Source organism: Hemitrygon akajei, chromosome 3 (assembly GCF_048418815.1).
Source record: "Hemitrygon akajei chromosome 3, sHemAka1.3, whole genome shotgun sequence".
Lineage (NCBI taxonomy): Eukaryota > Metazoa > Chordata > Chondrichthyes > Myliobatiformes > Dasyatidae > Hemitrygon > Hemitrygon akajei.
Genome location: NC_133126.1, coordinates 148,765,886 through 149,054,243, shown reverse-complemented (window position 1 = coordinate 149,054,243; position 288,358 = coordinate 148,765,886).

The window sequence follows — 288,358 nt, the reverse complement described above, 5'->3', positions numbered from 1 at the left end:
ATAATCAGAATAATTATTAATAGAAAATATTTCACGTTTATGTAAGTTAAGTTTATATCCAGAGAAAATACTAAATTCTGTAAATATAGATAACATAAAAGGAATAGATTTCCTGGGGTCTGAAATGTAAACTAATAAATCATCCGCATATAATGAAACCTTATGTAATTTATCCCCTCTCTTAATACCCTGCACAGAATTAGAATCCCTAAGAGCAATAGCAAGTGGTTCTAAAACCAAATTAAATAATAAAGCACTGGAAGGACAGCCCTGGCGGGTTCCTTTATATAATCTAAATTGAGGAGACTTTTGATTATTAATTATAATCACAGCCACCAGGGCTTGGTAAATCAATTTAATCCAGGAAATAAATCCCGGACCAAAATTAAGCCTCTTCAAAACCTGAATCAAATAAGGCCACTCCACCCTGTCAAAAGCTTTCTCTGCATTCAGGGACACAATACATTCAGATTCTTTAACTGAAGGGGAATAAATGAAATTTAGCAGTCTACGAATATTAAAATGTGTGTACCTGTTTTTAATAAATCCTCTTTGATCATTTGAGATAACAGTAGGCAAAATATTCTCAAGTCTATGAGCTAGAATCTTAGAGAGAATTTAAAAATCTACATTCAGTAAAGAGATAGGTCTATAGGATGCACATTCCAGTAAATCTTTTCCTTTTTTAGGAATCAGTGAAATTACTGCCTCATTAAAAAGTTTTTGGAAGATTCCCAGAGGGTATAGAATCAGTAAAAGTCTGATGAAGATTTGGTATAAGCATTTCATGGAAAGTCTTGTAAAATTCCACCGTATAGCCATCTGGTTCCAGGGCTTTCCCTAACTGCATAGAGGATATAGCTTCAGCTATTTCCTCTTGTTTAATAGGTGCATCTAATATATCAACATCTTGAGTCGAAATTTTGGGTATATTTAACTTCTGCAAAAATCTGTTCATAATAATAGTATTATCAGAGAATTCAGATTTATAAAGATTAGAATAGCAATCCATAAATATCTTATTAATTTCATAAGGATCTAAGGTTTCAATTCTATCTGGTCTACAAATTTTTAAAATCTGTCTTCTAACCATACCAGCCTTTAACTGACCAGCCAAAAGTTTACCAGACTTGTCTCCATGTATATAAAATAAACTTTTCGATTTAAGAATTTGCTGTTCAATGGGAAAGGTCAAAAGCAAATCATATTGTGATTGAAGTTCGACCCTTTCTTTATATAGGTTTAACTGAATATGCTTTATCTACCTCTCTAATTTTATTAGTAAACACTGACAGTTCCACTTTAGTTTTCTTTCTTAACACTGCTGAGTATGAAATTATCTGTCCCCTAAGAAAAGATTCCATCATGTCCCATATAACCTGGTTTGACATTCCTTCGGTTGTATTAAATTCAGAAAATATAGAAATTTGCTCCTTAATAAAACTAACAAAAGCTGGATCCTGTAACAATATGGGATTCAATCTCCACTGTGACGTTTTCAAAAAGCTATCCGAAAACTTCAGGGTTAACTTCAAAGGCATGTGATCCGACAATGCAATGATGTCATATGCACACTCAACAATGGAGTGCAGTAAACATATGTCTAGAAAAAAGTAATCAATATTAGAATATTTATGATGAACATGTGGAAAAAAGAGAAATCTTTGTTGTTAGGATATTTCCAGATATCAATCAGGCCATATTCTAGTAAAAAAGAATTAATACATGCCACCACTTTATGAGGAAGCAACAGATTGGTTAATGACCTGTCAATCGCCAGATTCATAACAATTAAAGTCACCACCCATAATCAACATATTCATTCAAGTTCCATAGCTCAGAAAAAAGCTTCTTAAAAAATTCAGAACTATCTACATTAGGTGCGTATACATACATCAGAGCTATCTTTTGCTCGCATAATAAACCAGTAAGAATTAAATATCTTCCAATTGAATCAGTGATAGTATAGTATAGATACACCTCTAACTTTGTTAGTCGACAGCAAATGAAATAAAGACCTTTCCAAAATTTGAAAAACCGGTCCTCATCCTGTCTCTGTATATGATTTTCTTGCGCAAAAATAATACCTGTGTTAAGTGTTTTTAATTTCTTAAAAATCTTTTTACGCTTAATAGGATGATTCCCACCATTCAGATTCCAAGAGATTATATTAATTTTATTAACATCCATGTTTAAAATTTAATTTAATATTTTCTAAAGAAAACTATTGCACAAGCGCAGATTAATCCAAAAGGCACGGATATAACTAGAGGAATGACGTATTTGCAAAAAAAAAATCCATCAAAAGAACCGCCCAATCGAGAAAAAAAACCTATTCTAATAGCCCCCCCTCCCGCAAAGCCAGAGAGACAGCAACAAATAGGCTGGTTGCATGCTAACCTAGTGACCCTTGACCCTATCCACCATTTTGCAGCTATGTATATTAAATTTGAAATTTTAATCCCACCCAATATAGCCATAATAAAAGGAACAAACAAATTTCAAATACTGCAATGTTATGTCTAACAGTAATAAAAACATAATTGGCGACGGCCATCTTAAATTCATCTAAAGTATATTAATTACATATTCAAAGAAAAGTAATTCCAAGCAAATAATATTATAAACAAAGTTCTTTCTCTCAAAAAGAAAAAAAATGAATATATATATAACTAAACTAAAACTATATTAACGTTGAGACAACGAAAAAAATAAAAGGAATAATATACGGCAGGTTATATATTGACCTTTACAGAATAATACTGTAAGAATTCCCTACAAATCAATTATATATATGTTCTAATTATTGAGTAAAAAAAAAGTTTAATCAACTACATCCCATACCAAAGACTCAAAAAGCATGGACTAAACTTAACTCAGGGCATCTGTAAACATCTCAAACATCAGAATTACCTATTCAGCAATCAGCTTAACTTTAAGATTTTTAATGTACTCCAATCCCTCCTGGGGAGAGTAGATTCTCAGTGACTGAGACCCTTCAGGAAAAACTTTCAGCCATGCTGGATGCCAGAGAGAGGGATGTAAATTTAGCTTATAAATTTCACTCATGACTTCTCCGTATTTCCTTCTTTCGGCAAAAATCTCAGGAGGATAATCTTCGAACAAAAGAATCTCTGTTGACTTAAAGATTATCTTTCGCTTTTTTCTGGACTCTCGAAGTATGGCTTCTTTGGTTGTATAATAATGGTTGTATAATTCTATCGACTTTATCAATTAAAGGGCTAGTTTCCAGTGTCTCACTAAAAAGTGAGTACAGCATGTCTGAGAAGAACTTTAACAGATCGCCAGCTTCAGTATTTTCAGACAATCCTAGTATACGCAAATTCCTCCGACACGTTCTACTATCTAAATCAACCATTTTTTTCTTGGTTTTAGATAATTCCGAGGTAACTTCATTAATTTTCTTTTCCATCAAAGACATCTTCACTCCTTATTTTTTAATAGTTTGCCTGAATTGATCATGTTCATTCTCAATTCAATTTGTAGTCTGCTTAAGTGTCTGAAATTGAAAGTTCAAATTCTTCAGAGATTCTTGAACAGTAGAGATAGATTTTTCAAGCTTCTCGCTGGTGTCCGTCAGCTTATCAATCTTAGTGTTGAGCGATCCAAATTCCAACTTCATGTCTTGTATTGAAGGAAATTCTCCTGCTAAAGTAACAGGTTCCTCCACTTTCTTTATTTGTTCAGTTTGCTCCGTTTCAGGAAAAGTCTTGCCGCTTCTCAGTTCAATGCCAGATCGACTTACGGCCATCGTAATTAAATCGTAAATCTTTCAGTAGAAGTAATAAATCATCAAACTTAAAAGGAATCTGTCAGTGGGATGTAAAGTATAAAGAAAACTGGAGCCGCTGTGAAATGCGACTTACTCCATGCGCTGCAAAATGGTGGATCCTTAACCAGATTTGTCATGGTTTGCATTATTTTGAAGCAACAATTTGGATCTGCAGGTGCATTAAAGCGCATTCCCTTGTGGACAAGTTCAAAGGGAATGACCTAATATGTTCAACAATTGACTGATCAAACTGATTATCAAACTTTTTAGTTTTTACTGTTTTGGGATGTTTATGATCTGTATCATTTGCAACACCCTGTGTCAGTTTGCTGTTTATTTGCATCTTCTGTCCTGTCATCCATTCTATGTTGTTCACTGGATTCAATTATTTATTATATATTTAGACCATAAGACATAGGAACAGAATTAGGCTATTTGGCCCATCAAGGCTTCTGCGCAATTTCATCATGGTTGATTCCGTTTGCCTCTCAGCCCCAATGTCCTGCCAATAGTTGATAGTGCAGAGATAGTCAGCATGCCATGGTATGTAAAGGGTCTTTTGATATTAGTGCCCTGGAAAGTAAGGTTATCAGTAATGCATATTTCTCCAACATGTTCAAGTATGTCTTAGACTTCAAGCTTTTGGTCAACAGGATTACTTCTGATCTTTTCTCCAATCCATACCAAATATCATTTGTTTCTGGCAAAAGGTTTTATGTGTTACAAACCCAGTGTATTCCAAGTGCAACTCATCCAAAATCTCTCTTCTGGGGGCTTTGGTATAACTGTTCTACGTACACACCATAGCCATTTGTTTTGTCATTGGACAATTCAATGCTTCTTATGCAAAATGATGCAGGTATACATTTGGATGCCTATCTAAACTAGTCTAATTTCTAGAAGTATACTCAAGATTAACATCCTGTACACCATCAATCTTCGGGCCATGCCACTTAGGAACTTGTGTTAATATTAATTTTAGTGACTGTATATGCTATCATAAATAGTTACAACATGCTGTGTGCTGTGTGTGACTGGTTTCCTGTGTTTTGTACCTTGGCCCCAGATGAACACTGTTTGGTTTAGCTCTATACATATGTATGGTTGAATGAACTTGAACTATATTTGTTTCGGAGGCATACCCTACTCTATTGCCTCAGCAATTATGTAATTGTAACTGGCATAGATAGATAGATAGATAGATAGATAGATAGATAGATAGATAGATAGATAGATAGATAGATAGATAGATAGATAGATAGATAGATAGATACTTTATTCATCCCCATGGGGAAATTCAACTTTTTTTTCCAATGTCCCATACACTTGTTGTAGCAAAACTAATTACATACAATACTTAACTCAGTAAAAAAAAATATGATATGCATCTAAATCACCATCTCAAAAAGCATTAATAATAGCTTTTAAAAAGTTCTTAAGTCCTGGCGGTAGAATTGTAAAGCCTAATGGCATTGGGGAGTATTGACGTCTTCATCCTGTCTGAGGAGCATTGCATCGATAGTAACCTGTCGCTGAAACTGCTTCTCTGTCTCTGGATGGTGCTATGTAGAGGATGTTCAGAGTTATCCATAATTGACCGTAGCCTACTCAGCGCCCTTCGCTCAGCTACCGATGTTAAACTCTCCAGTACTTTGCCCACGACAGAGCCCGCCTTCCTTACCAGCTTATTAAGACGTGAGGCGTCCCTCTTCTTAATGCTTCCTCCCCAACACGCCACCACAAAGAAGAGGGCGCTCTCCACAACTGACCTATAGAACATCTTCAGCATCTCACTACAGACATTGAATGACGCCAACCTTCTTAGGAAGTACAGGCATGGCATCTACTAATCATAACATGAAAACTATGCTTGCACGTCCCACTTTGGCTAAAGCATTAGCAAAGGAGTTTTGCTGGAAGACCAGTACACAATTGTAGAATCATTTTGGTTCAGTAAAACCATCCACTCTGCCTAGTTTTAGACATCTCTAATCTGGGAATCAAACTCTGGCTTTCTACCCCACCTGGGACTCAAGTATGTACATTGCTCTATCTTCTCAGCCTCCTTTAGTTCATGGAGAACACATTAAGCCTAACCGATCTCTCCTGATAACTCAGGCTATCCAATGCATGCAACATTCTTGTGAATCATTTCTTGCTGGCATATCATTTGCTTCCCATAGGAAGGCAAGCAGAACTGCACACAGGTATGACCTATCCAATCCTCTGTACCTTTGTTTCATGGCTTTCAGCTCTTATCCTCAATGTAGCACACAAAGAAAAGTGCTGGAAGAGTTCAGCAGGTCAGGCAGCATCCGTGGAAATGAATAAACAGTTGATGGTTTAGGCTGAGATCCTTCTTCATCTAGACCTTCCAATGTGAGCATTATATGTGTAATGTACCTAGATGATTGAAGTTAAGTGACCTCAGTTCTGGAGTTGAACGTGTTCCTAAAGAAATGAAAGTTGAAACGGTATCTAAATAAGCTGGTCAAATGAGGCCTATAATGAATTAATGCAACCCTCTCAGGAATTTTCAGAATTCTGAGACCTATTTAAGTGGAACTGGTACATGTATCATCAGATATTATTGCCCATCATAAAGAGTACTGATTAAATTTTTGCTGAAGTTTGCTTATTCCACTTTAATTTTGTAGCAAGGCCTATGGAGACTAAAGGAAAAGTGCCTCTGTGAGTTTTTAAGGTTATACTGGGCAACTGGGATAACTTCAGGGAAAATAATGCATTACAATTCTGCAGAACAATGCAAATTTTACAAGTATACTGTTACAGAGTTTGCTAAACCTTTCAGATAAACTAACTTTCCTGAAATCAATACAAAAGTAATTCTTGAATATCCAACTTTATCTTGAAAATCTTTAGTAATTTGGCTCAAGGATGTTCTCAATAAAACCTTCATCTCTGTTCTTTGACAGGTAATGTACATGTCGATAAGACTTGGCACAAACAAGCAAAGAAAAATCTAAACTTTGAAGGCAAAGTAATGTACTAATACTCCTCTCTGTTCCACGCAAATTTAACCTCTGAAACATTTTTGTGAGTTTATAACAATGAAGGCTACACATCAACAAGAAGGATACAGTAACATTTGGGAGTATGTGGATAGCATGGCTTGCAGATAAATTGCATTACTGGTAAGATGCTTTCAAATCAAACTTCACATCGAGATCTTAATAGTTTCAACCTTAAAATTATTTGTGCATATATGCAAAATATTACTACACACTCTGAAAACTTAAGAAACCTGATTGTTATGTCTTCCCAGATATGGTTTGTTATCTCTCATTACTAGGTCTCACTACTTGTAGGTTCACAGCTGTTGATAACTTATTACCTATCGCGTTATTAAGAAATTAGCGCTCGACATTGGGTCGGCCACTTGTACATGTCATCTTAGTAGTTAGAAACACTTGCTAGAAGTCGAAGGAATTTCAATTAATACTCGTATCTGCCCTTCATTCAAACACCGAGAAGCACTGTCTTTTTACACTGGCTCTTTGTGTACTGTAACATGCTGGTGAATGATAAAACCGCCTTCAACTACAGCAATGCCCAGACTGGAGTTACCTCTCTGTCCAACTTGAGAAAACAGGGAAAACTCTGGTGCGAGGGCAGAATAGTAAAAAGACACTCTATCCATGGTAGATTTGATATTGATTCTGCAAACTCCTGCATGACAGAAGTTAAAATGTTGGCAACTGAGAAGAAAAGCCTACATAATTTGCAGAAAGAGAAATTGCTGTCAAGTTTTTTCGCTTGGGAGAAGAGATTCGATTGGGAGAAGTGCGCAGATGCAGTAGCTTGTTATCGAGCAAGGCCTCTGAGAAGATTTAAAAAGTGAGAAGTTTCTTTCAGCGGAAGATTCGATTGGGAGAAATGCCAGATGCAATAGCTTGTTATTATGCAAGGCGACTGGGAAGATTTAAAAAGTGAGGAGTTACTTTCAGCAGGAGATTCGATTGGGAGAAGTGCACAAAGGTAGTAGCTAGTAGCAAGGCTGCTGAGAAGGTTCCGGGATAAAAAGGGAGACTCTGCCTGGCAGAGTGGTTATCAAAGGAGTGGTCATTGGAGTAGCATTAGTCAGAGTAGTAGGGCTTTAGCTTATCAGAAATTCAGCAAGGACTGGCCTAGGTGAGGTAAGCTGGTAAGTTACTTTCATATCTCATTTTTCCTCTAACCTAAGAATAGTGGGTATAATTGCAAGGCCAGTTATCTACTCTGGATGTCAGATGTGGGATATCCAGGAGACTTCCAGCCTCCCTGATGGCCACATCTGCGCCAGGTTCATTGAGCTGCAGATCCTTAGAGACTGAGTTAGGGAACTGGAGCAGCAGCTCAATGGCCTTTGGCTTGTTAGGGAAAGTGAGGAGATGATTGGTAGGAGCTACAGTCAGGTAGTCATACCAGGGCCACAGGAGACAGATAAAGTGGGTGACTGTCAGGAGAGGGAAGGGACAGCGTCAGGTAGTGGGGAGCATCCCTGTGGACATCTCCATTAACAATAAATACTGCGTTTTTGAGTACTGCTGTGGGGGGAGCGACCTACCTGCTGACACAAAGCATGGCCCTGTGGCTCAGAAAGGTAGGGAACGGGAGAGGATGGCAGCAGCAATAGGGGACTCTATATGCAGGTGGACAGATAGGTGATTCTGCGGGTGTAAAAAAAGAAACACGAATGGTAGTTTGCCTCCCAGGTGCCAGAGTTCCTGAAAGTGTCCACAATATCTTGAAATGAGAGGTGGAATAACCAAAATTCATGTTACATTTTGGTACCAAGGACATAGGTAGAAAAAGGGAGGAGATCCTGAAAGCAGAATATCAGAATCAGTATCAGTATTTATTATCACCGGCATGTGACGTGAAATATGTTAACTTAGCAGCAGCAGTTCAATGCAATACATAACCTAGCAGAGAAAAAACATAGTTAAAATAATAATAAAATAAAAATAATAATAATAAATAAACAAGTAAATCAATTACATATATTAAACAGATTTTAAAAATACGTGCAAAAACAGAAATACTGTATATTAAAAAACGTGAGGTAGTGTCCAAAGATTCTATGTCCATTTAGGAATGGAATGGCAGAGGGGAAGAAGCTGTTCCTGAATCACTGAGTGTGTGCCTACAGTCTTCTTTACCTCCTACCTGATGGTAACAGTGAGAAAAGGGCATGCCCTGGGTGCTGGAGTTCCTTAATAATGGATGCTGCCTCTCTGAGACACTGATACCTAAAGGTGTCCTGGGTACTTTGTAGGCTGGTAGCCCAGATGGAGCTGACTAGATTTTCAACCTTCTACAGCTCCTTTTGGTCCTGTGCAGTAGCACCCCCCATCCCCGCATACCAGACAGTAATTCAGCCTGTCAGAATTATCTCTACGGTATAACTATAGAAGTTATTAAGCGTATTTGTATACATACCAAATCTCTTCAAACTCGTAATGGAGTATAGCCACTGTCTTGCCTTCTCTAAAATTACATCAATATGTTGGTACCAGGTTAGATCCTCAGAGATCTTGACACCCAGGAACTTGAAGCTACTCACTGTCTCCACTTCTGATCCCTCTATGAGGATTGGTGTGTGTTCCTTCATCTTACCCTTCCTGAAGTCCACAATCAGCTCTTTTGTCTTACTGATGCTGAGTGCCAGGCTGTTGCTGTGGCACCATTCCACTAGTAGGTATATCTCACTCCTGTACGCCCTCTCGTTGTCACCTGAGATTCTACCAACAATGGTTGTATTGTCAGAAAATTCATAGAAGGTATTTGAGCAATGCCTAGCCACATAGTCATGTGTATATACAGAGTAGGGCGGTGGGCTAAGCACACACCCCTGAGGTGCGCCAATGTTGATCATCAGCGAGGAGGAGATGCGAGGAGACCAATCTGCACAGATAGTGGTCTTCAGGTTGGAAGTTGAGGATCCAATTGCAGAGGGAGGTACAGAGGCCCAGATTCTGCAACTTCTCAATCAGGATTGTGGGAATTATGGTATTAAATGCTGAGCTATAGTCAATGAACAGCATCCTGACATAGGTGTTTGTGTTGTCCAGGTGGTCTAAAGCTGTGTGGAGAGCCATTGAGATTGCGTCTGCCGTTGACCTATTATGGCAATAGAAAAATTGCAGTGGGCCCAGGTCCTTGCTGAAGCAGGAGTTCAATCTTGTCATGACCAACCTCCCAAAGCATTTCATCACTGTAGATGTGATGAATACAGGGAGTTAGAAAGGAAGCTAAGAAACATGACCTCAAGGGTAGTGATGTCGGATTTGCAGCCTGTGTCAGTTAGCAGTGAGTATAGGAATAGAATGAGGTGGCGGATAAATGTGTGGGAAAGGATTGGAGCTGGAGGCAGGGATTTAGATTTCTGGATCACTAGGACCTCTTCTGGGGCAGGTGTGATCTCTACAAAAAGGACAGGTTGCACTTGAATCCAAGGGGGATGAATATCCTGGCGCGGAAGTTTGCTAATGCTTTTCAGGAGGATTTAAACTAGATTTGCAGGGGGTGGGAACTGAAATTAAGAGGCAAAGGATGGGACAGTTGGTGTACAAGTAGAGTCAACTTGTAGAGAGTTTGTGAGGAAGGACAGGCAGATGATAGAGCAAAGATGCACTCAGACTGTTGGTTTTAAATGCGTCTATTTTAATACAAGAGTATCATAAACAAGGCGGATGAACTTAGAGCATGGATCAATACGTGGATCTATGACATTGTGGCCATTACAGAGACTTGGATGTCTCAGGGACAGGAATGGCTACTGAGTGCCAGGCTTTAGGTGTTTCCAAAAGGCAGGGAGGGAAGCAAAAGAGGTGAAGGTGTGGCATTGCTAAGTTCGGATAGTGTTATGGTTGTAGAGAAGGAGTAAGTCATGGAGGGATGGTCTACTGAGTCAGTGTGGGTGGAACTCAGAAACAGGAAGGAGGCAATAACTCTACTGGGTGTTATTTATAGACTCCCCATCATAACAGGGACTTCAATGAGCAGATTGGAAGGCAGATTCTGGAACTGTGCAATAATAGGGTTGTTGTGATGGTAGATTTAAACTTTCCAAATATTGATTGGCATCTCCCTAGAGCAAGGGGTTGAGATGGGGTGGAGCTTGTTAGGTGTGTTCAGGAAGGTTTCTGGACTCAATATATAGATAAGCTATCTGGAGGAGAGGCTGTACTTGGGAAATGAACCTGGTCAGGTGTCAGATCTCTAGGTGGGAGAGCATTTTGGAGGTAGTGATCACAACTCTACTTTACTATAGCACTGGAGAGTGATAGGAGCAGACAAATTGTGAAAACACTGAATTGGAGCAGGGGGGAAATCTGAGCCCATTAGGCAGGAACTTGAGACCATCAATTGGGTGCAGATGCTTTCAGAGAAATGCACGGCAGAAATATGGAAAAAGTTCAGGGAACATTTGCATGGCATTCTGCATGGGTGTTTTCCATTGAGGTAAGGAAAGGATGGTAGGGTTAAAGAACCATGGTGTACAAAGGATGTAGAAAATCTCGTTAAGAAGAAAAGAAAAGCTTACAAAAAGTTCACAAAATTAAGTACTGTTAGAGCTCTAGAAAATTACAAGGTTGCCAGGAAGGAGCTTAAGAATGAAATTTGGAGAGCTGGAAGGGGCCATGAGAAGGCCTTGGTGAGCAAGAATAAGGAGAACCCCAAGGCATTCTACAAGTATATGAAGAGCACGATGATGAGCTGTGTAAGAATAGGACCAATCAGATGCAATAGTGAAAATGTGTGCATGGAGTCAGAAGAGCTAGTGGAGGTACTTAATAAATATTTGCTTCAGTATTCACCAGGGAAAAAGACCTTGGCAATTGTGGGGATGACTTACAGTGGACTGAAATGCTTGAGCATATAGATATTAAGAAAGAAAATGTGTTGGAGTTTTTGAAAATCATTAAGTTTGATAAGTCACTGGGTCCAGACGAGATATACCCAAGCTACTGTGGAAAGTAAGAGGAGATTACTGAGCCTCTGGCGATGATCTTTGCATCATTAGTAGGGATGGGAGAAGTACCAGATGATTGGAGGTTTGCAAATGTTGTTCCCTTGTCCAAGAAAGGGAGTAGAGATAACCCAAGAAATTATAGGCCAGTGAATCTTACTTCAGAGTTGGGCAAATTGTTGGGAAGAACCTGAGAGGCAGGAATTATGAACATTTGGAAAGCCATAATCTGATTAGGGATAGTCAGCATGGCTTTGTCAAGGGAAGGTGGTGCCATATGAGCCTGATTAAATTCTTTGAGGTTGTAACAAAACACATTGATGAAGGTAAAACAGTGAATGTAGTGTACATGGACTTCAGTAAAGCATTTGATAAAGTTCTCCATGCAAGGCTTATTCAGAAAGTAAGGAGGCTTGGGATACAAGAAAAACTTGTTTTGTGGATCCAAAATTGGCTTGCCCACAGAAGGCAAAGTGTTGTTGTAGATGGTTTGTATACTGCCTGGAGGTCGGTGACAATGTGCTCTGCAGGGATCTATTCTGGGACCCCTCCTCTTAGTGATTTTTATAAATGACATGGATGAAAAAGTAGAAAGGTGGGTTAGTAAATTTGCTGATGACACAAGTTAGGGGTGTTGTGGATAATATGCAGGGTTGTCAGAGGTTACAGTGGGACATTGATAGGATGCAGAACTGGCCTCCTAATGGAGTTCAACCCAGATTCAGTTTGGTCGGTCAAATTTGAAGACAGAATATAATATTAATGCTAAGACTCTTGGCAGTGTGGAAGATCAGAGAGATCTTGGGACACTCAGCTGTGCAGGTTGACAGTGTTATTAAGAAGATTGAATGGTGTGTTGGCCTTCATCAACTGTGGGATTAAGTTCAAGAGTCATGAGGTGATATTGGTTAGACCCCTCTTAGAGTACTGTGTTCAGTTCTGGTCACTGCATTACAGGAAGGATACTATAGAGAGAGTGCTGAGGAGATTTACAAGAATTTTGCCTGGATTGGAGAGCATGCTTTACGAGAAAAGGTTGAGTAAACTTGTCTTTTCCTCCTTGGAGCGAGGAAGGATGAGAGTTGACCTGATAGAGGTGTATAAGATGATGAGAGGCATTCATCATGTGGATACCCAGAGTCTTTTTCCCAGGGATGAAATGGCTAACACAACCAGGCATAGTTTTTAGGTGCTTGGAAGTAGGTACAGAGGGCATATCAGAAGTAAGTTTTTCCACACAGAGACTTGTGGGTGCATGGAATACACTGCTGGTGACGGTGGCAGATGCGGATACAATAGGGTATTTTAAGAGCCTCTTAGATAGGTACATGGAGCTTAAAAAAATAGAGGGCTATGCAGTTGGATAATTCTAGGCAGCTTCTAGAGTAGGTTACGTGGTCGGAACAACATTGTGGGCTGAAGGGCCTCTAATGTGCTGTAGATTTCTATGTTCTACGTTTATAGAGAAATCCCACCTGGAAGCCACATTAGGGGCATTGCAGCACAAAAAAGAGCGAGAGGCAGCTTTAGCCATGGTCAAAGTCTTTGAGGTAGGCATGGAGCAGCTAGCTGACAATGATGACATTAAATCAAACACACCATGTCATTCAGCTGAGAGGACGATGAAGTATATCCAAGACCAGTCTTTGAAGTATACCCAGACACCAGCAGACACCAGCAGACATTGAAGATTTAGGCCAGCCAATCAAGACTGAAAGCTCCTCTTCGTCAGGATAACACCCCGCACTTAAGACCTTTTACCCAAATGGGACAGAACAAAGACCACCTCCCTCATGTACTTGTACTTACCTCGAACAGGCAGATATCTCAAAACGTCCAATGACCAGCCACTCGCTCACCCATAGATATGAAGGAGACATGCAGCCATTAGTAGTAGACTCCAAAGCTCCTATGTATCATAGCATAACACAGATAGTGACACTACTTAGCCTCCTTATAACCTAACCTAATCATGATGTGTAAGGTCTTGTGAGATTCCAAGCCTGTTGTGACCTATTTACAGCCAGACTCACCAAATTCGATGATAAGCCAGAAAATTACTGGGCTTGGAAGTCCATATTCTCCAATACCTTTGAAACCCTCAAGCTTAAGTCTAGTGAAGAACTCGACCTGCATGTGAAGTGGCTTGGACCAAGTGTGCTGAGCATGCAAGCAGATTAAGGTCAGTTGATATCAAACACCTCAATGCTGATTTCAGTTTAGTCTGGCAAAGACTGTAAGAGTGCTATGGATCAGCAGAGGCAATGGAGATTGCTCTGCTCAACAAACTTGTGCCCTTCCCCAAGATTTCCAGCAGGAAGCCCCAACATCTGTGAGAGTTAGGAGACCTGCTATTGGAATTGAGGGCAGCCAAAGATGAAAGCTACTTACGTGACTTGTCTTACTTCAAAACTGCACGAGCATTTGTCCCATCTTGGAGAAACTCTCCTTTAGGAGAAGTGGGTGTCAAAGGACACTAGATACAAACTGGAAAAAGGAGCCTGCTTCCTACCCTTCTCCTTCTTTTCTGGTTTAATCCAGACTGAAACCAAAATGAGGAATAACCCCAGGTTTATCATGACTGCCCCCAGCTCAGTACCACTCAAATCACAGAAACCTGTTAGAGTCGCTGTCTTGGTAAACAAGACTGAGATGGACACTGCTGTCCAAATATATGATTCTAACATTTCAAGAGATCCTAACAAACAGTGTCCTCTACAACAGAAGTCATGCTCTCTCCGGAAGTGTAGAGGCTTCATGGAAAAACCTAGGGGAGCGAAGGGCCTTCTTCAAAAAGCACTCCAAATGTTTCTGCTGTTGTTCTTCAACCAGCCACCAGGCAAGGGATTGTAACGCTGTCATCCAATGCTCTGAATGTGACAGTAACATACATATTGCCGCTCTTCATGTTGGCCTACCTCCCTGGTCAGTGAAGAACAACACAAGTACCCCTTACAGCATGGCGGGGAGGAAGATGAATTCCCTTCCTCTCTAAGTTGCCACCTCTTCCTGTACTGCAGTCTGTGGAGAAAATTCTGCCAATAATTCATGTTCACAGATCTCCCTCATCAATGTTTACCCAGAAGGCCACCGTTAGAAGAGAATGAGGATGTGTGTTGTCTTGGATAATCAGAGCAATAAGTCTCTAGCTAAATCATCTTTTTTCAATGTCTTCAACATAACTGATGGTGCCTCACCTTGCACACTTAAGACTTGTGAGGGTGTGTCACAGATGGTTGAGCAAAGTGCACAATGCTTCATTATTGAATCTGTTGATGACTTGATGCGTTTAGCTCTTCCCACACTCATTGAGTGTGACGAATTTCTGGACAACAGGAAGGAGATTCCCACTCCAGAAGCAGTGATTCACTACCCCAACCTCAAGTCCTCAGCCAGTAAGATACCATCACTCAACCTAAAGGCCAAGATCCTGCTCCTACTAGGAAGAGACACTAGGTAGACAAGTTCTCGAGCAAATGCCCCCTTTGTACAGGTTAGCACTGGGACGGGTCATAGTAGGAGATGTCTGCCTAGGGAATGCACACAAACCTTCACCTGTGAACATCTTCAGAATTAGCATTCTGGAAAATAGACACCACAGTCTCATAACTCCCTGCCTTAGAGCATCCACATCAAGGAGAGCTTTTGCAAGTCCTGCCAGCCTCCTGTCTCTCCCACCTTGATCTTGCTCTGTTAAGCAATTAGCCTTTCACCATTAAGTCGGCCATTATATGATCATTTGTACATTTCATTTAGTAGCTGGATGCACTAGTTAAAAGTTGAAGGAATTTCAAACAATATTTGAATCTGCCTTTTGTTAGAACACTGAAAAATACTGTCTTTTTACACTGGCTTCTTGTGTACTGTAACACGTTGGTGAATATTAAAACCACCTTCAACTACAACTATGGAGTTACATTATTTATCTGTCCAACTTGGGAAACTGGGGAAAACTCTTAAACAAAGGCAGAATATTGATTGTTAGCTCCTTTGGTTATAGAGTTTAGTAGGATGTGCTTTATTTTTCCCCTGAGTAACCTCTTGCTGCTTTGGCCAGATTCACTTAGAAGCCAGATGGTCATTAACAGGATGATTAAAAATGTAACCAAGGCAAGTACGTGTTTGATAGAGCTATTTAGAAAAGCATATAATTCAGATAACGGTAGTAGAATCATTTCAAGCGTATATAAGGGTTTGTCAAATCTTAAAATACATTTGACTTCATACATTAAAACAAAGTGGGAGAAGGAAGCAGGGATAATGATATCTGAGGAAGAATTCACAATAATATGGAGGTATCAGTGGAAGTGTACCAGTTCACAGAAATGGAGGGAGTTCAGATGGAAAAAATTGGTAAGATATTTTATTACACCCTCTCAGAAATCCCATTATGATAGTAACCTCCCTGTTTGCTGGAGAAATTGTGGAAATCAAAATGCAAATAATTATCATATTTTCTGGGCATGCTCCGTTATCAATGACTATTGGAGTGGGATACACAATGCCCTACAAGACATCTTTAAATGTGAAATACCCTTAGAAAGTAAGACTATATATTTTAGGTATACACCTCAAGAATGGTTGAAAAGAGATAAATATTTAATGAATATACTGCTGGTGGCTGGTAAAAAGACTCTTACCAGGAGATGGTTATCACAGGAGAGGCCAACTTTAAATGCATGGATGGAAATTACAATGGACATGTACAAAATGGAGAAGATAATAGAATCTGTTAATCATAAGTAGGAACTTATTCAATCTGGGAAAAATAGTTTAACTACATAACACCTCATAGGCCTGATTTTATTCTACACATCAACGAAATTGTTTTTTTAAAGGATCACTCCCTACTTGTACATAGTTTTCTCCTTTTGCTTGATCTTTCTTTCCTCTCTTTTATATAAGTGTATACCTCAGATAAATATTATGTGGAAATTTGTGGCAAATATGTTTATATGATATATATGAACAATATCTGAAATATATCTTATGGAAATGTTTGTTTGATGATGAACTTCAATAAAAAATAAATTACAAAAAAAAAGAAGCCAGATGGTCATGGTAGCAGCATCCAACTATTACTTCCTTTGTGAGTACTTTGCTCCAAGATCACCAGCCTATCTGCAAATGGAGATTGAGGAGTCAAGCAGGAAGTTCCTCACAATCAATGCTCACAAGGGACTGTTCCAGTATAATTGTCTCATTTTTGGCATCACATCAGCTCTATCAAATTGGCAAAGAGCAATGGACTAAGTGCTCCAAGATATCCCAGGAACACAATATAACTTTGATGACATTATTGTGACTGGCAAAAATTATGAAGAGCACCTCCAGAACATTGCTAAAGTGCTTACCAGGCTGAATAAGTATGGTCTGCACACAAAGAGAGAGATGTGAGAGTTTTTCAAGAATGAAATCTTATATTGTGGACATGTCATTGACAAGCATGGCTTAAGTAAGCCACAAGAGGAGATTGAAGTGGAACTACAGGCACCTAAACTTGAAAATGTGTCACAACTCCGGTCATACTTGGGCCTTGTAAACTACTACCACAGGTTTCTACCAAACATTGCTGCAGTGCAATTCACTGATACAGACAGGAGCAAAGTAGGTATGGTCAGAAAGATGTGAAAAAGCATTCAAGGAAACAAAGAGACTAATAAGATCTGAAAATCTACTCACCCATTATGACCCATCCCTGCCCATCAGACCAGTGTGTGATGCATCCCCTTAAGGCATTGGAGCTGACAAGTACAGAACACAACTATGCACAGATCGATCACATTGATGAATAAAGAAGTTCCACCACTACTCCTAAGGCCAAATATTTATGCTAGCATCCACTCACCAGCCCCTTATGTCCATTCTCAGTCCCAGGAAAAGAGTTCCATCCACTGCCACCAACCTCATAGTTCCCACACCCCGCACTTCCCGTTTCTACCTCCTACCCAAGATCCACAAACCTGCCTGTCCAGGTAGACCCATTGTCTCAGCTTGCTCCTGCCCCACCAAACTCATTTCTGCATAACTTGACACTGCTTTATCCCCCCTTGTTGATTCCCTTCCCACTGATGTTCGTGATACTTCTCACGCTTTGAATTTTTTCAATGATTTTAAGTTCCCTTGCCCCCTCCGCCTTATTTTCACCATGGACGTCCAGTCCCTATATACCTCCATCCCCCACCAGGAAGGTCTCAAAGCTCTCCGCTTCTTTTTGGATTCCAGGCCTAACCAATTCCCCTCTACCACCACTCTCCTCCGTCTAGCGGAATTAGTTCTTATTCTCAATAATTTCTCCTTTGGCTCCTCCCACTTCCTCCAAACCAAAGATGTAGCCATGGGCACTCGCATGGGTCCCAGTTATGCCTGCCTTTTTGTTGGCTTTGTGGAACAGTCCATGTTCCAAGACTATATGGGTATCCGTCCCCCTCTTTTCCTTCGCTACATTGATGACTGCATTAGCGCTGCCTCCATCACGCATGCTGAGCTCGTTGACTTCATTAACTTTGCCTCCAACTTTTACCCTGCCCTCAAATTTACCTGGTCCATTTCCGACACCTTCCTCCCCTTTCTTGATCTTTCTGTCTCCATCTCTGGAGATGGCTTATCTACTGATATCTAGTATAAGCCTACGGACTCTCACAGCTACATGGACTATTCCTCTTCCTACCTTGTCTCTTGCAAAAATGCTCTTCTCGCAGTTCCTCCATCTCCGCCACATCTGCTCTCAGGATGAGGCTTTTCATTCCTGGACGAAGGAGATGTCTTCCTTTTTTAAACAAAGGGGCTTCCCTTCTTCCACCATCAACTCTGCTCTTAAAGGCATCTCTCCCATTTCCCGCCCATCTGCCCTCACCCCATCCGCCCACCACCCTACTTGGGATAGGGTTCCCCTTGTCCTCACCTAACACCCCACCAGCCTCCAGGTCCAACGTATAATTCTCCGTAACTTCCGCCACCTCCAATGGGATCCCACTACAAAGCACATCTATCCCTTCACCCCTTTCTGCTTTCCGCAGGGATCGCTCCCTACGCGACTCCCTTGTCCATTTGTCCCCCCTATCCCTTCCCACCGATCTCCCTCCTGGCACTTATCCTTGTAAGCGGAACAAGTGCTACACCTGCCCTTACACTTCCTCCATCACCGCCATTCAGGTCCCCAGACAGTCCTTCCAGGTGAGGCGACACTTCACCTGTGAGTCAGCTGGTGTGGTATACTGCGTCCGGTGCTCCTGGTGTGGCCTCTTATATGTTGGTGAGACCTGACGCAGACTGGGAGACCGTTTCGCTGAACACCGACACTTGGTCTGCCAGAGAAAGCAGGATCTCCCAATGGCCACACATTTTAATTCCACGTCCCATTCACATTCTGATATGTCTATCCATGGCCTCCTCTACTGTCAAGATGAAGTCACACTCAGGTTGGAGGAACAACACCTTATATACCGGCTGGGTAGCCTCCAACCTGATGGCATGAACACTGACTTCTCTAACTTCCGTTAATGCCTCTCCTCCCCTTCTTACCCCATCCCTGACATATTTAGTTTCTTCCCCCCCTCCTCCTTCTTTTGTTTTTTTTTCTCTCTCTCTGCCAGTTCTCCATCTCCCTCTGGTGCTCCCCTCCCCCCTTCTTTCTCCCTAGGCCTCTTGACCCATGATCCTTTCCCTTCTCCAGCTCTGTATCCTTTTTGCCAATCACCTTTCCAGCTCGCAGCTTCACCTCACCCCCTCCGGTCTTCGCCTATCATTTCGCATTTCCCCCTCCCCCTCCTACTACTTTTAAATCTCTTACTATCTTTCCTTTCAGTTAGTCTTGACGAAGGGTCTCGGCCCAAAACGTTGACAGCGCTTCTTCCTATAGATGCTGCCTGGCCTGCTGTGTTCCACCAGCATTTTGTGTGTGTTGCTTGAATTTCCAGCATCTGCAGATTTCCTCGCGTTTCTAGTGATGATTGGTATCTGGTTATAAGGTTGGACACTATTCCTAGAAACCCACTCTTATGTCACAGAGTTCAAGGGTACCAAGCCAAAGGTAGTAATCTCTGGATATAAGTCATATTCTCTGGGTTACTACTCAAGCCACGTGCAAGTTGGCATAGGGTCAAGCAGATTAGAGAGTTAAATGCATGGCTCAAGGACTGGTGCGGGAGAAGTGAGATTGAATTCATGGGAAAATGGCACCAGTACTGGGGCAGTAAGGAGCTGTACCAATGGGACGGGCTCCACCTGAACAGTGATTCGACCTGGATCCTAGTGAATTGCATAACTAGGGCTGTGGATAGGACTTTAAACTAAATAGTAAGGGAGTGGATTCAACAGATTGGAGAAGTATGGATAACGTAAAAAAAAGTGTGAATAAAGATCAAGTAAACACAAAAGATAAAAAAGAGAAAAGTAAGAGTGGAATGAAGAAAAGTTAAGTGCAGTAGAGTAAAAGGTTACAAGATTTTAAAAGCACAATGAGTGTAAGGACACTCTATTTGAATGTCTGTAGAACCTGTGTCACAAATCGGTACTAAGGGGTATGATTTAGTGACCATAGTGAATCATGGTTGCAAAGTAGAGAAGTTTGGAAATTAAATATCCAAGGATATCAAGTGGTGTAGAAGGATGGGCAGGAGGGTAAGGGAGGTGGGGTAGCACTCTTAATTAAAGATGAGATCACAGTGATAGTAAGAGATAATATAAGATCAAAGGAGCAAAATGTTGAATCCATCTGGGTAGAGATCAGGAATAGTAAAAAGAAAAAATCACCAGTGGGAGTTGTCTATCAGCCACTGGATAATAACATTACAGTGGCACAGGCAATAAACAGAGAAATGTCTGAGGCATGTAAGAATGGAACAGCAGTTATCATGGGAAACTTCAACTTGCGCATAGATAGGATGAATCAAGTTGGTTGAGGCAGTCTAGAAGAGGACTTCATAGAATATGAATATGTGATAGCTTTCTTGAACAGCATGTTACTTAACCTACAGGGGAATGAACGTGCCATCCTAGATCTGGTCCTGTGCAATGAGACAGGTAAAATTAGTGGTGTCGTAGTTATGGTTTCACATACAAATGGAGGGTGCAATAGTTCAATCTAAAACCAGTGTATTATGCCTAAACAATGAAGACTACAATGGGATTAGGGAGGACTTGGTAGGTGAGAGCAGATTATTATTTAAATGGCAAGAAACTCCAGCTTGCTGCTGTGCAGAGGGACTTGGGAGTGCTTGTGCATGAATCACAAGAGATTGGTTTGCAGGTGCAGCAGGCTATCAAGAAGGCAAATGGAACTTTACTTAAGAGTGTTCTTTACTTAAGAACAAAGGGACTTTGGGGTTCAAATCCATACATCCCTCAAGGTCGCTGCACAGGTTGATAGGGTAGTTAAGAAGGCCTATGGGATGCTAGGCTTCATTAACAGGGAGATTGAGTTCAAGAGTAGAGAGGTCATGTTGCAACTCTACAAATCTCTGGTGAGACCGCACTTAGAGTATTGTGTTCAATTCTGGTCACCTCATTATAGGAAGGATGTGGAAGCTATGGAGAGGGTGCAAAGGAGATTTACCAGGATGTTGCGTGGTTTGGAGAACAAGTCATATGAAGCAAGGTTAGCAGAGCTGGGACTTCTCTCTTTGGAGCATAGACGAATGAGAGGGGCTTGATAGAGGTCTACAAGATTATGAGAGGCATATATAGGGTGGATAGTCAGTACCTGTTTCCTAGGGCAGCAAGAGCAAACACCAGAGGGCATATGTACAAAATTAAGGGAGGGAAGTTTAAGGGAGCCATCAGGGGTAAGTTTTTTTACACAGAGGGTTGTGAGTGCCTGGAATGACTTGCCAGGGATGGTGGTGGAGGCTAAAACATTAGGGGTATTTAAGAGCCTCTTGGACAGGCACATGGATGAAAGAAAAATGGAGGGTTATGGGGTAGTGTGGGTTTAGTACTTTTTTTTAAGGATTATATGGGTCGGCACAACATGGAGGGCTGAAGGGCCTGTACTGTGCTGTAGTGTTCTATGGTTCAATGGAATGGTAGCCTTCATTGCTAAGGGGATTCAATTTATGAGCAGGGAGATTATGCTGCAACTGTACAGGGGACTGGTGAGGCCACAGCAGGAGCACTGCATGCATTTCTGGTCTCCATACTTGAGGAAGGATATACTGGCTTTGGAGGCGGTGCAGAGAAGGTTCACCAGGTTGATTCCAGAGATGAGAGGCTTAGACTATGAGTAGAGATTGAGTTGCCTGGGACTGTACTCTCTGGAATTCAGCAGAATGAGAGGAGATCTTATAGAAACATATAAAATTATGAAAGGGTTAGATAAGGAAGAGGCAGGAAAGTTGGTTCCACTGGTAGGTGAGACTAGAACTAGGGGACATAGCCTCAAGATTTGGTGAAGTAGATTTAGGATGGAGATGAGGATGAACTGCTTTTCCCAGACAGTGGTGAACCTATGGAATTCTCTGCCCAATGAAGCAGTGGAGGCTACCTCAGTAAGTATATTTAAGACAGGGTTGGATAGATTTTTGCATAATAGGAGAATTAAGGGGTACAGGGAAAAGAGAGAGAGAGTGAGATGAATCCATGTCCAGATCAGCCATGATCTTATTGAATGGTAGAGTAGGCTTGACAGTCCAGATGGCCTACTCCTGCTCCTATTTCTTATGTTCATTTGTTCAAACAACACAGCAACGCTGATGGCTTGTCACGTCATCCACTATTGGCATCTGAAAAAGAAAAGTCCTCATACTGTGCCCCAGCAGAAGCGTTCTACACTGCATTGGTGGGCCAGTTGCCAGTAACAAATTCTGAAATACAAAGGGAAACAAGGAATGACCCGACATTGTCAAAAGTCTATGAAATCACCATGCAAGGATGGCCAGCTCATGGTAACCGTATGTTTCCAGAGTTCTCAGCAAGACGAGATCAACTGTCAGTCTGTCAAAAAATGCTGATGTTTGTGGATCTTGTGTTGCGGTTCCCTCTAAACTGCACATTAGGGTGTTGGAAAATCTGCTTGAAGGACATCTGGGTACAGTCAAGATGAAGAGTGTTACCCGGAGCTTTGTGTGGTGGCCGGGTATAGATAAACATATTAAGACCTGGCCAAAAGCTCTTTGGGATGCCAAAAAGTTCAAAATACGTCCCCACAGGCACCGTTACACCTTTGGGAGTGGCTGGCCTCACTATGGCAAAGAGTACCTATTGACCTTGCTGTGCCATTCATTGTCTCCATGTTTCTGATTGCTGTGGATGCTCATTCAAAGTGGCTGGAGGTCGTACCAATGAATTCAACCACCTGAGCAAAGACTGTCTCTGCTTTGAGGACTATCTTCAACAGAAACAGCTTACCAGAACAAATTGTGAGTGACAATCGACCACAATACAAGTTAAAAGAATTCCAACTGTTCATGAAGGAAAATGGCATCAGACATTTTAAGTCAGCTTCTCACCACCCAGCAATGAATGGGTTAACTGAAAGGTTTATCCAAACCTTCAAGAAGTCCATGAAAATGATGGCAAAGAGGATGTTACTCTACAGCACAAGGTGGACAACTTCCCTTTTGTGTACAACTCTGTTCTGGGACAGTAAGTCAAACACCTGAAATGTTGTTCATGAACAGGAATCTGCAATTTAGCATAGACCTCCTGAAACCAGATCAATGGAGGGAAGTGCAGAGTCAGCAGTTCAGCCAGTTGTCAAGTGAAGCAGAAAGGAACTCGAGATTTGACAGTAAGTCCTAGTGCATGATTACCAAGAAGACAAGTGGACACCCGGTAGGATCGCCAGAAGAACTGGACCACTGATGTAAACAGTGGATGTTGGAGATCAGACATAGAGACGTCATATGGCCCTGATGCTGGATGCTCAGCCAAAGAACACACTTGAGTCAACTGCATCCAACAAGATGGACACATTACAATCACTTTACTTACCTCTTAGTGATGATGTCACTGACAGCAATGTGACACTGGAAACTAAGAATATTTTCTTGGACAAGACACCAACCAAACCTGATGCCACTCCACAAGTCTAGAGGTGTGATGAGAACATTATTATTGACAAGACCCTTGGAAAACCACTCCACAGGTCCAGAAGTACTATCCTGAAAGAAACAGAGTGCCATCCAGCTGAAATCTGAAGTTAGTTACGGACTGTTATTGTGAAAGTATGTTTATTCGGAATATGGGTTTATGAAAGGGAAATTGAATGTTTTGTACATGTACAGTTATATGTTGCATTAATCTAAAGGGTAGGAAGTGTAATGTTTGGATCTTTTTTCTTTTAAGAGCAATGACCCCCCCCCCCCCCCTTCAGCACTACAAATTGATCTGTTGTCTATGCATGCGCATTGTTCTATTCACTGCAATGTGAATACACCAGTTAATGCCCTCTTCCACACCCATGCTTTTATTTAATTGATATGTAGTTGTGCACAGACACAGCAGTGTATAATATGCTTAACTTGTCTCTCCAAAACTGATCAAATTGATATTACTGCACTCATTCCCAAAGTAATTCTGCAATCAACTCTAACATGAATATACCACTCTAACAGCTAGTTTTTCAAGTACTTAACTAGCAAACTAAAAAGTGACTTCTTTTGGGCACAATGGCAGCATAGTGCCATTATTGCTTGGGGTGTTCCAGCATTCAAAGTTCAAATCCGGTGCCATCTGTAAAGAGCTTGTACATTTTCTCCATGAGTGCGTGGGTTCCCTCCAGTGCCCTGGTTTCCTCCTGCACTCCAAATATGTACCGGTTGGTAGGTTAGTTTTCTTGCGATTAGGCCAGTGTTAAATAAGTGGGTTGCCTGGATGTGTAGGTCATTTGGCCGGAAGGGCTTGTTCTGTGCTGATCTCTAAATAAAATAAATATGTTAACAGCAATAAAGAATGGGAGAGAAGGAAAGATGTGCAAACTAATAACTTTTGGGAATCTACTAAAGTACTGAAACTTCATAACACATTTACACGTACCAGCTTGTGTAATTATAAAGCTTTATTATTGCTTCCCTCACAGCTCCCATGTGTTTAAAATTACTGCAGATTGAACAGACGCTGAGACTGTTCTGGCCATGACTTTTACAGTAGAGGTGCTTTTGGCTGATTATTTAGGTTCCCAGAGACTGTTCCACCTGTGCAGGGATAGAGCCAAGCATTGGAAAACCCTGCAGCAAGTGAGTTACAATTGCATGAAAAGTGAGATACTTTCTGTGAATTTTCCATTTTCACTATAATCTCTAATCTCTCTCCTGACCCATCTGGGCTTAACTGTCAGAAGTCTAGAGCAGGTTATTGTCATGCCTCAAGGTCAAATTTAAGATATTACATCTCCCTGCCTCATCTCCTTGCTATGATCCAGCTGTCCGCCTGAAAATGGCAGAAAACAGCAGCTGGTCAGAGTGTAAGAGATGATACTTAGGGAGTAAAGGTCTTGTGCTGGTGGAATGAAAAATCTTATTAACTAAAAACTAAATAAAGTTATCTTCAATTTAGATATCTTGTAGGCATCCATGTGGTACATTCAGGGATTAGTTTCCTTATTTTTTTCTTTCGGTCACTATTTTTCTTGGTAAAGGGAATTACAAGCTATAATGATAAAAATAATTGATCTTTCCTTAATGCACATATAATACATGTTTTCCAGATGCTTTTCAACATTATCTGTGAATATAGAAAGATATGCAGTACCTACAGTCTCTGTGACTCCAATCTTACTGGCATTTGAATAAAGCTTGTCACTGGCACAGAGTTCCACTAATGAGAGTATCAGTCGGCTGCTGATGTGCTGCCCTGTTGCCACTGGAGGAAAACATCTGTTCCTCAGCACCAGCATTTTGTTGAGCACAGCATGCTGGACATTAATAATATCCCTGAATCTCTCCCATGTGATGTTTTGCAATTATTTTGCAAATAAGGCAAAGCAAATGATAACTGTTCCTTGAAAGCTGCTGAAGAAGGAGTTAGGAGATGCCTACATTATGGGTTGAATTATATTACTGCTTGATTTGAGGATGCAAAGCAGACAAATGCCTTGCTGAATGCAGAGAGCAAAATTGGGGAACTTAAAAGAATTGCAGTAACAATTCTAACTCCATCTTAAATAGCTTTTCAAGGATCAGTACACGACTTTCAATGACAAGAAAATCTGCAGATTCCAGAAACCCAAGCAACACACAGAAAATGTTGATGGAACTCAGCAGCCAGGCAGCATCAATGGAAGAGAGTAAACAGTCGACATTTCAGACCAAGACCCTACATCAAAATCTGATGAAGGGTATCGGCCGGAAATGTCGACAGTTTGTTCTTTTCAATAGATGCTGCCTGGCCTGTTGAGTTCCACCAGCATTTTGTGTGTGTTATACAGCTTTCAAGGTACCGTGTCATATGCTTGGGTTAACAGCACAAAATATACACCAGATTCAGGAGAGTAATGTATGCAAAATACTTTTCTGAGACTGAGCATATTGTTACTTCCCTTATCCCAAATATTTTGATATGTGTAAAGGCATTTATTGTTAAAAATTCTGATGTGTGACATGAGTTTACGTCTCATACTTGTGCAATAGAGGAAAAAGGTTAATCTTGATTCCTCAGCGATTTATAGATTTGGCATGGTGCTCAATAAACATCCATTGCTCCATTAACACAGATCTGATTCAATGCAATAAAACATATTTGATGCAGTAAGCGATTGGTACTTCACTGGGCTCCACAAATATGGCAAATCTGACACAAAATTATAGAGTCATTCTTATCCATGCTGACTAAGTACTTTGTAAATGCTGTGAGAGGATCTGACTCCCATCACCCACAGGTTACTGATAATAAATACACTCTGGCTAGATTCCTTCCAAACCTTTTTTTTTATTGGCTTGAGCATATGTCCACTTGGTTTAGACATGTATGCTTCAGGGAAAATTTTCAACAATTTACAATAACTTTGTATAACTCTATCATGTCCCTAGTCAAAAATGCTCCACCCTAATCTATGGAAAAAAATACAAATACTATCAAACTGTGCGGTAAGGATCAATGCAACCTTTTTGATATTTAGCTGAAAGGCCTATTGAACCAGCCCTACCTCTCTTACCTTCCCTCATAGCTCTGCATTTTTTTTTCATTTATATCCAATTTATTTTTCTCTTGAACATAAAGTACTTCTATTTCTCTTCTTACAAAATGTCTAGAAAGCAGAAAATATGCTGCAGTATTGCTATTATTATCACTGCAGCTACTTCAAAAACTTATCTGCTGCTCTATTGGCTTTTTAAACTCTGTTGGCATTCACTATCAGGTTCAGCTGTGCCAACATAAGTGAATTAGGAAAATTTTCAACATACTAATTAATCATAGCTCTAAAATATTTTTAAAACAATTAATTTCAATTCTGTGTTCTAAGGTGATTTAGAGAACTTTACAGCCAAGAACAATTTAAGAAAAGTATAACAAACATAAGCAATTAACACTAACGCATAAAGATACCAGTTCTCCTCATACACTTAGCTGATCAATAGCTGTCGACACTAAGCAAATTAACATCCAAAAAGAACTAGAGGCAGTTTAGCTTAACTTCTAGCATCTTGGCACTCAGGTTATGGAATAGTTTGTATCATTAATTCAAATAGAATCATTGCCATCCAATCATTTGCGAAGTTTGGCAGTAATGATTTCAATGATGTAGCACTGAACTATAATGCTCATATTTATTCTCAAATGTGGATTTTTTGCTGCTATTTACATAACAGATATGCAATTGATACCTTCCAGTTGACAAGCTGATTGGGGCCATCATCTTAAATGTACTTGGACAGTGTTTTTAGTGTGAAAATGAAACAGAGTTTTACAACATTTTCTATCATCAGTAACTAATAGATTTATTTTCCACCAGACTTACAACCAAGAGTAATATTCTACTTGTCCATACAACATGAGGTCCACTGTAAAATATTTGTAAGTTTTGTTTTGCTGTATTTTTTTTCTTTTTAAGAGATACTCAGTCATTCAAATATATGAATTATTCAGTTAATTTCTATGTATTACACACACACACACACACACACACACACACACACACACACACACACACACACACACACACACACACACACACACACACACACACACACACACACACACACACACACACACACCTTCATCATATCAAACATGAAACCCATGAACATGCAAATACTTTCTGCACCAATTCATCAAACAAATTAACAATTTGGAAGATTTTTTTTTCTCGAATCATCTTTATTCTGTTGCAGATTTAACTTATGTGGGCAAGATTTATTGTGTCTCTCCATTTGGGCTTAATATGTTAAAAGTGAGCCATCTTCTCTACTGTTGCAGTGCCAAAATGGTCTTGGCTAGGGAATTACAGGATTTAAGCACGGTAGTGTGAAAGTGTTGGGTGTGGAGATCATCATCTGTCTGCTGCCTAGAAATTCAGGGCAGATTTGGGATGTGCAGTCAAAATAACCTGGGTAACTATTTTGCAGATGGTATACACTGCAACCATGGGTTGGCAGTATGAATGGAGCAATGTTCAAACTGATGGAAAAGTGATTCCCTCTTTGGCTTCACTTTTCACCTTTGAACTCAAAAAACTGGAGTGTAAAGAAGTCGTAAACACAAGAGATTCTGCAGATGCTGGAAATCCAGAGCAATGCATACAAAATGCTGGAGGTACCCAACAGGTCAGGCACCATTTATGGAAATGAATAAATAGTTGACAATTCATGATGAAAGTTCTCTGTCCGAAACATGAACTACTTACTCATTTCTATATGCTTGACCTGCTGAGTTCCTACACCATTTTGAAAGTGGAAGGAAGTCATATTGATCTATAGAATCATAAAACCACAGAACACAACAGCACAGAAAACAGGACAATTGGCCCTTCTAGTCTGTGCCAAAACTTTATTCCACTAGTCTCATTGACCTGCAGCCAGTCCATAACCCTCCAGAGCTCTCCCATCCATGTATCTATCCAATTTATTCTTAAAACTTAAGAGCAAGCCCACATTTACCACGTCAGACAGCAGCTCGCTCCACACTCCCACCACTCTCTGTGAAGAAGTTCCCCCTAATGTTCCCCCTAAACCCTTCCCCTTTGAGAGAGAGAGAGATAGTAAGGGTCAATGCTAGGATTTGCTCTTCAGAATTAGAATGAACCTAATAAACCAAAGAGCCTCTTCCTGTGTCAAAGTAAATGAGAAAAGAAGTTAATATTTTAGTGTTGCTCTGAAGTGAAGGTTAAGTTTAAAATGACTGTCAAAATAAAACACAAAGATTTAGGTTGAAGGTAAGACTGATATTAATGCTCTTCTTATGGCATGCCAGTGCAGTAAACAAATAATAATCAGCTATTTCTCATATATATGAATTTAAATACCCAATTTATTTCATAACAAAGTGAAGCAATTTTTTGTAATATTTGGCATTTGCTCTATAAACAATAGGCTGCTGCTAACAGATATGGATTTTACGATAGTTCAGGATCTGTGTTATAATATATGAATACTCAACTAATCCCATTAGATTTTCTCCATCTGGCACACATCTGTTATTAAAGCAGAGCTTCCTCTCATTACAATGCAAATTCTCTTCTTGTATACCCCCTGTTCCCTATTCAACCATACGCAAGTTTTGTTTAATAGATAGTGGCGGTTTACTTCAACTTCAAATTTTAACGTGAATTTCCAAACCAATGATTTACAATCAAGTTCAATGATTACCTGAATTCCTATCATTAATCTTTCCACTTTGTTTTGCAACAAAGCAAATTCTCATTCTCAGGTGCAGATTCTTTAGCACTTTAAGATAAAAATTGCTAAGGTGTTTTTGTTTTGATCTCTGTGATTTCTATATTCTCCAATGTGGACAGAACCAAAACTATGAGTCTTAACTATGTTACTGGCTTTTTTGTGTGTTCCATTATAAAACTATTAACACAAAAAATTCCTCTTACTGGTTGCACAATATCTTAATGGTGGAGGTTTGCGACAAATGCAAAACCTTTGAAATCTTTTCATACGTCTATCCAGATATTCTTTTCCCAATGTTCAATAAACCTCAATACAAAATTCTTGACAAGATCTTCCTTTTTTGATACTTGTACTTGGCTGAACAAAATACACTGCTACACATTAACTTCCATATTTTATTCATAATTCTTTGGGATAGAGTTGCTTTCCGTTCTAGAATATCTGAGCTATCCTCCTTTGGGCAAAAGCAGGGTTTCCCTTCACCATTATCAATGCTATCATTATCTGCACCCTGTCTGTTTCCCAAACTTTTCCTCACCCAATTCTCCTATTGTCAAAGCGTGCATAAGGTTCCCCTTGTCTTTACCTACCACCCTAGTAGTCTTCATATCCAGCACATCATTCTCTGTGAATTCTGCCATCTGCAATGAGATCGTACCACAAAGCACGTCTTTCCCTTCACCCCTCCAATTTCCATAGGAATCACTCTTCTCCCTTGTTCACTTCTTCCTCCTCACTGATCTTTCTCCTGACACTTTTCTGTGCAAGCAGGTACAAGTGCTACACCTGCCCTGACACCTCCTTCCCCACCATTCAGGGCCCCAAATGTGTCTTCCAGGGCAGGCAGCACTTCACCTGCAAGTCTGTCGGAGTTACTCGTTGTGTCCGGTGGTCCCAGTGTGGCCACCCCTACATTGGAGAGATCCATTGCAGGTTGGGGGACCACTTGTGGTGTACCTTCACTCTGTCTGCTGCAAAAGCCTGGATCTTATCCCATTCGCATTCTAACATGTCTATCCTTGGTCTCTTATACTGCCACAATGTGACTAAACTCAGGTTGGAAGAGCCAAACCTCATATTTTGTCTGGGTAAACTCCAACTTGATAGCATGAACATTGATTTCTCAGATTTTTGGTAATCACTCTCCTCCCCGATTCTTTATCCATTCTCCATTCTGATTATCCTCTAAGTCCTTTCTCTTCCCCTTACCTATCCATCACCCTCCTCTGACTCCCCTCATCCTTCCCTTTCTTCTATGGTTCACTGTCTTCACCTATTAGATTCTCCTTCTTCAGCCCTTTTCCTCTTCCAAATATCTCCTCTCACCTTTATTCCACCTTCCCCCTCACCTAGGTTCACTTATCAAAGGAGCGATCATCGACAGAGTGGTAGGGCTTTGGCTCATTCAGGCTTCGGTGATAATGGGTCAAGGCGAGGTAAGTTACCTGTGAAGAATAGAAACAGGAAGTCTGTCTGTGAGGCCGGGGTTCTGTACTGGGTGTCAGAAGTGGGAAGTCCAGGAGACTCCTAGCCTCCCGGACGGCCACATTTGCAGCTTCTTAGGGTCCAGGTTAGGGGATTGGAGATGCAGCTTGATGACCTTTGTCTGGTCAAGCAAAGTGAGGAGGTGATAGAGAGGAGCTAAAGGCAAGTAGTCACACCTGGGCCTCAGGAGACAGATAAGTGGGTAACAGTCAGGAGAGGAAAGGGTGGGAGTCAGATACTAGAGAGTACGCCTGTGGCTGTTCCCCTTAACAATAAGTACTCCTGTTTGAGTTCTGCTGGGGGGGGGGACAGTCTACCTGGGGGAAGCACCAGTGGCCGCGCCTTTGTCACAGAGTCTGGCACTGGGGTTTAAAAGGGTAGGGAAAGGAAGAAGGCAGCAGTAATAGGGGATCTCTAGTTAGGGGGTCAGATAGGCGATTCTGTGGAAAGAAACATGATGGTAGTTTGCCTCCCAGGTGCCAGGGTTCGGGATGCTTCTGATCGTTGCCATGATATTCTGAAGTGGGAAGGTGAACAGCCAGAGATCGTGATACATATTGGTACCAATGACATAGGTAGGAAAAGGGAAGAGGTCCTGAAAACAGACTACAGGGAGTTAGGAAGGAAGTTGAGAAGCAGGACCTCAAAGCTAGTAATCTCGGGATTACTACCTGTGCCACGTGACAGTGAGTTTAGGAATAGAGGAGGTGGAGGACAAATGAGTGGCTGAGGGATTGGAGCAGGTGGTAGGGATTCAGATTTCTGGATCATTGGGACCTCTTTTGGGGCAGGTGTGACCTGTACAAAAAGGACGGGTTGTACTTGAATACCAGGGGGACCAATTTCCTGGCAGGAAGGTTTGCTAAAGCTACTGGGGGAGTTTAAACTAGAATTGCTGGGGGGTGGGAACCGAACTGAAGAGACAGAGGAAGGGGCAGTTGGCTCACATATAAAGAAAGCTTGGAGATATGACAAGAGGGAGGATAGGCAGGTGATAGAGAAGGGATACACTCAGACCAATGGTCTGAGATGTGTCTATTTTAATGCAAGAAGCATCATGAACAAAGCGAATGAACTTTTAGCGTGGATCAGTACATGGAGCTATGATATTGTGGCAATTACCGATACTTGGATAGGTCAGGGGCATGAATGAATACTTAGAGTGCCAGGCTTTAGATGTTTTAGAAAGGACAGGGAGGGAGGCAAAAGAGGTGGGGGCATGGTACTGCTGATCAGAGATAGTGTCATGGCTGCAGAAAAGGAGGAAGTCATGGAGGGATTGTCTACTGAGTCTCTGTGGGTGGAAATTAGGAATAGAAAAGGGTGACTAACTCTACTGGGTGTTTTTTATAGACCATCCAATAGTAACAGGGACATCGAGGAGTAGATAGGGAGACAGATTCTGGAAAAGTGCAATAATAACGGTTGTCGTGATTGGAGATTTTCATTTCCCAAATATTAATTGGCATCTCCATAGAGCAAGGGGTTTAGATGGGATGGAGTTTGTTAGGTGTGTTCAGGAAGGTTTCCTGACACATTAATTAGATAACCCGACAAGAGGAGAGGCTGTACTTGATCTGGTATTGGGAGATGAACCTGGTCAGGTGTCAGATCTCTCAGTGGGAGAGCATTTTGGAGATAATGATCACAAGTCTATCTCCTTTACCATAGCATTGGAGAGGGATAGGAACAGACAAATAAGGAAAGTGTTTAATTGGAGTAAGGGGAAATATAAAGCTATCAGGCAGGAACTTGGAAGCATAAACTGGGAACAGATGCTGTCAGGGAAATGTACGTCAAAAATGTGGCAAATGCTTAGGGGATATTTGCATGTCATTCTGCATAGGTGCATTTCAATGAGACAGGGAAAGGATGGTAGGGTACAGGAACCGTGGTGTTCTATACCCTACCAACTGGGCTGAGAAGTGGCAGATGGAGTTCAACCCAGATAAGTGTGAGTTGGTTCATTTTGGTAGCTCAAATATAATGGCAGAATGTATTATTAACGGTAAGACTCTTGGCAGTGTGGAGGATCAGAAGGATCTTGGGGTCCGAGTCCATAAGATGCTCAAAGCAGCTGTGCAGGTTGGCTCTGTGGTTAAGAAGGCAAATGGTGTATTGCCGTTCATCAATCATGGAATTGAATTTAGGAGCCAAGAGGTAATGTTGCAGCTATATAGGACCCTGGTCAGACCCCACTTGGAGTACTGTGCTCAGTTCTGGTCACCTCACTACAGGAAGGACGTGGAAACCATAGAAAGGGTGCAGAGGAGATTTACAAGGATGTTGCCTGGACTGGGGAGCATGCCTTATGAGAATAGGTTGAGTGAACTTGACCTTTTGTCCTAGGGGCGACAAAGGATGAGAAGTGACGTGATAGAGATGTATAAGATGATGAGAGGCATTGATTGTGTGGATAGCCAGAGGCTTTTTCCCCAGGGTTGAAATTGCTATCATGAGAGGGCACTGTTTTATGGTGCTTGGAAGTAGGTACAGAAGAGATATCAGGGGTAAGTTTTTTTACACAGAGTGTGGTGGGAGTGTGGAATGGGCTTCCAGTGATTGTGGTGGAGTTGGGTACAATAGGGTCTTTTAAGAGACTCCTGGATAGGTACATGGAGCTTAGGAAAATAGAGGGCTATGGGTAACCCTTGGTAATTTCTAAAGTAATTACATGGTCGGTACGGCATTGTGGGCTGAAGGGCTTGTAGTATGCTGTAGGTTTTATTGGTTTCTATGTTTTTATCATTTGCCACATTTACTACTTCCAACCTTCATACGCTGGCTTCTTCCCTATTCCTTTCCTGTTCCAGTGAAGGGTCTCTGTCTGAAACGTTGAGTGCTAATTCCTATCCGTAGATGCTGCCTACTCAACTGTATTCCTCCAGTGTTTTATGTGTTTTGCTTATTTCATGTTTAAACTTATCATTTTTAGTTTTTCTATCGAAATTCATTTCCATCTCTGTTTATCTTCATTTCCTTTATCACTTTCCATTACGTTAATTGTCAGTCTGAATTCCTTTCTTTTCTATGACTTATTCAAAAAAAAAAAATTCTCTGAAATTAGTAACATTCCTCACCACATTATTCAGCCATTTCATTTTGCAGTAGGATATTCAAGGGTACAGGTGTTACAAACTTTAATGGAACTGTCATGGGAGGGGAATTCAAAACTGGCAACTTTGTTCCCAAATGCAAGTCTCACTATTTTAATTTTATGTAAAAGCACAGATGTGTAGATCAACTGTAAATTTAGCAAGAGAAATGAAAGATTGAGTTTAATCCAGATAAGTGTGATGTGGTGCATTTTGAGACGTCAAATGCAAGAAGGTGGTGGACATTATATGGTAAGAAAATTAACTTACTGAAAAGCTTGCATCTTGCTCTAAGCCTCAGCCCTAAAGCAAGAGCAGGTTCATTCTTTTAAGTCTTTTATGGAGACGGTTTTATGTGCTGCATTCCTGGAATTGTAAGGTAGTTCTCTGTATGAGCCGCAAGCAGGTGGAAGTTCTATTTTCTGAACTCCATAATTTTAAGACAAAGCTAATTACACGGTAATCGGTAACAATTAAAAATAGTTATGTACAGTTGTGAAAGAGCAAGAAAGTTGGCAATCATTATCATAGTGCAAAGTAAAATACCTTGAGTAATTGATTTGGAACTTTTATGGTGATCCACAATATTTTCTGCATATGTAGGAGAATAAATGATGAACTGTAGCCAAAACTATACAAATTCTTTATATTGACATTTACCTAAATGAACAACTGAGTAACATTAATTGGCAGCACATGAAGATGCTGCATCTGATTTAAGAAAAGTTCAACTCTTCAACAAACTTCACTCAAGTGATATGTTGAAGTTTGCACACTGAAAGATGTACTGAGCTCCACAGCATTAGTTCAGTGCCATTGCTTTTCTTCCACTTTTTTTTCCTTCCCAAGATTTTACAGGCAACTCATTTCTTATACAGGTGAAAAAATTTCAGCATCTTCCTTGTGAATTTCAGTGATCCCTCATTCTTCTGAACGCGAAGGAATACACACCAAAAGAGCAAAATTTTTATTCCTCCAACCCCCCCCGGTAACCATTTACAGTTGTTGACAGCCCAGTTTGTCAGGACTTTGATGGAGAGAAATCCACTCAACTTCTATTGAACACAGATAATCTGTTAGAACAGAACAGGCAGCTGCTTCTGGAGGTAGAGAGGCAACATTGTTCAGTTAGAGAAAAAAAGGGTGGAAAAGAGAAAGGAAATTCACTGGCATTATTAAGATTCAAGAATCAAGGTTGCGTATTATCGTTCTTTAGTACATGAATGTAAAGGAGAACAAAATGATTGTTACTCTGGGTCTGATGCAGTATAAAACCACAATAAATATAAAGAACACAATTTAAAAAATGCAATGAATATAAAAACAAAAACAATCTTATAAAACACAACGTACGAGTAACTGTTATGTAATTTAATTGTATCTACATGAAGTGACAATAGGTGATGTGTCTGTAGTGGTTGTGGGGGTTGGTGGGGTTAATAGGTGGAGGTGTTAATGAGCTGTTGGGGGAAATAACCAATCTTGAGTCTGGTGCTCCTATTGTGCATGCTACATTGCCTTTTCCCTCACGAGAGTGGGACAAGTTGTTAGGATGTTCTCCACTGTGGAAGATTGAGAGCATTGATGTGCTTAGAGCACCTCTCTACAGCCTCCTCAGAAGATAGAGGCATTGGTAGGCTTTCTTGGTGTAGAGCATGCACTAGACTGGCGGTGTACTCTGTGCTCTGTTATAATTAAGAGAGAAACAAAATACATAGGCAGGTTTCTGACAAGTAATAGAAGATTCAGGATTTTGAAAGAAAAACAAATTAGTATCTGGAAAAAAGTGGATGACAACCTTGTGCAAATTGATTTTGGAGGCAATCAACGTAGTTCAGTTAGGCTTTAATTGTTATACTTCACCTTGGGTGAGGCAGGTAGAGCTCCATAGCAATTGTTCCAAACTGGACTATGGCTATTTTTTCAAACCCAGGCTGTTTCTTAGAAAACAAACAATCGCTTGAAAACAATTGAAAAGCAGGGCAATGGAATTATGGAAGGAATTTCATTCAAATTATTTTCATCATGCAGGGCATTGAATATAAAATTGGGACAATATGTTGCAATTATATAAGCTATTGCTGATGCTATACTTGGTGTAATATGTACAGTTTTGGTCACCCTGTTATCGAAAATGTGTTGCTAAACTTGAAAGGGTGCAGAAATTTTTTTTGATAGCATCATACTAGGATGCCTAAGGTTGGCCTGGAGAGGTCTTTATTCTTTGGAACAGTGGAGAATGAGGAGCAAACTTACAGGAAGTTTAAAATTATGACTGGCATAGATATGGTGGATGGTAATAGACTCTCCAGGGTAGAGGAGTCCAAAACAAGGAGGGATAGATTTGGGGTGAGAGGAAAAGAATTAAAAGGGGAGGAGCAATTTCTTCACTCTGAGGGTGGTGAACATATGGCATGCTGCGAGAAGAAGTGGTTGAGCCTGGTACAATAGGATCATTTAAGAAGTGTTGGATAGATGCATGCAGGAGACTGGTTTAGAAAGATATAGGCTGAATGCAGGAAATTGGAAGAAATAGCTGGGCACCAAGTTTGCAAAGAATAGTTAGGCTGAAGGGCCTGTATCCGTGCTGTAATGATCAATGACTCAATGAGGAGATGTGTTCCTAATTAGAATAAAGGAGGGCTCACAAATATAAAATAAAACAGAAAATTCTGGTCAACAGGTACTTAATTGGCTTCACATGGACAAATATCCATAGCCAATAAACACATAGAATAAAGATACGCATGATTAATTATAGCCCAGTCAGTTTAATCTCAGGTATGGAGATTATTGAAACAATGATCAGTGGAAAGGAAGAGAAACAAAATGTAAATCAATTTTGGGAAAAGTTTAAATTAATAAATATGGATATATCTGCATGAAGACTTGTTGATTTTTACAGAGGGATTTCATGAAGACAATGCTGTTTAACATTATAATTACAGACACAAAATTCTGGTCAGCAAAACTAAGGTTTATGGAGTCATGAGATTATGAACAACATGGTCATAAAGCTGGCTTAGAGACCAAAAGTGGAGTGTAGTTAATTGTTTTTGTTCATAATGGCATTCCCCAAGTATCAGTGCTGGTGAGCCATTGTAGTTTTGACAGACTGATTTATTGGATTACATTTCAATATTGTTTCATTTGTTACTCATGACCCTGATCAGTAGTTGCATCACATTCAATTCAATTGCTTTTGGTACATACACTCTGTGGCTATTTTTTTTTCATGTACAGTACTTCCTGTACCTATAAAGTGGCCACTAAGTGTATGTTTGTGACCTGCTGCTGCTGTAGCCCATGCACTTCAAGCTTCAATGTGTTATGCATTCAGAGATGCTCTTCTGCATACCTCTGTTCCAATGCCTAGTCATTTTAATGCCAGGTTAAAGCAGTCTGGCTATTTCCTTCTGAATCTTTAATTAAAAATCTTTTTCAAAATGGGTGGTGGCTTCCGAAATAGTCTATTTTCATCCCAACTTCCTCTACTGTTTCTGTATATTTTCCTTTTTTTAAAACTTACCTAATTCCTTTGAAACAAGTTCACAATATAAGATTTTATCAAAGGATAATGTCCAAAAGGAGGAAGATGAGGACAATGCACTGGAGTCAAAAGCAAAATTCAGAAAAGCTAACTAAGTTGGTCAAGAAGGTAAATTTAAAGAGGGCCTTAGAATAGAAGGAAGTTACAAAAGGAAGATAGGTTAATCAGAAATTCCTACTCTGGGACCTACAAGATGAAGCTGAAACTCCACTATAGGGGAAGAGTTCATACAAAAGTGGGAGCTTGTGGAAAAAGTGAAGAACAAAGTCCTAGGAGAGCTGAAATACAAGATTTGAATTTTGAAATCTGTAGCAATAGGAATCCAGAGGCTTCATAGATTAGTAGGGAAAAATAATGGATGTGGAACTTAGTGCTGGCTGCAACACCATTTAAATAAACATTACAGTCAGTAACTTACTAGCCCCTTTTGATAAATACTCAACATTTTAATGACCTTAAGGATAGCTTTACCCCCCGGATGCCTCCTTTTTTCACAATATTTGTATTTTTTTAGTAATTCACAAGCTATTGGCAAGAACCTTCCATGATATAGTATATGCTGCTAAAGCCTTCCATAATTTTGAAGTTCCTATAACCCTCTCTGCTAGCATGTAGTAAAAGAAGAAAGCTATTGTTTTATAATCCTAATGAGTAGTTTTTATAGCATTCTACCAAGTATCTACAGTAAAATTGTGTTTCTTTTATTATTCTTGTTGAGATGGCTACAATATTATTTCTTCACTTTGCATTGATCACCATGATAAATGAACTGGGAGGACATTCCACCCACCTTTTGCCCCATTCACTAAAACCGCTCCAATAGAAACATTACATCAAAGTAAGGTTAATGTACTCCTCTAGGCAATGAACGTATGATTCTATGCAAGCACGCTATTTAACATTTTAAATTCTTTCCAATCCTTCCCTATCTATGTACAAGAGTGAAATTTTACCAGCTTCTCCCAGATAATATTAAGTTCAATGGAAACAGTGCAGCTTAAGAGGAAGGATTCTGGAAACACAATAAGAATCAGCCAGTGCAATCTGTGCTCTGTTACTTCAATCTGAAGATTCTCTTTTGTTTTGTACTAACTTGTTATCGGTTACGTTAATGGAGACACATTCTCAGCACAGACGTCAAGATCTTCCTAATTCCCATGTCCCATTAGATTCCCCAGTTTCTGATCCTCAGCTTTAACATGGTTGAAAATGAGGGTATTTGAAGGTGTTAAATGATGCTGAGATTGCACACTGCAGCAACAGAGCACTTATGGTCAACAGCAATCCTGAAGAAATTGACAGTGGAGAATTTAAATTTTGTTTGAGTCATGGAGTCATAGAAAAATACAGCACAGAACCAGAGTCTTAAGCCCATCTATTCCATGCCAAACCATTTAAACTACTTACCCCATCGACCTTCAATGGAACATAGCCCTCCATACCCCTACTACAGATGTACCTATCCAAACTTCTATTAAATGTTGAAATAGAGCTTGCATGCAAGACTTGTACTGGCAGCTTGTCTCATATGCTCATGACCCTCTGATTGAAGAAATTTCCACTTGTGTTCCCTTTATACTTTTCACCTTTCACCCTTAACCCATGACCTCTGATTGTAGTCTCACCCATCCTCCGAGGAAAAAGCCTGCTTTCATTTACCCTATCTATGCCCCTTATAATTTTATATACCTCTATCGAATCTCTGCTCAATCTTCTACCTTCCGAGAAATAAAGTATCAACCTATTCAATATTTCTGTATATCTCAGGTTCTCCAGTCCCGGCAACATTCTTGTAAACTTTCTCTGTACTCTTTCAATCATATTTACATCATTCCTGTAGACAGGCTACCAACACTGCACACAATACTCCAGATTAGGCCTCAGCCACATATTATCGAACTTCAACATAATATCCCATCTCTTGTACTCAGTTCTTTGATTTATGAAGGCCAATGTGCCAAAAGATTTCCTTATGACCCTATCTACCTGTGTCACCACTTTCAATGAATTATGGACCTGTATTCCCAGATCTCTTTGTTCAACCACATTCCTCAATGTCCTACCAGATACTGTATAAGACCTACCTGGTTGGTCCTGTTGAAGTGACATACCTCACACATCTCTGCATTAAATTCCATCTGCCATTTTTCAGCCCATTTTGCCAGCTGATGCAGATCCCTCTGCAAGCTATAATAATCTTCCTCGCTGTCCACTATGCCCCCAATCTTGGTGATATCTGCAAAGTTGCTGATTCTGTTAATCGCAACATCATCCAGATCATTGGTACAGATGACAAACAACAACAGACCCAGCATCGATCCCTGCAGCACACCACTAGTCACAAGCCCCCAGTCAGAGAAACAACCATTTACTACCATGCTCTGGCTTCTCCCACAAAGCTAATACCTAATCCTATTTACTACCTCATCTGGAATGCCAAATGAATGAACCTTCATTTCCAACCTCCCAGGTGGGAACTGACCAAATACCTCACTAAAGTCCATGTAGACAACATCCACTGCATCGCCTTCATCAATTTTCCTGGTAACTGTGGAGAACTCTATAAGATAAGACCCAGCACTCACAGAGCTATGCTGATTTTCCCTAATCAGTTCATGTCTATCCAAATGCTCATATATCCAGTCCTTTAGAATAGCTTCCAATAACTTTCCCACTATGGATGTCAGACCTATAACTTCCTGGTTTATTTTTAGAGTTTTCATAAACAGTGGAAAAAAAAAGCTATCCTCCATTCATCCGGTACCTCACCTGTTGCTAAGGATGATTTGAATATCTCTGCTAGGGACCCTACAACTTCTGCTCTGACCTCCTACAGGGTCCGAGGGAACACTTTGTCAGGCCTTAGGAACTTATCCACCCTAATATGCCTCAAATTAGCAAACAACTCCTCCACTGTAATCTGCATTGTGTCCTTTGCCTCACTTCTATAGACTCCTTGTCTATCTCCTGAGAAAATGCAGATGCAAAGAATTTATTTAAGATATCCCCTATCTCTTTTAGCTTCATGTATAGATTACCATTCTAATCTTCCAGAGGATCGATTTTTTTCTCTTGTAATCCATTTGCTCTTAACATATCTGTAGAATCCCTTAGCATTCTCCTTCGCCTTGTCTGCTAAGGCAACCTCATGCCTTTTTTTAGCCTTCCTAATTTATTTCATAAGTGTTCTTTTGCATTTCTTATACTCCTGAAATACCTAATTTGTTCCTACCTACCTATACCTACCGTGCACCTCTCCCTTTAATCTCTCCCACTCTGCTGCATCTAAAACTTTGAGTCCTTTGAATATTGAGCTGCCAATCCTGCCCCTCCTGCAACCAAGTCTCACTAATGGCTACAATATCATAATTCCATGTGTTGATCCATGCTCTGAGCTCATCTGCCTTTCCTACAATACTTATTGCATTGAAATATGCACAGCTTAGGGCATTAGTCACACCATGCTCAACCTTTTGATTCCTGACTTTATCTGAGGTCTTAACAATATCTCTCTCCACAACCTCTCCACCATCTGTTCTGGCACTCTAGTTCCCATCCTCAGGCAACTCTCATTTAAACTCCGCTGTGCAGCACCAGCAAACCTTCCCACTAGGATATTAGTCACGTTTCAGTTCAGGTACAAACATCTCTTCTGTACATGTCCCACCTTCCCTGGAAGAGAGCCCAGTGATCTAAAAATCTGACACCATCCCTCCTACACCAACTCCTTAGCCACATGTTAAACTGTATAATCTTCCTATTTCTGGCCTCACTAGCATGTGGTGTGAGTAACAATCCTGAGAGCACAACCCTGGAGGTCCTGCCCTCTAAGTTGGTACCTAACTGCTTGAACTCACTTTGCAGAAATCTCAGACCCTGGCTAACTGGAGGCCAACATACCGTCTGGGAATCTCACTCTTGTCCACAGAGCCTCATTTCTGTTCCCCTAACTAATGCATCCCCTGACGCCACAGTTTGCCTCATCTTCCCCCTTCTCTTCTGCGTCACAGAGCCAGACTCAGTGCTAGAGACCTGACTGCTGTGACTTTCCCAAACTTATCCAAAGTGGTATACCTGCTGTTGAGGGGGATGGCCACAGTGGTACTCCTGCACCTTGGGTGTAGCTACCTCACTACATGTCCTATCTGTCACCCCCTCAGCCTGAGTGGTGAAAGGGATGATTAAACTCTCTTGATGACCCCCTCCTGATAGAATTGTCTGAGGTAACTTATTTTTTATTCTTTCTTCTTTCTTTTCTAATATTTATATATCTGTGCACTTGTAATACTACTGAGACACTGTAATTTCTTTTGGAGTCAATAAAGTACCTATCAATCTCCCGTTGGTGAAAATCTTTGTCAGGCATTGATGTGATCATAATACTGCTTCTTGCTTAACAATTAACTTGAATTAACACACACAAAATGCTGGTGGAACACAGCAGGTGAGGCAGCATCTATAGGGAGAAGCACTGGCAACATTTCGCGCTGAGACCCTTCATCACGTCAGGACTAGATTGTATTGTATTGTTAGCCAACTCATATTATAAGTAATATATGCCTTTGACAAACTCTGTCTGAAACTCCAAACAAAATCTTTGTGACAATATTTCAAATATTCCCTGCTAATAAAAAGTAACTACCGTAGATTCCGGATTTTAAGCCGTTACTTTTTTCCCACATTTTGAACAGCTTTGAACTCTGTGGCCTTTAATACAGAGCGGCTAATACATGGTTTTTTTTCATGCCGCCTCGTAAACATTTTGCCTCGTAACAGTAGACCAATAAAATTGATGAGTAGTTCACAGAGGTCCAATGAAATTGTACGATAAATCAAGCGCACTTTCACAATTAAATTATTGTAAATCAGTCATTTGTACTCACCCTCATCAACATGGAAAACACTCGAAGAAAAGCATTGTGCTGCCTTTATGGCAGTTATTTAGTTTATAATATTTTCGCTTAGTAATTCATTTTCTAGTTAAAGTTAGAAGAGTTTTAACTATATTTGTTTTCTGTACTACATCGCGGGATGCTATGACGTCACACCCGGTTTCGCCGCGTCTTGTGGGAAAACGCCGGTTTGCGATAAACGGGAAGGAGGGGGTCGAGCGGTGGAGCGAAAACGCTGCTTTTAAGTTAAAGGCGATCAATAACTTTTCCTGGTAGGCTGCAGTATATATATTTTTTACCAGTCGTTAGGAGATATTGGAATGTTGTTCAGTAAAGAAGTATACGCAACGTATATTTAAAAGTAGCCGCGTTACGGGCACGGTTCGAAAAAAAGCATTTGCAATATGTATTTGTTTTTGTTACCATATGGATTTAATTAAAAGTTAAAAAATCCTCACGTGTAATATCTTTCTGTGTAAATATCTCATATTACAACGTGGGACACCTGCGGCCGAAAATCCGGTGCGGCCTAAAATCCGGTGCGGCCTTTACAAGTAAAAAATTGATTTTATTTCTAAAATTAGAGCCAGTGGCTTTTAATCAGGTGCGCTCTGTAGTCCGGAATCTACGGTACATTATTTTGTAAAGTCAGACTTCTGAAAGAAAATCAAAATCTTTGGATTAGTGTGATCCGCTCTTTAAAAATCCACCTGATTATCTTTTATATATTCAAATATTTTCCTGCTTATGGCACGTGAACACCTTTGAACAGTAAATGAAAAGAAAACAAGTCGCACCAGAAAATTAAGCATAATCAAGATAATAGTGAAGCTTAGATTTTCCTTGAAATGAAATATATGATTTATCTCCCTCAGAAAGCTTCAGTATTGAGGCTATTTTCAGAAAAAAACTGATTTGAAAACATGGTTAGCAGTATTGTTAAATGCAAACCATTTGTAATTTTTAAAAGTTTAATTTCATCAATTTTAACAGGCAATAGATCAAGTGAGTTATTTTAGCTGTAAACTTGTTGTTGTGTGGATGAAATTGTAAAAGGAATTGCCAGAGGAGTGCTGAAATCAGATTCAGATTCAGATTCAGTTTATTGTCATTTAGGAACCACAAATGCAATGCAGTTAAAAAATGAGACAACGTTCCTCCAGAATGATATCACTAAAGCATATGACAAAACAGGTTACACCAGAACATCCAAATTTCAATTGATTATGATTACACACGGCACCCCACTTCACAAATAATAGATAATCAGCTCTGGAAATGATAGTAGGATTGGGATTTCCGTGCAAATTGTGAATAATTGTGAAATACATTTATTGACAACAGTTTGCTTATGATTTTATGATTGCTCATCTCTGCACAATTCCTTGAGCAAAACATTTAAATTCAAAATCACAGCAGATCCCCAACACTTCTGATGTGAAATTTGGAAGAGCCTCCATCAGTATACACTTGGAAGACTGCTGTAAGAAATCAGGATAAATGTTAACATCCTATCATAGTTTCTCATTATTTGTATTAAATATTATTTTTTAAGTATGCTATGCTTTGTTTTAAAACAATTCTTGAGTTTTGTCTGTTTGATCCATTTTTAATAATTCTCGGATGTGCACAGTAAGTGGTTAGTGGGTTGTCTTTCAACTTGATTAGGGATGGTTGTTTAACCTGTAAGCTTAAAAGTCATTTTGTTTCCTTTATATTGTAGAAATCAAAAGAAGACTCAAGGCAGTCTTATGAATCAATGGCGTTTCTTTAAATGACATCAAAAAAGCCAAAGGCTATGTGATTTGGGTTTCTATTTATTCAACCACTGTTCAATGCTGAAGCTGACAGATCGGCCCAGAGGCTCAGTGGCATCGTTGGCATGTGGTCTAATGAAAAACTGTGCTTTGTAGTTCAGTTTAATGAAGTAGAAAACACCATGGTCTGATAGAATAGTTATTCTCTCGGTTTTTCTAAGGATTGAGAAAGTGTGGTAGCATATGATATTTCCAGTAAATGAGGCACACAGGGAGCCCTGGAAATTTATTCTGTCTTCTTAAGTGCTATATTTTTAATATCCAACAGTTCAGAATTTTATTTGGGGTTTGCCATCTATGCTGCAGTAGTCATAGAGGAGCCACAGTCACAAAGAGATACTGCACATATTGTGATCACAACTCTACCTTTCAATGGGAAACTTCAAAGAGATTAGAGTGTAGAAAGACAACCAGGAGGACATCTTCTAAAGGCGGTATCAAAAATGTGGCATCTGTCATTAAGGACACCATCACTAGGACATGCACCCTTCTCATTGTTACCATCGAGGAGGAGGTACAGGAGCTTGAAGACACACACTCTATGTCTTAGGAATATCTTCCTCCACACCCCCATCATATTTTTGAATGAACAATTAATCCATGCATATTACCTCACTTTTCCCCCCACCTTTTTTCTTTTTTTGCTCTTTTTTGCACTAGTTTAATTAATATATTTCTAATTGTAATTTCTAGCTTTTTAGTGTGTATTGCAATGTACTGCCGTTGCAAAATTACGTATTTCACAACATATACCAGTGACATTCAACCTGTTTCAGACTTTGATGCTGATTTTGAAAAGAATTATTCCAGGTAGACAAAACTGAGCTTCACAACTACAGCTGTGAAGATCCCTGCTGCACCTGATGACCCTGTGAGGCCGATGTTAGGCTGTCTTTAAAGAGAGTGAACTCCCGCAAGGTGGAAGGTCCCGATGGAGTACCTGGTAAGGCTCTGAAAACCTGGGCCAACCAACTAGCGGGAGTATTAAAGGACATTTTCAACCTCTCATTGCAATGGGCAGAAGTTCCCAATTGCTTCAAAAAGGCAACAATTATACCAGTGCCTAAGAAGAATATTGTGGGCTGCCTTAATGACTATCGCCCGGTAGCACTCACATTGACAGTGATGAGATGCTTTGAGAGGTTGGTCATGACTAGACTGAACTCCTGCCTCAGCAAGGAACTGAACTGAACCCATTGCAATTTGCCTATCACCACAATAGATCGATGACAGATGCAATCTCAATGGCTCTCCACACAGCTTTAGACCACCTAGACAACACAAGCATCTACGTCAGGATGCTGTTCATTGACTATAACTCAGCATTTAATACCATCATTCCCACAATCCTGATTGAGAAGTTGCAGAACCTGGACCTCTGTACCACCCTCTGCGATTGGATCCTCAACTTCCTAACCGGAAGTCCACAGTCCATGCGGATTGGTGAGAATAACATATCCTCCTCACTACAACCATTGTTGGTAGAATCTCAGGTGGTGATGAGAGGGTGTAGAGGAGAGATATATGCCAACTAGTGAAATGGTGCCGTAGCAACAACCTGGCACTCAACGTTAGTAAGATGGAAAAGCTGATTGGAGACTTCAGGAAGAGTAAGATGAAGGAACACATACCAATCCTCATAGAGGGATCAGAAGTGGAGAGAGTGAGCCGCTTCAAGTTCCTGGGTGTCAAGATCCCTGAGGACCTAACCTGGTCCCAACATATCGATGTAATTATAAAGAAGGCAAGATAATGGCTACACACACAAAATGCTGGTAGAACATAGCAGGTTAGGCAGCATCTATAGGGAGAAGTGATCTTGCTTCTCCCTATAGATGCTGCCAAGCCTGCTGTGTTCTACCAGCATTTTGTGTGTGTTGTTGTTTGAATTTCCAGCATCTGCAGATTTCCTTGTGTTTGCAAGATAATGGCTATACTTTATCAGGAGTTTGAAGAGATTTGGCATGTCAACAAATACACTCAAAAACTCCTACAGTTGTACTATGGAGAGCATTCTGACAGGCTGCATCACTGTCTGCTATGGAGGGGCTACTGCACAGGACTGAAAGAAGCTGCAGAAGGTTGTAAATCTAGTCAGCTCCATCTTGGGCACTACCCTACAAAGTACTCAGGACATCTTTAGGGAGCGGTGTCTCAGAAAGGCAGCGTCCATTATTAAGGACCTCCAGCACCCAGGGCATGCCCTTTTCCCATTGTTACCATCAGGGAGGAGGTACAGAAGCCTGAAGGCATGTACTCAGCAGTTCAGGAACAGCTTCTTCCCCTCTGCCATTCCATTCCTAAATGGACATTGAATCTTTGGACATTATCTCACTTTGTTTTAATATACAGTGTTTCTGTTTTTGAACTTTTAAAAAAAATCTATTCAATATATGTAATTAATTTACTTTTTTATTATTATTATTTTCTCTGCTAGATTATGTATTGCATTGAACTGCTGCTGCTAAATTAACAAATTTCACGTCACATGCCAGTGATAATAAACCTGATTCTGATTCTGATCTAATTTTGATGATACACTTTCTATGCTGCTAGAGTTAGTTGGGGCTTGGAGTAGGATCTCTTCCAAGTGTCAGGGAAAGTAATCTACTGTAGACAACAAAGTGGCTGAAAGTCCCCACAAAGATCCACAACAGGAAATACACTCGGTGGCCACTTTATTAGGTACAACTGTATACTTCCTCATTAATAGGCATATCTAATCAGCCAATCAGGTAGCTGCAACTCAATGTATAAAAGCATGCAGGCATGCTTCCAATAGGATGACAGTACCCTCAGATATAGCGACTTCTACAGGGTCAACGAAAGGAGCTACTGGCTTTTTTAAACATTTTTTTACAATCGCAAAACCCTGCTAGACTTTAAGAACTTCATGCTGGTCTACACCCATCAGCAAGTTGTTCACTGGCAGAGAAACTGAAGGACAAAAGAGCATAGGAAATAGGAACAGGAGTAGGGCATCTGGCCATCGAGCCTGCTCCACCATTCAGTAAGATCATGGCTGAATTGGCCATGGATTTATCTCCACCTACCTGCCTTTTCCCCAAAACCCTTAATTCCCCTACTGTGCAGAAATCTACCCAACCTTGTCTTAAATATATTTTCTGAGGTAGCCTCCACTGCTTCATTAGGCAGAGAATTCCACAGATCCACCACTCTCCGGGAAAAGCAGTTCCTCTTCATCTCCATCCTAAATCTACTCTGCTAAATCTTGAGGCTATGCCCCCCACTAGATTCACCTATCAGTGAAAACAACTTTCCTGCCTCTATCTTATCAATCCCTTTCATAATTTAATATGTTTCTATCAGATCTCCTCACATTCTTCTGAATTCCAGAAAGTACTGTCCAAGGCAACTCATTCTCTCCTCATAGTCTAATCCCCTCATTTCTGGAATCAACCTGCTGAACCTCCTCTGCACCACCTCCAAAGCCAGTATATCCTTTCTCAAATAAGCAGACCAGAACTGCACGCAGTACTCCAGATGTGGCCTCACTGGTGCTCTAAACATTTGCAGCATAACCTCCCTGCTCCTAAATCGAATCCCTCTAGCAATGAAGGGCAACATTCCATTTGCCTTCTTGATAGCTTGCTGCACCTGCAAACCACCCTTTTGTGATTCATACACAAGCACTCCCAAGTCCCTCTACACAGCAGCAAGCTGCGATTTTTTTTTTACCATTTAAATAATAATCTGCTCTTTCATTTTTCCTTCCAAAGTGGATGACCTTGCATTTATCAACATTGTACTTCATCTGCCACTCACTTAACCCATCTATATTTCTCTGCAAACTCTTTATATCTTCTGTACAATTTGCTTTTCTAATCAATTTAGTATCTTCAGCAAACTTAGTGAGAGTACACCGAGTCCCCACTTCCAGATCATTAAAGCATATCGTGAAAAGTTGTGAGCCCAGCACCCGCCCTATGGCACACTGCTCACCACTCATTGCCAACCAGAGTAACACCCATGTATCCCAACTCCCTGCTTTCTATTAGATAACCAGTCCTCTATCCATGCTAATACATCACCCCCAACTCTATGCATCCTTTTCTTAAGGATAAGTCTTATATATGGCACCTTATCAAGTGCCTTCTGGAATTCCAAATAAATAACGTTCATCTTTTCCCCTCTATCCGCTGTGCTCATTATGTCCTCAAAGAACTTTAGTAGGTTTGTCAAACAGGACCTGTCTTTGCTGAATCCATGCTGCATCTAACTGATGGATCCATTTCTTTCCAGATGCCTAGTTATTTCTTCTTTGTTGAGATCTTCAAGCATTTTTCCAACTACAGATGTTAAACTAGCTGGCCTATTTCCAGCATCTGCAGATTTCTTCGTGTTGGCCTATAATTACCTGCCTTTTGCTTACATCCCTTTTTGAACAGTGCCTTGACATTCGCCGTCTTCCAACCAACTGGGATCTGCCCTATATCCAGAGAATTTTTGTAAATTATCACTAAAGCCTCTCTTATAACTTCTGCCATCAGGAGCAGGGGACTTATTTATCTTCAGGCCATGGCCAGTAAATCATACCCCTTTGTACTGATTTGTGCCACAAGTTCATTGACCTTGTTTCAAATACTACTGTTATGGTCCAGTCCGGAGCCCACATTCCAGGTCTTGATTCGGTCCACAGACTCCGAACTCTGGGTCTTGTAGCCATCCCTCCTTTCGCCCTTGAGCCCAATTAGTCACACCTGTGGATCTCTGTGGCTTGTTGGGGCTCAAGGAGGCACATCTGATGCCCATCGGCTGGCAGTGTATATAGGGGGCTCTGGGACTGAGTGGAGTTGGGGGGCTTGTCCTGCCCCTCTGGTTTGGAGTGCCCATTGTTAAAGATGAGTTCTTTGTGTAAGTCTGGCAGTCACCCTGGACCTAGTTCCCCTCCTATCCCTTGCCTCTGTTGGGCAAGCCCGGCTGGACTGTTGTTGCCCAGTGGGGGACTCTGCCCCTTTCCATCCCTTGCTGCTGATGGGTTGTGCCCTGCAACCTACCCAGGTGCCCTGTGACCTGCTCAGACCCCTGTGTTCCTGCCTGGGAGGTCTGGGCCCTGTCTAGGAGTTATGTGGCCTGCCCAGAGGTCTCTGCCCCTAGTACTTCAGTGCCTGTGTCCTGTGCTTGGGTCCAGCCCCCTGCCCCTTATGACAACTATGGGTGTACAAATAAGGTGCCCTTACACTCATTGTGCTTTTAAAATCTTGTAATTGTTTACTCTTTTGCACTTAACTTTTCTTCATTCCACTCCTATTTTTTTATCTTTTGCTTTTACTTTATCTTTATCCACACTTTTTTACTTTATCTATATTTCTCCAATCTGTTGAAACCACCCTGCTATTATTTAGTTTAAAGCCCTATCCACAGCTGTAGTTATGCAATTCACTAGGATCCAGGTCCCATCATGATTCAGGTAGAGCCTGTCCCATTGGTACAGTTCCCTCCTTCCCCAATACTGGTACTAATTTCCCATGAATTCAAATCCACTTCTCCCCCACCAATCCTTGAGCCATGCATTTAATTCTCTAATCTTCTTGATCCTCATCCTTCCTAAAGCCCCTAATCTCATCCACACAGGGAGCAAGAATTTCAGACCTGTTGGGACAATCTTAAGGGCTGAGACTCCTCCAGCACAGTCCCTTGGATCCCACTACCCACCTCATTGAGTCACACCCTCTTGTCCCTGAGCACAGACTGAATTTGAGGCAGCTAATCTAATGGGTGTGACTACCTCCTGAAACAGAGAATCCAGGTAACTCTCCCCTCCCTGATGTGCCTCAGTGTTTGAAGCTCAGATTCTAGGTTATCATCTTTGAGCCTGAGTTCCTCGAGCAGCCAACACTTGCTGCAGATGTGATCACCTGATCCTGCATCATCCCTACTTTATTTAATTGGCTGTAATATAGTGACTTTTTATTCAAACACTACAAAAGCCTTACCTGCTACTGACCTGTGCCCCCTCTCTGAAGCCTCTTGAGCCAAAGCCTCAAGTTTCCAATCCTACACTGGTCCACACACACAATGGCTGCTCTGCTCTCACCCTGCTTTACTTTTATTTGCTCATCGGAGCTGGACTTGTGCAGACCTTGAGGTTGCCTGTGACAGAGTGGTGTCAGGAAAGAAGGCAGTGTGCAGTCTAACAGCAAGTGATTGTCTTAGTTGCTTTTCTTGTGATTACAAGATCTTGTTGGACATTGGTGCTGTGGAATGCTGCAAGTTTGGTTTATTGGTGAACAGCAGTGATGGAACAGCTGTGTGGCCTTGGTAGTAGTGAGGCGAGGCCTCAAAATGCTGTGTCCCTGCTTGTAGTCGTCCAGAGGAAGGTTTTCGAGTTGGGCACTCCACTGGAGTGCCGGAGGTCGTGTGGCGTAGTTTCCATGCTGAAGCAGGTGCTGCCTCCCAGTGTTCACTCAGCAGAAGACAAGCTGTACTGTGTTTAGCTGCAGACTATTGCAACATTCATGAACTCGGGGACTTGGACTACAGTATATATTTGTGCGACTGTATTTTACTGCTATATTACATGTGCTATGTCAGCCTTATGCCGTGTATGAGTGTTGGTACTGTGTTTTGCACTTTGGCCCCTGAGTAATGTTGTTTCATTTGGCTGTATTCATGGGTGTTCATGTATGGTTGAGTAACAATTAAAATTGAATGCCACAATAGGTCTATGGCAGATGCAAAGACAATGGCTTTTCACACAGCCTTGGATCACCTGGACAGTACAAACACCTATTTCAGGATGCTATTCAATGACTATAGCTTGCTGTTTAACACCATCATTCCCACAGTCCTGATCAATAAGCTATAGACCCTGGGCCTCTGTATCTCCCTCTGCAATTGGTTTCTTGACTTCCTAACTGGATACCACTGCTTGTGTGGATTGGTGATATTATCACTTCCTCAGTGATATTCAACACTGGTGCACCTCAGGGGCGTGTGTTAGCCCACCGCTCTACTTTTCCTATATCCATGACTGTGTGGCTAGGCATAGCTTAAATACTATCTATAAATTTGCTGATGATACTAACATTGTTGGTAGAATCTCAGCTGGAGATAAGAGGGTGTACAGGAGCGAGATATACCAACCAGTAGAGTGGTGTCGCAGCAACAACCTGGCACTCAACGTCAGTAAGATGAAAGAGCTGATTGTGGACTTCAGGAAGGGTAAGTCGAGGCAACATGAACTAATCCTCACAAAGGGATCAGAAATGGAGAGAGTGAATAACTTCAAGTTCCTGGGGGTTAAAATCACTGAGGATCTACCCTGGTCCCAACATATCGATCCAGCTATAAAGAAGGCAGGACAGCAACTATATCTCATTAGGAATTTGAAGAGATTTGGTTTGTTGATTAAAACACTTGAACATTTTTATAGATGTACCTTGGAGAGCATTCTGACAGGCTGCATCACTGCCTCCTGTGAAGGAGGAGCTATGCACAGGACTGAAAGAAGCTACGGAAAATTGTAAAATTAGTCAGCTCCATCTTGGATATTAGCCTCAATAGTATCCAAGACACCTTCAAGGAGCAACATCCACTAGTAAGAACCCCCATCACAAAGGACATGTCCTCTTCTCTTTGTTAATGTCAGGAAGGAGGTAAAGACACTCACAAAGTGATTCAGGAACAGCTTCTTCCCCTCTGCCATAAAATTCCTAAATGGATATTGAATCCATAATTACTACTTCACATTTTTATATATGTAAAAAAAAATGAAATTTTTGACTTTGCACTACGTTTAATTTAGTATACATATATACTTACTGTAATTGATTCTACTTTTTCTTTCTATTTTATCATGTATTGCATTGAACTGCTGCTGCTAAGTTAACAAATTTCATGACACATGCCAATGATAATAATCCATTCTGATTCTGAATGGTCAAGTAGTTCAGTTGCTGTTTAGACCAAACATCAGCATAGCAAAGAGATGTGATCTAAGTGAATTTGACTGTTGAATGGTTGTTGGTGCCAAATGGGGCAGTTTAACTATCTCAGCAACTGCTGATCTCCAAGGATTTTCATGCATAGCAGTCTCTAGACTTTACAGAGAATAGTATAAAAACAGAAAATATCCAGGAAGCAGTTTTTTTTTTTGGGGGGGGGGGGAAATACTGCCTTGTTAACAAGAGAGGTCAAAGAAGAATGACTAGAATGGTTTAAGCTGACAGGAAGTTGACAGTAACTAAAGTAATCACTTGTTACAACAGTAGTGTGCAGAATGCCCAACACATTGAACCTTGAAGTGGATGGAGTGGATGAAGTGGTTGTAGTAGTAGAAGCCCATACTGTATATAGATAGACAGATAGATACTCATTAGCTATTGTATTTGGTTATTTAAAGCACTGTGTTTGTGTATGAAATCTGTTTATTTACATCTTGGATCTGGAAGCAGCAAACAAAATAATCAATATGATGATTGTCTTTGTGAGATGAATATGGTTCTTTTATTTTATTTGAAATAAAGATTGACTTCTTATCATAAATTTAATTATGCTTATTAATGGGAAATCAACACACACACTTACTCAGTTATTGTGTAACCCATTTAGAATAGGAATATTAAGAAAATATATCTACTTATTGCGGTAGTCAATTCTATACTGAACTGAAAAATTTGTAAAATAAAAATTTTGCAAAGTGTACCTATACTTAAATAATCCTACAGCTAACATACTATTCCCATTATGTGCATTGGATGAATACACAAATCAAAGCTTGCTTATTGCTTTGTTCTTTCCACAGTATCAAAAGTGAAAAAAAAGGAAGGCAACTAACTAGGAGAAAACATATAAAGCTTTTGCAACTGCATCTTTGTGGTGTTTTGACATTGTGTCTGGCCATCAAATTTAATCAGGTTGTTTTGTAACTAGTAAGTCACGAAGTAGTTGGTCATGTGAAATTGATTTCAACAGAGAATAAAAAATATTCTAACACTTATTTTCTTATTTTCCAGCACTAACATTCCATCCCTTGACATTCAATGACATCACCATCACTGTATCCCCTACTATCAACATCCTACGGGTTACCATTAACAGGAAACTGAACTGGTCTAGCTAAATAAACACAGTGGCTACCAGAGCAGATCAAAGGCTAGGAATCCTATGGCGTTTAACTCACCTCCTGACTTCTCAAAGCCTGTCCACCATCTACAAGGCTCAGGTCAGGAGTGTAATGGAATACTTGCCACTCACCTGGATGAGTGCAGCTCCATCAACACTCAAGAAGCTTGACACCATCCAGTACAGGGCAGTGCACTTGATTGGTACCCCTTCCACAAGCATCTAAGCCTCCACCATTGATGAACAGTTGTAGCAATGTGTACTATCTACAAGATGCACTGCAACAACACACCAAATTCCTAAGGCAGCGCCTTCTAGACTATGACCACTACCATCTAGAAAGATGAGACCGGCAGATAGCTGGGAACACCACCACATGGAAATCCTCCTTCAAGTCACTCACCATCCTGACTGTGAAACATATCGCCATTCCTTCATTGTCGCTGGATCAAAATCATGGAATTTCCTCCCTAACAGCACTGTGGGTGTACCTACACCTCAGGGACTGCAGCAGTTCAAGAAGGCAGCTCATCACCACCTTCTCAGGAGCATCTAGGGATGGGCAATAAATGCTGGCTTAGCTGGTGATGCCCAAATCCTGTAAATGAATAAATAAAAAATAAAACTTAGAATTATTTCTTCAGAGAGACTGTATACACCTTCAGTGGTAGCCTGGTTGGATAATGGGCAATGATTTCTAATTGCCATGAAGTAAATACTTTTTTTAATTGGGTACTTTTGGGTTTCTTGCTTTGCAGCTGCCTATAAGTAGACAAATCTCAAGGTTGTATAATTTATATGTTCTTTGATAATAAATGTACTTGGGCTCTTTGAATCTTTGAAATAACCACAACCTTGAAAATATATCACACAAACAAAAAAGCTTGAAGAAAATGAGTTCACTGATTGCCATGTTATGAATCTACATTACCTGCATTTGGAACACAGCAGGCCAGGCAGCATCTATAAGGAGAAGCACTGTCAACATTTCGGGCCAAGACCCTTCGTCAGGACCCTTCGTTAGTCCTGACGAAGGGTCTCAGCCCAAAACATCGACAGTGCTTCTCCTTATAGATGCTGCCTGGCCTGCTGTGTTCCACCAGCATTTTGTGTGTGTTGCTTGAATTTCCAGCATCTGCAGATTTCCTCGTGTTTACCTGCATTTTCTCTTTTTTAACCTATATTTAATAAAATAGAAGGGTTATTCTGTGCAAATGGTTTGTTAAATGGCGAGTTACCAAAGGTGTAAGGGAAATTATCCAATTTTCCATTATTCATTTATACTGATAGCGATCACTGGGATTACACTTGTGAATTCCCAATTTATACTTCTGACAAAACTCTCTGAGCGTACAAAGGAGAAATCAATCAAGTCATGTAATTCTGAATATGTTTTACAATTCAAAAACACATTTAAACATGAGAATGCTACTTGGCTTTTTGTAGCGTGAGAATTCACCTCACTTTTAGGGGACAATTGAACATAACATCTATTCTTTTTGTTTTCCTCATATCGTGGCATTAATTTATTTATTCCTTTTGAGAAAAAATCTTTACGGATCAGCCACAAAACTTGTGTTTGCTGAGCAATAGCTAGACGACAAAGCTCTTCATCTTTAATTTATAATTATGCACATCAATACACACGACCTTCTACTGAAACACAGTAGAGAGCATCCTAAAATGCTGCATTGCTACAAGGTAAAGAAACTGCACTGCAACAGACAGGAAGGATCTACAATGGGTTGTCAAACCTGCCCAGAGCCTCACCTGCATCAGCCTGCACACTATCAAGTGCATATATACAGAAAAGTACCAGATAAAGACCAGCAATATCATAAAGGATCCCACACACTCTGCTCATCAGGGAGGAGACAACACAGCACCCAGCACCCATAGCAGGACCACCAGGCTCAAAAACAGTTACTTTCCCCAAGCAGTAAGGCTGATCAACACTTCCACCCACTAACCCTCTCCAGAACACCATTCCCCACCACAATTACCTCATAATTTTCTTTTAGAGACACCTTACGTACAGGCACTCATGTCCTTAGCATCACTTCATTTATATACATTCTATCAATGTATATAAGCTATTTCATGTATTTGTATTTATTGAGTTTTTTAATAATTGTATTCTTTATCTTGCTGTGTTTTTTTGTTCTGCATTGGATTCTTAGAAAGAGCTGACATAGGATTGAAGGTGTAGAATCCTTGTGGGCAGAGTTAAGAAGCTGCAAGGATAAAAATACCCTGAGGGGAGTATTATACAGGCCTCTGAACAGTAGCCAGCATGTGGATTACAAATTACAATGGGAGATAGAAAATGTATGTCAACAGAGCAATGTTATGATAGTCAAAGGGGATTTCAGTATGCAGCTAGATTGTAAAAATCAGGTTGGTGTTGGATCCCAAGAGGGAGAATTTATAGCATGCTGACAAGATAGCTTTTTAGAGCAATCAAGGACAAGAGAAAATCTGCTGGAAATCCAAGCAACACACACAAAATGCTGGAGGATCTCAGCAGGTCAGGCAGCATCTATGGAGAAGAGTACAGTCGATGTTTCGAGCTGAGACCCTGCACCAGGACCGGAGGAAAAAAGATGAGAAGTCAGTGTAGGGGGAGGGGAGGAAGAAATACAAGGTAGCAGGTGATAGGTGAAACCAGGAAGAGGGAGGGTTGAGGTAGAGACTGGGAAGTTGATTGGTAAGACATATGAAGGGAATCTGATAGGAAAGGACAGAAGGCCATGGAAGAAAGGAAAGAGGGGAGAGCACCAGAAGGAGGTAAGGAGATAAAATGAGAGAGGGGAATGGGGAATGGTGCACGGGGGACATTTCCAGAAGCTCAAGAAATTAATGTTCATGCCATTAGGTTGGAGACTACCCAGATGGAATATAAGGAGTTGCTCCTCCAACCTGTGTGTGGCCTCATCTCAGTAGTAAAGAAGGTCTTGGATTGACATGTCAGAATGGGAATGGGAAGTGGAATTAAAATGGACAGCCACTAGGAGATCCTGCTTTTTCTGGTGGATGGAGTGTAGGTTCTCAGCAAAGTGGTCTCCCAATCTACGTTGGATCTGACCAATATACAGGAAGCCACACCAAGACACCGGATACAGTGGAGGACCCCAAAAGACTCACAGATGAAGTGTCACTTCACCTGGAAGAACTGTTTGGGGCCCTGAATGATAGTGAGGGAGAAGGTGTAGGGGCAGGTGGAACACTTGTTCTGCTTTCAAGGATAAGTACCAGGAGGGAGATCAGTGGGAAGGGATGAATGGACAAGAGAGTCGCTTTGAGAGTGATCCCTGCAGAAACCAGAAAGTTGTGGCTGCGGAGAAAGATGTGCTTAGTGATGGAATCCTGTTGGAAATGGCTGAAGTTCTGGAGAATTATGTGCTGGATGTGGAGCCTTGTGGGGGGTTAGGTGAGGCCAAGGGGAACCCTATCCCTGATGAAGTCGCTAGTTCGAGCCTCAGCTAAGGCAGTGTGTGTGTCCTTGAGCAAGGCACTTAACCACACATTGCTCTGCGATGACACCGGTGCCAAGCTGTATGGATCCTTGCCCTTCCCTTGAACAACATTGGTGGCTTGGAGAGGGGAGACTTACAGCATGGGCAACTGCCGGTCTTCAATACAACCCTGCCCAGGCCTGCATCCTGGAAACTTTCCAAGGCGCAACTCCATGGTCTCTCAAGATTAACGGATGCCTATGTTATGTATGTGCAGTTTTGGTAACCTGCCTGCAGAAAAATGCAAATAAGGTTGAAAGAGTACAGAGAAAATTTACAATGATTTTACCAGGGCTGGAGGACCTGGGTTATAAGGAAACATGGATAGGTTAGAACTTTATTCCTTGGTACATTGAAGATTGAAGAGAGATTTGATAGAGGCATACCAAAGTATGAGGAGTACAGATAGAATAAATGCAAGAGGGCATTTCCACTGAGATTGTGTAGGACTACAGCTAGAGTTCTTTGGTTAAGGCTGAAAAGTGAAAAGTTTAAGGGGAACATGGGAGAATGTTCTTCAATGAGATGGTTATAAGAACGTGCAATGAGCTGCCAATGCAAATTGTGCATGGAAACTTGATTTCAGTGTTTAAGAGATGTTTGGATAGACACATATATGGCAGGGATATAGGTATCTATGGTCTGGGTGCAGGTCCATTGAAGTAGGCAGTTTAAATGGTTTGGCATGGACTAGGTGGGCCGAGAGTCCTGTTTCAGTGTTGAACTTTCCTATGACTGAATGTTTGCTCTATTATATTCATTCTCTTTTGTTTTTAATTTTTTAACTTTCCTTGTTAGCTGTGGTTGCATCATCCATTAGAATACTTCTTGGGATGTATCTATCCAAGGCATTCCTAATTGCTTCCAGAAACTCCAGCCATTGCTGTTCTGTCATCATGCCTGATTGAATTCCCTTCCAATCAACTTTGGCCAGTTCCACTCTTATGCCTCTAGAATTCCATTTACTCCATTCTAATTCTTCAGCTTCTCCCTCTCAAATTGCAGGCTGTAGTCTATCATATTATGATCACTGACTCTTAAGGGTTCCTTGACCTTAATCTCCCTAATCAAATCCAGTTCATTACACAACAACAAACCCAGAATAGATTTCCCCTGGTGACCTCAACCCACAAGTTGCTCTAAAAAGCAGCACACAAAATGCTGGAGGATCTCAACATGTCAGGCAGTGCCTATGTCCTTTCCGACCTACATCCTTGAAAGCTTCACATGTTCTTGATCTTTTCAATGATTTCAAGTTACTAACTCATCTTGAATGTCAAGCACCTGACCTTCTTGACCAACCTCCCATGCAGGACCTTAACAAATGTCTTACTAAAATCCATGTAAACAAATTTCACTACCTTGTCTTCATCAACTTTCCTGGTAACTTCCTCAGAAAACTTTATAAGATTGGTTAACCATGCTGACTATCCCTAATTAGTCAGTGTATATCCAAGTATTCATATATTTGGTCCCTTAGAATACTTTCCAATAACTTTTCCACTACAGATGTCAGGCTCATAATTTCTAGTTTAGTTTTTAGAGGCTTTCTTAAACAAAGGTACAAAATTGATCACCTCCAATCCTCCATTAACTTACCTAATGATTATTTAAATATTCGTGCCAGGGCTCCTGCAGTCTCTGCACTTGCCTGCCACTGGCTCCAAGGGAACACAATGTCAGGCCCTAGGGATTTATCCACCCTAATTTCCCTCAAGACATCAAACACCTCCTTGTCTGTAATCCGTATAATGGGAAGTTAGTGGGTTTGGAAGTTTTTAAAAACCAACTCATGGCACCTAAAAAAGTGATAAGGACAGAAAAGTTGAAATATGAAGGTAAGCTAGCTAATAATATCAAAGAAGATACCATAAGTATTTTTAACATATGTTTAAGGAGTTTAAGGGGTAAAAGAGAGGCAAGAGTAGATATTGGACCGCTGGAAAATGATGCTGGAGAGGTAGTAATGGGGGACAAGGAAATAGCGGACAAACTGAATAAGTATTTTGCATTTGCCTTCTCTGTGGAAGACACTGGCAGTATGTTAGAAGTTTGAGTGTGTCAGCTGGCAGAAGTGAGTGCAATTTCCAATAATTGGGAGAATGTGCTTGGGAAGCTGAAAGGTCTGAAGATGGATAAGTTACCTGGAACATATGGACTGCAGCAAAAATTTCTAAAAGGGATGGCTGTGGAAATTATGGAGGCATTGGTAATGATCTTTCAAAAATAACTAGATTCTGGCATGGTTCCAGAGGACTGGATAATTGCAAATTTACTTCACTCTTCACGGAGGGAGGGAAGCAGAAGAAAGGAAATTATAGGCCAATTAGCCTGGCCTCAGTGGTTAGGAAGATGTTCGAGTCAATTGATAATGATGAGGTCTCAGGGTACTTGGAAACACATGGTAGCATAGGCCACAGTCAGCATGGTTTCCTTAAGGGAAAATCTTGCCTGACTAATCTGTTGGAATTCTTTGAAGAAATAACAAGCAGGATAGACAAATAAGAATCAGTGGATGTTGTGTACTTGGATTTTCAGAAGGCTTCAGACAAGTTGCTGCACATGAGGCTGCGAAGCAAGTGTTACAAGTATTACATGGTATTACAGGAAAAACACTTGGCAGAAGGCAAAAAGTGGGAATGAAGGGAGCCTTTACTGTTTGGCTGCCAGTGACTAGTGTGTTCCACAGGTGTCAGTGTTGGAACCGCGCCTTTTAACATTATATGTCAATGATTTTGATAATAGAAGTGATGGCTATGAAGATAGGTAGAGGTGTTGGTTGTGTTGAAGAAACAGAAGGACTTAGAGAAATTAGGAGAATGGGCAAAGATGTGGCAGATGGAATAGAGTGTCAGGAAGTGTATGGTCATGCACTTTAGTAGAAGGAACAAAAGTATGGACTGTTTTCTAATAGGGCAGAAAATTCAAAAATCTAAGGGGCAAAGGGAGTTTGGAGTCCTCACAAACAAGAGAAAATCTGCAGATGCTGGAAATCTAAGCAAAACACTCAAAATGCTGAAGGAACTCAGCAGGCTAGGAGGCATATATGGAAAACAGTAAATAAAAATAATTTACTCTTTTCCATAGATGCTGCCTGGCCTGTTGAGTTTCCCCAGCATTTTGTGTGTATTGCTTGGGATTCCTAATGCAGGATTCCCAGAAGGTTAACTTTCAGGTTATGTCAGAGTGAGGAAGGAAAATGCAATGTTATTATTTATGAGGGGTGATTGATATGTTTGTGGCCTAAGGTAGAAGGAGTCAATTTTAGAAAACCTAGCACATTTATTTTTCAGCATAGTCCCCTCCTACATTTACACAGTTAGTTCACCGGTCATGGAGCATACGGATCTTGGACCTCTAGAAAGTGTCCACAACAGGGGTGATTGATAAGTTTGTGGCCTAAGGTAGCAGGAAATGAGTTATACATCTCGCGTTAGATGCACATGCAGTTCAACTCTGAGTGATTATGCAGAAAGTTTGAAATTAATAACTCATCAGGGTGATTGATAAGTTTGTGGCCTAAGGTAGAAGGAGATGAGTTATTAACTTCAAACTTTCTGCATTATCACTCAAAGAGTTGAACTGCATGTGCATGTAATGAGAGCTGTATAACTCATCTCCTTCTACCTTAGGGCAGAAACTTATCAATCACCCCTGCTGTGAACCCTTTCTAGAGGTCCAAGATCTGTATGCTCCACAACCTCTGGACTAAGTGTGTAAATGTAGGAGGGGACTATGTTGAAAAATAAATGTGCTAGGTTTTCTAAAATTGACTCCTTCTACCTTAGGCCATGAACATATCAATCACCCCTCGTATTTTAAGAGGAATAGACTATAAAAGCATGGATGTAATACTGAGACTTTATAAGGCTTGGTGAGGCCTTAATTGGAGTATTATGAACAGTTTTGGGCCCCTTATTTAAGAAAGGATGTGCTGCCATTGCAGAGAGTTCAGAGAAGGCTCACAAGAATGATTTTAGAAATGAAAGGGTTATCATATGAGGAGCACTTGACTCTATAAGATTGAAGGGGATCTTATTTAAATCTATTGAATGTTGAAAGGCCTAGATAGAGTGAACGTGTAGAGGATAAATTTATAGCGGGGGGAGTCTAGGAGCAGAGGCACAGCCTCAGAATAGAGGGACGTCCATTTTGAATGGAGATGGGAAGGAATTTCTTTAGTGAATGGGTGATGAATCTATGAAATTCATTGCCACAGGCAGTTATGGAGGCCAGGTCATTGGGTGTACTTAAGGCAGAGGTTGACAGATTTTTGATTCATTAGGACATGTAAGGTCCTTATGGAGAGAAGTCAGGAGTACGGGACAGAGAGGGAAAATGCATCAGCCATGATGAAATGGTGGAGCTAACTCAATGGGCTGAATAGCTTAGCTCCTCTCCTGTACTTTCTGGTCTTTTGGTCTACCAATCCGGAATAACAATTACTTTGTTCTCCTTTACAGTTGTGTACTGAAAATGACATTAAACAATCTTGAATAATTAAGGAGCTATGAATGTAAGCTTTAAATAAATCACTATGAAACCCCTTTTAACTGGGTGTCTCTAAAAACCCAGCTGGCTAGCCCCTCATTAACAAGCTAATGGACTCAGCGGTGTGAAAATCCCCTTTCTCGAATTCCATATATTTAGGTTCGATATGACCTCAGTCCCATCAGACTGGGAGAGCTGGGATGTTTCAAACACCCACACCCCAATCCAAGGGACTACTGTGTAAATGCTGTCCATCTGCAATTACCCGCTGGCAAGAAATAACAGTTTGTACACTGAATACAATTACAAAGAAAGAATATTTACAAATTTCAGCTTTATCAAAGTTAGTATAAACTGAAAAAGAAAAAAAAAGAAAAAGGGCCAATTACAGTTAACTTTCTTTCTTTTTACAATATTTTTATTCAGAAGAAAAAAAAGATTTACAGAGTGCAACACATAGATACATCTCAACATAACTTGTGTACATTCATATATTGTAATAAAATTGATCAAAATGTTATAGCATATCACATAAAGGTATACCACTCTGTAATCAAAAATTTAAAGATAGGTCATACATCATAAAAGAATTTTTATATATATATATTTTTTTTTTTTAAAGTCAACCCCCTACCAACTACCAAAGAAAAAAGCTGATGGATGACAATGGATAATTAGGAAAAAAAACATATTCACTTAAGAAGAGAAGATAAAAATATACATAAAAGTCTGTGCACTGTTAAACTTTATAAATTGGAAAAGTAATTTAGGAAAGGTCCCCAAATATCATAAAAAGATTGTTTTGAATTTGACTGAGCAGCAGATCTTTTCTAAATTTAAATACAACATAATATCATGTAGCCATTGAAGATGTGTAGGAGGGGTAGACTCCTTCCATTTAAGGAAGATTGCTCTTCTTGCTAAAAGTGAGGTAAAAAGTAAAACCTGTAGGTTATGAGTATTTAAAGTTATATCTTCATTTGCAATAATACCAAACAAGGCAGTAAGGGGATTTGGGTCAAATTGGACCCTAAAAAGTTGAGAGAAGGTATGAAATACTTCCCGCCAAAACTTTTCAATTGTAGAGCAAAACCAAAACATATGAATTAAAGAGGCATCAGCAGAGTTGCATTTATTACAAAGTGGAGAAACATTCGGGTAAAAACTGGAGACCTTCTGTTTAGAAATGTAAGCTCTATGAACCACTTTAAATTGTAGAAGAGAATGACGAGTACAGAAAGATGATTTATTAACCCGTTTAAGAATTTTATTCCATCTATCATCAGAAATCTGACAATTTAGGTCATCCTCCCAAGCTTTTTTTATTTTACCTAAAAAGTCTTGTCTAGAATCAATCAACAAGTTATAGTAATAGAACCATTAACAAAAGGTTTTAAATTTAAAAGATTGTCCAGTAAATTTTTATCAGGACCTATAGGAAAAGTAGCTAATTGGAAACATAGAAAATCTCTAATTTGAAGATATCTGTAAAAATGTGATTTTGGGAGTGCAAATTTATTTGACAATTGGTCAAATGAAGCAAGAGATCCTGAGATAAACAGGTCCCAAAAACACTTAATACCTAATTCATCCCAATCTTTAAAGACTTTATCAGTAATGGAAGGGATAAAAAAATAATTAAGGAGAATGGGAGATGATAATGAAAAATTTGCTAAACCAAAAAATTGTCTAAATTGAGACCAGATCCTTAAAGTTCGCTTACAGTTAACTTTGAAATTTATCAACCCATCATTTTTTAAAAGATTTTTTTGATGTCAGGACCTTACAACCATTTGTAAGTGGTAGAGACATATCTGACCAGTGGGATAGACTAGGGATATTTCATCAGTGCATCATAGGCCAGCCTATCTGGGGATTCCTGACTCTTTGAAAACCTCCTTATCCCATCTTTGGCTCCTCCAGCTTCAACCACCACTTGTGACCCTTCCTGTTTATTAGAGGGTGCCTCCTCCTGTCATGTGTTCTGGTAGCTTCCATCCCCCTGCTCCTTGACTGAACTAAGTTTAAGCAGGTGCTGCCAAACAACTTTAACCTCTGCTGGTGCCAACCCACAAGACCTATCTTGGAAAGGGGTGCCCTCAGTCACTCTAGTAAGTATGGCAAATACTCCTGGAGTAACCAACATCAGACTCAGCAGTAGAAAAGTCATCTTCCCATCCCAACATCTTCTCAGTTAATCTCCTTTTCCATTCTTTGGGCATTTTGGCAAACTTAGGGGATCCTGTCACTTTAGCTACTCCTCCAGGATGTAACTAACTTGTGTAGACTCAATGTACCATACGGTTCCTCATTTCTGCCCATCCTGCTTAGGAGAAACTTGCATCTTCTCAAAAGCAACTTTGAACACAGGGTGAATGGACAAGGTTTTCAATGTTTTCTCCATTTCTCTCCTTGCATGTTCCCATCAGCCTCCTTGCAATGGAAGTATTTGTTCCCACAAGAACGGAAGCTCCACCCTTTTCAACTGGATCCGGGCAGACCAACACTGGTGTGTCAATAGTTTCCGGTACTCCAACATCATCTTCTGAAAACTCCGGTTTTAACAACAAGTAACCATCGTATAAGTACTGATCATTACTAGGGTTCCAAATCTCAACGACACTGAGTGACATCAATGGTAAATGTGTCAAATACTGGCTGTAAAATGATCTATAAGGCAAAGTAACTTGAGAACCTATGCCAAGTATGGCTCTAGCATAAACACCTTCAATCTGTATGGATACATCGGAGCTCAGTTCCACTAAACCTTCAGGAATAGTGTTTTGTATTTTAGTTTCTCCCTTGATACATGGATAGCAACATGTCCTCTCCGAAACATCAGGCTGGTCCTTTACTGGATCCTTCTGCAGGTTTACCTCTATTCTTTACCATTTGATTAACTACTGATTTACTTTCTGAAGATTTTTCTGTTCTTCACAATCTTGTTTGAAATGTCCGTCTTCTCCACAGTTGTAAGAGAACGTACTGGTCACTTGCCTGGTCAAGGGACCCTGTTCAGTAGCAGCCCTTGCTGTGGTAGGTTCCACCAGTGAGTCCGGCTTCCTATCGGCCTTGTTATGCTTTGTGGCAGAACCAACCGATGTCATCCGAAATACCTCTGCCCTCAAATCTTTCACAACATCCTGCAAAACCCCTGCTTTAGCAACAGAAACTAATACTGAGGAGTTTGCCCTGCTGACAAAGGTCTCCCACTCCTCTATTGCATTTTCCTCCTCTAACTTCTCTGAGTAACTTGGTAAAAGATAGAGGAGGGCCCATTTTCTGAGTCATTAGAGCAATCAAGTCATGTGACAGTGTGCCATTCACAACTTGCTCCATCCTCAAGCAATTTGTCTCAGACAGTTGAATGCCCCCTTTGTGGCACAATATTGCAGCAGCTTCTCCAACTTGAAAACGTGGGCAGACAACTTTTCTTCTTCCTCCCGAAATGTGTGCCTCAACTTCATCCTAAGATCGGCTGCACTTCCAGCAGTGCCAAAAGCATATTCCAGAGCTTGCAGATAATTAGCTGATATAGCTAATGGATTTTCTGCCTTGAGGAACCACTCTATATCAGCCATGGGTTCTTTTAGTCTCTGTTTTTTTCATATTATCAAAGCACTGCCATTTATCCAGCAGCTGTGTGTCTGCTCAGCCCAAACCTTATATTCTTCTTCCTCATTGGGCATGGGCCTGGCCCCAGAGAACACTCCCACTCTACAATAACTTTGGCTCTCCACAGATATACTTTTGTATTTATCAACCAGTGATGTAATAGCCAAAATGAGCTCAGAATTTAAATCAACCACTGAAGAACTCATTAGACCTTTCACATCAGGCAACTCCTTCCCCTCACTCCACAGAAATGAGAGCAACTTGTCTTTAAAATCTCTGCCCTCAGCTACGGGAAACTTGCCTTCCAATTCTTCACCCTCATCTACACTCCCCTCTTCTCTAAAGCATGGACAACCCATTGCCCTGCCTCTCCAGGTACCCCAACCATACGAAACAGATCCACTCCCATCATGTCATTGCTAGTCTGAGCTAAAACATCTTTGCCCGTCATTTGGTCAAACTGCTATTCCATGATTGTAACTTTCTCTAATACTTCAGTGCTGCTTAAAACCATGAACAAAAATTCAGCTGGGCTGCAGCTATCCACCCTGCTCAGAACACAAGCCTTAGTTATGGGTAGTCTCTTTCAATTGCTCCAATGTTTAATCTCTGTGGCATCCATAATCACATACCTTAATCACTTTTCCAGGCAGTAGTTCAACTGAAGTTTAAGAACACAAACCTATGACTCTTAGAGCAATTACACAGTATTCAGAGAATCAAATCCCAGACAAGCCTGCAAAATGAAAACCCTTTATATCTGGCAACTCTGGAAACATGGCTGGTTAGCCCCTCGCTAACAAGCCAGTGGACTCAGCAGTGTGAAAACTGCCTTTCTCAAGTTCCGTATGTCTAGGGTCGATATGACTTGGGTCCCACCAGACTGTGAGAGCTGGGATGTTTCAAACACCCACACCCCAAATCTGTGTGAATAGTGTGTAAATGCTGCCCACTTACAATTACGTATCAGCAAGAAATAAAAGATCGCACATGGCATGCAATTATAAAGAAAGTATATTTACAAATTTTAGCTTTATTGAACAGTAGGAAAATAAAATGAAAAAAATTAAAAGGGCTCATTACAGTTAACCCAGTGCACATAAGTTGGGGCTCATCTTGAAGATGACTATAACTCACACATTGGACCCAGGGTCTGCGTGAAACCACACACCACCTTCTGAATGTCACTTGAAATCCATTTCAAACAAACGGGCTCCCACATAGGAGTATTGGTCCTTTCTCCATGAAGCTACTCATCTGCATGGAGCACCTTGTGCAGCAGGGGCACCATCCTCCACCATAGAACAACATTACAGCACAGAAACAGGCCTTTTGGCCCTTCTTGGCTGTGCCGAACCAATTTTCTGCCTACTCCCACTGCCCTGCACCTGGACCATATCCCTCCATACACCTCTCATCCATGTACCTGTCCAAGTTTTTCTTAAATGTTAAAAGAGAGCCCGCATTTACTACTTCATCTGGCAGCTCATTCCACAATCCCACCACTCTCTGTGTGAAGAAGCCCCCACTAATGTTCCCTTTAAACTTTTCCCCCTTCACCCTTAAACCATGACCTCTGGATTTTTTCTCCCCTAGCCTCAGTGGAAAAAGCCTGCTTGCATTCATTCTATCTATACACATCATAATTTTGTATACCTCTATCAAGTCTTCCCTCATTCTTCTACACTCCAGAGAATAAAGTCCTAACCTGTTCAATTTTTCTCTGTATTTCAGTTTCTCAAGTCCTGGAAACATCCTTGTAAACCTTCTCGGCACTCTTTCATCCTTATTAATATCCTTCCTCTAATTTGGTGACCAAAACTGCACACAATACTCCAAATTCGGTCTTACCAATGTCTTATACAACCTTACCATAACATTCCAACTCTTATATTCAATACTCTGATTTATAAAGGCCAATGTACCAAAAGCTCTCTTTACGACCCTATCTACCTGTGACACCACTTTTAGGGAATTATGTATCTGTACTCCCAGATCCCTCTGTTCTACTGTACTCCTTAGTGCCCTACCATTTACCTTGTATTTTCTACCTTGGTTTTTCCCTCTAAAATGCAATACCTGACATTCGTCTGTATTAAACTCTATCTTCCATTTTTCAGCCCATTTTTCCAGCTGGGCCAGATCCCTCTGCAAGCTTCTTTAATCCTTCCCCACTGTCCACTACATCTCCAATCTTTGCATCATCAGCAAATTTGTTGATCCAATTTACCACATTATCATCCAGATCATTGATATAGATGACAAATAACAATGGACCCAGCACTGATCCCCGTGGCACACCACTAGTCACAGGCCTCCACTCAGAGAAGCAATCCTCCACTACCACTCTCTGACTTCTCCCACTGAGCCAATGTCTAATCCAATTTACTACCTCACCATGTATACCTAGTGACTGAATCTTCCTAACTAACCTCCCATGCGGGACCTTGTCAAAGTCCATGTAGACAACATCCACTGCCTTCCCTTCATCCACTTTCCTTATAACCTCCTTGAAAAACTCTAATAGATTTGTTAAACATGACCTACCACGCACAAAGCCATGTTGACTATCACCAATAAGTCCCTGTCCATCTAAATACTTGTAGATCCTATCTCTTAGTACTCCTTCCAATAATTTACCTACTACTGACTTCAAATTTACCGGCCTATAATTTCCCGGATTACTTTTAGAGCCTTTTTTAAACAACGGAACAACATGAGCTATCCTCCAACACTCCGGCACCTCACACATAGATACCGACATTTTAAATATTTCTGACAGGGCCCCTGCAATTTCAACACTAGTCTCCTTCAAGGTCCGAGGGAATACCCTATCAGGTCTTGGGGATTTGCTTCAAGATAGCAAGCACCTCCTCCTCTTCAATCTGTATAGGTTCCATGACCTCACTACCTGTTTGCCTTATTTCCATTGACTCCATTGCCAGTTTCCTTAGTAAATACAGACACAAAAAACCCATTTAATATCTCCCCCATTTCTTTTGGTTCCATACATAGCCGATCACTCTGATCTTCAAGAGGACCAACTTTATCCCTTACTATCCTTTTGCTCTTAATATACCTGTAGAACCTCTTTGGATTATCCTTCACCTTGACTGCCAAAGCTACCTCATGTCTTCTTTTAGCCCTCCTGATTTCTTTCTTATGTATTTTTTTGTACTTTTTATATTCCTCAAGTACATTATTTGCTCCCTGTTGCCTATACATGTTATACATCTCTCTCTTCTTCTTTATCAGAGTTCCAATATTCCTCGAGAACCAAGGTTCCTTATCCCTATTCACTTTGCCTTTAATCCTGACAGAACATACAAACTCTGCATTCTCAAAATTTCTCCTTTGAATGCCTCCCACTTACCAATCACATCCTTGCCAGAGAACAACCTGGCCCAATCCACATTTTTTAGATCCTTCCTCATTTCTTCAAAATTGGCCTTTTTCTAGTTTAGAACCTCAACCCGAGGACCAGATCTATCTTTATCATGACCAAGTTGAAACTAATGGTGTTATGATCACTGGAACCAAAGTGTTCCCTTACACACACTTCCAAATCCGTTTCCTAATAGGAGATCCAATATTGCATCCTCTCTAGTCAGTACCTCTATATATTGATTTAGAAAACTTCCCTGAACACATTTTACAAACTCTAACCCGTCTAGACCTTTAACAGTATGGGAGTCCAAATCAATTAAAATTCCCTACTATCACAACTTTATATTTCCTGCAGTTGTCTGCTATCTCTCTGCAGATTTGCTCCTCCAATTCTCGCTGACTATTGGGTGGTCTATAATACAACCCCATTAATGTGGTCATATCTTTCTTGTTTCTCAGCTCCACCATTATGGCCTTGGTAGACAAACCCTCTAATCTGTCCTGCCTGAGCACTGCTGTAACATTTTCCCTGACTAGCAATGCCAACCCCCCACCATTCATCCCTCTGCCTCTATGACGTCTGAAACAGCAGAACCCCAGAACATTGAGCTGCCAGTCCTGCCCCTCCTGTAGCCAAGTTTCACTAATGGCTACAATGTCATAATTCCACGTGTCAATCCACTCCCTCAGCTCATCAGCCTTCCCCACAATACTCCTCGCATTGAAATATACACACCACAGAAGATTATTACCACCACACACAACCCTACTATTTATGACTTTGCATGAAAATTTAACATCATTTGTTTTCAGATCCACTCCACTATCTACTCTGGCACTCTGGTTCCCATCCCTCTGCAAATCTAATTTAAATTCCACCCCCCCCCCCCCAAAAAAAAGACTAACAAACCTCCCTGAAAGGATATTGGCCCCCTGTAGTTCAGATGTAACCCGTCTCTCTTGTACAAGGTCCCACCTGCCCCAGAAGAGGTCTCAATGATCCTGAAATCTGAAACGCTGCCCCCTACACCAGTTCCTCTGCCACGTGTTCATCCTCCAGAACATCCTATTCTTACCCTCACTGGCACATGGCACAGGTAGCAATCCTGAGATTACCACCCTCGAGGTCCTGCTTTTTAACTTCTTACCACTCTCTCTATACTCACTCTTCAGGACCTCCTCACTCTTTCTTCCTATGTCATTGTTACCAATGTGTACCATGACATCTGGCTGCTCACCCTCCCATTTCAGAATGCTGTGCATGCGATCAGATTTATCCCTGACCCTGGCACCCGGGAGGCAACAAACTATCCGGGAGTCCCTGTCGCGGCCACAGAACCTCTTGTCTGTACCTCTAACTATCGAGTCCCCTATCACTACCGCTCTCCTCTTCTTTCCCCTCCCTTCTGCACTGCAGTACCAGACTCAGTGCCAGAGATCCAGCTTCCGCAGCTTGTCGCAGGTAAGTCATTATCTTTCCTACTGTATTCTCCCAGCTCCCGCCAAAAAGACCTCAACCCCCACCAGTGTCCATCACAAAAACTCCCTGTCCAGCATTCCCTAGAACCTTCTCCCAATTCCACCATCCTGATTGGCTGACACTACATTCCTAAGTTGAACAATGTAGCCCCTTATCCTTAGCTCAAACCCAAACAGGCTGAAAGCAGAACAGACTGCTTTTATAGAACTGCTAAAATGAAATACCTACAGGATAGCAGTAAAATTCTTAACTAGGATGTTATAACTATTACACTTACAGTGGCCTATCATTTTAATTCTGATTCTTATTCCCATTCCAACATGTCAGTCCATGGCTTCCTTTCGTGCCACGATGAGGCCACCATCAAGGTGTAGGAGCAACACCTTATACTCTGTCTGGGTAGCCTCTAAGCTGATGATATGAATATCGATTTCTCCTTACAATAAAAAAAATCCCTCCCCTCTCCTCTTCAATCTGGCCCCTTACCTCTTTTCACCTGCCTATCATCTCCCCATGGATACTTTCTCCTTCCCCTTCTCATGCGGTCCACTCGCCTCTTCTACCGGATTCCTTCCTCTCCAGCCCTTTCCCTTTCCTACCCACCTGGCTTCACCTATCACATTCCAGGAATCCTCCTTGCCCTCCCCCCATATTTATGTTCTGCTGCCTTGCCGCTTCCTTTCCGGTCCTGAAGAAGGGTGTCAGCCCAAAACATTGACTGTTTATTTATTTCCATTGAAGCTGAGAAGCTACATCAGCAAGTGCATCAATGACATCACTGTGTCCAAGACCATCACTACACGCGCTAACCAGAAGACATGGATGACCGCGGAGGTGCATGCGCTGCTGAGGACCCGCGACTCCGCCTTCAGAGCAGGCGACAAGGCAGCCCTAACAACAGCAAGGGCCAAACTGTCCCGAGCCATCAGAGGGGCAAAGCGTGCACACGCCCAGCGAATTCACAGCCACTTCCAGGATGGCGGTGACACACGGTGCATGTGGAAGGGCATTCAGAACATCACCAACATCACCTGACTGTGCGGGTGATGCCTCCCTCCCAGATGCGCTGAACAACTTCTACGCTCGTTTTGAGGTGGAAAATGACATGGCAGCAAGGAAGTCCACCCCTCCTCCAAATGACCAGGTGCTGTGTCTCACCGTGGCCGATGTGAGGAGAGCCCTGTGCAGGGTCAATCCATGGAAGGTTGCTGAAACAGACAATATTCCTGGCAGAGTGCTCAGAGGATGTGCAGACCAGCTGACAGATGTTCTCACTGACATCTTCAACATCTCCCTGAGCAGTGCCACCATTCCAACGTGCTTCAAGGCCGCCACCATTGTCCCCGTGCCGAAGAAGTCTTCAGTGTCCTGCCTAAATGACTACCGTCCCGTTGCACTTACATCCATCATCATGAAGTGTTTCAAGAGGCTCATCATGAGGCACATCAAGACCCTGCTGCCCGCCTCACTGGACCCCCTGCAGTTTGCGTACTGTCCCAACCGCTCAACAGATGACACCATTGCCACCACCCTCCACCTGGCCCTAACCCACCTGGACAAAAAAGACACATATGTTCGGATGCTGTTCATAGACTTCAGTTCAGCATTCAACACAATTATCCCTCAGAAACTGACAGGAAAGTTGAGCCTATTGGGCCTGAACACCTCCCTCTGCAACTGGATCCTAGACTTCCTGACTGGGAGACCTCAGTCAGTCTGGATCGGGAGCAGCATCTCCAACACCATCACACTGAGCACGGGGGCCCCCCAGGGTTGCGTGCTCAGTCCACTGCTGTTCACTCTGCTGACCCACGACTGTGCTGCAACACTCAGCTCAAACCATATCATCAAGTTCGCCGATGACACCACCGTGGTAGGTCTCATCAGCAAGAACGACGAGTTAGCTTAAGGAGGTGTACCGGCTAACAGACTGGTGCACAGCCAACAACCTGTCTCTGAATGTGAACAAAACAAAAGAGACGGTCGTTGACTTCAGGAGGGCACGGAGCGACCACTCCTCGCTGAACATCGACGGCTCCTCGGTAGAGATCGTTAAGAGCACCAAATTTCTTGGTGTTCACCTGGCAGAGAATCTCACCTGGTCCCTCAACACCAGCTCCATAGCAAAGAAAGCCCAGCAGCATCTCTACTTTCTGTGAAGGCTGAGCAAAGTCCATCTCCCACCCCATCCTCACCTCATTCTACAGAGGTTGTATTGTGAGCATCCTGAGCAGCTGCATCACTACCTGGTTCGGAAATTGCACCATCTTGGATCGCAAGATCCCGCAGCAGATAATGAGGTCAGCTGAGAAGATAATCGGGTCTCTCTTCCCGCCATTACAGACATTTACATCACACGCTGCATCCACAAAGCAAACAGCATTATAAAGGACCCCAGGCATCCCTCATACAAACTCTTCTCCCTCCTGTCGTCTGGGAAAAGGCACCGAAGTATTCGGGCTCTCACGACCAGACTATGTAACAGTTTCTTCCCCCAAGCCATCAGATTACTCAATGCCCAGAGCCTGGACTGACATCTTATTGCCCTATTGTCTTGTTTATTATTTATTGTAATGCCTGCACTGTTTTGTGCACTTTGTGCAGTCCTGGGTAGATCTGTAGTCTAGTGTAGTTTTTTTGTGTTGTTTTACGTAGTTAAGTGTAGTTTTTGTATTGTTTCATGTAGCACCATGGTCCTGAAAAACATTTTCTTGCTTTTACTGTGTACTGTACCAGCAGTTATGGTTGAAATGACAATAAAAAGTGACTTGACTGACTTGACTTGACTTGATCTGCTGAGTTCCTCCAGCATTTTGTGTGTATTACTACAATAATAATTTTATTCTCCACCATGCTTGCCTCTGCAAATAATGTAAGACTTCCTCAGTGGGAGAACTCTGGTAGTTCTTGAAAGTATCTGCTGTGCGGATATCTCCAACTCTATTTTCATTAATTTTGGAGATCAAGATTATGACATTGGGGAACAAGCATTTCTGCCCCAGTATGCTGCTGCAGGCAACATTCAGGGCAATGCATCGGGTCTAACTCCTTTCTTCTTGACCTTTCCTGTGTCATGGTGTTCCAGGAACACTGATGATTGACAGTGCTTGAGATTAGGAACTGTCTTTTGCCTATATGTATCAGTACAGGGCAACATTTAGATCTGTAAGCTTAAGTGACAAAGCAACATCACCTCTTGACTTCCAATGATGTTGTAAAGTCACCATTGATCAGAAATTGATCTAAGTACTGAGGTTAAAAAAGTGGGACAAAGGCTGGGTTATCAGTGAATCATGACTTACTTCCCAATCCCCATTGTAAGTAAGTTAAACTCTACCAAATACTGATAGTGTTATGATTTCTACACCAACTACAGCTGTTCAATGTCTCAGATGGCTACTGTCTCAGAATGAGTAAACAGTGTTTTTGCCCAATGTCATGACACCCAGCACTTGGAATAAGTAAAATAAAAGGATGTTTTTATTGGCCTGCAGAGATGTGTGATTTTTCAACATCACATTGGGTGCTCAATTTCCCTACATTACAATATAACCAGTCTTCACAAAGAACTTTGTTGGCTGTGAAGCATGTTCAGTGCTTTATGGTTCAATCTAAATGCAAATTCATTCTTCAATGGAAAATTTGCATGTCTAATACTTGTACATTATAATCTGTGTGACATTTGTTAATCACCCTGTTAAACTTGTGCAAAATTTCTCAAGCTTCAGGAAGGTGACAAAATACAATAGTCTTTCTTTTCTGTGTGCATATTTAAATATCTTCTGATGACTTCCATTTTGTTTAAAATAATTAGATTATTGCAAATAAACTCTTTTTGGGTTTCCAGCTGGGTACAGGTATCGATTTTAACTGATGTTTCGATGACAAATTCTGCCATCTTCAGCAGGAATGATGCCTGGGCATGTCTAGTCTGGTGGTATTTATACCCCCATTGATTGGTCCCTCCTGATTGGTTAGTCCCCATCTGTGGTGAACTAGATATACCTGTCTGGACTGCTCCTGTGGCTCCTCCCACAGACCCCTGCTGACTGCTCCTGTGGCTCCTCCCACAGATCCCTGTATAAAGGCGATTGAGGCCTGATGCCCAGCCTCATTCCCCAGGATGTAGTGTTGTTCATTCTTCCAGTCAATAAAAGCCGATACCTCGCTTCCTACGTCTCAGCGTGAGTTATTGATGGTGCATCACCATCCAACCAAGCTTCCAGTGTCTCACCTTGTTTACAATTAAATTCCAGTTCTTGCTTAGAGCGGAACTATTGTCTTCATTAAAATCCTTTTCCTCTAGTTTTATTTCAATAGCTTCCTTCACCAGGTGGTCCCAAAAGCCATTGGCGTGATGCAGTAGTTTAGTGCTGTCAAAGTCAATCCTATGGCCATTGTGAATGCAATGTTCTGCTACTGCTGATTTCTCTGGGTACCCTAAACAGATACACCTCCTGTGCTCCTTGATGTGGGTTTCCATATGTATCCCATCTGGCAGATATACTCTGCTTTGCATTCACAGGGAATTCTGTAATCACCAGCCATCCTGAGTCCCAGGTCACCTTTGACCTTGCATAAGCTGTGATTTCAGTTTTCTTACAGGTTTGTGGATGGTATGAATCCGTTATTTCAAGATCATGGCAATCCTTCCAGAAACTATGGAAGTATAGGGAAGGCAAGCTGTAGCAAAAGGTTCATCCTTGTTGTTAGGTTTCCTGGATTTTCCATCAGCCATTTTAAGCTCAAATACCAAAAGTTTTCTTCATATATATAAATTGTAAAAGAGAGGTGACATTAGATATTGGACCACTGGAAAATTATGCTGGAAAGGTTGGAATTTGGGACAAGGAAATGGTGGATGAACTTAAGTATCTTGCATCAGTTTTCACTGTGGAAAACACTAAGAGTATGCCAGATGTTTGAGTGTGTCAGGGGGCAGAAATGAGTATAGTTGCTAAAATAAGGAGAAGGTGCTTGGGAAGCTGAAAGGTCTGAATGTAGGTAAGCCAGATGGATCAGATGGACTACACCCCAGGTTTCTGAAAGACGTAGCTGAGAGGATTGTGGAGACATTAATAATGATCTATGTAGATCATTAGATTCTAGAATTTGTCCCAAGGACTGGAAAATTTTAAATGTGACTCCATTCTTCATTAGAAAGGGAGGCAGAAGAAAGGAAATTATTGGCCAGTTTAGCTTGACTTCAATGTTTTGAAAGATGGAGGAGTCAGTTATTAAGGATGAGATTTTGGGGTACTTGAAGGTGCATGATAAAGTAGGGCAAAGTAGCATGCTTTCCTCAAGGGGAAATTTTGCCTGACAAAGCTATTAGAATTATTTGAGAAAATAACAGGTGAAATTGACAAATAAGAGTCAGTGGATATTATTTACTTGGATTTTCAGAAGGCCTTTGACAAAGTGTCACACATGAGGCTACTTAACAAGATTCTGTTTAGCTGCAGGTGACTCAAGGTTTTCCATCGGGGTCAGTATTGGACTGCTTCTTTTCATGTTATACATTAATGATCTGCATGCTGAACTGATGGCTTTATGGCCAAGTTTGCAGATGATACAAAGATAGGTGGAGAAGCACTTAGTCTTGAGGAATCAGGGAGTCTACAGAAGGACTTAGAAAGATTGTGAGAATGGGCAAAGAAGTGGCAGATGGTATATAGAAATGCACTTCAGTAGAAGGAATAAAGGCATAAACTATTTTCTAAACTGGAAGAAAATTTAAAATTCAGAGGCACAAAGTGACTTGGGAATCCTTGTGCAAGATTCCCTATAGGGTAACTTGCAGTTTGAGTCAGTGGTAGGGAAGGGAAATGCAATGAGCAAATGACATCATATAACATGGAATATTGAGTACACACCTCTGGTCAGCCTACAATCACATCTCTGCCTAGCACCACCATCAATTATGGCACAGAATCGCAGAATGGTTACAGGATGAATGGAAAGCATCGATCCCAACAGCTCCAGTCAATGCCTCTTCTCTGTTCTTTTAGCCATAGCGCTGCAAATTCCTTTTAGATACTTACTCCTCTCTCTTTCAAGCACAACAATTAAATATTCCTCATCTTCTGTAGCTAGCAGGAAACAAAGGTTCTGATCTCCAATGTTTTTGTACTCCATCAATGTTGATTCTTTAGGCAATCCCCTTCATTCTATCTTCCTTAGTTTTAGACCCTCCACTTTAAATACCTCTGTCAGCTCTTCTCAACTTCCTCTGCTGCAAGGAATGTGTTGCCCTTTTCCTAATGCCTCTAACTTCGCTGCAAATTGAAGCATGTCTGTTTTCCAAATTTCCTCAATCCTGTTGAAGAGTTCTTTGACGTCTCTTTCCACAGATGCTGCCTAGCCAGCCGAACTCTCTAGCAGTTTCCATTTAAATTATAGATTTTCAGCATCTGCAGTTTTCAGGATTATGAATCCTGACCTTAAGAATATGAATGTAAATTTATTCAGATACAAAACAAAACTAATGCAAAAAGGAATTGAACTCCAACATTCCTATTGTGAGAAAACCATTTGGAAGATATCTCGAGTAGCAAAAGTTCCCAATAAGTGTACAGGGAGAATTAAAATGTCAACTAATGTATAGAAATCTCATACAAGGAATTATTTTAGTATTAATACATGGGGACCAAATGAAATGAACTCTCTTAAAGAATGAAGCAAGAATGAAACTAAGTGCAAACTATAATGGTTAAAATTGTGTATGACTGCTTTGCAAAAGCAGTTACCGAACAAGAAACATGAAGATTAGCATCTACCTTTGGAGATCCCATCAATAGCAGTAAATAAAATGCCATAAACTTTGCTGTTGGCCCAACTACGAAGTGTGAATCTTTACATATGTATAAAGTTACTATCTATATTTTAAGCAGCTAAGCAGTTCTTGCAATCACACAATGTTATCACATTCAAATTACATCATGTAAATCTGCAGACAATTTAGCAATTTCTAATGCAGTGCTTTGGGAGACTGATTAGTGTCTTGTATACTGAGCAGATGACATTGTTGTGCTACTCAAGCATATTCATACTGCTCTCTTAGATACTGTAAACTGTGAATACACTTGGAAGAGTTTGTCACACGAGGCAGCAGACAGCCCTCACAAACCTGTCAAATATGTTCTATCTCCATAATACCAGCAGCAAACATAAACTACCGGTAAATGTTTCTTTGGCCAGTCAGGGGTTAAAATATAACTCTATCTGAACATATTTGGGTGTATTATTGGATTTTCTTTGGAATGTTTAAGGAGCAAATGTCAAATCTAGGATTAATTTGCTGGATCAAATTGGGAAACAGGCAAAATATATACCAGACATCAGGCCCTGTCATCCAGAAGGAGGACAGTACAGTCATTTGGCACATTATTCTTGCAAAAACCATCCCTCAAAAATGCATTAAAATGAATGCTAAATGCGAACATCCATGCTGCATTGGCCAACCACTACAAATGGCAAGATCTATTTATTTGCTGCCTCCTTCCTGTTATGGTCCCTTGTATGAAACAGCCTGACCAAGAAGAACAGGATTCCAAACACCATTCATTGCAAAAAAAAAGGAATTTATAAAAATGAAACACAAGCTCTTCCTTTATTAAGCTAAACATGTATCCACTTGGTGTCAGTTGCTGAGTGGAGTGTAGACCCTTTTGAACATAAGAACATAAGAAGATAGGAGCAGCTATAGACTACATATTATTCATTATGATCAGAGTTGATCTGCCACAGATTCATCTCCTTTTCTGTGCCATTTATCCAATGACTCTCAATTCCTTGATCTTTGAAAAATATATTTATTGTATTTCCCCTTTAAGTACCTTCAATTATTTAATTTCCACAATCCGCTAAGGTAGAGAGTTGCAGAGATTCTTCACCTTCAGTGAGTAGACACTACAACAAGCCTGAATTGAACAGGCCTAATTGCTACCTCCAACCAATCTTCATCCCAAATATTTTGTGCTAACTTAAAAAAAAATAGCTCTGTGAGATGCAGGGAATGCTTCCAATTACTGAGTAATTTTCCCTCACCAACCAATATATAACTAGACAAACATGGTAGACATCTCTTGGCTTCTGTAGAGAGACATTGGTATTGTAGATATGCCTTCGCTATAATAGCAACATGTCCCACCTGAAGATGGTGGAATAAGTAGGGTAAGTACATAACTATAAATTCATCAATCTACCTTCACACATTATTAATTTCTGAGAACTGTCAGAATTATTTCAACTTGGGGACCGCCTCTAACAGTTTTAATTGTTGAAATAGATGAGTACAGATGATTTTCCAAGAAATGTCTTGATGAGGATGGTGATGATTGATGAATTGATTAATCATGGAAAGTAAAATATGTCACCTGCTGGATGTATAGAGAAAATGACAAGTGGATTATGCAAACAAAGATGTTAAAGGCTGAACCTTTAACTGAGTAGGAATTAAATACTTTTACTACACTCAGTAGGACCAGCATTGAGGATGAGTATTAATAGTGATATTTAGATCTTCTCATATCAAATAATAAGTCACTGAAGCAACATATAAGATGCTGAAGGTTGAATCTATAGATGAAATGGACAGCTGACATTTTGGTGTGAGGCTCTTCATCTCAATCGTCCATTCCCCTCCTTTGATGCTGCCTGGTCAATTGAGTTCCTCCAGTATATTGTATGGTATTCCAAATTACAGCATCTGCAATATCTTGTGTTTTTGATAAGTCACTGAAGACTCTTTTACTAACCCAAAACCATTAGATATATATATATATATATATATATATAGATATATATTACATGAGGCCCAGGAACGTCCATCAAAGTCCATAGATTCATTCAGCTGCTTTCACTGGAGATCTCTTACCGATCATGCAGCCCTAAAATTCTCAAGCTTATTGTCTTTATCATTCAGATTGGAACTTCCATTGTGCAGCTTTGAAATATGGCTTCAACAAGTCATGAAAGTCAGCTGGAAAGGGTGACGAAGGAAATACTTTGAGTCTAGACACAGTAACATTTGTGGTTCTGACATTTCAAGGGTCAGGTTTTAAACCAAGGAGAATTGTTGTCTATCATCAAACATATCAGGATGTTGCACTATATAACTGTGGAGAAGTCCATTGCTGACATCACTAAAGTCTGATGGCATTGCATTTAATCTTTGTGGTCATCCATGGAGTATTGAAAGTGAAGTAAATGGGATTCATGGAACTTGTTATTATTAGTCTGGTGAGGAGCTTCCTGCTAAAAGCTAGCAGAATTGTTTGTAATGGTTGGCTCTTTTTAATTTCATTGATGGAAGTCTGAGATGCTGAAGTGTAGAGTAGAAGTTATGAACATCTGCTTTGTTAATCATTAACCTGGGATAACTTCCTTTGAACACCATCTCAATCTTTGGCACAATCTCCAACAGCACAGGTGCACCACAAGGCTGTGTGTTTAGCCCCTGCCTCTACTCACTTTATACTTATGACCTTGAGTCTCAGCACATCTTTAATTTAAGTTTGCTGATGACAACAATGTCATTGGCTGAATCAAAGGCGGGGACAAATCAGCAGATAGGAGGGAAATTGAAAATCTGGCGGATCGGTACCAAAACAACAAACTGTCACTCAATGTCAGAAAGACCGAAGAGATGAATATTGATGGAGGAGGAAACCGGAGGTCCTTGAACAGTCCTCGTTGGAGGACAAGAGGTGGAGAGGATCAGCAACTTTAAATTCCTCAGTGTTATCGTTTCAGTGGACCTGTCTTGGCTCCAGCATGCCAATGGAATAATGCAGAAATTTGCAAAGATTCAACATTGCATCTAAAACATTGACAAACGTCTATAAATGTGTGGTGGAGAATATATTGACTGGGTGCATCATTGTCTCGTATAGAAACACCAATGCCCTTGAAAGGAAAATCCTACAAAAAATAATGGATACAGCCCACTCCATCATGGGGAAAGTGCTCCCACCCTTTGAGCACATCTACACTGAGCGTTGTTGCAGGAAAGCAGCACCCATCATCAAGGACCACAACATCCAGGCCTTGCTCTCTTCTTGCTGCTCCCATCAGGTAAATGGTACAAGAGCCTCAGGACCCACACCACCAGGTTCAGGAACAGTTAATACCCCTCAACCATCAGACTCTTGAATCAGAGGAAATAACAACTCAACTTCACTTACCCCACAACTAAGCAGTTCCTAAACCTATGGATTCACTTTCAAGAACTCTTCATTTCATGTTCTCGATATTTATAATTTTTTGTTTTGTATTTGAACAGTTTGTTGGCTTTTGTGCATTGCCAGTAGGGTGCAGTCTTTTATTCATTCCATTGCATTTTTTGGATTTACTGTGCATGCCCACAAGAAAATGAATCTCAGGGTTTTATATGGGGCATCTATGTACTTTGTTAATCAATTTTCTTTTAACTTTGAACATCTCAATGAATTTGATGGAACCATAAAACCATTGAGTCTGCTCCGCCATTTCATCGTGGCTAATCCATTTTTCCTCTCAGCCCCAGACTCCTGCTTTCTCCCTGTATCCCTTCATGCCCTGACCAATCATGAATCTATCAATCTCCACCTTATAGATACAAAAAGACTTGGTCTCCCCAGCTGCCTGTGGCTAATTCAGCAGACAAGTACACATATTGGAAAATCTGCCTCATTTACAGTGATGAGAAGAGATTACTGTAGTGAGAAGTTAATTTAATTGCTTTTAATTGTTTTTGCATATTCTAGATTTTCTTTTTGAACTTACTGCATTTAAAATAATTTTAATGTTTTAAGATTATGTTTTAATGTCTTTCTGGTATTTGAATGCTGTCCATTCCAGAGGATGCAAAATCCTTGACAGCTGGTTAGCCTAAACACAGTGTTTAATCAGCTCTGGGCTTGGTGGCGATCAGCATCAATTGGAAGCTGAACAAGACTTCCTGGTAACCGGTGGGTTTGACTGTCAGTCAGCAGGCTCAGGTTGATTGTGTTTCTATTTTTGAATTGACTATGCAACTTTGAAACATGGCTAATAATACCAACATCATAGAAGGATGAATTAAGACACCCATCACTTTGTAACGATGACCAAGGGGAGACAGCTAAGTAGAGAGCCCTACACATAAGGCCAGTATCCTCTGGTACCAACAAACATAATTTTGCTTATGTTAACTTGGATTTTCAAGATTCAAGGTTGTTTAATGTCATTTCCAGTAAACAAGTGTGAGGAAGAACATAATAATTGTTACTCTGGATCTGATGCAGCATACAAAAAACATATTAAGATAAAAAATACAATAATTAAAAAAACAATATACATAAATACATAAGATAGCATGCATGCATAGATTGATTATATGTACATACTGTACCTAAAGTGACATAAGTGATGCAGGCACAGGAGCATCTGTATATATAACCATATAACAATTACAGCACAGAAACAGGCCATCTCGGCCCTTCTAGTCCATGCCGAATGCTTACTCTCACCTAGTCCCACCGACCTGCACTCAACCCATAACCCTCCATTCCTTTCCTGTCCATATACCTATCCAATTTTTTCTTAAATGACAAAATCGTTCCTGCCTCTACCACTTCTACTGGAAGCTCGCTCCACACAGCTACCACTCTCTGAGTAAAGAAGTTCCCCCTCATGTTACCCCTAAACATTTGCCCCTTAACTCTCAACTCATGTCCTCATTTGAATCTCCCCTATTCTCAATAGAGAAAGCCTATCCACGTCAACTCTATCTATCCCCCTCATAATTTTAAATACCTCTATCAAGTCCCCCCTCAACATTCTACACTCCAAAGAATAAGGTGACTCTGACAGGAAATGATAAAGTAGAGGCACTGGCAGGTGTGGTGGTGGGATAGTAGGTGGAGGTCAGACTTACTGCTTGGAGAAAGTAACTGTTTTTGAGTCTGGTGGCCCAGGTCGGGATGCTACATACCCTCCTCCCTGGTGGAATTGAGACAAACAGAATGAGAGCAGGATGAGTGGGGTCTTTCTTGACATTGATGGCCTTTTTCTGGCACCTTTCTGTATGTAACTGCCTGTCCAGTCAGTGCAGTTTCCGTATCATGCAGTGATGTAACAGTATAGGCTGCTTTCCATTGTGCATCTCTCGAAGGTCATAGAAGTGCATAATACAGCTTTCTTCAGCCTCCTCAGAAACTAGGCACATTCACGAACCTTCTTGATTACAAAGGAGGAGTTCTGGGACCACGACAGGTTGTGCAAAATGTGCACTCCAAGGAGTTTGAAACAGCTTACAGTTACCACTGCTGTGCCACTGATATACAGAGGTGTGTGAGGGTGCAAGTTCTCCTGAAGTCACCAACCATCTCAATATCAGATGCTCATATAGGTGGAATAAGAAATATTAATTTTTTTTTTACCTTGAGGGAGACCAAAGGCCGTGCATCTTCCACACACCAGAGCTTTTTCTACTAAGATTGATTTAAAAATTAGTGCTAGCGGGAGTCCCCTCCTGTTTAGTAATATCTACTAAAGCATTGTGTTCCTGCTACCATTGCCTGTGCAGCATCTCGATCATGTTACTTCATGTAAAAAAGAGAGTGAACAATAGGAAGGGGCTTTAGGTTTTTACTTTGGTGGTGTGAAGCAGTGGGACAATTTCTGGGGCATAGCTTATCAGGCAGGCAGGAGGCTGCACATTGAAGTTTCATACCAACCTCAAACTGGAGTAATTATGTTCAGCTGGAAATAATGGTTCTCTGCACCAACTTACAATGAAATTTCACAAAACTGTCTTGTGTATAAGGAGTTTTCACCAGTTCCAATACTCCAGATGAGAGGGTAAACAGTTATGTGTCATTGATTGCACCAGGTGGAGCTTAGTCTAACTAAAGATTCCAAAATGGCATAACTGGGATTTATTACAGTAACAGGCTAGCAATTTTCATGGCATAACTTTAAAGGGCTAGGAAGAACAATTACCTTCCTGCTATCAGCCCCATCTCATCTTGGTGAACATTCCCAAATTTGTTTTACAAAGAACCTCCAGCTCCAACTACTCATGTGGCTTGGCTGCTCAGCTGAATTAAAGCCTGAGAGAAAAGAGACATTCTCCATTATCCGCTCTTCCATCAGGCAGAAGATATAAAAACCTGAAACACGTCCCACCAGCTCAAGGACAGCTTCCACTACACTGTTATAAAATTAATGAATAGTTCCTCAGTGGTGTAAGATGGGCTCTTGACTTCACAATTTACCTCATTATGATCTTGCACCTTTTGTCTTGCACCTTTTGCACCTGCATTGCACTTTCTATGTAGCTGTTACACTTATTTCTGTGATTTTTATTGAGTTACCTTGTACTATCACAATGTACTATGTAATAATTTAACCAAAATGAACAGTATGTAGACAAGCTCTCCAGTGTACCTCAGTAGATGTGACAATAATAAACTAATTCCAATTCCAACTGCATATACATAGGTATTAATGAGAGTACACCAGCAATACTATGCAAATACATGGTCTCATTACCATATAAGAATATACTTGCTATTGAGAAAATGCAGCAAAGATTCATCAGAAGAAGTCATTTCTGTTATATGAGAACAGATTGAATTGGCTAACTCTGTATTCTTTAGGGATAAGAAGAATAAAAAGTGACCTCATTGAAACATATAAAAATATATATTCTCAGAGGGCTTAACAGATGATTCTTCCTGTAGAGGAATCTAGAGCTGGAGTGGGGTCACTGTTTCAATGTTAGGCGTAGATTAATTGGAATTGAAATGAAGTTCACTGTCTATCTCATTGAACAATGGAAACTCAGTCATTGAATTCATTTACAGCAGGAACAGATTTCTGGATTATAAAGGGAGTGGAGTAAGGCAGGAAAATAGAACTAGAGTAGACCACTGGCCATGATTTGATTGAAAGTTGGCCTTTGGACTACCCTGCTCAGCTTTTTATGTTACCTTGTTCTGATGAAAGCTTCAGGCAGCCACTAGTCCACTCACACCAGAGCCATTGTTAAGCTGACGGACAAAAATCAACTATTAAATTTATTCTGCTATGGTGCTACTTTGTTTACAGATTAATCAACCAGAAAATTCTTATAACTTTTGACAAGAAATGTTCAAATTTATAGCGAATGACGATTTTGCTTTTTCATTGAAGTGCAATTTGATTACCCAATAGAAAGAGGTACAGTTATTCTCTTTAATTGTACTGTATGTATAAAATAGGCTAATATATTTAAAATCAAATTGAACAACTTGCCTCCTGATTTGTACTTTCATTAAAATATGTTAATGCATTTTCATGTAGGTTATTTTAAGAGGAGGGGTTAAAGTAATTTGAGGCTGACATTCTGATTGCTATAATTTTTGAAATTTACTTTTGCAATATTGTTTGAGAGCGCTATGATTATTTCCTTGTGTTAACTCATTTAAAATGGATGAACTGAAGGTAGCTACTTCATTAAAGCCTGACTGCAAGGTTTGCAAGATAACATTAAACACAATTTTTGTCTGACAAATTTGAAAATGGCAAGTTAACACAGGAAGAAACCAAACTTCTGAAACTGCATTTACATTTCTTTGCCTTGTAAAATTCTCAAATAATTGTTGAATGAATTGGCTTGGTCTCTGTCATTTTTATTTGCTTTCTGTTTTAATCTATAACCAACAACTTGACTGAACTAGGATTTAATGGAAAACTTAAAATGCTAGTCAGGTTATATCAACATTTCTTATGTAAGCTTTTAACATCTGTTTCACAGACAGTTTGCACATTTTACCTTCTGTATGGGGCAATTTGCCTTTCCAGCATCAAACCAATGTAATTCCTGCAAGGTGGAGGTTCTGGCTAGTGGAATTTGAGATATTAGAGAAGCTCCTTTAGCTCTACTCAAGCTTCACGGAAACATTTCATTGTTTTACTTGTGCAACTTCATTCAACTATTTCCATTGCTGCAGGGGAATTCTGAGTGAATTGGTCTTTTTACTAAATCTAAACTATACCGTGGACAGAGGTTAACTCTGTGATCACCTGGACTTACACAAATTACAAATAACTAAGTAGTCAAATTCACCTGTGGGATTTCAAAAGAATTTTTGGGGAATAAACAAGAAAATAAAAATAATGAGAAAATAATGAGTACTTGTTAATGTGGTATCATATAGCCCTTGTAAAATGTGCTTCATCCCAGTGCATTGTTACGTACCCGTGACACGTGACAGTGGTACTCTTGTCACGTGACTGGGGTTGAAGCTATACTGGACTTGGGGTAATGGTCTTGTGATGGTGGAGTGACGTCATTTTCCCGCCAGTAGAGATCATGTGAGAGGTTTTTTTTACAGGGTATAAAAGGAGGACCCCTCCCTGTGAGGAGGCGCAGTTCGTGGCTGGATTTGCCATGTTGACTTCATGCCACTGCGTGATTTAATGTGATGACGCAGTTTAGTTGAAAGATGAAGTTTTATCTAATGCCTAAAGTTTAAAAGGTCATTGCCAGCAGTTTCTTTACAATACTGCTAGTTAAGAATCCGTGGAGAGTGAAGATAGGAGTTCGGGAGTTAAAGATCGAGGAGAATCGATTTCGACGGTGAAACGGGTTCGACCTTGTTTGATCCTTATTCGGAAGGAATTCGTTGACTGTTCTTGTGTTAATCTCTGCGGAATAGCAGAAAAGATTGAGGACAGTGTGGTAAAGGAAAGGTCAGTGCCTTTAAGCCGTTTCGTTTCGTATAATTCTTCGTGGGAAGAGTTCGACTTCGGGGACTGAAACAAAACGACGTGAAAGAGAATTTAAATCGTCTTAAAAAGTCTCTCCCTTAAATGGACTGTGAGCATTTTGAACTTTTGGCAATACTACTTTAAAGAACTGTTCTTGCAACATCGCTTTAAGGACTGTAAGCTTCATTGCTCTAAGAACTATTTAAGCTGCTGCACAGCAGTTGATTTCCGGTTACGTTAGTGATTTGTTTACTTTTGGGGGGTTTGTTTTCAGTGTTAAATAAATGTGTTATTTGTTATAAAAACCCTTGCCTAACTCATATATTTATTGTTGCCTGAATCTGTAACAGCATCTACACCACCAGTTGTGTCTATCAATATCAATACTTGCCTGCATTAATTTCATATCCCTCAATGAATTGCTCATTCAAATTCCTGTCAGGATGCCTATTAGATGATTTTACTGTCCCTACCTCTACCACTTCCTCTGGAAGCTCATTTCACAATCTAACTACACTTTGTGTGAAAAAAAAATTGCCACTCAGGTCCCTTTAAACATCCTCCCACTCACCTGAAGAATATGCTGTCAAGTTTTAGAGACCACAATTATAGGAAACAGATATTGATTATCTATTTTATCTATGCCATTCGTAATTTAATATATTTCTATCATGTCAACTCTTAACCTCCTTTGCTCAGGAAGAATTAACAGACCTATCTTATCCAGTCACTCCTAATAATACAAGCCATCAAATCTATCTATATTTCATATATCTACAACATGACATCCTAACTCTTATACACAGTGTCACGTGATAAAGGCAAACATGCTATTGGCCTTCCTTACCACCCTTTCTACTTGTATTTCCATATTTCAAGCAACTATGTCTCTCTGTTCAGCAACGCTTGCCCAGGGCCATGCCATTCACTGTATACATCATGTACAGATTTTACTTCCCAAAATGCATCAGTTTACTCTTATTCAAGTTAAATTTCACTTGCATTTCTTTTGCCCCCACTCCCTGTTTATATAAAGATTAACCTGTTATAGCCTTAGACAATCTTCTTCACTGACCCCTTTCTCACCAATTTAGATGTCATCTACAAAGATATTGATCATACACCTACACTCTTGTCCAAATCACAATAGAGGGCCCAGCACTGATCTCTGTGGCATGCCACAGGCCACTGACCACCAGCCTGTAAAACAATTCTTTATTATCAACCTCTGTCTCCTGACACCAAACAAATACTGCCTTCAATTTATCTTGAATATCCCTAATGTATCTACCTCAACCACTACCCCGGCAGAGCACTTTACAAACTCAAAACTCTGTTGAAAAGCTCTGACATGCCCCTATACTTTCCTCCAGTCACCTTGAAATTGCACTCTCCTGTATTAGCCATTTCCATCCTGGTTAAAAGGCACTGGCTCACCACTTTATCTATGACTCTTGTCATCTTATACACATCTATTAAGTCATCCTCCTTTTCTCCAAAGAGAAAAGCCATAGGCCACTCAAGCTTTCCTCATAAAATGTGCTTGCTTATTCAGGCAGCATCCTGGTAAATCATCTGCGAACTCTCTCTAAAGCTTCTACATCCTTTCTATAATTAGGTAATCAGAACTGAAAACAATACTTCAAGTGTAGTCTAAGCAGAGTTTTATCGAGCTGCAACATTACTTTGTGGCTGTGGAACTCAGTCCCCAACTAATGAAGGCCAATATGTTATATGACTCCTTAACCACAGAATGCTAAAAATCCTGCCATTAACTCTGTACTCTACCTTCAACTTCAACCTTCCAAAGTGTATAATTTCACACTTCCCTGTGTTAAACTTCATCTGCCACTTCTCAGTCCAGCTCTTCATCCCATCAATTTTACGTTTTAACCTAGAACAACCTTCTATATTATCGACAAGACTATCAACTATAATGTCATTTGTAGACTTAATAATCACCCTTCCACTTCAACATCCAAGTCATCTGTAAAATTCGTAACTATTTCTTGCAGAACACCACTGGCTACTGACCTCCAGATAGAATGTGTTCCATCTATTACCACCTTTTGCCTTCTGTGGGCAAGGCAATTCTAAATCCATGCAGCTAATTTTCCCTGAATCCCACATGATCTGACTTCCTGAATGAGCCTGATGTGGGGAATTTTGTATAAGGCCTTTCTCCAATCCGTATACATTGCATCCACTTCTCTGTCGTTATAAGTTTGGTTTTGTACTTCCTCAAAGAATTCAGCTATGCTTATGAGGCAGGACCGACCCCTGACAAATCTATGCCCACCATCTCCAATCAGATTCTCCAAATACTTATAACTCAGGTCTTGAAGAATAGTTTGCCCACCACTGATAGAAGACTGACTAGTCTGTAATTCCCAGGATCCCTATTACTTTTCTTGAACAAAGGAATAACATTTGTCATCCTCCAATCTCCTGTGGTCAGTGAGGACACAAGAATTTGTTCTCTTGCTTCCTGTAATAACCTGGTGGATATCTCATCTAGCCATGGGGACTAATCGATATTATGTTTTTCAAAAGTTCCAGCACATCCAATTCCGGCATTTTCCAGCATATTAGTCTGTTCTGTGCTGTCCTCACATTTGTCAACATCTCTCACTAGTGAATACTGAAGCTAAGTATTCATTAAGGACATCCCCTATCTTCTCAAACTCCAGGCACGTGTTTTCTCTTTTATCCTTAATCTGTCCAACCCTCACTTTAGTCATTCTCCTGCTCTTCATATAAGTGTACAATGTTTTGAGTTTGATTTATTCCTATTCAGCAAGGACCCCTTCTAGCTCTCCAAATTCCCTTCTTAAGCTCCTTCCTGCCTACTTTATAACTCTTAAGAGCCCTGTCTGATCCTTGCTTCCTAAATCTTAAAAACATTCTTTTCTTCCTCTTGACTAGATGTTTCACATCTCCTGTCAACAATAGTTCTTTCACCCTATCATCCTTTCCCTGCCTTAATGGGACAAATCTATCCAGAACCCCATGCAAGTACTCTTTAAACAGTCTCCACATTTCTGTTGTGCATTTCTCTGAGTACATCTGCCAAGCAACATCATAATTCACCTAATCCCAATTATTATTTTTCCATACTATCTGCTTCTATCCCTATCCAAGGCTGTGGTAAAGGTCAGGGAGATATGATCACTCTCTCTGGAATGGTTTTGCTGTCTGCCTCTGTATGGACCACAACCTTTGGCTGCTTATCTTCTCCTTTCAGAATGACTTGAATGTTTTTTAATCAATTGCATGACTTTAATACACTACGCTGACAAAGTAATCATAAGTGATCTTGTCAAAGCTCCAGCATAATCCTCAATCTGCAATCACGCTTTACCTACATAGTTCAACAAGCCAAAGCTCCTGTGATTTATCTTTCTGAATTAGCTGGATAAACTTATCATTATACCATCCAAATATCCTACAACACCTCCACTTTCTTTTTCTGCTATTTCAACAATGTTCATATATCATACAGCTTTTGCTTTCTGTCTGTGTTATACTCATTTTCATTACATTTCACTATGCACCGAGCTGCCCTTTTAAGTATTATTTAAAACTCATAAACACAGGAGTTTCTGCAGATACTGGAAATCCAAAATTATACATGCAAAATGCTGGAGGAACTCAGCATTCATGGAAAGGAATAAAGAGTTGAATTTCTGGGCCAAGGCCCTGGAAAAAAGAGAGAAGTCAGAATAAAAAGGTAGGGGAGAGGAAGGAGTACAGGTTGGAAGGTGATAGTTGAAGCTAGGTAAGAGGGAAGGTAGGTGGGTGGGGGAAGGAGGATGAAGTGAGAAGCTGGGAGGTGATAGGTGGAAAAGATAAAGGAATCTGATAGCAGGGGAAAATAGACCATGGGAGAAAGGGAAGGAGGATGGGCACCAGAGGGAAGTGATAGGCAGGTGAGGAGAAGAGAAATGGTTAAAAAGGGAGCCAAAATGGGGAATAGAAAAGGAGCGAAGTGGGAGTGGGGTGAAATTATCAGAAGTTGGAGAAATTGATGTTCATGCCATCATGGTTATAACTTGTACAGTGCCACTAGGAGTTCCAAAGACATACTTAGCTTGGTACTTGGAACAAGTTTCCAAGTTCGTCAGTGAAAGGAGGAGGTTTAGGCATGGGGCTATCAAAGCCATCCCATAAACAACCCATGCTACAGAAACGCCAACAGAAAATCCAGTTACATCGTCTCTTGGAGAGGAAGGATCTTCAAAGATTGGCCAAAACCTGGGACAATGTGAAAGACTGCCCCAGGCCAGGACAGAGGACTCTAGTGAGTTTCTGCTGGTGGCTTATGCCCCAGTATCGGTGATGGGCTTAAGAAGAAGATAATAATTGTGGGTGATCTAACCAAAGGGAGTAGGCTTTTAAACTTTCCTTCAACATTTTTCTCCACGAGAAGTAGATGTCAAGTAATGCTAGTATTTATCATGCATCCCTAACTAAGCTTACTGCTGTTGAGAGGAAAGATTCTCAATTCCTTGTGAATTTGAAGTCATACAGTATGTAGGGCAGAGCAAATTTTTTAAAAATGAGCAGATATCCTTTTCTGGAGAATATTAGTGAAAGAAACCTTGGAAAATCTGGTTGAAATTCTAGCTGTCATAGTTAGTAGTTCCATAGTTTCAATTACAAATACTTCTATTTGCTCAGATGCTACTTAGTTACTAGCATTAAAATACCCTGGCTGCCAAGTTAAGAGGCATACTCAAATTTCTGGAACAACCATCCACAAGTATGACAGCTAGGACAGTAACATAATCTTTCACTATCAAACCACAAACAGTGTCAATAGCACGGAGGAGAGGCATAATATTGGAATCAAAAATCAGGAGATACGTAGTTTCTTTATGTGAACCAGGCACTTTCCTGATTTGAAGGGAGACATATGAGCGGGTGACATCTCAAAATGTGTGATACAGTCACTTGAAAGCTGAATACAGAAAATTGAAGTAAATTCAATTGAAGCAAGAGAAATTAAATAAAACTATAAAAAGTAAGTTTTGTATTCAACAAAGAAATGTACAGAAATGAATCAGAATCAGAATCAGAATCAGGTTTATTATCACTGGCAGGTGACGTGAGATTTGTTAACTTAGCAGCAGCAGTTCAATGCAATACATAATCTAGCAGAAAGAAAACAAAAATAATAAATTAAATTAAAATAATAATTATAATGAATATATAAGTAAATCAATTACCATATACTTATATTGAATAGATTAAAAAACATGCAAAGAACAGAAATAGTGTATATTAAAAAAAGCGAGGTGTGTCCAAGGCTTCAATGTCTATTTAGAAATCAGATGGCAGAGGGGAAGAAGCTGTTTCTGAATCGCTGATTGTGTCCTATCTGATGGTAACAGTGAGAAAAGGGCATGCCCTGGGTGCTGGGGGTCCTTAATAATGGACACTGCCTTTCTGAGACACTGCTCCCTGAAGAACTCCTGAGTACTTTGTAGGCTAGTACCACCTCCCCCACAAACACCCATACTGGACAGTGATGCAGCCTGTCAGAATGCTCTCCACGGTAACTTATAGAAGTTTTAGAGTGTATTTGTTGACATACCAAATCTCTTCAAACTCCTAATGAAGTATAGCCACTGTCTTGCTTTCTTTATAATTACATCAATATGTTGGGACCAGGTTAGATCCTCAGAGATCTTGACACCCAGGAATGTGAAACTGCTCACTCTCTCTACTTCTGATCCCTCTATGAGGATTGGTACGTGTTCCTTCATCTTACCTTTCCTGAAGTCCACAATCAGAAATGGAAAGAAAGTTACATGACTGTACTTGTTGGGATAGATTTTCCTGCTCCTGACATTTGCCTGATTTTCTGATCAAGATGTGTGCATGTAGAAACATAAGTGTGTGCATGTGTGTAATTGGACAGTTGGGTATGGGTTAGTGAAGAGTGGAATAGATGGAGGAATATTCATGCCAGTGGGAGCTTTCTTTGATCTAGTTATATCCTGATTAAAAAGCAATGTGTAGCTCTATATGTTATAGTGGACATTTAGCAGTAAATATTTCAAAATAACTTCAGATCGGTATCATCCCCCTTAGTCCCATTCTCCCTCTTATTTCCTCAACTCCTGTACTCTCTCACACTTTTCCACTCGATTTCTTTTTTGCCATTTCATTTACCATGGCGAAGCTACAGTTGCTAATTAACCCACCAGTACATCTTTTAGATGAAACCAGAGGAACTGAAGAAAGTCCATGTTTTCACATGAAAAACATGCCCAGCTGAAAACATATCATCTGAGATCAAAGCTGATTCCCTGGAACTGTGAAGTAACAACACTAACCACTGTGCCTAAGAAGAACAAAAAGAAATGATGCTGCTGATTGCAGTGATGGCATTTGAAGATACCAATTTAATTCAGTTAAGGAATTGCTAGCTGTGTAACTGAGGGTGAAAGGGAAGATTAATGGATGAATTCAGATGTCATTTTCCTTTAGGCATTAAGCATTATTAACCAATCCAGGACTGCACTTGACTTTCAATCAGATTTCCCAGGGTTCACTTCTATCAAAAAAAAATAAGAAAATAAACAAAAAATTTACTTTTCTGTTGACCCCAATTCTCTTAATAGGGTTGGGTTGAGCGGCTGCAGATTTTGAAGCATTATTTTGGTTGAATATATCTGTGCTTGTATCAAATCAAATAAAGTTATTTAATTGTATTTTTTCTTGCAAAGAAATAGCATATGTTCTAAATCCCTTGTAATCAGCATAGAAATCAATGCTTAGATAATGTAACGAGCTCAGTCACATGATTTTCAGGACTTGAGGACTCACCTTTGAAGATGGCAGCTGAAACTAAAGAAAGGTAAGACATGTTCGAGGAGTAGTGAGGTAACAGCAGTTACAAGTGCTCATAAAAAAGATGTCCATAGAAAAGGTCAATAGGAATTCCAGACTTTTTAAATCTGTTTTTGTTTTGCAGGTTATCCTCAGTAAAAACATGGATTGCCAATTCTCCATCCACTGTTACTTGACAAAGTAAAAGTAATAATTCATTTACTTACTTGATTATTAACTGCAGAAGGAAACCTTTTGAAATGATTTAAGTGCTAATTAAATAAATGTAATGTGAGAAATGCAGAGGACATTAAAGTCTTTCTAGTTGTATGTAATAATGAGAGGAAGATGGCCTGCACTATCTTCAGTTACCCAATGGTTGTGTGCAACGGCATCATATGCCCTAACATAGGTTGCTATCAAGTGAAATACTCATCATCTTAGGATTTAAATCTCATTCCACTTTTATTCTTGCTTTCTTTTTTTTCTTTCAGCCAGCCTTTCTTCTTTCTCCCAATGTTTTAAATAACACACAGCTTTCTTATTTCCTCAAGTGTCTCTTCTTGCTATTCCCAATTAACATGACAGGCATGAATACTGAAAATGTGTAGCCCAAGTGCATAACTTTAGGATGGAAACGTTGTAGGGGCTGCAGAAAGAAGAGCTGTAGCATACAGGAGATGTTGAATTGAGATACTGGGATGGAGAGCCAAATATTTCCTGATAGACTTCAGTAGTGTGAAAATGAAGTTGCTGCTCTGGGTTCACCAGCCATGTATATCAGCCTACAGATATTAACGAACTAAGTCTCTAAAGTAGGGGAAAATACTTGCCAACAGATAGAACTAATTTTCTTGCAAGAATAATAAGTAATCTCAAAAGTTTTATAATGACCAATCCATAATTCCAATTTCAACAGCTTAGTTTTTCCCTTCCAACTGGTACTCAGCCCCATGTGAATAATGAAATTAAAATTTACAATGAGGACAATGTGGGAGGAGAGTTTGTCTAATTTCTGTCCAAACTGGGGCCAAGAGCAGTTTCAAATTCCTTAATTTCTTAGGCAGTTTTTAAATTCCTTAATCATTGACCATTCTGCTGCATGGTTTTTAGAATAACATATTTTCATTCATTGTGTTTAATTTATTTGTTGTTTGTTCAAACATGACCGATTCACACTTTATATTTCCATATGGGTACAATTCAAAATACAGGTACAGTGTAAGTAAATAAAACTTCATGAAGTGTGAACACCCGATAACAATAATTAATTTCATTTTATTTATTCATTCAATCAATGTGGCCTTTCAGACTGAGGCAGGATTTAATTGCCCATCCTTGATTTTCAGTGTGAAGATGGTAGTGAGCTGCCTTTTTTAACCTCTGCAGTTTTTTATGTATGGGTATACCTGTAATGCTGTTAAGGCAAAAGTTCCAGGGTTTCACTCAGTGGCAATGAAGAAATGACCTTACATTTTTGAGTCAGTATCTGTGTGTCAAGTGTCAGGTGGTGATGGTGGTCCTATGCTTTTGTTGCCCTGATCTGCCTGATCATAGAAGTTGTAGGTTTGGGATGTGCTGTCTGAGGTGTCTTGGTAATTTGGTATGGTGGTACAACCCACTGCCCCTGTGAATTGGAGCTGGATTCAGGAGATGATTGGCACCTATCAAGTCGGCTGCCATGTTCTGTATGGTTTTGAGCTGTTGACTGTTATTGAAGCTGCACTCATCCATGCAGAAGCGAAGTATTCTATCCGTCACATTTCTGACTTGAACCTTGTAGATAGTAGTCAGACTTCAGGGAGTTAGGAGGCAAGTTATTTGCTGTATGATTACCAGCCTCAGAATTAAGTTTATTATCACTATCTTATATGATGTGGCCTTTGTTGTTTTGTGGTATCAGTGCCGTGCAAAGACATAAAATTACAAAAAGTTCCAGAAACATAGTGCCAAATGTAAGAACTAGTGAAGTAGTTCACAGGCAGTTCAAAAATCTGATGGCAGAGGGAAAGAAATGGTTTCTGAATTATTAAATGCTGGAGGAACTCAGCAGGCCAGGCTGCATCTATGGAAAAGAGTAAACAGTCAACATTTCAGGCCGAGATCCTTCATCAGGACTGATGCTCTCTGGCTTGCTGAGTTCCTCCAGCATTTTTTGTGTATTACTTTGATTTCTAGCATTTTCAGATTTACTCTTGTTTCTGAATCATTAAATGCAGGTCTTCAGACACCTGTACCTCCTCCCTGTTGGTAGTAATGAGAAGAGGGCATGTCCCGGATGTATCGATGAGGCATAGAGCATTACAGCACAGAAACAGACCCTGTTTCGGGGCTTAGTCCCATCAATGTGCACCCAGACCATAGTCCTCCATATACTTCCCATTCGTGTACTTATCCAAATTTATCTTCAGTGTTGAATTTGAACCTGCATCCACTTCCACTTGTAGCTCATTCCACACTCACACCCATCTTTTAATTGAAGATGTTTGGTATGGGGGGGGGTCTACTGTACAAGACCAAAAGAAGCTGCAGAGGGTTGTATGTTTAGTCAGCTCCATCTTGGGTACTAGCTTACAAAGTTCCTAGGACATCTTCAAGGAGCAGTGTCTCAGAAAGGCAGCGTCCATTATTAAGCATCTCCAGCACCCAGGGCATGCACTTTTCTCATGTTACCGTCAGGTAGGAGGTACAGAAACCTGAAGGCACACACTCAGCAATTCAGGAACAGCTTCTCCCTCTCTGCCATCTGATTCCTAAATGGACATTAAACCCTTGGACAATACCTCACTTTTTAAATATATAGTATTTCTGTTTTTTGCACTATTTTAATCTATTCAATATACGTATACTGTATGTACTGAATAAGATTTACTTATTTACTTATTATTATTACTATTTCTTCTATATTATGTATGGCATTGAACTGCTGCTCCTATGTAAACAAATTTCATGTTACATGCCAGTGATAATAAATCTGATTCTGATTCTTATTCATATTCAATCTTTCCCTATAACTTAGCTTCTCAGGGGCTGGCAGCATCCTTTCAAATTTTCTCTGTACTCTTTTCATCTTGCTGATATCTGTCCTGTCACCTGCCATGTCTCTTTCCCTAATAAGCTATCCAGTATTGCACTCTCTCTAGTTGGGACTTCTATCTACTGATTATTGAAATTTTCCTGAACACATTTGACAAACTTTCCCACCCAGCCATTAACATTATGGGATTCATAGTCAATATGTGGAAAGATAAAATCATCTATTATCACAACCTTATGTTTCTGCAACTGCTTGCAATTTCTCTACCAATGTGCTCCTCTAAAACCTGCTGACTTTTGGGTGGTCAATAATACATTCCCATTAATGTGGTCATCCCTTCCTTATTCCTCAGTTCCATTCATTTGTCTCAGTAGATGAACACTCCAGTCTGTCCTGTCTGAGCATTGCCATGATGTTTTCCCTGACTAGTAATGCCACCCCTCCCACACTATCATGTCTAAAACAATGGAACCTCTGAACATTGAGCTGCAACTTTCCGCAACCAAGTGATACTAATAGCTACAATGTCATAATTCCATGTGTTGATCCATTCTCTAAGCTCATCCACCTTGCCGACAATACTCCTTTCATTGAAATAGATGTAATTCTGATTATTATTCCTACCATGTTCAACCTTTTTCATTCTTGTCCTTGCATGTAGGCTTAACAACTTCTCTCCTCACAACCACTCCACTGTCTGCCTTGACACTCCGAATCCCATCCCCCTGCAATCCTAGCTTCCACCTTCCCCCAGCAGCACTCGCAAGCCTTTTCACGAGGAAGTTAGTCCCCTTCTACTTCTGGTGCAAAACATTCCAAATGATCCAAAATTCTGAAAGCCTCCCTTCTGCACCATCTTATTAGTCATGTGTTAATCTCTATAACCCTCCTACTTCTGGCCTCACTAGCATGTGGCATGGGGAGCTGTCCTGAGATCACAACCAGGGAGATTGTTTCCTTTAGCTTATCACCTAACACCCTGAATTCATTTGCAGGGCCTCATCACCTTTCCTAACTATTTCATTAGTACCATTGTGGAACATGACCTTAGGCTGCTCACCCTCCCACTTACGAATGCTACAGTCTCACTCCAAGTTATTTGCCTGATTCTGCCATCTGGCAGGCAACATAACAACTGGGAATCTCATTCTCATCCACAGAAAGAAAACACTCCCCACTCTAGCAATGTCCCACTCTCTTAAGGGCTGCTCCACATAAACCTAACTTTTGTCTATTGGTCCTTTCTAAGTTCTAAATTACCCAGTGATCGGTAACATATACAATGAGCTGACCAATGCTGCTCTCTTTTTTTCAAATCTCACTCCCGCTAGGCCCAACCCAATGGATTGTGGAATGTCTCGACTGACCCCTCTTGTGTTTTATAAATCTCGCTTTCTCTATGCTCAACCCAATGGCTTCTTACGATCTGTGATGTGCAATATGTCCTTACATTTTGCAAATTTCACTCTCACTATGCCCAATCCAATGGCAATCTGCAGAGTGCACAAGGACTCAAATAACCCTACTCACTTTTTTCAAATCTCAATCCTGCTCTGCAGAATCCAACAGGTCAAAATCTGTGGCACATTGGATGCTGGAGTTCCTTAGTGATGGATGCCACCTTCCTGAGGTACCATCTCTTGAAGATGTCCTTGATGGAGGATTAGTTTGAGCTTGTGACGGAGCTGGATAAGTCTCTAACCCTGTGTGGCTTCTTGCAATCTTTTACATTGGAGCCTTCAAAACCAGGCTGTGATGTAACCTGATAAAATGCACTCCATCATACATCTACAGAAACTTACAAAAGACTGGTCGATACGAAATCTTTCTACGAAGTAGAGCTCTCGGTTGCCTTCTGTATGATTGCATCAATGCATTTGGCCCGGGACAGGTCCTCCAAGATGTTGACATCAAGGATCTCAAGCCTTCCACCACTGACCCTTCAGTAAGGTGTGTGTTCTCCCAACCTCCCACTCTTGAAGTCCACATTCAATTCAGAATCAGATCGTGATTATTATCACTGACACATTTCGTGAAATTTGTTTTGCTGCAATTTGAAATACGAGGGATAAAGACCAAAATCTCATTCAAAGTACTTCAGCTTTTCAAATTTCAAAATAATTATAGTAAATACAATTCATAGTTTTTGCATTTCATCAAGAATGTTTCGGAAAAACATAGGAATATATCCAATCCACAGTAAAGCATTTACCTCAACATGAAAACATGATTATACTTAATTCTGCATTATGTTAAAAATTTCAGAACATTATTAAAGCAAATAACTCCATCTGCAAACAATGCATAAGAAGAAATATCTTTGTACTTTGCAAATAAACAATGAAAGAGTTATGTTTTATTTATGATGGTAATTGTCACTCCCTGCTGCTGTGCAGTTGAATAAATAAAATGGAAGTAATACATAAAACATAAAATGTCACTTTTATTCCTTTAGTTTTAGATTGCCAACATTGCCAAACATTTCACATTACATTTTGTCACTGACTTTGTCTCTGTCCAAGAATATTTTTCTTTATAGTACAGCTGTATATAAATTCTGTATTATATAAATGCAGCTTATATGTGCAGCATATTACATAAATAAAATTACCTCTTTATATTTTTCAATGTACATTTCCATAATCAATGATAGAGTTTCTTCAGCTACTCGTTACTTTTTTATATTTGAATGTTTTAAAAAAAGTCAAAAATCCAAGCCCACTAATGATTATATATTGTGTATTAGATCTGGAAAAGAATTGGGGCAGTGGCATGAATACAGAAGGTTGAAATGTGTGTCTATCAAATTCCTTACAGTTGGAACTGAGTATTTCTGAGTTAGTCTATAGTCCCATCCCTATTTCTTCATAAATAGACAAACAATTACAAAATAATGAACAGATGTGGTGAGATGACCTTTAATAACAGGCTTATAGAGAAGAAATGGTGAGAAAGAGTGTGCAGGTGAAGTAGAGGAAAGAGGGGAGTACTATGTATGAACAAGAAGGAGAACTGAGAGAAAGAAACAAAAGTGAGTAAGTGTACAAGCAAAAGAAAAGAATGAATAGATCAAAGAAAGAATTACAAGAGAAAAAGAGAAGGGAGGGGGATAATGGATGATGGAACAAGAAATAACTATTTACCATATTATGTGAGGTTAAAAACTGACCAATTACATTTGGATGATTTGAAAAGCTCAAGCTGGATGGCAGCTTGAGGAATGACAGACTACTAAAAGCTAGTCTATAATCAGACAGCATTAGTATGTAATAGGATGTTCCAAGGGCTGAAACTGTACGGTATGTACAAAATCCAGTAAAATTTCATGGAGTTGGAGTTATAATATGGGATTTTTTGGCTCATCATGTATGTGATGGTTATGAATCACCTATAAAATAATCCTAGTTTTATTCTCGCCATATTTTCCCCCTTCCCTTCCCACCGATCTCCTTCCAGGCACTCATTCTTGCAAGCGGAACAAGTGCTACACCTGCCCTTACACTTCCTCCCTCACCATTCAGGGCCCCAGGCAGTCCTTCCAGGTGAGGCGACACTTCACCTGTGAGCCGGCTGGTGTGGTATACTGCGTCTGGTGCTGCCGGTGTGGCCTTTTATATATTGATGAGACCCGACACAGATTGGAAGACAGTTTCGCTGAACACCTATGCTCTGTCCGGCAGAGAAAGCAGGATCTCCCAGTGGCCACACATTTTAATTCCGCATCCCATTCCCATTCTGATATGTCTATCCATGGCCTCCTCTACTGTCAAGATGAAGCCACTCTCAGGTTGGAGGAACAACACCTTATATACCGGCTGGGTAGCCTCCAACCTGATGGCATGAACGTTGACTTCTCTAACTTCCGTTAATGCCCCTCCTCCCCTTCTTACCCCATCCCTGATATATTTAGGTTTTTTTCCCCCTCCCTTTTTTTTCTTTCTCTCTCTGCCCATCACTCTGCCTGTTCTCCATCTCCCTCTGGTGCTCCCCTCCCCCTTTCTTTCTCCGTAGGCCTCCTATCCCATGATCCTTTCCCTTCTCTAGCTCTATATCCCTTTTGCCAATCACCTTTCTGGCTCTCAGCTTCACCCCACCCCCTCCGGTCTTCTCCTATCATTTCACATTTCCCCTCCCCTCTTACTTTCAAATCTCTTACTATCTTTCCTTTCAGTTAGTCCTGACGAAGGGTCTTGGCCCGAAACGTCGACAGCGCTTCTCCCTATAGACGCTGCCTGGCCTGCTGTGTTCCACCAGCATTTTGTGTGCGTTGTTGTTTGAATTTCCAGCATCTGCAGATTTCCTTGTGTTTGCCTTTTCCTCTGTTTCCCCAGATACTATCCCTCACCTACGCATCAGCTGCATTATATAGCAGGCAGTTGATCAACCAACCCAGCAAGTCTTTGTGAGGTAAAAGAAAGTGAAAGTACTTGGAGAGAACCCAATTAAGACAGGGAGAACATGCAAGCTTCGCACACTCAGCACCCAAGGTCAGGATTGAAACTTCCTGGTCCTGTGAGGCAGTAGTTCTACCAACTTCACCAACATTCCACATACAATGAAGATCATTTTGTAATAAAGTGTTTATTTTCTAAACAAAATCAATGAATCTTGATGGAAATGGCTGGAGGTCTGTCTTGAGAATATCTTAGAGGCAGAATCAAATACAGTTGAAAATATATTCACTAATTTCACAAAGTAAAGCTGATTCAAACCAAACATGAAGTGGAGGTCATGGAAGTGGAGAGTAATACAGCATAAAAAATGAAATAGTTTTAATAAGGTCATGAGAAAATGAAACAGAATGGACTAAACACAATCTAGGCAAATAGTTTAAAACTTAAAATATTGTCTTAGATCCAACAGAATAGTGGCAATACATCGCAATTGGTAAAATGGAGGTTAAATTTAAAGAATGCTATTATTGGCACAGCTTTAGCTCAAACTCATTTACATTTTTCCATGAATCAGAATAATTGGGCAGCAATTATTGATGTGCTTGAAACATGATTTTATTATAGTTGAGAGATAGCATGAAATTTGATTTAGTTAACAATGTAATCACTGTGTGAAATGCTCCTACTTTGTGAATGCACAATTTTAAAATGACTGAAAATAACTAAAAAAATTTCCTGGACATATTAAGATACTGTAATTAGTTCTTTAGTAATCAAAATACCACAGCCTTCAAACAATATAAATACTTATAATCTCAAAAGAACCAGCTTATTCTTGGAGTCTCTTTGTAGGCCATCAATGAGAGTTTAGTGTTTTAGGTTTAATTTGTCCTTAAGGTTTGAGTTGTCATGTGCATCGTGGCTTGTTTCCAAATTGTTGATTTTAAAATATGCCTTATAACACAGCCAATTAGAAGTATGCTCTTCATTTTTAAAGAAAAAATGTAATGTAAGATCTATTTTTTATAACATAGATATTTATCCCCATTCTACAAAAACATATTGTGCTATTTCAATGTTGGATTTGTAAAAATCAGCCATATAAAAACTCCTAGAAATGAAATAAGCATGAACATTTAAATAAAACAGTCAACACTTACTTTAGTATTTAGAATAAGTTGTGATATAATTTGGTAGTGAAATCATTGAGCCAATAACGATTTTTTTATTTGTCGATAAAAATCTTCATGGCATATGGTTGGATTGCTCTGCAATAAAAGCTTCTTTCTGATTTTAGACAAATTTAATCTCATGCATTAATACTGACTCTTCATACTGTTAGCTCCTGCTCACAGAAACCTGTGTATAACATGGAGGTATATGTTCCAATAGGCTACTGGAAACAAATTTTGGTCTAAATTTTATAAGCCTTATAATATCTATATTCAATAATAGCCCTGCTTTCAGAAGAGAGGGTGTGACGCTCACAGCAAAGAGATACTTGGCATCCCGACTAAAAATTAAACACTATGTGACAGTCCATGGTGTTCCATAGTTTCTAACAATGAATAATTAAAACCCTATAAAACAAGACTGTGAATAACAACTGATGAAAGTGGAATCATCATTCCGTGAACATCACCAATCCCCACGACAGTACAGGTGACAAACCTTTTGACAGTGACCTCTTTTTTCTTAAAGATAATAATTTTTAAGATCTGGGCATTATTGGCATTGCTTACTTCTCCAGGAGTCCTTGTATTGATGGTGTCATTGTGGTGAAGGTATTCCCACCATGCTATTGGGTAGGAAGTTCCTGCATTTATTCCAGGAATAACAAAAGAAGAGTGATTTTGCTGTTTCAGAATGGTACACATGACAGAGGAAGTTGAGGGCTCTGAATATACGATATGGATTTCTGCAGAGCTGCGTGGATGACACACATTGCAATCACAGTGTGCCTTTCCTAAAGAGAATTAATGGTTAGTATATGTTGATCTCCAAGCTGTTTTGCTCTGAACGGTGTTAAGTTTTCCAGAGATTGCCGAGACTGTACTTATTCAAGTAAATGAAGGGAATTTCATGAAACTCCTAACATGAGTCCTGTGTGGTGGAAAGGCTTTGGGACTGCAGGAGGTGAGTCCCTCTCCAAAGGATACCCAATCACAAAATTCAGGTATATGTATATGGTGAGTCACTTAAGTTTCTGGTTATTGCTTATCTGCAAAGTTCAAGGTAAAATTTATTACCATAGTGCATACTGTACACGTCACTGCATACAACCCTGAGATTCTTTCTCCTGAAGGCATACTTAGCAAATCTATAGAGCAGTAACTGCAAAGAGGGTCAATGACCAGCAAACTGTGAAAATTGCAAATATAAATAAATAACAATAAATAATGAGTATGAAATAAGAAGAAATGAAAGAAACCAAAATAAGAAGATAAAGAATCCTTAAAGTGAGGTCATTGGTTGCGCAAAAACCAGAAATAGAATGAATGTGGTTCACAGTTGTGAGGGCAATAATAAATTAAGATGCCCTGATCCTTTTTGGCATAATGTACTATTAAACCACACAACAAAAGACACATAAAATCACACAGATCTCACTGCTTCGGTTCCCATACAGACACTTGGATATGGTGAAAGTCAGGAAGATCAAGGATAGGTCATTAAATTGTTGTCTGACACTTCTGTAGCACACATGCTAGTTGCCACTTACTGACTCATGCTTAAATATTGATTAAGTCCAAATTGTTACAATTGCCTCCCTTCATCATCATCAATCAAGACAGCATGCATATACATCAATACCAAATTCTTTGTGCAGAAATAGATCATTAACACATCATTGTATAAAGCTCTTGCCCAAACTAATCAGGTACTGAACAACAAAAATATTCACTTCCTCAGATAATTAGCTATTAATTTGATTAACTGAAGAAAGAAAACCCCAACTACAAAATATATTAAAACAGGTTCCAGTCCACATGCTGAAAATGTTGACCAGAAGAAACCATAAAAATCATTAAGATAAATAGCATTTATTGGAAAATTTGTAAAAACTGAATTTTTCCATTAACGTTCATTGAAATCCTTCAATTTAGAAAGAAAAAAATACATGAAACAGGTGTGAATTAAATATTTCAGTAATATTTGAGAAATATTGTAAATATATTGTTTGATTGAGCATTATTTGTTTATATTATTTATTAAGGGTTATATGTGAGAAGTATGTGAATGGCATACGTCATTACATCATTGTGCTGCCATGTCATATATGCGCGCCTCACTAAAAGTAAAGAACAAAGTACACATGTTTAATCTTGGGCTCCCCATGTTTTGCTTTCAATTAGTTTTGGAGTTACAAAACATATCAGTAACAACAAATAAATTTTAAAATGAATCTGCAATTACTACCTACCTGTTGAAGCATAGCATGTTCTTTTTTTTTTGCAAGGAGGAGAGGGAGAGATGATCGAACTTTTTAAAGGGTGCTTCTTTTTTTTTCTTTGCAAGTGCAGTGAGATATTTGAGATAATGAGCAGAAAACAGACAAAATTCACAAGCTCATAAAGAGTGAGTACAAGGTGATAATAATCATTAGTAAAAATGCAGAAATTGTTGGCTACATCAAAAACATAGATGCATTCAATTGCACAAGAAATAACTGGATATTGTATTCTGAGTGAATTGAGCAGTATTCTGAAGCAAATGAAACAGCCAATGAAAAGCAAATGCCAGTTTTGTTGAGTGCATTGGATGGAAAGGTATACAGATTGCTTAGAAGTTTGACTGCATCAGCAAAACAGCTGAACTGAACTTTGCTGATATTGTGAAAGTAATGCAGAAATATTTTGAACCAAAACTATTGCTGATTGCAGATTGCTTTAGGTTTCATAAGGAAATCAAAAGGCACTTGAATCCATTTCAGCATACATGGCTGAATTTAAAAAAATGTTTGAGCATTGCTAGTTCAGTAATGGGCTTAATGATGCACTGAAAGATCATTTTGTTTGTGGAATCTTACAAGAAAGCATTCAAAAACGGCTCCTAATTGAAGCAAAATTTGCATGCATAATAGCAGTTGAAATTGCTGCATCAATGGAAACAGTAGGCAGAGATGGAACTGAGTTGCAGTCAAGAATGAAATGCATGAACAAAATTGAAATGTCTAAACAGAAACTAGCCTGGCCAAGCAAATTGTATTACCATTGTGGCAGGGGTTCACATACACCAGATCAATACAGATTTAAAGCTGAAACTTGCAGAAAATGCAGCAAAGAAGGACATGTACAAAGATTGTAAGGCAGACAAAATAAATGAACTGCTCAGGGAAGATAAAAAGATAAAAAGTCAAGTTGCAGTTTCAAAAGGAGCACTAATCTGCATGGTGTTGATGAAAAATCTGATAATGATGAGAGTGACAGGACTGGGATTTACACTGTGAAAACTAACATGAGACAAGCAATATGGTTTACACCAGCAGTGAACAACAAATTAATTAAAATGGAATTGGACATTAGCCTGTCTTTTTCAGTCATTCCACAAAATGAGATTGAATGGATTTCCAAAATACAGAGCTGAAGCCTGCAGATATCCAAACAAGAACTTATGCTGGAGAAAAGATAACTTCTATGTCAATGACATTTGTAACACTGAAATACAACAACTAACAAGCCACATTGGGCTTGTCTATAGTAAAGACTAGAAGGGCAGCATTGTGGGAATGTCAGCGGCTGAGACAACTACAACTTTGTTGGCGATCCATTCACCATTTGCATACCACATCAACTGCAAGCAACTTAAGAAGGGTACTGGATGATGCCAGATCAGTGTTTGATGGCAGCATTGGAAAACTCCAACATATCAAGGTTGAAATGGTGCTCAATGAAAGTGCCATACCCATGTTTTATAAAGCCTGTTTGGTTCGTTATACCATCTGTGATAAAGCAGCCAGTGAGCTGGTTTGCATGGAGGCTGAAGGAATTCTGTCCAAGGCTGAGTGGAGTCCATGAGCAATGCCAGTGGTTCTATTAGCCAGGAAGGATGAGTCTGTCAGGATCTGTAGAGATTTTAAAGTCACCATCAACCCAGTACTGAAAACAAATCAATACCTTCAGCCCAGGATGGAGAATATATTTGCAAAGATTTCTGGATAAAACACCTCAGCAAAGTGGATTTAATTGAAGCCTACCTACAAATGGAGATGGAAGAAGAGTCCAAAGTGCTTCTCAACATAAACACTCACAAAGGGTTTTATCATTATAACAGGCTTTTGTCTGGAGTAGCATCTGTGCCTACACTCTGGCAGAAAGCTCAGGAGCTGCAAGTCTGCTTAGGCACTCATTATTACCTGGATGACATTATTGTTACTTCAGAGGATTACAAGGAACATCTCCAAAATCTCAAAACAGTGTTAAAAAGATTCAAAAATTATGGGCTCAAAGCAGGACGCAACAAGTGTAATTTTTTTTTATACCAAGCGTCAAACCATTGACGCACAAAGTTCACACAAGTGTGCTGAGAGAATTCAAGCATGGTTATATGCCCCAAGGCCAAAGGACATGTCACAGTTGTGGTCCTTTTTAGGACTTAAGAAATACTACAGTGGATTCCTGGCAAACTTGGCTACTATGCTCTACCCCTACAGATTAGAAAAAATAATGGCAAAGAACAAAGCAGTGTAAGGTGGCTTTCCAAAAGATAACGGAAATTATGACATCATACACTGTACTCAGACATTATGATCCACATCGTGCAGTGAAGCTTGCCTGTGATGCCTCACCTTTGGTATAGGTGCAGTCATGTCACATGGTATGAGTGATGGAAGTGAACTCTCCGTAGTTTTTGCATCACGTTCCCTTACAATTGCAGAGAAAAGTTACGCCCAGATTGACAGAGAGGTCTTGTGTCTGGTCTGCGTGTGAAATGTTTCAACCAGTACTTCTATAGAAGAGAGTTTACTCTCATTACAGATCATCAACCCCTAATGGCCATTTTCAATCCACAGCTAAGGCTGATTTTTACTTGTGTGTCACATCAACGCCATAGGTAACACATACCCTACGCTGTAGGGTGACATATACCTGCCCAAAAAAGTAACTTACCGTTGTGGCAATGCAGACCGCAATAACTGTGATTGGTCCGCTTGGTAGCATCGCATTTCTGGTTGCTTCTTCTCTGCCATGTCTGTACACTGATGCGAAATAGATGAACCAAGTTGTCAAATCTACCTGCTGATATGCAAAAGTGTTTGAAATGCATTTCCTCGTCCATGTCTCTCACGAAGAAACTCAACACAGTGGCATAGATACCCCACCGCCAACTAGCGTTTTGGCGCACACCAACGCATGCTTTCTACGACGTAGAGCCTATGCAGAAGTGAAAATCAGGGCTACGGCGTAGCCCATACGCACAAGTATAAATCAATCTTTAGTGTTCCACTAACAGCAGCAGCACAAAGACAGAGATGGGCTCCATTTCTTGGACGATACAATTACAAGATCAAATTCAAGAGGACAACTAATCATGGAAATGCTTATGGATTGTACCATTTACACTAGGAAAAAGAAATAACTGAAAAGTTTACAAAATAGACTATTTCCTTGATGTATTCTCCCTAATGCAAATCAAAAGTTTCCCTATAATGGTAAGGGAAACCAGTAAAGACTCCACACCATCTCAGGTCTACATGGCAAACCAAAATGGCTAGAGTAAGCATCAGAAATTCCAGATCCCCATTTTTACTAGCACCAGGATGAACTTGCCCTTGACGGGTGTTGTCTTGTGTGGGATTGAGAGTTGTACCATTCAAGCTGAGAGTTGAAGTGTTGGAGGAGCTACGTGCCAGTTATCTAGGTATGGTCAAAGTGAAACCTTTGGTTCAAAGCTTTGTCTAGTGGCCTGGGATAGATCAGCAGATTGAACAACCTGCCATGCACTGTTCAGGATGCCAACACATCCGGAAAATGCCAAGAGCAGTGCCTGTCTATCCCTTGGAATGGCTTGCATTGCCCTGGCAGAGGATTCATGTGAATTTTGCCAGAACAGTCATGGGCACAATTTTCTTGGTAGTAGTGGATGCAGCTACAAAGTGTTCCTAATAGCTTCCACTACAGGCTTGTACACTGTTGTTACATTGAGAAGTCTCTTCTCAAGGACAGTTGTTCTAGAATGCTTGTCAGTTATAAGGGACCATAGTTTGGTGCAGGACAGTTTCAGTCATTCCTGAAAATGAATGGGCTCCTCAGATTTGAAGGTTTAACAAACAGTCCTGCTGAAAGACTACAGAGATGATCAAAAGTGTGTAGTTGGAAAGATTACGGACAGAACTGGACCACTCTCCTACATGGTGGAGGATGCATCTGATGTCATCTGGAGACAACACATTGATCAATTGAGGAGAGCAGAGTCAATTATTAGAGAGGAAAGGTGTCTAGAGCTGTCAGAGCCACTTCCTGCAGTCCCAGAGTCAACTCCTACAACCACCATAGAAGAAGCCCTGGAACCTGAGATTGTTTCATTGGCAATCAAAGTGCACCCCACCCTTGTCAGGAAAGACATTATCCCACAAGAGTAAGAAATCCTCCACATCAATTAAATCTTTAGGCCTGAATGGGACAATTTAAAATTTACTATGCTGTGGATGTCTGTAATAGTAGTTGCATTATATAGTATTATTTGTTTGTTTACATAATTGATTACAGGTTATATGTAAGAAGTATGTGAATGGCATATGTTATTATGCCACCAAGTCATATGTACATGCCTCACTAAAGTAAAAAAACAAAGTACACACGTTTATCCCCAGGCTCCCTGCGTTTTTCTTTTGATTAGTTTTGGAGTTAGAAAACATAAAGAATCAACAAGTTAGTCTGACTCAGAAAGTTGTTTGAGGAAAGCGAAACTTTTTGGAAGCTGAAATTGACCAGCTTGCAGTGTGCAATTTCTCTGGGATAAAAATTAAGTAAGTAGAGCTTGTAACTGCAACTCTCAGAAACAATCAGCTTACCTTTTAATGTCTGGATGAAGATTGTGGGCATGCAATAGTGAGAGAGAGTAATGTCTGGTTGATTGGTTCTGACTAGCTTGAGTCCTAACCTCTAACCAGGCAAAGATAGGTTCTAACAGCTTTCAGTTCTACTTTCTACCCTATCTAATTAACTCTGACAGCCTCTAGCTCTACCTTTCCACTGATCTGATTGATTGCTACTAACAATCTGCAATTGCACTGAGGTGGTAATTCATCCAGCAGAGGCTAAGGTCAGACACAATGCTTTCTCAATGTTTCTGTTTAAAACACTGACTATTGTGACATGCGCTCCAGCATTTTGCCCAGTTGCAGGCAGTTTGAGCATTTTATTTGATACACATTTTGTTCTCCCAGAGTCTACAGCATGGGAAACTAAAAATCAATAGAAAGATATAATGTTTTAATTATTAAGATGAAATTAGTTATAGATAGCTCAAGGAAACTTTACAGGGTTTGGCCTTTTCAAGGTGTTAATCTGTGAACTGCAATCTTTATTATCCACTTTTACAGCTACAGTGTGTTTTACATTCATGAAACAAAACCGGTTCTGACCCAGATTCACTTAAGGGCAAAGAAAAGGATGAATTCAGCAGATTTATTTTAAATCCATTGTTTTTTTTTCTTTTTTTATAACTTTGGAATGGTACAAAAACAATGAAAATCAAACTAAAAGCAAGAACTGCAAAGAGAACTCAGCAAATCTGGGATACAATCTGTGAGGGCAATGGCAAGCTAAGGTCCCTTGGGCAATAACTGAAATGTTAACTGTCACTTCTATGGACCAACACAGCAACCTTAAAATTGTAAACTCCACCTTTATTCTAATATTTCCATTGTGAATATTTATACCCATTTTTATCATGCAATGTGCCTGGATGGACTTGTCACACTGACATTGTACCTTCCCACAAATGCTGATGTGGCACCTCTGCTACAGAAGACTATAATGTCAGCGTAATACATTTGTATTGGAAATTTCCATTATATTTACAGAAATGATTGACAGGGATTATCTTTAGCTAACAGTTGTATTTTTAATGCGTCCTTAACAAAGTAAAACATTGTAAGCCACATCACAAGAGTATTCCTTATTTTCAAACTGGTAGATGTTTAATTAGGAGTTTCTTTGATTAAGCAACTATTTTCAATTGTTTTACTCTCTATATAATGTGTGAAATATTGTGTTGTTGTTTGGAAGTCTGTCTAATTTCCATGAGTAAGTCCATTTTGTAAAATAAATATAGTGACATGACTAACATTTTTTATCTGTTAATAAATCTTATGGAAATTAGGTTCAAGAACCAAGCTCTCTTTTCTACTTTTGGTGCGATTCAAGATCTACTCTCTTACCTTAAACCACAGATAACTAAAGATTTCACAGGCTGTTTATTTAATTTCAGAATCATTCCAGCAAATTAGGAGTTTATTCAGTTTATTTTGGAGCAGTCTGTTCATTCCCTTTCCCTGACTGTTTATCCATAACTCAGCAAATTGTAATCCCTCTGATGCTTTACCAATTTTCTTTTGAAAACCTTGATTTCCTCTGTTTCCACCACTTTTACATAACCAGATGTAAATAAAAACATTCTCTCTTTAATCCCTGTGGTGCCCCAATGCATTGAATCTGTGTTTATTGACCCTCAACCACCTGCTAATGTCATGATATTGTATTCCTCTACACTTCAGAACCACTGGCCATAAGTAGCTAATTGGGATTGCACGTGTTAATATTTGACAAACAAAGATTGAGTAATCATCATTGGGCACATGACATCAGTACCTTATGCTGCCTATATCTTTTTATGTATTGATGAAGTAATTTGGTGAAAAGCAGACAGTGTGTAGCAGTGTGTAGAGTTTTATAGAAACATAGAAAATAGGTGTAAGAGTAGGCCATTTGGCCCTTTGAGCCTGCACCGCCATTCAGTATGATCATGGCTGATCATCCAACTCAGAACCCTGTACCTGCTTTCTCTCCATACACCAGTCACAAAGGCCATATCTAACTTCCTCTTAAATATAGCCAAGGAACCGGCCTCAACTGTTTCCTGTGGCAGAGAATTCCACAGATTCACCACTCTCTGTGTGAAGAAGTTTTTCCTCATCTCGGTCCAAAAAGGCTTCCCCTTTATCCTTAAACTGTGACCCCTCGTTCTGGACTTCCTCAACATTGGAAACAATCTTCCTGCATCTAGCCTGTCCAATCCCTTTAGAATTTTATACATTTCAATAATATGATATACTTAGAACAAAATTACAGTGATTAACTCTCATTTTGTAGTGAAGAGTAGTGTGTGTGCTATTTTTCTGAGGTTGTCAATTTTTAGGCTATTTATATTTGTAATATAAATGTAAGACCCTTGCCTCACCACTTCAGAAATATCATTAATTTTGACTGGAGATAAAGATATATCTGTTAGCTCAGTCAAATATAATTGCAAGCAGCGAAAAAAAACAAACCACAAACAATAGAAAGCTTCTTTCATGAAGCTTATCACAGAAAAAAGGCAAAACAGCATTCATTTCCATTCCTGCTGAAGAACAGCTTGAATTTGATATCTTGTGTAAGCCATCTTCCTCCTCAGAAGTTCAGTCACCTAAAGTGCACAGTTCTTTACAGCTGTAAATGTCTTTTGTGAGTACCTTAGCTTTGTTTCCAACAAAAAGTTGTCAAGCCCATTACTGACTAGCAACTGACAACTTTTGCCCTCCTGCCTACTGGCCAATTAGGTCCCTTGTTGAATCACAAACAAGAGAAAATCTACAGATGGAAGAAATCAAATGCACACAAAATGCTGGAGGAGCTCAACAGGCCAGGCAGCATCTATGGAAAAGAGTAAGCTGTTGACATTTTGGGCCAAAACTAGTCCTAATGAAGGGTCTTGGCCCAAAATGATGGCTGGTTCTTTTTTTCCATAGTTGCTAGCTGGCCTACTGAGTTCCTCCTGCATTTTGTGTGTATTATTAGATCATTTGTTAAAATATTTTTTCACACAATTGGGAGCTGAATCTCCTAGTCTGTGCATTGGCTTGTGGCTTCCACCCTCAGTAAGCTAGACTCCATTGGAATTTTCCAGCACGTTTTAGCTGTACTTTTGAAGAATTCTCTTATTGAGTGAGGTCCCAAGGAGAAATGGGACCTCAGCTCAATATGGGACTCCAGATGGTGGGAAATCAAGAAGATTTGAGAGAGTTTTATGGTATATTTAGAACAAAAATACAGCGATGAGCTCTCATTTTGTAGTGAGGAATAGAAAGATTGATACATTTTTAGAGTCTAAAGCAGGCTTCATACTTCAGTTATTTTCTTTATATTTAATAATGGTGATTGATATGGAAAGCCTTGACGAAAATTTTCAGCTGTACCCCTAGTCAGATTGGCATTGTTATGAGGTTCATTCTCTTCTATAAAAAAGGGAACACAGTCATGTTAGTTACCAGGGATAACCAAGCATTGGCAACGAGCATTAGGAGAGACTCCACCTGTCAATCTTATCAGGCATATTTGAAACAACAACAAGATTACTTTGCAAGTGGAAGCTACATGGGAAGATGTCCACTTGATTGATCAAACCTATGAAGTCAAAAATGCACAAAAAATACATTAAGATATGCTCTGATTAATAAATTCTTGCCAGAATGTCAAACTGTTGGTAAGAGATCTAAATAGAGATGTTTATAAAGCAAATGTACCTTTAAAATCATTTACATAAGTTGCAGTAGTGCGGTTTAATTTAGAGATAAAGATGCTGTTCAAGTTAATACTTCCAGTAACACTGGCTGGCCAATGATTTTGTTTTGACAAAGACACCCCTGGGAATACAGCAATGAAGCCTCAGAGTAGATTATCTGTTTAGCTTTACACAGTGGACTTGATCTCACGATATTCTGATCCAGAGGCAAGAATGCCACCACAAAACCAGCCTGATAACATACATTGTACATTATGCATCACTACGGTACAGAGGGCAGTGAAATCCTGACTAAAGATTTGAGTGCAATCTTTAAAATTAAATGGAATAGAATATTCCAGAGTATTCTATTTTTAGAATATGCCAATTCCAAAACTGCTGTAACAGCACTGCTGAAAAAAGTCATTTAATGCGCATTTGTTATGTGATTACATCTGTATGCGATTAAATTGACATACTTAAAGAAAAATTCCAGAAGGCTGCAGAAAACATATGATATATGATATATTAATAATTCCATCCCTAGACTTAAGATCCTCTCCAGTGAGAATGATTTCATGGCAATTGTAAAATGTGAAGGCTAGAATTTATCCTAAAGCTCTCATATAAACAAATATTATTCCTAAACCTGCTACAATATATTTACTTTTAACTCTGCAGGTAAAGTCTACTCTCATGCTCAAAGGGAGGCAAACACTACAGACCATAGACTTTGTTTGCTCAGTATTGGGTTGGTAGTAATTTTGTAACCATGTAATTAGTATTCTCTCTAATAATGGTCAAGTGAATTTGTCCGCACTCCGATACAGCACCTATGGAAAAAAATAAGCTGCTTGAAAAAGAAGAAGTAAAGATCTGTTAAAGTGGGATTCACAGTTAAAGAATAAAAGGATGTAGATTTGGGAATTCTTCAACTTATGGTTGGCTTAAGAAGACCAATGTTCAAAAATATGGAAAATATTTGGTTTTATGTCGCTCATCCTCTGAACAAATCCTGATAACAGTACAATTGAACATCATGGCAGGGAACTGAAAATGTATTGCACTTTTTCCATTACAAGAGTTCAAAACAGGAGAACAGAAAGAGATGAAGAAAGTGACCATTGGCAGGATGTCAGTAGAGTAGTAAGCAAGTTTTCGCCTAAAACATCAGTCAACCTCTCATTCTCACTTATTAGATCAGAGAGAATCATCTGGGGTGGAATAAACAGCATATGGAAATCTCATGAGAGGTTTTGAGTGCCACAGTCCCTAGGAGACACCAGATTGCTTAGAGGGAGAGAGAGTTTAAAAGACAGTGGCAGGGGCAATTGTCACTTCCTGTGTGCCACAGTTCCTGAGGAGATATTGGATAACACATAAATAGACACTTGGCAAGGACCGGTAAAAATAAGTCAGGGTTAAGTGGAGAGGCCATTGTGGGAGCAGCCATTGTGTGAGTGGAGAGTTGAGGCGTTGGCTCATTGACACTTAGGAAAGGCATAGGCTATGGGAACAGTTTTGTTATTTATCCTTTATTTCTTTTTTATTGCACATTTAGAGCAGTGGGGAAAACAAGCAGGAGGGTGGAATGTTCCTCTTGTGGGATGTTTGAAGGTAGTGAGACCTCCAGTGTCCCTGATGTGCATCCGACTGCACTGGAACTAGATGAACTCCAGATCATTCAGGAGGCTGAGTGGTTGATGGACAGGGCATATAGGGATGTAGTTATACCGAAAGCACAGGGCACAGGTAATTGGGTGATCATCAGGAAGGGGAAAAGAAATAGGCAGCTAGTGCAGAGTTCTGGTGTGGCCATTCACTCAACAACAGGTATATTGCTTTGGATACTGTTAGGGAGGATGACCCAGCAGAGGAATTCTGGCAAAGGTGTACTTGGTAAGTGGGAAGCCTTCAAAAATCAAATTTTGAGAGTTTGTATGTTCCTGTCAGAATAAAATGCAAGGGTAACAGGTTTAGGAAACTTCTGTTTTTGATGGGTATTAAGACGCCAGTTAAGAAAAAGAAGGAGGTACATAGTAGGTATAGGCAGGCAGGAACAAATTTGATGGTTGAAGGGTATAAGAAATGTAAGCGAACAGTAAAGAGGGAAACATGGAATGCTAAGAGAAGATGAGTTTGTTCCAGTAGGCAAGGTAATGGAGAATCCTAAGGGCTTACTTAAGGATATATTATGAGCAAAAAGACAACATGGCACAAAATTGGTCCTCTGGAAGATCTGAGTGGCATAATCTTCGAGTGGAACTGAAAGAGTTGGAGGAGATCTTAAAATGTTTACATCTGTATTTACTTGGGAGATGGATACAGAATCTTTTGATGTGAGACAAAGTAGCAGTGGGGTCATGGGCCTTGTACATATTACAGTGGAAGAGGTGCTTGATGTATTGAGGTACATTAGGGTGGATAAATCCCCAGGGATTGACAATGTGTTCTCCTAAACCCTGTGAGAGGCTGTTGCAGAAATTGTAGGGGACCTAACAAAGATATTTAAAACATTCTTAACCACGGGTGCGGAGCCAGAGGATTGGAGGATAGCTAATGTTGCTCTGTTTTTTTAAGGAAGGCTCAATGAATAAAAGACAAAATTATGGAGCAGTGAGCGTGGCATCAGTAGTGGGAAAGTTATTGGAAAGAATTCTAAGGGACCGGATATATGAGTATTTGGATAGCAGGGACTGATTAGGGATAATCATCATGGCTTTGTGTGTGTTAAGTTATGTTTAAATAATCTTGTAGAGACTTTTGAGGAAGTTAGCAGGCAACACAGTGGATGGTTCAGTCACATGGCATTCAAGATGAGGTAGTAAATTGGATTAGACACAGGCTTTGTAGAAGAAGCCAGAGAGTGATTGCAGGTCGTTGCCTTTCTGACAGGAGGCTTGTGACTAGTAGGATCGGTGTTGGGTCCATTGTTGTTTGTCACCTATATCATAGATCTGCATTATAATTAATCAGCAAGTTTGCTGACGTTACAAAGATTGGGGTTGTAGCGGACAGTGAGGAAGACTAATACGGCTTGAGGCAGGATCTGGAGCAGCTGAAAAAATAGGCTTAAGAATGGGATATGGAATTGAATGCAGACAAATGTGAGTTGTCGGCTTTAAATTGGGAAGATCATCCAGGTTAGGTCTTGCACAAACACTGAAGAGTGTGGGTAGAACAGAGGGTTCTGGGAGTATAAATCCATAATTCCTTGAAAGTGGTGCCACAGGTAGATAGGTTCGTAAAGAAAGCTTTTGGCATTGGTCTTCATAAATTGAAGTATTGAGTGCAGGAGGTGGGATGGTTAAGTTGAATAAGAAGTTGCTGAGGCCTTATTTGGAGTATCATGTGCAGTTCTGGTCACCTACCAATAGAAAAGATGTAAAAAAGATTGAATGATTACAGAGAAAATTTACCAGGATGTAGTCCAGATTTGTGGATCTGAGTTATAGGGAAAAGTTGAATAGGTTAGGAATTTAGACCATAGAACATAGAAGACTGAGAGGAGATTTAACAGGGGTATACAAAATTATGAGGGGTATAGATAGTGTAAATGCGAGCAGGCTTTTTTTCCATTGAGGTTGGGTGAAACTATAATCAGAGGTCATGGGTTAAGGATGAAAAGTGAAATATTTAAGATGAACCTGAGGGAGATCTTCACTCAGAGAGTGGTGAGAGTGTGGAACAAGATGCCAGTGCAGGTGTTGAATGCAGGGTCAATTTCAATGTTTAAGAGATCATTGGATCAGTACATGGATGGGAGGAATAGGGAGGGCTGTGGTCCAGGTGCAGGTCAACGGGACTAGGCAGATTAATGGTTTGGCATAGACTAGATGGGCTGAAGGGTTAATTTCTGTGGTGTACTGTTCTATGATTCTTCTATGAATATAGGTATTGCATGACATGCAAGAAAGTCAGAAACAAGTAGATAGTGGAGAAGGATTTCTTGTATGGAAATTTAAGAAAAAATCAGAAACTTCCATTCACTTTTAAGGCTGTGGCTTCTATTGTCCTTCCCTAATTGTCCTTTGAGCTGCCTTCAGGAATTGCTACAGCCTGGTTATGAATGTAGGGCTTTTATGGTTACAGAAATTCATCTTATATGTCCAACTAAGGTAGTATAAACAAAATTTGTTTAAAAGGAATATATTGATAATTATTTGATGTGATGTTGCAACAAGTATAATGACCTAGCTCTGTAAAACAAAACATCAGCCTTACACAAGAGTCACTAGTGTAAGTAGAGTAGGTAGGCTGACCTGATCGAAGTCACTAGTTATTATTTTGATGGATCCCAAGAAGTGAAATGCTCTAGAAAGTTTATTATACATGGTAAATGATATGCTATTTCTTTAGGACATTTGGAGGCCTCCTTTTAGGTTAACATTTCTAAGGTCTGTGAGATGATCTGCAAGCACTATGACTCCCTTTAATAAGACCCTGAGAAATAGAGCAGATTGATAAAACCAAGTTAAGATGAATATAGAAGTTTAATTTACAATTTAAAGCATCTACAATTTTCAGTATTGAGTTTGGATAAATAGGTAAATAGAAGAATAAATCCCTTATCAATATGACATAGCTTTGTGACTGACAATGTCAACAAAATAGGCTTTAGGAGGAAATCCAGTGATCTGGAGTATGTATATATAAAGGTGTGGTTTTACATCAGTGGTCGGAGGAAGCAGCTTGAGGCTTTGCACATTTGTGCATTAAAGCAGATGCCAGTGCACAGGTAATCTGTCCTTTAAGCAGATGCATTTAAAGTAAAGATTCTTCTTTGCAATGACCCAGATCATAGACATGATTTGTCCTTTCTATTTCACAACAGTCAGCTACTAATTTAACATGCTTAGTATCACATTCTAAGTACTTCAATAACACAACCATGATTAATTGAGCTCTTTAATAATACATTATGTTGAAAAACAAAGCTCAAAACAATGTCAAATCGTATTCTGGTGGGATTTATATTTTTAACAGAAAAATTAAATGAAACAAAGATGAATTATTTTTAACACCAAACAATAAATACTGATGTCTTTATAATGAGAAAGTTAATTACTGCTTGAAAATTTTCCTTGGTATAATTAAGTTCAGAAATGCTAATTGTGAGTTTATATAAACTAATCTCTAACATTTTTCTCTGATTCGGTCTTTCAGGCCAATCACATAGAAATCAGCAGCTGCTTTATATGTCACACAATACAATTATATCACATTAAATTCAATAGTTTTCTATTTATTATTTTTCCCGTGATTAAAATTGCCCTTTGTTTATCTGTCCAGTTGATGTTTGATGTTTTGGAAGCACAATCAAATTCAAACAAAATGTGCTGAAAAATGTCTTCAGGTGAATGACATGGCTAAAAGAAATCGAAACTCTTAAGCTCAAAGGGAACTGACAATCAAACTTAAGACTGAATACACTGGTCTTTCCACTGAGCACTGATAACAGTTGAAAGGGCTGACTTTCTGAGGCTTTGCATTTTCAGCAGTCTCACGGTACCTTTCACATGTCCAGAATTTGGACTTTTAACCAAGTTTCCATTGCTACATTGAAGTAAAGGGAAGCTGCTCTTAGGATGTGCTGTTGCTGGCAAGGATAGTCGTGATAAAATGATGGTGGAGTTCTTCCTTGACTTTGTAGTTGTTTAGTTGATAGTTGTCATGGGGGGGGCGGTTTAGAATATGAATATCTTTAGAAGATTATTTAAGAGTGAGGACCCCTCTGTCTGAGCAAAGCTGAGTTCCAGGATGGACCAACAACAGTCAGGGATTTGGGATTCTCCCCATCCTGCTAATGGGTTAGAGAGCACCTGTAGGTTGTTCAGACCAGTTAGATTTTGCCGGTTGAAACTGGACACCACATCATGTCTATACTTAACACATTAGGACTCCCCTGGAGAAAGGATAGCCAGAGGGATCCTTTTGCATCTATCATAAGGCACGAGCACAAGATGATCTCGTGCCTGAAGAATGCGGTGGGAGTACCGCATCAGTGCTGTGTCACCATGGGAGAAGCTGCCCAGATAACTCAAACCCATGCTGCAGGGCTAGAAGACAAGAATAGTGAGATAGCCTATTGGCTAATGAAGGTGCAGCAATTAGAGGCTGCCTGGTGGGATAATTGGCAATCGGATTCCATTAAGGTTGGAGTTTTGCTGCGGTGAGGCTGCAGAGGTGCAATGGGGATGTCTGGCTGAAAGGTGAGGGTGGGTAAGAGGGGGTAGAGTGGAGTCCTAGGATTGTCCCTCTCCCCTACACATCTGAAGCAGTGCAGGCCAGGCCGGTGATCAAGCAGTCTCATACCCACCATGGGGGCATTACCCCACAGCTTCTTCTTCCCAGAAGGGAGAGGAGGAGGAGGAGAGTTGGGAATATGTGAAGAGTAGTACAATGGGCCCCTTTGAGGCAACAGAGATCAGGGAGTTCTTCGTGAGGGAATTGGCCAGATTAAAGGATAGGGACAGACAGAAGTCTGGAGAGTCTCTGGCCGCATAGTTGTTGAGGATATGGGATGAGGGGGACACCGGAGTAAACCTATCCAGTAGAAGTATGGACATTTTAGGGGGCTTATCATCCCAATATGCCATAAATAATGCCCGGAGGAGACATGCTTACTTTCCCTGAGCATAATGCATTATTACGGGGTCAGGTGGCACATTCAGATTCCCTTCCCTCTTTGAATGGGATTTAAAGCCTCAGGTGTAATGGAACAGTGTAGAGGAAGGTATTAGAGCCCATTGTCAGTGGGCTGTAATTACAGGTTTATACAGCTACTGTATAGTGATAGCTCACCAAAGGATTGTGAACTAAGCCGTCACGATAGGGCATTTGGTTATGGCAGTGGCTCTCACTTGAAAGTGGTAGTGCTGTCTTTCATAAGACCAACAGTTGGATGTCCAGTACGTGCAGCCGTTCAGTTGTTGCAGGGTTTGGAGTATGTAGAAGATACAGAGGATGGATAAGCAGACAGGGAGTGGGGGATTACACATGATCTGAAAGGAAATGTTTTTGGCATTGCTGAAAGCAGGGGTCCAAAAGGAGCAGGTAAATGGAGTTCCCACTCCCATTCTCTATGCAATGTGGAGGCAGTACTGCAGGGGAAACAAGGTCAAGAGCCCATTAAGGGGGATGCGTCATTCTTCAAGCCCTCTCCCGATGAGGGCTCCTTTTGTTCTCTACTGGATTCCTTGCAGGTGAACCTTCACTGGCAGTGGACATCGGGGTGAGGGGGAGGATGATTGTAAGGAGAGGATGCATGCACCCTCTCCTTTATAAGTAGAGTGTGAATGGTTTGAGTGTGGGAGAAGTGGTTCTTGAGTTGTGGCCATAGGTCAGTTTGCTTGAGCATGTGTGTGTGAGTGAGGGTTTTGCCTTTAAGTGGCTGTGTGGATGTGTTAATGAATGTGCCTGTCACATTAACACACTCAGTTGTTTTCTTCTTCTCCTTTCTTCTTTAGAAAATGTGCTAATTTTTCACTGTGGGAATTAATTCTTTGTTCTAAGTTTTCAGTTACTTTCAAAGGTTCTGAAGGAATGGAAGGACAAGCCTGGATTTTGTTTGCCTCGTCCGTGTTTTCATTCTGTTATTTCATCTGATTTCCATGGAAGTGGTTGTAGGGAGATGCCTGGATTCCACACTGGCCATGAGGAATCAAGGTTACAGAGATGGTCTCTCTGATACCTCCTCTTATTTACCCCTTGCTCATGACCCCACTAAGGAGCATCAGGCCACTATACCATCACCAACCTTATCAGATCTGAGGATCTCCCATCCACTGCCACCAACCTCACAGTTCCCACACCCCGCACTTCCCGTTTCTACCTCCTACCCAAGATCCACAAACCTGCCTGTCCAGGTAGACCCATTGTCTCAGCTTGCTCCTGCCCCACCAAACTCATTTCTGCATAACTTGACACTGTTTTATCGCCCCTTGTTCAATCCCTTCCCACCTATGCTTGTGACACTTCTCACACTTTGAATTTTTTCAAAGATTTTAAGTTCCCTGGCCCCCACCACCTTATTTTCACCATGAATGTCCAGTCCCTATATACCTCCATCCCCCACCAGGAAGGTCTCAAAGCTCTCCACTTCTTTTTGGATTCCAGACCTAACGAATTCCCCTCTACCACCACTCTCCTCCGCCTAGAGGAATTAGTTCTTACTCTCAATAATTTCTCCTTTGGCTCCTCCCACTTCCTCCAACCAAAGGTGTAGCTATGGGCACCCGCATGGGTCCCAGTTCTGCCTGCCTTTTTGTTAGCTTTGTGGAACAGACCATGTTCCAAGCCTATACGGGTATCAGTCCCCCTCTTTTCCTTCGCTACATCAACAACTGCATTGGCGCTGCCTCCTGCATGCATGCTGAGCTCGTTGACTTCATTAATTTTGCCTCCAACTTTCACCCTGCTGTCAAATTTACCTGGTCCATTTCTGACACCTCCCTCCCCTTTCTTGGTCTTTCTGTCTCCATCTCTGGAGATGGCTTATCTACTGATATCTACTGTAAGCCTACAGACTCTCACAGCTACCTGGACTATTCCTCTTCCCACACTGTCTCTTGCAAAAATGCTATCCTCTTCTCACAATTCCTCCGCCTCCGCTGTATTTGCTCTCAGGATGAGGCTTTTCATTCTAGGATGGAGGAGATGTCTTCCTTTTATAAACAAAGGGGCTTCCCTTCTTCCACCATCAACTCTGCTCTCAAACGCATCTCTCACATTTCCAGCATATCTGCCCTCACCCCATCTGCCCATCACCACACTTGGGATAGGGTTCCCCTTATCCTCACCTACCACCCCACCAGCCTCCAGGTCCAACGTATAATTCTCCGTAACTTCCGCCACCTCCAATGGGATCCCACTACCAAGCACATCTTTCCCTCCACCCCTCTTTCTGCTTTCCGCAGGGATTGCTCCCTACACGACTCCCTTGTCCATTCATCCCCCCCATCCCTCCCCACCGACCTCCCTCCTGGCACTTATCCTTGTAAGCGGAACAAGTGCTACACCTGCCCTTACACTTCCTCCCTCACCACCATTCAGGGCCCCAGACAGTCCTTCCAGGTGAGGTGGCACTTCACCTGTGAGTCAGCTGGTGTGGTATACTGCGTCCGGTGCTCCTGGTGTGGCCTTTTATATATTGGTGAGACCCAACGCAGACCGGAAGACCATTTCGCTGAACGCCTACGCTCTGTCCGCCAGAGAAAGCAGGATCTCCCAATGGCCACACATTTTAATTCCACGTCCCATTCCCATTCTGATATGTCTATCCATGGCCTCCTCTACTGTCAAGTTGAAGCCACTCTCAGGTTGGAGGAACAACACCTTATATACCGGTTGGGTAGCCTCCAACCTGATGGCATGAACATTGACTTCTCTAACTTCCGTTAATGCACCTCCTCCCCTTCTTACCCCATCCCTGATATATTCAGTTTTTTCCCCCTCCTTTCTTTTCTCTCTTTCTGCCCATCACTCTGCCTGTTCTCCATCTTTCCTCTGGTGCTCCCCTCCCCCATTTTTTATCCCTAGGCCTCCCGTCCCATGATCCTTTCCCTTCTCCAGCTCTGTATCCCTTTTGCCAATCACCTTTCCGGCTCTCAGCTTCACCCCACCCCCTCCGGTCTTCTCCTATCATTTCGCATTTTCCTCTCCCCTCCTACTTTCAAATCTCTTACTATCTTCCTTTCAGTTAGTCCTAATGAAGGGTCTCGGCCTGAAACATCGACAGTGCTTCTCCCTACAGATGCTGCCTGGCCTGCTGTGTTCTACCAGCATTTTGTGTGTGTTGCTTTAGTTTCCAGCATCTGCAGATTTCCTCGTGTCTACAGAGATGGAGGTCTGTGCATCTATATTCTGGATATGAGATGATCACATTTAGTTACCGTAGATTCCGGACTACAGAGCGCACCTGATTAAAAGCCGCTGGCTCTAATTTTACAAATAAAATCAATTTTTTAATTGTAAAGGCCGCACCGGATTTTCGGCCGCAGGTGTCCCACGTTGTAATATGAGATATTTACACAGAAAGATATTACACGTGAGGATTTTTTAACTTTTAATTAAATCCATATGGTAACAAAAACAAATACATATTGCAAATGCTTTTTTTCGAACCGTGCCCGTAACGCGGCTACTTTTACATATACGTTGCGTATACTTCTTTACTGAACAACATTCCAATATCTCCTAACGACTGGTAAAAAATATATATATTGCAGCCTACCAGGAAAAGTTATTGATCACCTTTAACTTAAAAGCAGCGTTCGCTCAGATCCAAAGCCGCTCGCGTAATGCGCTCCCTCCCTCCGTCCCGTTTCATCGCAAACCGGCATTTTCCCACAAGACACCGCGAAACCGGGTGTGACGTCATAGCATCCCGCGATGTAGTACAGAAAACAAATATAGTTAAAACTCTTCTAACTTTAACTAGAAAATGAATTACTAAGCGAAAATATTATAAACTAAGTAACTGCCATAAGGCAGCACAATGCTTCGAGTGTTTTCCATGTTGATGAGGGTGAGTACAAATGACTGATTTACAATAATTTAATTGTGAAAGTGCGCTTGATTTATCGTACAATTTCATTGGACCTCTGTGAACTACTTATCAATTTTATTGGTCTACTGTTATGAGGCAAAATGTTTACGAGGCGGCATGAAAAAAATCATGTATTAGCCGCTTCGGATTAAAGGCCGCAAAGTTCAAAGCTGTTCAAAATGTGGGAAAAAAGTAGCGGCTTAAAATCCGGAATCTACGGTAGATAGATACCTTATTGATCCCAAAAGAAATTACATTGTCACAGCAGCATTACAAGTGCACTGATTTGCAAATGTTTGACGAGAACTAAGAAAGAATAAAAAATAAGTTATCTCGAACAGTCTAGCAGAAGGGAGTCATCACTTCTCCAGCTATAGGTTGACACACATAGAACCTAATGGCTGAGATTCGGAATGATTTCATATAATGCTCTTTGTTGTCTTAGTGTATTACTAAAAGTGCTCCTCTGTTCAGCCAAGTTGGCATGCAGAGGGTGAGAAACATTGTCCAGAATTGCAAGGAATTTCTGTCGGGTCCTTTGTTCTACCACAGCCTCCAGTGTGTCCAGTTTGACTCCTATTACAGATCCAGCCTTTTTAATCATTTTATTATGTCTGTTGGCATCACCCATGTTGATGCCATTGCCCCTGCACTCCATCACATAGAAGATTGTACTGGCAACAACAGACTGGTAGAACATGTGAAGAAAAGGCTTCCATACTCTAAAGAACTTCAGTCTCCTCAGGAAGTAGAGGTGACTTTGGCCTTTCTTGTACACAGCCTTGGTGTTGGTGCTCCACTCAACTCTGTCATCCAGGTGTAGCCCCAGAAACCTGTAGGTCCTCATCACATACACATCTTCACCATTAATAGTAACAGGGAGCAGTGCAAGCTTAATCTTCAGAAGTCCATCATCATCTCCCTTGTCTTATTAATGATGAGCTTCAGATGATTCATCTTGCACTATTTGACAAAGTCCTCCACCAAGACCGAGGATTCATCCTCCCATCCTCCCTTTAGACATCCAACTATTGCTGAGTCATTAGAGAATTTTTACAGATGACATGATTCATTGCTGTATCTAAAATCCGAGGTATATAGGGTAAACAGGAAGGGAGCCGATACAGTCCCTTGTGGGGCCCAATGCTGTTTATAACCATGTTTGACACACAGCTCTGAAGCTGCACAAACTGCAGTCTACCAGAGGGAAATCAGCATTGGGGGAACAAACCTAGAAGTTGTTGGTTATGTGTTTTACTGACTGCTTTGTGTCTCAATACCCAGTGAGTAATCAGGAGGGAGGGAGTTTGTGTCTCCCTACATTACAGAATGACAAAGTGGTGGATGCTGACACCTGTGCTGATGATGCTGACTTGTGGTGGGACACCATATAATACATTCCTGTGGATGGTGTTTGAATATGCAAACCTGACCGATGGGTCGGATGGCTGGATTTGTATGAGGACTCCTAACTATACCGTGGAAGGGTTGCCATTAATATCAATCCTTTCAATGACAAGGAAAAGGACTTTTGGGGGAAATTAGCCAGCTTCTCTGGCTGTGGTTTGGAGGAAGCTGGCAGACTGATCTATTCCAGCCAACCTCGCAGCAGCTTTAAGGAACTCCAGACTTAAAAATCCCCTGTGGAGTAAGAATTGTAAGGGCTGGTGCTTCCCTATGTATGATTTATTTATTTCAAAGTCCCTGACTCTAAAATTAATTCCCCACCTGAGAGGGAGATGAATGTTGGAGCAGCTGATATGATGAGCACAGGTCAAGCCATTCGGTGGGAGACAGCGAGCGTGGGTGGGAATGGTGCCCTGTGAAGGCAGGTACACCTCGGACACTGAACGATAGCTCCTGGGCCTACCCTTGGTTCCCAACAGGGTGGTACAGCTGCTGCCATCCAGGATACGTGGTGCCTTGCATACATCATCTCTCTGCTCCAGATGAGCACTCTACCTATGTTGGTCAGTGCAGTGAAGGAGATAAAACAGAGGCAGGAAGGTTTCGGATGATCGCCTTCCCCAGAATGGTTGGCCGACCTGTCCCGGGAACTGATCCCGATGGCCTTCGGATGCCGCCTCACAGAGAAAGTTGGCACTTGTGCTGTTATTGATCAGGAATGCTGCACCTGCTGAGAAGTGAGGGAACATCACTCACCTGGCTGATCACATCCGAGAGTCCGTGGATAAGATTAATTGTGGGACCAGCTCTGTAGCTATTACACTCCTGGGGAAGGCTGATGGCTTGTTGGGGTGCACAAAGGCAGGAAGACTCCTACAATACACTGAGAGGTGACAATTGGGTTTATAATACTGGGTATTATAATTGTGTGTTTTATATGCAGTTTAGTGCAGTCTTCACGGGGGTCATACTAGTCTGAGAGTTTCAGGGGGGTGATTTGTCATGTGGGGGGGGGTTAGCTTACTTGTTGCCTGAAAGCAACTTCTGCCCTGCGGTTATCAATTGGTCCTTATGAGGGAGGCAGCAACTCTTTTCCATTGGTTGCTGAGTGTGCCAAGGCACTGGAGTCTGGTTTCAGGCACCTCATGATTCCCTTTGTCTTCAGGTAATCATCTCCACACTGAGATCATGACCAGTGCTAAAGAAGCAATGGGAAAATCTGCTGCAGATATAGAAGGACCCACGCGTACACTTAGATAAGTATCTGTTGGTCGAATGTTTAGTTTTGAAGTTGCATAACTTTGGGGGGGGGGTGGCTGTTCACAAATACATGATTAATGTGTGTATTCAGAATCAATGTCTTCTGTCTCAGTTACCAAACCAGTGAATCCGCTTCCTTGTAACAATGGTGCACCCAAGAAATTATTTAGAGTGAATTGTAATGGAAAAGATAACACAGCAAGTCAAAGTCAAGATGTTTCCAAGGAGTTATTATTCTTCCATGGTCTTAATGATCATGTCTTTTTTGGTATTGTATTTATTCATGGATGCCCTGGTGACAAGATTGACATTTTTCCTTATCTTTGCACTATGGGGTAAACTTAATTATTGCAATGCAAAAGAAAGCCGTTTGTGCTTCACGCCATCCAAATAGAGTATTAACATTCCCCACTTCATTTCCCTGTAGCCCTGCAGGTTATTCTTCACTACATTTCCATATCTTGTTGCCTGTGAGCTTAACATACTACATTTTACAAGAAGCTATGAATAGAGTAAAATTATCAGCCAAGCAGAATCTTGATTTACAATCTCAGAAACATATCTTCCTTTATTGTAGTTACAGTGAATGTGGATAAACATGATAACATCCGACTTTCTGGTAGAGAGAAGGTCATCAATGAAGCAGCCTAACACAGAGGACGACGAGCTTGCAGATACATCGATAAAGGCATTCACATTCCTGCTCAGTATGAGGATGATCTAGTTGGAGATACTTCAATGAAGGCAAAATTTTAAAAACTGGTGTATTTCTCATTGGCCACCTATTCCCTCCTGTGTTATATTAACTTTTGAAAAACATTGAATGAATATGTGAACAATTCAAAATGTCAGTTTAACTCTGTGAGCTTGCAGCAAGTAGGGTGTCTGTACAAGGTAAACATTGTAGGTTTGTTAATGTCTAATGATTGCTAATAGCAGCTGGTGTCATAGGGTGGGCGTTGGGAACGGACCCAAATGCAAGACACAGACACTGAAGTACTAGGGAGAGGACTAGGTGTATCAAGAAAGCAAGGGAAGTGGGGAAGAAAGGATGCTGGACAAGCCACAGGCCCTGGACAAGACTGGGAGACAGGGCATGGGCTAGGACTAGAGTAGGAAAGTGGGACCTGGATGAGGAACTAGGAACCTGGACAAGGACTCAGAGTCAAGACCCAGGTTCCGGGTCTGAGTCCCTAGTACTTCAGTGTCTGTGTCTTGCATTTGGGTCCTTTCTCAATGCCCACCTTATGACACAACGAACCAGCCATACATGGACCCAGCAACGCAGACACTGTTGGCTAACTCTCATCATCCTGGGTTCCCTCCTGATTGAATAACCCCACCCCCCCCCACCCACCCAGGTCATCCTTAGTCCTGGAGAGCCTGTTAGGTCGCCTGGATGCTCCCATGGGGGGGTGGGGGGGGGAGAAACTGTTATGCTCCAGTCCGTGAAGTCTGTGTTCTGGTTCACGGTCCAGTCTGTGTACTCCGGACTCTGGGTCTTCAGGTTGTCCGTTGTTTCAGTTGGGCTTAATGACAGGCACCTGATTCTCATATTGGGGCTGGAATATAAGTGGCTCTGGGTTCAAGTGTGGTTGCTGAAGTTACTGCATTTTTATAACAGAGTGTGGGAGGAGGGAAGATTACCAAGTGCATGGAAAGAAGCAGTAGTAATTCCAATAAGGAAACCTGGCAAGGATCTGTCAAAACCCACTAGCTACAGGCCAATAGCACTAACATCAAATATATGTAAGGTAATGGAAAGGATGATAACAGAAAGTTATCGTATGATCTTGAGAAGAGAGGAATGCCGGCAAGTTATCAGAGTGGTTTTAGGAAGGGAAGGAATTCCATGGACTCAGTAATAAGGTTAGAGACTGAAATAAGAAAGGCCCAGGCAAATAAAGAATCAGTAGTTGCAGTGTTTTTTGACATTGAAAAAGCCCATGATATGATGTGGAAGGAAGGATTATTAATTAAACTGCACAAGATGGGGGTTGGGGGGAGAGTTTTTAATTGGATTAAAGAGTTTTTGTTTGGTAGAAAAATTCAAGTTCGGATTGGATCAGAATTATCAAACCAGTATAGTGGGAAATGGCACACCTCAGGGTAGTGTGATTAGCCCGTTACTTTTCATCATTATGATCAATGATGTCTTCACAAAGGTACCAGTGGATATAGGTAGGTCACTGTTTGCGGATGATGGGGCCTTGTGGAAAAGAGGCAGGAACATGGAGCATATAATCAGGAAACTACAAGGAGCAATTGATGAAGTGGTAGAGTGGGTTTATGATTGGGGATGTAGATTTTCAGTAGAAAAAACTCAAACTGTATTTTTCACCAGGAAAAGAATTGAAGTAGGGAAGAAGTTAAGGATGTATGGGATTGAATTAGAAAGGGTTGGATCATTTAAATTTTTGGGAGTTATATTTGATTCATGATTAACATGGGCAGACCATATCAGGAAAGTTGAGGAGAAATGTAAGAAAGTAATAAATGTGATGAGATGTTTGACTGGTAGGGAATGGGGAGCAAGTTGTTCAGCATTGAAGAAAATGTATGTAGCTTTAGTAAGATCTGTGTTGGATTATGGAAGTGTAGCATATGGATCAGCAGCTAGGTCTCTTATAAGGAAACTGGATGTGATTCAGGCTCAGGTTTTGAGAATGTGCAGTGGGGCTTTTAAAACATCACCAGTATCAGCCCTGCAGGTAGAAATGGGAGTAATGCCTTTGGAATTAAGAAGGATGCAATTGATGGGCTAATTTGCAGGGACACTATGATTTTCACCCTGCTAAAGGAGTGTTGCAGGAGTCCTGGGAAAATGGGAGGTTTCAGAGGGAAAACTTTAGTCGGGTAGGGAATGATATTGCTAGATCATGTGGAGTGTTTGATCTAAGGATAAGTCCTTCAGTAGTTTATCCGGTTGTAGCTCCATGGAAGCTGGTATGGCCTGACGTAGACTGGCATTTGTTAGAGGTAAAAAGGAAAGGAAAATATAAAACTGATTTGGTAAGTGCATTTAACTGTCATGTGATGGAAAAGTATAGTGATTATACTCAGGTCTATACAGATGGTGCTAAGGAACCTGAAACAGGAGTGACAGGGTTTGGGGTGGCTATACCAGCAAAAGCAATTGCAATCAGCAGAAGAACATCTGGTAAGTTAGCGATGTATACAGTGGAGATGATGGCAGTGTTGGTTGCGTTGCGTTGGGTGGAGAAAACTAAACTAGTCAAAGTGTTGATATACTCAGATTCATCTTCAGTTCTAGCAAGTTTAAGGTCTTCTCACTCAAACAGCCGGCAAGATGTACTTCATGAAGTCCTTCAGTCAGTCACAAGAGTTGCAAATCAGGGATGTCAGGTTAAATTTCTATGGGTTCCAGCTCATGTCGGGGTGAAGGGGAATGAAAGGGTGGGTGAGTTGGCAAAGAGGGCATTAAAGAAAGAAAATATAGAAATGCACATTAGTATCAGTAAAGCAGAGGTTAAGTGTGTAATCTGGGAAAAAATCAACCAAATGTGGCAAGAAAGATGGGACAGGGAGGGGAAAGGGAGGCATTTATATCAAATACCAAAAAGTGTTGCAGGTACTAGGGTAGGTAGTAGATACAGAAGAGAGGAAATTGTGTGGACTAGGTTAAGGCTGGGGCACTGTGCACTAAACCAAACATTGAAATTGATAGGGAAACACCAGACAGGACTGTGAGGGATGTCAGAAAGAGGAGTCAGTAGAACATGTAGTTCTGAGTTGCAGGAAGTATGGGATACAGAGAGAGATGATGAGAATTAATCTAAGGGAACTGGGGGTGCAGGAATTCACATTAAAAGGGTTGCTGGGCATGGGTGAGAGAACACAGGTTAGGGTATTTTTAGCTTTCTTAAGGGGTACAGGGTTTTTTTTATAGGATATGATGGATAAACAGGAATTGGGTACTAGGATGGCCAAAGATGGGAGGATAAAGTGTAGGTTAGGGTATGTGTGTGTGTGTGCGATTGGGTGAAGGGATTTAGAATGTGAGTCTATCACACACTCCGGAGCAGGAGGTGGTGGTAATGCACCATTAAGCTGGGTGCCAACCACCGTAAAACAAGATGGAGAGAGAGAGAGAGAGAGAGTGGTTGCTGGTTTGTCTTGTCAGTTTCTGTCCTTGCCTCTGTGGGGTAAGTCAGGCTGTCTTGATGTTACCCTGTGGTTGAATCTGTCCCCTTCTTTCTGTAGCCCCTGGCTGGAGCCTTGCCTGCAACCTTGCCTCTGTCCTTGCCTGTATTGCTGTCTAGTTCAGCTGCCAGAGTGAGACCAGAGCCTTGCCTTGTAGGAACTATCTATCATTGAGCTTGGAATTGTCTCTTTGTGTCCCTGTGTTTAGTGTCCATGTATGAGTCCCAGCCCTATGTCCTGTCCCCCAGAAGAGGTCCTGACTCTGAGTGAAGCCCTGGCCCTATGACCTGTTCCCAAGGAGGGATCCCAGCTCTGTGTTTCTGTGCTCAAGTCCAAGGCACTGTTCCTGTGCTCAAGTCTGAGGCTCCAAGGAGATTTCCAGTCTGTGTTTGAGGCTCTGAGGATGTTTCCAGTCCATGGCCAAGTCCAAGTCTTAGCCCAGGCCCTGAGTCCTGGTCTCATCCAGGTCCAGTGTCTGTGTCCAGCTATGTCTCTCCCTGCTTCTGTTTTGCTCTCCCTCGACCCAGGCTCTGTGTTCCTGCTCTCCCTTGACCAAGACCAAGTCTGAGCTTCATGTCCTCATCCAGCCCTGGAGTCCCGCATCCTGCCCCCATGTCCAGTCCTGTTGCCTTGCGATGTCCGGTCCTCGCCTGGATCTGGAGTCCAAGCCCGAGTCAAGATCCAGGTTCCGGGTCCCTGTCCAGTCTCTGGCTCGGAGTCCTTATTCAGGTTGCTAGTTCCTAGTTCCTTGTCCAGGTCCTGCTTTCCCAGTCTAGTTATTGGGGTAGTTTTCCCCAGGTTCTTTGGAATTCATCTAGACCAAAAATCATAACTGGTGTCTGGGACCCAGTGGTGGTTTCATAAGTGAGTTGGAATTTGGATTTCCCCCGACAACAGCAATAATCATGTGGTAACTAAAGAAACACGAGTCCTGAAATCTTTGTGACTTGTTATGTAATATTGTGTGTGGTTTATTTGTGCTTTCTATTTCATGGTAATAATTTAGACTTAAGTTACATGTATTGCCACATCTCTTGGACACTTGAGTAATTTGACTGATCAACCCAGCCCATTAAATCTACTCAATATATTTCCTTAGAGAAAACTGTTATAGAATAGTTAGATCTGAAACATGGTATTACCGATTCATGGAATGCAGAGAAAACCCGTTTTGCATTTGATGTGGTCACAATCTGAAGGAAAATCTGGGAGTCTAGACAGTCAACTAGTTGTGACTAAATGGCTTGAGCTTGGTCAATCCTGCTTCCACTCAGGTCACATTTACCATACTGCTGCATTCAGTTAGGTTACTTGCAGGTATCTGTGCAGGTTTAGGAGATACATTTGCTCATTTAAGTATCCCTATATTGAAGGTTGACTTGTGATGGTGTTGGGTTTACTGACCATAAATTTCTAAACTCTATTGAAGATTTTAAGCTCTTTCTGCTATAGATAGCCATGGGTACCCTCATAAAGGGAGGTTATACCATAACTATCCAAACTTCAAAGACTAGTTCACTTCCTGTTGTTACGTACCCATGGATATCTTGTACTTGTCACGTGACAGTGGTGTTGAAGCTATACTGGACCTAAGGTAATGGTCTTGTGATGGTGGAGTGACGTTATTTTCCTGCCAGTAGAGGTCATGTGACAGTTTTTTTCAACAGGGTATAAAAGGAGGACCCCTCCCTGTGAGGAGGGGCAGTTCATGGCTGGATTTGCCATTTTGACTCCATGCTACTGCGTAGTCCAATATTATGATGCAGTTCCGTTGAAAGGTGGAGTTTTATTTAATGCCTAAAGTTTAAAAAGTCATTACCGGCAGTTTCTTTATCATACTGCCAGTTAAAAACCAGTGGAGAGTGAAGATCGGAGTTCGGGAGCTAACAGATTTCAACGGTGAAACAGGTTCGACCTTGTTTGATCCTCATTAGGAAGGAATTCATTGGCTGTGCCCGTGTTAACCTGTGCAATAATAACAGAAAGGGTTGGGTACAGTTTTGTCAAGGAAAGGTCAGTGCCTTTAAGCCGTTTCATTTTCATCTTCGTAAATTCTCCGGGAAAAGTATAGTTTGACTGGGAACTGCAGCAACACGACGTGAAAGGGAACTTAAATCATCTAAAAAAAGTCTCTCCTTTAATGGACTGTAAGCATTTTGAACTTTCGCAGTACTACTTTGAAGAACTGTTTTTGCAACATCGTTTAAGAACTGTTTTCGCTTTATCCCTTTAAGAACTGTTTAAGCTGCCGCACAGCAGCTGATTTCCGGTTACGTTAGTGGTTTGGTTACTTTTGGGGTTTGTTTATCAGTGTTTAATAATAAATGTTTTATTTGTTATAGAAAAACCTTGCCTCACTTATACACTTATTGTTGCTGAATCTGTAACACTGTATATCCTCCATGGCCTGTTTAGCTGTCAATGCCCACTATTTAAGCAGTGGGTCTCACCCCCCCCCCCACCAAGGTGGAGATACTTCCAGCTAACAAAGTACTTTAAATGCAGTTTGTTTACTTTCAGTGATACTTGTTTAAATCCAAACATTCTTAAATCACGTTTAAACTCACAGAGAATTTCTATCTTATAAAAGTCTTGTAAATTATAAGCAATTTCTAAAACAGAAAGGAGTTTGAAAATACAGATACGATTCCAATAGGGTAAAAATACATACTCACAGGTCACAGAAGAACCACTTGTCCTTTCCTGAAATCAAAGGCAGAGTATTAATTGAAATTCACCCCATGTTTCTATCATCCTTCTTGATATTATTTGGCCAATCTGAAAAAAGCCTGAACTGTTTTCTAAATTTATCCTGTCTCTCTGACACCTGGGTGACTTCACACTTATGTAATCTTTTTTAAGATACTTTTTAACCCAGCCTAAAAGCTTCTGAAGATGGAGATTACAAGTATCCACAGCTAATAATGTGAAGTTGACTTCCTGAATATACAAACCTTCCAACTATTAGCCAATCAGCTACTTAATAAGCTAAATAATATCATCAATCTAGTCGGCAAATTTTCTTGAAATAAATAATGTAGCCACCATTGTGATGCAAGCCTAATTAAATAACCTATTGTCGTTCCCTGCACCTCTTGAATAGTTAGCCCGGGTACTGTGGCCAACATCCTGTGCTATAGATATTGCATGTTTTTAAAACTATCTTTTACTGCTTCAAACTGATCACTGCTTGCCATTGACACTAAGAACTGAAGACTGGCTCATGTTTACGACCAGAAGCAAAAGGAAGAATACTGGTTGGAAGTTTAACTTATTTAAAAACATCACCTTGATCTTTAGAAGCTCACAACCTCTGGGTTTAGAAAGCTGAGCTTGGCAAGAAAAACAAGGCCCTCTGGTCCAGACAAGCGAATATTCATCAGTCTCCCATTGCCCATTATTAACTGCATTCCTAAGTGTGTTGGAAGTTTATCAATGGAAGGCACCTGTGTTTTAGTTTGTACTTTTAAGTCTTAACTATTTCTACTTCTTAAGTCCCTTTGCTATCAGATTGCATTGACCAAATGTGGAAAATATTGAGCAGAAACATTTGCCCGAATTAATGTTCTTCCTTGTGTGCCTCTAAACAAATAGAGAGCACTTGAGGATTAGATCACTTCAGTTGTTAATTACCTAACTAAATGTTATACCATCTTTACACTGTCTCAGAATAGTAGATTCATTTACTTCCTTACAGCTCCAGCTTCTCCTGGACCTGATCCAAGCATCTGAATATTTTTAAAACTCCCACCGAGTTTAGGAAATGATTCCTATGAAATAGCAGGTTCTTTGAACAGCTGGATACAGTTATTAAAGTCTCTGTTATTTGGAATTAAGGGATTTTATTCCCATTGTGATTCAAATTAATCTCACTTTTTCACAACTGTTTTGGCAAACCAATCCCTCCAAGGCAAATCTCTTGTTTTAAAAATAAATACAGTGCTGGATATCTAAATCCTTTCTGTGAAAAAAGGCTATAAGTTTGCTGAAAGTATATAAACATAGATAAAGCATTCTATCTTACATGACTTAAGATTCAGCTTTTCTTATATCTGTCTGTGATGATCAATAAATACTAATATGAACATATGGGTTTGAGACAGCTTGGTGTTTAAAGAAATTGTTCATGCAACCTAGTTTAACTCTCTCCAACATTCACTGGAATAGCAGTAAAGTGAAAGAGAAGTTGCAGAATACTTGAAAAGCATTCTATAGAATGTTTTAATCAGCAGGAGATGATATGGTTATAAAGCAAAACATTTCCAAAGCAGTATGTTGGAAGAACTCAGCAGGTTATCCATGGAAATGAACAGTTGATATGCCAGGCTGAGACCCTTCTTCAGGAAGAAGAATATCAACTCATAACACTGACTGTTTGTCCAATTCCTTAGATAATACCTGACCTTCTGAGTTCCTCTGGTATTTTGTGTATGGTGCTTTGGATTTCCAGCATCTGCAAACTTTCTTATGTTTAAAATATTGCTAAAGCAGAAAATCTAAAATAAAATAGAAAATGCTGGAAATACTGAGTAGGTAATCATGTCTGTCGAAAAAGAAGTAGCATTAATGTTTCAGGACGCTGATCCTTCATTAGAACTGGAAGCAGCATTGGGCTTGGCTTTGGGGAAAGAATCTGAAAAATGTGACAATGGGAGCAGCAATTCCAATTTGTTAAATTTAACAGATGGGGGAAGACAGGGCAATATCAGGACTGAAAGTTTTAAATTAGGGTAGAAACTATTTTATCAGGCTTAGAAAATTTGCACTGACAACTATTAAAGGGTAAATCAATGCCAGAGCAGAGGAAAACATGGAACCAGAAGATAGTGAGGTGCACATGGTTTTGGTAGATTTAGCAGAGTTTTATTTTATAGGGAGCAAAATCTAGACCCATTTTGAAAATATGGAATATACAATGAAGGGTCAGGCAAAAACAAAATAAAGTACAAAGAGCTAAACAGTGCAGGAAGTTTAGAGTGTGGAGGTGCAGGTGTGAAAGTAAACAGCAAGACTGATGGGAAAAGGGAAATTAGATTAGCAAGCAATAGCAAAATTGTTTAGAAATATATGAAACATTATATCGAAGATTGGATAGGCTTGGAATTAAAATGATAATGTATGGAAGCAGAAAACATGTAACTACATAAAACCTTGGTGGTGCATTGGGCTAAGTTTGGTGGTGAGATAATTAGCACTAAGGATAAAGATAAAATGTTTCAAATGATAAAAATATAGCAACAAAATGGTTTTAGTAAGTCTTTAAGAATAGATCTCCAGTGGTGGATTTATTAAAAGATGCAAGGGGGGAAATACTCATGTGATAATCATTTTGAAACTTTTTTTTTACTGCAGACTGTTCCTGGAGGGATTGACTTTTACTTAATTGATACCATTGTTTCTCAAGATAGACTGAGTTGATCACAAGTCAGTTAATCTAACAGTGGTGATGTGACAGTTTTGAAAAATATTCTGATGGGCAGCATTCATGCATTTGGATTTGGAGAGGCACAGGTTCATTGAGGTCAAGGTTATGTTTTAATAACTTGATGGAATTGTTTCTAATGAGATCATGAGTAGGGCTGATGAGGGTAACATTTTGATGCAGTTTACATGGATTAGGCAAAATGTTTGACAGTGTTACAGAGGGCAAATTGATTAGTGAAGCGAAAGGTTATGGGAACCAAGACAAACTGGAAAACTGGATTAAAATTTGGCTCAATATAAGTTGTCCCTGGGTAATGAGCAAATTGCATTTGTACAGTCATTCATAAGCTGGAAAATAGACAAAAAGCACATGTAAGATAACCATACCTCCACAGTATTCTGCTGAATGGCATCAAAACTTACACAAGACTGATAATAATAATTGAACAATTATGAATAGCAGAGACAGAGAGAGAGAGGGGGTGGGAAGGAAACTAATTCTGCCATTTGTAGAACCATACACGTGTACATCAAACATTTGAATAAACTACGGAGTTTGTTCATATAACACTCACAAAATGCTGGTGAAACGCAGCAGGCCAGGCAGTATTTTGTGTGTGTTGCTTGAGCTTCCAGTATCTGCAGATTTCCTCATGTTTGAGTTTGTTCATATGTAGGGATTGTCCATAAGTCAGGTGATGGCTCTAAAAGGAAGCAAGGAGTAAAAAAGTAAAGGTCAGCAGCAATAACTGAAGGCCTGTGTGAGGTGGTGTTCTGTAGATTCAATATTTGTTTCCATGCTTTCTAGTAATAAATTAGTGTAGTGTATTTAAGAATGCAAGGCATGATTCAGATTCTGCCAGTAAACCTGGATAACAAGGAAAAACTTACAGACAGTATGTTAATGTCAATGGATTATGTGGTGTGTTCACAAATGGCAAAAAAGAGTTCAATCTAACAAGGTATGATGTAATTCATTTGCAGTGTGTAAACAAGGCATAGGAACACGCAATAAAAGGAAGTAAACTGCAGTATAAAAGTGTAAAGAGAGTCCTTATACATAGATCACTGCAGGCGGCAGAACAAGTTGATTGGGGAGTTAAGGAAGCATACAGATATACGGTATTTCTTTATCAGTTCATACAAGAAGGTCAAATCTAAAGGATATAAAACACTGACTTGGCCACAACTAACAGACTGATCTTCCTGGGTCACCACATTACAGGAAGAAACTAATAATGTTGTAGAGGCAACAGATGAGAATTACCAAGTTGGGCAGAGAATTGGAGAATGTTGTGTATTTACTATTTCAGTAATATTTGAGCAATAATGTAAATGTATTAATTAAATTTTTTTAAAAAATAATTCATTATGGGTTATATATAAAAGTACATGCATGATATATGACATTAAGCTACAACGTCACAAGTGCACACCTCTTTAAAGTAAGAACAAAGCATTCACATTTCTCCTGAGGCTGCTATGTTTTTCTTTCACTTAGTTTTTGGAGTTACAAAACTTAACAGTAGTGATGAGTATGTTTTAAAATGAACCCGAGATGTCTACCTACCTGTTGAAGTACAGCAAGACACTCAAGTTTTTAAAAAAGTGCAGAATGCTTTTTTTGCAAGAGGAGAGAAATGGTCAAGTAGGAAGAAGAGCAGCAGATGTTTCTTTGCAAGTTGACAGTGACAGTCAAGTTAAAAGCAAAGGCAAAAATAGATATTCACAGGCTAATAAACAGTAAGTACCATGTGATAATTATATATTTTTTTAAAAGAGTAGAAATGGCTGGTTACATTAGAAAGATAGGCATGTTTGATTACACAACGGATAACTGTCTGATGTATGCTGAGTGAATTTAGCAGTATTGTGAAGCAAATGAATTAGCTAATGAGAAACAAGTGCCAGATTTATTGAGTGCAATATGTAGAAGAGATAAAGTTTGCTTAGAAGTTTGACTACTGCAACCAAATCAGCCAAAATGAGCTTTGATGATTCAGTGCAGATCAGAAATAACATTGCCTCCTCGCTGACAATCAATATGGGCAAACCTAAAGAATGTGTGCATATACATATACATACACAACTGTGTAGCTAGGCACAGTGCAAATGGCATCTATAAATTCACTGATACCACAACTATGCTGGCAGAATCTCAGACAGTGATGATATGGCTCCAGGAGTGAGACAGATCAGCTGGTTAAGTGGTGTCACAATAACAATCTTGCAGTCAACATCAGCAAGGAATTGATTGTGAACTTTAGGAAGGGTAAGTCCGTCCTCATGGAGGAGGTAGCAATGGAAAGGGTGAGAAGCTTCATGTTCTTGGGCAACAACATCTCGGTACAGCTCTCAGTGCAACAGATCAATGCAATCATGATAAAGGAACACTAGCCTTCAAGTTGGCTACACCTTATTAGGAGTTTGAGGAGATTTTGTATGTCACCAAAAACAAATAAATTTCTACAGATGTAGCATGAACGCAGAGATTATGGGTTTAGAGCATAAAGTGCTAAGTGTGAATTCTTTAAAGCAAGCATCACTTACTGTGGTCACACCATTGACGCTCCAGATTTGCACAATTTTGCTGAGAAAATTCAAGCAGTGGTGGATGCTTCAAGGTGTCATTGTTGCAGTCCCTTTTAGGATTTCTCAATTACTATAGCAAGTTCCTGCCAAACCTGGCTACTATGCTCCACAACTTGAATTCATTACTACAGATTTGAAGGAAATGGCAATGGAGAAGCAGTTTGAGGTGTCCTTCTAAAAGGCAAATGTAATGGTCATGGCAGACACTGTCCTCACACATTATGATCCACATCGTCCAATGAATCTTGCCTGTGGTGCCTTATCTTATGGTATAGCTGCAATCATCTCACATGTTATGAGTGATGGAAGTGAACATCCCATAGAATTTGCATTATGTTCCCTTACTGCTGCAGAGAAGAATAACGCACAGATTATCAGAGAATCTTTGATTCTAGTTTGGGGTGTAAAACATTTCAACCAGGGCTTGAATGGGAGGGATTTTACCCTCATTACTGATCAATAGCCTAGGTAATTTCTCAGGTAAGGACACGTTCGGCACAGCTTTGTGGGCCGAAGGGCCTGTATTGCGCTGTAGGTTTTCTGTGTTTCTTCTATTAACTGCTAATGTCAATGTTCAAACCACAGAAGGGTGTTCCACTAACAGCAGCAGCACAATTGCGAAGATGGGCTCTGTTTCATGGAGGACACAATTATAATATTGAGTTCAGGAGAACAACTAATCATGGAAATGTTAATGGATTGTCCCATTTATTCTTGGAAGAGGAAATGTCTGACACAGTTACAAAGATGGATAATCTTTTTTATGTATTCTCCCTAATGCAAGCAAAAATCTCCCTTTTATGGCAGAGATGATCCAAAGTAAAACCAGGGAAGACCACACACTGTCTTGGGTCTACATGGCCAATCTTAATTGCTGAAATGTGCAGCAGCTATCCAACTTCCCCCATTTTCACCTGCATTGATTTAACCTTGCCCTTGATGGGAGTTGCCCTATGTGGGGATTGAGAGTTGCTGTACCATGCAAGCTGAGGGGGTCAAGTGTTGAAGGAGTTGCATACTGTTCATCTAGGCAATGTGAAAATAGAAGCATTTGCTCGAAGACTTGTCTGAAAGCCTGGGACAGATCAATAGATCAAGCAGCTTTTCATTCATCATTCGGAAAGCTAACATGCCCAAAAGATGCGAAGAGCAGTGCTGCTCTGTCCCTGGAAATGGCCTGCATTGCCTTGGCAGAGGATTCTCGTGGATTTTTCCAAATCATATGTGGGCTCAAGTTACTTGGTAGTAGTGGGTGCTGCTAAAAAGGGGGCTAGAAAATATCCTCAATAGCCTCCTCTAAAACCGCGCACACTCTTGATGAGTTGAAGACTCTTTTCAAGGACTGATGTTCCAGAACACTTAGTCAGTAACAATGGACCAGAGTTTGTGGCAGATCAGTTTCAGTCATTCCTGAAAAAGAATGTACTAAGATGTATTACATCTGCACCATGCATCCCAGCAACAAATGGCTTGGCAGAAAGAACACTGAATTAAAAGCTTGCCAAATTCCTCCTTGCATATTGCAATGCAGCACACTCCACAACCATCAGCTCACCAAGATTATAACAACAGAGGTGGGTGTGGGAGGCACAGGAGAGGCTGGAGAATTGCCTCAAGTTGATGGACTGAGCCATGTTCTAGGTCTCATCTGTGGATCTGAATGAAAATATCACAATTTTCACTGACTTTATAAAAACAGCTGTAGACTAGTGTGTCCCCACAAAATCATTCAGATTCTTCCTCATCCTACTGCCCTGGATGTATCATGACATCTGCAACCTGTTGAGGGCCAGGTCAGAGACATTTAAGTTTGGCAACCAAGGAAGTGCAGGTAAGCTCTCTGGAAAGCCTTCTGGGCAGAGTGGAATTCTAGATTAAACTTGAATCAAAGAAGGATGCTCGACATCTGTGGCAGGACTATCACTTCCTACAAATGGAAATCAAGTGTCATAGTTCACAATAGGGCTTCACTTCCAGATGGGCTCAGTGCCTTCTATGATCTCTTTGACTGTCTAACCATGAAGGAATCATCATGAAGTCTCACACCCCCCAATGATCCTGTGATTTCAGTCCCTGAGGCCAACATGAGAGCATCCTTCTGGAGGGTGAACCCACGGAAAACATATGTCCCAGATGGGGTACCTGGCTGAGTACCAAAACCCATGCTGGAGTTTTCACTGAGATCATTAACCTCTCACTACGGCAGAATAAGGTACCTACCTGCTTTAAGCAGGCTTCAGTGATACTGGTGCCTAAGAAGAATGTGGTAATCTGCCTCAATGACTATCAGTTGCAGTTACATCCACAGTGATGAAGTATTTTGGAAGGTTACTGATGAATTGTACGAGAGGGCATAGTTTTAAGATGCTTGGAAGTAGGCACAGAGAAGATGTCAGGGGTAAGTTTTGTTACGCAGAGAGTGGTGAGCGCATGGAATGGGCTGCCGGCAGCAGTGGTAGAGGTGGGAACAGTACGGTCTTTTAAGAGATTCCTGGATGGATATGTGGAGCTTAGAAAAATAGAGGGCTATGCGTAAGCCTAGGTAGTTCTAAGGTAAGGACATGTTGTGCTGTAGACTTTCTATGTTTCTATGTAACTCCTGCCTGAGAAGCAACTTGGATCCACTCCAGCTTCCCTACTGGCTCTCAAGGTCCACAGCAGATGCCATTTCATTGGCTCTTCACTCAACTCAGGAAAATCTAGACAGCAAAGATGCATTTATCAGGATGCTCTTTGTTGACTACAGCTAGCATTCAATAATATCATCCTTCAAAACTCATAAATAAGCTTCAAGACCTTGGCTTCAATACCTCCTTTGCATTTGGATCCTGGATTTCTTCACTTGCAGCCCTTAGTCAGTTTGGATTGGCAACAACATCTCCTCCGCAATCTCCATCAGCACAGGTGCATCACAAAGCTGTGTGCTGAGACCCCTGCTCTACTTGCATATAGGAGGGAAATTAAATGTCCAGCTGAGTGCTGCCACAACAACTTCTTAATGTCTGCAGGACCAAGGAGCTAACCAGTGACTTCAGGAGGAGGGCACTGGTGGTCAGTGAGCCAGCCCTCCTCAGTGGATCAGAGGTGAAGAGGATCATTAGTGTTATCATTTCAGAGGAACTGTCCTGGGCCTGGCACATTAGTGCAATTACAAAGATATCATGGCAGCGCCTCTAATGTTTAGAAGTTTGTGAAGATTTGACGTGACATCTATAACTTTGACTAACTTCTATAGATGTGTCATGGAGTGTAGATTAACTGGCTGCGTCACAGCCGGCTGTGAAAACACCAATGCCCTTGAATGGAAATTCCTACAGAAGGTAATGGACGTGGCCCAGCCCACCACAGGTAAAGCCCTCCCCACCATTTAGTATATCTACATGCAGCACTGTTGTAGGAAAGAAAAGGGCATCATCAAGGACCTCCGCCAACCAGGGCACGGTCTCTTCTCGCTGCTGCCATCAGGATGAAGGTACAGAGACTCAGGACCTACACAACCAGGTTCAGGAACAGTTATTAACCCTCAACCATCAGGCTCCTAAAGCTGAAGGGATAATTTCACTCAACTTCACTTGTCCCATCACTTGACTGTTCCATCATCTAGGGACTAGTTTTTAAGGACACCTCATCCCATGTTCTTGATACTTATTGTTTATTTTTTTCTCTCTTTCTTTTTGTATTTGCACAGTTTGTTCTTGTTTGCACCCTGGTTGTCTGCTCATTTGGTGTGCTCTTTCATTGATTCTATCAAGGTTAATAGAATTTATTGAGTATGCCCACGAGAACATAAATCTGAGGGTTATACTGCATATGGTGGCATATATTTACTTTGAACTTTGAACTTCGAACCAGCTACGCTGTTCCTGGGTCATTCCTTGTGCTCATGCTTGGATCTCCTCAAACCCAATCTCAAAAGGAGTATGCAAGGCAAACTCCTGAGACAAATTGAGGACTCCTCAGACAACAAGGCCTGATGTTTCACTCCTGGACAAGCAGTCCTGGTGAGGACTAAATAGGTGTTCAAAAGTAGGTACTGTAAAGTTAAGGACAGAACTGGACCACTCTCGTACACAGTGGAGACTGCATCTGATGTAATCTGGAGATGACACATCAATCAATTGAGGAGAGCAGAGTCAATTGTTAGAGAAGATTTTCAGTGTTGTCAGAGCCACTTCTAGAGTCAACTCCTACAACCACCACGGAGGAGGCCCTAAAACCTGAGATTGTTTCACAACCCAAGACTCACCTGCCAAGCGGAGTTACGCCCTTGTCAGGAAAGACATTATCTCACAAGAGTAAGAAATTCTGCACACCAATTGAATCTTTTGGCCTGAATAGGACAATTTAAATATGCCATTACGCCACCACATCATAAGTGTTCCCCTTGCTAAAGTAAGAACAAAGTAAATTTGTTCAACCCTGGGCTCACATGTTCTCGTTCAATTAGTTGTTGGAGTTACAAACCATAACACAGAAGAAGCTATCTGGGCTGGGATTGTTTGTTTTTGAGCAAAGAAGACTAGGGGAGATTAAATTGAGGTTACAAAATAACGAGAAGTCTAGACAGGGTGAACAGGAAGATTTAACTTCCCTTGATAGAGAGATCTGTAACTAGATGATTCAGCTTTAAGCTAAATGGTAGAATGAGTAGAGGGAAGCTGAGCCAAGAAGGAGTTGGGTCTGGAATTCATTTCTTGAATGTGTGGAGGAATGAAAACTTGATGACATTTAAATAGTACTTCAATGAGAACTCAGAGTTATATCCTACTTGCTGAGAGCAGGGGAGTGGAACCAACCAAAGTGACTCCATTTCTAGCTATCATTTGTTGTCATTTTATGATTCTGTGATATGCAAAATATGATGTGCAAAAGCTTGCTAGCTCAGCAGTGAGGGGAAAAAAATTAATGATATGCCCAATTTTTGTTTTTCATTTTTATTTCACAGAATCCAGCAGAGCAATCTTATACTTGATATGTACTTTGAAATATTCTGCTCATCAGCCTATTTAAAATGTAGCACATAGAAACAAAATTCTATAATGTCTGTAAGAATGTCTGTGCAATTTAGGTCAGATGTCAGTTATATGTATTTTACAGCTTATATGATTTTGTGTGTTTCTTCCATTGCTGTAGAGAGAAAATGCAACTCAAATGCAGAGAGTTACACTAGATAAACAAGCTGTGCTCTTATTGAACTTTAATGTTTTTTTTTGTTTAAAGTTGGTATAAAAATGATTGAAATTCTTTCTAATATCACTTCCCTGGAATCAGAAGAATTTAATGTGACAAAAGTGTGTGTGTGTGTGTGTGTGTGTGTGTGTGTGTGTGTGTGTGTGTGTGTGTGTGTGTGTGTGTGTGTGTGTGTGTGTGTGTGTGTGTGTGTGTGTGTGTGTGTGTGTGTGTGTGTGTGTGTGTGTGTGTGTGTGTGTCCATTAGAGAATTGAACCACCTAATTACTAATCTATGTGAAAGAATAGAAGTGGTTTATTTTAGCAATAAGATTGAAGCTATATTCCAGATGATAATGTGTGGAGGTAGACTTCCTTTGCAAATAAATTTTTAAAAGTGCCTAAAATTTGTTCTGCTCTCAATTTGTTGCAGTTTGTTACTGCATTCTAGTAAACCTAGCTGAATGGTACATGACACCAGTTACCTGGAAACTCTTGTTTGCTTGGAAAGTTTTCAAAGAAACAAAGAAGTTGTGGTTCTCTTATACTAAAAAGTAGCTCAAAATAGACAAGTAATAAAATTCTATTGATAAGAACAGCCTATGAAACAGTTCAATTTATGGTGTGAGATAGCCTACAGAACTACAAAAATACAGAACCGGCTATACTGAAAATGATTGAAAATGCACTGAAAATTTACAAACAGGTGATTGTACAAACCTAAAGGAAGTTAAACTACAAAAAAATGATCATTTAGATCCTAGTCTAACAAGGATAAGTCAGTGAACCCAGTTAAAATGTGAAATTGAGTGTAAAATACTATCATTTGTTGTATATCACAAGCAAGATAAAATCTGCAAATGCTGGAAATCCAAGCAACACAAACAAAATGCTGGGGGCATTCAGGGGCAAAGCAGAGTCATCAGCGTGCCCACTGTGTTCCAAGTGAGGAACCCTGGAACACATCCTCAGCAGCTGCACAAGGGCACTTGGTGAGGGACGGTACTGATGGAGGCATGATCAGGTCCTGAAGACCATTGCTGGAGCCATCAGTGCAGGAGTGGAGTGGGCGAAGCAGTCCTGACCCTCCAAGCAGACCATTGCCTTTGTAAGAGGTGGGGAGCAGCCAAAACCCACCAAAAGAACATCAGCAGGTATCCTGACCTCTGCAAGAGACAGGCAGCTGAGGTTCCCCGACCATATCGCAGCCACCACCTTGTGACCAGACATTGTCCTTGTGTCTGAGTCTACGAAGCAGGTGGTGATGCTGGAGCTGACAGTCCCATGTGCGGTTGGGAGACTGTAGGTCTGACACGGTGGTCAGCAGCACAGGGGCGCCGCAGGGAACCGTACTCTCTCCGGTCCTGTTCACCCTGTACACATCAGAGTTCCAATATAACTCGGAGTCCTGCCATGTGCAGAAGTTCGCTGATGACACGGCCATAGTGGGGTGTGTCAGGAATGGACAGGAGGAGGAGTATAGGAAACTGATACAGGACTTTGTGATATGGTGCAACTCAAACTACCTGCGTCTCAATATCACCAAGACCAAGGAGATGGTGGTGGACTTTAGGAGATCTAGGCCTCATATTGAGCCAGTGATCATTAATGGAGAATGTGTGGAGCAGGTTAAGACCTACAAGTATCTGGGAGTACAGTTAGACGAGAAGCTAGACCGGACTGCCAACACAGATGCCTTGTGCAGGAAGGCACAGAGTCGACTGTACTTCCTAAGAAGGTTGGCGTCATTCAATGTCTGTAGTGAGATGCTGAAGATGTTCTATAGGTCAGTTGTGGAGAGCGCCCTCTTCTTTGTGGTGGCGTGTTGGGGAGGAAGTATTAAGAAGAGGGACGCCTCACGTCTTAATAAGCTGGTAAGGAAGGCGGGCTCTGTCGTGGGCAAAGTACTGGAGGGTTTAACATCGGTAGCTGAGCGAAGGGCGCTGAGTAGGCTACGGTCAATTATGGATAACTCTGAACATCCTCTACATAGCACCATCCAGAGACAGAGAAGCAGTTTCAGCGACAGGTTACTATCGATGCAATGCTCCTCAGACAGGATGAAGAGGTCAATACTCCCCAATGCCATTAGGCTTTACAATTCTACCGCCAGGACTTAAGAACTTTTTAAAAGCTATTATTAATGCTTTTTGAGATAGTGATTTAGATGCATATCATATTTTTTACTGAGTTAAGTATTGTATGTAATTAGTTTTGCTACAACAAGTGTATGGGACATTGGAAAAAAGTTGAATTTCCCCATGGGGATGAATAAAGTATCTATCTATCTATCTATCTATCTATCTATCTATCTATGAGAAGATCACTTGGAGGAGGCCTTTGAAAGGAAGCTATCCAAGTATGCAGGACTGGTCAGCAACTGCCAGCAGGCTGGATGGAGAGCGAGGTGTCTCCCAGTGGAAGTTGGTTGCAGGGAAGTTGTTGGTTGCAGCCCGTTCCTTAGCCAGAGCCTACAGCAATTTGGGCATCATTGGAGAGAGGGAGAGGAGAGCCATCCGCAGTACCACCGATGCGGCAGAGAGGGCCTCAAGATGGCTGTGGCTCGAGAGGGCAGCCATGGAGTCATGTGTAGCTAGCCATCTGGACACAAGCTGGGGTCTGATCAGCCCCGGCTGGGTCACCTGGAGAAGGAGGTGTGATGTTGAAAAACCCGAAACTCCCGATGATTCCAGGAACATCACTGATGATGTGTCCAGAAGCATCAGTAGATGTATGCACACAGCAGGCCAGGCAGCATCTATGGAAAAGAGTACAGACAATGTTTCAGGCCGAGACCTTTCAGCAGGGCTCACTTTGCAAGAGTTTTATTGCTCACCTCAGCATTCTGACAGAGCAGCATGACCTTTCCAAAGTATCAGAGTAAACAGTTGATATCTCGGGCCAAGACGGTTTACTCTTTTCCGTAAATGCTGCCTGGCCTGCTGAGCTCCTCCAGCATTTTTTTTTGGTGTGTATTGCTTTGGATTTCCTGCATCTTCAGATTTCCTCATGTTTGTGGAATTAAAATTCCTTGTTCAGCTTGTTGTAAACAAGAATAATTCTTTAGTTCTTAATAAAAATTGCGAGAAATAATGATTCTGAGGTTAAGGACAGCTTTGCAAACAAACAGCATTAGTTACAAAGTGGAGGCATCTAGCCCACAGCAGGGGGTTGGCTGCTTAAGAGATGTGTCTTACAAAGTGAAGTGACCACAATTAGTTCTCTTCTGCATCAACCATATGTAAAACAATGCGGTTATGTTAATTAATTTGCATCAAAGCAGACAACATTGGCTACGATTTTTAATCCAAGGATGTTTGCAGACAAGACCGGTGTTGTCACTTAGCTCATTATAGGTGGTCATGGGTATAAATGATCAACCAATAATTGAGATATTTGTGTACTCACAGAATCAGCACTCACAGCATTAATGTTGGGTGTTTGGGATCTCTGTCCCCAGATGCTATTTGATCATCTGTGTGAATTATTTTGTTTCAGCAAAGTTATCTGAAAAACATCACATGCAAGTAATGTCAACAAAACTGTATAAATGTTAGAAAGCATTGAAGATTGTTAGGAATGACAAGGAGAATGAGAGAAAGACCAAGTGACAGGAGGAAGAACTTTCTTTTAGTTTGTAAGAATTGTAGCTGTGTTTGAAAATACTTGGTTAATTATAAATCTTCTGCAATCCCAAAATTTTCTATAAATCAGAAATCTTCTGAAAGATTTCAATGTGTGTTAAGAACCTTTGTCTAAATTTATACATGTATTATTAAAAATAAAATTACATCATTAGTTGGAAATATCTCTTTGGTATAGAGGGGAGACCCACCACTCAAATAGTCAGTATTGACAGCTACACCTCACCACAGAAACTAGGCAGGGAAGTAAGCTAGTCCTTGAAGAGCAGGTAGATGCAGTAAAATCTCTCTATACTGATGATACCCATAGATATCTATATCAGATAGAGGTTAAACTCCCTTTCCAGTACAGGGCTTTGTAGACAGTGAACCAGATACCACCACACATGGAGTTAGAGTAGGTAAATGGAAAAAAGAGTCAGAACAAATGTATTCTTCTCAGGTCAACAGGTGGTGTATAACATGCATCACCACTTGGGCCACAAGCAATAATAATCTAAATTAAATTAGATAGGATGACTGAAAAGTCAAATGCAAAGCACTCAAAGATTATTAGATTCTGAAAGGATAATGAGTATAAAGGTACCTTATCTGAATGCCAGTCATGTCCAAAACAAGGTCAGTGAACTTCTGGCACAAATTAGTACAAAAATATGATTTAATGACCATTATAGAAAAGTGGTTGCAGGGTAAAGATGATTGGAAATTAATTATCCAATTCTATCAGGTAATACGGAAGGATGGGCATAAAGGTAAAGGGGGAGATATTAAGGATAAGATCAGGGCAATAGTGAGAGACAATATAAGATCTAAGGAGCAGAATGTTGAGTCCATCTGGGTAGAGATTAGGAATAGAAAATGGAAAAAAAATCACTGGGAGTTGTCTATAGGCCATCTAATAATAACATCACAGAATAATGACAATAAACCAAGAAATAATTGATACATGTAAGAATGGAACAGCACTTTAACTCGCCCATAGATTGGGCAAATCAAGTTGCTCAATGCAGTCTGCAGGAAGAATTCATAGCATCCATCTGTGAACACCATGTTAGTGAACCTACAAGGGAAAATGCTGTCATAGATGTGGCCTTGTGAAATGAGACAGAAAGATCTAACAATTTTATAGTTAGGATGCTCTTGGGAAAAGTGATCACTTTATGACTGAATTTTTCATACAAATGGAGGATACAATAGTTCAATCTGAAACCAGTGCCCTATTTCTAAACATGTAGACTTTGCTGGAATGAGGTTGGAGTTGGCTAGCGTAAAGTCTGTGGGAACACAGACTTTATAGTGGGACAGTTGAGGAACAGTAGAAGTCTTTTAAAGAGATTTTTTTCATAGTGCTCAATGGAAGTATATTCCAGTTAAAAACAAAAACAGTAAAGACGGTGAGAGCCAGACTTGGATAAAGATAAGGGATTAAAAGAATGCATCAAACTAAAAGTTCATGCATATAAAGTTTCCAAGAGTAGTGGGGAACTGGAAGAAAATTTCAGTGAGTGGGAAATTTTTTAAATGCTCCAAAGACCCAATGAACAAGCAATAAGGATAAGCAAAAGTTTTTATAATATTTTAAAGCAGAAATGGGTTACAAAAGTGAATATAGGTCACTTGAAAGATGAGAAGGGGAATTAATATTGGGTAACAGGGAAATAGCTGAAGCTTTGAACAACTATTTTGTCAGTCTACTCAGTGGAGGCCATATCTAACATGCCAAAGAGAAGTTATAATAGACATCTGTGTGATAACTTAACAGTATTCTCTGACTCTGGGCATGTCCCAGCAGATTGGAAGACACCCGATGTCATGCCACTGTTTAAAAAAAGATGCCCGACAAAATGTGGGTTAACTATAAGTCAGTTGGCTTAATATCTGTAGTATGGAAAATGCTTGAAGTTGTCGTTAAGGATGAAATAGCAAGACATTTGGATAGAGGTGGTTCTATCAGGAAGACACAGCATGGAATCATGAGGGGCAAATCCTGCTTGACTAACTTAAAGGAATTCATTGAAGATGTAATGAGTGCAGTGAATAGATGGAATAGATGGCTGTTTTATACTTGGATTTCCAAAAGGTGTTTGATAAGGTGCTGCATAAAATGCTCATCCATATGATAACAATGCATGGAGTTGGAGGGAATCTATTAGCATGGAGATAGAATTGGTTAACTAGTTAACAAGAGAGAATTGGGATAAGTGGGTGTTTCTAAGTAGCAGTCAGTGGTGAGCAGAGTGTCGCAGGGGTCAATGCTGGGCCTGCAACTGTTCACATTAATAATTTGTCATTAACAATCTGGAAGAGGCAACTAAGAGTAATGCATCTAAGTTTGTTGATTGACACTAAATTGCATGCAGAAGTAAATTGTGCAAAGGATGCAGAGACTCTGGGGAGATATAGATAGGCTAAGTGAGAGAGCAAGGGTCTGGAAGATGGAGTAAAAGGTTGGTAAATACAAGGTCATCCACTTTAGTAAGAAAAATAGAAAATCAGATTATTATTTAAATGGTGAAACATGGCAGCTGCTCTTGTGCAGAGGGAATAATGAGAGCTTGAGCTTGAACTGCAAATGGTTGGTTTGCAGGTGCAGCAGATTATCAAAGGGCAAATGGAACGTTGGCCTTCGTTGATAGGAGGATTGAATTTAACAGCAGGGAGGTTATGCTGAGACTGTATAGAGTTCTGGTGAGACCACTGTGTGAAGATCTGGACTCCCTTACTTGAGAAAGTACATACTGGCTTTGGAGGTGATGCAAAGGAGCTTCACTAGGTTGATTCCAGAGAGACTGAGTTGCCTGGGACTATAAATGCTTAAATTCAGAAGAATAAGAAGAGATCTAATTGAAACACAAAATTATGGAAGAAATAGTTAAGATGGAGGTAAAGTTGTTTCTACTAGTGGTTAAGACTAGAATTAGGGGACAAAGCCTTTAGATCCAGGGAATAAATTTAGGACAGAGAGGAGGGAAAATTGATTTTGCAAGAGAATAGCAAATCTGTGGAATTCTTTGCCTAGGGAAGCAGCAGAGGCTACTTCATTAAAAATATTTGACACAGTTTGATAGATTTTTGATTACCAGGGGAATTAAGGGATCTGGGAAAAGGTGGGTATTTGGAATTCAGCCAAGGCCAGATCAGCCATTATTTTATTAAATGGCAGAGCAAGCTCGACGAGCCAGATGGCCTACTTCTGCTCCTATTTCTTATATCCTTAACAAGAGCTGAGGAAGCAAATGTAACATTTCCAGTTTGATGATGCAAACATAAGTGGAAATGAAAGATTTGAAGAGGCTTTAAGGTGATACCATTGAGATTAGTGAGTGGGCAACAAAATATGACAGATGGTGTAAAATGTGGATAGGTATGAAGTTATCCATTTTATTGTAAAATACAAGTGCTGAGTATTTTTTAAATGGTGAGAGACTCAGAAATATTCTTGCTCAATGAGGCAGGGCATCCTTCGTAAGCCATGACCCAAAAATATTCAAAACACTGCATCTGGTAGGGAGAAGGATGGCTACAAGAGATTCCTGTAACAGATCTAACAGTTCTGTAACATACTACCCTTCCCTGTCTAGCAAAATTGGTCCTCACACCCAACAATTTCACCTCTCTGTTCCCTTTCTCACTGTCCATTCTCTTCTCCTATCAGATTTCCTCTTCGACAGCCATTTAATTTTTCCATCTATCAACTCCCAACTTCTCATTTCATTACTCACCTTCTGCCTCATGTCACCTGCCAGGCTTGTATCCCTCTCCTCCCCCACCTTCTAATTCTGGTTTCTAACCCCTTCCTTTCCAGTCCTGAAGAAGGGAATTGGCCCGAAAAATATACTCTTCATTCCTCTCCATAGATGCTGCTTGAACTCCGGAGTTCTACCATTTAGTGTGTATTGCTCTGAATTTCCAGTATTGGCAAAATCTCTTCAAAGTTCGAAGTCAATTTTATTACCAAGGCACATATATGTCACCATATAAAATCCTGAGATTCATTTTCCTGTAGGCATAGAGAATAATAGCCATAACAGAATCAATGATGGACTACCCAGGAACTGATTGTAATCTTCAGGAGAGGGAAATCAGAGGTCCATGAGCTATGACACATTGAAGGATCATAGGTGGAGAGGGTCACTAAATTTAAGTTCTTTGATGTCATTATCTCAGCAGACCTGTGCTGGACCCATCATATAAAGAAAGAAAGCACAGCAGTGCCTCTACTTCCTTAGGAGGCTGAGGAGATTTGGCATCTCATCAGAAACCTTGGCAAACTTCTATAGATGTGTGGTGGAAAGTGTGCTGACTGGCTGCATTATGGCCTGGTATGGCTGGACAGGTCTTTGATATAATAATACCTAGGAATTTATAGTTGCTAACCCTCTCCACCTCTGATCCTCCATCAAGGACATATTCATGGACCTCTGGTTTCATCCTCCTGAAGTCTATAATCATCTCCTTGGTCTTGTGGACATTTAGTGAGAGATTGTTGTTATGGCACCACTCAGACCGATTTTCAATCCCCCTGCTATTTGCTGATTCGTCATCTTTGATTTGGCAAACAACAGTGGTGCTGTCAGCAAACTTAAATATGGTATTGGAGCTGTATTTTCCACATAGTCCATAATTGTAAAGCAAGTAGAGCAAGGGGCTAAGCACACCACCTTGTAATGCACCCATGTTGATGAAGATTGTGGAGGAAATGTATTGCTCATCTGAACTGACTGGGGTATGCAAATGAAGAAATCCTGGATCCAATTGCAGAAGGAGGTATTGAGGCCAAGGTCTTGGAGCTTATTGATTAACTCTGAAGGAATGATGGTATTGAATGTTGATCTGTAGTCAATAAAGAGTATTCTGATATATGCACTTTTTCTGTCCAGATGTTCCAGGGTTGAGTGTGGAGCCAATGAGATGGCATCTATGGTAGGCAAATTGATGCGGATCTAAGTCGCTTTTCTGGCAGGAGTTGATATGTCTCATCAGTAACTTCTCAAAACACTTCATCATTGTGGATATAAATGCTACTGGATGATAGTCATTGAGGCATGTTTCCACATTTTTCTTAGGCACTGGTATAATTGAAGCCTAATTGAAGTAGTTGGGTACAACACTCTGTCGAAGTGAAAGATTAAAGCTCTCTCAGTAAACACATTAGCCAGTTGATCAGCACAGGTCTTTAATACTTGTCCAGGTACCCCAACTGGGCTGGTTTCTTTTCGAGGGTTTATCCTTCTGAAGGCTGTTCACATGTCGGCTGCAGAGACTGAAATCATGGGATAATTGTGGGTGTGGGAACATGTTGTGGTTTTTCCATCTTTTAATGGTCAAAGTGAGCATAGAATGCATTGAGTAAATCAGAAATCAAAGCCTTGCTGTCTCCTATGTCACTTGATAAGAGGAGATAGTATTCCAGCCCTATCACAACTGTCGCGCATCCTTCATTGATTCCAGAATTCCCATTCTATGAGACAGCTTTCCGGAGATCGTACCTGGACATCTTATAACCTTCTTGGTCACCAGACTTGAATGCCTCTGATTTCAGATCTCATGGTTCATCCAGGGCTTCTGATTGGGGAAAGCAAAATGATTTTGCGGGGACCCACTCGTCTACAGCTGTTTTAGTAAAGTCCATTACTGCTTTGGTGTATTCATTCAAATCTCGAGATGAGTCCTTCAACAGGGCCCAGTCCACTGACTCAGAGATCCTGTAGCCGCTCCTCTGCCTCCTGTGATCACCTCTTTGTTGTTCTAATCTCTGGTGCTTTGCTCTTCAGCCTTTAGCTGTATACAAGTAGAAGGACAGGCAAGAGATCAAATTTCCTGAATTGCAGTCTTACTGAAGTAATTTCCTGAATTACTGCATCGAACAGTAAACATTCCTCATATTTATATAACAGTTTAAGATACCTAAACTACATGTTGCCTTCTATTGTACCTGGAGGCTGCTGCTCTCTTCTAGTTACTGTATTGTTTATCTATTGTGTGATCACATCTGTAAACATGCTGTATAATTCATGTACATATCTGATTGTAGATACCACACTTTAAATCCATCTGTAATTCCAGTTTTGTAATATGGCAAATAACAGCTGCAGCCTGGTCCCAGGGACAGTGGAGGTATCTCTGATTTGCCACAGTGCATTCAAAGTTCAAAGTTTATTTATTATCAATATATGTACAGTATATATGTACCCCATAACTGGGTGTCTTACCAGCAAAGATAGAAGTGTCCGTTGGAGTCTGGTGTATATTTGTAAAAATATACAAAACAATATCAATGCAAATATACAGATAATATACGTTAGCAATACTAAACCTAAAAGTGCGGGTATAATAATAATCAATAATAAAACAAGCTCTATCATTGTCTAGGGGATAATGAATTGTCAGATGGAAATATAAAGTTCAGTTCAGTTCATGCAGGCTGTGGTAGTTGTCGGTCAATGTGTTGCAATTGTTGGAGAGAGACAGAGACGAGAGAAAGAGAGTGCGCAAACAGTAACAGCTATGGTCTTTGCCAACCTTCCTTTACGATTTCGATCCGTCGATGTGTCGTTGTTGTGGCCATTCAAGTGTGACCCCTCCGTCCTTTAGCTAGACCGTTCTTCCGTGGTGGACTCGTCACCCAGGCAAGGGTGGACACACACACACAAGCCCCCACCGGTCTCGCTATAAACACTGTGAGTTGAAATTTACCGACCCTTCATTCGGTCTCCGATGTCCCACACTGTCCCGTGGGTTTCTGCTGCTCACTAGCGTTTCTCCTGGTGTATCTGAGGGGTGTCACCCCAGACCTCACTTTTATCCCCACTCACGGGGTCTCAGGTGTCAATCAGGTTTGAATGACTTAACCCATCAAACCAGCCCACTCTGGCTGTCCCCTGAGGGATTTCAATGAATAGAACAGTACCAAGTAAACAATCCTTCTCCAAAAGACAATAGCATTAAATCTCCTCTTTTATCAGTAGGAGACGTTCCACCTTGTGCACCTCTTAGCTGTCTCTCTCTCTCATTCTCTTTCATGAGCTGTTATCAATGATAACTGCCCTGGCAGATTTCCTTTTGTCTCTCTTACTTCCTTGTTAGCAGCATCGAAATAGTAGCGATTTGCGATTCTCCAAAAAAGGGGGGGGGGGCATGGGCCACTCTGCACCCTTCTGCCCATCAGAGTTGTTCATCCTTCGTAACAGAGCGTAGAAGGTTGAGGGGGGACTTGATACAGGTATTTAAAATTGAGGGGGATAGATAGAGTTGACATTGATAGGCTTTTTTCCATTGAGAGTAGGGGAGATTCAAACAAAAGGACATGAGTTGAGAGTTAAGGGGCAAAAGTTTAGGGGTAACACGAGGGGGAACTTCTTCACTCAGAGTGGCAGCTGTGTGGAATGAGCTTCCAGTAGAAGTGGAATAGGCAGGTTCAATTTTGTCATTTAAAAAAATAAATAAAAAATTGGATAGGTATATGGACAGGAAAGGAATGGAGGGTTATGGGCTGAGTGCAGGTAGGTGCGACTAGGTGAGAGTAAGTGTTCGGCACGGACTAGAAGGGCCGAGATGGACTGTTTCCATGCTGTAATTGCTATATGGTTATATGTTATATGGTTATATGAAGAATGAAATACAATAAATTTTGGAAATGCTATGCATAAACATACAAAGACTGACAAACAACCAATACGTAAAACAGGACATATTGGGCAAATAAAAATAATACTAAGAACATGAGTTACAAAGAGACATTGAATATGAGTGTAATGGCATTGAATTAATTCAGAGAAGTGGTGAAGTTATCCACACTGGTTCAGCAGCCTACTGGTTGAAAAGTAACAAGTGTTCGAGAAGCTGGAGGTGTGGGACATAAGGCTTCTGTACCTCCTGTGTGATGGGAGTAGTGAGAAGAGAGCATGGCCTGGCTGGTGATCATCCTTGATGATGGATGCTGCTTTTCTGTGGCAGTGCTCCAAAATTGTACACACTGGTGGGGAGGGTTTTACCTGTCATGGGTTGGGCTGCATCTACCATTTTCATTGGCCTTTTCCATTCCTGGGCATTGGTGTTTCCGTACCAGTCCATGATGCTGAAAGCTCTGAAATTCCGTGCCATGACTTTTAATTACTTTCAAATTGAATTAAGTCAAATTAAATTCAAGCCTAATTCTTAAACAAGGAATCTTAATCTCAAAACTACCCAAAATATTAAAGGACTTAGTCTTTATTTTCACTTAAAAGTGCAAGTAAAAGTAGTGGAAATATTCACCTGCTTCTGTGCTTAGCAATTAATTGCCTCCCCCATTATGTCTGTCACTTTCTGAATCGTCATGTCAGGTCAAACTCTATAGCTGGTCTCTGAGGATGTCACCCTTCTTCTCACTTCCTTTGCCCTCGTTGTTGCCTCATGTCTGCCATTCACTGCTTTCTTCTATTTTGTTTGTAATTTTTAATGCCTCACTGCTATAGCTGACTGTTTTTTTTATAAACACATAAACATAAGAACAGTATATGTTTCACCCACTTGTTTATGAACATACAAGAATAATGTAAAGTGGAGAAATCTCCATACTAATTCCGATTGGTCAATTTTTCTCATTAGCATCTTCTGAAATATTGCATCTTTTACAATTTACATTTTGTAGCATAGATATCTTTTTTAAAGTGCATGGTTTTATTTGGGCTCCTCTAGTAATGCTCAATTTCATTTGATTTATGGAGTTTTGCACAGGCAGAAATGGATTGAATTGATTCTACTAATGTCGTCTTGCAAAAAAAAAACATACAGTAACAACACATTCATGGCAGACTAAGCCTATAAATAAATACAAATTGTAATGGAGTTTGTGCTTGGGCAATAGTTTAGATGTGCTGACAACACTGAAATGGTTTCTGTCTGAGGGAGTCATATAGTTCACATGAGATAAGTGTGAGTGCTTTAAAGCAGCAATTATTTTTCTCCTGGGTTACTTTGTGCCTGTCTGCTCCAATTGGCCATGCCTACATTTTCATGGTTGGTATATTTTGTTTTAAGTTTATATAATAATCTGTGACAATTTTAGTTAGTGGATTCCTGCCCAGCACAGACCAGCAGTGCTAACTGGAATTGGATGCTGCCTGACCCAATAAGTTAATCGAGTACTTTGTTTTTAGTGCTGTGTAGTTGTTCATTTTCACCGTTCCTTGCTGCCTGATCGAATACTTTTGAGGTTTTGAGAGAATTCCATTAAGGATTTTTTAAAAACACCTAACTTTGGTTGACAGGATAGTTAATAATTTTCTTAATATTTAGGTACTAAAGTGTAATAAAATTGGTAATTTCACCTGACAGGCCAGAAAATGGAGCAACAGCTAATTTCCAGTCTTTAAAAAAATTTGCAAACATGAATTGCCTCTTTCAAGCAACTCCACTGTGCAGATTTCAATATGAATGCCAGTGAAGGTGTGAGCTATGATATGTTCTTTGTACGTACTGTGGGTTACTAAGAACAAACCATATTCTGGGAGAATTAAAACTAGAACTTTCATTTAACAGCAAACAGCAACCACGTTTAACACACAAGCTTCTCGATCATTCTTTCAGTTCTGCGCATGCTCACAACTCGGTCCAATCATGTTCTGACACGTGACACATGATATCACCACATCTTCCTTTCCTTAAAAAGATACCAATTAGCAACATTAATCAAAACAAGTACATAATTTAATATGTCTCTATCAGTCTCTCTGGGGGTTTACGAACACAAGTAGCCCTTCTAAGTGGTTCACACAGTTCTTGTGTTTTGTTATTTTCATGTTTCATATGGTCTACATCAGTTAATGGAAACTCTGAAGTTGGCTCTTTCTTGAGGTCTTTGCGATTTATTCTTAACACTGCTCCTTCTGTTTGGACCATGTATGATCTGGGTTGTATTTCTTCAAGCACTGTAGCTTTGTGTTCATTTTGTCTTGTATCCTCACTTCATCTCCTTGGTGCAGTTCAGGTAACGGACGAGAACATCTGTCAAATTATGTTTTCTGCTTTGCTTTGTGTTCACCTTTTCATCTTTCACTTGTTCACCTTCCTCTGTTCTCAGGAGGCTCTCATTTATTGGCAGATTGGATCTCAAACGGTGTCCCATCAAGAGCTGAGCAGGTGAAAATCCACATTCAAATGGAGTACTATGGTAGGCTAACAAAGCTTTATAAAAATCACCTCCACAATCTTTTGCTTTGTGCATCAACTTCTTGATAATTCCTACCAACTTCTCAACTAATCCATTGGACTGAGGGAAAAATGGACTAGATGTTGTGTGAACCCCATTCCTGAGCAAAATGTTTCATGCATTCACCATTGAATTGTGGACCATTGTCTGTGAAAACTTCATCAAGTACACCATGTCTGGAAAAAAACTGATTTCATGCATGTAATTACATTCTCTGCTGTTGTTCTGCCCAAACCACACACTTCAGGATACAAGCAGAAGTAATCTGTTATTAATAGATCATCTTTGTTGTCAGTTACAAACAGATCAATGCCAACCTTCTGATAAGGTCTCTAAGGATTAGGATGTGAATGCAGTGGCTCCTTAGGGTTGCTAGGTTGGTATTTAAAACATACTCAACAAGAAGAAAGCAATTCTGCAATTTTTTTTTTATTCATCCTGGGCCAAAACATCACCTCCTGTGCCCTTCTCTTACACTTTTCAATACCTAGGTGGCCTTCATGAATTTTCCCAAGCATTTCTTTTAACATTTTTTTTAACAATTCTGTTACCTTTGTACAATATCCCATTCACAACAGGAATTTCTGATCTGTGGTTCCAATATTCTTTTACTTCTGAGGTACAGTCGTGCTTATTATCTGGCTATCCAGCCATCATCATTTGTATTATCTGAGTGAGAATTTTGTCCTTCTCTGTCTCAATACACAGCAGTTCCAACTTTTTGGGAGCGACAGGTACAGTTTCTATGACCATATCAATAAATACCTGAACATCAATAACATTCCTGTGACTCTCTTTTGTTGTTGGATCTACAGCTCTGGAAAGTGTGTCAGCCGTGTACATGAATTTTCCAAGTGTGTATGACACACTCAACGCATATCTTTGCAATTTGATCATCATTCGCTGAATTTGCAAAGGATAGTCACTTAAAGGTTTGTTAAACAATGCAAGCAAAGGCTTATGATCGGTTTCAACATCAATAGATTGCCCTGACACAAACTGATGAAATCTCTCACAAGCAAACAAAATACTGAGCGATTATTTTTCAATTGGGGCATGCCTTGTTTCTGGATCGGATAATGCACGAGATGCATATGCTACTGGTAGCCATTCCTTATCATGTTTTTGGAGTAATACTGCCCCTAAGCCTGCTTGAGATGCATCACATGAAATTTTGATGGGTCTCTCAGCATCATAGAATTTCAATACAGTTTCTTTAGTGAGCACTTGATTTTGCCATGCCTTCTCCTGTTCATGATTCCAGCTTCATTCATTTTTCTTTTCAGTTCGCTGCCTCAATGGAGCAAGCTGTTCTGAAAGATTGGGTATGAATTTTCCCATGTAGTTGACCATTCCCATAAACCTTTGAACATCCTTTTTACATTGTGGTGTTGGCATGTTTTCAATAGCAGAAACCTTGAATGGATCAGGACGCACACCCTCTTTGCTGATGATATCACCCAGAAAGGTAAGTTCAGTCACTCCTAGCTAACATTTGCCTTTATTCAACTTCAGGTTTGCCTTGCATGTTGCCGCTAAGACTTGTCTAAGTCTGGTGTCATGCTCTTGTTTAGATGATCCCCAAACAATAATATCGTCCATGGAAGTATCCACGTCCTCAATGTGCTCTTACAGCATGTGAATAGTTCTATGGTGCACTACAGGAGTTGATGCAATTCCAAATGGAAGCCTAAGAAAACGGTATCTGGCAAAAGGAGTGTTAAAGGTACACAACTTTGAACTTGGATCATCAAGTTTAAGTTGCCAGAATCCAGAGGATACATCTAATTTACTAAAGTGCTTTGCATTAGCAAACTATGACATCATTTCTTCACAAGTAGGCAATTTGAAATGCTCTCTTTTAATGGCTCAATTCAAGGCTCTTGGATCTAAGCAAATCCTCAGTTTTCCATTTTTCTTATCAACAATAACAAGTGAATTGACCCATTCAGTCGGTTCATCAATTTTTTATGACTCCTAACCATTCCATTCTGTCAAGGTCTGTTTTCAGTTGATCACGTAATGCAAAAGATACTTTTCTACATGGATGTACCACGAGTGGCACTGCGTTGTCAATTTTAATCATGTGCTCTCCTGGAAGACAATCAAGCCCTTTGAACAAGTCCTCATACTCTTTCATCAAGTCACTGTATTCTGACTCTGTGCCACTGTCCAGGACTAATACACTTTTCACCAAATTCACTTTCTCACAGGCAGATAAACCCAATATTGTCTGTAAATTCTTAGGCATGACCACAAATGAAAGCACGTACACCATATTTTTGTGTGATACTTTTGCCACACATATTCCTTTAACTGGAATGTCCTTGCACCTGAATACCCAATCACTTTTATATTAGTCTGATGTAACTTTGGTCTTGGCTTTAATGCATTAAACTCAGATTCTGCAAGAACATTTGCTTGTGCTCCAGTATCCAATTTAAAGAGAATAATGTTTTGGTTTACTTGCAATGGCATAGTCCAGTTATTCTTTGTTTGTTTTCACAAAGCACATCAATATAAAACTCCTCACATTCATTTTCAAGCACTGCATTTACACATTTTATTTTGTTTCTACTTCTGCAACAGTGTGAAAAATGATTGCTCTTACCACAGTTGTTGCACACTTTCTGATACACTGGACACATTTTAGGTCGGTGCTTCTGCCCACAGCGATCACAAAGATTTTTTTTCAGATGACATCTTCCTCTCTGTCGGTTTCGTTGCCGTTTCAATTTTTTTCTAACATGTTTGCAGTTATTCACAGAACGTACGCTGCAGTTCTCAATAAAAAGCTCTTTAGCCTGCAACTTTATGGACTCTGAAGCTTTGCAGAGAATCAAAGCTTTTTCCAAATTTATGTCTGGTTCTCTTAAGAGTCTTTCTCTCAGAGCATTATCCAGAATGCCGCAAACAATTCTGTCTTTAACGAGAGAGTCCATCAGCTCTGCAAACTTGAAAGTTTTACTGTAGTTTCTCAATTCTGTAACAAATCGATCAATTGTTTGACCAGTTTTCTGCTTGAATGTAAAGAATTTTCACTGTTCATACGTCACATTGCGCTTCGGTATACAAAATGCTTCAAACTTGTCGATAATCACTTCTAGATTCAAATTATCTCCATTCTCAAAAGTAAAATGGTTATATACCTCAACTGCCTCATCCGCAATCACGTGGAGTAGAATTGCAGCTTTTGTTTTTTCTGATTTATTTTCTGCTCTGATTGCCGATAAATTCATTTCAAAATGTTGTTTAAATCTTTTCCAGTTTTCAGCTATGTTCCCAGTCAGCTGAAGTGTTTCAGAGGTTGCAAAACTTCCATTCTTAAAGCTGTTAGCAAACAACAAAAAAGTTCATGCTTCTTTTTCCCCGATTATCTTCGCTTCTCCCGTTTTAGCAAAACGAATTATTCTTCCAGACCGACTTCTGACACCATGTTGTGTTTTTTGTATGTACCATGGGTTACTAAGAACAAACCGTATTCTGGAAGAATTAAAACTAGAACTTTTATTTAACAGCAAACAGCAATCATGTTTAACACACAGGCTTCTCAATCATTCTGTCGGTTCTGCGTATGCTCACAACTCAGTCCAATCACGTTCTGACACGTGACACATCACCACAAGTTGAAAAGTCCTGCTCCCTAAATCTATCGGAACTAGTTGTAACAAAATGCCAAGGGCCTTAAAATTCTATTGTTTAGAGCTACATTTTTTATATGTCATGAAAACGCAAAGCTTAACATGGTTAGCAACTTAATGTGTGAAACTCATTTCCAGAAATTTGTTCTGGGCTCTCTGTCTCTGACTTGCATTGACATGAAAGCTACTGCAAATATGCAGTGACACTAAACCCTATGTGACACATTATATGTCACAAACAGAATTCATATGAGCAAATAAGGGCTATGAATTGTGAGTTTCATGCTGATGCAGGCATTAATTTCAATCTGTTAGAGATATGACCTTGCTTAATCACCTATTAGTGAGCCAAATTGTTCATCTTATTCAAGATAGGTCTCTTAAATGACTTTTCTAATGATTACTTCTACCATCTAGCCCTGGACAATACTTTTGCGGCGGTTATCATATATACTGTGCAGCCTGGTTCCTGAATTGCCTGCTTGAATGAACTCATCTGCAGATGCTGATTTATCACCTGTTTACCCAGTTTTCCCTATGCTCCAACCATTAAAAGCAGGCTTCAGTTATACTGATACCTAAGAAGAAAGTGGTAACCTGCCTCAATGGCTACAGTCCAGTAGCACTTGCATTCACAGCGATGAAGTGTGTAGTGTTCTTGCACAGGTGTAAAAACTCTGAACTAAACACCAAGTATAAACCAGAGTCAATGAGGCGTGATCCCAGTAAGATTAACCGTTTACTGTTCACTCTTCCACGTTAATGTATGGTGAAAAGACATTGTTTCTATGTTTCTAGTGCATAGAAAGAAAACTTTTCTGGTGCTGATCCTGCACACACAAGCCCCCGCCTTCCCGTTTCTCCAAACCGGTATTTTCCCACAAGACGCGGCGAAACATAGAAACATAGAAAATAGGTGCAGGAGTAGGCCATTCAGCCCTTTGAGCCTGCACCGCCATTCAGTATTTTCATGGCTGATCATCCAACTCAGAACCCTGTACCTGCTTTCTCTCCATACCCCAGTCACAAAGGCCATATCTAACTTCCTCTTAAATATAGCCAATGAACCGGCCTCAACTGTTTCCTGTGGCAGAGAATTCCACAGATTCACCACTCTCTGTGTGAAGAAGTTTTTCCTCATCTCGGTCCTAAAAGGCTTCCCCTTTATCCTTAAACTGTGACCCCTCGTTCTGGACTTCCCAACATCGGAAACAATCTTCCTGCATCTAGCCTGCCCAATCCCTTTAGAATTTTATACGTTTCAATAAGATCCCCCATCAATTTTCTAAATTCTAGTGAGTATAAGCCTAGTCGATCCAGTCTTTCTTCATATGAAAGTCTTGCCATCCCAGGAATCAATCTGGTGAACCTTCTTTGTACTCCCTCTATGGCAAGAATATCTTTCCGCAGATTAGGGGACCAAAGCTGCACACAATACTCTAGGTGCAGTCTCACCAAGGCCTTGTACAACTGCAGTAGAACCTTCCTGCTCCTGTATTCAAATCCTTTTGCTAAAAGAAACCGGGTGTGATGTCATCACATGCTGCGATATATCACAGACAATGAATTTTCTTTCAACAACTTTAACTTTAACTAGAAAACAATTACAAACGAATTACTAAAGCGAAAATATAATAAACTAAACGAATGCCTTAAGGGCAACACACTCTCCGCCTAACCTTTGTAAGGTCTCTATGAACATAATACAAAACTTCAGTCTCTAAATCAGTCCTTAGGTAGAAGTAAATGACTTCTGCAACTGGCCTTTGGTAAGTTTTCACATCACCTTGGTCAGAAGTTTTTAACACAACCTTCTTGACATGTCCATCCCTACCCGGGAATGTGGCAGTGATTCTGGCCATTGGCCAGCAGTTGCGGGTGATCTGCTTGTCTCTGAGCAGGACTAAATCTCCAACTTGAAGATTCCTGCGAGGTTACACATCTGTGGAGTACTGAGTTGATCAGTGTTTTGTCTCCCAAGATCCACAGTCCCGCTGCCCTGATCGATCCCTCTGTCAGGTGACGGCCCTGATGCCTTACCTGTTCATGGTGATGGCGGGTAAGCAGTAAGGACACGTGGCTGTCTTTGGGCAGGATTACTGGGCTCTTTCCTGCAGCTGAAAGGTGAGTGTGTATTAACCGGCCTCCAATGCAAATGAAATCGTTCTTCAGGATTGGGTTCAGTTTCCTCAAAGGGCAGTCCTTTGGTATTGATTTATTAGCTTTGAGGGCCGAAAACTCCCTTGCAAAAGCTGCTCTTTGAGATGCTTTAAAGATGACATCCTTTGCCTAGGCCAATTCGTCCGCAGTGCGAGGTAAGTTACATTTGTGCCATCCCTTGCATTTACCATTTCGGGATGAGTGTTTATGAGATCTGGTCACGTGAATAAGGAATGCAAGTCCTCTCACTAAGGAATTCAAAGTGGAGAACCGCTGAAAGCGTTCAGTGGTTTGTATTGATTCTTCCAGGTAGGTGACTCCTGTTTGTATTTGCGGCCGAATTTCCAAGTCTCTTTCAGGTTCGATCAGCTCAAGAAAAACTGGGTGTGATGTCATCACATGCCGCGATATATCACAGACAATGAAATTACTTTCAACAACCTTAACTTTAACTAGAAAACGATTACAAACGAATTACTAAAGTGAAAATATAATAAACTAAACGAATGCCTTAAGGGCAACACAAAGTGCTTTGAGAGCTTGGTGATGAAACATAGCAACTCCTGACTGCGAAGCAGCTTGGATTCATTCCAATTTGCCTACGGGGGCAACTGGTCCACAGCTGATGCCATTTCATTGGCTCCTCACTCAACTCTGTAATATCTGGACAGTGAAGATGTATACTGTACATCAGGATGCTTTTTATTAACTGCAACTTGATATTCAATATAATCATCCCCTCAAAACTGATCAACGATCTTAAGACCTTGTTTACAATACCTTCTTTTGCAATTAAATCCTGGATTTCTTCACTTGCAGACCCTACTCAGTTTGGATTGGCAACAAAATCTCCTCCACTATCTCATTCAGCACAGGTGCACCAAAAAGCTGTTCTACTCACTTTGTACTTATGATTGTGAGGCTAACCACAGCTCCAATACAATATTTAAGTCTGCTGATGACATCACTGCCACTGGCTGAATCAAAGGTGGTGATGAGTCAGCATATAGGAGGGAGACAAAATCTGGCACATGGTGCCACTATAACAACCTCCTACTCACTGTCAGCAAGACCAAGGAGCTGGTTATTGGCTTCAGGAGGAGGAAACCAGAGGTCCATGAACCAGTCCTTATTGGAGAATCCCAGGTGAGAGGGTCAGCAACTTTAAATTCCCCAGTATTATCATTTCAGAGGATCTGTCCTGGGCCCGGTACATAAATGAAATTGCAAAGAAAGCATGGCAGCACCTCTACTTCCCTAGAAGTTTACAAAGATTCTGCATGACATTTAAAACTTTAACAACCTTTTATCAATGTGTGGTGGAGAGTATATTGACTGGTTGCATCATGGTGTGGTATGGGAACACCAAAGCACTTGAAAAGGAAATTCTGACAAATGTAGTGGATATGGCTCTGTCCATCACAAGTAAATCTCTTCCCTCCACTGAGCACTTCTACACGGAGTATTGTCACAGGAAAGCAGCATCCATCATTAAGGGCTTCAACCACCCAAGTCATTCTCTATCCTTGCAGCTGTCATCAGGAAGAATGTATGGGAGCCTCAGGACTCTCACTATCAGGTTCAGAAACAGTTGTTACTCCTCAGCCAGCGGGGTTAACTTCACTGGCCTTCTCTCACCCAATCACTGAGTTCCCACAACCTATGGACACAATTTCCAGGAGTCAGATAATCTCATCTCTTTTTTTTGTATTTGCACAGTTTGTTATCTTGTACACACCATTCGTATGTCCAGTTGGTGCAGTCTTTCATTGATTCTATTATGGTTACTGGGGTTAGAGTATTGACTTGTTCAAGATCAAGATGGCGCTGTGTACGGTGGACGTGTTGCTAGCCCTGTACCAAATCTACAGTATACTACTAATTGCTACAATTTTCTTAGCATTTTTTGTTCAAGTAGCTGATAGTCACATCAGATATGATAAACTGACCCTTCTGAACATTGGAAAGATGGCATTTACCCACTATGTGCTGCCTTTCCTACACTGGGATCCCCGGCTCGCATGATCCCTGGGAGACTCATCTCTTACACTGTTACTACCTCGGAAGAAGTGCCAGAGGTGAGGGTGAAGAGTCGGCGTCCTGGCGAGGCTGAGACGGAGTACTAATCGGCTGCCGCTCCCTAGCATACTCCTGACTAATGTTCAGTCCCTGGATAACAAGCTTTGTGAACTGAGAGCTAGAATCTCCTGTCAGCGGGAATCGAAGGAATGCAACGTTTTGTGCTTCGTGGGGACCTGGCTGACAGAGGAGATACCGGATCATGTCATCGAGCCCTTTGCTCAGGGCAGACAGATCAAAAATCCTCACTGGAAAGAATAAATGAGGAGGGGTATGCTTCATGGTCAACAATGCTTGGTGCAACCCCCAGAATGTGCATGTTCTCAAATTCTTTTGTTCCCCAGACCTGGACTACCTGGTGCTGCTGTGCAGACCCTGCTGGCTGCCTAGGGAGTTCACGGCCCTGTCATCATCACAGCGGTGTACATTCTGCCGCAGGCTGATACTGACCTGGCTCGCAAGGAACTGCACGAGACCATCAGCACCCTGGAGAGGGGTACACCTGGAGACTGCCTTCATCATCACCAGTGACCTTGATCGAGCATCGCTGACGAAAGTCTCTCTGAAGTTTTGTCAGCACACCCAGGTGAGCACTCTTAGTGACAACACACTTGACCACTGTTACACTCCCTTCCGCAACACTTACAAAGCTCTCCTTCGATCAGCTTTTGGAAAATCAGATCACTCCTCGATACTGCTTTTGCTGTCGTACAGGCAGAAACTGAAACAAGAGACAAGAGGCAGCCATAGTTAAAACCATCCACTGTTGGTCTGACCAATCAGCCTCCATGCTGCAGAACTGCTGTGAAGACGTCAACTGGAATGTCTTCCATGATGAGGATGTCTCCAAGTCCGCTGATGGAGTCACGTGCTTCATCCAGAAATACATAGACAATGTTGGCCCCCAGAAACTGGTCAGGGATTTCCCGAATCAGAAACCTTGGATCAATAGTTCTGAGAGAGCAGCACTTACCGCATGACATCGAGCTTACATCACTGGTGATCAACTAAAGCTCAAGAAAAGCAGCTATGATCAGCGCAAAGCTATCAAGGCTGCGCAACAATGATAGGAGGAAAAGACTGAGTCAAGATTCACAGCGAATAGCACGTGTTTTGTGGCGAGGGCCGCATGCCATCGCAGAATTCAAAGCCACCAACATCGTGGTCGCTCTCTCAGATGAGCTCAATGGCTTTTACGCTTGGTTCGATCTCGCTAACTCTGTGCCTCCGAGGACAGTCACCGCTGAAACCTCCAACCTCTGAGGCTGAGGTATGCAGATCTTTCCAACTAGTGGACAGTCACAAGGCTGTGGGACTAGACGGTATCCCAGGGCGAGTACTCAGGATATGTGCAGCATAACTGGCTGGTGTGTTTACTGATATTTTTAATCTCTCCCTCTCCCAGTGTAGAGTGCCCTCCTGCTTCCATTGTCCCTGTACCAAAAAAGACCAAGGTAACATGCCTGAACGACTGGCGTCCTGTCGCATTCACCTCAATAATAAGCAAGTGCTCTGAGAGGCTGGTCAAGGATTACATCTGCAGCCTGTTACCACCCAAACTGGACCCCCTACCATTCATCTAACGACACAACTAATCGACGGACAATGCAATAGCCACTACTCTACATACCGTCTGTACACATCTGGAGAAGGATGTTTATATGAGAATGCTGTTCTTGGACTACAGTTCAGCATTCAACAATATAATTCCATACAGGCTCAACAAGAAGCCTTGACCCCGCCTTGTCAGACCGCCAGCAGATTGTAAGAGGAGCACTTCACCTCCAACCCTCTGATTCTCAATACAGGAGCCCCTCCGGGCTGTGTACTGAGTCCCCTCCTTTACTCCCTGTATACCTACGACTGTATGGCCACCCACATCTTCAATCGGCTAATGAAATGTGCCAATGACACTACATTGATTGGCCTTATCTCAAGCAATAACCAGGTGACCTACAGGAATTAAGTAATCTCTCTGACACAGTGGAGTCAAGAAAACAACCTCTTCCTCAATGTCATAAAAGCAAAGTATCTGGTTGTGGATTACAGGAGGAATGGAGATGGGCTAACTCCTATTGACATCAATAGATGTGGGGTTGAGAAGGCAAACAGCTTCAAATTCTTGGGCATCCACATCACTGAGGACCTCACGAGGTCAGTACACACCAGCTGTGTGGTGAAAAAGGCACAACAGCTCCTCCTTCACCTCAGACGGTTGAGGAACTTTGGTCAAGGGCCCCCAAATCCTAAGGACTTTCTACAGAGGCACAATTGAGAGCATCCTGACTGGCTGCATCACTGTCTGGTATGGAAACTGTACCTCCCTTAATCACAGGACTCGGCGGAGAGTGGTACAGACAGCCCAGCACATCTGTGGTTGTGAACTTCCTATGATTCAGGACATTTACAAGGACCAGTGTGTAAAAAGGGCCTGTAGGACTATTGCCGACCCAAGTAATTCCAACCACAATCTATTCCGGCTGCTGCTATCTGGGAAGCGGTACTGCAGCATAAAAGCCAGGACCAACCGGCTCTGGGACAGCTTCTTCCACCAGGCCATCAGACTGATGAACTCACATTGATTTGAGTGTACTCTATATTACATTGACTGTTTATTATAAATTACTATGATTGCACATGGCACATTTAGCTGGAGACATAACATTAAGATTTCTTCTCCTTATGTATGTGAAGAATGTAGGAAATAAATTCAAATACCCTCAAGAAAATGCCTGAATTCAGTGCATTGTGGGCTAAAGGGCCTGTTATTGTGCTGTACAGTTCTAGCTTCTATGCGTCTGGGTCACTACTATAAACATGTTTACACTGGCTAAAATGAAAATTTGTTTTGTGAAAATGTGCCTGGAATAGAAAGAATCAAGATAAGAACTTGATACATTAAAATGCATAGGTAACATTTCTGCAGGTGGTCTATGAACAAGAGTTATTATAAATTTATAGCAAATATTTGTTTTTGTATTTTATATTCACGGTATAGCAATGCTACTGTGGCACATTGCCACAAATAATATGAAGGTATCACTGTTACAGCACAAAGACTAGGCTCATGGTGGAATGTGACATTCTAGTTTTCATATTAAATTCTTAGATAAAAGATCTATCTCAGATATCCTCATAATATATTGCAAATTGCATTTCAGAATTTTCTAAATTACTGAGATATTGGCAAATTTTTATTACAAGATTTATAATCTGGAAGGTCAACTTGTGCACATACTCTAAACTTTCACCTTCAAATGTGACAGATGCGACAACTATGTAAACTTGTATGGTTTACAGGCTAATGCATTTTTCTTTCAGTGTGATGCACTGCTTCCAGGAATGTGTTTAATAGCTTGGTGGGAATGTTGTTGGGCTTAATTGTGAAAAGCTTTGAAATAAAGCAGTGGTAATGAAAGAGCATGTTCATTTTATTTGACACCTAATAATATAAAGCCTTCATAAAATAATGATGAAAGGTACAACATAAACTTAGAAACGTGTCTGGCAATGTATTCTTTGTCAAGTTGATGGCTCATGAATTTAACCAATGACCTGACCTCCCCTGAGACAAAGGCCTTAACAAAGAATTCTACAGCTTAACAAGTTTGGACACAATTTCTAATTAGCAGACTATCTGAAATCATCCATCACAAAGGCCTTGATGGGGACAAAACAATTATCCATCCCCAATATTTGGTGAAAAGGATGTTTGGCCTCTTGTCTTCATATTCAGGGCATCTAATAGAACAAGTCATGACCATATATATACACAGTGCCTTCAGCATTGTCAGCACCCTTCCAATGCCTCTCACAATCTCTATGACCTCCTGCCGTTCAGTACAAAGTTCTGCATCATGAGAACCAGAACTGTAAGGCTGAGTAACGGCTTCCCCCGGCTGCTCGATTTCTAAGTATCCTGCTGCCACCCTGCACACACGTACAGGCTGTCTGATTGCCCTGTCGCCGCATTCCCCCCAACTCCCCATTCACAGACACGCTCTCTTCCCCTGCTGGCCCCTATTCATCTTTTATTGCTGCAGTTTCAAGTATTTATACAACTACTTGTTTTATTGTAATAGTGCCAATAACATTTTACTGCCTTAAATTAAAATGCACCTCGCAGCTTATGTCAATCTGTTAACCATCAGGCCATACCATGCAGGGATTTGTGCTAATGTTAACTTGTGTCTGTGTGCTGGATCGTGACTACATGCGCTGTGTGTGACTATTCTATACATACTGCTTGGCTCCAGAGGAACGATGTTTTGTTTAGCTGTGTACACGTGAATGGCTGAATGGCAATAAACAGGGAGTTGAACTTGAAGTTGAACTTGAAATATCTTGCAGTGGTGCAATTCACAACTAGGTGTGAGACCACACCTAGAATATTGTGTGTAGTTCTGGTCACCATGCTATATGAAGGATGTATTTAAGCTAGAAAACATTCACAAGGATGTTGCCAGGAATGGTGTGGGGGGGGGGTCTTGAGTTACAAGACTGTAACTCAAGACTGCAAGACTGGATAGACTGATTTCACTACACCAGTGCAGGCTGAGAAATGACTTTATAGAAGTTTATAAACTCATTAGGAGCAGAGATTATATGGAATCTACCCAGGACAGGGGAGTTTAAAACTAGAGGGCATAGGTTTCAGGTGAGAGAGGAAAGATTTGAAAGGAATTTGACAGGAAGATTTTTCCACGCAGAGGGTGATGGGTATTTGGAACAAGCTATCAGAAGAACTGGTACAGGGGGGTAAAATTACCATATTTAAAAGCACTTGGGCAGGTACATGGATGCAAAAGGACACAGGAAAATGGATGCAGCTCAGGAGGGTATCTTGCTCAGCGTGGATAATTTGGGTCAATCGGCCTGTTTCCATACTGTTTATCTCTAACTTAATGACCCTACATCTTAGATTGCTTGATTAAACTGTAAAATTAAATTTTGTTTACTAATCTTTCCTCAGACACAATCTGACCTGTTTATTTCCAGCATTTTGTGCCTCTGTTCATAGTTAAAAAATCCTAGCATTAAGTCCACATAAAACAAAGAATGTATGATTTACATTTTATGAACCATAGTTTATGAACCACTGTCTCAATGAAATGCTTTATAGACTCATTTTCAGAATGCCTGGTTACAGGCAATTGTTTACTTTCCCCTAAAGCTATTAAGGATTTTTCAATGAAATGCAAATAACATTTTCATCCTTATTTATTATTGCAACAAAAATCCTGTTTCATGATTATCAAGGAAAATGGTATGATTTGTCTTTTATCTTTTCTGTTATCTCCAACATTCCTGGATTGGGCAGATTGCCAAAGGCTCTCTTACAAACATTTTCAAATATAATTTTTGAATTAATGGCCTTGTGCTTAAAAGCAGCTTTGAGAAATAGTACAAATTACCATTCTAAATATTGTGTCTATCTTTAGGTAGAAAAGGTCTAGATTTGAAGCACTTAAAATGCATTTCTAAGCTCAAGTCAAGGTAACTGGCCATGTGAAAATGAAATTATGTTTGATTAATTTATTGAAGCGCCTTGAAGAGATTCACCAGAATGAAATGTTTCATTTATGAGAGAAGACTGGATAGTTTGGGGCAACACAAATAAAAGACTGGAGGAAATCTGCAAGTCAGGCAGCATCTATGGAGAGAAGTAGGCAGTTGATGTTGTGGGCTAAGACCCTTCATTGAGACTGAAGAAGAGTGGGATTAAGACAGAATAGGAAGGCATGGGGAGGGGAAGGAGTACAAGGTAATAGGGAAAACCAGGTGAGGGGGAAGAAATAACAGGCTTAGAGGAGATAGTTGGAAAAAGTAAAGGGTTGAAGAAGAGGGAATTTGATAGTGGATTAGGGTGAGCCATGGGAGAAAGGGAAGGAGGAGTGGCTTTCTGAGGAGAACAGGAAGTACCTTAATGTACTTTACTAAAACATTTCATAAGATGTTGAAGCAAAGTTCATGGATTTAGAGTTATGTACTGGAATTGAAATCAATGATAGTTCAGCTGGAAACAGAATAGACATAAATTCTTGTCCAGCCTCAAACTTCTTACAATTTATAATAGTAACTTAGATGAAGGCATCAAAGTTATTTTGCCTGATTTGTTGAAGACACAAAGATAGGAAAAATAAATTCTAAATAGGATCAAGAAGTTCCACATCCATTAAGCTAGTGGGCAAAGATCTGGCAATTAGAGTATAATGTATGAACATGTGATAATATCAATTTGACAGGAAATACGAAAAAAACCCAAAACATTTTATCTGAATGATGAGAGCTTACAAAGCTCTAAGATAAGAGATCCTAGATGTTCCAATGATTATTTGCAAAAGATGGCATGAATGTATACAAGGTAATCGCGAAAGCTTATAAACACAAGTGGTTCTGCAGAAGCTGGAAATCCAGACCAACATACAGAAAATACTGGAGAAACTCAGCAGGGCAGGCAGCATCTATGGAAATGGATAATCTGTCGACATTTTGGGTGAAAGTTCTTCATCAGGTTTCATCAGAAAAAATTATAGAATGTTGTTGTTCATTGCTAATGTGATAGTAAATATATGTAGAAAGATTATGCTTATATATAAAGGATTGGTGAGAATATACTTGAATAGTATGTAGTATAATCCCTGTTTCATTGCATGAATACTTTCCAGCGTAGATCATGTCTTTGTGAAAAGGATGATAATGTTTTCTGAATCTTATTTTAATTCCACCATTTTTGAGAATGGTAGCCTCACTGAGAGAACATTAGTGTGTTGGAAACAGTTCAGTAAAGGTTTACAAGAGTGTTACTTGGAATGAGCAAGTTGTCCACTGAGGAATGCTTGTATCCTTTGAAATTCAGAAGAGAGAAAAGCAACGTGATTGAAACATATGATTTTAAAAATGAACAGGACCCATTGGGACTTTCTGCAGAGCTTGAGATCGCAGAAGCCATTGCTTGTACATTTTAGCACAGAATTAAAAAGCAAGAATGGCCTGTCACAAGTTGTGTGGAGCTTGAGGTAGTATGTGCTATGAGGCATTTGGCAAGGGCCAATAAAAAGAAGCTAGGTTTAAGCAGAGTAATTATTATGGGACTAGGCCAGGTTTAGAGAATGGAGCTGAGGCTTTGGCTCAAGAGGCTTCAACAATGAGAGAAAAAGGCTAGGGAAATTCCCTCCCTTCCTTCCTTTCCCAGTTAGAGCAGTGGGACTGACACTGAGGACAGAGGAGTGCTCCTCTTGTGGAATATGGGAAGACAGGGAGACCTCCACTATCCCTGATGACTACACCTGCAAGAAGTTCACCCAGCTGCTGTTTCTTTTAGACAGCATTAAGGGTTTGGAGCTGAAACTGGGTGATCTTTGGCTCATTCGGGAGGTGAAGTGGTTGATTGGTGGTAAATAGAGGGAAGTAGTTACACTTAAGATAGAGAACACAGATAACTGGGTGATCACCAGGAGAGGGAGATGGGATAGGCAGCCAGTGCAGGGAATCTCTATGGCCATTCTTCTAAGTAGCATATATACTGTTTTGGATAATATTGGGGATATGAACTTGCAGAGAAAAGTCACATCAGTCAGATGACTGGAACTGTCAGGAGGAAAGGGGGGAGAAGAAGGTGAGCAGTAGTGACAGGGGATTAATTGATTCAGAGGAAACCAGGAGAAGTTCTGTACTAGAAAGCGATTCCTGATGATATGTTGCTTCTCAGGTGCCAGAGTTGAGGACATCTCAGATTGAGTCTGTACTATCTTTAAGTGGGACGCTGAGCAGCCAAAGGTTGTGATCTGCTCCTGTACCAATGAAGGCAGGATGGGTGACATTCATGGAGTGAGCTACTAAGCTAATGGACAGGACTTCCAGGGTGGTGATCTGAGGATTGACACATGCTTTTGAGGCTAGAACTGGGAAAGTAATGCAGTTTAACACAGATGATGTAGGAGGAAGATCACTGTGCTCCCATCCTGTACAAATGGGGGCAGTTTGCATCTGAACTGGAGGGGGACCAATATTCTTGTGAGTAGGGTTGCTATGCTGCTTCCAGGTTTGGGAGGGATTTAAATTAGAGTTGTGGAGGGATAGAAACTAGGGAGCTAGGGCAGTAGTGAAGTGATTTTGGGGAAAGTAAATGTTAAGCCTAGATACAAAGAAAGGTTGAGCACGGTGAGACTAATAGCCTAAGTTATGTTTCTTTCAATGCAAGATGTTTTGCAGGTAAGGCACTGTTGTAGGCTGAAACGAAGGTTGTGGCAAATCAGCACATGGGTGAGAGATTGAAAATCTGGTTTAATGATGCCCTAACAACAATCTCTCACTCAACATCAGCAAAACCTAAGTGCTGCTTATTGACAAGAGAAAGAAACCAGAGGTTTATCAGTCAGTCGTCTTTAGAAAATCAGAAATGGAGAGGGTCAGTAATCTTGGTGTCAAAGGATTTGTACTGAGATTAGCACAAGTGCTATTACAGCAAAAACATCTCTAATTTCTTAGAAGTTTACATAGATTCACCATAACATCTAAAACTTTAACAAAATTCATAGATGCACAGTGGAGAGTACCATTATGGCCTGATATGAAAAAACTAATGCCCTGGAATGGAGAAGACTACAGAAAGTGGTGGACGTAGCTAGGTCCATCATAAACAAAGCCCTCCCTGTTGTTGAGCACATATACAGGGATCAATGCTACAAGAAAACAGCCTTACAACCATCAGCCTCCTGAACTAGTGTGGATAACGTCAGTCACCTCAATGCTGAATGGACTCCGCAACCTCTAGACTCACTTTCAAGGACTCTAACTCATGTTCTCAGTATTATTTATTTATGTCTTTTAATTATTTACACAATTTGTCTTTCAGTCTATTGGTTGTTTGTCAGTCTTTGTTATTTATAGTTTTTCTTAAATTCTATTGTATTTCTTTATTTTCCTGCAAATGCTTGCAAGTAAATGAATCTCAAGGTAGTATACAGTATGGTGACGTATACACACTTTGATAATGAATTTACTTTGGCTTTGACTTGAGATGAGCTTGGAGCATGGATCAGCACATGGAATTATGATTTTGTAGACATTAGTAAGACTTGGTTTCAGGAAGGGTGGCACTGACAGATCAAAGTTCTGGGGATCTGTTTTAGGCATGACAGAAGGAAAGGTGTTAAACATTGAGGGTGGCCTTACCCATTAGGGAAAGTGTCATGTTAGTGCTTAGACAGGACAGATTGGAGGGCTCAACTACTGAAACTATATGAGTGGAACTAAGAAATAAGAAACGGATGATCTCATTAATGGGATTATATAAAAATCTTCCCGACAATCAGCAGGATTTAAAGGAACACATTTGCAGATAGCTACAAGAAAAATAAGGTTGTAATAATCGGTGATTTTAACTTTCCACATATTGACTGATTCCCATTGAGTAAAAGCACTGGATTGGAAGTTTGTCAAATATGTTCAGATAAATTTCTTTAAATAATATAAAGTAGAAGTCCCAACTAGAGAGAGTGTGATACTGGATCTCCTATTGGGGGAAAAAACAAAGCAGGTAACAGAAGCAACACACAAAATGCTGGAGGAACTCAGCAGGCCAGGCAGCATCTATGGAAAAGAGTACAGTCGATGTTTCGGGCTGAGACCCTTTGGAGACTGGAGAAAAAAGCAGTGGAGTAGATTGAAAAGGTGGGGGGGGGGTGTAGGGATAGAGAAACACAAGGTGATAGGTGAAATCTGAAGGGGGAAGGATGAAGTAAAGAGTGGGGAAGTTGATTGGTGAAAGAGAAAGAACCCTGAGATACTTTTTTTGTAGGCATACTTATAGAACAGTAATTGTAAACAGGATCAATGAACAACAAACTTTCCCATGTAAATATAAATAAATAGCAACAAATAACAAGAGTATGAAATACCAGGATAGCTAGGTAATGAGTCCTTAAAGTGAGACAATTGGCTGTGCAAACATCAGAAGTAGAATAAGTGTAGTTACCCCCTTTTTGTTCAAGAGCCTGGTGGTTAAGGGGTAGTAGCCATTCTTGAACCTGGTACTGAGAGTCCCGAGGCACTTGTACCCTCTACCTGATGGTAGCAGTGAGAAAAGAGCATGGCCTGAGTGGGAGGATCTTTGATCATGGATACTGCTTTTCTAGAGCAATGTTTCATATAGATGGGCTTAATGATTGGGAAGATTTTACTCATGATGTACAGGGCTGAATCCACTAACTTCTGTAGGATTTTCTGCTCAAAGGCATTGGTGTTCCCATACCAGGCCATAACGCAGCCAGTCAGCACACTTTCCACCACACATCTATAGGGGGGTGATTGATAAGTTTGTGGCCTAAGGTAGAAGGAGTCAATTTTAGAAAACTGAGCAATTTATTTTTCAACATAGTCCCCGCCTACATTTACACACTTACTCCAGTGGTCGTGGAGCATACAGATCCCTTCATTGTAGAAATGGTCCACAGTAGGGGTGATTGATAAGTTTGTGGCCTAAGGTAGAAGGAGATGAGTTATTAACTTCAAACTTTCTGCATTATCAAAGAGTTGAACTGGACTTTCATGTAACGAGAGTGTCTTGGGCCTCCAGGTGGTCCACAGCAGGGGTGATTGATAGGTTTGTGGCCTAAGGAAGAAGGAGATGAGTTATACAGCTCTCGTTACATGTACGTGTGTTATGCCCCTGAAAAACAGGGAGACATAATCACGACAAAGACGTGATATGGTTTCCTCATTGAGAATGATTTACTCAAGTCAACAAAATATACACAAATTACAAAAAACATATCTTCACAACAAATTGGTCACAACAGAATACATACCCTCTGTAAATTACAGCAATACATAGTATTTCCCTGAGACATCATTCACATTTTCTCTAACTGTTACTGGTGAATAATATGTAGCATTAGCTCAGTAAACTCTCACAACTTAAAGTTACTAACTAAATTATACACAAACAACTGTGCAAAATGCATTTACATAGGTGCACATGTAAACTCACAAAGCAGCAAAACACGCGGTATCGGTACACAGAATGGCGGCGGCTCCATTCACACACGCGCTTTAATATACTCAGCCAATATTACTCTTACTTAGTTGGACTTTACATGAACTTGGCACTTTACACATATTAGGAAGTTATCATGACCCCTTTAACAGCGTAAATTACCGACAACATACCTGAAAAACGGGGAGAGATAATCACGACAAAAATGTGATGTGGTTTCCTCATTGAGAATGATTTACTCAAGTGAAGAAAATACCGCGATGTCCCCTGGGTATGTGGGTGGAGACAGAAGCAATCCACTTCTGGCTAGCAGATCAAGGCTACTCTGCAGATCACTGATAATACTATCAGGGCTTGTTATGAGTGATGAACAGACCTGATGGACAATGGGGTGCAGAGTTAACCATTCCCAACCCCCCTCCTGAGAACTACGAACTATTGCTGTTGTTATGCTGCTCATGATAGAGAGAGATGAAACACAGGCACGAACATTCGCTACAGATAAGAGAGAGAGAGACTGTTGATTCTTCCTGGATTATTTACATTTTTGCTGCAAGGACATTATGTTGCTCGTTAACATTCCTCAGTGGACTGCAGGAGTGGCTTGATTTGATGGACACAGTCATTCAGAATTGATGGATAGCTGAGACCCGTTAGTAGGGATAAAAGACAGGTCTGGAGAGACACCCTGCAGACACACCAGTCGACACTGATTGAGTGTTGGAACCCACAGAAAGGTGGGGGTTTTGGAGACCGAATCAGGAGATTGGTCAGTAAAGCTCACAGTGTTACAGCAGGGCCGGTGGGGACATGTGTGTGTCCACTCATGCCAGAGTGATGAGTCCACCACAGAAGAACGGTCTGGCTGAAGACCAGAGGGCTCATAACTGAATGACCACAACGATACGACGGATTAAGAAAAGAAAGGAAGGTTTGGCTGCTGTAGCTGTTACCTCTCGCTTGCTCTCTCTCTCTCTCTCTCTCTCCAACGATTACAACACAACAAGCAAAACTACCTCATCACTCATGAACTGAACTGAACTTCATACTTTTCTATGACAATTCATTTACCCCTGGACATCGATAGAGCTTGTTTATTATTGCTTAATATTACTCCTACACTTTTAGGTTTATTACTGCTAACTTGAGTTATATGTATATTTGCATTATTGGTATTGTTTTGCTTATTTTACTAATAAACACTTTTGAATATAGCACCACCAGACTCCAATAGATACTTCTATCTTTGCTGGTCTGAAACCCAGTTACGGGGTACGTAACAGGGCTTAACTTTACACAATAGAGAATGAAAGAATCAATGAAATGAATTAAATACCTGTTAGTATTTTAGCCCTTTTTAACATGTGTTTCACTGTTTTTAAACAATTTTTGAACTTAACAGATCTTTAGTGTCTTATCCTTTAACTTGTCACACACTCCCCTACAAAAGTAAATGTTGTCCCAACATTAAACAATTTTCCCTTTTCCCTTTTTTTCCAGTCTCTCATGAACTTGGCACGGAAGACCATCTGTGAGTTGGTACTCAAGGGTCACAGTTTGATGACTGTCAACAGTCCATAATCACAGGACCACAGTCCATGTCTGGTGACGAGCCACTGGAATAGTCTATATGCAGTCTTTCAACAGTCCATTAGTCTCTCATGGCAATGATCTGCATAAACAGTCTATGCATTGCCTGTGACGTTAGTCAAACATCAAGTCTGTAGGCTCACACTGGCTGGTGTCTATACATGGGGGGAGGCTGGGAGTAGAATGGCTGTACGGGTGGCAGCCATGGGACCAGTCCTGGTGCTTGGTAGAGAGGCAACATCTGAGGTGCTGGCTGGACACTGTAGCAGGAAGGGATACCAAGTTGATCATAGGTCATACGTCTCGGCGGGTGTCTCTGCCTTTGTGGCAGCTGGTAGGGCGGCTCCTCACGTTCAGTAGCAGCACCTGATGAAGAAGAGGGGTGTGAGGAATGCTCATCAGGCAGATTTCCAGCAGGTAAGTCTGTTTCCTCCCCAGGCGGGTTTTCAGCAGGTGCACTAGACTCCTCCAGCTGATCCCCTTCAGGAGGCTGCGCGGGTGGTGCAACAGGAGCTTGCGTTTCAACCCTCCTTTCTGCTGGTGGGTGCCTGTGTTCAGGCTCCATCTCTGGTCCACCCAATGTCTCATTTCTTTCTGCTGGCACCGTGGGGGCCGGAGTGGCTCATAATGAAGCTCATACTCATCCTCACTGTCCTCATCCGATTCCCGAGTTTGATGTGCAGGCTGGTGTCTCTTCTTCTGTCTCCCCTGGTCATTTGGAACTATCTCTGGTTGTGTCTCAAAAGGCAAGTGATCACAGGGCATTAGTAAGTTTCTGTGCAGGACTCTGGAGCGTCCCTTACCCCTTTCTGGTCTCAGTTCATAAATTGGCAGGTCTGACCCCATCTGACCCCATCTGACCCCATCTGACCCCATCTGTGTGGACTGTGTCCTCCCAATAGTTTCGGAGTTTATCTGGTCCCCCTCTGGGTGTCAGGACACGCTCACCGGGTTGTAGCACTGAACTTACTTTTGTGTCATCGTACCTTTTACTCCTTTCGGCAGCCCTTTGAGCATTTTGGTTCACAATGGCGTATGCTTCCTCCATACCTTGTTTCCATTTTTCAACATGATTCCGCTGATCACTGGAACCTGGCTCTGTGCGCAGTCTAAAGAGCATATCAACTGGCTGCCTGGGTGATCTCCCGTACAGGAGGTAAAATGGTGAGTAGCCTGTCACTTCGCAGTGTGTGCAGTTATAGGCACACACCAGTTTGTTCAGGGACTCCTTCCAGTTTGACTTCTGTGTCTCCGTCAGTGTCCTTAGCATTTGCAACAATGTCCTATTCATGCGTTCCACTCGACCGTTCCCCATCGGGTGAGAGGGCGTTGTTCTGGACCCCGCCACTCCGCTGAGCTTCTTTAACTGACTGAACAACTGATTCTCGAACTCTCCTCCTTGGTCATGGTGGATGCGAGAGGGGAAGCCAAACTTCAGGGCATAGTCATTGAAGATGAGACTTGCAGCAGTTTTCCCTGACTTTGATGTGGTTGCGTACGCCTGAGCAAAATGTGTGAAGTGATCAACAATAACAAGGATGTGCTCATATCCACCTTTGCATCGGTCAAGATGGAGGAAGTCAATACACACCAATTCAAGTGGCTGTGTCGTCACAATATTTGTCAAGGGGGCTCTGGTATCGTGGCAGGGTTTTTTCTGTTTTAGACAAGTGCAGGCTTTGGTCACATAGTACTCTATGTCTGATTGCATATATGGCCAGAAGAAGCAGTCACGCACTAAAGATACTGTGTGATCAGCGCCTTGGTGTCCCATGTGATTATGCAGTTCTTCCAACACCTTCCCTTTGTAGATTTCTGGCAAGACTAATTGCTTGCGGGCAGTGGTGGTTCGGTATGGAATGCCATCATCATCTATTGTCAATTTGTCCCATTCTCTGAACAGGCATTTTGTCCTTGGACTGAATGCTCTCAGCTCTCTGACTGGTGGCTTGGGACCTGACGGTTTACTCTCTAACACAGGGCAGATGACGGGGTCTGATTTTTGTGCTACTCGTAACTGTTCTTTTGGTATGGGGCTGATTGACGCAGTGGCTGGCTCATTTTCAGCTGAGGCTGACATGGATACAGCTGTGAGTGACCAAGTTGCTGGGGACTCTTTCTGTACCGCACCAGCTTGTATGGCAGCAGCAATGGTGTTAGGCGGCAGTTCCTCTGAACATTCTCTCATCATTGACTCTACATCCAGCGGCATTCTCGACAAAGCATCTGCATCACCATTCTCTTTTCCCGGTCTGTACTTAATGGTAAAGTGGAAATCACCAACTCTGCAGCCCACCTGGAAGTGGTCGCGTTCAGTTCTGCAGTCGACAGGATGTAGGTGAGCGGGTTGTTATCACTATATACAGTGAAGGTCGGGGCATAGTACAGATAATCGCGGAACTTGTCAGTGATCGCCCATTTTAAAGCCAGGAATTCTAGCTTGCCTGCATGGAGGTGATAGTTCCTTTCAGCTGCCATCAATGTGCCAGAGCCGTAAGCAATAACTCTAAGCTTGCCGTCTTGTTTCTGATACAGTACCGCTCCCAAGCCCTGGTGTGATGCATCCATGTGTACAGTGAATGGCTGAGTGAAATCAGGGAAACCTAACACTGGTGGATGGAGCAGACAGTCAATCAGCTGTTCAAGTACCTGTTGGTGCTGGTCTGTCCACACGATCGGCTTGTTGGAGGGTACAATATGGCTCACTTTCTTTACCCTTGTTTGTGGTTTTCTGTTTTCAGGAACTTCAGCCGCATCTGTTTTCAGGAGCTCATCCAGACAGCTGGCTTTCCGTGGAAAGTCTTTGATGTACTGCCTGTAGTAGGTGAGCAAACCAAGCATTTTTCTGAGTTGGCCCACAGTCTGAGGTCTGATGTCTTTTAGTGCTCTAACAGCTTCAAAGTCAGCTGGATCAACTCTACTGCCCTCTGCAGAAACCCTTCTGCCCAAATAACGGACCTCAGGTTTGAATAGGTCACACTTACTTGGCTTGAGTTTGATGCCGTACTCTGTGAGGCGTTGCAGCACTGTTCGTACGTTATTCACATGGTCGTCGAAGGTTTTGCTGAAAACCAGTGTATCGTCCAGATAAGGAATGCAGATGTCATCCTGAAGCCCTTCCAAACATTCCTCCATACAACGTTGGAAGGCCGCAGGGGCGTTCATGAGGCCGAAGGGGATGCGAATCCACTCATAAAGCCCCCACAGGGTAACAAAAGCTGTCAGAGATCTGCTCTCTTCTGACATGAATCCCTGGTGGTAAGCTTCTCCCTGATCGAGGAGGGAAAACCAGGAGTTACCACCTAGTCTGTCCATGATGTCTCGGACATGAGGGATAGGCTGACGGTCGGGATGGGTCTTCCTGTTCAGGTCTCTGTAATCTATGCACGACTGGAGGGTGCCATCTTTTTTTCTAACGCACACAACCGGGGAGGAGTATGAGGAGTTTGACTTCCTGACCCAGCCCTGTGCTATCAGATCGTGGAGGTAACCCTTCATTTGTTGGTACAGGGGGCCTGGCACTGATATATATGTGAGTTTGACTGGTTCGGTGTCTTTGAGCGAAATAGTCATATGTAAGATTTCAATGCAGCCAATATCATTGTACGACCTCGAGAAGGAATGACACTCTTCTCTAAGCATCTGTCTCACTACCGGTCTCTGATCCTCACTGAGGTGACTTAGATCTACAAATGGGTCCCACTCGTCACTGGCACGACCTGTGGGTCTCATGCTGGTGTGGCTCACTGTGGCTGGTGTTGCAACTTTCTCAGAAATCGGGGCAGGCAGAACCGTCATAATAGTTTGTACTGTGCCGATTAAAGTGCGCCCCAGCAGAACAATGTCATGGCCAGTTGGGTTAGAAACATCAACTGTGATGACTGGGAGTACACCCTTCCTGACTCTGACTAGTGTGTCATAAAACTCAAGACCATCTGGCCACTGCGGGTTCAGATATTATTCTGGCTGGAATAATATGTTCACGTCCTCTTTGAAATGCTGTGCAGCTACACGACAGTTAACTTGAACACTACTGTGTTTTGAGACTGCTACCTCCTCTTTCTTCATTTTCACTGCATACTCATCTTCTTGCTCTGCACTAACAGCCTGGATAAAAGCTCTCACCTTGTTTCCTTTGAGACCTGGGAAAGCTTTCCTCACCGTGCTGTACTCTTTAGTCTTCTCGGTCTTAGTCAGGACGTGCTCAATAACATTGAAGCCAATGATGGGATGAGACAGGTGCCAGCCTTTCATTACAAGCACTGGAATGATCAGTTCTCCTGCTTGGTCAGGTTCAGAGGCTAGCTGGAAAGTCGTTTCAATCCATCCCAAGTACGGCATTTCAGTTCCGTTTGGGGCAGTCAATGTCAAATTATCACATGAGTCAAGGATCTCCGAGACACCTCAGCCTTGTGGTTGGCAAGTATTCCTCTTTCCATCTTTCATCGATTATTGACACCTGAGAGCCTGTGTCCCATAAAGCTTGCAGTTGGTGGCCATCCAGGTAACACTTGACAATACACTGCCTGCCAACTAGCGAGGTGACTTTGTGGGGGTGGCCAACCTTCTCTTCGCAGGATGACCATTGTTTCCGTTTGTCAGGTAAGTCTATACTGCCACAATCTGCACGTTTCTGGGACTCTTTGCCAGTCACTGTTAACACCCGTCCCATGGTGGTAACCATTCCCTGTTTAACGGAGCCTCTCTCGACGGTCTGATTCCTCTAATTTTGCAGCCAGCTTGGAAATGTTCTCCACTTCCACATCGGTAGCAGTGCAGACAGCGTCCATTTGCTCCTGTCTGCTGGCAGACAAAACATCTTTGTGGAGCATGGACAGAGTGGTTAGTGTACTGATTAGGTCCATACTGAGGCTGTATTGGAGCAGGTGCTTGTGGCTGACTGTAGCTGTTGTAATACTGCTGCGGTGAAGCAGGTGGCTGAGGATCTCTATCTGGCCTGACTACAGGTGGGGCACAGGGCTGTTACTGAAACCTCGTCTGTTGTAGAGTCTCTTTAATCTGAGCCATCTCTGCACTGAGGCCTTTTAAAGAAGCTACACCTGTCTTAAGCTCTTGTATCTCCGTTAACAGTTCAGGGGAAACCTATGTTTTGTCTTCCTTCACAAGGCATGTAGCAGGTGGCCGATCCTCTGACTGCACTACGCTTACACTTGTTGCTGACTATGGGGTGTTAGACTTCTTTTTGTTTCTTCTTTCGGCCTCATTAGCACAGGCGATGTTTAACCTCTCTAACAAAAGCTCATCTCAGGTCTCAGTATCCAGGAGGAGAGGTTGCATGTCTATCCTGATACTGTCATTCTGGAGACCAGTAAGTAATGTGTGTAAGTACATGCGCTGGACTAAAGCTGGATCACACCTAAGTCCTGATTCTGACTCTTGGGAAGCAAACAGCACTTTCTGCCTCAAATCTAGAACCCGCATGAGGAAACTCTAAGGGGTTTTGCTGTTCTGTGCTTCAGAAGCTAGCTGCTTGTAAAGCTCTTTTCTTGGAAGTGGGAGCGCAGGATACGTCGGAGTGTGGGAAGAGTCAGGCTTGGTCTTCCTTCCAAATAGCTGCATAACTGTGAGCCTGGAGAAATAGCTCTAATTACCGTATCTACTATTTCTATCTCAGGATAACCTCTGTTCAGTCCATTCTCAATCTGCTGAGCAAAGCTGGAGAATGTCAGTTTATCCTTTTGACCTGGTTCGCCTATTTGACCAGAGATTTTGAGATCTTTGCGCCAGCATGGGCTTGGCTGCTGCGGCTGAGCGCTGACGGAGGGCTGCCTGCTGACTTGTGGGCTCACGGTAGTTTGAGACTGGTACTGAGACTCATGAACAGCAGCATTACGGGGTGAGCTGCTCACCTTCCCCAGTTGGGGCTGACATTATCTGTACCCTTGGTCAAGTCTGCAATTCTCTCCTTCAGTCACCCCAATTCCGACCTGCCGTTATCGTCTAACTCTGCCACTTCTTCTCTTTCAAGAAATTTCATTACATGAGTCACTATTGATATGCGGGACTTTCCTTCAACAGCTGTTCTTCGCTCGCCTGATATGTCAAGAAAATCACAAACTTGAAGCAAATTGTCTCCAGTCAGGGTATGTAACCCTCCTACTACCGCTTCCTGTGGCTCTTCTAGGGCTGGCATGTTGACAGGACAGGAGAACCTTACTGTGCAGGAGTTGGCTCTGAACTGGATGGCCTTTAACGTCCCTGATGATCTCTGACTAGCCTCAGATGACGTATACTCCACCACCAGCTTCCAGCTCTCCTCGAACAGCAGCACCTTTCCTCATTACAGCACGCCTGAATTGTACTGTGGGGAGAATTCAGCCACCAGGTTGTGGACACCGGACATCTGAAGCGCCATCTCAGCGGTGCCTCCCTGAAAAACGGGGAGAGATAATCACAACAAAGACGTGGTGTGGTTTCCTCATTGAGAATTTACTCAAGTCAACAAAATATACACAAATTACAAAAAACATATCTTCACAACAAATTGGTCACAACAGAATACATACCCTCTGTAAATTACAGCAATACATAGTATTTCCTTGAGACATCATTCACATTTTCTCTACTGTTACTGGTGCATAATATGTAGCATTAGCTCAGTAAACTCTCACAACTTAAAGTTACTAAATAAATAATACACAAACAACTGTGCAAAATGCATTTACATAGGTGCACATGTAAACTCACAAAGCAGCAAAACACGCGGTATCGGTACACAGAATGGCGGCGTCTCTGCTCACACACGCGCTTTAATATACTCAGCAAATATTACTCTTACTTAGTCGGACTTTACATGAACTTGGCACTTTACACATATTAGGAAGTTATCATGACCCCTTTAACAGCGTAAATTACCGACAACATACCTGAAAAAAGGGGAGAGATAATCACGACAAAAATGTGATGTGGTTTCCTCATTGAGAATGATTTACTCAAGTGAAGAAAATACCGTGATGTCCCCTGGGTATGTGGGTGGAGACAGAAGCAATCGACCTCTGGCTAGCAGATCAAGGCTACTCTGCAGATCACTGATAATACTATCAGGGCTTAATTTTAGACAATAGAGAATGAAAGAAACAATGAAATGAATTAAATACCTGTTAGTATTTTAGCCCTTTTTAACATGTGTTTTCACTGTTTTAAAACAATTTTTGAACTTAACAGATCTTTAGTGTCTTATCCTTTAACTTGTCACATGTGCAGTTCAACTCTATGAGTGAGTACTAAGTGATTGAGTAAAATCAATATTTGGTGTGACAATTTTAAAATTGCATCAGTTCTCTTTGGTATACTGTCATGTAGTTTTATAAGAAAGTCAGCTGGTAGATTGTTATAAACATTATGGGAAAACTTGCCACAGATCTTCTTCAGACTTTGGCTGTCTCGTTTTCTTCTGTTCCTCCAAGTAATCCCAGCCAGCCTCGATGATGTTGAGATTAGGGTTCTGTTAGGGCCATACCATCTGTTGCAGAACTCCTTGTTTGTGGTGAACTACATATACCTGTCTGGACACGCCCCTCTGCTGACTGCTCCTGTGGCTCCTTCCACAGACCCATGTATAATGGCGGTTGGAGGCACTGCTCCTCCCTCAGTCTCCAGGATGTTGTGTGGTGGTCTTTTGCTACTAATCGTGGTCTGTTGCAGCTAATAAAAGCCTATTGTTCGCCTCCCATCTCCAAGAGTTATTGATGGTGCATCATTGTTCTTCTTATCACTGAAGATAGTTCTTTTTGACCTTGACTGTGTTTTTGGGGCTATTGTCCTGGTATGGATTGAGGTTGGGACAAATCAGGTGCCTCCCTGATGGTACTGCATGATGGATGTGAATCTGCTTGAACTTCTCAGCATTGACAATTCCATTTAGTCTGACCAGATCAACTGCATTTTCTTTTGGGCATTCTCAATAAATCCAGTAACCATGAGGGAATCTATAAAAGGTCACACCAACTAGGTGTGCAACCAGTGTGCAAAAGACAACAATCTGTGCAAATACAAAAAGAAAGAAATAACAATAAAATAATAATAGAAATAGCAAATAAATATGCAATAAATATTGAGACAATGAGATGAAGAGGCCTTGGAAGTGAGTCCATAGGGTGCACAAATATTTAAGTGATGGGACAAGTGAAGTTAATTGGTTATCACCTTTTCTTCAAGAGTTTGATGACTGAGGGGTAATAACTGCTCCTGACCCTGGTGGTGTGAGTCCTGAGGCTCCTGTACCTTCGTCCTGATGGTAGCAGTGAGAAGAGAGGATAACCTGGGAGGTGGATGTCCCTGATAATGGATGCTACTTTCCTATGACAACATTCCATATAGATGTGCTCAATAGTGGAGAGGATTTTACCCGTGATGAAATGGACTGTACCATGACTTTTTGTAGGATTTTCCATTCAAGGGCATTGCTGTTCCATACCAGGTTGTGGTGCAGTCAGTGAATGTATTCTCCACCACACATTTGTAGAGGTTTGTCAAAGATTTAGATGTGGTGCTTAATCTTTGCAAACTCCTAAGGAAGTAGAGGTGCTACCATGCTTTTTCATAATTGCACTTACGTGCTGGACCCAGGACATACCCTCTGAAATGATAACACTGAGGAATTTAATTGAAATTCCAGTTTCCTCCACCTGACTTCAATGATCAGCTCCTTGGTCTTGATGATATTGAGTGAGAGGTTATGGCACCACTAGCTAGATTTTCAATCTCCCTCCTATATGCTAATTTGTCATCACCTGTGATTCGGCCAATGGCAGTATTGGCAATAACCATAAGTATGGAAGTGGAGTTGTGGTTAGCCTTACAGTCCTACATGTAAAGTGAGTACAGCAGAGGGCTAAGCAAACAGCTTTTTTGTGCACCTGTGCTGATGGAGATTTTAGAGGAGATGTTGTTGCTAATCTGAACTGACTGGGGTCCACAAGTGAGGAAATCGAGGATCCAATTGCAGAAGGAGGTATTGAGGCCAAGGTCTTGAAGCTTATTTGAAGTTTTGAATGGATAGTACTGAATGCTGAGCTGTAGTCGATAAAGTGCATGCTGATGTATGCCTCTTTGATGTCCAGATGTTCTTGAGTTGAGTGAAGAGCCAACAAGATAGCATCTGCTGTGAATCTATTGTGCCATTAGGCAAATTGGAGTGGATCCAGGCAGGCATTGATATGTTTCATCACCACCTCTCAAAGCACTTCATCACTGTTGTTGTAAGTGCTACTGGATGATAGTCATCGAGGCAGGGTACTTTATTCTTCTTAGGCACTGGTATAATTGAAGCCTGCATGAAGCAGGTGAGTAGCTCATACTTCTGAAGCAAGAAATTAAAGATCTCAGTGAACATTCTAGCCAGTTGATCAGCACAGCAGTTTGGTACTTGGCCAGTTACCCTGCCTGGACTTTTCATGGGTTCACCCTCTTGAAGGCTACTTGCACGTCCACTTCAGAAACTGAAATCACAGGATCGTTGGGCGCTATGGCAGTTCATGATGGTTCCTCCATGTTTTGACAGTCAAAGCAACCATTGAAAGCACTGAGCTCTCACCATCTAAAATTCTGCCAGCAGTATTTGTGTCATTGACATATTTATAGACGGTGTTTCAACTATGCCCAGACACAGTCAAAGGAGTAGAGCAGTGGCCTAAGCACACATCCTTGAAATGTGTCAGTGAGGAGGAGATGTTATTTCTGATTCACACTGACTGTCATTTCCTGGTGAAGAAGTCAAGGATCCAGTTGCAATGGGAGGTACAGGGGCTCAGGTTGTGGAACTTGTTGATTAGAACTGAGGGTATGTTGGTTTTGAACACTGACCTGTAATCAATAAACAGCAGTTGTGCATTGTTATTGCAATTGTCCAATTGATCCAAGGTTGATGCACCATCAATAACTCTCGGAGACGTGAGGCGAGAGATAGGCTTTTATTAGCTGGAAGAAAGCACTGTCAGCAGCAAGAGACCATCACACAACATCCGGGAGACTGAGGGAGGAGCAGTGCCTCCACTCGCCTTTATACAGGGGTCTGTGGGAGGAGCCACAGGAGCAGTCAGCAGGGGGCGTGTCCAGACAGGTATATGTAGTTCACCACAAAGGCCAAGTGGGGAGCCAATGAGATTGCACCTGCTGTAAATCTATTGTAACTATAGGCAAATTGCAGTGTGTCCAGGTGCTTGCTTAGGCAGGAGTTGATTTTAGCCATGATCAACCTCTCAAAGCATGTCATCACTTTGTCTGAATGTAAGTGTGTGATAGTTATTGAGGAAGCTCACTGTGCTCTTCATGGGCACTGGTATGATTCTCATCTTTTTGAAGCAGATGGGCACTTTTGACTGCAGCATTAAGAGATGATAGATAGATAGATAGATACTTTATTCATCCCCATGGGGAAATTCAACTTTTTTCCAATGTCCCATACACTTGTTGTAGCAAAACTGATTACATACAATACTTAACTCAGTAAAAAAAATATGATATGCATCTAAATCACTATCTCAAAAAGCATTAATAATAGCTTTTAAAAAGTTCTTAAGTCCTGGCGGTAGAATTGTAAAGCCTAATGGCATTGGGGAGTATTGACCTCTTCATCCTGTCTGAGGAGCATTGCATCGATAGTAACCTGTCGCTGAAACTGCTTCTCTGTCTCTGGATGGTGCTATGTAGAGGATGTTCAGAGTTATCCATAATTGACCGTAGCCTACTCAGCGCCCTTCGCTCAGCTACCGATGTTAAACTCTCCAGTACTTTGCCCACGACAGAGCCCGCCTTCCTTACCAGCTTATTAAGACGTGAGGCGTCCCTTTTCTTAATGCTTCCTCCCCAACACGCCACCACAAAGAAGATTGAAAATGTCCTTGAACATTCCCACCAGTTTGTTGGCCTGGGTTTTCAATGACCTGTCAGGGCCTGATGCCTCTGAGACAGAGATCACATAGTCACCAGATGCTGCAGTTTAGTTTAGGTTTATTCTGCCTGTATAATTGTGCATAAAAGGTGTTGAGCTCATCTGGGAGTGAAATATTGCTATCATTCATATTAGGTTTCACTTTGAGGAAGTAATGGCCTGAAAACTCTGCCAGACCTGAGGTGTATCCAATTCCATCTCTAACTTCAATTGGAATTGTTTTTTTTTGCACTTAAAGTAGACTTCCATAGGTGATACTCAGAACTTGTACAGTCGTGGATCACCAGTCTTGAATGCCACAGATCATGCTCTTAGCTGACTACAAATCTCCTGGTTCACCCACTGCCTTTGATATGGGTATATCCAGTACGTTCTCAAAGGCACATGCTCATCCACGTAAGTCTTGATGAATTTGGAGACACCTATGGTATATTCATTCAGCTTCAAAGATGAAGGAAAGGATATTGTTTACATGCACTTTAACAAGGCTTTTGACAAAGTTCCACACAGGGGGCTTGTTCAGAGGGTTCAGTCACTTGGCATTGAAGATGAGGCAGTAAATCAGATTCAACATTGATTTAGCGAGAGAAAACAGAGTGGTGTGGAATGGTTGCATCTCTGACTTGGAGGCCTGTGACTAATTGTGCATCACAGAGATTGGTGTTAGGTCCATTGTTGCTTGTCATCTAGATTTGGATGTAATGTAGCAAACTGGATAGCAGATTTGCAGATGACTCCAAGATTTTGGCATAGTGGATAGTGAGACAGGCTATTAAAGCTTGCAGTGGGCTCTGAATCAGCTGGAACAACAGGGTGAAAAAATGCAGATAGAATTTAATACAGACATTTGTTAGGTTTTGCACTTTAGACAGACAAATCAGGGTAGGTAGGGTAGGACATACACAGAGACGGTAGAACAAAATGATCTGGGAATTCAGATCTTTATTTCTTTGAAAGTGGTGTCCCAAGAGTCATAAAGAAAGCTTTTTGCATATTGACCTTCATAAGTTAAAATATTGAGTAGAAGAGTTGGAACGTTATGTTAAAGTTGTACAAGGTGTTGGTGAGGCATAATTTGGAGTATTGTGTGCATTTCTGATCACCTAACTATAGAATATTTCAATATATCAATAAGACTGAAACACAGCAGTAAAATTTTAAAATGATATTGTCAGGACTCGAGGACTTGAGTTATATGGAAAGCTTGAAAAACTTTGGATTCCGTGGAGTGTTGGAGAATGAGAAGAGATTTGTTAGAGGTATATAAAACTCAGGGGTAAATGCAGCAGGCTTTTTCCACTGAAGTTGGGTGAGACTAGAACTAGAGATCATAGGTTAGGAGTGAAATATTTAAGAGAAACCTGAGGGGGTCTTCTTCATTCAGAGGGTGGTGCAAGGGTGGTATGTGCTGCCAGCTAGTGTTGCATGTGGGTTTGATTGCAACATTTAAGAGAAGTTTGGATATGTACATGCATGGAGTGGTATGGGAGGCTCTGGTGCAGGTGCAGGTCGATGGGACTAGGCAGAATAACAGTTCGGCACAGACTAAAAGGGCCAAAAGTCCTGTTTCTGTGCTGTAGTGCTCTAGGACTCCATGACATTAAAGTCTTAGGAGTCTTTACATGCTGGATATGAAGTCTCCATGTGAGACACTTTAGAACTTAGTTTTAGTGATTCAAACAAAGGGGTTAATTAAGGCACAGATGAGGCAAAACTTCTTGTCTCAATTGCTGGTGAGCTTTAGAACTCTTTTCCTCAAAGGGAAGTGGAACCAGAGCCTTTGAATATTTCAATGGCTGAAGTAGATAGCTTCCTTCTAAGCAAGGAGGTAAATGACTATTGTGGGTCATCAGGGATGCAGTTTATCTCATCCCTCAATCTCATCCACACTTTAGACTTTGTTCTCCAACTCATTATGATCTGACAAGTCACTGAAAGCTTCAGGCATTGGCGCTTGTGCTTTGTTTATTGGCGGCTCTGGATTGTGTGTCAGATTTAGACAGTTATGATGATCCACCAACCTTCAGGAAACAACAACCAGCTAGTTGGCTGAGAAACCGGAGAGATTATATTGACTCAACGCCTCCATCAGATGACTGCCTGGGATGTCTAAGCAGTACCTTAACTAATAATATTGAGGGTCTGTTTTACATGCACTTGCAGCACAGAATGTCTCACCATATATTTGTTAAGTGGAAAGTGTATATTGTACTTGACAGCGGATCAAAATGCTACACATATCACACTTAGTTTTGTTTTTTAATGGAACATTAATCATGTAAATTTATGGATAACTGGCTCTATGCAAATTATTCTGTCTAAAATTTCACAACAGCCTTTGAGCAATTTTATAGTCTTTTGGTTGTAGGGCAAAGAACCCATGCTCCATATTTGACGTTGTTACTGATCACAAAATAAAGAAATGACATCTCTCTTATATTTGTCATCCTTCATCTTGGTGAGAAGAACTTTGAATGAAACACAGCAAACTGCTCACAAAACCGCGATATCATGTAACCAGAAGAGTGTGGATGCAATCAATATGTAAGAATAATCAATGTAACCTTGAAGCTGTAATTCTTTGTAAAGGACTCTCTGCTACCAAGTGGTATTTATGAACTGTAATTCTAAATGCCTTGTGGACTCCTACTATCTTGAGTGGAATTGGCTTTTTCAATCCTGCAACATTATGATTAAAGGTCAAATCATGCAGCTCTGAAAAATGTAATTAAAATGATTTTTTGCTCCCAAACCACTTAAAAGTCAACAGGATGTCAGATTGATTTTCATACCAGCATTACATGAAAAACAGTTACACTTTAACCCTTTTATAACCTGTAATTGCATTTTATATTAAAAGAATATTAGTAGTGTTTATTTGATTTTCAGGAGCACAGTAGAATCAATGAAAGGAGAAATGCTTGCTGCTCTTTATGAATTTCCTATTATTTCTCCACATAAGTTCCAGAGATTCTCAAGTGAGTGTGGGAGTCCAAGAATTATTGGAGGTGAACAAACTATGCTTCTAAGTTGCTGTTAACTGAGTACGAGAGCAGACCACAACATTCTGGCAACCTGCCAGCATTTATACTGGGCAATCTGTCTTGTGAGCCTTCACGAGGGTAAATATAGGTCTGGAGCAGTGAGTCCATTGGTTTGAATAGAAAGGAATGGCTTCAAGAGAAAACTGTGTTTGCCATATTTTGGGAAATCACAAAGGTGTGTCAATGAGCTGGTGCTTGTGTGGAAAAAGGGTCAGTTCTTAGGTGGAGGAGGTGGGAAAGGATTGTGAATTTGGTTGTGGTATGGAGTGGGGTCAGGAGGCTTCCTAAAAAATGAATGAGGACCAAATACAGTCCCAAGTGCTGGTTTTGCATGTGCTGAAATAAGCAATAAGAAATGCTGCGGAAACCCCATAAAACCATTCTGTTGTAGAGAAAACTACACAATTAAAAACTGATTTAGTTGAGGGCCTCAACATGATTTGACTTCTTCCTGGCATGCTTAAACCAAATCCCTAGATTGGGAATCATGTCTCTGATGAAAACTGCTGTAACAAACTGCTCTCAATAAGAAATGCCTGATCAAATTTCTGGAGCAATAGGATCTCAACCAGAAACCAGGTTGATGCTACATAATTGAACTTACAGCCATAAATAATTAGTAGTATTTATTGAAAATTGACAGTTAAATTACTATAATTGTTAAGTCCTCCAAGTATGCTGGCCTATTCTTAATGTCTAAATTGCAAAATAATATTTAACAACTAAAAGTATTTCATTTGTTTTAAATTATTTTGTAATGGTCTGGAAAGTGGATGTCAAAGCCATACAGAAATGTTCATAGTCATTTAAATTAGGTGGTGTTGTTACCAACTGCCACTGATCTTCAGATGTTTTATTGATGGGGCTTTTATTTCCCTTGCCTGGAAACGGAAGTCTTAGATTAGGGGGCAGGCCAATGTTGTCATAAAGGATTCAAAAATTCAAGATTCAAAGATATTATCAGAGAATGTATGAATTATACAACCTTGAGATTTGTTTGTTTACAGGTAGCCATAAAGCAAGAAACACTAAAGAACCCAATTTTTTAAAATAAAACACCAACACCAACAAATCATGGAAGCAATTGGAGCGAGCAACAACATTCCGAACGAAATTGAGTTCTCAGATCCAAACCCAAAGCCTTAGTTATCAGGTCATCATATTAGTGGGGACAGACTACAACAGCCAGGTCAGTCTTTATAGCCTCAGCACCATGGAGAGAGCAGTGACCATCATGGAGAGCGAGCAAAAGCAGCTCTCACCTCAGATACTGACACCCTGTCTTTTCAGTCTATCTGCCTCAGCGGTTAAATTGACCAAAAAAATGGATTGTACCTTGCATCCACAAAATGCTGGTAGAACACAGCAGGCCAGGCAGCATCTATAGGGAGAAGCACTGTCGACGTTTCGGGCCAAGACCCTTCGTCAGAACTAACTGAAAGGACAGATACTAAGAGATTTGAAAGTAGTGGGGGGAAGGGGAAATGTGAAATGATAGGGGAAGACCGGAGGGGGTGGGATGAAGCTCAGAACTGGAAAGGTGATTGGCGAAAGTGATACAGAGCTGGAGAAGGGAAAGGATCATGGGACGGGAGGCCTCGGGAGAAAGAAAGGGGGAGGGGGGAGCACCAGAGGGAGATGGAGGACGGGCAGGGTGATGGGCAGAGAGAGAGAGGAAAAAAACAACTAAATATGTCAGGGATGGGGTAAGAAGGGGAGGAGGCGTATTAACGGAAGTTAGAGAAGTCAATGTTCATGCCATCAGATTGGAGGCTACCCAGCCGGTATATAAGGTGTTGTTCCTCCAACCTGAGTGTGGATTCATCTTGACAGTGGAGGAGGATAGACATATCAGAATTTGAATTGGACGTGGAATTAAAATGTGTGGCTACTGGGAGATCCTGCTTTTTCTGGTGGACCGAGCGTAGGTGTTCAGCGAAACAGTCTCCCAGTCTGCGTCAGGTCTCACCAATATATAAAAGGCCACACCGGGAGCGCCGGATGCAGTATACCACACCAGCCGACTCACAGGTGAAGTGTTGCCTCACCTGGAAGGAACAGCACCTTATGTACCAGCTGTGTAGCCTCCAACCTGATGGCATGAATATTGACTTCTCTAACTTCTGGTAATGCCCCTCCTCCCCTTCTTACCCCATCACTGACATATTTAGTTGTTTTTTTTTCTCTCTCTGCCCATCACCCTGCCTGTTCTCCATCTCCCTCTGGTGCTCCCCCCCCCTTTCTTTCTCCCGAGGCCTCCCATCCCATGATCCTTTCCCTTCTCCAGCTCTGTATCACTTTTGCCAATCACCTTTCCAGCTCTTAGCTTCAGCCCACCCCCTATGGTCTTCTCCTATCATTTCGCATTTCCCTCTCCCCCCCCCCCACCTTCAAATCTCTTAGTATCTCTCCTTTCAGTTAGTCCTGACGAAGGGTCTCAGCCCAAAACGTCGACAGTGCTTCTCCCTATAGATGCTGCCTGGCCTGCTGTGTTCCACCAGCATTTTGTGTGTGTTGTTTGAATTTCCAGCATCTGCAGATTTCCTCATGTTTGTACTTTGCATTGTACCCTCGAACCACTACAGCAAAAGGCTCCAGTGTTCTGGAGAGAGGAGTGAACGTCACAGAGAGCAAAAGAAGTTGGTTCTAACCTCTGATCGGGATCGGCATTTAATCTGTCTAAATAGTGGATCGTGCCTTACACTAGGACCTGGCTATTCTGAAAGGCTCGAGGCCTAGACCACACCACCTAGCAAATTGCTCCTGGCCCAGATTTCTCTGCCCAGTCTAAAGCCAGTCTCTGGCTCTTCAAGTCATCCAGAGTGAGCCAATCTCACACCCAGGCCATTTGTATGGGAATCGGAACTCCTCTGCCCTGGCCCCGACTTTTCTCCTCCAAATGGCTCACTCCATCCGCATCGATTCTGCAACACACCATCACGGCTCACCCCCAAAACTTGCCTCACCATCACTCGCCCTTCGCTGTTTGCGGTGATAATTCAACACAATTTACCTCAGAAGAGGTGTTGTTAGTGATGTTTTTGGTCCAATTTCTTGCCTTTAAATGACCAGTGAGCTGTTGTATGTGTTTGGTAGTGCCATTTATGGTTAATACAGGATCTGGCAAAAGGTAGACTGGGAGTAGACTTATGGATAAATCTATATCTGACATCTGAGAGACTTTCAGAAGTGGAGAGTTCAAGGTCAATGTATTAATTTAAGTGTAAATAGCAAGTTCAGGGACCTCTGAATGTCAAGGGACACTGTGGGTTTGATAAAGGAAAAGAAAATAATGCAATGGCTCTATAAAGTACTGAGAAGAGTGAGGCTCTTTAGGAGAAACTATGATGTAATGGAGTACTTAGAGAAATAATTTGGAGAGCAAACCAGGGACACAAAATAACACTGGTAGACAAGAAGAAGGACTATCCAAAAGTAATCTGCAAGTATATTAATAGCAAGGTGCTAAATAGAGACAAGTTGGGATCAAGGAAACAATTGCTGTATGGAGCCAGATGAAATGACGAAGTCTTAAATGAATAACTTTGCCTTTTTTCACTAAGGAGAAGGATACTGGAGTTGTAGCTTTTGGAGAGGGGGAGCAGGATATTCCAGAGCATGGTAGCATTAAAAAAGGACATGTACTAAATATCTTGGGCTTAGGGTCTGCTGTGGAACAAAAGAAAGAGACATTTGGGGCCTGATAGATTTTTTGAAATCTTTGCTGGTCATAGTTGAGATGCAGATGGTTGAGGAACTGAAAACAGAACACACTTCATTCAATAATCTCAAAAGTTAAACTACATTAAATAGTTAATTAAAAATTTGATGGCATGTAAAGTTTTTCACTGAATGCCAATTTATGAGACAATATTAAACTAATATTGCTTTATTGCTTTAAAAGCTAAATTTAGCTTTTTGATCAAATACAGCAATGAAATGTAAATGAAGGGGCTCAATGCACTAGTTGGATCTGGTGTAAAGTTGAAAGACTAGAAACAATGTATATCAACTTAATTTTACTAGGCTGAAGAGTCATTATTGCTGGTGTTGGATGTGTAGCTTTAGTGACGAGTTTCCGTCAACCCTATGTAAAAGAATCCTCGGCTGCGAGTCTACGCTTGAGAACCAGGGGGCAGAAAAGGAAGATGTGCAAGGTGAAGAAATGGAAGAAGGAGACTACAGTGTAGACAACCCTTTTCTGCTGATCTGTCTGCAAGAGTATGAAGATATCTGTGGGGACAGCTTATGTACTGATCTGTTATAAAAATAACACTTTACACACTCGAGCTTTTCAATGATTTCATTCCTTGGCCCCAATCATCTTACCTTCACTATGAATATCTGTGCACCTCCATCCCCCACCAGGAAGGCCTCAAAGCTCTCTGTTTCTTTCTGGAGACCAGACCCAACTAGTTCCTCTCTACCACCACTCTCCTCTGTCTGGCGGATCTTGTCCTCACTCTTAATAATTTCTCCTTTTCCTTCCACTTTCTTCAAATAAAGGGTGTAGCTATGGGCACTCACATGCCTCCCAGCTATGTGCGCCTTTTTGTCGGCTATGTGGAACAGACTATGTCCCAAGCCTGCACTGGTATCACTCCCAACTTTTCCAACGCTACATTAACGACTGCATCGGTGCTGTTTCCTGCACCCACGCGGAGCTTGTCGACTTCATCAACTTTGCTCCAACCTCCACCCTGCTCTCAAATTTACCTGGTCCATTTCTTACACCTCTCTCCTCTTTCTCAATCTCTCTGTCTCTGGGGAGACATTATCTACTAATGTCTACAATAAAATATTACAGCTACCTGGACTATTCCTCTTCCCACCCTGTTACTTGTAAAAACACCAATTCCTTCTCTCAATTCCTTCATCTCCACAGCATCTGCTTTCAGGATGAGGCTTTTCATTCCAGAACTAAGGAGATGTCCTCCTTCTTTAAAGAAAGGGGCTACTCTTCCTCCACCATCAACACTGCCTTCACCGCATCTCTTCCATTTCATGCATATCTGCTCTTACCCCATTCTCCCACCACCATACCAGAGATAGGGTTCTTCTTGTCGTCACCTACCACCGCACCAGCCCCTGCATCCAGCAATAATTCTCTGAAATTTCTGCCATCTCCAGCAGATTCCCACCACCAAGCACATCTTTCCATTCACACACCCCCTCACCACTTTCTGCTTTCCACAGGGATCACCCCTTATGCGACACCCTTGTCCATTCTTCCCATCCCACTGATCTCCCTCCTGACACTTATCCTTGTAACTGGAACATGCCCTTACACCTCCTCCCTCACCACCATTCAGAGCCCCAAACAGTCCTTCCAGGTGAGGTGACACTTCACCTGTGAGTCTTTTGGGGTCATATACTGCGTCCGATGCCTCCCGTATTTCAGTGAGACTCTACACAGATTGGGAGACTGCTTCACCGAGCACCTACGATCCATTCACCAGAAAAAGTGGGATCTCCCAGTGGACACCATTTTAATTCCACTTCCAGTTCCCATTCCAACATGGCCTCCTCTACTGCTATGATGAGGCCAAATTCAGGTTGGAGTTCTGGGTAGCCTCTAACCTGCTGACATGAACATTGATTTCTCAAGCTTCCAATAATGCCTTCCCCCCTCTTCTTCACCATTCGCCATTCACATTCCCTTTCTCACCTTATCTCCTTATCTGCCTATCACCTCTCTCTTGTGCTCCTTCCCCTTACTTTCTTCCATGGCTTTTCAGCCCTCTCCTGTCAGATTTCCCCTTCTCCAGTCCTGTATCTCTTTCACCAATCAACTTCCCAGCTCTTTACTTCAGCTGCCCCTTTCACCTTGTGGTTCTTTCTCCGCTCTCATCACTTTCTTGCTCTGACTCCTCATCTTTTATTCCAGTGCTGAAGAAAGGTCTCGGCCCAAAGCGTCGACTGTACTCTTTTCCGTAGATGCTGCCTGGCCTGCTGAGTTTCTCCATCATTTTTGTGTGTGTCGCTTAAGATACCTTTTGATGTTTTCTTCATCTAAGGCAGTCACTCCAGTTGAAAAGGATTTGTTTCCACTCCAAGTCAGATGGCTGATGAGGCCAGTTTGGGATTTCCAGACATTAGCCCAAGAAGTGCTTAAGGAGGAGCAGGTGAGTGGATGTGTCATATTGAAAGCAGGGAGTTCCTTCAACCATTTCCAATGGGCTTCTGAGTATTCCAGTAAATGGACATGGAGCTCACAATGCTATCCCTAATGCCTCCTTGCCATTTTGAGTGGTTATATCTCAGATTCCCCCAACTTCGGGGGTGGGGTGTTGTCAAACATTTTTCAAGGAGCATTTGGGGACATCCCTGAAGTTACCTATGATGGTGTTTTAGGGCTCATTTCACATCAGACAATGACCAGATCTTTTACTGTGGGCAGAAAACCTGCAGAAAGAATGGAGTGGCTTTAATTGTCAAAAAGGAGAATCAAAATCAGTGATTAGGTACAACCCCAAAAATGATATTATGATCACAATACGACTACAAGGCAAACCTTTCAACATCACAGTGATCCAAGTTTATGCTCCAACCACATATGCCAAAAGAGGATGAAATTATCCAGTTTTGTGAAAAACTCCAGCACCTCCTGGATATGACACCAAAAAAAGCATGTTACATTTAGCATTGGAGACTGGAATGCCAAAGATGGAAATCACAGAACACCTGGAGTAATGGGTAACTTTGGCCTTGGAGTACAGAATGAAGCAGGGCATTGACTGGTAGAATTTTGCCAAATTAACTCTGTGTTTATCGCAAGTACCCTCTTCCAACAGCCTAAGAGATGGCTGTATACATGGACATCACCAGACGGTCAACACTGAAACAAAATTGACTACATAATTTGCAGTTAGAGATGGAAGAGATCTATAGAGACAGCTAAAACAAGACCAGGAGCAGATTGTCGCTCAGACCATGAGTTGCATGTTGCAACATTCAGAATGAAACTGAAGAGCATCAGGAAAACCAATGTACCAGCAAAGTTTGATGTTGATAGCATCTCCCAAGAATATGCCATGGTGAAGAAGAGATTCAATGGATTAATCCTGGTAGAGGGAAAGCCAGAAGAACTTTGGATAGAAGTAAGGAGCATTACACAAGAGGTGGCAACAAAAAAATATTGCAAATAAAAAGAAGACCAGGAAAGCAGAATGGCTTTCTGTGGAGGCTCTACAAGTGGCTGGGCTGTGAAGAGAAGTGAAGGCCAATGGAGATTGGAATAAATACCTCCAACTAAACGGAGTTCAAGAAGATAGCAATGAAAGATAAGGAAACTTACTTAAAGGAGCGATGCAAAGAAGCTGAAGAAGCCAACAGAATTGGAAAAACAAGAAGATTAGAGAAACCAAAGGAATATTTCATGCAAAAATGAATTGCTTGAGAAAAATACAAAGAAGGGAAGGACCTTACAGAAGCAGAAGAGATCAAAAAGAGATGGCAGGGATACGCAGAAGAATTGTAGAGGAAAGATCCCAACAGCAAAGACACCTGCAATGACTCTCTTATCGATCTAGAGCCGTAAATTCTGGAAAGTGATGTCTAATGGGTGATAGAATACATTGCCATTAATAAGGTTGCAAGATGTGACAGGAATCCAGTTGAATTGCTTAAAACTTTAAAAGGTGATTCTGTAAAAGTTTTGGATGCAATTTGCCAGCATATCTGGAAAACCCAACAATGGCCATTAGACTGGAAAAGATGAGTTTATATCTCAATTCCCAAGAAGGGAAATGTAAAGGAATTTTCAAATTACTGAACAATTCCACTAATTTCACATGCTAGCAAGGTAATGTTAAAGATCATGCAAGCAAAGACTCCAGCAAGATACGGAACGAGAACTGCCAGATGCATAAGCTGTTTTTAGAAGAGGTAGAGGCACCAGAGACCAAATTGCTAACCTATGCTGGATAACAGAGTAATAAAGGGAATCCTAGAAAAGTATTTATCTATATTTTATTGACTATTCTAAAGCCTTTGGCAGTGTCAACCATAATAAACTATGGCAAATCCTTAAAGAAACGGGGATGCTTAGACATCTCATCTGCCTTATGAGAAACTAATGCGAAGATCAAGAAGCAACCGTTAGAACTGAACACTGAACAACAAACTGGTTCAAGGTTGCGAAAGAGGTACAACAAGGCTTCATACTGTCACCCTAATTATTTAATACATATGCTGAATATATCATGAAGAATGCTGGTCTAGAGGACTCAAATGTTGGAATAAAAATTGCCGGATAAAATATTAACAACCTCAGATATGCAGATGATACTACTCTAATGGATGAAGGAGGATCCGAGGAAGCCTCTAATCAAAGTGAAAGAAGAAAGTGCAAAACCTGGCTTGTTGCTCAATATTAAGAAAGCCAAGATTATGTCAATCTGCCCTATTACTCCGTGGTAATAAATGGAAAGGAAGTTGAAGCAGTGATGGATTTTGTCTTCCTCAGTTCAAAGATTTCTATCAATGGTAACTGCAGCCACGAAATACAACAGCGCTTACTTCTGGGTAGGGCAGCAATGGCAAATTTAGATAAAATACTGAAGAGCAGTGACATAACATTGTCTGTGAAGATCCGTATAGTCAAGTCTATGGTATTTCCAGTTGTGCTGTATGGCTGAGAGAGATGGACTGTTAGTAAGGCTGAATACAAAAGAATTGACGCCTTTGAACTTGGATGCTGGAGGAAAGTGTTAAGAGTTCGCTGGACAACAAGAAGATCCAGCAAGTCAATACTTGAAGAAATACAGCCAGACTGCTCACTCGGACGCTTGATTATGAGACAACAGCTCAAATATTTTGGCCACATCATGAGAAGACAGGTTTCCTTGGAGAAGACTCTCATGTTAGGTAAAACAGAAGGTAAAAGAATGAAAGGACGACAGAGGCTATGATGGAGAGATAATATTACTCAGACAATGCATATGACCTTGGGGGATCTTAGAGAGGCAGTTTCCAACAAGAAGGCTTGGTGTGCATGAGGTCACGAAGAGTTGGACTTGACTTAATGACTGAACAACAACAAGAGTCTGTTATTAGGCCTGTTTATTAGACAGAGCTGAGTACAACTGGAATTTCTGAACTAGAGATGCTGACCTGGCTAAGGAGGATAACATTGGTTTGCTCATCATGCCATTGGATTTAGACGACTTTGTACTAATAATTCCATGTGTATCAAACCAGTGTTGATGGGTGCCTGCTATAGGCTGTCTCAGCATCAGAAATATTCACAAGGTCAGGAAACAGTGTAGTCTGGTAGATGATGAGCAATATGATACTTCTTTTCTCCTTTGGTCAAAGGCTTGCCATGTGCTCTGAAGCTGATGGTGTATGCTATCAACTGCATCTGATGCATACTAAGCAGCATCTGCCTTTACTTTTGAGAAATATAAACTGATCAGTATTTTATACGTCCAGTTATGAAGGGCAATTGAAGTCCAGAAGTCAAAGCCCAGTAGCTAAAGCCTGGAAACTGGAGGCTGGATATCCTTCCTGGAGATGGAGGGCAGTTCATTTATGTGGGTGGGTGGGTGGGAGGGCTGAAAGGGGCTTGTTTTGCTGCTATTACAGCCCAGGGCATCAGAGTTCGTAGTTCAATTACGGCCATGTCTGCAGTGATTTTGTATGTTCTTCCCTTGACTGCCTGAGTTTCCTCCCACGTCCCAGAGACATCCCGATTAGTGGCTCAATTGGGCATTGTAAATTATCCTGTAGTTAGGCTCAGTTTAAGTAAGGGGATGCCGGGCAGTGCAGCTTGTTGGGCCAGTTCCATGCTGTGTTACTGACTAATTAAACAAACAAATATCTCTAGGTTGTGGTGGTCTTAACGCAGACGGTGAATTTGACTCTATGTTTCAATGTACTGTACATATAATAAATAAATTAGAATCAGAATCTGAAGCTTTATTGAATGGAGGAAGGATACTTAGTATTTAGCAGAGGATACTTACTTTGCAGATGATTAATGTAAGGCCTTCATCCCCATAAACCAATATATGAGTCAACAATATCCCATTACTTTTGTCTTCAATGTATGACCTTGACATGGAATAAAATGAAGAGTCAATTTGTCTTTCTAATGATATATGGCACCAGGGAGAATAAGTGGAAGATTTTTACGGAAACATCTCCTCAGCTTTTCGTCTTTTAGATTTCAGTTACTTTAAACTAGCAGTAAACCTTTGCTATTGTCATATAGTTACGTAATCTCATTGTGCACTGGTATCCTTAATTTTGCTCTGTTTAAACCACATATATCTGATGATGAAACAATTACAGTCAATCATGATTACACCTTTGAAGACAGAAAACCTTTAATAGGTTGAATAATTGTACATATTTCAGTTCATGTCAAGGATAAACTTTAATTTACTTCTCAATTGCCACTCATCAGTGAAAATAATTAAAATAAATATATTAACCAGATCTTTTCATTCCACAACACTTAAATGCTAAGGAAATTAAGAAAATTGATGAAAGCAGCACTGAAGATATGTTTTATGTGGACTTCAGCAAGACAAAGTCCTGCATGGCAAGGGCACATAGGATCCAGGGTGTGTGGGAAAACTGGATCCAAAATTAATTTGGTGATGAAAGGCAGAGGTGATACTCAGGGAGTGTTTTCTGACTGGAAGTCTGTAACCAGTGGTGTGTGCAGGATTAACACTGCAACTTTTGATGCTTGTCATATATATAAATGACATGGATGCGAATGTAAGTGAACTGATTCATAAGTTGCTGATGAAGCAAAAATTGGTGGAGTAGTTGATAAAGAAGGCTATGGAAAGATATAGACAATATAGGATATATACGTTGACAAATAGGGCGGTGGTAGCAGATGGAATTGAATCCTATCAATTGTGAGATAAGCATTTGGGGCATTATAGACAAATAGGATATACGGTATACAGTAAATGTATATTATATACAGTAAACCAATACATTAACATGGTTTTTGCGATCCATGCAGTGGGTAGTGCTTCTCACTTCCAGCTTCCACCACTGACTAGCAATCTTGGCAAAAGAAGAGCTGACTGTGCAAGTCTCTCCCTGCCAGTACACAGCCTCCCCAACAGCAAGCCTCATGTAATGCCTCCTTGTTGGTGACACATGGAAACTGAACTCCTTTCAGACACAGGCTGAACTACAGAGGATGGGAAGGAGGTCTGGCCCCTGGAAAAGTAGCATGCAGGCCCACTGCTGTGTAGACATGTCCTGGTGCTTGCGAACCAGATCCCCAGTTATGGGTAAATACCCCCACTGTCTTGAGGGCAGCCTCAGGCCTTGGGAGAGACGAAGTCTACAGGAGTAAACCCAGGCAGCAAATCCATAGTGGAGCCCTAAGGCAACTGGATGACATTGAACATCCTTCCAACAGGTCCTGCAGCCAAGCTGGTGCCAAACGTATTGCTTCATAAGCTTTCCTTTGAACTACACTGTTGAGGCTGAGAGGGGGATCATGACAACTGGGTATCTCAGGATCTCCATACCTTCTGCCCAGGCTTGTGATGGTGATCATCATCAACCATTGTCCTTCGAGACAGACGGATGCCAACCAACGGATGACCTCAGGAGTGCTCAATTACAAAAGGATTTTGGGGTGAGGATTCATAGCTCCCTGAAAATGGTAGCACAGGTGGAATTGTCATTCTTGCCTTAATAGGCATAGGCAATGGCATTGGGTTGGAATGCCATTTTGCAGTTGTACAAATTATTATTCAGGATGAACTTGGAGCATTGTTTACAATTCTGATCCCCTGCCACACCACAGGAATGAAGCTGTAGGGTTAGAAAGAGTACAGAAGAGATTCATCAGGGTATTGCCTTGAAAGTAGGGCTTTATTCTCACTAGAAGGTAGGAGGCTGATTTCTAAACCTTATAGAGCCTTAGAAACATTACAAGGTACTTCGACAGGGTAGAAAGTCAGAATCTTTTCTATAGGCTGGGAAGTCTACACCTAGAAGGTACAAGCCTAAGGTGAAAAGAGAATAATTTAAAGGGGATCTGAGGGGCAGGTTTTTTATATGATGGTTGGTATAAGATGGAATGAGCTGCTAGAGGAAGTGGTAGTAACGGAGACAATTATGGCTTTTAAAAAAGCATATGGACATTCAACTGGAAAGGACAGAAGTAGGTGGGTAAAGTTCATTAATAAAGATAGGCATCATGATTGGCATGGTCAAGTTAGGCCAAAGGAATCTTTTCTGTGTTATAGAACTTATATGATTCGAGGAACATGTGTACATTTAACATTATGTAAAGATTAAATGTTAAAAAAGTGTTTAGGTAAGTCCAAACTCTTCTCAGCCAGCCAAGAATATTTGAAGTGAAGACATTGTTGGAGTAGAGAGAAATGCTGACAAAAAGATGTCAGAATCAATAATAAGTTAATAATCAGGATGCTTGATAATATTTGTTGCGAGCTAAACACTGTATTAGCCAAGGCATTATTCTGACTCCAAGAACTCATCTTTGAATTGTGCTACAGAAGCCTTCTCATACATCTTGAGAATAGATACTAATGAAAACATCTCATTGAAAAGATAACACTTCTCACAATGCAGTACTTCTTAAAGATGTTGGCATACATCAGATGCTTCATTTTCTGGAGCATCCATGAATTTGAACTCAAATCTTTTGACTTAATTGTGAAAGCATTATCCAATTACAATTGACTCATATTTAAACAGCAGACTAACATTGTATTTGTAGAGGCAAATTCACACCTCTTTATCCAACTAACGCATTTGAAATATAAAAGTTCCATGGATGTAAGGAACAGGATGTGCTTTTGATTTTTATACTTTCAATTAAACTTATTTTAAAAGTTAACAACAGAAGTTTCAGGACTACTTTTTCCAATTACCACAAAATCTATTACTATAACTTCCATTTATTCCAGTCCTTTCTTCTGGGCATTCTTTTTTAACTTCTTAATTAATCAACATTAACAAGGGAAGTCAAAGACAGCAGAATAGCAAAAAACAGGGTCAGTAATATAGGATAAATTAATGGGAAGGTAGAGGATAGGGAAGGTTTTAAAACCAGCAGAGGTCTACTAAAAGGCCATAAAGAGAGAGAAGCTAGCTAATAAAATAAAAGAGGAACCAAAACTATTGTTGGATATATAAAGGGTATAAGAGAGACGGGCATGGATATCAGTTCGCTGGAAAATGATGCTGGAGAGGTAGTAATGGGGGACAAAGAAATGGCAAATGATCTGAATAAGTATTTTTCATTAGTCTTCACAGTGGAAAACATAAGCAGTATGCCAGAGATTTGAGAGTGTCAAGGAGCAGAGAAATGAATGTTGCTGCTATTACTGAGGAGAAGGTGAATGGGAAGCTGAAAGGTCTGAAGGTAGATAAGTCACCTGGAACAGATGGACTACACCTCAAGGTTCTGAAAGAGGTAGCTGAAGAGATTGTGGAGCCATTAATAATATTCTTTCAAGAATCACTAGATTTTGGAATGGTTCCAGAGGAATAGAAAATTGCAACTGTCACTCCACTCTTTAAGAAAAGAAGAAGGCAGAAGATTGTGGGCCTGTATGGTTGAAAAGATGTTGGAATCTATTATTAAGGGCGAGGCTTTGGAGCACTTGGGAGGCACATGACAAAATATGCTAAAGTCAGCATGATTTTCTTAAGGGGAAATTTTGTTTGACAAATCTGTTAGAATTCTTTAAGGAAATAACAGGCAAGATAGACAAAGGAGAGTCAGTGAATGTTGTTTACCTGGATTTTCAGAAGGCCTTTGACATGGTGCCACACATGAGACTGCTTAACAAGTGTTCTTTTTTACTGGGCATCTCTAGAGTCACGGCTCGTTATCAGCCCCACTAACAGCCACTGGACAGAGCAGGGAGAAAGCCACCTTCTGAGTGAAATACCCTACAGCATTAGCAGTAAAATATTAACCAGGGTGTTATACAAGATAAGAGCCAATGGTATTACAGAAAAGATACCAGCATAAATAGAAAAGTGGATGACTGGCAGGAGGCAGATTCTGAATAAAGGGGACCTTTACCGATTGACTGCTGGTAACAAGTGGAGCGCCATATGGGCCACTGCTGGGACCTCTTCTTTTCATGTTGTATGTCAAAGATTTCGATGAAGGAAATGATGGCTTTGTGGCTAAGTTTGTGGATGATATGAAGATCGGTGGAGCGGCAGATAGTATTGAGGAAGCAGGGTGTTTCCAGAAGGACTTAGACGGATTAGGAAAATGGGCAAATAAATTGCAGATGGAATATTGTGTTGGGAAGTGCATGGCCATACACTTGGGTAGAAGGAATAAAGGTATGGAGTATTTCCTAAAATTCAAAAAATCAGAGGTATAAAGGCACTTGGAGTCTTTGTGCAAGATTCCCTGAAGGTTAATTTACAGATTGAGCAGGTGGTGAGGAAGGCAAATGCAATGCTAACATTCACTTTGAATGGACTAGAATACAAAACCAAGGATGTAATTCTGAGGCATTGTTCAGATACCGCTTGGGGTATTGTGAGCAGTTTTGGGCCCCTTATCTGAGAGAAGGTGTGCTGGCATTGGGAGATTCCAGAGGAGGCTCATGAGATTGATCCCAGGAATTAAAGGGTTAACATATGAGTAGTATTTGATGGCTCTGAGCTAGTACTCACTGGAGTTTAGATGAATGGAGGGGGGTGGAATCTCATTGAATCAGAATCAGAATTAGGTTTATTACTGGCATGTGACATGAAATTTGGTAACTTAGCAGCAACAGATCAATGCAATACATAATATTTGACAGTGTCAAGGGGAAGATGTGAGCGTAGAAAGAATAAAGGTGTAGACTATTTCCTAAATGAGGAGAAAATTCAAAAAACAGAGGTGCTCAGGGACTAAGGGACTTGGGAGTCCTTGTGCAGAATTCCCTAAAGCTTAATTTGCAGTAAGAGTTGGTGGTAAGGAAGGCAAACGCAATGTTAGCATTCATCTTGAGGGGACTAGAATATAAGAGCAAGGATGTAATTCTGAAGCTTTATAAATCATTGGTCATACCATACTTGGAGTATTGTGAGCAGTTTTGGGACCCTTTTCTAAGAAAATGATGTGCTTGGATTGGAGAGGGCCCAGGAGAGGTTCACTAGAATGATTCTAGGAATGAAAAAGTTAATATATGAGGATCGTTTGATGGCTCTCAACATTTGAGTGTTTGAATAGTGTTTTATACTCAGAAGAATGAGAGGGAATCTCATTAAAAGCTATTGAATATAGAAAGACCCGGATAGAGTACATATGGAGAGGATAGTTATGGGGAGAAGGCAGCAGAAGGATAATAAGTCATTCATGATGGAATGGTGGAACAGACTCAATGGGCCAAATAGTCCAATTCTGTTACTATATCTTATAGTCTTTCAGTCTTATGTGAGAGAAGTCACATGTTCAGACCTTATTATATCAGCCTTGTATACTCACAAAAACAAATTATTCAATTCAAGTTCTGTACTTGCAATTTCAGATCTCATGAGTGAATAGATCTAATCAATCCCATCCACCTTTGATGAAAATAAAGAAATTCAGGTAATCTGCATCATTAGCAGGTGATGCTCCTTGTTTGATTTTTCTCTGCAGGTTTTACAGTACGTAATATCCTAGCTGAGTCTCCAAAATGTTGTGACTGTCTAAAAGTGATCTACATGGATCCTGTAAATGAAAAAATATATAGCAAACCTCCAGTGAGAGAGTGTTCAGGGGATATTCGAGAGAATCTCACTTTCCTGGCATGATGTTTTATACTTCAACACCAAGATAACAATAAACAATTAAATAGTTTCAGATGCTATAATCAATTACAGTACTGAATTTTAACATTTTGAATACAGTCAGATAAACTATATATTTATAATGGTAGGATGTCCCAACCAGCAAAACTCCTTTGAATATTCAATACTGGTGTCTTTTCCAAAAGATTTTGAATACCAAATCTAGACACCCAAAATATACCCTTTTAGAATCATAGAAGACTACAGTGCAGAAATAAGCCTGTCAGCCCACCTAGTCTATGCTAAACCATTAGTATGTCTGATCCCATCAACCTGATCTGGACCACAGCCCTTCATATCCTTCTCTATTCATGCACCTATCGAAAATTTTTCTTAAACATTGAAATCAATCCTGCATCCACCACTTGTGCAAGCAGCTCATTCTACACCCTCACCACTGCTTGAGTGAAGAAGTTCCCTTCGTGTTCCTCTTAAACATTTCCTCTTTCACATTTAACTAACGATCTCTAGTTATAGTCTCACTCAACCTCAGTTGAGAAAGCCTATGAGCATCTAACCTATCTATACCCCTCATAATTTTGTATAACTTCATTAGATCTCCCCTGAACCTTCCACATTCTAGGTAATAAAGCTCTAACCTATTCAACCTTACCCTATAACTCAGATCCTTAAGTTCCGGCAAAATTCTTACGGATCTTCTCAACACTCTTATTTAAATTTTTCTGTAGGTAGGTGACCAAAATTGCAAATTAGGCCTCATCAATATCTTACACAATTTCAACATAACTTCCCAACTCCTGTACACTAAACGTTAATTTTTGAAGGCTGGTGTGCCACAAACTCTTCACAACCCCGTCTATCTGTAACACCACTTTCAAGGAATTATGGATCTGTACTCCTAAATCCTTCTCTTCTAGCACATTCCCCAGTGCCCTACCTCTCAACGTGTAATACCTACCCCGGCTGGTCTTCCCAAAGTGAAATACTTCACACTCATCTGCATTAAATTCCATCTGCCATTTTTCAACCCATTTTTCCATCTGGCTCAGATTCTGCTGCAAGCTTTGATAGTCTTCCTTGCTATCCCTACACCCCTAAACTGGTCACATCCACGAATCTGCTGATGCAGTTTATGACATTATCATCCAGATCATTGATATAGATTACAAGCAGCAATGGAACCAGCACCGATCCCAACACTAGTCAAAGGCCTCCAGTCAGGGAGGAAACCATCTACACCCAGTCTCTGGCTTCTTCCGCAAAGCCACTGTCTGATCCAATTTACTATCCCAAGTTGAACGCAATCTACTAAACCTTCTCGACCAAACTTCCATGCGGGACCTTGTCAAAAGTCTTGTTAAAGTCAATGTAGACAAAATCCTCTGCCTTACCTTCATTAACTTTACGGGTAACTTTCTTGTAAAATCCCCTGCCTACTAATACATATATACCTGGTTCCTTAGAATACCTTCGAATAACTTTCCCACTACAGATGTCGGGCTCACAGACCTATAATATCTTGGATTAATCTTAGTCTTTCTTAAACAATGGAACAACATTAGCTATCTTCCAATCCTCCAGCACCACACCCATGGCAAAAGATGTTTAATGTATCTCTGCTAGGGCTCCTACAATTTCTTCATTAGTGACCCATAGGTTCCGAGAGAAAACATTGTCAGGCCTTTTTGACTTATCCATCCGAATTTGTCTCAAAACAACAAACACCTCTTATTTTGCATGGTCCATGACCTTGCTAAAGCATTTTCTCATATCAGAAGTAAATCAGAAATGGAAAGAGTAAGCAATTTCAAGTTGCTGGGTGTTAATATCTCTGAGGATCTGATCTGGACCCAACATATCAATGCAGCTACATAAAAGGCATAACAGCAGCTGTATTTCATTAGGAGTTTAAGAAAATTTGGTATGTTACACAAAACATTCGAACGTTTCTACAGATGTTCTGTGGCGAGCATTCTAATTGGCTGCATCACCATCTGGTATGGGGGGGAGGCGTTGCGTACTGCACAGGATTGAAGTAAGCTGCACAGAGTTGTAAAATCAGTCAGCTCCATCATGAGCACTAGCCTCCGTAGTATCCAGGATATCTTCAAGGAGTGATGCCTCCATCATCCAGGCCATGCCTTGTTCTCATTGTTATCATAATGAAGGAGGTAGAGAAAGCATTCACCAAAGCAGGAACAGCTTCTTTCCCACTGCCATCTGATTTCTGAATGGACATTGAACCAATGAATACTACCTCTTTATGTTTTTATTTCTATTTTTGCACTACTTATTTAATTTAACTATTTTATATATACACCTGTATACATTTTTACTGTAATTCACATTTTTCTATTATTATGTATTGCATTGTACTGCTGTCACAAAGTCAAAAAAACTCATGACATTTGCAGACATGTGGTTCTGATCTATAAGCTCTCTGTCTGTCTCTTGAGTAAATACCGATGCAAAAATCCCATTTAAGATCTCCCCAATCTCTTTCAGATTCATACATAGATTACCAGTCTTATCCTCCAGGGGACCATTTTTTTCCCTTGCTATCCTTTTACTCTTAATATACCTGTATCTGTAGAAGCCCTTAGGATTCTCCTTCACCTTGCCTGCTGGAGCAACCTTCCTAATTTATTTTTGAGTGTTCTCGTGCATTTCTTATACTCCTCAAGTACCTTGTTTGTTCTTACCTGCCAGAACATGCTATGCACCTCCTTCTATTTCTTAATCAGGGGCTCAATGCCTCTGGAAGATTAAAGTTTCATAAACCTATTATCCTTGCCTTTTATCCTGGCAGGAACATACAAGATCTGTGCCCTCAAAATTTCACTTTTGAAGGCCTTCCATTTACCAAGTACACCTTGGCCATAATGCAACCCATCTACAGTAATTCACACCTTCCAGATCCTCTGTGATACCATCAAAATTGGCTTTTCTCTAGTTTATATTCTCAAACTGAGAGCCAGACCTATCATTATCCATAATTACCTTGAAATTAATGGCATTATGATCATTAGATTCAAAGTGTTCCACTACACAAATTTTTATCACTTGTCCTGTCGATTTTCCTAATAGGAGATCTGTATCGCACTCTCTCTAGCAGGAACTTCTATGTACTAATTAAAAAAACTTTTCTGAACATACTTGACAGACTCTTTTCCATTCAGCTCTTTTACAATATGGGAGTCTCAGTCAATGTGTGGAAAGTTAAGATCACCTACTGTCACAACCCGATTTTTGCAGCAGTCTGCAATCTCTCTACAAATTTGCTCATCTAAATCCCATGGACTGTTGGGTGGTTTATAATATAATCCCATTAATGTAGTCATACATTTATTATTCCTCATATTTTACTCATAACACCTGTTACAAAATGGAACGTTTTAGTAACAAACCAGCAGCAATAGATTACAGCATGGAGTCTGGTTTTGATGTTAGAACCACTATTTTTATTAGTATCTACTTATAATATAGTAACTTAACCAAGTTAAACAAAAGTTAACAGTGTTATTGTCAGAAATGAGCCACGCTCCCGAATAATGGCTTCAAGACAAATTCAAGGAAACAAAGTTTATTAACAGGTCTGCAGAGCTGGGTGCCTTCAGAGAAGGGAACCCTGAACCTTACAGGGCAGCAGGTTTTATCCTTCTTCCTTACCACCCTTCCTCCCTGACTCGGGAGGTACACATTGTTTTCCCATTCCATATTTGGAGTTGTTTTTTTACACGTTTCTGTAAAACAATAGTCCATATCTCAGGATTTCAATGATTCCACAAACAGTTAATTTTGTCAAGGCTTCTGCATTCATAATTAGATCACACTTGTTTACAGACTTTAACCCAGACATAATTAAATCACATTTGTCCTTTGACTTTAACCCAAACCTGTCAGAAACGCACATCTTAATTTTGAATCTTACAGTTATGTATATATATGTGTAAAAATATAACTCCCAAACTATCGAGCTTGGGGGAATAAGGCTTAGAGTCTTAAGATGATAAAGTAGGAAAGTTCAGTAATCCACAGAATAAATGATGAGAAAGAGATATTTGTAATCTACGTTGAACTGGGGAGAGAAGGTAAGTACGAAGTATTCCACAGGTCCCGCATTGGTAAAATGAGATAACAGTCGCTGTAGATCTTGTCCGTCATGTTGTTCCAAACCCACATACAAATTATCACCAAAAGTGACCTGTCACAGGATTGTCGTCTTCCAGTGGTTACCACACAACATACCCAGGCAAGGGTTAACACATAAGTGGTCCCACAAGATATCCTAAAATCAACTCCTATGGATTATACGAAGTGACAGTTACGCATTCATTGTGCACCATGTGCCGATGTTTAACCCAATCTTTTGGGCATCGAAGAGTTGCAAATCATAGCAGTGACAAACTGAAGTTTCTGCTTGCCTGTCCAGTCTTTTTACTTTTTTATTTATTCTCTCTCTCTCTCTCTCTCTCCCTCCCCCCCCCCCGAACCCCGAAGGGCACTCTCTGTCTGTGTAAAAATCCAAAACAAACCACTTCAACCTGTGACTGACATCATAGTCCCCCCTCACTCAGGCGCTTAAAGCGAGAGTCCACAGTAAACAAAGTCTGTCCTAACTGAGCACAACCTTACCATTCTCCCTGGCTAGCAACGCCACTACTTCCCTTTTAGTCCCTCGCACTCTGTCACATCTAAAATAATGGAACCCTGGGCTGGCAGTCCTGCCCCTCCTGCAACCTGTTCGAAAATTCAAATATTTTCCAAGTGTGGAGAGAGAAACACTGAAGCAGGTCAATAGTTCACTGACTTTAATGCAAATCTTGCAGAATTTTAAGGAAAAGGAAGCAATAAATGCTAGGTCAACAGGGCCGTTAACTAAAACTCTTAAACTGAAAGTAAAATGCCAACACCATGCCTGAAAGCAATATCTAAGTAGTAAGTGAATACGGCTCCTTCACAGCATAATTGGAAATGGTAGTCCTCTTTCTCAGACAAGGACAAAAATAAGCAAGGAGCACGTTGCTGTGCTTTCCTCAAGTGTAGACAAGACTACAATGAACAGAAGGAAGTTAAATCCCAACATAATGAAACAATAATCAGCTGGAATATGCAAATTCATGAGTACAATTGCTGTACCTACTGTGCAGTCTATCTGCAGGGGTGCCACCTACAGCAGAGTCCATGGTTGTGACACAACCAAGCTTCACTAATGGCTACCATGTCATAATTCCATGTTGCTGATACATGCCCTAAGCTCATCTGTCTTTGCTACAATACTTGCATTGAAATAATATGCAGCTCAGAACATCAGTCCCACCATTGTCAACCTTTTGATACCTGACCTTATCTGTACACTTTGTCCACAACAACTCCACTTTCCATTCTGGTGCTCTGGTACCCATCCCCCTGCAACTCTAGTCTAAACTTTGTGGAGGGAGGGCTCCAAGAATATACAACTAACCAGAAGGTTAAGTGAGAAAACAGACCCGCAAATGCTGGAGGAACACAGCCGGTCAAGAATCTAGGGAAAATGGAGAAACAGCTTCAACATTTCAGTCCAGAGATCCTTCATCAAGACTGGAAAGGAAGAGGGAAAATGCCAGAGTTAGAAGGTGGTGAGAGGGGAAACAGGACAAGCTAGAAGGTGATCAGTGAAGCAGGGAGGGTGGGGAAGGGGAGAGGAAATAGGAGGTAATGTGTCGTGAATTGTGCCTTAACTTTAACAGTGTGGTAAGAATAGGAACATTCCATATATTTTTCCACATGTAGTTTTAATGGGTCACAATGTTCCACACCTAATGACTGGTTTCACTAGCCACAAAGTATCAGTTGGATGCTAAATTGTGTACAGGTTTCGTTTCCTGAAAAGCAGATGTCAAAGACAGTAAATCTCTAGATTGCTGCTTGTGCCACAAACTGGTGAGGGTAAGAATAGGGTGATTTGACAACTGAATGAGTGGCTGAGGAACTGGTGTAGGGAACAGGGTCTCAGATTTCTGAATCATTGGAATCTCTTTTGTTAAAACTATAAAGACTTATTTAAGGTTAATTTTTTACCCTTAATCGATCAGATTAAATGTTTGTTTACTAAGTGGTCACCACTATCTTTATCTCTGATAGGTCGGATTAATGCTATTAAGATGGTTATTTTACCCAAGTTTTTATATATAGTTCAAGAGGTACCTATTTTTATTCCGAAATCTTTCTTTGCTAATGTTGATTCAAAAATTTCCTCATATATATATGGCAGAATAAAAATCCTAGGTTAGGTAAAATTTATTTACAGAAGGCAAGGAAGGAAGGTGGATTGGCATTGCATAATTTTAGATTTTATTATTGGGCAGTTAATATCCGATATTTGATATGTTGGTTAAAGGATTGGGATATATCTTTTAGCCCTCATTGGGTGAACCTGGAAATTAAATCTGTACAAGGATTTGCATTGGGTTCTATTTTAGGGACTTCTCTTCCCTTTGCTCTTTCTAAATTGCTGAAACGATTTGATAACCCGATAGTTAAACATACTTTACGTATATGGTTTAAATTTTGGAAATTTTTTGGGTTGACTCAGTTTGTTTTAAATATTCCTATTGTATCCAATTGCTTTTTTTATCCTTCTATTATAGACCAAGCTTATTCAGCTTGGAAGACTAAAGGATTACTACAATTTTCTGATTTATTTTTGGATAATTGTTTTATGTCTTTTGAGCAATTATCTAATAAATATAATTTGCCTAGATTTCATTTTTTTAGATATTTACAGATTAGGAATTTCTTAAATACTGTACTTCCTACTTTTCCAAATTTTGTGTCTTCAGGTATTTTGGAGAATTTGTTTGAACTAAATCCTTTTCAGAAAGGGCTAATATCAAAACTTTACAATATAATTATGAAGATACGTTCAGAGCCCTTTTATAAGACTAAAAATGATTGGGAAAGAGAACTTAACCTTACTATCCCTATTGAGAATTGGGATAAAATTCTTCAATTAGTTAATACATCATCTATATGTGCTAAACATTCATTAATACAGTTTAAAGTTGTGCACAGGGCTCATATGTCCAAGGATAAATTGGCTTGTTTTTATTCCTATATAAATCCTATTTGTGACAGATGTCATTCTGAGATAGCGTCTTTAACTCATATGTTCTGGTCGTGTCCGCTTTTGAAAAAATATTGGAAAGATATTTTTGATATTATTTTTGAGGTATTGAACATTGATTTACAACCACATCCTATTACTGCAATTTTTGGTTTACCAATGATGGACTCACTCCATTTATCCTCTTCCACTTGTCGAATGATTGCATATCTTACATTAAAGGCTAGAAGATCTATTTTGTTGAATTGGAAAGAAATTAATCCTCCTACCATATTTCATTGGTTTTCTCAAACTATGTTATGTCTAAATTTAGAAAAAATTAGAAGTGTTGTATTTGATACTTCTATTAAATTTGAAAAGATATGGAGAACATTTATTCAATATTTTCATATGATGTAATATGACCCTGCTCCAAGCCGATTTGTTTTTCCAGTTTCGATTTTATATATGTTGAGAGGATCGGAGTTGACGACACTAATGATTTTGTATTTTTGTGAGATATTATAAACAGCCCTTTTTTTCATTTTTTCTTTTTCTCTTTTTTCTTTTTTTGTTTTTTTCTTTATTCGTTATTAGATTATTAGATTAGTTTTCTTTTGCATAATTTTTTTCTTTTTCTTTTTTCTGTTTTTTTAATATATACTATGATATACCTAGGTTTGCCTTGTTTATTTGTATATTGTATCGTTCATGATTTGGGAATACTCATTTATACTGTAATCATTGCTTATGTATTCTTTCATGTTTAGTCAAAATGTGTATGTTTGTAATCCCATTATCTTTGTATTAATTTTATTTTGTTGATATGAATAACAATAATAAAAAGATTGAGAAAGAAAGAAAGGAATTTCTTTTGTTGGAAGGTGTGACCTGTTCAAAAAGAAATGGTTACATCTGAACTCGAGTGGGACCAATATCCTTGCAGGCAAGTTTGCTAAAGCTGTCGGGGAGGTTTTAAGTTAATTTTACAGGAGGATGGGAACCTGAGTGATCGGGCTGAGGATGGGACAGTTGGTATACAGTACAGTAGATGCAGTGTGTAGTGAGACTGAGAGGAAGGACAGGCAGGTCATAGATCAAAATTGCAGTCAGTGGGATGAGTTGCAGTGTAACAGGTAGACAAAATTAAAAAGCATGATGGATACAGGACTGAAGGTGTTATTTTTCAATGCACGCGGTATGTGAAATAAGATACGTAGATGTTCTTGTTGCAGTTAGAGATTGGCAGGTATGAACTTGTGGGCATCACTGAGTCATGGCTGAAAGAAGATTACATTTGGGAGCTTAACATCCAAGGATACACATTATATCAAAAGGACCAGCAATGGTTGGAGGGGGTGGGGTGGCTCTGTTGATAGAAAATTAAATTAAATCTACAGACCCTGAATGGAGTTATATACAGGTCTTCAAACAGTAGCCAGGATGTAGGCTACAAATTACAATTGGAAATAGAAAAGCCATGTCAATGTTGTGATAAACTTGAGGGATTTTAATATGCAGCTAGATTGGGATAATCAGGTTGGTGCTGGATCTTGGAAGAGAAAATTTGTAGAATGTCTATGAGATGGTTTTTATTTTTTTTTATTTACCAATAAGTATCTTTATTGTTAAATTAGCAACTACATGAATTCATACACTAAATACCTTGTATGCACATCAACTAAGTTTTCCTGATCTTTCATGAACAGTCAAAGAACAGCTTTTAAAAGCAAATTGGGGTTAAGTCCCCTAGGGGATCAGTTATTCCGGGTTGAATGTTGTGTAATGAATCTGATTTGATTAAGAATCTTAAGGTAAACAAACACTTAGGAGACAGCGATCATAATATGGTAGAATTCACCCTGCAGTTTGACAGGGAGAAACTGAAGTCATATGTATCAGTATTACAGTGGAGTAAAATTAATTACAGGGGCATGAGAGGGGAGCTGGCCAAAGATGATAGGATGGGAACACTAGCAGGGCTGATGACAGAACAGCAATGCCTGGGGTTTCTAACAAGCAGTTCAGGAGGTGTAGGATAGATACATCCCAAAGAAGAAGTATTCTAAAGTCAACTGTGGCTGACAAGAGAAGTCAAAGCCAACATAAAAGCAAAAAAGCAGGCATGTAATAGAGCAAAAATTAGTGGACGTTAGAGGATTGGGAAGGTTTTAAAAACCACGAGTAGGCAACCAAAAAGATAATAAGGAGGGAAAAGATGAAATATGATGGTAAGCTAGCCAATAATAACAAAGGGGATACCAAAGGATTTTCAGATATATAAAATGTAAAAGAGAGGTGACAGTACATTTCAGACTGCTAGAAAATGGGGCACAAGGAAATGGCAGACAATCTAAATAATTATTATGCATCAATCTTCACTGTGGAAGATACTAGCAGTATGCCGGAAGTTCGATAGTGTCAGAGGCAGAACTGAGTGCAGTTACTATTACTAGGGAGAAGGTGGTTGGAAAGCTGAAAGGTCTGAAGGTACAAATAAGTCACCTGGACTACAAATAGTTGACACCCCAGGGTTCTGAAAGAGCTGCTGAAGAGAATGTAGAAGCATTAGTAATGATCTTTCAAGAATCAGTGGGTTCTGGAATGGTTCTGGAAGAGAGCAACATTACAAATGTCACTCCAAGGAAATTATAGGCCAGTTAGACTGACCTCAGTGCTTGGGAAGACGTTGGAGTCAATTGTTAAGAGTGTGGTTTTGGGGTACTTGGAGGCCCATGAAAAAATAAGCTGTAGTCAGCATGGTTTCTTCAAGGGAAAATCTTGCCCGACAAATCTGTTGGAATTCTTTGAAGGAATATGAAGCAGGATAGACAATGGAGAATCCGTGGATATTGTGCACTTGGATTTTCAGAAGACCTTTGACAAGGCGTCATGCACAAGGCACTTGGAAAGAAAAGAGCCCATGGTATTACAAGTCAAGTTGCTTTTTATTGTCATTTCAACCATTACTGCTGGTACAGTACACAGTAAAAATGAGACAACGTTCTTCAGGACCATGGTGTTACATGAACAATACAAAAACTACACTGAACTATGTAAAGCAACACAAAAACTACACTAGACTACAGACCTGCCCAGGACTGCATAAGGTACACAGAACAGTGCAAGTATTACAATAAATAATAAACAAGACAATAGGCACAGCAGAAGTCAGTAGGTTGGTAGTCCGATGGCTTGGGGGAAAATCTGTTACATAAATAAACAGCTGAATGGCGGCATCCGGGATTCCGTCCATTTCTGTACTCCCGCCGAGTATTTCTTTGCCACAGATGTAGTCCAATTTAATGTCCATTAGAGAGCAGAATGGATGGGAGGGCCGACCGGCTAGTGCTTGCTTTTTTCCTGGCACGGACTCCTGCCCACTTGCCTCGCTTCCGCTTTCTTGCACACCGCTTACGCTGTCCCCACCTCCAGCCAACGGCATGAGGCGACTCCGAGGACTGCAGGCCCGATTCCCTCAGCAAGCTGAGGTCGCGCAATCTAACCAGCAGATTTTCATGAAGGTTTGTTTTTGGGCAATCTCTGTATTGTAGTAGTAACTGGCGATGGTAGATAGTCACTCTGTTATCCATTGCCCTAAACCCTAATTGTGCCTTAAAATTAAATTTTAATTTAAGATTAAATTTAAAAAACTAAATTAAAGTAGTACTAGATCTGAAAGGCTGCTACTGCCACGTGCTGCGTCGCCTACTGCAGGAAAAATATTAGCATCCATAGAGCATTGGCTGACCGGCAAGAGGTAAAGAATCGGAATAAAGGGAGCCTTTTCTGATTAGCTGCCGCAGATTTGTGGTGCTCCAGGGGTCGGTGTTGGGACCACTTCATTTTACATTGTATGTCAATAATTTGGATGACTTAATTGATGGCTTTGTGGCCAAGTTTGCAGATGGTACAAAGGTAGATAGAGTTGAGGAAGTGGGTGGGGGGGGGGGGGGCTGCAGAAGGATAGACAGATTAGGACAAAGAAGTACCAGATGAAATACAGTGTCAGGAAGTGTGTGTGGTCATGCACTTTGGTGGAAGGAATAAAAGCATAGTCTTTGTCAATAATTTGGATAATGGAATTGATGGCTTTGTGGCTCAGTTTGTGGATGATATGAAGATATATGGAGGGGTAGGCAGTGCTGAGGAAACAATGCGATTGAGGCAGGACTTAGACAAATTGGAAGAATGGGCAAAAAAGTAGCAGATGGAATATAGTGTTGGGAAATGTAAAATAATGCATTTTGGTAAAAGGACCAATAGTGCAGACTATTATCCAAATGGGGAGAAAGTTCAAATATCAGAGGTGCAGAGGGACTTAGGAGTCCTTGTACAAGACTCACAGAAGGTTAATTTACAGGTTGAGTTTGTGAAAAAGAAGGCAAATGCAATGTTGGCATTTATTTCAAGTGGAATAGAATATAAAAGCAAGGAGATAATGCTGAGGCTTTATAAGACACTAGTCAGGCCACACTTAGAGTATTATCAACAGTTCTGCACTCCATATCTCAGAAAGGATGTGTTGTCACTGGAGAGGGTTCAGAGGAGTTCACAAGGATGATTCCGGAAATGTAGTGGTTAACTTATGAGGACCACTTGGCAGCTTTGGGTCTGTGCTCACTTGAATTTAGAAGAATGTGACCGGATCTCATTGAAACCTACTGAACGTTGAAAGGACTAGATAGGGTGGATGCAGAGAGGATGTTTCGCTGGTAAGGATATCCAGAACTAGAGGGTGCGACCTCAAAATTGAGGGGTGACCTTTTTAAACAGAGGTAAGGAGGAATTTATTTAGCCAGAGTGTAGTGAATCTGTGGAATGCTCTGTGGAGGCAAAGTCCATGGGTATATTTGAGGCGGAAGTTGATAGTTTCCTGATCGGTCAGGGCATCAAAGGATATGTTGAGAAGGCAGTTGTATAGGGTGAGTGGGATCCAGGATCAGTCACATGATGTAATGGTGGAGCAGACTCATTGGGCAGAATGGCCTACTTCTGTCTTGTGGTCTTATGGACTACTTTCTAAATGGAGAGAAAGTTGAGAAAGTTCAAAAATCTGCGATGCAAAGGAACTCATCCAGGATTCCCTAAGGGTTAACTTGCAGGCTGAGTTGGTGGTGAGGAAGGCAAATGCAATGTTAGCATTCTTTTCAAGAAGTCTAGAATGTAAAAGCAAAGAAATAATGTTGAGGCTTAATAAAGCTCTGGTGAGGCCTCACTTGTTGTAATTGTGAGCAGTTTTATGCCCCTTATCTTAGAAAGGATGTGCTGATATTGAAGAGAGTCCAAAGGAGGTTGACAAAACTGATTCTGGGAATTAAATGTTTATCATATGAGGAGTGTTTGATGGCCTGGGCCTATACGTTCTTGAATTTAGTAAAATGAAGGGGGTTCTCTTTGAAACGTATCAGATGTTGAAAGGTCTAGATAGAGTGGATGTGAGAGGATGTTTCCTTTTGTGAGTGAGTATAGGACCAGAGGGTACAACCTCAGAATAGAGGGATGTCCATTGAGACATAGAAGCTGAAGAATTTCTTTAGGCAGAGGGTTGTGAATCATTGATAGGTTCTGGAGGTCGGGTCATTGGGTGTTCTTAAGGCAGAAGGTTGATAGGTTCCTACTAAATCAGGGTGTCAAAGGTTATGGGGAGAAAGGAGAAGAATGAGGTTGAGAGGGACTTGGCTCTGCCATGATGAAATGGCAGAGCAGACTCAATGGGCCGAAGGGCTTATTTCAGGCTTCTATGTCATATGGTCTTATGGACGAGTTCTCAGTTTAGTTAATCAATAATTATGCTATCCATAGTTTCATAACACCAGAATGGTCTCTAACAATATCTCACAAAATCAACTTTTAGCAATATCTGTGGCTTTATTAGAACTACTGGATTTGTGACTCCAAAGCTTTTCTCCACAAATCATTGTTAAATGTTCAAGAAGTGTATCCAAGATAGAAATACCTAATTAATCTGACTTATACATTGCTTACACTTATTTATTTCAGTTTTTTGAATCAGTTAAGCAAAATCTCAGAAGAGTAGAGAGCAATATCTTATTCTAATGGCTGCAAGTGGTGCACAAGTTAGTTTTACACTTTCGTCAAATTTTTGATAAATGCAATACTTCAAGTTATTCCACAGCTTTAATATATCATTGCAAATTATTCAAACATGTATAAAATATATAACTCAATCTATCCTGTGGAACTGCTTGAGGTCCATGAATGTTGGACTACATGCAACAAATAGCAAACCTAAAATTACATTTATTAACATCACTGTGCAAAAAAAATCAATTAAATATGGTCTTATACATAAACTCATGAGATTCTGCTGATGCTGGAATTCCAGAGAAGCACACACAAAATGCTGGAACTCAGCAGGTTAGGCAGTATCTATGCTCGTAAACATGTTGGTTTTCAGAAATTAAGTGTTCTGTGTTTATCCTGCAAGTGCTATGGAATCATGAGATTGTGAGGTCTAGAGAAAGACTTACTCTTAGTCTCAGTAGTTTCCTGTATACCCTGCCTTACTTTGACAGTGGTCACAGGATCACAGCATCACAACACCAGCGGCTACTAATGGAATCAGGGACATTGCCTTCAGTATCTTCCCAAATTGCCCCCGTCATAAGCTGCAGAAAATGAAAAGTTTCAGAACTTCACAGGGCATTGTATGTAATATGGCATGGCATCTGTTGTACATGTCAATGGGTGCCAGCTTGCTGTGTTGGACAAACAGGTATTCATGTGTCATGGTGTGCTGGAAGGGGTTAAAACAGGTTGGCTTCAAAATCTTCTGACTCTAACTGAAGACTCTAGAACCACTTTCACTTGGCTGTGAAGCTGTCACATTTGCTTTAGTGTTATAAACTGTCACTATATGAATAAGCGAGTCATGCATCAGTCGATTATATTCCCCAACACATCCCAAGCTCCAAATAAATTCAGAGCCCCAAGTGCGACAGAGCTTGGATCACAGGTAGCAGAGTTCGGTTACACACACACACAAAGGCTGGGAGCCTTTGGCACAGCTAGCACGCTCCCAGTGGTACAGCTATGGATGGCTTCACCAGCTTCACTGACAATGAATAGTCAGAGGTCAGCACCCTTTTGAGTAAATCTGGTGATCTCACCACCTTGTTGCCAAAACAAATAAGAACACAGGCAGCACAAACAGCTGTGCCAATCTGTGTCTAAGCAACAAAAGATATCCCCGTGTAATATCAATAAAATAAATTCTGACGGCAGTGAATAGTGAGGTACAAAAGATCTGGATGTTAAATGTTTATTTTAAAACAATATGGTTGATTTTATAATTTTCAGCATTCTCCACATACCAGGGCAACCTGACCCAAATTGCTCATTTGTTTTCAATCTAGATAAAGCTCTGAAGCCAAGCTGTCCTGCCAAATCACAGGTCATCTCTCGCTGAGAAGCACAGCAGGCACAGAAACAACACTTAATTCAAGTGCTCTTCATACAAAAGGGAGAAGGAAAACAGGCTTTTCTTTTCTTGAGAATCTTCATTCTTAAAAATAATGGCCTTAATGCCAAGTTATATTTAGATATTTCAGGATGAAACTGTGTCATTATAAAGAATCAACAAATAAGCCATTGAATTATTTGTCCTTTTCAAACTGGCAGTGGAGGAAAATGAAAATGGAAAGAAAAGAGAAAGGGGAAATAAACACTATGACACACAGCTGATTTTTACCTAGTCTTTGAGTAGAGGGGCAGTTACATTTTCTGTATCAAAAACAAATTGCTGGAGGAACTCTGCAGGTCAAACAACATCTGTAGAAGGTGGGATTGTTGATGTTTTGCGTTAAGATCTTGCATCAGGGCTGAATATGTGGAGTGCGGATGGACAGTATTTCTTTATAGGCTGACATAAATGTATCAGAAAAGGATATGACATCAGAGAACTCTTTTTTCCATGATATGCCATATCATACTATTTATGAAGCCTGATGCACAGTGAAACAGTCTTTAGACAATTAAACATACACCAATGTCTTTCATTCACTAACTCCACCATCGCAGTTGTTGGAACAGACCTAATTAGGCTGTTTAAGATGTCTTACACTGTGTATTGTACCTGTTGACCTTCATTTGTACACTACAATACATACAGTAGACCTGGAAGCATTTTAGCAACCTTGAGATACATTTTCTTGCAGGCACTCGCAGGAAAATAAAGATGTACATTGAGAGTCATTGATTGTGGAATCAGTTCGGATTTGAGTGAAATTAACCACACTGGTCCAGAAGCCTGATGGTTGTCGAGTAATAACCGTTCCTGAACCTGGAGCTGTCAGATCGAAGGCTCGTGTATCTCCAGCCCAGTGGTATTAGTGAAAAATGAGCATGGCCTCTAAATGTGCTCACTGGTGGGGAAAGCTTTGCTTGTGATGGCCTATGCTGGACCTATCATTTGTTGTTGCCTTTCCTGTCCAGGGCATTGGTATTTCCATACTAAGCTGTGATGTAGCCAGTTAGGATGCTCTCCACTGTGCATCTGTAGAAGTCTGTCAAAGTTTTAGGTGACATGCCAAATCTAAACAAACTTCTAAGAAGATAGAGGCACTGCCATGCCTTCACTTACATGTTGGTCCCATGACTGATCCTCTGATATGATAATGCAAAGGAATTTAAAGCTGCTGATGCTTTCCACCTAAATGTGCCAAAAAAATAGAATTTTAAGTTAAGATATCTGTTCAGAATACAACATTCAGAATTTGCTTCCAAGGGGTTAATTTTAGATGATCTATATAAAGCTACATCATTTTTTTTCTTTCCTCACAGGGAATTTTATGGACCCATTGAGGTCTGCACCTTGGAAACAGGACCTTCAACTCAATGAATCTATGGTGACTACCAACCATCCATTTACATTAATCTGACACTAATCTCTTATTATATGTATTCTACCCACAGACACATCAACTCTACTCAAATTCCACCACTCACCAATACACTGTGGACAATTTCCAGTGTCCTATTAACCTATCAAGCTGTATGTCTTTAGGATGTGCCCAAAGCAAACCCATGAAGTCACATAGAGAACACACATCTCCACCCAGGTAGCAGCCAAGGTCAGGATCTGATCTGAGTCTCCTGTTGTCTGAGTATTGACTCTTCTAGCTGTGCCACTGCTAGTGCTGATATGTCCTTGGAGAAACAAGTCAATAGGCTCTTTGCTAATCTTTCATTGATCAGGAATATGCTTGAGAGAAATTTTTTTTTCTTTAGCATATCGTTTTTTTGTCGGTCCTTGTTTATGTACAGTTTTTCACTGTGTTACTTTTAATTCCATTGTGGCACTTTTCTCTCCATATAAATGCTTACAAGAGAATGAATCTGAAGGCAGTATATAGTAACATAAATGTAATTTGATAATAAATTTACTTTGAACTTTGAAATCCTTGACTATTGAACTCCAGAATGATGCTTTCTTTCTCCTTCTCAGTAACTAGTCATGTTTTTGACATTTCAACTGGTCTGTAACTACCCCTCCTGTTCAGTCTTAAGTCTATGTTTCTAGTAGTAGGATCAATGTTCTCATGTTTGTTCCTGGAGAGCAGTTGATATCTGCTTCTCTGGTTTATCTTCAGTAGAAGACCCTCAGGAAGAGTGAGAAAAGGCAGAACTGCGGAACAGTGAGAAAACAAATTTGTGTCTAGTTGCCATGCGGGAACCAAAACAGAACAGGGAATGTCTGTGACAGGGTGGAGATCAAGAATGACAGTTGATGAAAATACCTTTTAAGCTTTTGTTCTCTCTATTCTTCCCCTTGTGAAACCTCAAATATGCTTGTTTTCTGATTTTCTCAATTATAATTAAATTTAATTGACCAGAAACTTTATCTGTTTTTCTCTCCACAGATGCTGCCTGACCTGTCAAGTATCTTCAGCATTTACTATTGTCATTTGGAATATTAATTAGATTCTTCCCAACAATCTGGCTCATCCTGATTTCTTCTTCCTTCCTGCTCTCTCCCATATATTTCTCCTCCACATGGATACCTCATCCTATGAATGTTTCCCATTAAATATTTTCAACATTCCCTTGATTCTTAAACTGATACTTTGCGATTTTTAACCTGATGATCTATAAAAAGTGAAATATTGACACTTCTCCTTTAGTTTAAAACACTTTTGTCTTATTGCATTCACCTGCTTTACTCATTTCTCACCATGAATTCAAGGAGAGAGATTAATGATGTTTGTCCAGTGTTCCCAGCTAGGTGGAGCACTCACACCAGTATTTCCTTAAGTACAGCATGAAAAAATATTATGCAACAGCCTGACCTCTCCAGTTGTCAAGCCATCTCCTTTGAAACTTGGAGCCTGGAGATGAAGATTACCATTTATCAGCCCACACTATTGAAATCTGAATCCATAGCTCACAGCCTATAAATACATCCACAAAGTTTCTTTCCTCTTCTTCCTACTCATGCTGATTTCCTTCTGTCCCCAGATTAACTTACAGGCCTCCTCTGGATCACACACCCACTTTGTCAATATTCTGCCACCATGACTCCAAAACAAATTCCTGAGGCATTTCCCACAGCACTGCATGAAGCCCCATAGCGTTCCTTCTACCTGGCAGTCTCTGCGAGGCCAAGCATCCCCAGAAAATCGGAGCCAGATTCAGATTCATCATCTCTGACTTAAATGACATATCTGTTCTCTTTGTGACAGCAATGGCATGCAACAGCAATTTACAAAAGTGAACATGAGATGGAAGAGGAATGAGGTAGTATTCATGGGTTCATGAAACATTCAGAAAGCTGATGGCAGTGGAAGAAGCAGTTTCTAAATCACTGATGTAGGTCTTCAAGCTCCTCTACCTCCTTCTGCATGATAATAATGAGAATAGATCATTCCCAGATGGTGTCACCTTCTTGGGGCACTGCAGGGTTGTAAAGAATTGTAAAATGTCAGAGGTTTCACATGAGAAGATGGATCTCTCTGGGTGGTCTTTTCCTGCACAGACATTGCAGGTAGTGTAATATGACTGGTGTTTGAGGTCAATGGGCAGGAATTATTTAGAATTTAGAAAAGGTCTCCTCTGCAGGGACCAATTACCATGACCTTTCTCCAAATGGGGTGTCCTCAGTCACCTGGATACTGTGGTGAGTGCTCTTGGAACAACTCACATCAAATTATGAGTAGAAAAGACGTCTTTCAGTTTCAACATCTTCTCTATCAACCTCCTCTTCCAACCTGCAGGTACTGGGGAGTCCCCAATGTTGAATGATTCAGCAGTCAACTTTCCCCCTTTTGCAGATAGTTTCAACCCGGCTTGACTCACAGGGACACTAGACATTACAGTCACTGGGAAGGGATGCGCCAAGGGCATCCCCCTCTTGAAGGTAACCTCCCTCTTTGTAGTGTTCCTGACAATCACTGCCATCCTGTTCACCTGTACAACTGAGCATCCACCAAGAGGGCCTCAGCCTTAGGCATTCCTGGAAATTTGGGGTTTCCCATCACTCTTGTTACATCCCCAGGCTGCAACATGATTGGTTTTGAAAGGGTGAACCACACAGTCCCTCATTATCTGGCCCAGTGAGGCCTCACACTTCCTCGGAAGCAGCTCAAGACATCGGACAATGTCTTCAGAAAGCTCTCTCCGGCTCGCTCCTTGCAGGCTTCCATTAGCCTCCTCACAATAGGAGTATTTGTCCCCACAATAATTGAAACTCCGCCGCTCTCAACGGGGACCGGGCAAGCCAGCGCTAGAGTATCAAGGACCTCAGCCACTCCCACATCGGCCTCCAAAAAATTTCAGCTTCACTGACAAATAATCATCACACGGATAATCACCTGCACTAAGACCACAGATCTCTAGTGCAGAGAGACGTCAATGGTAAATGCGTCAAATACTGTTGTAAAACAAATGGTACATCAAAGTGACCTGTGACCCTATGTCAAGTATAACTGTGCATAAGTACCCTCTATCTGTAGCGATACTCTGGAGTTGGCCCCACTAAGCCTTCAGGAATAGGGTTCTTTGCTTGAGATTGTTCCTTGATATATTGCTGGGACTGTGTTCCCCCTGAGACACCAGGCAGTCCCCTCACTGGGTCTCTTTTAAGTTTTTCCAACATCTCTGTCTGCTTAGATACCCGGGACTCACTCTCCGAAGGGTTTACCATCATTCACACTTCTGCCTGAAGTGTCTCTCTTCACTATAGTTATAACAGACAAAACCGGCCGCTCCCTTTCTCGCGGGACCCCGGCTGCTTGCAGCCCTCTGCGTAGTCCATCCCCTTAGAGGATCTGCCTCCCTATCAGATCCACCATATGGGTGGGACCACACCCGCTGTTAACAACTGGTTCATTTCTTAACTCTGCCATGATCTCCTTTACCACTCCCTGGGGTGGGCTATCCATGGTCACTTCAACGCAGGGGGCTACTACCGAGAACTGTACCCTGCTGACATGTTCTCCTCCTCTTGTACTTCTCTGATCAGCTCAACAAATGAGGGAGGGGACACATCTTACGAGAAGTTGGAGACCCCAAGCAATCAGGTTCTGGGACTGGGCACCTTTTGTTATTTGGTCCATTCTTAACTGATCCACATGCAATTTAGTTGCCTCTCCAGCTGAAAGATGTAGAAAGAAAGCTTCTCCCCCTACTCCTGACGCATGTTCTGAAACCCGTCATGAGCTCCATTGACATATAGATTGATAGACTTGAGCAAGGGAAAGGCCACATTGGAAATCCATGTGCCTGAGTCAAGAAATAATGAATGATGCCAACATGCATAAATTATCACTTATTGTTTCATACTGCTGAATTTGATGTTTGCACTTTCCCATAAATACCTTTAATTCCTTGCAATAATAACACAATTTCATATCCTCTGGAAACAATGTGTAAGGAGGGGCAGGCTGTCCTTTTCTCCTACCTGTGCTGAGGGGCTGAAACTCACAGTATTTGTTACTTTATTGCAATTATAAGCTTTCAAGAGTGGTGATATTGCAAGGGGCTTTTTCCTGTAAACAGCAGAGCTGATAGAAGAATAAGACATGTTCTGTGTGATGTAACAGCTTAAAATGTTACAGCTTGCAGCTGAAGAACAGCTTATCTGCAAAGGAAATCTTGGGCTGGAAGCCTGTGATGCCTTTTCCTGTAGTTTTCTGACCCTGAGCCATTCCTTCCCAGATGTAAATTTACATAGTGGGTAAGAATTTGCAGGAACTGTGCTGCCTACTGAAAACTGCTCACAAAGACCTAGTAGAATCTGCCATTTCCTGACACCTTTTTGTTTTTGGGCACCTAGCAGCTGTGAAACTATCAAGTTTGCTGAGCTGAGTGAGAAGTCTCATAACCAGAAACAAAAATAGCAAAATCTAATTATTTTTGTAACATTACACAGGACATTGAAAAATAGATCAGAAATTATATATAGTTTTCAACCTATATGATATAGAAACAGTCCTACAGTCCACTAGCTCCATGCCAAACATAAAGGTTCCTACTATACTTATCTAATTCAGCAGCACTTGAACCATAGTCTACTATATTATTGGTGGTTCAACTGCCTTTCCAGGTCCTTCTTATATGTAGTGAAAGTCCCTCTACCTCCTGGGCAGTGCTTTCCAGATTAAAACTTCCTCTGGGTGAAAAAAATCCTGCCTTAGATCCTTTAAATAGGTAATTCCTCACTTTAAACCACCTCTTTCATGCCTCAGACATCTTTGCCATGGGAAAATTTTCTTATTACCTATCTTAAGTGTGTTTCTCATTATTTTGAACACTATAGATTCTGTAGATGCTGGAAATCCATTAGAACATACACAAAATGCTGCAGGAGCTTAGCAGGTTATGCAGCATCTAGACAGCAAAATAAACAGTTGACGTTTCAGGCCAAAACCCTTCATCAGCACTGGAAAGGAAGATGGTAGAATCCAGAAAGAAGCCTGGCATTTGGCCCTTCCTTTCCAGTCCTGATGGAGGGTGTTGGCCCAGAGCGTTGACTATTTATTTCTCATTATTTTGTACATGTCTGTTGCATCCTCTCTTAGCCTCCTCTGCCCCAGGAAAAACAAACCCAAAATATTTCATTCTGTCTATACAAACATTCTAACTCTCAACAAAATCCTGGTGAGTTTCCTTGAATCATCCCCAGTGCAATCACATCCTTTCATTAATGTGACAACAAATCTCCAAACAATCTTCCAGCTGTGGCCCAAAAAAATGTTTTTTAAAGTTGTACCAAAACCTCCCTGCTTTTAAACTCTAAGCCCTGGTTAATGTACACATGTATCCCTTGAGTTTTCTTCAGAATCATTTTCTACCTGTGCTGTTACCTTCAGGGATCTTTGGACTTGTACACCAAGTTTCCCTTATTTTCCAATACACCTGGGGCCTAACCATTCATAGCATATGTCCTATAGTCTTTCATCAGCTTGTAAGTGGGCCGAGGAATTGAAACTTGTGTTCCATTCAGGTGAAGTGTAAGGTGTTGCACTTTGGGAAGATACAGCATGGTAAGTCTTTCATAGTGAACTGTAGGGTCCTGGGAGTGATGCAACAGGCAGACAGGATGATGAGGAAGATATGTGGCATGTTGGTCTTCATTAGTCAGGGCACTGAGATAGTCAGCATATAATGTTAAACTTGTAAAGACATTGGTGAGGTGTACCTGGATTATTCTGCACAGCTTTTGTTGCACTGTTACAGGAACGATGACATTAAATTGGAAAAATTGCAAATAAGATATTTGAAAATATAACCTGTCTCTAGGGCCTGAGATATAGAACCATAGTACCATAGAACACTACAGCGCTTTACAGGCCCTTCAACCCTCTATGTTGTGCCGACCCATATAATCCTTAAAAAAAAAAGTACTAAACTAATAGAAAGAGGTTGGCTAGGTTATGACTGTATTGCTTGGACCATAGGAGATGGAGGAATGATCTTATAAAGTTATATAAAATGTAAAGGCCATAGATTGGGTGAATGGAAATAATCTTTCTCCTATAGAATGGGAATCAAAGATTAGAGAGAAAGTTTGGAGACAAGCCTTAGAAAGGACCTGAGGGGTAAGGGAAACAGGTTTTGAGTAAATGGAGTGAGCTAGCAAAGGAAGCATTGAGTTAGGTATAATAATGACACTTAAAATACATTTGGACAGGTACATAGAGTATGGCCAACTGCAGGCAAATGGGATTAGCTCTGTTGGACATTTTGGTTGGCATGGATGAATGGTGACAAAGGCACTGTTCCCCTGCTGTGTTCCTCTATGCTTCTATGACACTACCTTCAATTGATCTCCCATTCCTTTAATTTCAGTATTGATAAAGATGTCAAGAAGCAAAATAATTAAATGAAGAAGGTGACCCCCAGGTGACCTTTCTTGTTACTGGACTTTGAATGGATTAAACAGTGGACTAGGAGTCTCCTGAGAATCCACAAGCATTCATACTGGGGAACCTACACTTCAATCCAGTACCAGGCTTTAGGACAATCTGTAGCACAGAAATACCTTGATAGCTTTAGCAACAAGCAAAGCACTGCAATACTCTTGGATGGCCGTCAAAGATCACAGCAGGATTTTTTTTTCTGGGCAGACCTGTTTCATCTGATAATTTCATCTGGTGACTGCTGCTCCTGAGGATTTTGTCACTTAGTTCCAAGATCATCTTGGAAGCATGATCTGGAGTAGGCAAAGTATAGAATTATCCAGTTTGTGAAGGATGACTTGGGAAAATCTGGTCCGTTTTTATACTATAGTGTAATGTTTGAAGTTTGAAAAAATCATGTGAGTTGAATCACAATACAATCATAAAGGTCACTTTTTAGAACCAGACCATGTTAAGCAGTGATCATGAGGTAACATGCATGAAAACTTCACTTAGACCTCATGTAATAGAGTGTGGAAATTTGAGGGTATTCTATAAAGGACTTCATTATGTTAATTCACTTGCTTTCCCTTTGATTATGCTGCAGACTTCTAGTGTGGGGTTGGACAGAGTCACTGATGACCACTTCAGTATGAGGTACATGCAAAAAGATCCCAGCTACAGTCAGTTTCACCAGCAGTAGCAGTGAAAACTGGAAATGTTTCTGTTGTTATCACTGAAAAACCCTGGCTATTCTTTGAATAGTTGTAGGGTATCCATCATAAGAAAATTGGTACGTTATTCAACAGAAAATTTGTTAATTCTTAACAAATTGAAGAGTAGATGTTTCTTGGCAGAGAGAAGTAAATGAAAAGGTTTGCATGTAGCAATGTCAACTACTATTTTGGTTGTAGCCCAGCATTTGCTTAACCCCCAGGTTTTGCAAAGTATTGGGTCAGTCCATGAACATGTCTTAGGATTGTAACAGAGAAAGGTTCACTTGATTCACATGATTGTAATATAAACATATATCAATTACAGCACAGAAACAGGCCATCTCGGCCCTTCTAGTCCGTGTTGAATGCTTACTCTCACCTTGTACCACCGACCTGCACTCAGCCCATAACCCTCCATTCCTTTCCTGTCCATATAATGGAGAGAGGTTGTATTCGTTCCTGGGATAGGCATCATTGGTTGGGATTAGGAGTCAGAAAATTGTGGAATTACAGATGGAGAGAGTGGATTTCAGAATTGGTAATGTTTGGGAAATTGGGGATGTCAGAAAATCTGTGGGAAAAGGGAGGAATGAGTGTGGTTATACAGAGTATGGTTAGCATCATGGGTGAGAGGAGGAGGGAAACTTAATGAAGTGGCATGTTAAAGGTCTAACCTGACTGGCTTTCACTATGATTTGCCTGAGAGGATGCTTTTACTGAAAACTAATTGTTCTGAGATTTCCCTGCGATGGGAACATTCCAGAATGTGACCTATTTTCCTGCCAAAGGGAATGCCATCCTTCCTTAGGCGTCAGATTTCATGGTGCCAGGAGAATTTGCGTTTGGAAGTGAACAATTGAGTTTCTGGAGAAGCATGATTTGACCTTGAAATCATCATTACCTCTTTCTGCTCTGGAAATAACTACTGAAAAAAAAATGCTACACAAAATGCAGAAATTTATTGGATGTGCAGTACTTTGCTATGCTATTCACTCTAAATTCTCAATGACATTTTTCTGAGGAGGAGGATGAAAATGAAGCATGGTAGTAATCAGTTATGTTGTCCATGCCTTCGTGAACTGTACAAAAAGCTAATGGAATTTTACAAGCATAGTCTATGTACTGTACATACTCCCATTGGAGCATAGGAATCCAAATGAAAATGGATATGTTCATTTAGCAAATAACTTTGCAAGCTGATGAAACAGGGAAAAGATGGTAGGGTACAGGAACCATGGTGCACAAAGGCTGTTGAAAACCTAGTCAAGAGAAAAGAAAAGATTCAAAAAACCTAGGTAATGATAGGGATCTAAAAAATTATAAGGCTAGCAGGAAGGAGCTTAAGAATGAAATTAGGAAAACCAGAAGGGGCCATGAAAAGGCCTTGGCGAGCATGTTAAGGAAAACCCCAAGGCATTCTACAAGTATGTGAACAACAAGAGGACAAGATGTGAGAGAATAGGACCAATCAAGTGTGACAGTGGAGAAGAGTGGATGGAACTGGAGGAGGTAGCGGAGATAATTAATGAGTACTTTGCTTCAGTATTCACTACAGAAAAGGACCTTGGCGATTGTAGGTATGACTTGCAGCAGACTGAAAAGCTTGAGCATATAGACATTAAGATAGAGAATGTGCTGGAGCTTTTGGAAAGCATCAAGTTGGATAAGTCATCAGAACTGGATGAGATATACACCAGGCTACTGTGGGAGGTGAGGAAGGAGATTGCTGACTCTAACAATGATCTTTGCATCATCAATGGGGACGGAAGAGGTTCTGGAGGATTGGAGGGTTACAGATGTTGTTCCCTTATTCAAGAAAGGGAGTAGAGATAGCTCAGGAAATTATAGACAGGGAGTCTTACTTCAGTGGTTAGTAAGCTGATGGAGAAGATCCTGAGAGGCAGGATTTATAAACGTTTGGAGAGGCATAATATGATTAGGAATAGTCAGCATGGCTTTTTTAAAGGCAGGTCATGCCTTACAAGCCTGATTGAATTTTTTGAGGATGTGACTAAACACATTGATGAAGGAAGAGCAGTAGATGTGGTATATATGGATTTCAGCAAGGCATTTGATAAGGTACCCCATGCATGGCTTATTGATAAAGTAAGGAGGCATTGGATCCAAGGGGAACTTGCTTTGTGGATCCAGAATTGGCTTGCACACATAAGGCAAAGAGTGGTTGTGGATGGGTCATATTCTGCATGGAGGTTGGTGATCAGTGGTGTGCCTCAGGGATCTGTTCTGAGACCCCTAAGCTTCGTGATTTTTATAAATGACCTGTATGAAGAAGTGGAGGGATGGGTTAGTAAATTTACTGATAACACAAAGGCTGGGGGTGTTGTGGATAGTGTGGAGGGCAGTAGGAAGTTACAGTGGGACATTGACAGGATGCAAAACTGGGCTGAGAAGTGGCAAATGGAGCTCAACCCAGATAAGTGTAAGGTAGTTCATTTTGATAGATCAAATATGATAGCAGAATATAGTACTAAAGGTAAGACTCTTGGCAGTGTGGAGGATCAGAGGGATCTTGGGGTCCGATAAGATTTACAAATGTGTTGCCTGGATTGGGGAGAATGCTTCTGAGAATATGTTGAGTGAACTTGACCTTTTCTCCTTGGAGTGACAGAGGATGAGAGGTGAGGTGATAGAGGTGTATAAGATAATGAGAGGCATTGATTGTGTGTATAGTCAGAAGCTTTTTCCCAAGGCTGAAATGGCTAACATGAGAGGGCACAGTTTTAAGGTGCTTGGAAGCAGGTACAGAGGAGATGTCAGGGGTAAGTTTTTTACGCAGAGGGTGGTGAGTGTGTGAAATGGGCTGTCGGTGATGGTGGTGGAGGCAGATACAATAGGGTCTTTTAAGAGACTCTTGGATAGGTACATGGAGCTTAGAAAAATAGGGCTATGGGTGACCCTAGGTAATTTCTAAAGTAAGTACATGTTCAGCACAGCATTGTGGGCTGAAGGGCCTGTATTGCGCTGTAGGTTTTCTATGTTTCTATAAAACACTGGGAAAGTGATAACTGGAATATGGCTGGACCCTGAGAATTTAAAAATGCACGAGTACTAACATTGTATATTATGGTTTCCTGTTTCTTAAGAAAATGGAACATAATAAGATGAAGTCATGATCAAGAAAAAAACAGTGAAAACTTGTTAATACAGTTATTATATCAGCTATACACTTTAGATTAGTAATTAGACCTATTTTGCAATAGGCTTAATATTTGAGACCTGAAACTAACTGCTTGGATCTTCCTGTGGAATGTGGGATTCCACCTCTCATTGGTTGGACAAGTTTCCAATAGTTCCTTCATGGAATTTCTTCCTAAGGTAGGTTTCCTTCATTGATTTGGCCTTTAAGCAGAAGGCAAAAAAAAATTGAACACAAATTCAGACATGCTTATGAAAGTAAATAATTGGCTGTAAAATGGTTTAGGATGTCCTGGAATATTGTCTTTCATAGTCAGCCATCAGCCACTGGTACATAGTGCTCTGGCAAATATATTGAGATATACAAAATTGTTTTCAATATTCTATTTGTTTATAAATCATTCTAAGTCATTCCATTAAATGTTTTGAGATTTTTCTTCTTCAAAACTAATCCCACTAGTTACATAATTGGTTATTGGCAATGAGGTCAAAACATAACATAATTACTGATAAATCAATACAACATGTTAACCCTTAAGCCCAATTTCATGCATTCGGTTTTGATAAACTACATTTCATGAGTGAATTTTAGAGATGTTCCATTTTTCATCACACATTCAAGCTAATGTGCCAGGCACTGTGATTGATCAGACATGCATGAAAGAACATGTCTTCTGTTCTTGAACTAGGCTGCCAATCTAAACAAAGCAGCTGTCAACATATTTACACAATTGGATATGCTAGATTGTTTTAGGCAAAGACAGAGGATTTTACTATTGTCTCTGTGTGGGTTTGAGAGCAGATGAGACCATATTCTGTTGAAATCAGCATTTTTTTAGGAATCAAACTTCAACGTATTAGATTCTCCATTTGACTCCAGCACATTAGGCTGCTTGCAATCCAACCCCTCAGGAGAGACAGCTTGCTAATGAATGTTATTCCACCAATCAGAGACACATTTGCATGCACATTTGAGTTTAGACTGAAGTGCACAGGTTTCCCCAGGTGACTTGAGACTAAAAACAAAGTGAGCAAATAGCAGCATCTGGGTGGACGGACACTAACTCAGGGAAGAGGAATGACAAAAAATGATGAGTATCCACAGATGCTTTCTTGCTCGCTTGTGATTATCTGGGAATTATCAGACATGGGACATCTTTTAGGGGTTATGGATTATGAATAGTAGGCATTAATTTACAAACAATAACCATTCAGTCTTCAAAAAACCTGTTGACATGTAAAATACAAGCAGTTATCTGTTTTGAAATTAAAAAGCATCTACAGATACCCACAGCAGAGGGGATTGGGGTGGGCTGGCCATCCAAGAGATCTGGTTTGTACAGTGATGTAACCATTCTCATCTGCACTAGCTGAACATAGGACAATGGTTCTATGTCAATTGGCCTACATCAAACAAAGCACCTACAGCTTAAACAACAACACACACGAAATGCTGGTAGAACACAGCAGGCTAGGCAGCATCTATAGGGAGAAGCGTTGTCAACGTTTCGGGCCGAGACCCTTCGTCAGGACTCTCGGCCCGAAACGTTGACAGTGCTTCTCCCTATGGGTGCTGCCTAGCCTGCTGTGTTCTACCAGCATTTCGTGTGTGTTGTTGTTTGAATTTCCAGCATCTGCAGATTTCCTCGTGTTTGCACCTACAGCTTAAGTTATTTTACACCCTTCTTCCTAAGATCCTAGGTTTAGCATAGCAAACATGGTCACAGGTGTACTTGCTCAATGAATAACTGGGTTATTTGTGTATTCATTGAATCATCACTCAAAATATTAGTTTATGGTGTATGGTTCTCTATCTTTAGAAGCTTTAAGACAATTCTTGCGAATTAGTTTGTCCCCATACAAGTGTATGAACCTCGAGAACATCATGTATGAACATCAGTCACAATACGCACACATTATAAATATGTATTTTAATGGAACAGTTTATCAGACACCAAATGCTGAGGTAAGCAAGGCTTTGTAGTTTTTGAAATGGTATCAACTCACCTACTGTTTCTTCTGTCCTTTACTGAGAGAGTTGCCAGGAGAAAGACTGTTGTGATGAATAAAGACTTTTATATCATCATCTTCAATGGCTAAGATCACAGCCACATTAGTGAGGAAGATGGAGCGTATTTCTTCATGTTTAATTATTGGAAGTGGTTGGACCTCTTGCTGCCTTATATGGGGAAAAATACAAGTAGGAGTGCATCTGTTTGTTGCAGGTGTACACCTGCTTCAATGAAGGACAGCGATGGAGAAGGGACCGGTGGAGACTAGAGAAAGAAGAGGAGTAGGTGAAAGGACAGTGTCAGGGAGGGAGCAATGAAGCAGAGAACAGTGAGGAACAATTGAACAAGGGAAGCAGCAGGGAGGAAGCGAGCAGTGGGGAAGAGAGCATAGTTGAGGGAGTAGTGGAAAGGGAGCAGTGGGCAAACTGCTAGTGTATCAACTACCATAATCAAAGTCTTCCAAACTTTGAAGTCAGTTTGCTCCACCAGCAGCACATTCATAAACCATGAAGTGCTTAGAGCCTCAGAACATATCAAATATGTTGTTGAACTTGTTCTATTCTTTCATGCTCAGAATGGAGATTCAAATGATTACCCCTTTAAGTACAACAAATGAGATCATGTCATATGGGCTACTATTTCATCTACTGCTGCCCAAAGATAACATTATATCATGTTAGACTTTTTCACAACTCTATACATTCTTAACCCAATGTGATTGGTCTGAAGTACAGTCACAGTTATAATCTTGGAAATGTAAGAACCACATTGCTTTCTTTTGGTGGCAGCACCTCGTAGTCCATCCTGGACATCATATAGAACCATAGAACCATAGAACATTACAGCACAGAAACAGTCCTTTTGGCCCTTCTTGGCTGTGCTGAACCATTTTTCTGCCGAGTCCCACTGACCTGCACCTGGGTCATATCCCTCCAAACCCCTCTCATCAACCTGTCCAGTTTTTCTTAAATGTCAAAAGTGAGCCCGCATTCACCACTTCATCTGGCAGCTCATTCCACACTCCCACCACTCTCTGCATGAAGAAGCCCCCCTAATGTTCCCTTTAAACTTTTCCCCCTTCACCCTTAATGCATGACCTCTGTTTTTTTTCCTCCCCCGGCCTCAGTGGAAAAAGCCTGCTTGCATTCACTCTATCTATACCTATCATAGTTTTATACACCTCTATCAAATCACTCCTCATTCTCCTACACTTTAGGGAATAAAGTCCTAACCTATTCAACTTTTCTCTGTAACTCAGTTTCTCAAGTCCCAGCAACATCCTTGTAAACCTTCTCTGCACTCTTTCAACCTTATTAATATCCTTCCAGGTGACCAAAACTGCACACAATACTCCAAATTTGGTCTCATCAATGTCTTATACAACCTCACCATTACATTCCAACTCTTATACTCAATACTTTGATTTATAAAGGCCAATGTACCAAAAGCTCTCTTTACGACCCTATCTACTTGTGACGCCACTTATAGGGAATTATGTATCTGTACTCCCAGATCCCTCTGTTCTACTGCACTCCTCAGTGTCCTACCATTTACCTTGTATGTTCTACCTTGGTTTGACCTTCCGAAGTGCAATACCTCACACGTGTCTGCATTAAACTCCATCTGCCATTTTTCAGCCCATTCTTCCAACTGGTCCAATTCCCTCTGCAAGCTTTGTAAACCTTCCTCACTGTCCACTGCACCTCCAATCTTTGTATCATCAGCAAATTTGCTGGTCCAATTTGCCACATTATCATCCAGATCATTGATATAGATGACAAATAACAATGAACCCAGCACTGATCCCTGTGGCACACCACTAGTCACAGGCCTCCACTCAGAGTAGCAATCCTCCACTACCACTCTCTGGCTTCTTCCATTGAGCTCTAATCATTTATTTTTACCCTCGTTCCACTATCTACTCTGGCACTCTGGTTCCCATCCCCCTGCATATCTAGTTTAAACCCTCCCCAATAACACTAGCAAGCCTCCCTGCAAGGATATTGGTCCCCTTGTAGTTCAGGTATAACCCGTCTCTCTTGTACAGGTCCCACCTGCCCCAGAAGAGGTCCCAATGATATAGAAATCTGAAACCCTGCCCCCTACACCAGTTTCTCAGCCACATGTTCATCCTCCAGAGCATCCTACTCTTACCCTCACTGGCACGTGGCACAGGTAGCAATCCAGAGATTACTACCCTCGAGGTCCTGTTTTTCAACTTCCTACCAAGCTCTCTGTACTCACTCTTCAGGACCTCCTGGCTCTTTCTACCTATGTCATTGGTACCGACGTGTACCACGACATCTGGCTGATCACCCTCCCATTTCAGAATGCTGTGCACGCGATCAGAGACATCCCTGACCCTGGCACCCAGGAGGCAACAAACCATCCGGGAGTCTCTGTCACGACCACAGAATCTCCTGTCTGTACCCCTGACTATGGAGTCCCACTATCACTACTGCTCTCCTCTTCTTCTTCCCCCCTTCTGCACTGCAGAACCAGACTCAGTGACAAAGATCCAGCTGCTGCAGCTTGTCCCAGGTAAGCCATTCCTCCCAACAGTATCCAAATTGGTATACCTGTTCTGGCGGGGAATGGCCACAGGGGAACCCTGCACTACCTGCCCTTTCCCCTTCTCTCGCCTGACGGTAACCCAATTACCTGTGCCCTGTTCCTTAAGTGTAACTACCTCCCGGAAGCTACTATCTATAAACTGCTCATTCTCCCAAATGATCTGGAGGTCATCCAGCTCCTGCTCCAGTTCCCTGACTTGGTCTGTTAGGAGCTGCAGCTGGATGCACTTCTTGCAGATATCGTTGTCAGGGAGACCGGAGGTCTCCCTGACTTCCCACATCCTGCAAGAGGAGCATTCCAACTTCCTGCCTGGCATTTCTTCTAGTCTGAACAAAAAAATCCAGGACATTAATTGTTTGAAAATCCATGGAATAAATTTCAGAGGTAAAACAATACACAGGTGGGACTTCCTACTAAGGTCTCCTGGTAACAATTGTTCTTTGGCCACAAAACATCATCAGAACTTGACATGCATATGCTTGAGAAAGGACATTGGATCTGGGCACATGGTTCTGAAATCCATATGGGAGAAAAAGGTTTAAGTGGTGGCTGGGCAGCTTGTGACAGATTTGGGTAGGCCTAGCAGTTGTCCTGACCTGCCTTCCAAAACTTTGGATTAGAACCTTGAGCTGACATCTTGACTCAGTTCTAAAAATGAGTTGAGTCAAGTCATACCTCGGGACTGGAGCACATAATGTAAACGAGACACTTCAGTAGAGTGCAGTTTAGTGCAGGATGTTGTATTTTTGGAAGTTTATTGCATTTAGGATATGAGGATAGACTAGAGGGCATGGACATTAGTTGGGTCATTCTTCAAAAACCATGGTTTAAAAAAAAGATGAACTGATATTGGAGACAGTTTTATTAAATAAAACCTTCTGGCTACATGAAATGTAGAAAATGACAACTTAATCAACATAACAAGAGTCTACAATTTAAAAATTAATTAGTTCCTTGTTAAGTGCTTTGACAAAATACCTGTAATTACATGGTAATATTCATAAATTCAGGACATACCCAATCATTTCAAGTAGGGTTAAAGTATATTCACAGTTGTCATACAGGAAATCAGTGGGGAATTTTCACATATTAAATCTCAAAAGCAGTCAAGATCCATGTTTTTTTTGTAATATTAATTAATGGATAAATATTGACAATGGGAAATAACTCTCCTGTTCTCCTGAAAAGTGCCATGGAATCTTTTACATTCCTCTGAGAGTGCAAATGGCCTTTGTTTAAAGGTTCGTCTGGAATTAGCATGTGACAATACAACCCTTCCTCAGTGCTACACTTTGGTATTCAATGTAACTTGACTCTAAAGCCATCCTGCAAGTTCGAAATAGATACAGGAAATGCTGAAAATAGAAGGTTAGGCACCACTTGTGAAGATTGAAAAACAGAGTTAATATTTCAGATCAATCAACCGGGAAAAGTTTGAAATTCCAACTTTTGAAAAGGAGCAAATGTGGAGAAGGGTGGGGGAACAAAGGAGAAGGTCTATGAGAGGGTGGAGACTAAAACAGATTGAATCCAACAAAGATGGTGGTGAAATCTTCGAAATAATAATTGCTCTGTCTTGGGGGAACTATATATGTAAAAAGACAAATGAAGTATGAGAAGAGAGAGACAAGAAACTGAATGTTGAAAATGTAGGAAGTATGATTAATATCTGTTAAGGAGTGTCAAAAAGGAAGGGGACCTTATAGTGAGTTTCATATGGGCCAAAGTGTAAAGTCAGAGTAGGAATAGAATAGTGAATAAAAATGAAAGGTAACTGGAAATTCATAGCCACACTGGTGGACTGAACAAAGACGCTCCAAAAAACTGCCATCCATTTTCATTTGTTTCCTCAGAATTGAGAAGCCCACCCTTTCGTGCCACATCTGGATGGAGTATTTAGGTCACTGAGCAGTGGCAAGATGTAAAAGGTAATATGTTACATTCATGTCAGTTGAAAAGGGGAGTAGGCAGCTTGGAGACAGAAGAGTGGACCAGAGCATCAGAAAGGGAATGGTACCTCCAGAATGATGGAAATGCTGGGGATGGTAGGATGTGTCTTGTGGCACCATGTTAGAGTTGTCAGAATTGACAGAGGATAATCTGAATCTGGAGCTGGTAGAGTGAAAGTTAGGTTAAGAGAACCCCTATCATTGTTCCGGGTGGGAGGAGGGGGAGGAAGTGTGGAAAATGGAACAGATGTGACTGACAGCCCATAAAGTAGAGGAGAAAATGAAATATGATTGAGGAAAGTGGAAGTCATACCAGAGGCAGTAGCGTGGAAAGAGGCTTTATCATATTAATGTGATGGACATGAAGAGAGAGAATAGAGTAGAGTCCTTACAGAAAACGCTGTGGGAAGAGGTGTGGTGAAGGTAACTGCAAGTGTAGTGCACACCAGTCATTGCTCAATTGCCTCCTCTTAAATAGAAATAGAAATGTGAAGAGAAGGAAGGATCAATGTTGGACCAGCTAAGAATAAAATAACATTGAAACAAGCAGCAGGAGTGATAAATCTTTACCACTAATTATTATTATGTACTAGAGCAGGAAATAGCACTTCTACAGTTCTCATGCACTAAAACAAGAGGTTGAGGGAAGGCAAATTAATAAGACTGAAACAAGGGCTGTTCCACATATCCCACTAAAGAACACGTAATGCTTGGGAGGTTCCCATAGTTACCAATGGAGACATGGCTAATCATTCAGGAACCCTGAGGATGTGAAAGTCTGTTTAAAATGAAAGTAATTTCTGATGATACGCATTAGCTTGAAACATTAATTCTGTTTCTCTCAGTAGGAGTTCACTAACCTGCTGTGTATTAGCAACATAGGCTTCATTTCAAATTATATGTTGTATAAATGCAATTGTTACTTTCTGTTTCTCATATGATAAAACACACTTGCACACAATTGAATCTTCCATTCAAGAGATGACAGAAACAACAACCAGATGTGCCTGGAGTTCTATCTGCTATGAGTTGTTCTCAAAAGATTATATAGATATAGGAGCAGAAGGAACAGAGGCAGCTATAGACCAATCATTCCATTGAACTTCCTGGCCATTCAATAAGATGATGGTTAATTCAAAATTGGTGTCAATATACGCAAACATTTTGTACTCCGCCTCAGAAATTTATTTTGTTTCAGATACAGGTACAGTAAGGTGACCTGACTGTTACAGAATGGGATTAATTTCCACACAACAATATTTACCCACTGCATGGTTTCGAGTGAAGTACATGAGCGTTGCTAATCTTTTTGACAATGACAATCTTGTTTCAGCCTGGTGCAAGCAGTGATGTAAAATCCAGTAATGTGACTGGTGGAGTTCAACTACCTGTACCACTGTGTCTATCAGCCATTGTAACATTAGACACTCAACTCATAAAAACTGAGTGACCTTTTCTTCTCCTCATTGCAAAGTGCAACACAGCTCATCATTGCTGTGTTTCACAGCAGGCTAGGTTAAAGATTACAAATGGAATAATAATATGGCAATATATAGGTAGATTTTGTTTTATTTTTGTTTGATCTAAGAAAAATACAGTTTGTTCATCTCCACTTTTAGTTTTGTTATTGAATTTTCCAACTGAAGCAGTGATTTATTTACATTTCTTGCAATTAAGCATATTAGTAGACTATACTTCCTCCTACCTGACTTCCAGTAAGGAAGCCCTTGCACATTCCCAGTTCTCTGACTCAGTTGCCTCCACTTCTATGATCAGATTTTTCATACAGATGCCTCAGGTGTGTTTCTTCTTGCTGAACTATAGTTTGACCCTGCAACAGCTGATAGAGCTATTGAACACATCTGATCTATTTCCTGCACCCTTGCTTTCAAATCCTCTCCTTCTAGATGGAACATGGATATAATTTCTTTGCTCCTTGCCTTGCAACCTGCTGGCCTTGAGATTCAGTGAATTATCCTTCAAGACTTCCAGCAGTTGCAACAAGATATCATGTGTGGACATGTCTTTCCCTCCCCTTCCAACATTTTGTAGGGAGATTCCCTTTGGATCTTCCAGCTCATCACGCGCACATTTTTCATTCCATTTTTATATGCTATAACAAGAGATGCCACATTTGTCATTTCACCTCTTTCTTTCCAGCCCTCCAGGAACGCAAGCTGTGTTTGCCAGCGGGGCACTTCTAATCTAGTCTACTGTATTCAGTGTTCATAATGTCATCTTCTCTGTATTGAAAAAGCACAGACACAGATTTGGGTGCACACTTTGCAGAACATCTGCATTCAGCTCACAAGAGTGACCATGATCTTCCTGCCACTTTAACACAACAGCCCACTTCCTTTCTACAATATCCGTTTCTGGACTCCCGCAGTTATAACAACGTCCATGATTCAGGTAGGAAGGAAGCATATAACAAAGGAGTGTGATTCAGATAGCTCTCTCTGTTTGCCTAAGAACTAGCAATTCTGTCAGAGGTTATCCATTTGTAAATATTCATTACATTTTTTGCTCTCCATTAGCATGGCCTATATTCTTTTGTGCTTTCTCTCTCTAACTGCTTTCACACAGATTTTAACTTCCCTTATTCATGTTAACTGCCATTATTAAATCCAAAATACAGATCGCTAAAGTGTTACTAAAGGAAATTATTCCATGGCAACTTCAGTTTAACTCAATTAGAGATGATCCAATATGTTCTTATACCACCTTGACCTCCATTGTTCCCCACCTCCACTGTCCTCCATATCTACTCTGAAACTAAAAGCTAAATTTCTGAGAAGTTTCCCTTGTTTGCAATCCTGATGAAGGGTTTTTGACTTTGAAATGTCAATTTTAGAACACTAGAACACTAGAATACTACAGCACAGCACAGGCTGTCAGCCCTCCATGTTGTGCCGACCCATATATTCCTTTAAAAAAGTACTAAACCCACACTACCCCGTAACCCTCTATTTTTCTTTCATCCATGTGCCTGTCTGAGGCTCTTAAATACCCCTAATGTTTTAGCCTCCACCACCATCTCGGGCAAGTCATTCCAGGTGCCCACAACCCACTGTGTAAAAAACTTACCCCTAATGTGTCCCCTAAACTTCCCTCCCTTAACTTTGTACATATGCTCTCTAGTGTTTGCTATTTGTGCCCTGGGAAACAGGTACTATTATCCACCCTATCCATGCCTCTCATAATCTTGTAGACCTCTATCAAGTCCCCTCTCATCCTTCTACTCTCCAAAGAGAAAAGTCCCAGCTCTGCTAACCTTGCTTTATAAGAATTGTTTTATAATCCAGGCAACATCCTGGTAAATCTCCTTTGCACCCTCTCCATAGCTTCCACATCCTTCCTATAATGAGGTGACCAGAACTGAACACAGTACTCTGTGTGGTCTCACCAGAGATTTGTAGAGTTGCAATATGACCTCTCTACTCTTGAACTCAATCCCCCTATTAATGAAGCCTAGCATCCATTGGCCTTCTTAACTATCCTATCAACCTGTGCAGCGACCTTGAAGGATGTATGGATTTGAACTCCAAGGTCCCTCTGTTCATCCACACTCTTAAGTAACCGACCATTAACCCTGTACTCAGCCTCCTGGTATGTCCTTCCAAAATGCATCACCTCACACTTGTCCGGATTGAATTCCATCTGCCATTTTTCTGCCCAACTCTGCATCCTGTCTATATCCTCTTGTAACCTCCGACAACCTACAGCTCCATTCACAACTCCTCAATTCTGTTTCTCTTTCCAAAGATATTTCCTGATCTCCCAAGTGTTTCCAAGAATTTTTTTAAATTTTATTTCCACTTCCAAGTACAGACAGGTCTTCCTTTTGGTTAATTGGGCCATTGGTTAATCAAGGCAGTCACTCATTTGGGACAACTCTTAAAGAACAAAAACTAATCAAGAAAATAGGTAGAATTCCCTTCATTTAATTGGGACATCAGTCAAGTCAAGTTGTTTTTTATTGTCATTTTGACCATAAACTGCTGGTACAGCACACAATAAAAACAAAACAATGTTCCTCCAGGACCATGGTGCTACATGGAACAAGACAAAACCTACACTAGACCATGTGAAACAACTCAAGGCTACACTAGACTACGTAAAACAATACAAAAACTACACTAGACTACAGACCTACACAGGACTACATAAAGTGCACAAAACAGTGCAGGGAAGTACAATAATTAATTAATTAATTAATTAATTAATAATAAACAAGTCAATAGACACAGTAGAGGACAAATTTCAATATAATAATAAATTATGTAGATGTCAATCTAGATTCTGGGTATTGAGGAGTCTGATGGCTCAGGGGGAAGAAACTGTTGCACAGAAATTGTTCTGAGAGCTCGAGTGCTTTGGTACCTTTTTCACAATGCTGTTAGCTTTGCGGTTGCAGCGTGTAGTGTAAATGTCTGTAATGGCGGGAAAAAAGATCCCAATGACCTCACCATCCGCTGCAGGGTCTTGCGATCTGAGACGGTGCAATTCCCAAACCAGGCAGTGATGCAGCTGTTCAGGATGCTCTTGATACATCCTCTGTAGAATGTGGTGAGGATGGGAGTTGGGAGATAGACTTTCCTCAGCCTTCGCAGAAAGTAGAGATGCTGCTGGGCTTTCTTGGCTATGGAGTTGATGTTGAGGGATCAGGTGAGATTCTCCACCAGGTGAACACCAAGAAATTTGGTGCTCTTAACAATCTCAATGGAGGAGCCATTAATGTTCAGCGGAGAGTGGTCACTCCATACTCTCCTGAAGTCAACAACCATCTTTTTTGTCTTGTTCACATTCAGAGACAGGTTGTTGGCTCTGCACCAATCCGTTAGCCGTTGCACCTCCTCTCTGTAAGCTGACTTGTTGTTCATACTGATGAGACCCACCACGGTCGTGTCATCGGTGAACTTGATGTTATGATTCGAGCTGTGTGTTGCAGCACAGTCGTGGATCAGCAGTGTGAACAGTAGTGGACTGAGCACACAGCCCTGGGGGGCCCCCGTGCTCAGTGTGATGGTGTTGGAGATGCTGCCTCTGATCCGGACTGACTGAGGTCTCCCAGTCAGGAAGTCTAGGATCCATTTTCAGAGGGAGGTGTTCAGGCCCAGTAGGCTCAGCTTTCCAATCAGTTTCTGAGGGATGATTGTGTTGAATGCTGAACTGAAGTCTATGAACAGCATTCAAACGTACATGTCTTTTTTGTCCAGGTGGGTTAGGGCCAGGTGGAGGGTGGTGGCGATGGCGTCGTCTGTTCAGTGGTTGGGATGACATGTGAACTGCAGGGGGTCCAGTGAGGGGGGTAGCAGGGTCTTTATGTGTCTCATGACAAGCCTCTCGAAACACTTCATGATGATGGATGTGAGTGCAACTGGACGGTAGTCGTTGAGGCAGGACACTGAAGACTTCTTTGGCACGGGGACAATGGTGATGGTCTTGAAGCACGTTGCAATGATGGCGCTGCTCAGGGAGATGTTGAAGATGTCAGTGAGAACATCTGTCAGCTGGTCTGCACATCCTCTGAGCACTCTGCCAGGAATATTGTCTGGTGCAGCAACCTTCCATGGGTTTACCACACTTAGAGTTCTCCTCACGTCGGCCACAGTAAGACACAACACCTGGTCATTGGGAGGAGGACTGGTCTTCCTCACCACCACATCATTTTCCACCTCAAAATGAGCCTATGTTGCTTCATTGTGACAGAAAGCTTTGCAGAACAGTTTCTACCAAGTGTCACTTGTGTGTCTTGTGTGGATGTTAGAAACTACTCCATGCTCAGAGCAAACAGTTACATTATCAGGTTTAAAAAAAACAACGGATGCAATTGAATAAAACATTGTAGCAGAACGCCAAAGTGGGAAATATGAAGCTGAGGAATGTGTTGAAGATAACACATCTGAATTCAAGCTAGTGATTACATAGGATGCCAGGAAACTTTATTGTTGGATTATAACACTACTTCATGCAGGAAGGCAAGAAGGCAGTCCATTATCTGCACTAGGTGTCTGCGCTGATTTTGTTCATTTACAGTCAATTAAAGGAATATGGCCATGTACAATGGACTAATTCCTCCATTGATAACTATTAGGAACTAATATGTAGTTTCATAGTACTGTAGTAGTATTGATAGTGTTCTAATTTGTTCTATATTTCATTTAAATAAACAATTTGTAACTCAGTTAAATGGTAGTTTGACTTTTTATACCTCTTTGACTATTTCCATGAAGCTTCAGCTAATTGGTGTGACTGCATAATTGGGCCAAAATGTACTTGCCTTGATGTGTCCCAGTTAATCAGAATCCACTGTCTAAATGTCCAAGTGCAGCAGGTAAAGCAATGCTGCAAAGTGAGCATATGAAATTTATTTGTTTCCTGTCATTTGTACTTCCTCCAGGTACACCATGGTAGATACTGAGAATAGATATGATTTCCCCGCCTTGGATAAGATACGTTCATGATTGCAGCAACATTTCACCAGTTTGATCTCATGGATGGTGAGTTTGCCATAAAAACAGGGATTGAGCAGATTAGCCAAAAGGGTGATTTCACTGGAATGCTCAGCTGGACATGAACAGGAAAGAGACAAGTGAACACAAATGCTGGAGGAAATGAATAGATGCAACAGCATATGAAAAGCCCTGCCAGACTCACCAGCAGGCATCAACACCATGCCTCACTGGTGGTGAGAGGACCCTTCCTTCTTGCATGCTCCGAGCATCACCCCCACCACAGGCGACCTGTGAGATGACTGTACTGGGGACAAGATCAGTCTTTTGTCGGCCCTGGCTTTGCAACAAGGGTGTGGAGAATGATGCCTGTGTAATTGTTCATTCTGGACAGCTGTGTGACAAAGCACTCTCTGATACATGGGTTGTTCACGAGGATGCACACGCAGACGATCATCAGGCACTGCTGAAAGATCATCAACTCAGTAAAAGAAGCTCTTTGGTCTGCCCAAAACTTGTTGGTCTGTCAATACATTGATTTGTCTGTGCAGTAATGCTGCCAACTGGCACATTCCAGGCTGGAGGATTACGTGCTGAGGGGCACACTGTAATCAGAGCAACCACTGCAAGGACTTGGTGAGAAAGGACGATGGTATATCATTATTTCACTGCTGGACAAGGAGTGGTAGGGTTGGTGAAGGAAGCCCCTTAATGACTGTAGTAGTGTACCACCTCAGGGGGCCACCTGAGTAGCAACGGCTCTATTGGATTTAATAAGTGTAGTAGAGCACTAGTTAGTGCATTGTCTATTGAATATAAGAATGAAAAGGCATTGCTGTGTAGTTTATTCTTCAGGGGAAAGGAACTGTCTAGATTGCTACTGATCCTTATCCCTACAAACACTGATCAACCACTGAGTACCTCTAGCGGATTGTTGCTTAAAAGGGGAGATACAGTGTTGAACTTAGTATTTACAGGCTGGAAGTGGAATGAAAAGAAAAAGGAAAATAGATTAAATATATATAACACCCTGGGAAAGGTTTCACTGCTAAAATAATGGTCTTTCTGTAGAAGCAGTGTTTAGGTTATGGTTGGAGATAATGGGTGCTTTGGAATGCGAGCTGTCCAATGAAGGGAGTGTGTTTTTCATGTTGTGAGCGGGGTTTTTTTTGGTTCGGCAGCAGATGAAGGGAGAATGTGCCAGAGAGAAATGGTCATAGGACTCGACCCGGAGCAGGGACATGATTCGACGAAGCCCGGGGAGATCGAAGGAGGATCAGCGAAGGGGAAACCGTGAACTCCAACTGGTGCACGTTAGACTGTTTCATTAAAATGGGCCCTTTTCTTTATTTTGCTTTTTCTTTTCTAACCCTTTAGTCAAATCAAGAATTTTAAAGCTAAATTGTTTAATTGTATGCAGTGTACTGTCCGTTATTTCATGGTACTAATTTGTAACAGGGTAACGGATCATGCAGCATCCACACCATCAGGGAGTTTTGGTGGACTTGCACCTAAATCTCCCACGTTTGGCGGGGTTGAAGATTGTAATCCCCAGACTTACGCAGCCAACAGAACCAGAGTGTCTCATATATTAAAATAGGAAGTATCCTTACAGGAGGTTTGTTGAAATTTGTGGGAAAGAATGCAGGCAGGAAGAGAGAAGAGATGTTAAATAGCTAGAGAAAGCATCTCACTGTAGGAGCATCAGAGAAGTATAGAAATAAACATAGAAAAAGGAAGGAATATGCACTTTGTGAAAATACTGTACTGATTAACCAAATCGGCAGAGAGGCAGGTCTTTTGTGAATCTCATGAACTCCCTCACATTGAAAAAATGCCATTTAAACAAAATTAACATGGCTACCTTAGCTTTCTACTAACTTGGTTTGAATTTGAAACCATAACTTGACAGAGAGATGGAAGCCATCTAAACCTATCACCACTCGGTGATAAAAGTTAACTTATAATGCAGACTCAACTCTTCAAAGTCTCATACTTGCAGAACCCTTAGAGGCAAACAGCAAAAAAGAAATATGAGTTTTAAGAATTTCAAGTAATTTAATAAAACTATAGCATTTAGCAATTTAAGTAACCATTCTAGTATTCTGGAACTGACTGACCTTGTTAATGAACGTGGTTTGTGACCCAGCTACTCTTGACCATAAAACATAGGAACAGAATTAGGCCACTCGGCCTATTGAGTCTGCCTCATTAAATAATGGATGAAGTAATTTTCACCTGTCAAATTTAAATGCAGTGATTTGTGGATTATGACAAATGAGTTCCCTGCAATATTTGTAATAATTTAAACATTTTATAAAGCAATAACATTAATATTTGATCAGACTTTGTGCACATTGGAAGCTGTAAGACTGCCATAAAGAGGTGAAAATGAGACCCACAACCCCTTATTTTAAAGGAATAGAAAACAACTGCACAAAGATGCTTGTTCATAACAGATAATATAAAATGATTTCCTACAGACCTGACTCTGACAATTTTATTACTCTTGTCTCAAACCAGTTTTTTTTATTTAATGGTAAACCATGCTAATTACCTCTGTTTGTATTTGTTTTATTCTTGAAGCTAATGGGAAAAAATTAATTATATGAATAACGGCAATATATCAGTGTCTTGGGTGCAACTTTCTGGGCAATGCCCATTATAATTACCACTGTGAATGATAAATTTAAAAGGAAGCATTGAATTAAGGACAGAAAATAAGTCTTTTGACTTCCCTATGATAACAGCAGATAACTGGGAGGTTACCCACTTCTGTGGCAAGTATGTGAATATGGCATTAATTCCAGCTTTAGTGAATCACTTGTAGTAGTATTAGACAAAATAATTGATCACCAACACACTCAGTTCATAGATAAGTGGGGCTGGAGCAGAAAAGTCTGCAAAGCCTCAGTAATCTATTAGAAGTCCTGTCAACAGCAGCAGAAAGATTTATGTTTTCTCTCCTCAGCCTCCATAACGCACACTGAGCTATCACCTCAGGTCACAGCTAATCAGATTATAGAAAGATTAATGGTGGAAAATAATTTACTTTCATTGATGAGATACAACAACCTCTGAAAATACAGGTTTTCAAATAAGCCATCTAAGGAAGAAAATGGTATTGCTGTAATATGTTTAGTTTTTGCTGTGTCACCGAGAAAAAATAGAACTGTATTGTCTCCTTTAATTTCACACTGACAGAGACTAAAGTAACTGTACATCTGTACTTCAGTAGATAGTGTACAATCCAATGTAAGAACAATGGATAAAATTCTTTATCAAGCTACTTCTGTTTTAATTTTTAATTGTGAATGCACAGTTTGAAGTTCATGGTAAGACTAATCTAGGGAAACTTATAACCTAACAAAAATATTATATTAAATATGATTGTTTTTTACTGTCACAAATATTTTATCTTCATATTTGACTTCTAGGAAGTAGTTAGTTAACTTTTTATTTGAGTAACAATATATAATTTAGTTCAGCTCTGGGTGCCGACATACCAGGTCAGATATTTTGTTAATCAGAAATGATTTGACTACAAGAGTTTTAAATTTACTTTGCATTTGCAAATAATTGAAGTTATTATAAACAAACATCATTAGCAGTAGCATTAATAGATTGATTGCATTATGTAGGTGTTTCCATGTAATAGAAGAGTCAGAATGGTTCACAGAGGAGAGTATGAGCAAAAAGGTAAGGGGGTGCCACTGTAAGTATGCTTAAAAATATAAGTTTCAAGGATTTTGTTAAAGAGGGGAAGAGAAGCACAATGGGTGTACTTGAAGACAAAGTTCAAAGAGTGAAGCCCGAATACCTAAAAACTCCTTCACTTGAGCAGAAGGAGATGGGGATAGGAAAAGTGAAGTTCTGTAATAAGTTGACAAAGTTAGGAAGCAGTTGCATGAATGTATGTAATGTGGAACTGAGATGTGGAGCTCAGTGAGCAAGTGCTCAAGATTTGGGAGGAGAACAGCGATTACTAGATTGTTGAAGTGAGTATGACTAGAAGTTAGAAAACAGTGAGGAGGGTGATCTACTATTAAGCAGGAGGTTCAATGTGTTCCATCTTGATCTGACACTATGAGTATTTCTCATGAGATCCCTGATGATAACAAAAAAAAACTCAGTTTGCATATTAGAAAAAAAGCTGTGTTGCTGAATTCTACACAATTCTAGAATAACACAACCAATTATTTAAGTTAACATTACCTGAGCAAAGAAACGTAATCAATCAATATATTTGTTATAAATTTTAAAAGTTACTTTCAGCTAATGAAGGAAGACCTTAAGGAGATTGACTGGTACTTAAACACTAAGATCCCGAGTTATGATTAAATGTTACATCTGAGTTTGAAAAGTAAGTAAATGGGCAAAGGCTAAAATGTTTATATCACAGAGGTATAGAAGTAAAATCTGTATCAGCTTGCCTATGCAGGTTGATCCTTGGGGGTGGCATGGTACCAGAGCAGTTAGCATAACATTATTGCAGCACCAATGACCCAGCTTCAATTCCCTCCCCTGGCTGTAAGGAGTTTGTACGTTCTCCCTGTGACCAAGCGGGTTACTTCCAGGTACTCCAGTTTTCCTCCCGCATTCCAAAGACATAAGGGGAATTAGGTTAATTGGTCACGTGGGTGCAATGGGATGGCACAGGACTGTTGGCCTGGAAGGGTCTGTTACTGTACTGCATCTCCAAATAAACATGCTTCATTTTCCAAGCAGAGTTCTAAGGTTGATTGCAATTAAACCTGGTTGGCAAATTAAATGGCCCCATAAGTTATTGTACTGGACGTTTCACGCAGTTAATATAATTCTTATAATCAATCTTAAATATAATTTGTATCTCACTTTAAGAGCACCCATTTTATAGATAAAGATTCCATACCTCAAGAATACTTGTGAGATTTCCTGTTGTTTGCAGTTATTCTATTTTTCAGCCATTTAGAGGCATTAAGCTCCTTGCATACTGTAATATGGCATTGAAGGCAGTTCTAACATCCCTCTGTGAAAGGGGACTGCTGGAGTGGAGCATGTGTATTCAGTCTGAAGCTGATCTTTTTGGAATGGATGAACTACAAGTGGTGTTCCCTGGTCATTGAGTTCCTCCCCCATCTGGTAACTTTCTGAAGCTACAGTGTGCTGTCGGTAACCACAGTGTCATTGCTAAACACAAGATCAGTCACTGAGCAAGTATTTATGCTGTTGCAGGATTGTCGACTTCCACTTATTCTAAGTATGACATGTCTATTGCTGACATTGTCCATTGCTGTTCCTGCTTAGCTACTCTGTTGCTGAACTCCTTGAACATGCTCAAATTGAACTAATTCAAGTACCTAACATTAGGATCTGAACCTACATAAGTGCCACTTAGATATTAGTACCCTGTTCACTGACTGCTTTGAATTCTATTTAAATAATTGCTGTACATTTTGAAATAAAATTTGCGCTCTCACTGTAATTTATGCCAGACCTAGAATGAGCTGTCAGATATCTGCTACAGTTCTGGTCTCTGCGAATTGGCTGAAACTAAAACTCTTCCTGCTATATGTAGCATATTTTTATTGAAAGAGTACTGAAGATTAATAATTAATTGTACAAGAACTTTAATCCCTTCAATCTCTTCCTTCAATAGATGTTTAAACAACAATTTCCAAAGAAGGTATTGATTAATTATATTTCTGGAATGTCCCTGTCATATCAACTTCAAGAATCCTCAGCTTTATACCACTCTCTCTCTTTAAGATGTTGTTAAAAGCATCTCCTCTTGTTAAAACATTCCTTTGTTTGCCTTGTTTATTCTTTGGTCTGTAATTTTGCTCAACTTTAGACCCGTTTGGATTTTGGAATGTTCATCTTTATTAAACTTCCAATATAAATGCAAGTGGTTACTGATTTCTTTCACAAGGATCAGTCTGGACACAAGCAATACATACAAATGTATTTTTAAATGTGATATGTGAATATAAATGTATTGGTTTGAAATAATATCAATGTGAAACTATGTTAAGGAGAGAATAATAAAAAGGAGCCAAAGATATTGAGATATGAAAAACAAACCGATGAAATGTGTTGACTCCATGGAATCAAGTAAGGATGATGCTGCCTTGCTGGACTACAGTGGAATTTCATATCAAAGGCTTCACTGCATGGTTTACTGTGGAGAGGATATACAACGAACAAGAAAAATAAAAGAAAGGTGGAAGGTGTTGAGGGCTAATGGAAAGTTGTGGTGATTAATTTGAGTGCCACAATAGCATTGTGGTTACTGAAATGCTGTTACTGCTTTGGGCATACAGGAGTTCAGAGTTCAATTCAAGTGCTCTTCTGTAAAGAGTCTCAGTACGTCCTCTTCGTGGAATGCATGGATTTCCTCAGGTGCTCTGGTTTCCTCCCACAGTCCAAAGACGTATTCCAAGTAGGTTAATTGGTCATTGTAAGTTGTCTCGCGATTAATTTAGGGTTAATCAGGGTTGTGGGGTTCCTGGGGCAGTGTAGCTCGAGAGCCTACTCCGCACTATATTGCTAGATAAATAAATAAAATTATTGAAGACCAAACAGGTGTGATGACCAGTGTGACAGTATATAAAATATATCTTTACTCATTAAAGATGGTTTTGAATCTTTCAAACAGAATATTTTCAAAGTGAAATCACTGAACAACTATCTTTGGTATCGAAGTACACAGATTTGCTGATTATTTTGTTGTTTAGTACAATCCTTCATCAATAAAGATACCAGACCCCATTTATTTTGATGTTAACATGATAGGTTCCAATAGCTTCATTAAATGAATGCTTAAACCATTATTAAGTTTTTACGTGACCTACGACTCACTTGATTAAGTTGATATGTAGTAGCAACAACTGGCTGGCTCTGATAGTGAATGTTCTAACATCCTGCTCAGTCTTGAATTTAGCATTAAACCTCTCCACATCAACAACAGGAACATCTACAGATGTTGTTTACCTGCTACTTCTTAATTCCTAAATTCTGCACACCTTTGTTACTCTGAGGATTAATTTCTCCCTTGTTTATTGGCTTCCAGTGTTAGACCTTCCAATATATCTGAACTACTCAGAACTCAATCCTCTGGTTTTTAGTTAACTGCCTCCTTATCACCAATCTTCATTTGCTTCACAACTCATTGGAAACTGAATTCAAAGTCCTTATCTTGGGTTTCAAATTCTTCGTCCCGACTTGTATAGGTTCATGGAACACATCCAACCTCTCAAAAGCAAACACACTTTTAATATTTTCTCTTTCTAATCTGTTATGAATACTTCTCTGCCTTTGTACAACTACTGCAAAACATTTAGATATTATCTATCGCCAATGTAGATCTAAATTTATCATAATTGCTGCCATGGTCATTGTTAAATAATGGAGAAAATATCGGTGAAAATGCCTTTGCCAATCTATTAATCCTGAAGTTAACTACAGAATCTATAAAATTAGTTAGTACAACATGAACCACCCTTAACTTACTCTACCCTCCCCACTCAAATTAGATGCCATTTTCAAGAGATTTGTCAAACAGTTTTGATTCTTGCTCACTGCAAAAAATTCTTAGTTCTATGTAGCTTTTTCTGAAAATGCTGAGAACTATGCTTATAAATAGTAAATAATCTAAATAACAAATCACCAAATTGGCCATATTTTAGAAATGATATTCACAGCTTATCTGAAAGAAACAGTAAAAATGAAATTGCTCTTCAAAATGAATAGTAAAATAAAACATTTCAACAAGTTACAACAACTGTATGATTTTTATAACAAATGTAAATACTTCTAATTTAGAGAACTATGTGATATCATTTCATAAGAAATAATAAAAAACCATATTGGCCAATTTTATGACATTTGCTATTATGTTGAGGGTTTCCTTATGAAGCTCAAGAAAGAATCAGTTAAACTTTATATTTTGGATTCCAGTGGCAGTTGTTTCAGTTTTTAGAAAGCCAAGATAATTTACTTCAGCAGAAGAGAAAAGCCAAGACAAAGCTACATATGCCTTCCATCATTGATGCTCCAAATCTTGAAATTTGAAATTGGAAACAATAGTTTCTACAGCGGCCTTTAGAAACTTGCATGGGCATGTGGTGACTCATTATGGAATGGCACATGGTAAAATAGCTCCTGCATGGCATGCCTCTTGTGGGTAGTTGTAAAGAATATCAAAACCAAATGAAAAAGACCATCATAATTGATCCTAATGTGTAGACAGTAAATTTTCATTGCAAATCATCTGGTACCAATTGAATTCATATTTTCTAACCTTTCCTGAACTGAAATCTCATTGTGCATCATTTTTTTTATCATACCCGTATAGCTTTTACTGCTCTATTAGATTAGTTGCATTTGGTTGCATCTCAGTCTACCTCTGAGCCAATCTGTATTTCCAATGAATCAACTTTTCCTATACTAATGAAAGAGCATGATATCTAACCTATGTGTTGAAAATCCCTCAGTAATAGAAATTTCTACCCATGGAGCTAAAGTACTTTCATGAATTCTACTTAATTAACGTTGCCCTTTCATGGTGTGAGATGAAGTAAAATATTCATTTTTGATTACCTTTCATGACTGGCCTGTAATTACTTGGTCAAATAAATTTTATGTTTTAGATGATTTTCCCATAATAATGTCCATGAATACTTTGCTGAAAGAGAGAAGCAGCAGTTTTCCTCTGCAGTTTTATACGCTTAATTAAGTGACATTCTCCATTTTCAGCAAAACTAGTTCCTGTAGTTGGTACCAATTTACTGTTATCCAACACTGCTTGGAAGAGTGGAAGAAATTTATATTATGATAAACCTGCCTTAAGAATGCAAATGATCACTGCATGAAAAATGTACTTACTGTCTCCATCAGAATTTTCAGAGATCCCACTTTTCCCTTTCCACCAGTGACTGTCTTTACCTTTCATAGAGTCAAAGAGTTATTCTGTATAAAATAGCCCAAAGCATCCATGTTGATCAAGGTGCCTTTCTGAGCTAGTCCCACTGGCTTGCATATCCCTCTAGCTATGAACCTGTTTAACACTTCTAAAAGTTTTAATAGTACCCATCTATAACATTCCTTGTAGCAGCTCATCCTATGTACGCACTACTGTTGGTGTGAAAAACTTCCCTCTTAGGGCCCCTCTTTCTTATTTTAAACCTATGACCTCTAGTTTTAGACTCTCTTACCCAAGGGAAACCATTATGACCATCCACAGTACTTATGTCTGTCATGATTTTATAACAGTGCCCAAGGTCACCCATCAACCTCCTGTGCTCCAGCTAAAACAATCCCAGTCTATCCAGTGTCTCCTGCTAAATGAACTCCTCCAGTACCAGCAAAATCCTTGTGAATCATATCCTTCAGCATAGTGACCAGAACTTCACACATTATTCCAGAAGTGGCCTCACCAGTGACTTCTTTTCTGCAGCATGATGTCCTAAGTCAGGTGAAGGCAAGCCTGCTACAGGCTTTCATTAGCCCATCTACCTGTTTCAGGGAACCCTAGGCTTCTGTATTATACAACATTCCTCAGAGCTTTGCTATTTACTATGCAAGTCCAACCCTGGTTTAGCTTCCCAAAATATATCAATCTGCACCGCCCGAGTTAAATTCCTTTGCTATTCATTTGTCCGTTTCCCCAGTTCTGCCAGTCCTGCTATAACATTAGACAACCTTCTTCACTGTCCACTACACCACCAATTGTAGTGCCATCTGCCCATCAATACTCACGACCTTCTACAGATGCCCAACATATCACTGGCACCAGCCCACCCACCATCAGGGACATGTATACAGAAAGGTTCCAGAAAAAAGTCAGCAATATCATGACAGATTGTTCATGGACTGTTTCTCCCACTCCCATCAGGGAAGATCTACACAGGATCCACTTGAGGACCACCAGACTCAAAAACAGTTACTTCCCCCAAGCCACCAGGCTGATCAACAACTCCACCCACGAACTAGCCCCACCTACACCAACACCTTCACTACCACATTATCATTTCTTGTCAGAGTCACCTTATGTACATATATTCCTGTAGCTAACATTACTTTATTTACATAGTATCAGTATATGTATTTAAGGTAAACTTGTGTGTTTATATCTATTGTGTTATTTACCCTTATTGTATTTTTCATGGTGCATCAGATCATTTTGTTCTCCTTTACACTTGGATACTGAAGAATGAGAATGACAATAAAAAATCTCGAATCTTTCTAGACATCACTGAAATTCTCATCCAAGTCATTCATATATATGGCAAGCAATGGGGGATCTAATGTCAATTCTTGTGGCACACTTCTAGTCAAAGGCTTCCAATCTGAAGACAACCCTTCACAACAAAACTTTTTCCTTCTACAGTCATGAAACGTAGAGGAGGCTTGACCCAAGTGCAGAACAGCAGGGATGATTTACTGGTGAGCAATAGCTTTAATAATAAACTGCAAAATAATAGTTATAAAACCACAATAACTTTAGTAATACATTGCACCCAAGTTCTCCCCTTTGGGCTGTACTCTTCCCTGTCGAACAGCTACCGCACAACCCTTCCACGACAATATGAATCCATCAAACTGGGAACAATGTACAAAAGGCCACCTTCCATCAACCTAGATTCCTGAGGTGTAGGTTCAAGTTGGTTGAGTGGTCCATGAACATCAGGCTTGAGGCAGAACATATGGAACGTAGCTATGATCCTGATGGATGGCAGCAGTTGCCATTGGTAAATGACTGGATTGATGCAATAGGTTATCTTGAAGGGACCAATGAACCAAGGTGTGGATCCAGCTCATGTTCCAGAACATTATACCATGTAGGACCTTGTCAAAATTCTTGTTAAAGCCTATGCATATAATGTCTACTACCGGCCCTTGTTGAATATCTTGGTCACCTCTTCAAAAAACTTATCAGTTTCATGATTTCTGACACATAACTTACCCAAATTAGTCTTTGCCTTCCAATTGTCAATAGAACCTGCCTTTCACAATTGCCTGAATAACTTCCCCAGCATTTATGTTTGGTTCACTGGTCTGTAGTTCCCTGATATGTCTTTGCAGCTCTTTTTAAATAAAGGCACAATATAAGTTTTCTGATACTTCATCCATGGCTAAGGAAGATACAAAATCTTTGACAGCTCCGCAGTAATTTCTGTCCTTGCTTCCCACAATGCCTGAGGGTCCACTTAGACAGCATCTTATTTGTTATATCAAGATGGAATCAAACTGAAGCATTCAACACCAAGTTTTATTCCAACTTCTTACCTCTTATTGATAGCTATTTTACACAGTTGAAATCCATGCTTGTCTGCCTTCCTTCCAAATGAAGGCTGATCTTGCAAGATCACTTGAATTTGCTTAGGAGTATGACTATTACCAGCAGAGCTTCAGAGCAGGAAGCTACACCCATAGTGAGCTCAGCAGTAGTAACTGGAAAGCTTTTTCTGTTGCAGTTTATTTGTCACAGTGACAACAAACAACTACTTATCACCACAGTTTAGACCCATAGTCCCAATTTACTTCTGATCTTGAATATCAACTCAAATGAAGAAGTATCCTTTGCTTCAAAACCAACTGCTCGGACCATGCCATTGACAGTCTGTTGAAGTTTAACACCTGAGTAAGCAGAAGGCTTTTGAACTGTTACTTTAGAGGAACAAAATTGCCTTCAAGTAAGAATTTAAGTAAACATCAGTTAATTTGGATAGATTAACAAGGAAAGCTGCTATAAAAGAGAAAAAACAAATGGTCTAAAATTGAGAAAGTTGAGAGAAAGTTTATCAGTTTAATTGTTTCTTTCCTTGGCAAGATAACATTTACTAGACATTATTTCAGAGAAATGAATAACAAGAGGTAAACTGTCATGCACCATAAATTTAAAAAGTTGGATGTTATGGTGCTTCATTTTAAGACTGTAGTGAAGTGGAAGTCTTTGGAGGTTAGGGCTTGCAAACATACAATTGTAACCTAATCAAGGAATAATAGAAAATAAATAGTCATATTGAATGTATTACAATTGAGTGAAAGCATTTACAGAGTGCGAGAGGAAAAGGAATGATGGAGAGATCTCAGCTTGATTGAAACCTATGTTTCATTGCTTTGGGTTTGTAATATTGGATAACCATGACTTTCCACTCATCTCATCCACCAACTCCCATCCGCTGCTAACAGTTCCTTACCCTAGACCTCAGATTTTTAATCCTTCCATACAGAGACATGAATTACAGGTGGAATATACAGGAATACAGTTGTGATATGTATTTGCTCAGTCTGTAACTACAGTACCTCTGTATGAGTAGACTCATACAAAGGTCAAAGTAAACTTATTGTCAAGGTACACATATGCCACCATATACTTCTAGGAGATTCATTTTTTGCAGGCATTCACAAAATAACAAAGGCATACAACAGAATCAATGAATTCAAGGGATTTTCAACCACAAACAAAATTTGTGTGTTACTCTGACAAACAACCAATGAGCAAATAAAAATTACTTCTTTCATTAAGTACATAAGTAGTACTAAGTACATGAGTTGTAGAGTCCTTAGGCTGTGGAGTCAGTTCACAGTTGAGGTGAGTGAAGATATGCATACCAGTTCAGGAACCTGACAGTTGAAAGCTAATTACTGTTTCTTAACCTGGTGGTTTGGGATCAAAGGTACCTATACCTCCTTCCTGATGACAGCAGCAAGAAGAGAGCATGGCTTGGATGCTGGGGATCCTTGATGGAAGCTGCTTCATTGTGGCAGGACTCCTTGTAGATGTACTCAATAGTGGGGAGGCCTTTTCCTGCAAAGTACTGGATGCATCCAACACCTTTTGTTGATGTTTCCAGTCCTGGGCATTGGCATTTCCGTACCAGAGCATGATACAACCAGTCAGCATTAGTATTTGAGGTACTGGTATGAAAAAAGCCTTTAAGTTATAAGCTGTAGCACAAGTGCACATCTTGTCAATTACACGTACAAACATGATGGATTAAAAACTATTACATTTCACAAACCTTTAATATCTTATCCTTGCATGTCCTGACTGATATACAGCCTATGAACAAGAAATAAGAGTAGGAATACAAGGGGTGATTGATACATTCATGGCCCGAGGTAGAAGGAGTCAATTTTAGAAAACCTAGCACATTTATTTTTCCTACATTTACACACTTAGTCCAGTGGGCATGGATCCCTTCTTGGTAGAAGTCAGCGTCTTGGACCCCTAGAAGTGGTTCACTGCATGGGGTGATTGATAAATTCATAGCCTAAGTTAGAAGGAGATGAGTTATTAACTTCAAACTTTTTGCATAATCACTCAAAGAGTTGAACGGCATGTGCATGTAACGAGAGCTGTATAACTCATCTCCTGTACCTTAGGCCACAAACTTATCAATCACCCTGCTGTGGACCACCTGGAGGTCCTTGTTACATGCACGTGCAGTTCAACTCTTTGAGTGATAATGCAGAAAGTTTGAAGTTAATAACTCATCTCCTTCTACCTTAGGCCACAAACTTATCAATCACCCCTCATAGATATTTCATTCATAAATGAAGATCATTCCTGATCTTCTACCACATTGCAATTTCCCTTACCCCTTGATTGCTTGTAATGCAGAAATCAACTGATTCCTGTTGCAGATTAACTACTGACTGAGCATCCAGTGACCTCCAGGACTGAGAATTCCAAGGAGTAACCAGTGTCTGCCTTCCCTTCAATGCATAATGGTTTAGTGATGGAAATTCACCTGACGTGGTCATGTTATGCCAAAAGTATTATGTTAGACAGAACTATTATTTAGCAGTAGTCCAACTTAGCAGAGTGCACTGCAGCACCCTACCTAGTACTCTATAATGGTCAACATGCTAGTTTCCGGTAGCTGAGCAGGAAAATGTTTCTTGATATTATGAATGAGTTTATCGAATAACAAAAATATGAGATCATACGCAACTACTCCTTGAATTCAACCTGATTAGTATTTTATCCTTTAAATCAGAGAGCGGAATAGTGGAAGGATAGAATATAGAGTAGGATGTGGATTAGACAGACCAAACTCTACTGTACAACCCAGCCATTTTGACACAGCTGCCAGTGTTTCAATGCCAAATTCTGATATTATTCAAAATTCAACTGGGGAGCCGAAAGGAGAATTTAAGTTGTTGGCAAACACGAAAGCAAAGTAGAGTGCCCAACTTCTAAAATTCCCTTACAGGTATACAGAATTAAATAAACAATAGAAGTAGCCATAAAGTTTTTACCCTGCATTTTAACAAATTAGCACTTCTAACAGAAATGTCGGTTTCCTCCTGTTGGATTCATACTGTAATTAATGAATCCAATTGCTCTGGATGAACAGGACATAACTATATGGAAACCACTAGACTATCAGCAGGATAAAATGCTCAGAGCGAAATTGAAACATACTATGACCATATACCATCAATATCCTAACCACAGTGGGATGGTTGACATTAAACCAACTAAATTGGGATGCAGTTCTTTCCTATGCAAGACACATTGGCATATTCCCAACGATTGACAAAAGCAATCCCCACAAGAAACTGTAGATTCTCCCTATAAACAAGCATAGCAAAGCTTGAAGCATGATGGTGTTTGGTCATCAACTACATGCTGCAAAGATTAACCTGTAAAAATACAAATCTTGCACAGGTCTGACCAATGGCTTCTGGTCACACCCACTTCTTGAAAGTGACGTACATTACACAGCCTCTACAGCACCCGACAAGGTCTTCAGAATAGTGCACAAGCAGTTTTTGCAACTATTTATTCTTTTCCATCAATGCTGCCTGACCTGCTGAGTTCCTCCCATCTTTTGTGTGCATTGTTTTTGATTTGTAGTGAGTCTAATTATGCAAGGAATGCAGTAGAAGAAAAGCTTCCCATCTGGTCATCACACTGAGGCAAACCGCTTCCACATTTGTCTGCATGGAAGAATATTTGTGCATTATTATTAACTAGATCATTAGTACAGAGGTTACAAACCCCAGGATGTACTGCAGGCCGATTGCACATCTATAGTAATAAATTAGTTAATAAATAAGTAAAACAAGCTGTCAGGATGGACCTTACAGTGGTAAGGGAGGACAGGGTTTTAGTAGTGACAAAGTAACAAATAAAAAATAACCAGGATGATGTTTTAAGATTTCTCTTAGATACTACTGAACCCAATTCCACAGGATTTCTATCACAATACAGATCTGAAGCTGATGTTGAAGGTAATGTTTGGGTTTGGTGCCCTAAAAAAGATAAGAAAAAAATGTCTCCTGCTCACAAGCTGGAAGCACTGATTCAAGAAGCCCTTCAACAACTAGCCATGTTATACTAGTGACCTTACATATTAAGTAAGCGACTTATTGAAAATAGTAAAGAAAGTCTGGCCTATAATATTGTAAAGAAGCAGCCACAAGACCACCTCGTATAAGTCAAACAAAACCAGCTGCACCAATGCAAGTGTGGCAAGTTGATAATATAGGCCCATTTCTGGTATCCTGAGGCAACAGACCTAATTGGAAATCTAATAGGTACAGTATATCCTTGTGATTATTGATATTTGTACAGAATATATATGATTAGTCTCTGCAGTTTCTTACAGTGAGACTGCAACCAGCACAGCACTCCAAAACCCCATATTCCCCTATGCTGGTACTCCCACCTGCACACATGCAGACCGAGGGTCTTCTTTCAAAGGTAAAGGCTTTCAAGCCATGTGTGAACAGACAGGTGTAAAGTGGAGTACAGCACTCCACTCCACCAGCAATCAAGTGGCATGGACAAATGAAGGAATCAAGACATTCAAAGGTTCAGACTACATATATTAATGATATATGTATACAGAATATAACTGAAATTTGTCCTCCTGCAGGCAGCCACAAAACAAAGAAACCCAGTGGAACCCATTCGAGAAAATATCCAAAAAAAAACACCACATGAAAGAAGGAACAAATTGTGCAAATGGCAAAAATCGAGTGAACATCACATAGAACACCGAACACCAAATCAGTAGTATTCAATTCAGTTCAGTTCACAGGCCACAGGCCCATTCTTTGTGGAAGCACCCCAGTCCACATTGATTGCCCTGATCAAACCACGCAAAACAGCAAAAAAGTTAACTATGATCCAGGAACAAGTGCGCCATGAATCTCAAAGTCCCCAGAACAAATCCACAGCCTTGCCAATCATTTCTGGTCTGCACTTACTTCTGACAGTAGCTAGCAAGAGGGAGGGGAAGACCAGTCAAACACAGGCAGATGGTGCTGAGCTCGTGCCCATCCTCTGCTCTCACCCTCGTCGACTTCAATCTTGCTCGACGACTTAATCAGAGAGAAGCAATGGAGTTAATTATGGGCTTGCACTCTTGATGCCTCAATTGGAGAGAAGCAAGGGAGTTGATCGTGAGCTTGAAGCCCATCTCCAGGGCTCACACGCCGCTCCAAACCTCATCAAATTCCCTTGGAGACTACAAAGCACCAGATCAGCTCCAAAACACAATATCAAATGTAAATCATAGGTTCCAATCACACACAGCTTAGTAGTAGAATCATATTTGAAAGATAAAAAGTAAAATAAGTAGTTTTATGAACTGTCAGCAGTACATCACCATTGGCCACGTTATTCGCTGGTGACGTCTTGATTAAGGAGGCCTGGCAAAACAGATCTTGATGGAGAAGATCCTGAGCGGCAGGATTTATGAACATTTGGAGAGGTATAATATGATTAGGAATAGTCAGCATGGCTTTGTCAAAGGCAGGCCATGCCTTATGAGCCTGATTGATGAAGGTAGAGCCGTAGATGTTGTGTAAATGGATTTTAGCAAGGCATTTGATAAGGTAACCCATGCAAGGCTTATTGAGAAAATAAGGAGGTATAGGATCCAAGGGGGACATTGCTTTGTGGATCCAAAACTGGCTTGCCCAAGAAGGCAAAGAGTGGTTGTAGACAGGTCATATTCTGCATGGAGGTCGGTCACCAGTGGTGTGCCTCGGGGATCTATTCTGGGACCCCTACTCTTTGTGATTTTTATAAATAACCTGGATGAGGAAGTGGATGTCACAAAGGTATGGGGTGTTGTGGATAGTGTGGAGGGCTGTTAGAGGTTACATCAGGACATTGATAGGATGAAAACTGGGCTGAGAAGTGACAGATGGAGTTCAACCCAGATAAGTGTGAGGTGTTTCATTTTGATAGGTCAAATATGATGGCAGAATATAGCATTAATGGCCTGACCCTTGGCAGTGTGGAGGATCAGAGGGATCTTGGGGTCCGAGTCCATAGGACACTCAAAGCTGCTACACAGGTTGACTCTGTGGTTAAGATGGAGGATCAGAGGGATCTTGGGGTCCGAGTCCATAGGACACTCAAAGCTGCTACACAGGTTAACTCTGTGGTTAAGATGGAGGATCAGAGGGATCTTGGGGTCCGAGTCCATAGGACACTCAAAGCTGCTACACAGGTTGACTCTGTGGTTAAGAAAGCATATGGTGCATTGGCCTTCATCAATCATGGGATTGAGTTTAAGAGCCATAAGGTAATGTTACAGCTATATGTGGTACTGGTCAGACCCCACTTGGAGTACTGTGCTCAGTTCTGGTCGCCTCACTACAGGAAGGATGTGAAAACCATAGAAAGGGTGCGGAGGAGATTTACAAGGATGTTGACTGTATTGAGGAGCATGCCTTATGAGAATAGGTTGAATGAACTCAGCCTTTTCTCCTTAGAGTGACGGAGAATGAGAGGTGACCTGATCTTAGACCAATGTATAAGATAATGAAATACATTGATCATGTGGATAGTCTGAGGCTTTTTCCCAGGGCTGAAATGGCTAGCATGAGAGGGCATAGTTTTAAGGTGTTTGGCAGTAGGTGCAGAGAAGATGTCAGGGATAAGTTTTTTATGCAGCGAGTGGTGAGAGCATGGAATAGGCTGCCAATGGCAGTGATGGAGGCGGAAACGATAGGGTCTTTTAAAAGACTCCTGGAAGGCTACATGGAGCTTAGAAAAATAGAGCACTATGGGTAACGCCTAGGTAGTTCGGCACAGCTTTGTGGGCTTAAGGTCCTGTATTGTGCTGTAGGTTTCCTATGTTTCTATGTTTGTAGATCTACTCTGGAGGCTAAAGTAGGCTGCACTTGGTCTTGAAGTACAATTGTTCATAAACAAATTGGCAATTGTGAAAATAGGAGTACACAGAAATGTTACACTTTATTTCTTAATGTACGGAGTCCACCTAAGTACACCCCTAATTGCTAACTTAGGCCAACCGTCACCTATATCTGATACAACTCTCCTCAGGAATTGAGAGAGTTTATGGGAATTCAAGAGAAAACAAAAGAATTGAATTGCATTGAATTGACTTTATTACTTACATCCTTCATATACTTGAGGAGTAAAAATCTTTACGTTACTTCTCCATCTAAACGTGCAATGTGCAATTTATAGTAACTTATAATAAACAGTTTGGGGACCACAAAAAGGGGACTCAATACAAGAAAAGAAATTCCATAAAAATAATTCTGACTTTAGTTTCTGTCCGAGATGCAAACCTCCTTGTTTCATTACCTAGGTTATCAACAATAGGACTTAAAGTTGAGGGGAAACAAGACTGTAAGTAAAACTGTCTCCATAGATAACATCAAAGCTGCCCTAGCAGAGTATATCCTCCCAGGATGAGTGAAAGCTTTATATTAGACCAGTACATGGGTCCGTCACAGCAACCCTACACCCTCCCCACCACACACATGGGAAAGGGGATGAGATGTATTGAAAAGATAAAATGCATGTTAAGATCTAAAAAGAAATGTAAAATTTCCTATTCACTTGAGGAAAATACATTGCCCAGGCATAATGCAGCCAAAATGCTTTGTTGTTTTCAGAGTAGGAAAGACTCAAACTCTAGGGAGAAACGTTACTCTTCTTATACTTTCTTTTACTATGTGTGCTAATAACAATGTTATTTAGTGCTGTCTTGCATACCAATTTGTTTTTAGCAGATGAAGTCACATTTATAATGGCTTGTACACTCATAAACTTAATGCCTCAGAGAATATTGGATGAAGGAGATCTTCGAGTTCTGATGATTCTAATTTAAATGACACCAAATGGCCATGACTCCTTGGTCATATATGAACTACGGTAATCCACTGAAAACTTCAATCCTTGCCTCTGTAAAATGATTGTTCCCATTCACTTACACATTCACTGACTGTATTGCAGACAAAATTAGCATAGATACATGGGAAAGCAAAGAGTCACTTGTGAAAACATCCCAACAAAACTGAAAGATTCCAGTCCAGATATTGAAAGTAAAGTAATGGAGGAATCCCTTGACATGGATCCCTGTACACTTGAAAGAAAGTATGGAAGCTGTTATGTCATTGGATGTTCCTACTCATGGGAACATGACATGGACATTTTTTTAATGATCTACATTAGACAGATATCTTACTGCATTCCATGGCCAACAAGTATATGAATGTACTTACTACAAAGATTTTAGAAGTTTCCATTTTTCCAATTATGATGTCTATTCCACTCCAAGGTTAAATGTCAAGGTAACATGACAATTTTCTGCATTTCTGGGTTAAGCCCTAAATGATTCATTGAAGCCCTTGATCTGGGTTTTTGCATGGGGAGATTAGATGGAAAGGTGCACTGAAGTAAAAGGTAAGATAAAATGAAAACATTTTTCTCCCTGGTCAACTGCTACTGACTTTAATTTATTGTCACCAAACTATTGATACTAGAGCGTACAATCATCACAATGATATTTGATTCTGCGCTTTGCGCTCCCTGAAGTACAAATCAAAGTAAATATAATAAACATTTCAATTATAAATCATAATTAGAAATTAATGACAAGTCCAAAAAGTGATTTTAAAGAGTTTAGTCCCCTAGACAATTGCATCCGCCCAGATTTCCTACTAGCTCTTATTCAAACAGTCATGAACATTTGCACTGTGATGCGAATAATATATTAAAACAAAAGTTAGTTCTGAACTGTTGGTGTCCTTATGAACCCAATTATCTTTCAGATTGACTTCAAATACAAGTTGAAAAAATAAGAAACAAGCCAATAATAAATTTTACTATTGGAGACCAATTAATATTGCTTAATTTTGGGGTTACATTATTCCTCAATTAGACAATGTTACATACAAAATCAAACATTCAATTATTGGTGTGTATTTAGTCACATGGTGTATCATCATCAGGCAAAAAAACAGTTGTCTTAATTTTAAAAAATAGAGTAAAACTGCCTGTACAGCCATGCCTTGACAGTGCACACTCTCATAATAACCCTTATGTGATGCATTGGTTCACACAGAAGGTAGAAATTTCTGATGACCAAAGTTATTCGGACACACTGCTATCACCCATTTTTTAGGTTTTAAGAGAATGACTCTTGGAGCAACCTGATGATTTAATCTATGTTGCAGATCTGAAGAGAGAAACACAAGTCTGGTTTTCCTAAACTCCTGACCTGCTTAACCCTCCAGTTGAAACAATAGCTAACACCTGTCCAGCTGTTGCAGGTTTAGCTTTTCAAGCAGTGAATACAGTTTCTGGATGAATTGGCACCATTTGAAATTGGGTTGCAGATTTTTTTTTTTGCAGTTTCCCAATGGGCAATTCACCCAGCCATTGGAATTATTATTGTCATAGTGCTCCTTCTGCTGAGAGGTTGAAGCCTGCAAGTACACAAGTTCGGTGACTTTGGCTTTATGTATACAGCTCCACTCCGAAAACTCTGCCAACTCCCATACCTAACCTGCACTAGTATGGATTATCTCTCATGTGTCTGCTTTACTGTACACTGATTCATACTCGCCTCTTTACTTATTCCTCTGGTGCGTCCTTAACCCTAGGAGATGAAAGAGCAGGGATTACCCTAATCATGATATTCTTACTCCTCTCTTTTCCCTAGTCCTGATTACTAACACGTGTGCATGTTTCTGGCATTGTTATGGGGGGGGGGGGGGTGCAGAGCTGGGATGTATCTGCCCTGAATAATTGGTCAAATAGCACAATCCCAAGCAAAGACTTAAGCAAATAAAAAAATAATTTTTCACCTAGCTATTTGGAAGTTGCATATTTACATTTTAACATGGATAACTTTTATATAATATGGTTCTTAAGATTTTATACAATGTATTTTGTAACTATGTGATTCGTTGCTAATGACGGCATTATATTATCATGGTTTACATCTTTGGCATTTTAAACCAATTATGTTTAATATATTTTGTGTGTTATGTTTTACAATGGTAAAGGGCTTAAAAAGAGGAGAAAGATCACTTCCTCTGAGGAATGCTATGCTCCTGATAAACTTTTGCCTATTCTTTTGTGAATTCTTCAAAAATGGCATAATAATCCTAGGGCCTCCAAGGTTTACAAGGTGGAACTGTTTGAATGTGTTTTGCTTACTATTTGGGTATAAACATATATTGCTTAGGTGGTGCTCCTACAAAGCAACAATGCACTAAACCTACCAATGCTACTATTTGTGTTATACTAAATGCTACTAAATAATTTGTATATTTGGTTGATAAAATCCCATGGTTTGACAGAACAGACTGGCTAGCCCTGCTCAATTAAAGTTTTCTGGGAAAACATAAAAGTTGAGAAAATGTGTAATCTCTGCTCTGGTAGACTCAGTCCTTAACAAAGTGAAAGGGGAAGATCTGAGCAATTATACACAGAGTCCTGAATCACTAAAATGGCAAAAGACTTATGCAGATGGTATGGTTGGTATCAGAATGCTAAGATACAGCTTACCAATTGGAATTCATTCCCATCAGAGGGACATAGCAACCCAATGTTTTGATACCTTTTTTTCTTGGATTTCGAGCATCTGAATATTTTCTCATCTCCGTAGGAAAAAGCTGGGTTAGAACTATTTGCTTAGCAATGGGGGTGTAATGGATATTCACTTCCAGGTCCGGGGACATTTTGATTTTTGCCATGATTTGCTTTCTAAACACAGCAGCTGACACTTGTAAAGGTCAAACAGCTGTAAGTTAACCATAATATTTATTATGGTCGTAAATGGGAGCCAGTCTTCAGTTCTTAATGCAAATGGAATGCAGTAATCACTTGAAGTTGAAAAAAATCATAGCTTTTTAAACAAACACTGTTGATACCATAGGATGTTGGCCATACCCCTTGTCCTTCTGCTGAAAAGGTTATGTTGGCTGATATGTCTTGTTTCAAACTAGACAACATTGGCTAAGTTGTTTAATTCATGGAAGCTTGCAGTCCAGGTGGAGACAATCACTTCAATAATCAATCTATTAATATAAGTTATATGTACTCAGGGAAGATAGGTTCACAACATTAATTGTGGGTTTCTGGGATCTGTGTCTCCAACAAACTTTTAGTCCATTGGTGTTGAAAGGTATCAGAAAAAATATCACATGTGTGTGAAGTCACCCAAATGGCTAAATAACTGTATAAATTAAAAGAGTAGTTCAGGCTTATTAGGAATGGGTAAGAAACATCAAGAAGCATATGATGACCTAGAGTCCAGTCCTCTGTGTTCAGTTTCTGCAACAAATGACAGGCTGTCTGCATTACTGGTAAGCCTTTTAAACTTATAGGAATTGTACTTGTGTTTTGGAAATCCTTTCTGTTTTAGAAAACATTAGTAATTTTGAAGTGTTTTAGAAGATAGAAATCCTCTGTGAGTTTTGAGTTTTAAGAATTTTATTTGGACTTAAACGTGTGTCACTGAGAATATTTAAACTGTGTTTAAACTACTTTGTAAGCTGGAAGTATTTCCTCCCAAGTAGGGAAGGGGGACCCACTGCTCAAGATGTGGGTATTGGCAGCTGAACTTCCCATGGAGAATAAACAGGGAAGTGGACTAGTCTTTGAGGATTGCATTGTTACAGTGTAATCTCCCTTTAGTAAGGACTATTTATATAAGATAGGGCTTAAGGTCTTCATTTGAGTTTAGAACATTTTGATCAGCCAACCTAATACAATCACAGTCTTCTTATATATTACTTTTATAATACATACAATATGAATGATTTAAACTAAAGTGCAAGGTGCATGGTCTCACAGAGGCACTTTGACTGCATTATCTCTGAATCTGCTTCTTGCAGAGCCCCATTTTATTCTCCCAGTGTCTCAAAGACCATAGTTTCTGTTTTGCTGACATTATCAGCCCTGATTCTAAACCTCTCAATTAAAGGAGACATCCTTTCTGTAGTCACTTTATTGATCACTGTAAAGGTTTTGTAAATTTCAATTATGTTGTCACTTGCGTTATCCACTGGGGTGCTTTCTTCAGTTACCTGATGAGGTAACTGTAGCCTTTGGCCAGGGGCAGATGTTGTCAGGTGGTGCTCAACCTTCATACAGTGTTTCAACCCTTAACCACTACAGTATCCAGCTGGTGGGTCAGCAGTGGTGGCCAAGATACTGCCCATTTGTTTTTGATTTCTAGCTCAACACCTTTTGCCTGCTCCATATCCAGCAAGAGGTTCTTTCTGTCTCCTTCCCTATCCTGTGAGTTGCTTGGTTCTTGCTCTTTTCATCAAGGCCCTGTCCTGTCAGCAACCTCCATGCTGACCTTGTCAGGAACCCTCTACAGCCAATCTCCATGGGGAATAGCCACATCTGCCATCCTTTGTCCCTGCCCTCCCGGACTAAGGGTTGGTACTTCAGGGCCTTCCTCTCATGAGCCTCCTCACATCCTTCCTCCCATGGTACTGTGAGCTCCACCAGGATGATTTTCTTGTCTTCAGTGGACCACAGTACAATGTCTGGTCAAAGTGTGGTTTGTACCACCTCCTGGAGCTACCTCCAACTCTAGCTCCCCTCCCTCCACATCGACCCTCATCTCTCATGCAGCAGTTTCCAGCAGTTAGGACTTAGGCCTCTTTGAAATGTCTCCCTTGTCTGCCTCCCTGCCAGCCGGTCTCTTTTCACACCTCTCCCGCTCCAGTGCGTCAGCAAGGGACAGCAGGGCCTTGTCATGGAGCCACCTATACCGTCCTTGTGTTAAAGCTGTTTTGCATCCTGACAGTTGGTGTGCCGGTGAACCCCACTAACTGCAAAACTTGCAGTTCGGGTCCTCTCTCAGCCCCCATGTGTGCCGCTGTGATGGTGTAGGGAGAGTATCATACATGGACTGCAGGAGGAAAGAAATGCAGAAGGGCTCCAGTCTCCAAATCTCTGCCCAAGTAATTTTGTGCTTGGGAAGATCCTACTTCATCCAGGCTCCCGTGACACCAACACGGCCTTCGATACCCGCCTTTCATCTTCACTGTTCAGTAGGTTTTGGCAAATAAAACAAAGTGAAGCATTTTATGTTTAATGAAACCCGTAACACATTTTATCGAACTCCAAAACTGAAAATACAAAAGCCCGCTAAAAATCTTTACATAACAACGTTATCTTGTCAGACCAGCCTTGTGAAGTGAAACACCAACTCAATGTTGGTGGTTGTGAATTATGTATATTTCTCCCAATTACATTACCCTACAATATCTCCTCTTATTTTCTTAAACATTAGAAAATACTGACATAGTCTACTCAATCGCAATGTTAAGCTTGCCATCCTTTTGGCAAATTGCCCTTTTTCAGATAAGGTTACTCATAATGTGCACAATGTATCTTACCCTATATAATTGTATTCAGACATTCAGACTTGTGTTCAAATCTCTTGGGGGAAAAAAGACAAATGTATTAGGTGCCTTACTAGTTGCCTGTAACATCTGTAGGACCTGCAGATGAGCTTTCATTGATTTGCATGAAGGATACCCAGCTCCTAGTAGAGCACGTGATCTCATATTGCCAGATTGATATCACTACCTCCCACCCTACTTCCTGTAAAGTCCCATTTTAATTCTCTCAATCTGCACAGCTCCATGGTTTCTGATCTGCTAAGGAGCTCCTATACCATTATTTCTGTGGTGTTTTCCTTTTACCTTAACCGCATTTCCTCCATCAGAATTATCAAGGATTCCACTTCAAATTCTGCTGTAGAATAGTTTTCCTAAAAAAACTGATGATTGACAAAATGAATCTATTCAGCTCCGGAAAATTTAGGAAATTTTTAGTTCATCTGGATTCATTCACCAATGTGATCTCATCACAGTGCCCACAGGTTGAAAAATTCATTGTTATGCATGATTTTCGTGTCATTGGTAAGAAAATAATTGGAAAACATTACTATAGACAAAGTTAATCTACACTTGGAAGGGCAAGAATTAATCAAAGATACTTAGAATAGAGGAGTTCCTATCTAATTAATTTGACTGAACTTTTTGAAAATGGTAATTAAGTAGTTTCATAAGCATCTACATAGTCACACATGGGGGACTGGTCCAAAAGCTAAGATCTTGTTGGTCACTGGGCAAGGTGGTAAGTTGGATCTGAAACCGGCTTTGTGACGCAAGGTGGAGGATGATGGTCAGGGGCTGCTTTTGTGATGGGAGGTCTGTGGCCAATGGTATACCATAATGATTGCTCTGGGACCATTGGTGTTTTTCATATACATTATTGACATGAATGTGATGTAGAAAAGGCTCAAAGGTCCATTTAATTGTTTAAGTATGTATATATACTATAACGCTGATATTTGTTTACCTCAGATAGCCATTAAATACAGAAAGACCATGGGTGCTGATAAAAGAAAAGACTTCAACTCCTTCCCAACCGGCACGAAAAAAGAAAAGAAACACAACTCGCAGGCCCCAAAATCTCCCCCTCACCCACAGCAAAAGAACAGCCACAATAACAATCAACGACCCCCTACACATAACAATCCCCTGATCCCCTCACCCACAGCAAAAGAACAGCCACAATAACAATCAACGACCCCCTACACATAACAATCCCCTGATCCCCTCACCCACAGCAAAAGAACAGCCACAATAACAATCAACGACCCCCTACACATAACAATCCCCTGATCCCCTCACTCACAGAAAAGAACAGTGATGGTAGCACCAAACACCCAACCCCTTCTTAACACACAAAAAAAACTAACAGATCACCCACCTGCCAATCCTCCACAAGAAAGTAAACACCGAAAAACTGAAGGAAACCAATATACAGTCCAATAATCACATAAGTTTTAGAATATGGGAAATATCTTTTCAACTGCATACAAAATATAGACAAATTCCTGAGGGGCACTGAGAAGGTCACATCTCTCTCCCAGAGTAAGGGGCTCTAAAATTCGAAGGCATAGGTTCAATGTGAGAGTGTAAAGAATTAAAAGGAATCCGAGGGGGCAGTACGACACACAAAGGTTTGTGGGTATTTGGACGAAAGGAGGAAGTGGATATCATTACAATGTTTAAATGACATTTAGATGTTTACATAAATAGGAAATGTTTAGATTGGGGATTCTCAGCCTGGTGTCCATAGTCAGGGGTGTATGGGAAAAACAAGGTTGGGAACCAGTGGTTTAGATGGATATTGGCCAAACACAAGTAAATGGAACTAGCCTTTTTATTGAAACCAGTATGAGCTTGAATAGAATCCCTAATCCAGAAATGATAATATAGAATATCAGCAGTAATATCTGCGACATTCACAGCGGAACAGAAACATTCAGTCAAACCTCTGCAGCAACAGGTGCTACAGGAATCAGTTCACCTCAGAGAAAGATGAGTATATCCTTGTCCACAAAATAGAGATACAGCTCCTTACTGCCTGACTGATATTAATAAAGATGCTCCAAGAGGTGTTACAAGTGAAAATAGAGTTCCAATTAAGTTTAAAAATAGATTGCCAAGTTTGAAAACAGTCAGAAAAAAAAAGAGAAGAAGGAATACTATATTATGTGCATGGGGATCTACATTGGCACAAATATACTTATTGTACTGGAACACTTCCTAGTGTGCCATATATTTTATCTCTCACTAACACATGGTCTGTAGTAAAAAATGCATACAAACTAAGCCACAGATCTGTTTTAAAGTGTAGAAGCAGAGCCAGAGCTCTGGGAGCAAGACATTACAATACTGATTATTCTATTACAGACTTAAAGTAAGTTGCTTTATGAAAAGTGCAAATGGAACAAAAATAATCTTTCTCATTGACATTTAAGTCTATATGCTGTAACTCCACACAAATGCAGCAGAAGGAACCGGTCTAATCAGTACTGAAAGCTACATTGTAAGGGCCTAGAAATCAGATGAAATGATTAAAATGCACCATTAACTTGCAACTGTTGCTTAATAAAAGGGTCAGGTGAACCCTGGGCTGGATATCCCGCTCACTTAAGGAATGTGAAGCGTCTTCCATAGCCTCTCTTTTCCAGGAGCAGTGATCGCTGCAGGACACTGTTTGGCTTGCCATGCAGGAGGTCACTCACTTATGGTCTCTCCTACACTATTGTGCCCATAGCAATGCCTTCACGTGGTGTCCCTGTTCTTACTGAGTTTGCTATGTCATGGTGCGATTGAGTGTCCAGCGGTATAACTGAGCAGGCAGGCTGGGTTCATCAGCCTTGGCTGGCAGCCAGCCTAGGAGAAGGACAACTCCAATTCTAAACCCAGGTGGATGGATCTCATTAGCCTTGACAGATAGTCTGTCTAGAAGAAGAAAAATTGCAACACCCAACCTACAGCATTGCGGTTGCTGCAGTTGTCACAGCTCGCTGTGCCATTGTGGAGTGTCCCCCGGCCTAAATTGTGGTATCAGTCTGCGTGTACCGATCCTCACTATAAACCTACACAGTGCAGGCAGGAAGAAAAGTGATGGAGATGGAGATTTCCTCCTGAACAGTGATGGTGGACCTTCACAAGCAAAGAACCAGTCATCATTATCATTGCTTAAAATGCGACGTTATACAAATAGCAAACTGATGGCTTTCTGGCATGGTCTCCAGTGCTAACAATGTAATCAATGGATTAGCAAAAGAAAGAAAACCACCTCATGTTAACTTTTCACATCTTAGATGACTTTACAGCCAATGAATTTTGGAGTGTAGTCATAATTGTAATGTAGGAAAAGTGGCTGCCAATTCTTTGCAATTCTTTGGACTGAAGGTCCACACACACAGCAATGCAATAATGACCAGAGTGTATCATTGGCAGAGGGATACAGGGAGGAGCTTTCCTGCCATTCTTCACAATATTGTTATTGTACCTTTTGCTGAAAAAACAGTCAAGCCTCAGTTTTAATTTCTCATCAGAAATGGGCTTTCAGCCCATGGTTATTTGACTCTGAGCTGCTGGAAAGTAGATTTTCAGTGTTGGAAACTGTGCAAGAAGTGATTCTGCCCTATAAAAGATTGAAGGATGGTCCAACATGGGAGAAGCAGACAACCCTGAATCTTGAAATCCCTTCACTCAAATGTGGCAGGACTTCTCAGGGATGATGATCGAATCTTTGTTTCAGCATACTGGTGATCGGTTTTTCCACAATTTTTATGGAGCCACGTCACTCCTTGTATATTACCTGTGTAAATTCATCTCTGCAATTCACTTCATCATATGGTGCACAAATTGTTGCCAATGAGGCTCATGGCTTAGGGCCAGCAGAGAGCTACAGACCCAAGCCATCATGACTGCCAAACATTGAAGTGCATGTCTCACTGCTTTTGGGCATGGGTTCAGTCATCCAGCTGAGCCATTGGTAAACCTTTTGCTTTCAGTACATGGCAGAACTGGTAGAAATTTCCACAAGTAAACATGACAGATTGACCTGCTTCCTTATCCTTCCCATCAATACCAATATTTCAGTTGAATGGAATTGCTTTTGGACTTCAGAAAAGGGAATTCAGGAGAAAACACATCAATCCTCATTGAAGAGTCAGCAATGGAAAGGATGAGCAACTTCAAATTCCTGAGCAACAACATCTCAAGAAAATTTATGCTGGGCACAATACGTTAATTCAATCGTGAAGAAGGCATGTCATGCAGCTATGCTTCATTAGAATTTTGAGGAGATTTGATATGTCCCCAAAAACGCTATCAGATTTCTATAGACGTGTTGAGTCTGTGATCTAAATCACAGTGAAGCTGGTGATATCAAGGTCTTTACTCATCATGGCAAACAGGTATTCTTCTGGAAACCCTCATGGTAGAGTCAAACTCAAAGTATATCACATTTTTATACCCTTAAGATCTAAGGTAACAGCAGATGATTCAATACAATTTCAATAGTTACAACATTTCATGTTTGGCAATGCTTCATTTGAGTTACATGTGCATCTACAGTAGAAGACTCCTCTGAATGTACAAACACTTTGTTGAGACAAAATAATTCATACAGATGGTTTAAAAGCTTCAGGTGACAAATAAACCAGGCACCCAAAAATTAGCTCTGTCAGAGCTGACTCTGTGTACACAAATAGCTCAACCATTGATTGATTAATAGTGTTGCCTGGTTTGGTGTAGACCAATTAACATAACCCCATTTTCTTACACTTTTCTGACATATATGAAAACGTCTCATTGTCACAGCATTTTGCAAACCATATCTCTTGAGCATCTATCACCCACTCTTCCCCACCGGCAGTGGGCCTGCAGTTTCTGTTCTGTGGTGTTTGCGAGCAAAGCTGTCCTTTTAACTTTGATTATTGGTCTGCAACTTACATTAAGAACTGAAGACAGGTTCCTGCTTGAGTTAATATCTGCTATATTCACTTAATTCCATAATTTTAAAAAAACCAAGATGCACCATGGAGAGCATTCTAACTGGTTGCATCACCACCTCATACAGAGAACCTAATGCACCTGACCACCATCAGGAACATAACCACTTCACAATACTTCTATCGGGGAGGAGGTACGGGACTATAAAGGCCCACACTTAACATTTTAGATCAGCTTCTTCCCCTCTGCAATCAGATTTTTGAACAGTCGATGAATACTACCTCACTATTCCTCTTTCACGTTATTTAATAACTTATTTTTGTAACTTATAGTCATTGTTATGTCTTGAACTGCACTGATGCTGCAAATCAACAAATTTCATGATATATGCCTATGCTAATAAACCTGATTCCAATTCGGATTCGTATGTGAAGTTTGAAATAGTGATCTATCTGCTGAATACAGGTTAATATACACATCCAAGAGAGAGGATCCCAAAGTCAACCCTTCATATGTGTCTGCTTTGAATTAACTTGCACACTGCAGTAGGTTTTGATGTATGATTTTTGTCATAAAGCATGACTGATATTCTTCAAAATATGAAAATTATGTAGTTTTCCTGAAAAGATGCCTAAATCCAAGAAGGATGTTAATCAAAGATGGGTTAAGGGTGATGTAAAAATAACTGATTGGCAATAACTTCATATAAGTGATTGCAAATACAAATGGTTTAATCAATGAACAAAATAAATGCTTTTGTTTTAGTACCTTTTGGTGAACATCTTTTCAGATTGATAGCATCCACTGTGAGAAAACTGAGAAATGAATAGAACTAGAATCGTAATAATTATTGTGGAGATCTATACTGATTACCACTTCAGAGTTCATTGCCCTGTATAACAGAATAACATTGACATCCATTTATTAACATGGCAGTAGGTGACAGGTTACAAGCCTGAAATGCTTTTATTTGAAATTGCCATGGTGTCCATTCATTATTACTCACTGTAATACAGCTATCTAAAAATAAATCAGAAAACTTTGGAGATATGTCAATTACAAGCATGGAACAGAAGGCCATTTGACCCTTTGATCCTGTCCCATTATTCACTAAGGCCATGGCTGATTTGATCTTTAAAAAAAATCTACATTCCCATCTGCTCACAGCAACATTTTATTTCTTGTTTATCTTCAAAATATTCAAAAAAAAATTCACCATGTTTTAAGGAAGTGAAAAAATTTAATCTCATTTATTTTAAATGGGTGACCTTTTGTTTTGATTCTGTTATAGTTACTGTTCTATAGATTTTAAGAAAATGAATCTCAGGGTTGTATATGGTGACATATATGTACTTTGATAAGAACATTTACTTTGAACATGAACTTTAAATAGTGACCCTGAGCTGTAGAATATTCTATGACAGTACACCTTTTGTCCCTTCACCTGCTAACATCCCTCAGGATCTTACATGTTTCAATCAAGTTAGTGCATATTCCTCTACTCTCCAGCAATATAAGCTTAACCTTCTTTTAAGGCAACCCACCCATCCCAGGCATTAATCAAGTAAACATTAATTGAATTTCTTTTAACACATTCAATCCTTCCTTAACTAAGGAGATCAATGTGATAACACTTACTCCAGATATGTATCACTTATGCCTAACATAAATGAAACAAAATCTTCCATAATTTCCATAAACTTGTAGTAAATGATAACATTCTGCTAACTTTCCTAGTTGCTTGCAGTAACTGCATGTACTTTTTATGATTTGCATACTTGGTTACCTAGATCCTTCTACATTTCAGAACACAGCAGACTCACTATTTAGATAATGCTTCCTTACGAAGGGTCTCAGCCCAAAATGTCGACTGTTTTCATTTCCATCGAAGCTGCCTGACCTGCTAAGTTCCTCCAGCATTTTGTATGAGTTACTTTAGAAAATTTCTGTTTTTTTTTCCAGAAGATAATTGTGAGAGAGGGGAGGAGAAGAGAAAACATAGTTGTAAAGTCTTTGGAAGTGAGTCCATAGGTTGTGTAATCAGTTCAGATTGAGGTGAGTGAGGTTATTCACATTGGTTCAGGAGCCTGATGTTTGAGGGGTAATAACTGTTTGTGAATTTGGTGGTGTGGAATCTATGGTCCCTGCACCTCCCTTCCAATGGCAGCAACGAGAAGAGAACATAGCCTGATGGTGGGGGTCCTTCATAATGGATGCTGCTTTCTTAAGGCAGCCCTCCTTGTAAATGTGCTCAATGGTGGGGAGGGCATGGACTGGGCTGTGTCCACCACCTTTTGTAGGCTTTCTGACTTTGGCCATTGATGCTTCCACAACCAGTCCGAATACTCTCTTGGTCATCTTATAGAAGATAAAAACATCTTATAGAAGTTTTTAAGTGTGAAGGGTGCAAAGTATTAAATTGGTGATCACAAGATCAGAATTAAAATTTGGCTGAAAATGCATGAAACAATTAAGATCACTTTTTTTTTGTATTTTGTCAGTTTCAGTAAATAGATTACCTGATAAAAAGCAGAGTTTCTTTCTGCACCATTCAAGTGAGCACCAATAACAATATAATTAGATGTGTCAGTGATCTGGATAAATGCATCAAATACATTGATGCAGCATAGAAAGACAGTCAAGCATGCACTATAACAGATGAACCATGTCCTTTTACTAGCTTATTACCAAAGTGTAAAGACAGAAATGGCACCAGTGCTGAATGCTGCTTTTAAACCGTAACTGTTCTTTGGGAACTGTTCGCTTTCTATTCTGGCAATAATACTACAAACTGAACTCAAGAAAACTTTGTGTGAAAATAAACAGGAAGATTTTCATAGAGTAACACAGAACTGCTGGAGAAACTTAGCAAGTCAGTGGAAGAAAACAGATAATTAATGTTTTAGTTTCAAACCATTCATTTATAGATTTCACATCTTCCTTGGAAAGGGAAAAGAACTCATTCATTATTAAAGTCTGAAGTACATTTATTATCGAATTTCTTTGAAACTTGTTTCCTCACATGCAGCCACAAAACAAAGAAACCCAACAGAACCCATTAAAAATGCCAATAACCACCTAATATTGCAAAATAACAAGAATATATTGCGCAAACAATAAAAAGAGTAAGGTAATAATATTCAGAACTAAATTTCACTAAGAGAGCTCACAGCCATGAAGCCAGTCATCACTGCAGCCAGAGCAGGATCCCATCAGTTGCAGGCCACAACCTCAATTCAGCGCAGAGATAAGTGAATCTCACCCAACAGTGAGCTGAACACTGGTCCGTCCCACGCCGCCAACCCCAACACCCTGACCTTTTGAAAAGGTCGCTTAAATTAATTAAACATCAGCTTGTATCTCATTCTCGGGCCCAGGCCCCACCTCCTTGTTTCAGTTTGGTGAGGTTTACTTGTCTCTTTGCTGAATTGAGGCTGTGGCCTGCACCTAGTTGGCTCTTGGATTGGTTGTGACTGGCTTCATGGCTGCGGACTCATTTTCATGAGCTTCAGTTCTGAACGTTATTTACATACTTTTATTGTTTGAAAGATTTGTTTTACTCTTCTGCACATTGGGTGTTTGATGGTCTTTTTAAAAATTGTTCCATTGGGTTTCTTTATTTTGTGGCTGCCTGTAAGGAGACAGATCTCAAGATTGTATATAGTGTATATACTTTGATAATAAATGTACTTTGTTGTTGGCAGAATCTCATAGTGACAAGGAGGTGTATGAGAGTGTACAATAGATCAGCTGGTTAAGTGGTGTTGCAGCAACAACAGGCAGCCTCAGCGACGAGTTGATTGTGGACTTTAGGAAGGGTAAACTGTGAGAACACAAGCCAGTCCCCATTGAAGAGTCAGCAGTGGAAAGGGTGAGCAGCTTTGTGTTTATGGGCTCCACATATTGATGCAATCTTGATGAAGGCAGCAATACTTCATTGGGAGTTTGAGAAGATTTCTTACATCACCAAAGACACTAACAAATTTCTACAGATGTACCATGGAGAGCATTCTGAATGTATCACTGTCTGATATGGAGGATAAAAAGCAATTAAAAGTGTTATAAATTCAGCCATTTCTATCCTGGGTACTGGCTTCCCCACCACTGAGGACATCTTCAAAAGGCAAAACCTCAAGAAGGCGACATCCATCATTAAGGACCCTCACCACCCAGGACCTCCCCTCTTTTCATGACTGCCAGTAGTTCTGGAGTCAGAAGACAGACACTTAACATTCATAGAACAGCTTTTCCTACCCACCATCAGATTTCTGAACACTCCGTGAGCCCATGAACAGTACCTCACTATTTTTGCACTCTTTGTACACTATTTATATATTTATTTATGTGTTTAATTGTTTTCTATCATTTAATGTAACATAGAGTTTTTTTTTAAGATGTTACTTTGCACTGCTGCCACAAAACAACAAATTTCATGATATACACTCTTACCAGGTAAAGAAATGTTACCCGGCGTTGCCTTCTGCTGCTGTAACTTCAAGGTTTGATGTGTTGTGTGTTCAGAGATGCTATTCAGCACCACACCATTGTGCTGCATGGTTATTTGAGTTACCATCACTTTCCTGTCATCTTGAACCAGTCTCTCCATTCCCCTCTGATCTCTCTCATTAACAAGGCATTTACTGCCAATTTCTGTTTTTTTGTTGTTTGTTTTTGCTCCTTTCTTCATAAAATCTAGAGACTGCGATACATTAATGTCCCAAGAGATTTCTGAGATACTCAAACCACCTTGTCTGCAACCAGCAATCATTGCATCGTCAAAATCACTTTGGTCACACTTGTTCCCTGTTCTGACATTCGGTCTGAAAAACAAATGAACCTCTTGACCATATCTGTTTGCCTTTATGCATTGAGTTGCTGCCACTTGAAGTGGCTGATTAGATATTTGCATTGTCAAACAGGTGTACAGGTGTACCTAATAAAGTGGCCACTGAGTGTATGTCAATGATAATAAACCGATTGTGATATGCTGCACAAACTGAAAATGAGTCAGTCTTACCTTGGAGCATTTCATGCTCTTATTAACTCTTAAATGGGCAATTAATGCATTTATTTTTACTAACTGTTGTTTATTCAACAGCAGAAATGTTAAAGTCATTAAGATCATTAAGTGGAAACAAATGGAGAATTAATCATTCATTATTTAGTACAGTGCATTTTGCTTCTCAAGAAGCGTTCACCTATAAATAGCAATTGCTGTAAATGGAGCTATAATTCAGAACCAGTGACCATTCTGACCACCCTGGAGGTAGTGTCATTCTACTTTATTTTGGTGTTAGCTCAGGCTTCTCACTGAGGCTGAATTAATAACATGAATACACTGTAATGGAAAAGGTCATTTGCAATGAACTCAGATTTCTTTTCTCATGTCTGCACGAAGTATTAGATCTTTGCAAGTCCGGTGAAGAGCTTTAAAAAGCAGGATGTTTTTTCAGTGGGATTGTTGAATGCTGCGCAGAGGAAGTAGAAGCCTTCCCGCGCAAGTCCAGCAAAGAGCTTTAAGAACCTATTCTCCATAAAAGAGGGGTACCATCTAGCAGAGAAGTCATTGTTCGACTGGTCATCATTGGAGACCTGTATCAGAGTAGTAAGGCTTTGGCTCAAAAGGGCTTCAGCAAAATAGGTGGAGGCAAGGTAAGTAGGTAAATTCATTTCTTGTTTCTTTTTTTCTTCTTATTTAACTCTTGAGAGAATAGGGGATATGTCTTCAGGGCCAGTGTTCTGTCCTAGGTGTCAGATGTGGGATTTTGGGAGACTACCAGTCTCTCTGATGGCCACATCTGCACCAGATGCATCTTAGAGATCGTGTTAAGCAGCTGGAGCTGCAGCTCGATGACTTTCAGCTTGTTAGAGAAAGTGAAGACGTGATAGACAGCCATTCCTCTATCCATGTCAGTATCTTTTTGGTAACACCATAAGATTGTATCTTGTTAAGCAGCCTCATACTGACATGGATAGAGGAATGGCTGTCAGGGAGGAGGCAGTGAGTGAAAATATAGGAGGCCTTATCTGGTTGGCTGCCAGTGACTAGTGGTGTTCCTCAGAGTTCAGTATTGGGACCGCTACTTTTCACATTGCTTGTCAATGATTTGGATAATGGAATTGATGGCTTTGTGGCAAAATTAGTGGATGATATGAAGATAAATAGAGGGGTAGCTAGTGCTGAGGAAGCAATGCAATTGCAGCAGGATTTTGACAGATTGGAAGAATGGTCAAAAAAGTGGCAGGTGGAATACAGTGTGGGGAAATGTATGATAATGCATTTTGGTAAAAGGAATAATAAGTGTTGACTATTATCTAAATGAGGAGAAGGTTCAAACATCAGAGGTGTAGAAGGACTTGGGTGTCCTCGTGCAAGACTCCCAGAAGGTTAACTTACAGGTTGAGCCTGCGGTAAAGAAGGCAAATGCAGTATTGGCATTTATTTCAAGGGGAATAGAATATAAAAGCAAGAAGATAATTCTGAGGCTTTATAAGATATTAGTCAGGCAGAATTTGGAGTATTGTCATCAGATTTGGGCCCCATTTCTCAGAATGGACATGTTGTCATTGGAGAGAGTCCAGAGGAGGTTCATGAGAATGATTCCGGCAATTAAGGAGTTCACATATGAGGAGTGTTTGGTGGCTTTGGGCCTGTACACACTTGAATTGAGAAAAATATGTGGGGATCTCATTGAAACCTACCAAATGTTGAAAGGACTAGATAGGGTGGATGTGGAAAGGATGTTTCCTATGGTAGGGGTATCCAGAACTAGAGGGCACAGCCTCAAAATTGAGAGGCAACCCTTTAAAACAGAGGTAAGGAGGATTTCTTTTAAGCCAGACAGTAGTAAATCTGTGGAATGCTCTGTGGATATGGTAAGAAGATAGATGTATGGTGTTGAGTGGGATCTGGGATCAGTTATGATGGAACGGAGAAGTGGACTCGATGGGCTGAATGGCTTAATTCTGCACCTATGTCTTATGGTCTTCTTAAAATGTTCAGAGAGGTTATGTACTATCTTGCTTTAATAACATTTCTGATGGATGTTGTTGAAATTTAATATTCATTTTAAGACATTATTGGTTGTTGTTCACATTTTGCTGTTAAAATTCACATCAGGAAATCTCTTCAAGCTGCACCTGTTCTGTGATGGCTAGTCACCCTTGACACTTTAGAGATACTTCAGTTTACACTTCTATATTGTACTTGGGGAACTTTTTCATGAGTTCACCTAATTAACAGTAACATAAATTACAAACCATAATGAAGTGTCTGCATTGAGACACGATACTTCTCTCAGTCGGTTCACAAGAAAATAGATTTTGTTTTACTAAAAATCCCAATAAAGATCACACAAGGTGCTGAAATGCCTCAAGCACTGCAGCTCAGTAAAGTTAGTTTTGAGAAATCATGACTTAGGAAAACAGAATAGCGCTTTCATATTCAGCTAGGAATGCAAATCAAAGTCCACAAGACACTGCTAATGAAGCCAGTCCTCTGGATGGAGAACTCCCTCTCTCTGCTAACGGAATTCTCTGGGCACTAGAGCACATTTAATCCTAGAATTAGAACAAAATGGTATATTTTACGTGCATCATAATTATGTGAAATACCAAGCTAAGCAAAATACTCTGTTTTTGTACTTATTTCTTATAAAACGCTTTGGGGCCAGTGATCATAATATGACAGGATTCACCCTGCAATTTGAGAGGGAGAAGCTAAAGTCAGATGTATCGGTAGTAGAATAGAGCAAAGAGAATTACAGAAGCATGAGGGAAGAGCTGGCCAAAGTTGATTGGAATGACGGCAGAGATGACGGCAGAGCTGTAATGGTTTGAGCTGTAAATCATAAACTGGAGAAAGGTTGCAGATGCTAAAAATCCAATGCAGTACACACAAAATGCTGGAGAACTCAGCAGGTTCAGGAGCAGCTATGGAAATAAAAACCATTAGCATTTCGGGCTGAGACCTTTCATCGGGAGTTGTTGAGAGCAATTCAGAAGGTGAAGAATGGATACATCCCAAAGAAGAGGAAATATTCAAAAGGCAGGATGACGCAATCATGGCTCACAAGAGAAGTCATTACCAATATAAAAGCTAAAAAGGGGGCATAAAATATAGCAAAAATTAATGGGAAGTTAGAGTATTGGGAAATTTTTAAAAACCAATGGAAGCAATTTAACATAAGAAAATATGAAATATGAAGGTAAGCTAGGCAATAATATCAAAAATTAAAACAAGTTCTTTTCAGATAGGCAAAGAGTAAAAGAGAGGCGAGATATTGATATTAATATTGAACTGCTAGAAAATTATGCTGGAGAGAAAGTAATGGGTGACAAGAAATGGAGGACAAACTGAATAAGTATTTTGCATCAGTCTTCACTGTGGAAGACACTAGTAGTGTGCTGGAAGTGTGAGAGTGCCAGGCAGCAGAAGCAAGTGCATTTGCTATAACTAAGGAGAAGGTGTTAGGGAAACTGGAGGTCTGAGGGCAGAAAGAAATCTCCTGGCCTGATGGACTACAACCCAGGGTTCTAAAAGAGGTATCTGAAGAAATTGTGGAGGCATTAGTAATGATCTTTCAAAAATCACTGAAGAGGACTGGAAAATTGAAAGTGTCACTCCACTCTTCAAGAGTGGAGTGAAGCAGAATAACGGAAATTGTAGGCCAATTAGCCTGACCTCTGGTTGGAATCAATTGTTAAGGATGTTTTGGGGTACTTAGAGGTGAATCTGTGGAATTCCTTGCCACAGACTGTTGTGGAGGCCAGGTCACTAGGTGCATTTAAGGTTAGCATGTTCTTGATCAGTGAGGGTTTGAAAGGTTATGGGGAGAAGTCAAGAGAATAGGGTTGAGAGGAAAATTGGATCAGCCATGATTAAATAGTGGAGCAGACTCAATGGTCCGAATGCCCAAATTCTGTTCCTATGTCTTATAGTCTAAATCAGTAGTCTATTGATTGATTTATAGTGGCTATATGCTATGTTGAAATACATTGTATTGGGTTCTTTTGTTGGTAATTGTATATGTACATGTAAGTAAGCAATCATTTGAAGTTGAAGATGTAGATTGGTTAATATTGTAAGCACATTGGAATGAAATTAATGAGTGCATAAAGACAGCAATCTTTTATTTGAGAAATACTGTAAAAATGTATCTACAGTAAAAAGCATAATGGGTAAGAAATTGGTGAAGTTTATTTTGAAAATATGTAGGGACAAAGATTCAGGCTTTTAAGCTATTAAGAAAACAATAGATCTTTAAAAGGCATGTAAGCTTAAAAAAAAGCACAGACAGGCCTACAGAGCACCAACCTCCCTCTGCCATAAAGTGGGTAAATTGAATAGTATGGAGAAAGTGTGTTTAAAAATCTGCTAGGAATGGGAAAGGGAATGGGTACAGGATTAGGAACAAATTAAAGTGAAAGAGTTACAGGGAGTTTAAGTTCAAACATTCAATAGGTTATCTTTGGATCAGGGGATCATAATGAAGGGATCATAAATGTAATTTGGTAAAGGACAACAACAGGTCAATTAACATTTCACGTTTATCCTCCACTCACTTCCGTGAAGTTCCGTTCATAAATAGCTTTGTAGGAATTGGAAGAACATTATGATAGCAAATAAAATGTAAAGTCAGTGATACTAAAAAGCAAAGGAGTTAATGTAATAGTTACTATTCAGCCAAATGTGAAGTTTTAGAAGTTTTGGATAGTCTAGTGGTCTGTTGCAGTAATTAAAGAACAAGAAATAGATAGAAAACAGCTTTGTTTTGCAGAACTGCAGCTTCAAAGCCTGAAAACTGTGTTGTGGTTGAAGGCTGGTAGACTTTTCTTGACTACAGATCTCAGTTACAGAAGTCTAGAAGGAAAGGTCATGGAATATATATAGATATCCTGCCACTGGCCATTTGGTCTAATTTGGTTTGATGATTTTCTTCCCTCTAATGTGCCTGCTTTGTACCTTAAATCATCATAAAAATTAATATTGAAGTTCTCAACAAAATGGCTTTCAAAACAATAAAAAATTTCTTACAGCAGTGATACAAAGTTACATAATTGAATTTGCATAGCAATTGGCCTTATTATTAAACTAGATAATGCTAATTAAACTGTAAATATTGGGAATTATGACATTAATAATAACCTCCATTTATCTAACATCTTAAATCCAGCAAAACATTTCAATGACTGACCTCTTTCAGAAGTACTAAGACAAGTTTTGAGAAAGGTCAGTGACGCTGATCCAAAGAATATTCATATTCTCATATTTTCGTACAAAATAGAATGTCACAATGGCAATGCTGGAACCCAAGTGCGGAAGAAAGACAGACTCCCATGTCGAGATGGCAAACTGAGTTTATTCATTAGAATTGCAATAGCATATCGGTGGTTTGGCCAAGCGACACCACGAGACATAATATTCTCAAAGCTAGAACCCACAATTAGTGCTAATCCGGCATCTGCTTTAAATCATACAAGAAACATGGAATCCATGAGCCTATCGAAATAAACTTAACAAGTTTAAACGGAAAGCACCAGGAGACCATATTACAAAAGGCAAGTCACTCAAGCAAAAACACGAGGAACTCTAAATTATTCATACCTCTTACTAAACAAAAATTAACTAATTCAGGTGCTTTTAAAAACTGGGAGCCCAATGCTCTCTGGTTGTCCACATAGGCCTGAAGAGCACATTACAGGTAGATTTCATTTAGTTCATCAAGTTTACACTGGCTCTCAGAAAGATCCATTAACTTCATTATCTCCACGAATTTCCCTCTAAACCAGAGGTTCCCTCAGTTAATGGTAGGGGTAGGGGACCATGGCAGAAAAGTAGGGTGGGAGCCCCCTGCTCTATACTATAAACACAAGAGATTCTGCAGATGCTAGAAATCCAGAGTAGCATGGATGTTTCAGGCCAAGAGCAGCCATCAGGACCCGATGAAGGGTCTCGACCTGAAAAGACGATTCTTTATTCCTCTCCATAGATACTGCAGGACCTGCTGAGTTACTTCAGCAGTTGTGTGTGTCCCTCTAAACTATTTTTCTTACATATATGTCAGCTTCATTCTGATTATCCTACACCCAGCTTTACTAGCGGTAAGTTACAGTACCAACTGCATATCAGCCACAATTGAACTGTGAGAGTGATGCACCATCAATAACTCTGCGGTGTGGGTTAAGGTAGGCTTTTATTGGCTGGAAGAAAGCACAAGCAGCAAGTGACCACCACACAACATCCTGGAGAATGAGGAAGGGTCTCTGCCTCCAATCGCCTTTATACCGGGGTCTGTGGGAGGAGCCACAAGAGCAGTCAGCAGGGGGGCGTGTCCAGACAGGTATATGTAGTTCACCACAGAGAGTAAATGAGAGCACTCTGGGGAAAGCCACACAGAAAGAGTTAGAATGAGCAAACTTTACAGTGACAGCACCAGATGTAAGGATCAAATCTAGATTGATGGAAATACATGAGGCTTTATCTTGCATAGAATTTACACTTGAGATTATTGTCAGATTTGGTAATTTAGAAATTTACATATCCATGTGAATTACACAGAAACATGGAGAATAACTTAACGTCCTCATAGCTGATTAACGTGTCAGATCCAACTCAAAGTTAGCACGATGACGAGCTGATCACGTCGTTTTCTCATTGTGAGAGTGTAATTGGTGAACGGGGAGGAGGTTCAACACCAATCCATCACAAGCACATTTCCTTGGTCTTGTTAATCTGCAGTGGTGAAACTTGATGGGGATGAGTCAAGGGTGAGGTCATCCTAAACCTTATCAACTAAATTGAATGAAATTTTGTTTCAGCAACTGATTGAGTCTATCCTGTTAATGGTTCAAAGGACACTGGGGAAGCTTGTGGAGAATCCCATTTACCTGTCAAAATTCTATGCATATATTTATACTGCACTTTTAACTGAATAATCTGTGATGTTGCTATTTCAATTTGAATTCAAACCTTAGATGTTAGTACAAAGAATCACATCACTTCCTCTACATAATTTAACTGGTGGGTGAAGAGGCAGAAGTGAAGATTAAGGTGGTGAAAAGGAGCTTGGGACTGTTTGAAATTTTAATATGATTGTTGGAGGATTTGGTGTTGAAAAGTAAAGATGACAGTGCATGATCAGTTCAAGCTGCTGAAAAAGCTGTTTGTGGTTTTCTGTCTGTTTGTAACACCATTGCCACTTCATGCCTATCTGACAGGATACTACTGGCTCTGGGCTAAACTGATTGCATCCTTGAAATGATTTATTCATAGAAAATGCAGGCATCTCTGGCATAGCAAGTACTCAAGAATTGATTAAGTACTTACTGTGTGAACCTAAACTATTCTAACACTGGGACTTAATTTGTATGCTGACTATAAAGCTTTATCAGGTATTATCAGGCACTTTATCAAGCATTTAGGAATTTTAGAACAGATACTTGGAGCATCAGTAATTTTACTCTATATTTACTAGTCTAGATACCAATGCTACAATGAGTGACTTTTATAGAATTATATTACAGTGTTTTAAATCATTGCATCCAGTGTGGCAGACAATAATTTATCCAACTATAAAAGAGGCTAGTCAACCAATTAACAGAAGATGCCATCCTTTGATCTAAAAATAAAGTGCTGCAATAGACCAGAGCCATATTTGAATCAAATTTTAAGTATAATGACTAATTAATGCAATCTGGTAGTTTGTTTTTTTTGTTAAAAATCTAAGCAAATTCATAATGTAAACTAATTTTTTTTAAAAAGTTGTCAATTCATTAAGAAGCAGTTATCTTTTCTCCAACATTATACTTCATTTAGTATACTTATCTAAACTATTTGCATTTTATTAGATAAGGACTATTGAAATATTGAAGAAGAATAATGCAAGTGCAGCATTTCTCCAGGGAAAATAATTTTGTTGCTTCATTTGGTAGAAGATGAGTCCCAATGTTTGAATATTTTTATATCAAGACACGAGGGTCAAAAATCTAATATGTAAGACAAAACATTCCAGAATGTGCCATGGATTTACTCCAAGTATTTTCCATTTTCTGCATTTTCCTGTTCACCATATTTTACCCATACAGATTTTAAGATCAAAAGTAAAGCACAGTACTAATTAAAAAACATCCACTCCTGGTGTTAGTTGACTGTGTATGTGTATGGGTGGGTGACTGGCCCCATTTCTTCAAGAGACAAGTCAAAAATGAGTGGAATTCTTCCACATTGATTTGGTTCCATGATGA